This window comes from Diabrotica virgifera, chromosome 3, assembly GCF_917563875.1.
Source record: "Diabrotica virgifera virgifera chromosome 3, PGI_DIABVI_V3a".
NCBI lineage: Eukaryota > Metazoa > Arthropoda > Insecta > Coleoptera > Chrysomelidae > Diabrotica > Diabrotica virgifera.
In genome coordinates this window covers 10,156,434-10,396,388 of record NC_065445.1, presented here as the reverse complement: position 1 = coordinate 10,396,388, position 239,955 = coordinate 10,156,434, and the positions used below count along the sequence as shown (strand labels likewise).

Genomic DNA, 239,955 nt, shown 5'->3' with positions numbered 1-239,955 from the left:
GTGTGGAAATGGTTAACTGTCTTTCTCAAGCTTTTGTATTTCTTCTTCAGTTGATATATATATCTACTTGACTCATATCGCTCTTCAACATTTCTGATCACCTTGTTTTGTTGTACCTCTTCTTCTTTCAATGTGCTTTCAATGTAAAATAATTTTCTCTTTAAATAATTGATGGATTCGAACGTTACTTGATGGAAGTTCATTTTATCTAACAATAAAACACTGAAAACGTTTGTTTTCTATACTTCCACAAAATTTATTACAACTAAGTGACTACAGCTGTTTCGGCAGAGTGCTTTTCTCAAGTGATTTAGTTTACAATGGTTTGCCTATTTAAAGTCTTTAACTGAAGAGGTTGAGGAGTGGGGAGCTGTTTGTCTCAAGTTGGTCATTCAGAATTATATCTGTATTTTTCAGTTTATTAATTTCCATAGATTCTAATAAAGATAGCTTAAGGCCTTTATTTTGAATATGCAGAATTTGAAACTGTTCATTAAAAGAATGATTATGATCTAGAAGGTGAAGTGCGTATGTAGAAGTGTCTGTTCTTCTATTATTGACAGCCCTTTTATGTTCTGCTATCCGTTTGTCAAAGGTTCTGCCAGTTTGACTGATGTAAGTTTTCGGACAGTCACCACAAGTTAGTTTGTAGACACCACTCTGTAGTTGCTTTCTCTTTCGGCTTTTATTGTTCTTAATATATTTACTTAAGTTGTTGTTAGTTCTGAAAGCTGGTGTTATTCCTTTCTTTTTTATGTGTCTGGCTATTTTCACTTGAGAAAGGCACTCTGCCGAAACAGCTGTAGTCACTTAGTTGTAATAAATTTTGTGGAAGTATAGAAAACAAACGTTTTCAGTGTTTTATTGTTAGATTTTCTCTTTAGTTTAGGAATGTACCCGAGTTGTTGCATTCTTTGTGTCGTAATAAAAACTATTTTTTTGCCCTTTGCAGTAGATCTATTGATAAACAATCTGTACTAAGATTAGGTACTTGTACAGATTGAAAATATACAGTATGGTGCAAATGTTTGGAATAAATTCGATATTTTGTATGCTGGGACTTCAAGGAAAAATTCCGAAACAGGTCGATTTTTATTTTTAAATTATGATTTTTTGGCACATATATCATACTGGTGAGGTCATCCATCTGGGCGTGATGACGCTGTCGATAATTTTTTTAAATGAGAATAGAGGTCGCGTGTTAGCTCATTTGAAGGTAATTCAATTCTCTATATAGTAATATAAACATTAGCATAATTATTCATACATTCAGGAGTATCAATAAAATTTTTGAATTAAATTAATTACACAAAAGAAGAATTTATGTAATTTCTTTAATTCATAATACATTTTACTGCTGTCAGAAAACAGTAATAAATGTTTATTTAACAAATAAACATTGTTTTTTGCTTAAATTCAATGTTGGAGTTGCCAACCACCTGCCTCTTGCTAGTTTGAACATTTAATTTAAGCGAAAAACAATGTTTATATGTCAAATATTTTTATGTTTTCTGAGAGCAGTAAAATATATTTTGAATTAAATAAATTACATAATTAAATTACATCTTTTTGTGTCAATTAGCTTAATTCAAAAAAATGTTTTTGGACACCTTCTATAAATAATTATGCTAATGTTTATATTACTGAGTAGAGAATTAAATAACCTTTCAATTGAGCTAGCACACGTCCCCTATTCTTATTTAAAAAAATCATCGATTACGTCATCATGCCCAGATGGATGACGTCACTAGTATGATATATGTGCCAAAAAATAATAATGTAAAAACAAAAATCGACCTGTTTCGGGATTTTTCCTCAAAGTCGCCGGCTTACGAAATAACAAAAATGTATTCCAAACATTTGCACCATCCTGAATGTATATGAAATAAAAGATCTTATCGATAAACTAAAAAGATGGGAGGAGTACATTAAAGAATTACTCAGTGGCGGATCTACGGGGAGGCAAAAAGGGGAAATTTCCCCCGCTCCTAACAAGGTCCAAAATTAAAGAAAAAAATGTTAAAACATAAAAACATATTAGCTGATATATGAAACTTAAACTACATATAGACAAATTCAACCCAATAAACAAGCTAGTTATTAAGGGAACTTAATTGTATATAAATAACTTATTATTTACGTCTTTTATGCAGTTTAGTTTTATCTTTTTTATGTCTTTTGGTTGGTGTTTCATTAGAAGTTCCCCCCTAAGGCAAATTTCCCCTCCCAAGGCAAATGTCTAGATCCACTGGAATTACTTAGTGATGAATGACAAGTAGAAGTAATACTAAATTGTACAATTACGAAATTATAATTTTACGAAGAATATGCAGAGGATGGCATTAAATCATAGGATATCTGATGAGGATACTCCAAGATAATTTGGAGTGCAGAATGTTGCTATACCCTATTCCACGAATATACGACCCTCTTGGATTATCTCGACAACGAATATTTTGCTGTGTAAAATAAGAAGAATGAAAGTAAATTAAAAATTACATTGCTGTTTATTGGAATAATTATTAGAGCCAATTACTTTCGTACTTCCTATGTTGTACACTAAAATATTCGTTGTCGCGATAATCCAAGAGGGTCGTATATTCGTGAAATGACCCATAGATGGGTACCTCCACATAGAACGGATGGGTCTAGATGAAATTGCAAAGTGAGGAAAACACACAAAGTACAATCAAGTAGTCCATTTAATAGTCCACCAATACGTGAGTATGGCAGCTGAATATCAACATCACAAGAAGGCAGATAACAGAAATGACAGGACCTCGCCCCAATATAAGAAGAAAAAAAAATTATAACTCGAAACAAATTCATGTCTATTAAGCTAGAATGACCATTTCATAAGGGAGCCATGAAACTTACCCCATATTTTTTTGCTATTTTATCGATAATTTATTACGCAAATTAAAAATTTATTGCTTCATCTCCTTCAGAGAAACAGGTGGCCATTCCAGCTTAATATTAAGCTGGAATAGCCAACATTCATATATCCGGAACAACAGTAGATAGAGCGTTCCTTCCGATGGCCTATTTTATTGCTGATTAATTGCTAATTTATTAAGCAAAATAAAAATTTATTGCTCCAACCCCTTCAGAGAAACAGGTGGCTATTCCAGCTTAATATTAAGCTAGAATGGCCAACATTCCTATTTCCGGAACGAAAGTAGATAGAGGGTAGCTTCCATCGGCATATTTTATTGCTAATTAATTGCTGAAAGATTGGGTATACAAGAATTTACAACCTCGCCCCCTTCAACCCCTACCGTTATCATCATTCCCCGGAATCCACAAAAAGTGAAAATAACCAGTTTAAAGACCTAAAACCAAGTGGGTATATTTTGCTTAATAATTGTTACAGGTCTAAGCCAAAAATGAATGTTTTGCTTCCTCCCCTAACGAGCCACAATGGCTACTGCGGCTAAATACTTAAGGCTACAATACCCAACACTCCTATTTCAGGAAAGAAAACAGATAGGGGTTCGCTTCTGGCGGCATATTTAATTTTTAATTAATTGCTGAAAGATGGGATATACCAGAATTTACAAACTCACCCCCTCCAACCCCTACCGTTATCATCGTTCCACGGATTTCACAAAGAGTGAAAATAACCAGTTTAAAAACTTAAAAGCAAGTGGGTATTTTTTCTAATTAACCTGCTGCAGGTCTACTCCAAAAACGAATTTTTTGCTTCATCCCCTAACGAGAAACAATGGCTACTGCGGTTTAATTCTTAAGCTACAATACCCAACACTCCTATTTCAGGAACGAAAGCAGATAGAGGGTCGCTTCCAGCGGCATATTTTATTGCTAATTAATTTCTGAAAGATATGGTACACAACAACTTAAAACTCACCCCCTCCAACCCCCACCGTTATCATCATTCCCGGATTTCACAGAAAGTCAAAATTACCAGTTTAAAAACCTAAGACCAGGTGGGTATTTTTTCCTAAGCAACTGCTGCCAGGTCTAGGTTAATATTAAGCTGGAATAGCCACCTGTATCTCTGAAGAGGTTGAAGCTATAAATTTGTAATTTGCGTAATAAATTAGCAATTAATTAGCAATAAAATAGGCCGCCGGAAGCGACCCGCTATCTGCTTTCGTTACTGAAATAGGAGAATTGAGTGTTGTATCTTAAGTATTCAAACGCAGTACCTAGCCATTGTTGCTCGTTAGGGGATGAAGCAATAAGATCGGTTTTGGCGTAGACCTGCAGCAGTTGCTTACGAAAAAATACCCACCTGGTCTTAGGTTTTTAAACTGGTAATTTTGACTTTCTGTGAAATCCGGGGAATGATGATAACGGTGGGGGTTGGAGGGGGTGAGTTTGTAAGTTCTTGTATACCATATCTTTCAGAAATTAATTAGCAATAAAATATGCCGCTGGAAGCGACTCTCTATCTGCTTTAGTTCCTGAAATAGAAGTGTTAAGTATTGTAGCTTAAGAATTAAACCGCAGTAGCCATTGTTTCTCGTTAGGGGATGAAGCAAAAAATTCGTTTTTGGCGTAGACCTGCAGCAGTTAATTAGAAAAAATACCCACTTGCTTTTAAGTTTTTAAACTGGTTATTTTCACTCTTTGTGAAATCCGTGGAACGATGATAACGGTAGGGGTTGGAGGGGGTGAGTTTGTAAATTCTGGTATATCCCATCTTTCAGCAATTAATTAAAAATAAAATATGCCGCCAGAAGCGACCCTCTATCTGCTTTCTTTCCTGAAATAGGAGTGTTGGGTATTGTAGCCTTAGGTATTAAACTGCAGTAGCCATTGTGGCTCGTTACGGGATGAAGCAAAACATTCATTTTTGGCTTAAACCTGTAGCAATTAATAAGCAAAAAATACCCACTTGGTTTTAGGTCTTTCAACTAGTTATTTTAACTTTTTGTGGATTCCGGTCAATGATGATAACGGTAGGGTTTGAAGGGGGTGAGTTTGTAAATTCTTGTATACCCAATTTTTCAGCAATTAATTAGCAATAACATATGCCGCTGGAAGCTACCCTCTATCTACTTTCGTTCCGGAAATATGAATGTTGGCTCTTCTAGCTTAATATTAAGCTGGAATAGCCACCTGTTTCTCTGAAGGGGTTGAAGCAATAAATTGTTGTTTTGCGTAATAAATTAGCAATAAAATAGCAAAAAAATATGGGGTAAGTTTCATGGACCCCCTATGAAATGGTCATTCTAGCTTAATAGACATACAAATTCCAAAATGTTCAAAAAAAACTTGCTAAGCACTTCATTATCTTCATTCATTTTCCATTTTAGCCCGAGGTATTATATTTTACACTCCTGTGATAATTAATTACTTAATTTTCCATCAAAAGTTAAAAATTTACCAGATCAATAAAATCATCTGGTATTTTCCAAGTTGTTGTTGTTGTTTTTAAAGAACGTCATTTTCCTAAATGGGTTCTGTCATTATGGGCGGTTTCTTTGGAAAAATATTAAAGTTAATGAGTAAAACAGTTAGGCTACACTTTCTTCATAAAGTCCAATAACACCTATTGTATCTGAAGCGGTGGGTCAAAGGTGATTAAGACTGATGAATTTTTTTATGTCAGAGCCGGCTTGAATATTTGGAATATTAACCAGAAACGAAGTATGTGTAAGCTCGATCAATTGAAATACATCTTTGGTCAGGTTAGCCTTGTTAACAATTGTAATCATTCAACTGACGTTCTGAAATGTTAGTTAGGTTTGTACACGTCACACTGATCAGTTCGTATCATTTGTATATGACTACTATTATACCCCAGGCTGTGGGTGAAAAAACGTGATATAATTCAGGAATTTTTGAAACCTATCAGGTGTTGTAAAGGACGATGCCAGGAATAACTTATACTATAATGTGACCAAAAATATTGTGAGCTTTTTTTTTAATTGCGATTTTCATTTGTTAAATCTGAAATTTTTAAAGATTTTTAACTTTGCAGCTTAGGATATTGATTCTAGAGAAAAACTTTTTAATAGAAAGTTGTAGCAAATTAAAACACCTACAATTTGAGCTATAATAAGTTTAATTTCGTTTATTGGTTATTGCAAAACAGCCTGCGAAAGGTCCAAAATGGCCGTTTTTTACAATTACGTTATTTATTGTACAAATAATTTTTTTTATTTTTTATAACTTTAGAATGAAGATCTTTCAATTCCAAACATAAAAAAATAATGTGTGTGTACTTTGTACGCACGTAAGAAGTTATACTTCTACTACATATTATGTGATTTTTAAGACAATACCAAAAATTTTCAAAAATAAAGGAATAAAACGCACACAAACACATTGAAAAATACCACAAAGAAAAAATGATTTCTGAACGATAATAATTGTTGGCAAACATTTTAAATACGCATTTTCTGAAAAAAAAATTATATAACAAATATACTTACAATCATAAAATGCATAAAAAAATAAAAAAATAAAAACTTGCATCGGGAATCGAACCCGTGAATTTCGGGTCGCTTTGATTCGTAATCGAAGCCTAGACTCACTCGTCCAATTCCACATTATTTGTCATGTGGAAAAATAGGGTAACTGAACGTTTTACTGTTTGACAGTTGTTTTGAATATAATTAAATTATGTAGTTTAAATTTTGTGGAAGAAAATATTAAAATATAACAAAACAGTAAGAAAACAATATATTAGATGAAGATTGGTAGAACTTTTGTTGGTAATCAAATTAAGTATGTAAATCAAAGCATTACATACCTACTAGATAAATAAATCTACGCCAAAAAATCATAATTTAAAAATAAAAATAGGACCTAATTTGGGATTTCTCTCTAAAATCCCCATTCTTGAGAAAATAAATGTACAGTAGAGCGTCGATTATCCGAAGGTCGATCAACCGAACGACCGCTTATTCGAACTATCGACTCCCGCGTCCCGCACTCGAATACCGAGCAAGCGTTAGTAATTGACGCTTAAAATATTTTCAATTTTCTTCAATATTGTATCAAAAAATAATTATGTTGTTGCAAAGACTGCACTTTTTTCTTTAGTTGCTAGTTGTCATTATCAATATATAAATAAATATGTAGGTATATAAATATGGCTTTTATTCACTTGTGGATAAATATGTATGACTATAAATATGTATCAATATATTGTAGTTCGATTATCCGAACAAATCGGTTTTCCGAACACCTATGTCCCCCAATTAGTTCGGATAATCGACGCTCTACTGTATTTCAACCTAATCCAAATGTATAATTACAATATGATTATAATAAAAACTACTTACCGAATTAGAATGAGTTTTCCTTGTCCAAAATAGTCCAAAAGTCCAAAAATATAGGTATATGAAAACTATTTAAAAAGGCAGTATAACTATTAACTAACTTTTGTTTGTTGTTTCTTTTCACACAAAATTTTAAAACGCAACAACCATAAATAATCTAACTACAGCTTTGTCACAGCCTCCATATTGAATAATTTTTGACATGTCATTTGAACATCCAATCAGAACAAAGTTATAATGCGCATGCGCCGGGATCATAGGTTTTAACATATAAAAATTCACCCTCATATCGCCGGTAAAGAAGTATAACTTCAAAAAATTGTAAGGCCGGATTAACGAATTTGTTGCTTAGATATTATAAATTGATTATCCCAAGAGGTCAAATGTCGAAGTCTATAACTTTTTGAAAAAAAAATCATAGAGAGTTGGTGAAACATCCAATCTCCTTCTAAAGAGTCATGTTTTCATATTCTGATGTAAATAAATGCGTAAAACATTTTAAACCTCTAATTTTTGGGTTTGAAAATAAGGGGGCAAATTTCGTTATAAACATTTAGAGCTGAAGCGGCCCTAAACATCCTATGAGTTTCTAACTTACAGATTATTGTTGCTGAAGACAAAACGAAGATTTACAAAAAAATAAAAAATTTCTACGACCAACTGAAGCCGAGCTAAATATTGGGTTTGAAAATCAGGGGGCAAATTTCGTTATAAACATTTAGAGCTGAAGCGGCCCTGTACATCCTATGAGTTTCTAACTTACAGATTATTGTTGCTGAAGACGAAATGAAGATTTATAAAAAAATAAAAATTTTCTACAACCAACTGAAGCCGAGATAATTGTTTCTTTTTTCTTAAATTGTAGTGCCTTTATTTATAACAATTAAGAAATTATTTTACAGTCATTGACTAAATAAAGACTTATATTATCTTAAAATAAAAATTACTATAAAACATAGTTACATTTAATTATTAAAAATTATTTTTTAAATCGGTGCTTTTGCGAGCGGCCGAATTTTGCAAATCGCCCGGATCGCTTCAAATCCGCGCGCTCGGAAAATTTTTAAGTAACTTGTATTAAATTTTGACCGAAAACAATTTAATAATATTACCATTATAATATACAGTCTATTTACCGCTGTATTTGTTTTTCATGATAAACTTTTATATGTGAAATCTCATTTCTGAAAAAATAATATTACAAAAATGATACATATATATGAAATATATAACTATAATTTTAATTTTTTCATTGTTATATAAATATAATAATAATAATAATGTTACTTCTTATTATACAATATAAAACTTTTTCTTCTTGTAGTGACTATCCGTTTTGGATGTTGGCGACATGGCAATTTGGCAAACCCCATTTGGAAACTGAGAACCAGGAAGGCGAAGGATTACCTTGCTAGAAAATTTACGTACGTCGTTCAACACAACAACTTGCCATGATGGTCACCAACATCCAAAACGGATAGTCACTACAAGAAGTAAAAGTTTTATAAAATCAATGGAAAAATCCCAAAAGTTTTATATTGTATAATAAGAAGTAACATTATTATTATTATATTTATATAACAATGAAAAAATCAAAAATATAGTTATATATTTGATACATATGTATCATTTTTGTAATATTATTTTTTCAGAAATGAGATTTCACATATAAAAGTTTATCAAGAAAAACAAATACAGTGGTAAATATACTATATTATAATGGTAATATTATTAAATTGTTTTCGGTCAAAATTTAATACAAGTTACTTAAAAATTTTTCGAGCGCGCGAATTTGAAGCGAGCCGGGCGGTTTGCAAAATTCGGCCGCTCTCAAAAGCACCGATTTTAAAAATAATTTTTAATAATTAAATGTAACTATATTTTATAATAATTTTTATTTTAAGATAATATAAGTCTTTCTTTAGTCAATGACTGTAAAATAATTTATTAATTGTTATAAATAAAGGCACTACGATTTAAGAAAAAAGAAACAATTATCTCGGCTTCAGTTGGTTGTAGAAAATTTTTATTTTTTTATAAATCTTCGTTTCGTCCTCAAAAACAATGATCTGTAAGTTAGAAACTCAGAAGATGTACAGGGCCGCTTCACCTCTAAATGTTTATAACGAAATTTGCCCCCTTATTTCCAAACCCAACATTTAGCTCGGCTTCAGTTGGTCGTAGAAATTTTTTAATTTTTTTGTAAATCTTCGTTTTGTCTTCAGCAACAATAATCTGTAAGTTAAAAACTCATAGAATGTACAGGGCCGCTTCAGCTCTAAATGTTTATAACGAAATTGCCCCCTTATTTTCAAACCCAAAAATTAGAGGTTTAAAAATGTTTTATGCATTTATTTACATCAGAATATGAAAACACGACTCTTTAGAAGGAGATTGGATGTTTCACCAACCCTCTATGATTTTTTTTCAAAAAGTTATAGCCTTCGACATTTGACCTCTTGGGGTAATCAATTTATAAAATCTAAGCAACAAATTCGTTAATCCGGCCTTACAATTTTTTTTATGTTTGGAATTGAAAGATCTTCATTTTAAAGCTTTAAAAAATAAAAAAAATTATTTGTACAATAAATAATGCAATTGTAAAAAACGGCCATTTTGGACATTTCGCAGGCTGTTTTGCAATAACCAATAAACGAAATTAAACTTATGATAGCTCAAATTGTAGGTATTTTAATTTACTACAACTTTCTATTAAAACGTTTTTCTCTAGAATCAATATCCTAAGCTGCAAAATTAAAAATCTTTAAAAATTTCAAATTTAACAAATGAAAATCGCAATAAATAAAAAAGCTCACAATATTTTTGGTCACATTTTAGTAGAAGTTATTCCTGGCATCGTCCTTTACAACACCTGATAGGTTTCAAAAATTCCTGAATTATATCCTGAAATCGACCTATTTTTCACCCACAGCCTGGAGTATTTAAAAACATAAAGTAAGACCAAATTTAGCTATTCACCACACTGTGGTCAGTATCTCGAGAAATAAGCGTTTTTTGGAAGAGTACCACTCGTCTATAAAATCACATAACTTTTTTCTTATTACATATTTTGACTTGAAATTTTACAGAAAACTTCTTCATGAACTATATTTTATTGCTGTGTTAGGTAAAATTATAAACTAAAAAGTTTATCACTCAACTGTTTTAAGTAAACATGAAACTAACGAAATCTGACGACAAAATGTTTAAAAATTAACAACCCCTCTTTTAATTTGTGTAAACATTCTGGACAAATCTCGTTGTCATCTAAATACTCGAAGGATGATATAATAAAATTTTCAAAAGGAAATATTTACAGCGACCAAAAATACAGCGAGGTAAATATGAAAAATGATCAAAATTTATTTTTCGCAGTTTTTGCATAAAATTTGATTTTTGGACATGTTCCACCAATTCTAGATAAAAATAAACTTCATATTCGGATTCAACGACCTCGAAAATATAAAGAATCACTAAAATTTGCCATTCACCTATCATGGTCGCTTTTTCGATTTCTAAGCCTCAAATTAGGGATGTTCCGATCGCCTATATCCTTCGTATACCTTTTATAACCTTCAAAAACCTGTAGACCTAAGACATTTCCGTAAAGATAATGATTTTTTGACAGATAGACTGAGGTAAAGTACATAGATCAATCTGCACGTAATTAATTTAAATTATTTATTAACATTAGAAAATAATGAGTTGGTATACCGACTATTGTATAAACATATTTTAGATACAGTCGGAAAAATGAAAGAATGCCCATGAACGATCACATCAATCACTTATTTTGTATTTGCTTTCTTTTTCTATAAATAACAAACATTTGTTATAGAAAAATACAACAAATACAAAATAAGTGATTGATGTGATCGTTCATGGGTATTCTTTCATTTTTCCGACTGTATTAAACTTAAATTTTAATTGTAAAATATAGAGTCAGTATTTCTTTTAAATTGTTATATATTAAAAGAAAAAAGAAAAGAAAAAAATATAAATAAAAAAAAAGAAAAATATAAAAAAGATATATAAAAAAATATAAAAAAAATACAAAAAAATATAAAATTAAAAAAATATAAAAAAATATATTAGTATTTTGTATTTTGACAACGAAACCCGATTTGGGCTTCGAAACGTTAATAAATTCATTTTTTAGTAAAATTGTGGCTTATTTCCCATAAAAAATACGTGATTATAAAAAAATATGTAGATAAAAATGAATGACGAACTTGGATAGTCCATAGTAAAAAGCTTTTGAATTAAGTAGAGGGCTAAAGAAGAGTGTTGCAGTTTTTGCTGTGGAACTCTGAGAACATCATTAAAAAAATACAAAAAAAAATTTAAATAAAAAATACAAAAATAATTATTTATTAGTAGAATTGTTTATTAGAGATTAATATTAGTATTAGTTTTAGGATAAGATACGAAAAAATGACTAATTAAATAAAAAATAGTAAAATTGGCGAAGAGATTTAGTGTCCGCAGTCATATAAACCCAAATAAACAACAACAATCTTCACGTAATAAAGTGTCAAAATATTAAACCATAAAACTACAAATTGCGTATTTAAATATAATTTACATACAGCACCGGTCCTGGATCGTTAATGTCGAGAAACTAAACTACTATAGAAAAGAATAAATTACCGACCAAATCAGTCTATCGGTATCGATTGTTAACAATTGTTGTTTCGTGTTGTTTGAGTAAATTATTTGTTGTTTTACCGGACCTAGGTGCTAATTTTCAGCAATTTTAATTGCGGTAGGTTTTATTAATTATATTAGATAAATTATTAGTCTGTTGCTAATTGGTGCATCTTCAATGTTTTGAAAGTAGCTACTCTTAGGCCTGGATCCCGCGTACCAAAAAAGTTTCACTTTGACAAACTTTGATGTACGGGAACACTGGAACAGGAGAAGTTTTAATTGTGGAACAAAACAGGTAACAGGTTTCGAACGTCAGACTACGGAAACGTCCCATGTATTTTGTCGGACAGAACTTCCAGTTGATTTGTTATCCTTTCATTAAACTATCATGCAAAAATCAGACTGCTATTTACCACCAATTTAAATCCTGCCATTTGAAATGTTCTACGTATCGGACTTAATGCCCAACATATTTGTCGGACAAACATTTTTTCATATATTATTACAAAAATAAAAAACCGCTAAACGACGTAAAAATGAGTGGCGCATACAATATTCCAGCTACAAAAGATCTGATATGAATATTACGTGGCGCGAAAATGTATTTTCATTTTGACGCAAAACAAAATTCTAGTTTTATTTTAAAAGATTTTTTCATAATATTTGCCCAATTTGAAGTAAAACGGGCCACAAAAGAGTAACTTTGATACAGTTTACTTCAAATTTAGCAAATATGAAAAAATCTTACTAGAAATAAAACTAGAATTTTGTTTTGCATTAAAATGAAAATACATTTTCGCGCCACGTAATATTCATATCAGATCTTTTGTAGCTGGAATATTGTATGCGCCACTCATTTTTACGGCGTTTAGCGGTTTTTTATTCTTGTATCAAGAGTTTTTCAAAGTTATTTATAAATTAAATGTATAAAGTTGAATGCAGTGTTTCTCGATTACACTTTAATCTTTATAAATGGTCGCTTTTGTCGCATTATCTCCCAAATGATCTAGTGTTCATCGAATGTACACTAGATTTTTTTCTATTCGAAATAAATTGGGATGGCCGGTAAATGAACTCGGATTGCCAGCTGCCAGATCAAATTAGCGTCGTAACCAATACAACTACATAAACCATTTAGGGAATAATCGTTAATTGGATTATACTTTTGTAGCTTAATAACTCCTAAACGGCTTAACCTATTTTGTTCACTAAACATGAGTTTGAAACGTATTGACAAGTAGTATCTTATGCATCTAAGGTCAAGTATGATAACTGAAGCTATTACAAGAATTATTGAGCTTGAAAAACCGTTTTTCTCATAAGAAATAGATTTGATCATACTTATGAAGCCTATAACTTAAAAATTAGAATTTTCCCGGATATATGGTATACACCGTTAGATTCGTTTAGAGTCCTTCTACAAACGCTCAGTTATTGGCGTAATTCGTAGGTTGAAATTTTGAGTAATTGTCGAAAAACCAAAATTTTCAAAGTTTAGTTTTTCAGTTTTTCGGCTATACTGAGCCGTGTGTATGTCTGATCCTGGCAGCTTAAACACCATTTAAAAGCTTAACTCAACGCTATTGATTTGCTGTATTTACTGTTCTCCTGTCTCTTCTTGAACCGAAGATATATACCGCCAAAAAATATGCCGTTTTGTACCTACCAAGTCCTATAGCTGGCTTATGGGTAGTCAAAACTCACAAACTACACCGGTTCTGAATCGGCCCTCACCCCCTCTTCAAACACAGAAAAAAAAATTCAGATCGGTTTAACTTTTCCACATACATACATACATACATATCCACAAACATTTTCCCTTTTTTAAATAAAAATTGACTCATATTTCTGAGCGGTAACTTTTGAACGGTATAACCGATTTTCAAAATTAGACATGCGATGGAAAGGTAATGATCGCTTCTATTAGAAGCCGCAAAGGTTAAATTTTCGAAGTTTTTGGGAGTTTTGGGGACGAGAACGAAAAACAGACCCTAAATAAGAAGGGCAGTAAAATCCACACCCTTGGACCAAAATGGATGGTTGACATATGAATGGGTGAGTCTTACCCTGAACTTTAAGATGGGAGTTGGCCCAATTTTCATTTCAGTCAGATTTAGAAAATCGAAAATCTCGTGTATATATAGTGTCGCTTGTAGGTAGGTGTAGGTGTGCGCCACTGTCGAGAACTGCCGTTCTCTGGTAATAAAGTTTGCTATTGAATAAACTAAAAAACAACCTGCTAGTTTTCACGATCATAAACTTGTCAGGATGACACGTTCCACAATTAAAACTTCCCTTGTTCCAGTGTTCCCATACAAAAAAGTTTGTCCGACTAAACACCGTTAATCCGGCATTGGTCGCTAGGTTGGCTTTTACGTGAGTGGTCGCGCGTGATATTTTGTCTCACATATCCAACTTTTGGCTTTTTTACGAAATAAAATTTTCAAAATAGATTTTTAACTTAATACAGTTATTTTATTAGCTTTACACAATGTGACTGTTGATGCGCTTGTACATTTTAATCTAAAAATGTAGAAATAATATCGATTTTAATATTTCAATATAAATTTTTACTAGGTAGTACCTTTATTTTATTGTCCTGCAACAGGCAAGTTCTAAAATTATCTTTGCACGATTCATATTGCAAATCAATACAAAATAAAATAATGCTACAATATAAAATTATGCTATAATGCTAAATAATATTATACACGGTGGTCGCGCGATGAGAGAATATCTCACGTGAAGCGTACTGACTTAACAATCGGGCCATACTAAGTCAACTGAACCATCATCTCAGCAGACGAGTCTACTCGATTGTAGAGGAAGGATAATTAGAAGACTAGAAGGAATTACAGCATGTATGATTTACCAGGGAAAGAGTTGTGTGCAATATTCTGAAACCACGAGAGAAAATCTCATATAGCGACCAATGCCGGGGTAAGCTATTTACAAATTTTCAGCTTGCTCTTAATCAACTTTTTTTTGGTACGCGGGATCCAAGCCTATCTGAGAATTTAATCGTTATTTGTGCAATAGATCTTTTATACTGTGGACCAATTAATTACGTAATTACCTTCTTATCCTCATATAAAAATTGCATTCGCTCATATTTATCTACAAACTGTTTCAAAATCAACAGTAATTACATTGTTGTTGGGCCTGTTGAAAGGATATTGCCTAAGTGGTTACTTCTATAAAGTAAAAGCAAATACATAGTCATTTTAGTTAATAAGTCTCGTTGACTGTAAATAGTAACTAATATGCAAAATTTGACCCTATTCATAAACATAGCCTCATACTAATACTATTTAAAACACTTTCTAACAATTTGACGCCTTATTTCTAGTGCAATTTTTAGTCTCCAGATACTTTACAGCCATAGTTCTTGCAATGAGCAGTATTTTGAGGTTTACAAGCAGTGGGTGGTTAATGGAAATGAGTGCATAGTACTTGCCTTGATGAAGAAGCATTTATTTCTTCTTCATTTTGTGGTTTATGAAAGATTCTACCTGTCGTCTCTTCTATCATCGTAGTCGTAGAACTAAGTAATATTGTTTCTCTTTAATCAAATCGAAATCTATTGATATCATAAGTTAAGTCAACATTGTTTCGGCCATTTTGTCTTTACCCAGCATATTGTGTTTGTCGTTTACCATACCACACAACACAGAATTTCCATTTCTTCTTGTTATATATTATATCTTCTTCAGCGAGGTCTTTTTTTCTAGTGCTGTTTTTATTTGTTCGTTCCAACTTAATCTAGGACTTTTTCTTTTTCTCTTTCTATTTGGTTATTTATATATCTCCAGGTCTTCTGCGGCTTTCCAATAATAGCCCTTCCCATTTATTGCGTGGTATCATAATTAATTTTCAAACCCCAGCTGTCAATTTATTCTTCCATCTTTTTTATCATGTAGACGATGTCGTCGTTGTCTTCTACTAAAATAATTTGATCATCGGCAAAAAAGGCTATGGATACAGTTGTCGTCAATATTTACTTCCATATGTCCACATTCTTTGTTCCAGTTTTTTAGTATCATTTGTATAAAGTTTAAATAAGGTTGGTGACAGGCAGCATCTGTATCGAAGTCCTTTATCGACTTTAGATGATTCTGTTTTTTTTTGGAATTCTCTGAAATATATTTTAGCCATTAGCCAATTGTATTGGTTCTATATTTACCCTTTCATTAGCATTTTGTTAGAAGTTCGGAAGTTCCTCAACGTTTTCCATGTCTCCCAAATTCTTTTGAGCGACGTGAAATTGACTGTCTCGGATTCTTCTACACACTCTCACTCAATTTTATCCACTACTACGAATAGTTTTCTTTTTAAAACAACCCATATCCATCCATGGTGATTTGTTAAAACGGACTGAATCAATGATAGTCAATTTGACAGATGCAGCTTCAAGAATATGGTCGTTAGCAGCTGTCAAAGTTTGGAAGTCCCTAGTGGAAGACCCTGTATTATAGTTACTATAATAATTATACAGAGTGGACCAAACAAAAGAGTCCACCTCGATATTTAGCAGTATTTATTAGATTTTAAGGAAATAAAAAAACAGGTCAATTTTTGATCTAAGGAGGACACATTTTTACGGTACATACATCTGTCATTTGTCAACCCCCTCTCTTCCACTTCCCCCAGCCTTATTTTTTAATAGGAAATAGGGGTCGTGTGCTAGCTCATTTGAATTATTCAATTGATTGATTATTAAATTCTCTATTAAGTAATATTAACATTGATATAATCATTTACACAGGGTGTCCAAGAAAAATGATTTTGAATTAAATTAAATGACATTCTTCTTTTTGTATCAATTAATTTAATTAAAATATTTTTTCTTGGACACCCTGTATAAATAATTATGTTAATGTTGATATTACTGAATAGAGAATTGAATAACCTTTCAAATGAGCTAGCACACTACTCCCCTATGGATGGGAGGGGGTGTCCCCTCCCTTCCACTTGTGTCCCCCTTAATGAAAATGTGTCCCCCTTAGATAAAAAATTGACGCGTTTTTTTATTTCCTTAAAACCTAATAAATACTGCAAAATATCGAGGTGGACTTTTTGTTTGGCCCACTCTGTATTATAATAACCGTAAGTCTTCTATAAATAATGAAAGCAGGAAAAGTCTTCTATAATAATAAAATCAATACTGAATTTCTACCTTTCAAACTTCTATTCGGCTGTAGAATATCGTAGTATCGACATGTGCTTAATAACAGCCACGTTGTTGGGCATTTTTACAAATAAAAATAAAAGCTTACTCTATAATGATAATTACGTTGAAATCATTAAATTAGATTGGGTAAGTGTCTCCTTTCTCATTGCACAGCAACAAATGGTTATGAAATTGTGTTGCATCAAAATAAAAAAAAAACAAGATGGTTTTTGTACCTACATGTTGTAAGAATTGTTTATTTGTGAAAAATTCTTCAATTTATCTATTTACCTACTAGATAGTTTACTATTATATTTAATATTAGAATTATTTCTTCCATAATTTCTTAAATCGATCAGCCTTATATCATTTTCTATTTTTTTCTTCTTTAATTTGTTCTATGTCTGTAGGTCAGAATTGGAAAGGTCTCCAATGAGTTTTTCTTGATATTGTCATCTACTTTACCTTATCGTGTCGGGACACGTCATTCTCATAATTTCGGCCTAGTATCGAACTACGTCAGTTTCACCTTCGTTATCGACCCACAAATCTTAGATGAGGACAGTTTCTGCATGTAAGAGGATGTTCCATATCTTGTATTTCTCCACAGTCATAGTTCACATCGTCTTGGTATATTCTCCCCCATTTTGTCTTGTTTTTGTTTGATTTTATTGGACTTTTAAACTAGTGTGGGCAGATCTGTTCCAAACGGAACACGCATATACAGAATTGAAAAACACAGTGCCTGTGCTGTTGTGCGTAAGACGCCAAGACATGCACCCCACTCACTTTCCTTGTATGACTTCCTGAGTATGATGTTCCTAGTTGTTACTTTCCCTCTCAATTTTATGCAGAGTCACAGTATAAAGAGGGAGAGTAAAACCTCTTCCATGTCGGCACTTTGATCTCAAGAAGTAATACCGGCAGTACGCAATTGATAATTCAACAGTGGTGGATGCGGGTTTTCCCTGTTAAAACCCGTACGTTTCTACGCGACTAGCAATTAGAGAGTGGGGCAAAAGCGACTGGAAACATTGCGCGGTCACCATGCGCGACTAAAGATTTTACTTCCAATTTTTCGGAGAGTGGTTTTACTGTCCCACTTTACACTGTGGCAGAGTTGTCTGTAGGTGAGGGACTGGTTCAGAGTTACTCCAAGATTGCTGCAAGGTTGGTCTGTGTGTTCTAATGTATTACCATTCCACGCAGTTTAGAATTTTAGTTTAGCTTCTTTAACACGAAGGTAGAAGGCACATACTTGGTTTTTAGAAGGATCGGGTCTCTGGGAATTATACAGATAGTACGCAGCATCGTTTTCAAGGCAGTGTAAAGTTTATCTTCTACTTCTTTAAAACTGTTTTCTTGAGCACATGTTGCAAGATCGTTAGCATAGAAGAAGAGCTTGGTTTCAGTAAGCGCGGGTTAGTCGTTTGTATATAAATTAAAAACTATTGGTGTTAAGACACTTTCCTTTTCAACTCTCTTCCTGGTTATTTTGTTCTCCAGTATGACAAAACAAATGAATGTGTGTACTTTGTACGCACGTAAGAAGTTATACTTCTATTATATGATTTCAACGAAATCAATATACTTTAAATAGTTTATTTATATTTAATTTAAATATTAAACTAATTTTAATACTTACTACTTTCCAAAAATTTTTATTAAAACAATACCAAAAATTAAAAACACACACAAACACATTGAAAAATGCCACAAAGAAATGATTTCTGAACAATAATTGTTGCCAAAAATTTTAACTAAATACGTATTTTCTAAAAAAATTATGTAATCATATACTTACAATCATAGTAACTTGCATTGGGGATTGAACCCGCTTCCCGTCGATCCCGCCGATCGAAAATCAAAGTGCTTTCCCTTTGCGCCACCTTCGCGTATCTGTCATGTGGGAATATACACCAACTGAACGTTTACACCATAAACTTTTTGACAGTTGTTTATTACTTATATGAATTTAATCAAATTAGTTTGATTTTTGTGGAATTAAAGGAATATTTTGTGGAATAACAATATATTAGGTGAATATTGGTAGAAATTTTGATGGTAATGAAATTATGCAAATCAAAGCATTACATACTATTTTGGTAGGTTCATTTTAAATTTTCCAAATAGGTAGGTACGTATTTTTGAAATTATACTTCTTTACCGGCGATAGAGGGTGATTTTTTTATATGTTAAAACCTATCAGCCCGGCGCATGCGCATTATAACTTTGTTCTGATTGGATGTTCAAATGACATGTCAAAAATTATCCGATATGGCAGCTGTGGTTTGGAGGTAAAGGTCAAGGTAAACAAATGTATAATATATTAGTTTTATTGTTTTGAGGACAGAAACAAAAAAGTTTATAATATTGTAGTGACTTTTAAATAGTTTTTAAAAGCAACAGGTACGTAATAATTGTTAATGTATCATGGGTATAAACCTACCTATTTGATCTGCCAAAATACATAGTATGTAATACTTTTATTTATATAATTTGATTACCATGTTGTATTTTTGTTGTATTTTTTCAATTCTAAATCATTTCAATTCAAAATTAAAATAATTTGATCAATTTTCAAAATATCAAAATATCACAAGTTTAATCCGTTTAGTTAGTCGATCTTCGTAAATAATGACACATAGTGTCCGTGGCTAAGCGGAGAAGGCGAATGAATTCCAATACCAACCGCTCTTATCAGCGCTGGTTCGAGTCCCAATATAAACTTTCTTTTTTGTTTTTTTTTTAATACATTTTATGATTGTAAGTATATTTATTATATAATTGTATTTTCAGAAAATACGTATTTAGTTAAAAAATTTTTCGACAATTAATGTTCAGACATCATTTGTGTCTTGTTTAATCTGTTTGTGTGTGTTTTATACTTTTATTATTTTAATTTTTGGCACTGTTCTAATAAAAATGTTTGAGAAGTAGTAAGTATAAATTAGTTTAATATTTAAACAAAATATAAATAAAAAGTATATTAATTTCGTTTAAATCATATAATAGAAGTATAACTTCTTACGTGCGTACAAAGTACACACACATTCTTTTTTTTATTAGGATACTGAAACATTTACAATTATTACGTACCTGTCGCTTTTAAAAACTATTTAAAAAGTCACTACAATTATAAAATTGCTTTTTTCTCTGCCATCACAACAATAAAAACTAATATACACAACATTTGTTTATCCATAATCTCCATATTGAACAATTATTGATAGAGGATTTTAACACCCAATCAGATCCCGTATAACGTTTGTGCGACCAATACAATACTGTCGGTGTGCGCATGCGCCCGGGAAAATAAAAATTCACCCTCGTGCCTAAAGAAGTATAACTAAACGTCTGTTTTGCAGTAAAGAATGTAAGCCCCTACCTGATAGAGATCATTGAGATTGTTGTAGATTATACAGGGTGAGGCAAATAAAGGGCCTATTAGAAATATCTCGAGAACTAAACGCAACAGAATCATGAACATTGGAATAAAGGGGTTTTGAAGGATGATCTATTAAATGAAAATATTTTCATCTCTTTGCAACTTCCGGCTATACCGGAAGTTGCTTATAACTTCGTTTTTTTAAATAGGACACCCTGTATATTTTTACATTTTTGGATTCTCTTCGAGGTCTTCTTTCTTAAAATATGAGGTTTTGTAATATTATACAGGGTATTTTAAAAGATAATTACGTTTTTTTATTAATTTCGTAGCAAAATTAACACCCTGTAGAATTTTAGTAGTTTGACATCTAAAACTCTACTTACATTCAAATGATTTTTAATATACTCTACTATTGTTAAGAATCATTAGTATAGCTAAATTTTTAATTTTAGTATACAGGGTTGGTCGAAACTCGGAATGAGTATTTTCTTAGTTTTCTTAAATGGAACACCCTGTATTTTAGTATTGTAATGAAATGATATTTTATGTTTCTTTTTTATTTCTTAAGCATTCCCTATACCTAACTGCTTTAATTTGTGCTTAATTGTTAATCGCACCAACAATCTTAACTACGTAGGTATTTTGATAGCTAAACCATTATTGGTAATTTTAAGGACCAGTCTGAATTAATATGTATTTATTTCTGAAAAATTATTTGGGATTGAGTATTTTCACGGCCAACCTAATAAAATTTGACGTATTTTTTGTTGCAATTAATGTTTAGCTTGAATCACCAATAACTCACAAATTAACGCAGTTAGGTATAGGGAATGCTTAAGAAATAAAAAAGTACTATAAAATATTATTTCACTACAATACAAAAATGCAGGGTGTTCCATTTAAGAAAACTCAGAAAATACTCATTCCGAGTTTCGACCAACCCTGTATACTAAAATTAAAATATTAGCTATACTAATGATTCTTAATAATAGTAGAGTATATTAAAAATCATTTGAACGTAAGTAGAGTTTTAGATGTCAAACTACTACAGTTCTACAGGGTGTAAATATTGCTACGAAATTAATAAAAAAACGTAATTATCTTTTAAAATACCCTGTATAATATTACAAAACCTCATATTTTAAGAAAGAAGGCATCGAAGAGAATCCAAAAATATACAGGGTGTCCTATTAAAAAAACGAAGTTATAAGCAACTTCCGGTATAACCGGAAGTTGCAAAGAGATGAAAATATTTTCATTTAATAGATCATCCTTCAAAACCCCTTTATTTCAATTTTCATAATTCTGTTGCCTTTAGTTCTCGAGATATTTCTAATAGGCCAGTTATCTGCCTCACCCTATATAGTAATGTCTTGTGCTTACCGTGCTATAGGCTGCTGTCAGATCTACGATAGCGGCGTGGATTTGACCGGTGGAAGATTGTCATCAAATAGCAATAATGATCCCTTTTCTTTGTGTTTAATGTTAAAATAAAATTATTTGCAACTTTTTCTTTCAAAATGTATATTTTAATATGAATTATTGGCAGTAATATAACAGCCATCATCTAGTTATTGTCCAGAAGATCAATGTCGTTTTTGGCAAAAAAACAATTTTGAAATAAGGCATCTTCACTTCTTATTCTATTTTCTATTCTTAAATGGATACCACATTGTATGTCTAGACGTATTACCATGATCAATTAATGCATTAAATACCCCATTGTGTTTTACAATGTATATTACCCCATGCCCTTGTTAATTATTTATGGGTGGTCAGTTTTATGAAGGTTTATATTATCATATTTTTAATTGTGTTTTCGTAAATTCTTAAGCAATATACTTAATCCAATTTTAATGAACATGCTAAAAATTCAGCTTTGTTGACCCGCTTTGTTATTGTCTTCCTCGGTAAAATTCCTAAATCATGGTTTTATGACAAATGACTTCATTTTGAAGGGAAAAACGATCAATCAGACATATTGAATGTTATTAAATAATTTTTACAATAATTATATTAGAACTAAAGTTTCATAAATTATTATATCATCCAAATTTAGCCATACGGCTTTCACTCCCTCTAAGGAAAAATTCATTAATCCCAAATACCCAGGGTATCTAAAGGATTGAGCTCTGGTAAGACCCTTTCCGTGTTATCGAGCCCTAGTTGACTTGAAACGCCGGAATACCTATGTTCATTTAGACCCAGCTTTTTGATGTTTTCTATGAGGTTTTTCGAAATGACTCCAGTAGTAGAAAGGACAATAGGTATTGTCTGGGTACTTTCTATTCTCTATTGTCTCCTTATTGTATTTCGATAAACTTTATAAAAACTTCGTCTTAGATTTACAGGAGTCTTCCAAGGTTTCCAAATATAAAGCTTATACTGGAGTGGATATCATGGCTCCTAAACATATTCATAAGGTTGAGTTCTGTAAAACGTCGATTTGCAATAAAAAATAGCATTAGGTTTAGTATCTGATTATTTTTATTATACTTTCATCGTATAATTGACTTTCGTCAGTAATATTAAAAACTGGTTTTGTTCATAATTATAAATAATTACTTTTTTTTCTTGGAAATCTTCAACGAAAACAATTTTTACTATTATCATTACGTACGCGAATCCCTATATATATAGACCAGGAAAATAAGGATTTTCTCAGGACACTGAAAAATTCAGGTGGTATGTTAAACAGTAAATGGTTAAATTCAATTAGTTACCACTCGGATTAACTGATAATAGTATAAAAGGCCCGGTTTCAGGTAAAATTTATTTTAGGCTTTATAATGGGAGTACCGTCTAGTCAGTGTTAATTGCAAAAGACCAACTCTGTCTACCTCGGTGGCTTATCGCTCCGGGTGTTTACCGTTTTGTAATTATTAACAACTTAGTACAAAAAAATGCGATTTTTTCCATTTTTTGCACACCATTAAAAAGCTAAACATGTAGATGACATAAAATTAAAAAATTTGATTTTTTAGAACATTGAAAAAGCTTCAAAATACTGATTTTTTAAGAGGCTACAGTAGCGATCAACAGGTAGCAACAAACGCGTTCCAAGATTGCGGCTCTAATTTTGAATATTTTGTCGAGATATTTGGCACACGTATTCGTAATATAATAAAGAATGGCGGTACAGAGCCCAATTTGAAAAAATATATTAATATGTGGAAATTACTCTGTAATTAAATAAAATGTTGAAAAAACGAGCCTGTACCGCCATTAAGAAGAAAAAAAAATTCTTCAAATAAACTTTTTTATCCCATGCCTAGATTTTGTGTAATCTTGGAACTACTAAAATTTTTTATTTCTAACAAGAAATTGAACATATCATAACTAAATAACTAATTAGGCAACATAGAGAAATTATCACTGTCATTTTGACAAACCTGCGTCAGATTTTCTCTAATGTTCTGTCATCTTTATCGATATCTGTTCAGTGCAGTAGTGTGTTAATTTAAGAATTCGTTTTTGTTGTTTCATAGGAAAGTAGTGTTTATTGATAGTTAATTTATTATATATTTGTTGTTGTTGTATAAGTTGTTGGCCTCTTTGAAAGAATAGATTGTTGTTAATTGTGAGTTTTAGTTATATTATATAGGTAGGTAAGTATATTTTACGTAAAAATATTTCGAATTCTAATGCGAGTATATAAAGTTTTAGGAGGATTTTTTATTCTAAAAATATTATTAATAGTTTAACAAAATGGAAAAAGTAAATCAAACGAAAAATAAAGTGAAACCTTCCAAGAAAAAGTCCATTAAAACCGTGCCAAAATTATGCGAAAATCGAAATTTGTTTCGCTTCACAACAAAAAATGATTATTTATTATTGTTTTATTATTAGATATTTCATGCAAATACCTTTCTAAATACCCATCTTAACATAAAATTTTCACCCATTTTGGTTTATTTTTATAAATATCTATTTATTAATAATAAAATAGTTTTCTATTACTTCCATTTAGCGCGACTATGATATTGTCAAAATATTAATCTTAGATAATGTCAAAGATTACCACTGTTGCCAAAGTTTATGATACTATCTCCCGAAGTTATATTTTGTTGCTACCTGTTGATCGCTACTGTTTACTCTTAAACTTAAAAAGTCAATTTGTTGCTTCGTAAACTGCAAAATAAATGAAAACGGATGTTTGTTAATATCTTTTTTCTATAAACTTGTTAAAAATGCAATTAGGGATTCCAATGAACTGTCAGTGGTGGCCGGTGGATGGCTAAACTGACATGGCCATAGACATAGTTAAGGGGGGTGGTCATTTCGTATCTAATGTTTACATTGAATATTGACAAATTTGTAAAGAATATCCTGTTTGGTTTTGTTTTTTTGTTAATTGTGTAGCGAAATTTGTGAAATTGTGATAGCAAATTAAATATGAAGTGGTTTAAACATTTGATACGCCTATGGATGACAGTTTCGCCATCCAGCAGCCATATTATATCACGTGATTTGGAATGCCTAATTTTTAGCACTCCATAGGAGCTCTAAAAATGTCACTTTAAAGTCAAACGTCAAAATATTTATATTTCATGTATTAACAATAATATTAATAGTAAATACCTACAATTTGCGTAATTTGACAAATTAATTTCTTGCACTGAAGTTTTACCATTTTCCATGGTTAAGGCGGAATGAGTAGAAATAACTGAATTTCCAGTCGAAGTTGAGGCCACAATATATTCGGATGTTGTTGGTGATTTTCGCTGCACCGGTAGCAGTTTTCGGGCAATCAAATTTTTATTTTATTACGTCTGACAGATGACAGATGCTTCAAAACTTCCGTAAAGTCAACAATGATTGCTAAGGTCCGTAATATACGATGCAATTTAAAACTATCTCCTTTCAATTTATTAAAGGTTTTTTAAAAAGTTTTTTAAAATTTAATTTAAACTGTATTATTGCATTTTTAACTCGTTTGTAGAAAAAATATTGTATGATATACGTGTTAAAAGTAAAAGTACATTTTTTAGGCACTCATGTGAATTGCAAAATTCGCTTCAAAAATCTTCACATGCGTGCCTTAAAATTGTACTTTTAACACATATCATAAAAAACTATTACTAAAACTAACTTAGAATGTTAGTGTTTCATCGAAAGTTGGTTATTGGGGTACTTCCAAACCCTCAAAAATCTATAAAAAATAAAAAAATGATATAACTTGCATTGGACTTGAACCTACCTCCCGTGTATCCCGCCGTACGAGAGTCGAAGCGATTTCAAACTACACCACCTTTCGCGTGTACGTCATGTGGGAATATACACAAACTGAACAACTTTTTGACATTTTGTTTATATGCATTTTTATTAGTTTGATTTTTGTCGAATTAAAATACAACAATATATAGAGTAAGAAGACGATACATTAGATGAAAATTTGTAGAAAGTTTGTTCGTAATCAGATTATGTAAATTAAAGCATTGCCTACTAGGGGTATAGCATAGCAAGTACTAGGTAAGTACATTATTTTTTTTACATTTTCCAAATAGGTATGAAGATAATTTTTTATTGGAATACAACTGAAAAATTTAGAATTACGTACCTGTGGCTTTTCAAAACTATTTAAAAAGTCACTAAAATTATAAATTTGATTTTATTTCTGTCCTCACAACAATAAAAACTAATATATTATACAACATTTTTGTTTACCGATAACCTCCATATTGAACAATTATTGACAGATCATTTCAACACCCAATCAGAGCCCGTATAAAGACTAATACCAAACTGTCGGTGTGCGCATGCGCGCAGATCAATATAAATTCACCCTCAATCTCAATCGCGCCTAAAGAAGTATAACTTCAAAAATATTTATTATAGTTAAATATCCCAATGCCTTTCATTCGGAAAGCTAGTATTTTAACAGGAATTTTCAAATAAAAAAATTTGGCCTAAGTCAATGTTGGCCAGAGTAAGCCATGTTTTTTTAATTCACAGCTAGTTTGTTTATAATAATCAAGGAACCTCATAAATAACATTTTAAAAATGTAGTCCAAAAATGAGTAATAGGGATTAATATGGAGAACTTCCAACTCCATCGAGTTCAAATACAAAGCAATTTCAAACTAATAAAATTTTCTATATCTCCGGATTTATTCAATGGATTTTGATCTTTATAGTTTTAATTTGTATGTAATTTCTACGTACATTAGAAATATGAAATTTATTTATAAATTTATTAATTAATAAACAGTATAATTTGAAAAAAAAAACAGTAAAATCCTGTATAAAAGGTTTATTTAAAAAACCTCAAAAGGGCCACATCAAATTCACATAACTAGTTTTCGACTGGTTTACCAGTATAATTTGCATGAACCACTCGTGAAAAAATAATTTTCTTCCAAAAATCTATTTTTATAATCATAGTATCATTAATAATCATAGAAAAAGTTAAAATACACTTTAATAAATAAACTATTTTTAATAAACAATCATTTATTGAAGATGATTTATTTATTAAAGTATACATTAACTTTTTCTATAATTAATAATGATTGTGAAAAAATTATTTTTTCAAAATTTTTTTAAACAAATTAGACTGTTTATTAATTAATACATGTTTAGACAAATTGCATATTTGCAATGTACACAAAAAGTACATACAAATTTAAAAAAGAGATCAAAATCTATTAAGTATATCCCGAAATATAGAAAATGATAATAGTTGTAAGTCGCTTTTTTAGTTTTTGAACTCATGGACTTGTAGGGTCTCTGGGATAAACAAATACAATTACTTTTAAACTAATTGATGGATGGGTCTCAATTTTTAAGGGGTTTGCTAAGTACCCCAATACTCAGCTTTGGGTGAAACACCAAGGTTCTACGTTAGTTTTAATAAAAGTTATTAACAAATAACGATTTTCACTTATTTTGCAGTTTGCAAAGCAACAATTTGACTTCTTATCTTTCAAAAATCAGCATTTTGAATATTTTTCAATGTTCTCATCATCATTATCATCTCTGGATCGACAACCTTTTCTGGGCCTTGGCCTATTCCAGGATTCTTCTACATTCTGATCTGTTTCGTGCTTTTTTCTCCAGTTTTTAATTTTTAAGGTTATTATATAATTTTCTATTTCAATCTTCTAAACAATTTAAATTGGTAATGTTATATGGCTAATGTAGCGTTTACATAGAGCGCAAAAAATCGAAAAAATCGCGTTTTTTGCACTAAATTGTTAATAACTAAAAAACTGCTTCGAACTGTAGGCAAAAAACAGGTAGGTATTCTTAATGTTGTTCTGAAGCTATTTCCTTGTGGCATTTTGATAATCAAGTATTTTTAATGGGAAATAAGCCACAATTTTACCAAAAGAATGATTTTATTAACGTTTCGAATCCCAAATCGGGTTTCGTTGTCAAAATACAAAATACTACTAAAATAAACAAAAATGTTGTTGCTAAGTAAAAAAATTCTTCTAATAATTTCTTTAATCTGACTCATTTATATTGGCAATTCAGACGTATATTATACATTTTAAAGTAGAAGACTTTAAAATGATATCGCCAATATTTATGAGTTGCGTTCCTGGGACGACTTTACTAAAAGACAGTTCATTCGATTACATGAAATCAATCCCAACTCAAGAATATCCGTCACAAAAAATCATAGCATGTGATCTGTCTTTAAAAAGACAATCAAATGCAACGATGACAGTAAAATTCTCGCGTTAGAGATTCCATAGTAAATCACGAGGGAAAACCAGGAAAAAAACTCCTGATACTATCCCGACATCGTAAGTATTTGGTCTTACATTTAATTTACTTTCAAAAAACTAATACCAAATTCTGACTTTAATATGTTTAAATTATAAATAATATTAATAATACATAGATATACAATAAGTAATACTAAAATATCGATACGTTAATGACTTACTAATCGTGGTATTTTCTTTCTATTGACTTCCTCTTTCAGTATGGGTAACCACATCCTACTGCATTCTATCGAGGAATTTGCGACACAATTGGATTCATTTAGCATAATTAGAGCCGCTTCTTTGATTTTTCTCTTTTTACTATCTGAGTCTTTCAGGACTATACGTGAATCTCTCAGGACTATACGTGAATCTCTCCACTGAACTCTATGTTCATTATCCCATGCGTGTTGACATATTTGAGATCTACCAAATTCTCTATTTTTAATATAAGACTGATGTTCACTTATTCTAACGTTTAATGGTCTTGATGTTTCACCTAAATAAAATTGTTCGCATTCACAAGGTATTTTATAAATGCAATTCTTTGTTTTTTCTTGTTCATTGTTAGGTTTAGTTTTAGATAGAATAGATCTCAATGTGTTTGTTGTTTTGAATGTTGTTGAAATGTTGAATTTATTTCCTATTGTTTTAAGTTTTTCGGATAGTCCTTTTATGGTATTGATTTTTTCCTCGTATTATTTCTTGTGAATGTTGTAGGATCCCGTTCTAAGTTGTTCTGTTCCATTCGATCCAATATTGACAATTCCTTATTTATAAACGATAAAGGATAATCATTTTTTAATAAAACAGATGTTAACAATTGTTTTTCTTCTAAAAATGAATTTTCGTTAGAATAAGTAATTTTGGCTCTATCATCTATCATATTTGGATGGTATCACGAGGTTTTTTCCTGGTTTTCCCTCGTGATTTACTATGGAATCTCTAACGCGAGAATTTTACTGGTATCGTTGCATTTGATTGTCTTTTTAAAGACAGATCACATGCTATGATTTTTTTGTGACAGATATTCTTGAGTTGGGATTGATTTCATGTAATCCATTGAACTATCTTTTAGTAAAGTCGTCCCAGGAACGCAACTCATAAATATTGGCGATATCATTTTAAAGTCTTCTACTTCAAAATGTATAATATACGTCTGAATTGTCAATATAAATGAGTCAGATTAAATAAATCATTAGAAGAATTTTTTTACTTAGCAACAACATTTTTGTTTATTTTAGTAGTATTTTGTATTTTGATAACGAAACCCGATTTGGGCTTCGAAACGTTAATAAAATCATTTTTTTGGTAAAATTGTGGCTTATTTCCCATTAAAAATGGTTGATTAGGTAGGTTTTCATCCTATATGTCTACAATAATAACTAAAAAAGTTGTCAGCTATTTGAACATTGCAGTGCCCCGAATATTTTCTATTTTTTGCTTATTTCCCTGGAGTAATACTTGACTAGTTAATATACACAGGTAATGCATATTTGATTATTTACCGATTACCGATATAATATAATGCATTTGCTTGACCCCGCTGTTCCAATAAACAAAGAGTTCTCCTTCTACAACCATCTCTTGAACGAGGAAGTATGAATCGCACTGTGCATTACAGATAAGGCAACCGAGTGGCTATCACTCACTCTCTTTGTGTGTCCGCAATCTGTGTAGTGTCGAGTAAGATTTGCTCTTAGATGCGGTGAAAAAGTAGGCTACTACTAGTAGAAAGTGTTACATCAGTGGGCCTGTTGCAGCATTTTTGTCGTAACTCGGTAAGTACTTTCATAATTGGTTTTGGCATTATCTTACTTCATAATTTTTTCACAAGAAAAAAAAATTCGATATACCAAAACTATTTTTGTTTACTAATTCGTTATTAAAATCCACAAGGAAAAGAAATAATTTTTCCTCTAACTGGTTGTATACCATCAATCACAAAAATTTAATGAAAATTCCTCTGTAAAAGGGATAATTTTTTTTATTAAAATCCCTTAAGTTCTATATCATAGAACGTTTTCGATTTTTAACAAAATCATCATCAGTGTTAAGAACATGTTAATTGCAAACTGAGCCATCAAAGAAATACCATGATGCGAACCCCTTAAATGGTATAAAAATATGTTATAATCACATATTTACTTAAAGTTCCATGGCATAATTAATATGGTATAATTACATGGATAATATTTATAAAGAATTACGCCCTTGGGCACAGTATGGCTCTCCCATCAGGTGGGTTGCAAAGCAAGTAGATGTGTCTCTATATGACGACTGTGACGACTGATGGTAACTTAACAGGCAACCTTAACCCTAACCCTAGGCCATCTAACAGGTCTTAGAGGGTTCGCACCCTGGTATTTCTTTGGTGGCTCAGCTTGGAATTAACCAGTTCTTAACATTGATGATAATTATGTTAAACATCGAAAACGTTCTGTGGTGTAGCCCTTAAAGAGGTTTTAATAAAAATTTTTATACCTTTTACAAAATGTTTTTCATTAAATTTTTGTAATCCATCCAGATTTAGCCATACGGCTCACACTCCCTCTAAGGGGAAAATTGACTCATCCTAGATCCCTACGGTATCAAAAGGATTGAGCTCTGGTGGGACTCTTTCCGTGTTATCGAGTCCTCTACGTGACTTGGAATGCATGTGTATCTCCCAAAAATTTTCATACACATCTGGCCGTTGCAACTAGTACAGCTTTCTGCATGGTCTTATAAAGATGTTCATTTAGCCCCAGCTTTTTTATGCTTTCGAGGAGGGTCTTCGGAACGACTGCAGTGGTAGATATAATAATAGGTATCGTCTGGGTACTTTGCATTCTCTATTGTTTTCGTATTTTAATTTCCAAATCTCTGTACTTGGCGATCTTTTTGTAAATTTACCTTGTATTCAGTTGCAGCAAATGCCTGGCAGCCCCCTGTAAGATGTTGGGTGGTTTCTTGGGTTTGACATCCATATCGGCATTTGTCGTTTTGGACCTGAGGGTCTTTGATGATATATTTCAGGTAATTTTTGGTTGGTATAACCTGATCCTGAATGGCCAGTAATGAACCCTCCTTTTCAGAGAACATCTTTCCTGATGTCAACCAATAGTTTGACGCTGTATTGTCGACATAGTTTTGGCTGACCTCATTGGGATGTCGCCCGTGCAGAGGTTTACCCATCCAGGTGCGCATTTTTTCGTCTTTAGTGATGTGATTTATGCGCATTTCTGGTTTCCTCAGTTTAATCGGTGTTGTGTCATCTACTGCGCAAATAGCGCGATGTAGAGTAGATTAAATTAGCAATTTGTTTATCTAATTGCTCACCTATATACATAAGTCATCTTCCTTCTAGATTCCGTGGTAATATTGTTCTTTCTACGGAACTTTTAGGATGGCGTTTTTGTGCCTTTGTGAGGTGTGTTCTTAATTTTCGCTGAAGATTCTCTATATCCGTTTTTGTCCACTTAACAATACTAAACTCATTCATGATTATTATTATTATTCTTTTTGATTTTGTCTTTAAGGCAAGTGCGGTATTTCCTTGAAAGGAAAATAGATACTTTATATGCGTATTCTATAAATGTATGTACTCGTATAACATGCCTTTTTGGCCCATTGCTGGATGGATAATTTCCATCGTTATCTGTTCTTAGCTGTCTGCTTACAATTTCTGATTCCCAACTCATTGACGTCTTCCATTATCGCATCTCTCCATTTCCTTCTTGGTCTTCCCCTCTTTTTTTGCCCCAGGTGCTCTCCAACCAATATTCTTGACTTGTCTGCCCTCCTGCATTCTTTATAGATGACCAAGGCATTCTAGTCTGCGTTTTCTAACTATATTTGATATCGGCGGCTTAGCATACAGTTAATACGTACACTTCTTGGTTCGTTCATCTTATTCATTGTTCCTTAACTACATACCTATCCTGCGAAGTATCTTTCTTTCCCAGGCATAAAATCTATTCTGTATGGTTTTATTCGTAATCCTCGTTTCAACCCCGTATAGCATTGTGGGCTTAATTATCGTTTTATCTACTCTTAATTTTGCATTATGTGATATTTCTTTAGCCTTAATTATTTTGTTATGCCCCAGCACATCTATTACTCTTGGTCAGCCTTAACTTCCTTACATGTCTAATCGATAAATGTACCCAAATACATAATATATTCGTCCACCCTCTCAAATTCTGCCCCTGATCCATCCTCCCCCTCTAACTTAAAGTCTCCCATGCTGCTTCCTTCTTTTTTCCTCGCAATTTCCATGTATATGGATTTCTATATTCTATAAATAGTCGATTAAAAAAGTTACATTTAAGGTTGTATTTTTCAGACGAAGCAATTTTATTTTTATGGTGTGTAGTGGGGTTACGTTTAAGTTCAAGTTTGCAGGGTCACTTCCCTTGTCCCCGTTCGCCATTTTGGAAAAAGAGGTTTAAAGGATTTTCACGCTGTGTCTCATAAACTTCAGGAAAATTGTTATGAGTATAACTTTTTTCTGGCCATTTTCGAATAAAATTACATCAGGGCAATTTTATAGAGGGTTTTTTCTACTACAAATTTGTTTAATTTCATTTATATTTCTGGGTTTTACAGCGCTCCGAAGTTGACCTAGATTCATTACAGGTTTTGTTTGGGTGGCTCTGATGGGCGCATAAGATTAAGACGTTTTTGAGGTAAGACGAATTATAGACTTAGATGTTGAACGTCATACAGCATTGAACAGCAAGATAATCAAGCATTCTGGTATGGTGTACTACATATTTAAGAAGCAGATCACCTCTTATTCATATAAACCACACTTTGATACTTTTATGATTTATTGGTGAAGTACTGCAACCAGTTTTACATCCCTATCTACAAACAATTCCAAACGCGATCTTTAAACAGTCTAATGCAAGACCTCATATTGCCCGTAAAACCATGGAGTTCATACAAGAATCTGGTGTAGACACTTTGGAGTGGCCATCAAAATCAGCTGATTTGTCACCCATCGAACATGTGTGGGATATGGTAGGTCAAAACCTAAATTGATTGCCACGTCCTCCAGCAAACTTAGAAGATCTGTTGCATGCCTTAAGAAGAATCTGGATTTTAATGAGTATTTCGCAATAAGATATAGACCACTTAATTCGATGATCACTGCCCCGTAGAGTAACTTAGTGTATAGAAAATCAAAATATACTCATTATTAATTTTTTTGACGAAAATGACGTTGCAGATTTGTTTGTAATGTTATAAACATTATAAACTAAATATTATATTATGTAATAAGAATATTATAAAGTATATTTCCATAAATAAATATTCAAAAAAATATATGTTCTTCTAGCTGTTGTATTTTTTTGGCCGTCAGTATACAGTGATGAGCTCGCTAATAACCGGCAAAATAGCGCAAAATATGGAAAACATAAAGAGAGGAAATAATACATTGCGAAACAAAAAGAGAGGAAACTAGTGGAGATGGAAATGATCGCTATAAACAAGTAACGCTATAAACAAGAGTATGACAACTGTCACTGTGACAGTGGAATTTTATACAATACTCTTGTCACAGACGTTATGCAGGGCAGATCAACAACATATGCAATTTTCATTATAAGGCAGTTGATGGAAAAATACAGGAGTAAAGAAACAAACGCTCATATGGTATTAATTGATCTTGAGAAAGCATATGATAGAGTTCCTCGCGAGATTCTGTGGTGGGCACTTAATAAGAAAGGAGTCCCTGGTGAATATGTAAAGATTGTGAGGGATATCTTTGAGGGAGTAACGACTAGTGTTAGGACAGGTGTGGGAGATACTGATAAATTTCATGTGAAAGTAGGATTGCACCAAGGCCCTGTGCTTAGTCCGTATGTCCATTGTGCTTAATGTATGCTGATGATGTCATGTTAGTAGGAAATAGTGAAAGAGACTTAGAACAAAAACTGGAACAATGGAGGCAAGTTCTGGAGGAAAACGGTTTAAAACTTAGTAGGACAAAACCGAGTATTTGGAATGTTCATTTAAATATGGAGTTACTACAAATAAAATGGTATCTTTGGATGGTGAACTGATTTATTCTCATAGGTATGATGTACGAAACTGAGTATTGGCCAGTGAAAAAGAAAGAGGAACAACGAATGCATGTGGCGGAAATGAGAATGTTTAGATGAATGAGTGGAGTGACAAAGAAGGATAAAATTAGAAATGAGTATATTATGGGAAGTCTGGGTGTGGCACCAATTGATACCAAAATGAGAGAGCATAGGTTAAGATGGTTTGCTCATGTTCAACGTCGAGACGTTAATCACGCAATACGAAGAATAGCTGAAGTGCAGATTCCTGGAAGGAGTAGGAGAGGAAGACCAAAGAAGACCTGGGGGGAGACGATAAGGCAGAACATATTGGTAAAGAGAATTAACATTGATATGGCCCAAGATAGAATTGTGTGGAGAAATGCAATTAGGAAAAGCGACCCCGTATAGGGATAAGGCAAAGAGAATGATGACTTCTGTCACAGACGTCTAAAGGTGAGAAACTATGTAATGTAATGTTAATTTATACGTATATATCGATCATTTCCACCTCCACTAGTTTCATCTCTTTTTGTTTCGCAATGTGTTATGTTTTCCATTTTTTGCGCTATTTTGCCGGTTATTAGCACGCTCATCATCACTGTATATTGTATGTTTTCGTCAAAGAAAATGTAGTCCATTTTTAAATCTCTCACGTTGTTAGAAACTTTCATAAAAAATTTTTTGAATTTGATTTTACTTAAGTACATAAATATTGAATAGTATGCGTGACCAATCTTCATTCTACCGAATGTGATTATACTTTTGCAGTTGTAAGTTGTATTTATTATATCAAGGTTTTTTCCACAATTTAATTTCTAGTCTATCTTATAGTGTTGGATTTGTAAAAACGTATTTTTGTCATAAAGTAGATATGTCACGTATGATCAATTTGTTATCATTTTTTACATGTATATTTTCTTTGTTTATTTGGTGGAAATTATAGGAAATACACGGAAGAGAATACCACAAGCAGTTCCTTATTTTGTCTTTTTTTGTCACGCCGAAAATCGATCTTTCCATGCGCCTTTGTGCCACTTGCATATTTTAGTGCTGTTGGTTTTGTGAGCGTGACAGTTTCTATTCTCACGCTCACAAACAGGTGGCGGGTAGGAACTTCTTTGGAATCCCTTAAATTCTATTGGATAGTCCTATCAGGAACAGTCAATCAATCTTTGCCCTCTGCAGATTCCAGGAGCTTCTTGACCCGGGAAGCTAGCACCTGCTAAGGCTCCCTTGTCCAGGGTCACGGATGAAGTGCAGAACGGCATCGAAGGCGACGAAGAATACTGGCAACCCTTGATTTTCGGGATAGTATAAGATCACAAACCTAGAACCGTCTGACCAGGAGCGGGCGGCTTCAAACAGCGTCGGTATTCACAATGAGCGGCTGAATTAAAAATTCACCAACCCGCCTTGCCAGCGTGGCGTTTCAAGGAAAATACCTCCCAACAAAACCGAAAAAATGTGTGCCCCCTTTAATCAAAAATTCTCCTGTCACAGGATTTTTTTAAACATGTAGTTTATGATACTGCCTCGTTTTCGTTTTAGTCCGGCCACCCTCTATATGTAATTAAGAGAGATTTATATATGAAATTAATATTTTTATATCAAGATAAATGTCATGTCTTTATTTCCTTTAATAAAGTTAATTTTTGAAGTTTCCCGAAATACCACGTGTAGCTCACTTAAATTTTTAATATGTATAATATTATACTTGTCAACCTTCGCATTTTTTGTTCCAATTTATGCTTTATAATAATATTATTATCATAATTTTATTTTTATTTTCCTCAAGAAAGAAGCAAGTTTATTATGTAACTCAATAGTAACCAAAATCATATAAATAACTTTTTTTGTTATACAGAGTGAGTCAAAGAAAACATTCCACCTCGATATTTGGTAGTATTTATTACATTTTAAGGAAATGACGAAACAGGTCGATGTTTGATCTAATTGGAACACGTTTTTACTATACATACATCTGTCATTTGTCAACCACCTCCCTTCCACTCCCCCAACCCTTATTTTTAAATAGGGCATAGGGGTCGTGTGCTAGCTCATTTGAAAGTTTATTCAATTCTATATTCAGTAATACTAATATTGACATAATTATTTATACAGGGTGTCCAAGAAAAATTATATTGCAGTAAATTAGTTGACACAAAAAGAAGAATGTATTTAATTTATTTAACTCAAAATACATTCTACTGCTGACAGAAAACAGAAAAAAATATTTATTTGATAAGTAAACATTGTTTGATGCTTAAATTCAATATTCAACTTACCAAAAGGCAGATGGGTTATTTATAAAAAAACATTTTTTTCTGTTTTGTGACAGTAGTAGAATGTATTTTGAATTAAATAAATTACATACATTCTTCTTTTTATGTCAATTAATTTAATTAAAAATTTTTTTCTTGCACACTCTTTATAAATCATTATGTTAATGTTTATATTACTGAATAGAGAATTGAATAACCTTTCAAATGAGCTAGCACACGATCCCTATTCCCTATTTAAAAATAAGGGGTGGGAGAAGTGGAAGGGATGGTGTTGACAAAAGACAGATGTATTTAACGTAACAATGTGTCCCCCTTAGATCAAAAATCGACCTATTTCGTTATTTCCTTAAAGTCTAATGAATACTGCTAAATATCAAGGTGGACTCTTTTCTTTGGCCCACACTGTATAGTTTTAGTCCATTGAAATGTTACATTTTTTAGGTCTTAGCTTGCGTTTTGTAAAAGACCTAAATTTTTTTTTTAATGTTTAGGGGGATCAGTAGAAGCTTAAGTTCAAGTTTATGGGGTCGCCACCCTTGTCCTTCGGCCGCCATCTTGGAAGAAGGGGCGCAAAAGGTTTTCGCGCTGTATCTCGTAAACTAGCAACGTCATAGAAAATTTAATTAGACATAAAAATATAGCAAACTAAATTTTCTACGATTTTATTTCTATTACAAAAATTTTGTAACAAGTTTCCTTTTGGAGGTTATAACTTTTTTTCAGTTCATTTTACAATAAAATGACATCATAACAATTTTGTAGAGGGTTTTTCAAATTTCTACTATATAGTTGTTTAATTTTATTTATTTATCTAGGTTTTACAACGCTCCAAACTTGACCAGATTCTCGAATGCTCATAGGGATACAATAAAAACAAAACGTTAGCGTTAGACCCTACTTTTCTATCTATATATTTTTTTATTCATACAATTTATTATTAACATTCCTATGCTATTATTAAACTATTTTTGACCCATCTCCCAACGACAAAACATATTATAACCGACTATTCCGTTTTAACTTTTGGAGGCATCAGTGATCAGTGAAGACAAATTTGTAAATAGAGTATTTGAGTAAATGGCAGGATACTGAAGCCTGATACCAGCAGAAATGTGTGACTGTTTATTAGGATTAAGTAAGGAGAGGTCTACTGTTGATAAAAAAGTGTCCAGGGGTGTCTGGTGTTTTTTTATGGGTGCTTAATGGTACTGCCTTGGTAGTGTAATTTGTGTATTGTTCTGGTAGTTCTTCTGATACTAAGCTTGCGAGAAAGGTATTCCCTTTGCGCTTATAATGTAGGATATTGATAGGTATTGCCTTGTGAGCTATAGTGGTATTTCTTCTGCTAGAACTTAAAGGCTTCTTATTGGAGTAGTTCTATAGGGTCCAAAGATTAGTTGTAGAGATGTGGTTTGAATAATATCCAGTTTTTTGGTTGAGTTTTATTTGCTGTTTTATAAGTAGTCGAGTTTGCTGCTTATTAATATATAAATAAATTTGTTACAGATACAGATCGACTTTTTTTGTCACCGTCCTGTTTAAATAAAATTCCAAAATGGTGATATGTATAGAAATAGACGAAAACAACATTCCTCAAATACAACTTGGAGAGCACTTAATGAGACTAGATGCAGAAGAACTCGGACCCAAAGACAAGAAGAGAGCAGAAGAGGAGATAAGGGAAACGCCAGAAAATGTTGCATATGGGTTAAAAAAAATTAGAGAATTCATTGAAGGTATGTCAAACTATTTTCTGGAATTAACCCTATTCTAAATGGGAAACAAGCCACAATTTAACTAAAAAATTTTTTTATTAATGTTTCGACCAAAACATTTTTATTTTTTTTTTAGTTAAATTGTGGCTTATTTCCCATTTAGAATAGTTAATTACAAAAATACCATAAGGAAATAGCTTCAGAACAATATTTTCTGAACATACATAATATTAGTACATATTGGATTTTGCTCAAAATTGTTTATTTACTAATTTCTTGTAAAATTTAGATCGAAAGTTGAGTCAGGAAATAAAATTCGAAGCTATTTATCCTCTGAGCTTTTTAAGATGGAAAAAATAAAGCATAACAAAATGTGGCGAAATACTCGACAAGGGAAATCTAAAAATACATTTCACGTCCTGTCATTCACCGTGATAATAATTTAAGCGAATTATTTCCCTTTATATCCACAAAAGTGAATAAAGTATAAACTAAAAGAAAAGAAAGGATGGTTTAGATTTGATTACAGTACATCACCTCTACTATGTGCTTATACGTATTTCGGAATAGCCGTTTCCTCATCGGAGCACCTGGGTAGAGGCACTGAACTGAAATCAGAGGATAAATAGTTTCGAATTTTATTTCCTGACTCAACTTTCGATTCATAGATGGTGGTAGTAGCATCTTTGGTAATTATTTTGATAATTACCCGGAAAGGATGAAAGGATTTGATTTCAGTTCAGTGCCTCTACCCAGGTGCTCCGATGAGGAAACGGCTATTCCGAAATACGTATAAGCACATAGTAGAGGTGCTGTACTGTAATCAAATCTAAATCATCCTTTCTTTTCTTTTAACGAATTTAGATCTTGAAAAATTGTATGAGAAGGTACATTATGATATTTTGTTGTGGTCGTTATGCTAAATTTTACTCAAACAATTTTATTCCATGACTGGCTTCCACACTGTATATGAATGATTTAAAATTAGTGGCTTTTATCCAAACCCACCTAGATCGGATGCTTAGTATAGACTTTCTCAAATGTCATTAGTATGCATTATTATATTAGCTAGTTGATAAACATTAAAGTATTGAGCAAAGATATTTACAGATAGAAATTATGCAGATAGAAAATATATTGTATATATTTAATGTACGTACTTCTTGTATGCTGATTTGATTTTTGATTATGTAAGATATATAAATATCTTACGTTAGGGTATGATGAAATTTTAAAACATCAGTAAGATTCTTATTGGGGCCGTGCAAGTTTGGAAAAGTGACACCAAGGGCCGGTTATTCGAACGCTAATCAAGAAGTTGATTATAATCAAGTCCCCTTAGCAACCATCGAATAATAAAATCCGTTGTTCGTACGCCAATGAGTTGATTGTAATCAATTTTCTTGATGGGAATCAAATCGAGATATCAAATACACGTAAAACACTAATCAATTGTGATGCGTTGCATAAACGCGAATCAAATTGACATTTATGCAACAGATAATCAATCAATAACTAATATAATATAATCAAATAATAACTAATCAATTAGTGACAATCCAGCAACCCAATTAAAGTTGATAATAATTAAATATTTGATACTGATCAGTTGATTCCATTTTTGATTAGCGTTCGAACAACCGGCCCCTAGTGTCATAGCGTCAGCAACATTTTTAGCACTTTTAATTATATTGGCCAATTATATTAGTCCTGGTTACTGGATAATTGTCAAGGCCATAGCCTTGACATTTTTTTCCAAATAAAAGTCTAATTTCTTCACTACAAAAGCCCCTGAATTTTTCATGTAACTCTCGTATCTTAAATACAATGTATTTGTGGGTTTCATACAACATAATAGTTTGCAATAAATCTTCAAGTTTTATGAAGTTTGCGGTCACACTTCTTATGAACGTAACAGTAAATGTTTCCACTTGAATATACTGCGAATCATGTCATTAAATAGAAACATTAGTTTCTAAACTGACATTAAATTATTTATAGTTTTCGATGAGCGTACCTCATCATTATGAGGTACCTTTGTTGTTACTATAGATCAAGTAACAACTTGTCAACTTAATACAATAGTACTCAATACTAGTATACGTACAATAATAATTAATCGAACTTTTGACAAAAACTATGGCTAAAAAACTTCGATTTGATTAATAGAATATATTATAGGTCTGGATCCCGCGTACCAAAAAAAGTTTATTAATGGCAAGCTGAAAATTTGTTAATAGCTTAACGGTGTCTAGTCGGACAAACTTTAATGTGTGGGAACACTGGAACAGGGAACGTTTTAATTGTGGAATGTAATTTTAATTGTGGAACTTGTCATCCTGACAAGTTTATTATTGTGAAAATTAGCAGGTTGTTTTTAAGTTTATTCAATAGCAAACTTTATATAATATATGAAAAAATGTTTGTCCGACAAATATGTTGGGCATTTTAATAAGTCCGACACGTAGAACATGTGAAATGACAAGAATTATGTAATTTTATGTTGGTGATAGAAATTTAGTAGTCTGATTTTTGCATGAGAGTTTAATGAAAGGGTAACAAATCAATTGGAAGTTCTGTCCGACAAGATAAGTAAGACGTTTTCGTAGTCTTACGTTCGAGACCTGTAACCTGTTCCACAATTAAAACTTTCCCTGTTCCAGTGTTCCCGTACATCAAAGTTTGTCCGACTAGACACCGTTAAGCTATTAACAAATTTTCAGATTGCTATTAATAAACTGTTTTTAGGTACGTGCGATCCAGGCCTATTACATATAGTGCTTTCGCAGTCCATTTAGGACCATAGCTTGACAATTGTTCTGTTCTTTACGGTCCTTATATTTTCCCTCTAATTTCTAACACCTTTCTCTTTAAAGTCCTTTTCTGCTTCATGGAATCAATTCTTTCTTGGTCCACCTATTCTTTTTGGTCACTCATGTCATCATCTCTGCATTTACTAATATTTTTGATAGTTTTTCTTGTTTGATTATTTCTATATGTCTTAACCATCGCAATATTGACGCAAATAAAATAAACCTTAAACCAAATAATATTCTTTGAAATGGCCTAGGAACAGACATTTAGTCTAAAATATCACTGATACTGGACAGAACACTTCTTATAAATATTATTGCAAAAAAAAAACAAATAGTAGCGTACAGGAACAACCTCCTTAGAAAACTCACAGGGATTCGATGGGACGCAAACTTTACAGTTCTCAAAATAAAGAACAAGCCCTGTGCTACTCTGCAAGAGAATATGAATGCCCACTATGTGATGCACCACTACACGAACACTCTTTGACCTAGACTCAGATCAAGGAAAGGCTTCCTAAAGACAAGCCCACTAAAGCTACCTGACGAACTAATACCCGTTACATGAAAGTCACAAAACTGAATATAAACTGGTGTTGCCATTTTCAAGACAAATAAAATCATGTGGGATAGGTGTGGGGTGAATTTCAGCACAAGTAACACTTACTGAAGTTCAGCCTATGTCGTGGTTACGGCTCCCGTTACTGGACAGAGAAACTTTCAACATTTGGATACGGTTTTCATTAGGGATACGAAAGAGTAAAACAAGCACTTATAAAAGTTTCCATGTAGGGGGATGGGTATAAAAGGTACAGCGCCACGATTTGTGCTAATTACATAAATATATTGGGAAGCCGAATACATATTATATGTAATGTTACTAATAATAATTAATCTCAGGTTTTAGGGTTGTTTATAATGAAAATCACGATAAAAGGATCGAACGTTGTATTTCGTCTGTACCATACAAAATCTGCGTGCTAGCTGACTAAGAACAGAAACTAAGAATAGTGTCTGTGTGTCCGTCTTACATCTGCAAAACATTAAAACATAAACAACGGTCAGTGAAGACCACCACACATATTAGGGAACTATGAGGACAGCTTAAGTATCGGTTCCCGGAAAGGCATGTGTCGCTGGTGGACAGACGCATTCCTTACATAGACGTCGCACAAAGGGCTGGTTTGTTACACACTTCTTCTTCTTTTCTCATGCACTGTAGAGGTTCTTCAATATCCTCCTGTAGATCCACCTTTAGAAGGCTTCGATTTGCTCTATTTCGGTGGATTGCGTCAGTCAATCAAAACAGTTTATTTCATTCTGAAACAATTTTTTTGACTTGTATTACTAATTGACTATTGTTTTTTAGCGGAACCAGACTTTGATGTACCTTTAAACGACGACACTTTTTTGATAAAATTCCTAAGGCCGTGTAGATATATACCAGAAAATGCCTTTAAAATAATGAAAAGGTTTTACTATTTTAAAGTAAAATACCCAAAATACGGTTTTGATATCACACCGGCATCAATAAGACAAGTATTTGACACAGAAGTATTCAGGTTTTTACCAACAAGGACATCGACCGGTTGTAGAATTATGACCGTAAGTTTAGGTAAGTTCTAATTTAATTACTTTAGTTCAAAGGGTACGTTCTCATGAATAGCATTGAGCTTTTTAATTTGGATTCAATTTGTAACTTAAAAAACACAAGAACATAGAATTCCTACTATTAAAATGAATTATATCACTATAGTGTCACGTTTTTAATAATCAAATAAAACTCAGGATAACTTGTATCTTAGTGCACCCTATTTTTTTCAAAACTGGTGAAAATACAAACATAAAAAACTTAATGCAACTTTATGTAATGTAATAGTATGAAAACATAGAGGATATGGCAATGGTGTTACATGTGATGCTCGATGCTCGGATTCAATGCCAAAATCTACATATAAATATTAGGGTGCACTAATATACAAGCTGTCCGGAAATTTTTATTATATTCTGACCGCAAAAGGTGATAAAAACGTTCATTCTAAGCAAAAAACGCCCTATACATTTTTTTGATAAAATTAATAGTTTTCGATTGATTCGCTATCGAAAGTGTTAGTTTTATATCGAAAAGATCAATGTTTTAATAAGTTTTCTGCTAATAACTCCAAAAGTTTTCGTTTTATCAAAACAACTTAACTTAACAAAAATGTACCTTTTGAAAAAATAAACACAACCTTTTTTTTTAATTTTCTTTAAAACCAATAGTGATCGAGCTATACTTTATTATATGTTAGCTCTTCTTCGTCAAATGCTAAATACTGTAGTTTCAGAAGTCCAAAGTCAAAAGACGGGAAATCTATGCATTTTTCGAGGATAACTTGTTCAAACTAATTTAAAGTATTTAACAATATCTATCTCTAGAAATAACAAAAAAAGTCTCTAGCTCAAAAATTAAGTGACTTATAATGAAAATAATGCCAGTCTCTATTTTTTTCCGCGAAAAAGTGATCGGAAGCAACCCCCTAATCACCATCCTAATTAAAATTAGTCATTGACCTTCTTTGGTCTTCTTTATTTATGCATTAATAATAGGTTCTAGAAGTTTGACCGGCTTAGAATGATTAGTTTTTAAAAAAATGGAGATAAAAGCAAATAACGAATTTTTGTAGTTTGGAAAAAATGGCCTTTTCTTCAGAATAGAAAGATTAGCATCAGAGATACGAAAAAAATGTTTAAATATAAAATTGTAGCTTATTTAATACCCAACATCCTGATTTGCAAAATTTTTTTCTACGACATTTAAAACTTGTAATAACATGCAAAAACCACCTTTACCAACCCTTTCAAAGTTACCTCTTTTTGCGACTGAGGATTTTAGAAAGATTTAAAATTAATAGGCTTATAGATCTTGTAAAAACCTATAAAATTATTTTTTACCAAACTTTCCAAGATAAAAAATAAAAAAGTTACGGTTAAAAAATCAATATATTTTTTTGAAAAAAAAAAAGGAGAAATCCAATTGGAAGCATAATAATGTAGATTATAGTCGGTTCGCTAAACTCAGACACAACTGGCTAGTTCTTCTTCTTCTTCTTCCTTCTTGTATGTAGGCTTTAAAGCCTGTTTCTTCTTCAATATTATCCTCCTAAATTGTTTAGGTTATCGCACCACCTTTTTCTTGGTCTGCCAATACTTCTTCGTCCATTTGGTGACTTATCCCGTGCTATTCGTACTATCCTATCCTCTGCCATTCTACTAATGTGTTCGTTCCACTCCTGTTTCCGTTTTGTCACCCATCCATTTATGTCTTCTATATTGCATGATCTTCTTATGTTTTCGCTCCTCTCCCTATCCAACAGACTTTTCCCTGATATTCGTCGGAGTATTTTCATCTCTGTTGTTTCTAGTAGTCGTCTCGTTTTAGATGTGTCAGGCCTTGTCTCCGCCGTGTATGTTAATATAGGTCTAATTGCTGCTTTATAGATTCTTGCTTTTGTGTCTTGTCTTAAGTGTTTGTTCTTCCAGATTGTGTCATTAAGAGATCCCGCCGCTTTACTTGCTTTTAAGCTTTGTTGTCGTACTTCCTCTTCAACATCTCCGTAACTGGTTATATCAATTCCCAGATATCTAAACCTTGCTTCCTGCTTTATTATTTTCCCATCAATTTCGATTTTACATCGTAGTGGGTATTTAGATGTTGTCATACATCAGACAATGTCAACTCAGACACAACTGGCTAGTGATTTTAGTAAGTAATTTTGCCAATTTGGCAAAATTGACAAAAAATAATTACTAAATAGTTAATAATTACTAAATAAAAAATAAATAACCATTTTCAATTTCGTTGTAACACGAAACTACAGCCGCATCATATTCTAGTTCAATCAGTACAGAGAGTACAGCAAGCACCTCTACCGGTTTGGAAACTTATTAGTCTCTCATCAGGAGGCACATATGCTGCTCTCTCTGACCCAACCAGAACAAACCCCGGTGTGCAGTCACGGATTGCAATGAACGAAATGGCAGAGATGTCTAGGCTAAGGCTCCACGGACGACAACTTTACGCTAGCAGTAGCTGTAAAATGAACTTAAGGTTCCGCGGAACGGAATAGGAATAGCCGAACTGTATGGACTACAGGACTGCTTGGGCATCCCTGCCATTTCGTTCGTTGATCCGTGACTGCACGCCGGGGTTTGTCCTGGTTGGGTCAAAGAGAGCAGCATATGTGCCTCTTGATGAGAGATTAATAAGTTTCGAAACCGGTAGGAGTGCTTGCTGCACTCTCTGATTGAACTATAATATGATGCGGCTGTAGTTTCGTGTTGCAACGAAATTGAAAATGGTTATTCATTTTTGATTTACATGTTTAGTCTGATTGGAGTACGAAGGGAACCATTCTCGTTGGAACTTTACCGCGCTGAGCAGATGGGACGTGAATTATAAATTGTAAAATTCCCTCATCTTCTTTAGTCTCAGCATCCGTTATGGCTTGCAAATTTTAGAAGCCTCGGAGGTGTTACCAGAGAAGGTTGCTATTGTTTTCAATCTGGTGGGATGTAGAGTAATATTTTTGGTATTGTTTTATGTGCTATTAGATTGAAAACTTAGCAATTACTAAATAGTAATTTTGGCAAGATTGGCGAAAAACAAAAAAATTACCTACTAAAATCCCAAGCCAGTGGTGTCTGAGTTTAGCGAACCGACTATAGTAGTGTTTTTAGTCATTGGTCTTATTCATTCTTCTTTATTTTATGTATTATTAATAGATTCTAGAAGATTGACTGGCTTAGAATGATTAGTTTTTAAAAGACTGGAGTTAATATAAAAGAGAATAACGAATTTTTGTAGTTTGGTAAAAAATGCCATTTTCTTCAGAATATAAAGATTAGCATCAGAGATACGAAAAAATGTTTAAATATGAAATTGTAGGTTATTTAATTCCCAAGAACTTAGTTTGAAAAAATTTTTTCTACGGCAAAAATTGAGTAAATCATAAATGAGTATATCGAAGAAAATTGATTTTTTTTCGATATAAAACTAACACTTTCGATAGCGAATAAATCAAAAACTATTTTTATCAAAAAAATGTATAGAACATTTTTTGCTTAGAAATAATGTTTTTTTCAACTTTTGCGGTCAACATATAATAAAAAATTTCCACCTACGAGATGGGGTGGCAACCACTCCAATGGTAAAAGCGCCTTTCGGCATCATATAGATTTTGATCCTTGAACTATCCACTACTTATTCTCAAATTTTCAAGCAAATCGATCCATTCTGTAAAAATTGCGAGGTGAAAAGCTTCGGTTCCTGGACTACATAAGCTTTTTAAAAATTCAGCATAGTGCTCTATTTTAAGGAGTGTTTATATATATCGTGTATCGAGTGTATATCGAGAATTATTTATTTATTTTATTTGGTTTAAATATATTTTAGATCACTGGGATACCAAGAAGGTGAGCATGGAACAACTGTTTAAGGCCGTAATGGTAAGCATGGAAATCGCCATGTTGGAGCCAAAGACACAGTTAGGGGGCGTCCATGTGATTTTAGATACCGGAGGTTTGTCCTTAATGCACATTTGTCAGTTTTCTCCCTCCATAGCAAAACTTATTTTAGAATGGATTCAGGTAAGTGTTTTCTTCTAATCTAAACTTATCAATAATTATAATTAAAAATCACAAAAACAAAATACAATTTATGATACAGAATTGTTTTATTACTAAAATCTGTCAATAAATTATCCACAAGTTCTTTCCTCTTCTTCTTTGCCGTTCCGGATGTTGGTTGTAGACATGTGATATTGGGGAACTCGAGCTAAACCAGGTGTATAATTTCGTGGGGCTCAGTGTTCTTCAGAGAGAATGGAAACACCAAATAGTAATGCGAGAATTTATTAATGAGACCTACACCCCGGGAGAACTTTGAGTATTGACTTACGACTTATTCGCGTTTCAGTTGAAGACTCTTTTTCTAGCTGAGATATTGTAGTTTTATAGAAGCTTAATTTGGATCATCGTTGACACGATGCCCGCGTGATTTGTATATCTAATTAAGGTAAATAGTTTTAAAATAAAAATGTATACCATTTTTATTCAGTTGCAATGCGAAGGTAAAACAATCTTACTTTTCAATTAGAATACGGAGTGCAGTCCAGTCCATTGAATCGCGATTTTCGGCTCTTATTGGAGCCTTCATCGGAAAGAACGTAGGCACTGTTCTCCCTATTTTAACTGATTCGCATTGAGAGGTTTTCCCACCCATTGCACTGAAGTGATGATAGTAGGTGGCTAGCGCCATCTGGCATTGAAAGACGAAGTAGTTTTCAATCCTAATAGTAAATTATTAATATTGAAAATATTACTAAAATATTTTTAAATTGAAAACTTATTGGTACACTTTCCTGGTGACACCTCCAAGACTTCTACAATTTGCAAGTCAAATGGATGCTGCAGTGAAGAGGAGAGGGAAGGATTTCTACACTATGCAATTCACATCCCCCGTCTGCAGCTGGTAAAGTTCCAACGGAAAATGCACCTAGTTACTCTACGGAGTAATACGACTCTAAAATAAAAATGTATACCATTTTTATTCAGTTGCAATGCGAAGGCAAAACAATTTTACTTTTCAATTAGAATACGGAGTGCAGTCCAGTCCCTTGAATCGCGATTTTCGGCTCTTATCGGAGCCTTCATCGGAAGGAACGTAGGCACTGTTCTCCATATTTTAACTGATTCGTATCGAGAGGTTTTCCCACCCATTGCAACTGAAGTGATGATAGTAGGTGGCTAGCGCCATCTGGCATTGAAAGACGAAGTAGTTTTCAATCCTAATAGTAAATTATTAATATTGAAAATATTACTAAAATATTTTTAAATTGAAAACTTATTGGTACACTTTCCTGGTGACACCTCCAAGACTTCTACAATTTGCAAGTCAAATGGATGCTGCAGTGAAGAGGAGAGGGAAGGATTTCTACACTATGCAATTCACATCCCCCGTCTGCAGCTGGTAAAGTTCCAACGGAAAATGCACCTAGTTACTCTACGGAGTAATACGACTATAAAATAAAAATGTATACAATTTTTATTCAGTTGCAATGCGAAGGCAAAACAATATTACTTTTCAATTAGAATACGGAGTGCAGTCCAGTCCCTTGAATCGCGATTTTCGGCTCTTATTGCAGCCTTCATCGGAAAGAACGTAGGCACTGTTCTCCATATTTTAACTGATTCGCATCAAGAGGTTTTCCCACCCATTGCAACTAAAGTGATGATAGTAGGTGGCTAGCGCCATCTGGCATTGAAAGACGAAGTAGTTTTCAATCCTAATAGTAAATTATTAATATTGAAAATATTAAAAATATTACTAAAAGATTTTTAAATTGAAAACTTATTGGTACACTTTCCTGGTGACACCTCCAAGACTTCTACAATTTGCAAGTCAAATGGATGCTGCAGTGAAGACGAGAGGGAAGGATTTCTACACTATGCAATTCACATCCCCCGTCTGCAGCTGGTAAAGTTCCAACGGAAAATGCACCTAGTTACTCTACGGAGTAATACGACTAAAAAATAAAAATGTATACCATTTTTATTCAGTTGCAATGCGAAGGCAAAACAATCTTACTTTTTCTTAAATAGTTTTACTTTCGTCAGCACTTTGTATCATTTCCAAATTATATTGTTGATAATTGACCAATTTGTATCTAAACTAATTATCCACATGTGTGAATATAATAACAAATAAATTCGTGCTATCTACTGGGCGATATTATTATATTGTTCAATATCTGAGATTAATTCTGAATATTTGGTATTGGACACCAGGTTCTGAGGTTCTTTAACCAGGATGTTCTTCTTCTTCCTGGACCTCGCTTTCTAAATATTTTTCTTTACATGATGACTTGTAGAAGGCCATAATATCCTGGTTCATATCCCATATGATGTGTTAGACGTATTTCAACTTTCAAGAGTTGATGTTGGTCGATACCTCTCGGTTCTGCTTCATTCTTTTGAGGAGCTCGTCATTTGTAACTCGGTCAGTTCGCGAGATCTTAAGTATTTTCCGATATAGCCACATCTCAAACGCTTCTCAAAATTTTCTGTACATATCTTCGTCCAAGGTCCACGATTCAACACAATAAAAAAGACAGAGAATACGTAGCGTCGCATCATTCTTACTTTTTTACCAAGAGGAAGGTTGTGGCTTTAAAGAAAGCCTCCATCCGGTTATAGGTGGATCTAGCTTTTCCTATGCGCGCTCTTATGTTCTGGTTGTTGGTCCATTCTTCACATTTATGGTGCGGAGGTAGTTATAATTCGTCACTCTTTCTACTGGGGATTGGTTGAATTAGAGTTGACATTTTTTGTAGTTGAAATGAACCCTAATAACACAAAATATTCCAGGAATGTTCCTAGAAGGTACACACAGGACATTAAAAACATTCCTGGAATGTCCCCAAAAGCACACGAACGTCCCTGGAAAGTCCCAGGAAAGTGCTGTGTCAGCATTTTAAACATTCCTTAATGTCTTGTTGGAACATTCCATGAATGTATATTGTTTAGACTGAATGAACCCTAATAACACAAAATATTCCAGGAATGTTCCTAGAAGGTACACACAGGACATTAAAAACATTCCTGGAATGTCCCCAAAAGCACACGAACGTCCCTGGAAAGTCCCAGGAAAGTGCTGTGTCAGCATTTTAAACATTCCTTAATGTCTTGTTGGAACATTCCATGAATGTATATTGTTTAGACTGAATGTCTTGTTGAAACATTCCATGAATGTTCTTAGGACATTCAAAGTATATTTTTTAGACATTCTCTGAAATATATCGTCAGTGATGTGACAATACCTCCTATATGTTTTTTCATGAGTTTTGCAGGAGACGAAAAACATTTTTTACGGTCACCTCCTATTTTCATACGTAAGTTTTGACTTGTTTTGTAGTAAATAGATAGTTGAATTTACTACAAACCAAATCAAAAAATATATGAAAACACGAGGTGACCCAAACAAGTTTTTCGTCTCCTACAAAATTCATGAAAAAACATATAGGAGGTATTGTCACATCACCGACGATATACCAGAAGTACAGTAGGAAAAATGAAAGAATACCCATGAACGAACATATAAAACACGCTGTATTTTCCTGTCACCGTGTCACACAAAAAACTGGTCAGCACAAGTACATGTAATAATTATTGTTACTTGCACTGGACAATTTTCTTTGTGACACGGTGACAGGAAAATACAGCGTGTTTTATATGTTCATTCATGGGTATTCTTTCATTTTTCCGACTGTATATGTAGCCATACCAAATAATACATCCTTGATAAATATAAACATTTTTATTGCACAAAATCTTATCATATATTTTTTCCATAATCATCACTACGATGACGATTCATTGTATTGAATTGTTCATTAGAATTACAATCTGGTCATAACTCTGACCAATGAGCAATTTTAATTTAACCTAAATTACTACTGTTCCTTAAAATGAAGAGTTTACCCATAGCGTCTCTTATCTAATCTAACAGGCACACAAGCACTATGCTCTGCTTTTCTAACCGCACTATTCTAACATACACATGCACACAAGCATTATGCTCTGCTTTTCACTATCACTCAAACTATGTAGTTCAAAAGGCTTTGTCCTCTTCAATCTTCTAGTTTGCCCAGTAGTATCCAGGAGCTGGATTTCCTCAATATTCTTGTAGGTACTTACCAAGTTGTTGCTTGTGACTTCCAACTTTACTCCAACTTTAAAAACAAATCCAGCTGTAAAATATTTATGTGCCTGAAGGCTTTTGTATGCTTTCATCTATAATATCTATATCTATATCTATATCACTTTATGGTAAAATCCAATTCTGACTGAATTGTATATGGATCTAAATCCCCAATTATTTGCAGCTTCAATAAATATCTAAAGCAATAAAAGAAATAATGTTATTGCTTGCAAAATTCATCAATATTGATAAATATCAGAGAAAAATGAACATTGATAAAAATTGTTTGCCCTACCTTTCTCCAAACATCTGGTGTCTCCATTCCAATAATAATTTCCTTAAATAATCACTTTGCAGTGTGGTAAAGTTATAAAGTTCACAAAATACAGCAAACGAAATCCAAATGAATCCAAAATATGACGATAAACAGTGAAATGATGAAATGAAATGATATTACAAACATAACCTCTGTAACCTGTATGCCATGCTAACCAGAACCAGAAGTCACGTGGTTTGGATTGCCTAAATACATATACACGCGCAGCAAATTTGAAAATGAATGCAAATTGAATAGTAAATGGCCTCTCTTGAAATATAGGACATTGGTAGTATGTTCATAGAATGTCTTGTGGTAACATTCCACGAATAACTTAATCAGATATTCACCGAATGTTCCTTGAATGTCCAGTACATTCAAACATTAATAGAACTTTGATAGTACATTCCTGGAATGTTTTGTGTTGTTAGGGAAGGATTTCGAGATGTACTAGATTTGTAATCAGTTAGTATTATTATTAGTCAAAGATAGTATGGTTCTTTTCATGAGCATTTTTCAGTGCGTCACAAATGATAGAAAAAAGGTTAGTCCGTGATAAATACACATTTATGACATTTATTCTAACATGACATTTTAGTTAAATCTGACAGTTGTCACATTTTATTTGCAATTTGGTATAAAAACAAATCAATTTTGTTTATTGCATTTATAAAATGGTATTTTCTTTGATTTGTATAGTCTTATAAATTGTACAGATTAAATTTTTTTTATATAGAATAATATAATATTATTTAATATTATATTATTAGCGCCATCTATTGACAACTAGATTCAATGTTATAAATGTCACCGACGAAATGTAATCAGCGACGTGCGTTTTTTTCTGTCACATACAATTTAATGCGTTAGAGAGAAATCGAAAAACTGTGACGTACTGAAAAATGCTCATGAAAAGAACCATATTATTATTTTGTAATAATTTTGTTCTGGGTTCATTGCTGTAAGTTCTTTGTTTTATTGGAAGGGAAAGATGTCATGAGACTGAATAGCTCATGAATGTAAAGTCCTGTGTCATAGACCACTTGAAGTGATTGTTGACAGAGCGATGACACAGGACATGGGCACAAGGCTTCATGGCAGAGAAGTACTTCTTGAAACTCCTGAACCTCCCGTACATCTCTGTTGTTACACATTTTCTCGAAATGGTTGTTACGAACACTTATTACACCTTTTACCAAATGCCGGACACTTTCGGAACTCATGAGCACGACCACATTTCCCTCACTGACTATTTTTCCTTGAGTTTTTCTCTTGTTCCCATCTTCCGTTTCTTCCAGCATTAAAGTTGTTATTTGAAGCTTCTTCCCTTGTCATTTGATTACCATTTCCCTCTTTTACAGAATGAATATTCAGTGTTTGACTTGACTGAACTTCTTTGAACTGACTTTTTGAAATTTCATCTACATATATCTACTGCCATCATATGACATAAAATCATAAAAAAATGTGGTCTATTTTGGTATGTGGTTTAGAGCTGTTCTCTTCAAGATAGGAAACAAGACAAACGAACGAAAATTTATTCACCTGATTCGAAACCCTGAGTTATAATAATTATTATTCTTCGGTTACCGAAACTTAATAACAAGCCTTATCGCTAAGCAACTCATTATACATTATCAAGATCTTTTTAATGTAACAGTATTAGACTAAGAGCCGCTATAGGTGAAATTTCTTAATCATTTTAGGCACGATGGGACCCTATAACTTAAATAGTAGAACCTAAAAGAAAACGTTTGAACACTGTGTCGTCACTTTTCAGTAGTACATGCGTCGACAGTGGCGCATCAAACTTTCCACTTATGGACGGGATAAATAAATTAAAAGTTAACAGAACTTACTAACAGAATTAAATTTTTTTATTTTTTTAAGTTCTATGTGATTAACACATAGGATTCATCGTGATTTTAACCCACCACCCCCCTTCCCCCTGCCCCCACCATCAAAAACTTCATTTTTCGTTTTTATTTTTTTTGGTGGGATGCAATCAATTTTAAAATTTCAAAAAATTCACACGCATAGTTGAGGCTTTTATAAAATATGCCTATTTTTTATAGACCCATAGGTAGAGTGTACACAACCTCAAAAAATTAAAAGAAATTTTTTTTTTCAAAAAAGCGTATAACTTTTTTTGAGGAATAGCTGCAGGTCTAATTTTTTCTTAATCTTGTGTGTTTTATCAAACACTATATTTTAAATTGTTTTTGTAGATTTTTCCGTAAGTCTCCCCACCTTCAAATATCCGAAAAACTGTTTTTGGGGGGTTTTGGGGGATTTTCCCTATTTTATAGACTTCATAATATATCAAATCAATTTTGTTTTTATAGGTTATATGTAACTTGAAGTAACTGAGTTCTTTAGAATATTTAAAAATCAGAAAAACACGTTCAAACCCCCCAAAACCCCCTTAAAAAACAGTTTTTTGGATTTTTGAAGGTGACTAACGTTACAGAAAAATCTGAAAAAAATTAGAAATATAGTGTTTGATAAAATACACAAGATTAAGAAAAAATTAGATCTGCAGCTATCTCCAAAAAAAGTTATATACTTTAAAAAAAAAAATTTAAAATTTTTTTGAGGTTATGTACATTCAACCTACAGGTTTATAAAAAATAGACGTGTTTTATAAAAGTCTTAACTATGCGTGTAAATTTTTTGAAATTTTAAAATTGATTGCATCCCACCAAAAAAAAATCGAAAAATAAAGTTTTTGATGGTGGGGGCAGGGAGAAGGGGGTGGTGGGTTAAAATTACGATGAATCTTATGTCCTAATCACATAAAACTTAAAAAAATGAAAAAAATTAAATTCTGGTAATGAGGGAGGGTATTTTTTAATTTATGTATCCCGTCCATAAGTGGAAAGTTTGATGCGCCACTGTCGACGCATGTGCCACTGAAAAGTGACGGCACAGTGTTCAAACGTTTTCTTTTAGGTTCTACTATTTAAGTTATAGGGTCCCGTCGTGCCTAAAATGATTAAGAATTTTCACCTACAGCGGCTCTTAGTCTATATCGCCCAGATGGTATCGCCACAGACAAAATCGCAATATAGCTCGATGATATAATAGGACAAATAGGATAATTATTAAATATTTTTTTAGGAATGTGTGGCAGTGCGATTAAAAGGAATTCATATTATTAATCAACCTTTTATATTCAACATGGGTTTCAAAATATTTAAACCATTTTTAGGCGAGAGAATAAAAAACCTGGTAAGTACTATAATATCATGTTTTAAAATGTGAATAATTCTTGTTTGCCAACGAGAATGTTTCCCTTCGTACTCCATCGGAGTAAACATGTAAATAAAAATGAATAACCATTTTCAATTTCGTTGCAACACGAAACTACAGCCGCATTATATTCTAGTTCAACCAGAGAGTACAGCAACCCAGGCAACCAAACGACGTTTTTATAACGTAGATAACACGTCATAAAAATGACCAATTAACGTGTTTCTATGACGTAGTACTGACGTTGCAAATCACGTGTATTTGTCTCATCGATTTGACGTCATAATTGTGACGATTTTAAAACGTAATCGTATCTACGTTTTTTTCACGTCGGTAAAATCACGTCTTTAATACTTTCAAAAAGTGACCTCTTTCAGATGTTTCAAAATAGTATAAAAATAGGTACATAACATGAAACCTATAGGCCTACGTACCATGTGTCGAAGATATAAGTACTACCACTTGTTTAAGATCGCTTGTGCGCTAGGCTAGAAGCATAATTGATTCTGCATGATTGTACCAGCCCTCACATTTTAGAATTTTCACTAGTTATATATACCTACTTACTGTGTCAAAACTGAAAAAACATATATATGAAACTAATAAATAATTTATTAACAAGTTATCCAGCATACTAATATCTTAATTTAACGCTGTCTTAATATCTTCATTTAACGCTTAATTAAAAACAAATAAACATAACCTCAAATAGTTGTCAAGAAGAATTACTGCATTAAACTAACTCACTGAGCAAAACACATAAAAATCGCTTAATTTACACGTTTCTTCAACTAAAGATCTAAATGAAAAGTCTTATATTAGGTTTGTTCCAACACGACCAGAACCGTCACGAAACGGTAACGCTCCTGCGCAATAAACAAAATCCGTTCCAACAAAAATATGATCGTCATCGGATCGTCCTTCCCACTGTTCCAACAAGAATTGTGATCTTTTGGTGACGGTTTCGTGATGATCATTTCAGTAATCGGGCAATAGGGTTTTTCATTGATTGTTCATTTGTTTCGAGCTTCTGTCATGTGTCACAGAATATTATCATATCTACAGCATACGTCTTTGGTTTTTATCATTGGATATACCAACAACAATATACATATTGATAGATAAATCAGTTATGTCAGGTAACCGTTCCAACATCGGTTTCCAAATTACCGTCATGGGACGATAACTGGGCGATACAATTACGAACATGCGCACAACAAACGGTACAAGTAGTTTCGTGACGGTTTCTGGACCGTCCAAAAGTTCATGTTGGAACAAACCTTTTATCACACAAGGCACAAACCACGTAAACAATAAATGAGAAATTTATCATGAACATTTAGCGTTATCTATACCTAAACGAAATTGTTTGGAGTCAATACAAACAAGCAAGCTCCTCCCAATTTTGTGACGTCAGACTTAGGCTGTCTGAAATTAAAACGTTTTTTAAACGTAATTTTAACGTCATTAATCTTACGTATTTAAAATCACCTACAAAAGACGTCTATATGACGTAGTGTTCAAACACGTGTTATATTCAACCAAAAACTGACGTTTCCTCAACGTTATATGACGTCACTTGGTTGCCTGGGAAGCACCTCTACCGGTTTCAAAACTTTAGTCTCTCATCAGGAGGCACATATGCTGCTCTCTTTGACCCAACCAGGACAAACCCCGGCGTGCAGTCACGGATTGCAACGAAAGAAATGGCAGGGATGCCCTAGCGGCAACTGCTAGCAAAACACTAAGTTTTAAATCTAATAGCACATAAAATAACATTAAAAATATTACTCTACATCCCACCAGATTGAAAGCAATGGGAACCTCCTCTGGTTACACCTCCGAGGCTTCTAAAATTTGCAAGCTATAACGGATGCTGAGACTAAAGAAGATGAGGGAATTTTACAATTTATAATTCACATCCCATCTGCTCAGCGCGGTAAAGGAATTTTGGAACTTGGAACTTATAAGGCGACTCCTTCTTTGGCTCTGGTGTCCTTCGCAAAACCACTGTACTATATAAAATGTAGTACTGTACTATACTATATTATGTACCACTGTACTATATTATAAAATATAATAATAAACCAAAAATATACGTATAATAATATCAAAAATTTGCAAAATATATTTAATGTACTATTTTCTTTCTTTTAGTTATTTTTTCATGGTCAAAACCGACAACTTCTGCTAGAACACATTTCACCTGAGGCTCTACCACCACAATATGGTGGAACTGCAGAAATTCCAGATTATCCCGGTACTTTATTCTCGGATATGCTGTTTCATTACGAAGAAGACTTTCAATGTAAGTATAAAAATATATTCCCATTTTAAGAAAATAATAACACATATAAGGGAAAGTTACACGAAAAAAAAAAAGATTAAAATTTGTGTTGTTGTTTTGAACGAGTTATTCAGTGAAACCTTTCGATTTTACTGAAGTTATTCTTTAATATGAATTCATTCTTCTTCGAATTCTTCTATGCAACTACATCTCAAACCCCTCTATCATTGATTCCTCAGGTTGATCTATCATTCTTCAGGGTCCAGGTGCCAAGTAACTTTCTCTTCAATCCTGACACCCCGGAGGGAGTGTAGTGGCCAACGTGATGTCGTGTATTGTCCGTCTCCAACGATCGCTGTCTCTGGTCATTTCTTTTAACTCATGCATAGGTCTTTTGCACATTCCTGTAATTTGATCGATTCATATTGTTGGGGATCTTCGTCGTGATCTTCGGCCTACCACCTTCCCTTGTAAAATGAGTCTTCCCATGTTTTCTGTGTTTGCTCTCATAACATATACAAAGTATTTTAATTGTTGGAGATGGACTTTACTGGAGAGTCCTTGGCTAACTTTTAGCTGTCTTAAAATTGAATTATTTGTCCTACGATCGGTTCAAGGAATTCGTAGCATTTACCTCCAACAGAACATTTCGGTGAACTTGAAAAAGGATGGGAATTCAATAGAACTATCCATAATCTCTTCATAGATTTCCGATAAGCGTACGATAGCATTAAAAGGGATCAGATGTGAAATGCAATGGCAGAACTTTCAGTTCCAAAAAAACTTATCCAGCTTGTTAGGATATGTGTAAATTGCTGTAGATCCAGAGTACGGATAGGTAACAAACTCTCAGAATCGTTCGAAATAAGTAGTGGTCTGAAACAAGGAGATGAGCTGTCACCTCTCCTTTTAATATAATCCTGGAGGAAGCAGTAACAAAGCACACATTAGAACAGAATTACTGACAGTAAATGGACCAATGGATATAGCATACGCGGATGCTATTGACATTGTGGGAAACACAGTCACCAATGTGAAGGGGACTTTCAATAAATTGGAGGTAGAGGCAAAGAAAACTGGTTTAAGGGTAAATGAAGAGAAAACCAAATACATGTGCATCAACAGACAAAAGGGACGAAATAGAATAGGGCAAAATGTTACGATAGACCCATATAACTTTGAAAGAGTGGAGAGTTTTAAATACCTCGGAGCAAAAATCAATGCAGATAACGATATCACGGAAGAGATTAAAGGGAAATACAGGCAGCAAACAGATGTATGTATACCCTGCACAATACTATTAAATATAAGATCCTAACACGAGCATCAAAGATCAGAATATATAAAACTTAGATCGGTGTTCATGTATGGGTGTGAGACGTGGACTATGACCAAAGCAATTTAAAGAAAACTTAGATGTTTTGAGAGAAAAATCCTCAGACGAATCATTGGACTTTATAGCAACCAATACCGAATGAGAACAAATGCTGAGGTCAAGCAGATGTATAGGGCGAGTGACATAGTCCAAGAAATTAAATCTCAGCGTCTGCTGGCCATGTCCGTAGACTCCCCAATAACCGCCTTGCCAAGCTGATCTGGGAGGAAGCCCCCACAAGAAGAAGGCCCTTAGGACGCCCACGGATGCGATGGAGAGACAATATGGTCAGGTTTAAGAACAATGGGGCTACCCACGGACCCAAATATCATGGACGACCGTTCGAGATGGAAGCGAGTTATGCAGTCAACCACCCCGGGTTGTGGTGCTACCAGAAGAAGAAGAAGAAGAAGAAGAAGAAGAAGAAGAAGAAGAAGAAGAAGAAGAAGAAGAAGAAGAAGAAGAAGGAGAAGAAGAAGAAGAAGAAGAAGAAGAAGAAGAAGAAGAAGAAGAAAAAGAAAAAGAAAAAGAAAAAGAAAAAGAAAAAGGAAAAGAAAAAGAAAAAGAAAAAGAAAAAGAAAAAGAAAAAGAAAAAGGAAAAGAAAAAGAAAAAGAAAAAGAAAAAGAAAAAGAAAAGAAAAGAAAAGATAAAGAAGAAGAAGAAGAAGAAGAAGAAGAAGAAGAAGAAGAAGAAGAAGAAGAAGAAGAAGAACATTTCGGTGGCGTCTATTTTTTTTCTTTGCGATTGTCTCAGATCTAAATATTCCTCTTCTTCAGGTGCCATCTCCGCTACGGAGGTTGGCAATCATCATAGCTATTTTAATTTTTGAGGCAGTAGCTCTAAATAGTTGTTTTGAGCTGCATCCAAACCATTCTCTCAGGTTCTTCAACCATGAAATTCGTCTTCTTCCGATGCTTCTTCTGCCATCTATCTTTCCCTGCATTATGAGTTGTAGGATGCCATACTTCTCGCCCCGCATCACATGTCCGAGATACTGTAGCTTCTTTTCTTTAATTGTAAGTTCAACTTCCTTCTCTTTACCTATTCTTCTCAGTACTTCATTGTTTGTAAATCTATCTACCCAGGAAACCCTCATAATACCCTTCTATAGGTCCACATTTCAAAGGCGTTAAGTCGTCTTATTGTCTCTACATTTAACGTCCATGATTCCACTCCATATTATAGAACACTGTAGACGTAACATTTTGTTAGGCGTACTTTAAGAGCTAATGTTAAATCTTTGCTACATAGGACCTTTTTCATTTTTATAAAATTAGAACGTGCTTTTTCGAATCTGACTTTTATTTCTGCAGTGTAGTCATTATTTTCTGTTATAAGTGTTCCTAGGTAAGTGTACTTTTTTACTCTTTCGATCTGCTGGCCCTCTACTATCAAGATTTCGTTAATATTATATCTAAATATTAGATCCGATTAATAGATCTAAATATTCCCAAAGCCAAACAGTCTCTCATAAATTCGATAAATGTTTAGACGATGTATCCATTTTCTTATAATTGAGTTCTAATCAAACATGGCGAACTAAATAATCAAAAAGGTGTCGCTCAGTTGCCACTGAACTTTGTAAACCTCACCAAATAACAATAGTGTAATGTCTGTATCATTGTTTAATTTAAATAATGTGTCGATGACATGTCTTGATTATATTTAGGTATGTCAAGTTCAAGCATTAGGTCAATACCAGGGAGGTATCCAGGATAATTATTGTGCAGTTTAATTTTTATCAAGAAAATCGTTGAAAGTGCAACAAATTAAACTTTTTAGAAAATTATATTTAAAACAAATAGCGAAACAGTATTCAATAAGAGTAGAAAAATATCAGAAATTACCAATAATAATTCCTAAATAAAATTTATAGCGGGGAAGAGAAAAAAAAAGACGAACATAATTTTCTCCAATAATGTAGAAACCACAAAAAAGATAATAATTTTATTGAGCAGTTCAATACTATATTATGCAACGAGCATTTAATGGTGGTCATTATGAAGCGAGTATGAGGGATACGAAACGAGCCGTCTAGCGGCGAGTTTCGTATAGAGTACGAGTTTCATAATGATAATTAAATGCAAGTTGTATACACGATTTTTTCTATGATCATTCACAACAAAAAATATCTTCAAATTTATTAATTTTGTAACCCAGACAAATTATTGTCTCGGTCACTGCGCGTGTGCCACCTTCATCGCGAATGCCATATCGCGATTCTATTGGTTAAAAATCTGTATCGTAATGAAAATCTGTATCATAATGAAGTTCATTATGATACAGGTGGTGAAAGCATAATTAATATATTATAGTATGAGAGTAGAAAAACATTATTATTATTAAGTTACAATTAAATATGCCAAATCAAATTGTGGAACAATAAGCAGTTCTATAAAAGAACTTTCAAGTCTATTTTTAAAAATATTTAACACTAGTTTTTTTTGGCGAAAAAATAATTTTTGGCGAAGATGCTGTAGATTAACATTATTACACGATTATTTAAGAAGAGATAGAATAAAAGAATGATGAAGGTAGAGACAACCTAAACGGATACGATAGAGAGAAAACAACTTTACTGGTACAGACACATGAGCAGAATGAATCATGAGAGATTACCGATTAAAACCTGAAAATGGGCCCCAAAAAGAAGAAGGAAAAAAGGAAGACCAAAGAAGTCTTGGGAAAAAGGGATCAATATAGCCATAAACAGAAGAAATATAGAAATAGATTCATGGCAAAACAGAAAACAATGGCGTTCGAATTGCGATAAACGGCCTAGGATGCTGTAAAACAGTCGCTATATGTATGTATGTATGTGTGTTTAACACTAGTTGTTGCCTATATGGTGTCTTGATTCAAATTATTCCAGATATTAAATATTCTATTTGGCAAGAAGTTCACCCTGGACCCTGCTATGGTCTGTTCCCTCTTTTTTGTAATTTTTAATGGTTGCCTCTTAATCTTTTAACTTCTTTAACTTGATTTAAAGTAAATATTATGTGTAGGTTCCCAAAATTATATTTCAAAATACGGAGGGACATATTTAATATAATAACTTTAAGCTGAACATTTTCAGTTTCACCAAAAATAACTTTACTGATGATAATTTCTTTTGCAGTATACAACACTTATGGTTATAAATCAGCACAGAAGAAAATAGAGCAATAGTTTAGAAAATAAGAACACAGAGACTTTACAAACCTTACACCTTTATACCAGATTTTCCTTCAATTATCTTAATCTCATGGTGTTTTCTGGCACTACTACATAGTATTATACGATCCTAATACTGGGACTAAGTACCATAAAAGATGCATCCAAAATAAAAGCAATGGAAATAAATTGTTGGCGTAGATATTGCTAAATCACTAGAATATTTAAAGTTAGTACCCTTTCAGACTAAGACACTGGTGTCTGACACCGGTGTCCGCCACCGGTGCAGTGTTCAATTGCAGCAAAGCATTGTTGAGTTACTAAAATCAACCAGACACTCAAAGTGGCTCATCTGTAGTCGTTCATTTAAAACAATGCTTTTCTGCAATTTGGCGGACACGGGTGTCAGACATCAGTGTCAAAAGTACCAGTACTAATATTCAAAAAGAGTGTTATATCGCAAATCGAAAATTGTATTTTTATATGCTGGTATGCATCTAATATCCAATAGTCTGCTTAGATATATCAATGTACCAAGTAAGAAACAGAAAACACTGTAAAAATGAATGTCTGTATGTTCTTAAATTTATTTTTAAATGATAGACAATTGTAATTATTTTTTAAAATAAAGTATTTTTATATTTATACAAAAGTGTTTTATTTAAATATATATTAATTATTGTTTAAACAAGCAATTGGACTTCGTAAGTCCTAGCCTTTCACACAACGTGACTGGAAGTTGAACTGAAAATGCAGATTTGAACTCTTGATAAAAGATTTCACCCATACTCAGTCGTTTTTGCCAAAATTTCGGTCATAAGTTTTTAGCAGTGTCGTCTGCAAAAAATATAATCTAATAATATTGGTGTTTCTGGGGCAAAAGTTGATATTCTATATTGTGTATATTAGGGGCGTCAGAATGGAGCATTGGGGCACTCCTGCTTTAGAAGTGAGTTCGTGAGTCCCTAACCCTTCTATCTGAAATGTACCAGTGCAGGATTTTGCCAATTGGGATGGACATGCGAATGTTCAGTTGTTTCTTTAATACTCCGACTTACCAGATTTTATCGAAGGCTTTCTGAACATCGAGAAAAATGCCAAGAAAGAACTTTTTTGTCTTTAAATTTTTGAGTGATGTGGTTGTCGATTACAGTCAACTCCTGGTACGCCAGTCAATGGGAGCAAGAATAGGATATTACCTCCGAATTCTATCCTACTGCATAGATTTAAATGAAATTTTGGGAATAGCCTCTACTTATCTCCTAATTCAAAGTCTACCTTATGCCGATGTGTGCTTTTATCTTGGGGGTGGTTCCTACCCCTCCTCAGGGGTGGAAAATTTTTTGGTAAGATAACCACGGAATTTGCTAGAGAAATTAATCCTAAGCAAAAACTGTTCTATAATTTTTTTTGAAAACTCAATACTTTTTGAGTTATTCGTGGTTGAAAATTGGCCATTTTCATTGAAACATAACACCTTTACGAACGGTTTTTTTCCAATACTTTAAAAAATATGCATCTAACTAAAAAAACTGTATAAAACATTTTTGTAGGTTAAACAAAGACACACTTGCCTTCATAAATCTTCTAGTTACAATACAAAAAGAGATATGGTAGGTGAAAAAGTTTATCTTTTTGCTACATGCTCAAATTGGTGTATTTAACTTGAAATAACAGAGAAACCGTCGATTTTGTGTGTACAATGCAACCAATACTTTTTATAGTTCTTAAAAAGACCTTTAAAATGAGCGATATTAAAGGTAAATTTCATTTAAACTAAGCGAGATATCTTGCAAACAAAATTGATAACTAATGTATTTTAAGAAAAAATGAGAAGTAATTTTAACCCTCATCCACCAGAATGTTAATGCATCATTTTCCGTCTACAATACCTTTTACTACAGTATTATTTCTATGTTCAAAAAGTTGGACGAGTTTAAAATGAATGGTTTTTGAAAAAAATAAGATCAAATTATAGAGCGCATTTTTAAATTTTCTTAAAAATCTTCCTTTTTCTCCATGTAACTTGAAAATGATAACAGATATAGTAATGAAAAATAAAAACGAAATTTTTGTATAAAAAAAACTGTATATTTTGTATCATATCTTTTTTCGTATCTCTTATCATTTTCGAGTTACATGGAGAAAAAGGAAGATTTTTAAGGAAATTTAAAAATGCGCTCTATAATTTGATCTTACTTTTTTCAAAAATCCTTCATTTCAAACCAGTTAGTCAAACTTTTTGAACATAGAAATAACGCTATAATAAAAAGTATTTTAGAAGGAAAACGATGTATTTAAATTCTGATGGATGAGGGGTTAAATATACTTCTCATTTCTTCTTAAAATACATTAGAATTTTGAAAGAATGTATTAGAGAAATACATTACATTTCAATGTAATCGACATTTAATACTGCTCATTTTAAAGGCCTTTTCAACCACTGTTAAAGTTATAAGTACCGTTATACACCTAAAATCAAGCGTTTCTCTGTTATTTCAAGTTGAAAACACCGATTTTAGCATGCACCAAAAAACAAACTATTCTCACCTACCATACCCCTTTTTGTATTATAACTAGAAGATTTCTAAAGGAATGAATCTCTTTGTTCTTTTATAAACTACAAAAATATTTTATATAGTTTTTTTGTTAGATGCATAGTTTTTAAGTTATTCGCAAAAATCCGTCCGAAAGGGTATCATTTTTCAATGAAAATGGCCAAGTTTCAACCACGAATAACTCAAAAAGTATTGAGTTTTCGAAAAATAATTATGGAACAGTTTTTGCTTAGAATTAAATTCTCTAGCCTCTTCCGTATCTATTTTATCCAAAAAAATTTTCACCCCCCGAGAAGGGGTGAGAACCACCCCCACGATAAAAGCGCACATCGGCATAGGGTAGACTTTGTTTCTTGAGCCATTCCCTACTTACTGTGAAAATATCAAGTAAATCGATGTAGTAGGATGGAATTAGGGGCCAAATACCCCCATTGACTGAACTATGGTTGGTAGAACACATTTCGTGGTGGCTAAACTACTAACAAACCATATGCATGTATGGTTGATGGCATGAATAATTTTTTATATTTTGTTCATTAATCCCCACCGGAAGCAGATATACATACAAAATTTCTGCACAGTTTTCTTAAATACGTTCCTCTTCTTGTTGTGTCTATCCTTGACAAATGGTGTTGAGCATCATGGCAAACTTTATTTCATCTGCAGCAGCGCGGACAAGCTGGAGAGATGTTATATTGAACAAGGTTCGGAGGTTCTTTAATAAGGATGTTCTTCTTCTTCCTGGGCCTCTATCTATCTATCTAATTAGCCTTTTTCGGTACATCTTTGGACGTAGACCTCCCTAATCCTTTTCCATTCTTCTCTGTCTGTCGCCACAGCTATCCACCTAGAGCCCACGTGTTTCTTGTATCATCTGCCTTCATTTGGAGCCTTCCTCCGCTTCGTTTATACTCCCACGGTCTCCAATTTATAAGAATTTTGTTCCATCGGTCTTCTTTTTGTCTTATATTGTGTCCGACAAATCTCCATTTCAATTTTGCAACTTCTTGTCTAACATCTCTAACTTCCTGGACCTCGCTCTCCAAATATTTTTCCTTGGAAGATGACTTGTAGGAGGCATATCTGGGTTTATTTCGCCTAATGTCCGAAAACTTTCTTCCTTCATTCTTCTGACGACCTCGACGTCGTCATTTGTGACTCGATGTATCCATGGAATATTAAATATTCTACGATATAGTCATATTTCAAATCTTCTGCACATATCTTCGTTTAAGTTCCACGCTTCATCACCATAAAAAGGAGAAGACGCAGCATGTCAGCATTCTCACTTTTATACCAATAGAGGAGTTGTGGCTCGTGAAGAATGCCTCCATCCAGTTAAAGATGGATCTAGCTTTTCCGATGCGCATTCTTATATCATGGTTGTTGGTCCATTCTTTATTATGGTGCCAAGGTGTAGTGCGTCGTCACTCTTTCTACTGGGGTGTGGTTGACGTAGAGTTGACCTTCTGTTATCTCCTTTGCTAATTGATTATGTGTTGTCTTCTTTACGTTCATATTGAGTTCATATTATGACAGTAATAAGTGATTTTATTTATAAAGACTTGTAGGTCTTCTATGTTGTCCGCAAATACTGATGTGTCATCTGCCTATCTGATGTTGTACAGGTACCCGTTTAGTGAAATGACTATTTCAGTTTCAGCAAAGCTTCGATAAATATTCCTTCAGAGTAGAGATGGAAGATTAAGGGAGATAAAGTATAGCCTTGCTTCACTCCACTTATGATTTTCACATATTCGGTGTGTTAACCTTCAACTCAGAGATTTGCAGTCTGACTCCAGTAAAGGTTTCTAATTAGTTTCAGATCTTGATTATTAATTCCTGCTTCTTTTAGTATTTGCATCATCTACGCGTGCTTAACTTGATCAAACGCTTTCTAGTAATCAATCAGATATGCGTATATGTCACAATTGACGTCTTTGCATATCTGGAACAAAACTTGTACTACTTAAGAACAAAGCCTCTCGTACCAACAGCATTTATTAACCCGAACTGGTTGGAGGACAAACTTTCACACAGCTTGTAAAATCTCTTCCTGCTGTAATATTCTTTGTAAATCATTTACATCTTCTTCTAGCTCAAAGGTGTTATCTCTATGGTCTTCAAACAGTTTCTCCAGGTATTCTTCCCACTTTCTTATTTTCCTCTCTTTGCCCAAAATGAAGTTTAGTTAGTTTTAGCTTAGTTCTCCTTCTCTGAGTTCTCTTTAACTTTCATATGTACGTTGTGACTATCGTACTTTGTAGAATCTCAAGTTCTTCGCATCTGTTCAATGCTTCTGTTATTTCGCTTCTCAGATTTTGCTTCTTATTTTTTATATCTATCGTTTTATAAATTACATTATGGAGGGCATTTTCTTCTTCTTCTTCTTCTTTTTGTATAGACATGAATCTGTCTGTTTTTTCAATGTGCCTCTAGTAAGTTGTCCTTAAATCGTTTTCGTGGTCTTCCCACTGATCGTCTTCCGATTGGGGAACCGCCTCTCGCTGTCCTGACTACCCTATTTGTTGTCATTGGCTTATGTGGTCATTCCATTCTATTCTTCTGTTTCTTACCCAGTTATTAATATTATCCACCTTGCATCTCCGTCGTATAAAGCTATATCTAGCTCTGTCCCATAAAGTCTTATCATCGATTTTTCGAAGGGTTTTCAGCTCCGCTGTTTCGAGCAATCTTTTTGTTTTCTCTGTGTCGGGTCGTGTTTCTGCCGCGTATGTCATTATTGGTCTGATGACTGTTTTGTCAATTCTGCCTTTCATTTCTTTTCCGATATTTTTATTTCTCCATATTGTGTCATTCAGGCAACCTGCGGCTCTGTTTGCTCTATTCACTTGATCTTCCACTTCTGTTTCGAGCCTTCGGTAGCTGTTAGTGTGATGCCTAGGTATTTAAACTCCATCACTTGTTCTATTATCTGACCTTCCAGCTCGAATTTACATCTTATTGGATCTGCTGTTATAACCATGCATTTTGAATTTTTTGAGGAAATTAACATGATAAATTTTCTGGCGGTTATGTTAAATTGGTGCACCATACGTTGTAAATCATCTTCACTTTGAGAGATTAGTATTGCATCGTCTGCATAACAGATTATTTTAAATTATTTTTCTCCCATTTGGTATCCTTTTTCAGTTCTTACTTTTTTTTATTATTTCGTTCATGATCAGGTTGAACAATAAAGGACTCAAGGAATCTCCATCCCATTGCTGGTTTCCATTGGGTCAGTTAGTTTATCTTCCACTTTTACTTTTATTGTGTTGTTCTGGTAGATGTTCTTGATCGTTTTAATTATTCCTAGAGGTACCTCTCTCGAGTATAATAAATGAATAACGTCCTTTTTTTTATTTAGATAATGCCTCGACAACTAATGGCCATTGGCATGGTAGGTACGGTGAATTTTTGCAGTTAGGTACCTAGTGTCATCTGTAATGTGTGTGTTGAGTAAGTGTCTTGTTACTTTGCAAAGTCGACGCTAATTGTATCCGAACGTCTGCGGTCCATCCGGTGTGTACCCACAAGGACACAAACTATCTTCATTTATTAATTTATAATAAACGAAAAATCCCTGATGCTGCTGAGATTCCAACTCACGACCATTCGGACCTTTCAATCCAAAGGAAGGCGCTCTTACCACTGAGCCACAGAGGGGGTATAACGTCCTTTTAATGGAGGGCATTTTCTTCTTCTTCTTATAATAGGCCTCTTGGCCTGTTCCTTACCGATTTTGAGCTTGTATTCGTAGCTGTGATGTTGACTGCCAGCTATCCCGCCACCTTTTAAAGGGCCTTTCTATTGGTCTCTTGCCTGTTGGCTTCGAATCCCTGGCTATACGGGCTATTCTCTCGCTGTCCATTCTCGTCACATGCTGATGCCACTCTCGTCGTCTCTGTCTTCCCCACCGTACTATATCTTGTATGTTACAGAGATCTCTTATTCTGTCGTTCGGTATTCTGTCTCTCAGTGTTTTCCCAGTTATTGACCTCAGCGTTCTCATTTCTGATGTTCTCAGTATCCTCTTCGTTTCTGTTGTGGTAGGGGAGCAAAGTATGCTAAATGTGCAGTCACTCGAGCGCTTTGGGGACCTATTGGGTTGTGAAGAGTAGGTCCTAAAACCAAAAAAAGTTAAGTAAAGTTTTCCATTTTAGTGGGCGCTTGCCATTTTTTAACTTAATTTTTCATTTCCAACAATGGTTTTTTCCGATTATAACGCCATCTATCCATAATTCGAAAAAATGTTTCCAATAAAAGTTACTTATTTTTACGTAATGAATCCAAATCTGCAATAAAAAATGGGGCTCCTATTTAAGATTTTAACGTAACCCCCCACCACACTCCCGTGGGGGGTTGTGTTTGGTGCCATCCGATAGATTTTTCAAAAATATTGAATAAGTGTATTTTACAGTTTTTCGATCTGATATTCATTTCGCGAAATATCGCGGGATTCGTATTTAAAATATTAAATTTACCCCCCACCCCTCTCCGTGGGAAGTCGTGTTTGGTATCATTCGATAGATTTTTAAAAAATATTGAGCACATATTTATTAGTTTTTCGATCTGTCATTAATTTCGCGAAATATTCGCTTTTTTCTTGTGAAACTTTGGGGCTCACCCATTTCCTTACGCCCGGCTCAAATCGTCAGATTTTTGAAATATACACTCTTTTGCATGTACTTAACTTACCTTATCTTAATCTGACAATTTCGAGTTTTTTTAAGGATAGATTTTATTTTTCGGGCTCCCCTTAACGAACTCCCCTGTGTTAAGAGAAAATATATGGTAGAGGTACTCCTGCAGTGTACCAAGTTTCTCCCCATATGATAATCTGACGCGCTCGAGTAACTGCAAAAATCCCCGCTTAGGCTCCCCTACATCTTTTTAGGAGGGCATTTTATTTATATTAAAACAAACCAAAAACAAGTATGATTTTTTATTCAATAATGAAAAACAAACGTATAATTAACATAAAACTAATAATTACTGTACAACAAATACACTATTAAAGAAAGTGATGAAAGCTATCACAAATATTTTTAGGTCATAATACTCGTACAATAATAATTATAATATGTAGTAACCTAAAAAAAAGACAGTAAAAGTGTAGTAAAAATCACTAAAGAACAAAAGGTTTATGATAAACATGAATCATTGGTGTAATTGTATCAAATATTACAGATTATTGTTCAAATATTATTCAAATTCCCTAATTTACATAAAGTTGGTATGTAAAGGTGTCACTAAAATGATACTTCAGTTAATGACAGGTTTTTATTATACCGATGCGATGGAAAAACTAACAGTGCCTATGTCTATGTTATAAATTAACTTTAAAAATAGTTATAAAAGGTCGGAGGAAAAAGGAGACCCAGAAAAAGATGGAAAAGGGGTAGAAAAATATTGGTGACGAAAGGGTAGGAAGAAATAAAAAGGCTAAAACTGTTTTGGGTACCTAATTGTTTTTAATGTATTTGTATTTAAACGCAATAAGTTTGCTCAATATTGAACGAATATTTTAACTATTTCAATTATTACCCACTTTAGATATCATTTTGGACAATGTTTGCGAAATTGAATATTCAACGGAAGAATCAAGATTCTAAAAATTTGACACGTATCTTTTTGAAGTTTATACAATCAGTTTACTGTCCAGACTTCATGTCTATCTTAAACTTAAACAACCAGAAGAAAGAAAAAGGCTTACACCACTTGTTTCTAATCTAAAATGTATAAAAGTTATCAAAAAATTGATGAAAATATTGTTAACACATAATATAGTCCTTTGAGCCGTTGTCTAAAATTAAAATATCTAATGAAAAAACTGGCAACATTGCTATAAAAATAGAATACGATTTTATATAAAAATAATAAATAGTTATTATCTCTATTATGCTGCGAAAAATACGAGGACACAGTTCGTAGTTGTTATATGGCTGTGAATGGAGCGTTCTTCGTACCGTCCTTATAGCTCTCCTTTCTTCTTATAACCGAAAGAGTTGATAGCTGAAACAAAATAGGTTCAATTAAAAATTATCTTTATTGCAATTACTACCGAAAGCCGTCTTTTAATCTCAGTTGTTTGGCAGATTTGATAAAAAAAACTAGTTAGACTGGCATGGGCGGCATTTGGCAAAATAAGCTACACCCTTAAAAACAAAAGATATCCACATCTTAAGACCAAGGTATACATTCAATGCTTATTCTCTGTTCTCATTTATGGTTCCCAAACGTGGACGTTTATAAAAGCAAACATGGACAAAATCATAAAAACACAAAGGGCAATGGAAAGGTAAAGACTAATGCATAAAAAGAGAAACGAGTGGATAAGAGAGAAAACAAAAGTTAGGAATGTTAGAAAAGAAGTTGCGAAATTGAAATGGAGATAATAATAATAAAATTTATTACACTTAAATACATAAAGTTTAAACAAAAAAGAAATGTAAAAAGCCAGTCAAAGATACAAGTTTCAAATGCCGGGCAAAGATATGCCGGACACAATATAAGAAAAAAGGAAGACCGATGGAACAAAATTTTTATAAATTGGAGACCGTTGGGATACAAACATTGCTCACAGACGACGGGGCAATAAGCCGCCAATGGAGAAAGTATTTTGAGCAGCTCTTAAATACAGAAAACCCCACAACGACAGGGCAACAAAGACAGTATCTTAGCCGAACCTGAAATACCAGGGCCCACACTAGCTGAAGTAAAGTCCGAAATTTCGTCTCTAAAAAGCCATAAATCCCCAGGCCCAGACGGCATACAGGCGGAACTATTAAAAAATGGGGAAGAAAAACTACATCTGGAGATATATCATTTTATAAGAGAAGTCTGGGAAAGGGAAGAAATACCGAAAAACTGGCATGAAAGCCATATAATACCTATTTACAAGAATTCGTTAATCAATACAACATATAAAATTATATCTATAATACTGTCTAGAAGACTAACTCCATACGCAGAGGAAATAATAGGCGACTACCAAAGTGGATTCAGACCGGGAAGGTCGACTATAGACCAGATCTTCGTCCTACGCCAGGTGTTGGAAAAAACTGGGAATTTTACCGTGATGTACACCAAATCTTCGTGGACTTCAGACGAGCTTACGATTCTGTTAGCAGAGTAGCATTGTTAGCATTGTGGGAGACTATGGTAGAAATGGGAGTGCCTGGAAAGCTGGTACGATTAGCACAGGTGAGCACGGAGAACGCTTCCACACGAATCAGAATTGGCAGCACCACGTCGGAGGAATTTCTCATCGACACCGGGCTTAGACAAGGAGATCCTCTCGCTCCCCTGCTGTTTAACTTCGCACTGGAACATGCAGTAAGGAAAGCTCAGCCACAACTGACAAACGGATTTGCTGCCCAAGAATCAAAAATACTATTGACCTTTGCGGATGACGTGGACACAATTGCACAATCCACCAGAGATGCAAAAGAAGTTTTCACCCTATTCGAGAACGGAGCCAAGGAAGTTGGTCTTAAGGTCAACGAGGACAAGACCAAGTACATGGTGGTTACGAAGAACCCAAGACCAAGGGTTAGACAAAACGTAACAATTAATGAACAAAACTTTGAAGTCGTCAAAGAATTTAAGTACCTGGGAGCGATCATAACATCTGAAAATAAATATGAAAAGGACGTGGCAGCCAGGATCATTGCAGGAAACAGGGCATATTACTCATTAATGACCTTACTTAAATCAAGAATACTCTCAAGACCAGCAAAAATAAGAGTATATAAGACAATAATTCGTCCCACAATAACGTATGGAAGCGAGACATAGACTCTGAACCAGCGGGAAACAACAAAATTGCTGGTACTTGAAAGAAAGATACTGCGGACTATCTATGGGCGTTGCAGAGAAGAGACAACAGGATAATGGAGAAGAAGACACAACGATGAACTCCAGACAATATATGGGGATGAAAACATAGTACGCTACATCAAAGCAAACCGAATAAGATAGGCGGGCACGTGCTAAGATCGAGTGACGAAAGACTTCTGAACGCCACATTCTGGGAAAGGCCCGATGGCAGAAGGCAGAAGGTCAGTTGATCGCCCAAGAAAGAGATGGAAGGACGCAGTCGCCAATGATCTATGAAAAATGAGAGTACGGCAATGGGAAATAGCTGCTCAGGACCGACAACAACGGAGGGAAATAGAAAACGCGGTTAAGACTCACATAGAGTTGTAGAGCCAAATGATGATGATATAAACGAAGCAGAGGAAGGCTCCAAATGAGATGGGCAGATAATATCAAGAAGCACGTGAGCTCTAGGTGGATGAATGTTGTGACAGAGAAGAATGGAAAAGGATTGGGGAGGCCTATGTCCAAAGAAGGACCGAGGAAGGCTAATTAGATAGATAGACCAAAAGAAGAACTAACTAAAGCACCCAAGAAAGCCAAAAACAACAAAGTACCAGGACCAGGGAACATAAAAATGGAACTGCTGAACTAATTTGGCCTAGGCCAAGCTAGTTTATCCTATCGTGTCTAGGACAAACTAGTTCAGTAACGCATTCAGGACAAACTACGCCGGTAACATATACACCACAGTAATTACCAATTATTCGTTTCAAATTAAAAAAAACATATGATATTTAATGTCACTTAATAACACTATTATGGCGAAACCGACATATTAACACAGATGAATTCAAAAATTTATAAAGCCAGTGTAAGACCAATAATGACATACGCATCAGAAACAAGACCCGATACAGCCGCAACACAAAGACTACTGGAAATGGCAGAGATGAGAGTACTGAGAAGAATTACTGGAAATACGCTAAGAGATCGAAATAGGAGTGAAGATAGAGGAGAAAATTTAACGTACAGTATATAAGCGAATGGATACTAAATAGAAAATAAATGAAATAACCACATAAGCAGAATGGAGGTACACGTGTGGTCACAACACACTGCGCAAAAAATGGAGTGACAACCCTCCATAGAGGTATCAATTCGCCAATTAACATATAAAGACAAAGAAGAAGTAGAAGGAGAAGAAATTAAAAAAAAAACAAAACATAGTTAACTTACCAAGATATTCCTTATCACACATAACCAACAAATCGTACCATTGGTTACCATTTATCCTTGGCAAATCTAGGGTTCCTCCGTAACATTCCGGCAAACATTCTGGGCTCATGTATTGGTGGAGAGATTTGCGGTCAGTGCCGTGGAAGATGATGCGGTTTCTCAGTTTTTCCCTAAGGAAAGGCTTGAAGAGGGCAAAGACGATCTTGAAGATGTACGGTTGGTTGACGATGTGGATGTTTTTGATTCTTAGAGGTACGCTATCCTGTAATAAAAAGTTGGAGGATTTTAAAAATGTTTAAATTATAATCCCAGATATGAGGCAAGTTTTTAAAGTAAATAAAGCTATCAAGTAAATAGCAAATAAATCTATTTTTTTAACTATTTTATTTTTACATGATCTTTAATGATTTACATCAGTTTAACTGATATCATCTTCTAGCTAATTTTTGTTCAATTGCTGTGAGAGGTAATATTAACCTACTTTAAATCAAAGGTGTAGAAAGAATGATCTAATTATTTTTAGTCAAATAATTCGATGAACGTCAGAACGTGTATGTATCGATCTGTAAATTGGTGCCGAAATTTGTAATTATTACTGTAAATACTAGTTATCAAAATTAGTTTTCGCTCAAATAGTGACTAATAACAATTGTGTTACCTGTTAATCATCAAGAACAAGCTGTAACTTTGGTCAGTAAGAGATGTTTTACTTAATAATCTTCCAACTTAAACACATTCAGTGTCAAACAGTCAATAGTTTTTCACTGCTAATATCCCGTCCCAACGGACGCCAACGGTTAGGCAACCAGTATTGCAGTGATGTATCTAAGGTTATCACTTATTTCCAGACATCCAAAGCGTTAATATAAATAAATTCAAGTTACTTTTGACTACATGAGTAACAATTTAAATCAATGTTCCCCCACTGTTAGCAACACCATGTCTGAATCCAATTCTTCCAGTAATCTTACTAGTTCATATGCAACTGCTACTATGACTAAACAACGTCCGAAGTATCCCAAGAAGACCGAAGCAATTTTATAATTAGTTGTACGTCTCTATAGTATCCAATGATTGTATATCCAATTTTTTTTCTTCATAATTTTTACCTAATGTTATTTAAGGTTTAGAAATTAACTGTTATAGTATTTAGTTTTAAGTCCTTATTGTAATTAATTATTGTATAACCAATATTGTTTGCGTCAATGGCCATTGCTGCCGAGACACATAAATTTAAATAAAAAAAATAATTCGATGTTCTTCAATCTGGTTAGCCGTGAATGGACATAACTTTTCACCAAAAAAAATATTGTCTTGAACTTATTAACTTAGATAGGCTAGCAAAATATCAGTACCAGGTATCCTTCGTACTAATGGCTCTCTTCATTGGGTAATGAATTTTTCGAAATAATTATTATTCATTTTAACATTTCATTTGTGATGGGCTAACAAATATAAATTTATGATGGGATAACAAATATAAAGTTTTAGATATGTCTTCAGTAAATTTTCAATCCATCGTTTTCGTGGGCTTCCCACTGATCGTCTCCGTTTTGGGTAACTTTTCTAGCTCTGTCCCATGGTGATCGATTTTTCTGAAAGCTTTCATTTCTGTTGTTTCTAGCATATTATTTGCTCTCTCTGTGTTGTCGTGTATCTGCCGCTTATGTCATTATTGTTCTTGAGTTGGGGTTGATTTCATGTAATAGAATGAACTATCTTTCAGTAAGGTCGTCCCAGGAACGCAACTGATAAATTGGCAATATCATTTTAAAGTCTTCTACTTTAAAATATATAATATATGTCTGAACTGCCAATATAAATAAGTCAGATTAAATAAATTATTAGAAGAATATTTTACTTAGCAACAACATTTTTGTTTAATTTAGTAGTATCTTTTATTTTGACAACGACACCCGATTTGGGCGTCGAAACGTTAATAAAATTATTTTTTCAATTTAATTGTGGCTTATTTCCCATATAAATAGGTAATTGTACTCAACATTAAACAAAATGAACAATATAAACAAAAAGAAGATATTCCGATAAAATTTCAAGATTGTTGCAGATAGTAGAGTCCAACTCTGCGTATATGCAATTATTGACATTGCTATTTACAAAGTTTTATTAAAAAGGAACTGCAGCATTGTTTTGAATATTGTACCAATTTATTAACAAAACAATACGTTGACATTCAATATGATACATCAAAATGTAGGTAGTTAATTTAATTTTTCTTTCAAATTTTGATGATTCATTCTTCAAGGTTTCATTGCACAGGACGGATAGTTTGATTATTTGCACGAAAAATTTATTGCATGCCTGAATATGACCGTGGGGTTTTCGTTAATTTGTTGGAAGATTAAGTTGAATATTTTACCAGTAAATCCGGTAGGTTGTTTTTGTACTAAATCGGTAGGTAGCCCGATCAAAGAACAACCTGACCCAAAAAAAAATAAAGAAAGGATGAAAATTTGGGAATAGGTAGTTGAAATTGTCTATTATTATATAAGAAAAAGTTTACACTTCTCAATTTTTGTAAAATGGAGGGGAATACCCCCTCTCGAAGATGAAAAACTACATTCAAAATAAAACCAGAATTGGATAAAATGACTAATTCTAAACAACTTTTCTTCTTTAGAGTTTTTTCACAAGTCAATACCTTTCGAGTTATTTGCGAGTGAATATGTTCATGTCAAACAAAATAAAATATGTTTTTGGTCTGTTTTTCGGAGATAACTCAAAAAGTAAGTATTTTAGCAAAAAAATATTCTTAGCAAAAATATAGCCCATAAAAATTAAAAAAAAAATGGTGTATACATGAGGTCTGTAGACCCAGTAGAAGCAGAGTTGCAGCTAATGAAAAGTAGGTTCTTCTTCGTCAAATTCCAAATCGAATATTTCAATGTGAAATAACCCAAAAACGGAACACTTTTAGGGGAAAATTCATTTTAACTTTTTTTAAAGTGTTTAAAAAAAGGTTTATTTATCTTTTTTAAAAAGACTTGTAATATTAAAAGTAAATGAATTACTGTCAAAATATTGTTGGTCCCTTTTATTTTTTGGTAAAAAAATCGCGAAAATCGCCCCCTAATTAGCATCACATACAACGGCGGATCCAGCAACCTTGCAAGGAGGGGGCAATGAAATAAAAATTTTCTCGTCACTCGAGTACGCAGGATTCTTTTTCGGTATGGACTGTTACTTTATTTTTCTTCATGTACCAATTTTTTCACAACGTTGGTTACTATCATAGCTATCTTAATTTTATTCACTGCCACCCTAAATCAACCACGAAGTGCTTTTTCGTCCTGGACTGCGTTTGCCTTTTATTTTCACTCGCATAATATTTTGTAGCAACCTATATTTGAAACTTCTCATTACATGTCCAAAATACTCCACTCTTTTCTTCTTGATGCCTTCTATAATCTCAGTAGTCTTGCTGAGACGTTCTAGTATTGTGGAGTTTCGAATCTTCTTCACCCAAGATACTTTTAAAATTCTTCTATAGAACCACATTTCGAAAGCCTCAAGGCGATTTAGGTAAGTAGATCGATTTTATTCACAGTCCAAGACTCGAGACCATACAGTAAGACCGAGAACACGTACTTTGGAGAAGGAATTTTGTTTTATGTTTCATTCCGTTATTCAGTTATCAACAGGACACAAAACTCACTATTTATTTTCAATCGTAATTATCCCTTTCTTAAAAAAAGGCGACTCCAGGCGAAGTCTCAAGGAGGGGGCAATTGACTCCATTGACCCCCCTTGGATCCGCGCCTGATCACATATAAATTTTAACATTACCATTTCACAAGTTACTTTGTCTATGTATTATTTATATGATCTGTAAGTTTCATCAGTTCAAAGTGCTTCGTTTTGAAAAAGCTGTAGTTAAAATGGCTTGAACGAGTAACTAATCACGAGTTTAGACAAATTTTGAACAGCCATAGCATAACCAATTTTTGTCTAACAAGAAAACAAAAAATTAAAAATATTCAGAAAAGCAAAACGTACATTTTATTAGTCTTTGAGATTTTTGGCATTCCTAATTGTTTTTAAATTAATTCCATAAACACTTACGATTTTTTTCAAAATAAAAAAAAATGTTTTATTCTAAACCCAATTTTTTTCAAAACTGAGCACTTTGAACTATATATAATATAAACAATACATAAGTAAAGTAATTTGTAAAGCGGTCACGATTAATTTTATTTGAGAAGCTAATTAAGAGGTGATTTTCGCCATTTTTTTTACCAAAAAAATAAAAGGGACCAACAATATTTTGAGCGTAACTCACTTACTTTTAATGTTAAAAGTTTTTTTAAAAAAACAAAAATAAACCTTTCTTTAAACACTTTAAAAAAGTTGTAATTAATTTTTCCCGAAAAGTGCTCCTTTTTTGTTTATTTCACATTGAAATATTCGATTTGGAATTCGACGAAAAAGAACCTAAATTTCATTAGCTGCAACTTTGCTTCTACTGGTTCTACCGACCTCACGCATACACCATTTTTTTCAATTTTTTATAAGCTATATTTTTACTAAGAATATTTTTTTCGCTAAAATACTTACTTTTTGAGTTATCTCCGAAAAACCGCCCAAAAACATTTTTGTTTTTGGTTAAAAATGAACACATTCACTCGCAAATAACTCGAAAAGTATTGACTTAGTAAAAAAAGTCTATAGAACAAAAGTTACTTAGAATTTTAGAAACGTATATTTTTTCACCCCCGAGAAAAAAATTTTCACCCCGCATTTTTCAATTTTTGTAAAATGGAGGGAATGTGGAATTGTAAACTTTTTCTTATATAATAATAGACAATTTCAACTATCTATTCAAAAATTGTCATCCTTCCTTTATTTTTTTGGAGGCTTTCGTAAAATTGTGCGTTCCCTAATCGGGCTAAGGTACCTAAGTAGAAAGTTATTTCTCCTTGGAAATTTTGGGGAAAATTTTAAAATAGAACTATCATGTTTATGTGGGATTAAGACACAATTAATTGTAATGAAAATTACATATATTATAATAATTGTTTTTGAAGTTTTGATTTCCACTGCGAAAATCGTTTTCATAAGACATTATTTTAAAAATTCTGCAAAAATGTATAGCCACGTTGTTTTTTAGTTTATTTATTTAGCGTAACGCTTAAGTATATCACAGAATATATTTAGATTTATGCATTATACAATGCATCACAAACAGATGTCCAATTTTTTTATATATTCGATTGACCCTTCGGTTGCCATTACAAAGTCTATAGGGTCGCCTGTGTATGCTCTGCGTGGGCAGTCCTGAACAATGTGACTGATCGTCTGTCTTACAGCGCCGCAGTCACAAGAAGGCGAGGGGAGTTTACCCCATCTGTGGAGGGAGTCGGCGCATCTTCCACAGTTTGTTCGAATTCGATTAAGGGCTGCCCAAATCTTACGGGGACGTTCAAATTCGCCAGGTTTCCCTATGATGTCCGGTAGACTATGGTAATGCGGATCTGTCCTACTTTCCCAATCTTCTCTCCATCGGGTATTTAAGTCAAAGTTGGATTGCTGCAGCGCTTGAGCAGATTGTAGAGGGGGTAACCTGGATCGGAGACGGTTTCCAAGAATATCGGGGATGTCGTTGTGGACTAGAAGCTGGCGACTGTCCATTATTTTGTTATATTCTTTAACCAATGCATGTTCGCGGCGTAGGTTGGGTGGTGCTATATTACTAAGGGTAGATAGCCACATTGTAGGGGTGGGCTTAATTGTGCCTGTTATCATACGCATAGTACGGTTTAGTTGGGTGTCGACCAGGTGGGTATGCCTGCTATTTAGCCACACTGGAGCACAGTATTCTGCCACCGGATATATCAGGCCAAGAGCAGAGGATCTTAATGTTGATGCTGTGGACCCCCATGTAGTGCCGCAGAGTTTCTGTATTATATTGTTGCGTGTTTTCAATTTTGATGCTGTTTTCGTCAGGTGTTCTCTGAATGTGAGCGTTCTGTCTAGAGTAACCCCAAGGTATTTCGGGTATTTATTGTGTTTTAACAGCTTGTTATTAAAATACACTCGTAATTCTCTGTTTGCCAACTTGTTGTTTAGATGAAAAGCTGATACTTCAGTTTTTGTAGTACTTGGCTGTAGTCTCCATTTCTTAAGGTATTCGCTGAGGATGGATAAGTCATTCGTGAGAGTGATTTCTGTAGTTTCTAAAGATTGGTGGCTTGTTGCAAGGGTCCAGTCGTCAGCATATCCAAACTTCCGAGATTCGGTTTCAGGCATGTCAGCAATATAGAGGCTGTTTTTTAGTAGATTATGTCTTTTCAATATTGACCTAATTGGCCTCGATCTTGTAAGCAACAGCATCCATAATATGCATATTTCAGCCATATTATGGCTGAAAAATCTGAGGGTGGTATTTTTACCGTAGTAATATCAAATTCTGCTACGTAGCTGGAGCTACGTGGAGCTATGGGAGCTTGGAAATTTCTATTCCCACTTTTCCGTTGCATAATACTGTTTTCATCTTATTGAAAGCACTTCTGGCTCCTGGCCATGTCCATGCGTCGTTTTATTTCAAGGCTGCGTCATCATTGTTCCTTTAGCTCACATCCCAAGTAATAATTGTATCTGTGTACTTTCTCTTAGCTTTTCCTTTAACGTAGATTGTTTCGTCTTCAATCTTGTTCTTACTGACAATCATTATTTTGTTTTTTTTTATATTCAGAGCCGCTCGAAGTAGGTACTGCGATATTTATTAATGGAATCAAATAAGTGCTATTGGTAGTAGTCCAGGGCTCATCTGTTTTGAGATGGACGTTGAGAGGTGACTCAAATTTTTTTGCAGAAATTGTTTGAAAATAACTCAAATAATAATATTTGAGTTATCCTCCCACTCAAAATGGTCCGGAACATTGTTTAAATAATCAAAATGTCAAAATATGAAGGAAAAATTCGATTTTTTTATTGATTTTTTGAATATAACTTTAAAACTGTTCATTTCTGAGAAAAGTTGTAATGACATAAAAGTTGCGTAATTAAATTTCCTACAATATAGAATTGGTTAAAAATTTAAAAAATAGTCACCCTTGTTGCAAAATAGCAATAGTTGCGAAAAAACCATACAAAAACCAGTATTCGCATTTTACGTTTTTCAACCATTTATGCTACACTTAGAACCTTCATATTTTACCCAGAAAAACTTTATGATATAGTAAAACAATACTGGAAATTTCATTAAGATCGGTTTAACAGATTTTGCAAAATACATTTTGCAATCCAGCTTTCGCAAAAAAATTCATTTTTTAAAAATGTTGCAGGACTGAAAATAAAGCAGATAGTAAGTTGAATTTTTTTTGCTTATAGAAGTATACTGTACCTTTCATTTGCAATTTGCAAAATTAAAATCGAATAATTACCACGGCGTCAGGAAATTTTTTAATAAACATTAATTTTTGATGCTACGCGCAGGACAGCGGTGTTTGATTCACACAAGTTGATTTCCACCAAAATTTCTTCTAATCTTTATCTAATATATTATCTTCTTAATCTATATTTTGTTGTACTTTAATATTTTAATTCCACAAAAATCAAACTAATTTTATTATTGTTTGTGAAATATTGTTTAAACAATTGCATATGTTTAAAAATAATAAACTTTTATTCTCTAAGTTAAAATATATGAACAAAGAAAGTTTTTGCTAAAAAAAGTGTTATTTCAAAGGATAGAGTATGTTTTTATTTTGCGATAAGCAATAAGCAAATTTATTTATTTATATCGAAATGTAATAAAAATTAAAATGTATCAATCATTATCAAAGGTCATTGAAATGCCCAATCGGAGCAAACTATCCGCTGTCCTGCTCGTAGCACCAATAATTAATGTTTATTTAAAAAAATTCCTGACGCCGTGGCAGTTAATTGATTTTAATTTTGCAAATTGCAAATAAAAGGTACAGTACACTTCTATAAGAAAAAAAAAAATTTCAACTTGCTATCGTCTTTATTTTCAGTCCTGTAACAATTAAAAAAAAACGGATTTTTTTTGTGAAAGCTGGATTGCAAAATTTATTTTGCAAAATCTATTGAACCGATCCTAATGAAATTTACAGTATTTTTTAATTGTATCATACAATTTTTCTGGGTGAAATATGAAGGTCCTAGGTGTAGCATAAATGGTTAAAAAAACGTAAAATGCGAATACTTGTTTTTGTATAGTTTTTTTACAATTATTGCTTTTTTGCAACAAGGGTGAATAATTTTTAAATTTTTAACCAATTCTATATTGTAAAAAATTTAATTTTGCAACTTTTATGTCAGTACAACTTTTCTCGGAAATGAACACTTTTAAAGTTATAATCAAAAAACGAAGAAAAAAATCGAATTTTTCCTTCATTTTTGACATTTTGATTATTTAAACAATGTTCCGGACCTTTTTGAGAGGGAGGATAACTCAAATATTATTATTTGATTTATTTTGAAGCAATTTCTGCAAAAAAATTTGAGTCACCTCTCAACGTCCAAATGTACTAATATTTTTACAGATCCGCCCTGGTCTATAGCACAATAAATAAAATGCAGTCCTGGTACTATTTGAAGAAGTGACTTTGGCAAAATAAACACAATTCCGCAATGTTAACTGCACATTCCGTTTCTAAACGTAGTCATTATCCAATGTGTGCTCAGAATACTTACTGACATTACATAAGAAAGAAATCACTAAATCGAGATTGTTTCATGGATTTAACGCAGTTACAAAATTGATAATAATCCCAATTTTCATTCATTTCGTGTCTTTAGAATTTCATCTAACATTGAACTTTCAGAATTTGGAACAGGTCTGTGAAATTTTTTGTTCGTGGAATATAAATAGTAATTTAGATGGCAATTATTATTAGGAAAACAATAAAAAAAAACTAAAATAAAAATGTATACCATTTTTATTCAGTTGCAATGCGAAGGCAAAACTGTCTTATTTTTCACTTAGTACAAAGAGCGCAAACTAGCACTCTAAATCGACGATTTTCGACTCTAGTTGGAGTCATCGTCAGAGTGGCGTAGGTTTGCTGCTCTCTGACGAAACTCCGAGAGCTTATCCCCGCATTGCAACTGACGTTTATGGAGTAGGTGTCTAGCGACATCTGGCAACTGAAAGTCAAAGTTTTTAACCTAATAGAAATATTAAAAATATTGAAAAATATTAAAAATATTCCTAGAAGATATTTAATTTTACTTATGGGACCATTTTCCTGGTAACACCTCCATGGCTTCTAAAAATTGCAAGCCAGATGGATATTGAATAAAAAACTATTATGGTGCAAGATAGATGGGATCGGAAACAAGAGAAGGATGCCCATGTTCAGCAGTGGACTTTTGAGTCTGGATCATGATTATGGGTTTTGTTTTTTATATTGCTATATAGGTTTTGTTCCCGCGATCTAGAAATGTCAACTGTGACGTACCTATACATGTGTTTTGTTGACTGGTATTTAGCACGTTATAGGCCGGGATCCCGCGTACCAAAAAAAAGTTGACTAGTAGCAAGCTAAAAATTTGTTAATAGCTTAACGGTGTCTAGTCGGGCAAACTTTGATTTACGGGAACACTGGAACAGGAGAAGTTTTAATTGTGGAACAGTTTAAAGATTTGGAACGTCAGATTACGAAAACGTCCCATGTATTTTGTCGGGCAGAACATCCATTTGATTTGTTACTAACTGCCATTAGCGGGCTGCTATTACTAACCAACATGGTTCCTGTCATTTGACATGTTCTTCGTGTTCCACTCAATAAAATGCCCAGTTGATGATAAACACCAGTCTGATTTTTGCATGAGAGTTTAATGAAATGGTAACAAATCAAGTTGTCCGACAAAATACATGGAACGTTTTCGTAGTCTGACGTTCCAAATTTTTAACCTGTTCCACAATTAAAATTTCACCTTTTCCAGTGTTCCCATACATCAGAGTTTGTCCGACTAGACACCGTTAAGCTATTAACAAAATTTCAGCTTGCTATTAATCAACGTTTTTTTGGTACGCGGGATCCAGGTCTATTACTCTAGCCCGTCAGAAAATCACAAGGGGAGAAACTTTGTGAGTACCCTGTGAATGTACCTCTACCATATATGAATACAGGAGCGTGCGTAGGGGGTAGTCCGCAAAAAAATCTATCCTTATAAAAACTAGAAGCCGTCAGATTAAGACAAGGTAAGTTAAGTACATGAAGAACAGTGTATATGTTATAGTCAAAGCCCGAATTTCAGGCACTCCTAGGTTTGACTAGGCAATCCTCAGGTCTGACTGACGGTCTTAGTCAAAGCCCGAAATAAATTACAGTTTCGGCCTTTGACTAGTCAAACCTAGGAGAGACTAAGCTGGTCAGGCAAAGGTCGAAATTTAATTTTATGAAATCGGGGTTTGACTAGTCAAACCCCGATCAGCTATTAAAATGTCGTAATTTGTTAGATTAGGTTTAATAAAACGTCATTTTTTAATTGTAATATTTATTATTTTTATACTGTCGTAATTAAAATAAAAAAATAGAGTTTATTCTCACATATTGATGTTGAGGCATTATGGGATTTAGAGTTACACAATAGATTAGACCAGTGGCTTTCAATTTTTGTGAGTGATGTACCTACCACAAAATTCTTATAATTATTTTTGGTACCACCTAACTAAAATACCTATGGCGGTAGTTAATCTAATTAACTATAAATATGATAAATTTTTGCTGTTTTTGCGTTTTGTGTACCACTGCACTTATGTAATGATATGTACCACCATTGTACATGTACCACAGATTGAGAAGCCCTGCGTTAGACCTTTTACACTTACATAATTTTGAAGAGCAATTCTTATTGCAGTAGCATTTTATAAAGCCTTGTCCCCCAAATTTAGATCTCTTGTACTAATTTCTCTTAGAGACAGAAAGTCTTCGAAATTAAGAAAATTTTCTTTGCATTCTCTTATTTGTTGAAAAAAGTGTTTTTATTGTTCCGTATTTCGTACCAACTCTACATAAACCGTCAACTGTTTTATCTTGTATGATACCCAAAATTTTTAGAGTATCTCCTTTAGCTCTATCAAAGCTGGGAATAGGTATGGTTAAAGTTTCTCTGATCGAAATTGGAGGAATTTTTTTTCACTTAATTGCTTCGTAGCATTGGCCTGGGCATAAAGACCTTCAATCGCCTTTCCCTTTATTTATTTTAATCTTTTTTGTCTTTGCACAACGCATGTCTTATACCATCTGATTACAAATTATGCTCGAATATGCGTCAGAGCTCTCTTTTTGGCAAATACAACAAACCACACCTGAAGAAGTAATCTGAATTGTTTGACAATTTTCTTCCTCCACTAGTGACGACGGTCCAGGGCCTTCGTTAGTACTATGGTGATCCTACTTTTGATAGTGCTCAGCCTACAGGTGGGTTGACATTACGAGTGTATTACATTTATGCAATGCATAGATACAAATGTATCTACTGCTTGAGTTTGAAAATAGATAATAAAATATCTGACAATAGCACGGGCAAGATACGTAAGCGTAACCCGCCTTAATGCTATGAAACAATTAAGTGAAAAAAATTTCCTGCAATTTCGAATGGAAAAACTGTAACAATACCTATCCTTAGCTTTGATAAAGCCAAAGAAATTGCTCGAAATATTTTGGGTATCATAAAAGATAAAACAATTGACGGTTCATATAGAGTTGGTACGAAATAGGGAACAATAAACACACTTTTTTCAAGAAATTGAATAAGAGAATGCAAAGAGAATTTTCTTAATTGTCTCTAAGAAAAATTAATACAAAAGTTTCTAAATTTGGAGGACAACACTTTATAAAATGCTACTGCAATAAGAAATGCTCTTCAAAATTATGTGTAAAAGGTCTAATGTGTTGTGTAACTCTAAATGCCATAATGCGTCAACATCAACATGTGAGAATAAACACTAATATAAAAAAAATTATTTCGACAATATAAAAATAAAATTAAAGATTAAAATTAAAAAATGACGTTTTATTAAATCTAATCTAACAAATAACGACATTTTAATAGCTGATCGGGGTTTGACTAGTCAAACCCCGATTTCATAAAATTAAATTTCGACCTTTGCCTGACCAACTTAGTCTCTCCTAGGTTTGACTAGTCAAAGGCCGAAACTGTAATTTATTTCGGGCTTTGACTAAGACCGTCAGTCAGACCTGAGGATTGCCTAGTCAAACCTAGGAGTGCCTGAAATTCGGGCTTTGACTATAACATATATTTAAAAATTCTAACGATTTGAACGTAAGAAAATGGGTGAGTCATAAAGTTTCACAAAAAACAGTGAATATTTCTAGAAATGAACATCAGATCGAAAAACTGAAAAATACGTGTTCAATATTTTTCAAAAATCTATCGAATGCCACCAAACACGACCCCTCACCGAGGTGGGGTGGGGGGTAACTAGAGATAGGGTAGTGGGTAATTATAGATAGATGGCGCTATAATCTGAAAAATGATTTTTGGAAATGAAAAATCAAATTAAATAATGGAAAATCCCCATTAAAATGGAAAACTTAACTGTTTTTGGTTTTAGGACCTAATCTTCACATTCCAGTAGGTCCCCATGACGCTTTAGTAATTGGAAATTTAGCATCCAAGACTCCACTACTATAATGTACAGAGTGCATCAAAGTCTGGAAATGACTAATTATATCTTAAATGTATAATCCAAATTATTATATACAAAATATATATTATATATTATACAAAAACGGGGATACGCCCTTTCTGCAATATGGAGGTTTCATATTTGATGCTTGCAATGTTGCCAGATTTACCATTTTTCTGATATTACTAGTCACAAAAAGGTTCTCTGGGACTTGACTGCAAGAAGCTCGAGACGACAGAACAGGAAGAAGTTATGTTCAACTTTGGAGCCAGAAGGCTGGATAATGGTGGCGAATGAATTGGGATGCCGATACTGAAATATAACTTAAAAAGCCAACCGTGAACCTCCCAAAGATGTTTTTAAGATTCTAAAAGATAAATAATCATAGTGAGTCATTCGAGAGGACCACCAATTACCCTGATTTGGATATAAGTGAACTGAAAATTTAAACTGCCATCTTTCATCATACAACAATGTGGGTCAAACAGAATATTCGACGTATGAATGAGTATTTTATTGTCATTGACCATGACGTCAAATTTCAAAACTAATCGGTAGAGAATGCTTAATTTATAATATGGCTCTTTATACTTAAGGTAAAACTGTTGCATAAATTACCTATACAATTACCTATGAACATATACTTCTCATTTGACTTTGTAAATTAACGTAATAGACCAAGTACTGCTTCAAGCTGTCTGTCATCAAAAAGTCATTAAATTGTTTGCGTGTCTGCTGACAATGGATGCATGTAATTATTTTCTCGAGAAATTAACTCTAATGTTGGAGATTATGAAGTATAAAATTGGCATTTTATAAATACAATATTTTTGCTATGTTACTGTTCTCCGGTATATCATGATTTTCATTTCGTTTCCTTAGGTTGTCTATTTTCTATAAAATTTCCCTCATTATGTCTTTATTTAGGGAAATCAAAATATTATAGATTCATAGGTTGTAGAAGTTTATACTTTGAGTGTTTGTTATCTGTCTGATACAATATTTTGATTAACAAAAATAAGTTTGCCAAAAGTATCTCCTAAAAAGAAGACAAAAATATCTTTACCTGTAGTCCAAGTAATGAAGCTTAAAATAGGACAAAACCTCGCAACTTTTACAGAATGGATCGATTTGCTTGAAAATTTGAGAATAAGTAGTGGATAATTCAAGTCAAAATCTATATCATGCCAAAAGGCGCTTTTACCATGGGGTGGTTGCCACCCCATCTCGGGGATGGAAATTTTTATTATATTTTGACCGCAAGAGTTTGTAAAAATATTCATTATAAGCAAAAAACGTTCTATACATTTTTTGATAAAATTAATAGTTTTCGATTTATTCGTTATCGAAAGTGTTAGTTTTATGTCGAAAAAATCAATGTTTTTAATCCGTTTTCTGCTAATAACTCAAAAAGTTTTCGTTGTATCGAAACAACTTTAATTATCAAAAATGTACCTTTTGAAAAAATAAACAAAATCGTTTTCTTTTTATTTTCTTTAAGACCAATAGTAATCGAGCTATGCTTTATTATATGTTGGCTCTTCTTCGTCAAATGCTAAATATTGTAGTTTCAAAGTCAAAGGACGGTAAAACTATGCATTTTTCGAGGATAACTTGTTAAAACTAATTTAAAGTATTTAAAAATATGTATCTCCAGAAATAAAAAAAATCTCTAGCTAAAAAAATTAAGTGACTTATAATGAAAAGAATGTCAGTCCCTATTTTTTTCAGCAAAAAAATGATCGTAAACAACCCCCTAACGACAACCCTAATTAAAATTTGTCATTGACCTGATTTGGTTTTCTTGATTTATGTATTGTTAATAGATTCTAGAAGTTTGATCGGCTTAGAATGATTAGTTTAAAAAAAAAATAGAATAATAATAAAAAAAGCGAATAACCAGTTTTTCTAGTTTGGTAAGAAAGATTTTCTTTTCCTTTCCTTCAGAATAGAAAGATTAGAATCAGAGATACGAAAAAATATTTTAAATATGAAATTGTAGCTTATTTAATTCCCAAGAAATTGGTTTGCAAAAAATTTTTTTACTGCAAAAATTGAGTAAGCAATTGACAATTAAAACTTGTAATATCATGTAAAAACCACCTTTACCAACCCTTTCAATGACCTCTTTTTGTGACTGAGAATTTTAAAAGGATTTAATATTAATAGCCTTATAGATCTTGCAAGAACCTACAAAATTCTTATTTAACGAACATAAAAAATAAAAAAAGTTACGTTTAAAAAATCAATATATTGAAAAAAAAAGGAGAAATCCAATTGGAAGCATAATAATTGCGTTTTTAGTCATTGGACTTTTATTCTTCTTTATTTATATATTATTAATAGATTCTAAAGGTTTGACTGGCTTAGAGTGATTATTTTTTAAAAAACTGAAGTTTAAAGCGAATAACGAATGTTTGCAATTTGGTAAAAAATGCCATTTTCTTCACAATAGAAAGATTAGCATCAGAGATACGAAAAAATGTTTGAATATGAAATTGTAGGTAATATAATTCCCAAGAACTTGGTTTGATAAAATTTGTTCTACGGCAAAAATTGAATGAATCGTAAATGAGTATACCATCAAAAAACATTGATTTTTTTAGATATAGAACTAGCGATAGCGAATAAATAAAAAACTATTAGTTTTATCAAAAAAATATACAGAACATTCTTTGCTTAGAATGAATGTTTTTATTAACTTTTTCGGTCAAAATATAATAAAAAATTTCAACCTCCGAGATGGGGTGGAAACCACCCCCATGGTAAAAGCGCCTGTCAGCATCATATAGATTTTGATCCATGGACTATCCACTACTTATTCTCAAATTTTCAAGCAAATTGATCCATTCTGTAAAAATTGCGAGGTGAAAAGCTTTGGTTCCTGGACTACTGCTTCCATCTATCCATTCCTGGATAATTTTTGGATAACTTTCTCTGCTCTCATAACTTTTTAAATTGTCTTTCTCTATTTCTTTTTTCTTAGCCTTCTATCGTCTATTTTTTGACAATTTGATTATTTGGCTAAGGCGTCTTCCAACTTCTTACATGGATATCTATTCTGAGCAAAATACTTCCTATTTGTTCCGGCTATTTTTTATGCCTTCTACTTACTAAATCTGTGGTCTTCCTCTTCATCGTCTACCTTTCTAAGGTCTCCAATGTTTTCCTATATGTCCTACTGAACATATAGGAAAGAAGCCAAAGAAGCTTTTTTAGGAATACAGGTTAGTTGACTAGGTTAAAACTGGCTGTCATATCAATTGAGTGGCTAATGACAAGATAGACAGGAGCAGAAGCTAGCTGAACTGGCTCAGAAATGTAGAAGATTATGACAAACTCCATGTGCTACACATGAGCTATGAGACTAATATTCTTTATGAAACCAGAGTAAAATTATTATCAACAATTTCCAACGAAAGAAGATTGTTTCGGTAAAGTATATAAAACATTCTTCTTTTTCTTCTAGTTGTCTGATCGTTGGATATCATGTTGGCTACCATATTCGCTATCGTGACTTTATTGACAGAAGCTCTAAATAGTGAGATACAAAACATAAAAATTTGAATTATATTAAAGATTCTTTATACAATTTGATCAACAGTCTTACCTGCAACCAATCAACTATTCTCTTGGCAAACGAGGGGGTAAATTTGGTGGTTTGGGACAGCGTCAAACCATCCATGTCGAAGATGACCACTGCTCCACAGACTTGACTTTCTGGTTCCAACATGGCGGCTTCAAGGAACAAAACACAGCCTTTGAATACTTCATCTAAAGATACCTTATCGGTTTTCCATTTTTCTGAAAGGAAAAAATTAATTTTATAGTTTTGAATATTTTTTTGGTCTTAAATTATTAATTAATAATTAATTAATTGTTTAATTAAAATTGTTTCAACAATGTGAGATTTTTATAACGAAGGCCAATTTTTGCTTAAAAAAAATGTTAAAAACAAATGAATAATACAGAAAAAGATCCTCCTTTGAAATTATTAGTGACAGCAATAGATGCAGCACTATAAGAGTCTGTGGTATAAATAGTCTTTGCTTAAATCAGCAAAAAGTAGGCTTAAAGTAGGCGAAGAAATCTAAGCAACTATAGATAAAACAGGTTTAAGGCTAGGTGTTATTCAAGTTGGCTCGTAAAAAGAATCATGAGAAGGTTACCAGGTAAACCAAATTGAACTCTATTTAACAAAATGGACCAAAATCAGGGAAACTTAAGACATCATTAGTATTCTTGGAAGAGTTCTATCTAGTCCTTAATTACAATCGCATGCTTATGTTAAGGAACAAAGGGGAAGTATAAGATAAAAAAGTCACCATAAATGGATACAGGTAAGAGAGAAGGACAGTTTTAAATATTTGGGTGCAAGAGTGACCGAAAACAATTATGTGATGGAAGAGATCAAAGCTAGGATAACAGTGGCCAAGAGAAACTATTTCAATCTACTGTAGTTCTTTAACTCTAGAGTTACCAGTAGCAACGCAAATAAGATCATGGACCTAAGCGTTCAGTAAGGACAAATTAGCTCTCAGAAAATGGGAGAGACAAATCTTCAGAAAAATTGATGGACCAGTTAGAAATAGTGGGACCTGAGGTTTAAGTGGGACCTGAAGGTTTTTAGAAACCAGTAAATGCAGCTTCTGTTTTGAAAAACAAACTTGGTGATTAAAATAAAGAAAGAACGAATAATATAAATTGGTCACGTACAGAGAGGAAAGAACTACCAAGAAAGTATTTCCGGATAGACTGGGAGGACTTCTTGTCGAAGTTTTTCCACCTTTTCTATCATTACAATAGCTGATTGTACTAGTTTTCGAATTATTTTAGATGTCCCTGAAGATGCACTGAGGGCGAAAGTACTTGGCCAAGATTTTAATTTAATAAATAACTTTGCTCGATATTTGCCTTTTATCTATAAAAAAAAAATTAATATATTCGATCATTCAACCCTATCTTATTGAAATTATCAATAGCTTTGGAAAATCCAAGTCTTGTTTAAAAATATTTAATTGACATTGTTTTTGTCTTGTAACAATGTTAATAAAAAAATCGCTTATTTTCTATAACATAATTTAAAATGTGATACAGGCCTGTTGATTTATTATAGTTACCACTTAATTTGATAGTATTTAATTAATTATCTTATCGTAATGCTTTATACAATATGATTGCATACAATTATGCAATTAATGGCTATTTTAGTTAATGAATTGAACTTGTATTGCACCTTGTGACAATTTTAGTACTTTTTTTTTTATAAATAAGTGTGCAATTAAATTAAATAGAACGATTTTGAAGTGTTTTGTTTTTGTTCGAATTGTCATTTAAAGGTGCCATGCTGATATTGATATTGATATCGATTTTAATATCAACCTATATCTATATTTAACGAAGACACACTTACAAAAACCAAAATAGATACCAAACTTTATAAAAATCTTTCGTAATCGGTTTACCTAATTTTTGTGGTTTTAGATTCACCGAGATTACTATACAGATAAATTTTATGAAAACAGACACATCTTCACAAACACAATTATTGACGAAAGATGGGATGAAGGAGATCAATAGACATATACCACATCTCTTGTAATGGATGTAACTCATGCTACATAGGACAAATTGAACGTTCACTCAGGGGCAGAGTAACCTCCTACTGGAGTGATATTAATTTATATAAACTCTTGTGTCCTACTTTTGAACTGACATTTGTAACTTGAGTCAAAATTATCATACTTTGATTTTGCCAATAAAATACACGAAAATTTTTGCACGAAATAAAAATAACAGCTATAGAAATAAATTACTTTGAGGTGTGGTGGGAAAACAGTAGAACTGGTAGGGTCATATAATGGGGAGAATAATACAATTAATCTAGGGGCCAAATAGAAGTCACCGTGACCTTTTCAATTCTGATGGACAAACTCAATGATTTCTTATAGTTTTTTGGCAGCTGATTACGAATTTCGAGGGTTGATTTCGATCTGAGTGTCAAAAAATTGTTATAAACAATTTAATTGTTTATAAGGCTCTGGCTCATAAACTAAAAGAGATAAAAAAATGTTTCAAATAAAATTTATTACTTAATAAAAACGAAGAAAAAACGTTTATTACACTTAAATCCAAGAATTAGGACTCAAGATATTGTAAAATTAGTGCAGAATGCAAATTGCAAATTGCAAAATAAGTATTTTTCGAAGCTTTATCGATTGTAACTTCTCTTCTACGCAAGCAAGAAGGTCTTATTTTAAAGTTTAATTAATAAGCTTCCAAGTAAAGTTTGCTAAATTATTTTATCTTTATTTGTTTTAAAGTTATACCCGTTTGAAGTTACAATTTTCCTAAAAAAATGTACATTAATTTGTTTATAAGGGTTTCAAGCAAATTTGAGCTATAAACATTTATACTTTTAATTAACAATAATGATAGAAGAATTCAAAAGGAACATTATGAGCTTACGAAAATATTCGTAAGTTTATTTTTGGCCAAGATATCGATATTTTAATGGCGCGCTATAAGGCGCAAGATCGGCTCACTGTCAAGTATTTTTCGACGCTTTGTCGATCGTAACTCGGCTTCTACTCATGCAAATGAGCTTTTCAAGGTCTCATACTTTATCTTCATTTGTTTTAAAGTTATACTCGTTTAAAGTTATAATTTTCTTAAAAAATTTGGACATTAATTTGTTTATAAGAGTTTGTAGTAAATTTGAGCAATAAACATTTATACTTTAATTAACATTAATAATAGAAGAACTCAAAAGGATTTATTGAGGTTAGGAAAATGTCTATTAATTAAGTGCTTAGTCTATCAATTAAGGTTTAAAATGAGACCTTGAAAAGCTCATTTGCATGCGTAGAAGCCGAGTTACGATCGATAAAGCGTCGAAAAACACTTGACAGTGAGCCGATCGTGCGCCTCATAGCGCGCCATTAAAATATCGATATTTTGGCCAAAAATAAACTTACGAACAATTTCGTAATCTCAAATTGTTTGTCTTGAGTTCTTTTATCATTATTCTTAATTAAAGTATAAATGTTTATAGCTCAAATTTGCTTGAAATCCTTATAAACAAATTAATGTACAATTATTTTAAGAAAATTATAAATTCAAACGGGTATAACTTTAAAACAAATGAAGATAAAGTAATTTAACAAACTATGTTTGGAATCTTATTAAACAAGCTTTAAAATAAAACCTATTAAGGCTCGTTTGCACGCGTAGAAGCCGAGTTACGATCGATTAAGCTTCGAAAAATACTTATTTTGCTTTTGCAATTTGCATTGTGCACTAATTTTACAATATCTTGACTTCCAATTGTTTGATTTAAGTTTAGTAAACATTTTTTTCTTCGTTCTTTATTAAGGAACAAATTTTATTTGAAACATATTTTTTATCTCTTTTAGTTTATGAGCCGGATCCTTATTAAATTGTTTATAACAATTTTTTGACCACTCGGATCGAAATCTACCCTCGAAATTCGTAATCAGCAGCCAAAAATCCATAAGAAATCGTTGAGTTTGTCCATCAGAATTAAAATGGACACGATGACCCTCTGGCGCCTAGACTAAATTGTGATTATACAATATAGATATGCAGCAATAACTGAAGAAGACATATCTTCTGGTTTAAAGATATAACATGTGGGCAGAAAATTCTGAACAGATAAACAGGGAATGCATCAAGTCGCTCTAAGCCATAAATAAACTATAACGGCAAGTTTAAAACTACCGATTAAAGCTTTTACAGTAAAATATTGAGAAAATAAGAAAAAACACTTAAAATGAAGTAAAAAAACACAGACTTACTCACAATCATTTAATTTACTTCGACAAAATTTTGTAAGTCTGTGTTTCTTTACTTCATTTGAAATGAACTCACATATTTTAAATGAACCCATTCAACATTTTAAAAAACACTTACTTCCTAATTCAATAATTAAAATTCTTCTGCCTAACTGATCTCTGTTTGGTTGTACTGTTAGAATATTTTGTTCAAAAATATTCTTTTCTTTACTGGGCATCAATCCATCGTATACACCGGAGTGTGTAATTTTGAATTTGTAATATCTCTTGATCTGTAACAAAAATAGAAAATTTTTTAATGTAGAGGAATTTAATTGATTTAGTTTTAACAAATATTTACGTTACATATTGTAAAGCAATAAATGTTCTGTAAAGATTAATTCTGAAACTTTCTTTTTGGTTGATTATGATGATGTTGTTCTGAAGCTATTTCTTTGTGGCATTTTTATAATCAACTATTTTCAATGGGAAATAAGCCACAATTTTACCAAAAAAATGATTTTATTAACGTTTCGAAGCCCAAATCGGGTTTCGTTATCAAAATACAAAATACTACTAAAATAAACAAAAATGTTGTTGCTAAGTAAAAAAATTCTTCTAATAAATTATTTAATCTGACTCATTTATATTTACAATTCAGACGTATATTATACATTTTAAAGTAGAAGACTTTAAAATGATATCGCCAATATTTATGAGTTGCCTTCCTGGGACGACTTTACTAAAAGATAGTTCATTCGATTACATGAAATCAATCCCACCTCAAGAATATCTGTCACAAAAAATCATAGCATATGATCTGTCTTTAAAAAGACAACCAAATCCAACGATGACAGTAAAATTCTCGCGTTAGAGATTCCATAGTAGATCACGAGGGAAAACCAGGAAAAAACCTCGTGATACTATCCCGACATCGTAAGTATTTGGTCTTACATTTAATTTACTTTCAAAAAAAAAAAAAAAAATAAAATTAATACCAAATCCTGACTTTAATATGTTTAAATTATAAATAATATTAATAATACATATATATACAATAATTAATAGTAAAATATAAAATTTGTACTAACTCGATATGTTATTGACTCACTAATCGTGATATTTTCTTTCTATTGACTTCCTCTTTCAGTATGGGTAACCACATCCTACTGCATTCTACCGAGGAATTTGCGACACAATTGGTTTCATTTAGCATAATTAGAGCCGCTTCTTTGATTTTTCTCTTTTTACTATCTGATTCTTTCAGGACTATACTTGAATCTCTCCACTGAACTCTATGTTCATTATCCCATGCGTGTTGAGATATTTGAGATCTATCAAATTCTCTATTTTTAATATAAGACTGATGTTCACTTATTCTAACGTTTAATGGTCTTGATGTTTCACCTAAATAAAATTTTTCGCATTCAAAAGATATTTTATAAATGCAATTCTTTGTTCTTTCTTGTTCATTGTTAGGTTTAGTTTTAGATAGAGTAGATCTCAATGTGTTTGTTGTTTTGAATGTTGTTGAAATGTTAAATTTATTTCCTATTGTTTTAAGTTTCTCGGATAGTCCTTTTATAATATATGGTATAACAGATGTTAACAATTGTTTTTCTTCTAAAAATGAATTTTCGTTAGAACAAGTAATTTTGGCTCTATCATATCAGGATTTAATGATTCCCTTTTTAACGTTGATGTTGTGATTTGATTCGTAATTGAGATATCTGTTGGTGTGTGTTGGTTTTCTATACACTTAGGGCCGGTTGTTCGAACGCTAATCAACAATTATCATTATCAAATAATTAATTACAATTCTGAGACTATAATCAATTATATATATATATACATATATATATATATATATATATATATATATATATATATATATATATATATATATATATATATATATATATATATATAACAGGTATATAATCTTTGCTGAACAGTTAGGAAACAAGGTTGAAATATTGGGGTAGCAGCAATCTCAAAGAAAACTCTTTATAATAATTCCAAGCTTTCGATAATGTTTATTATCATCTTCAGGAAACTAAGATAATATAAACTAACATAACAATTTTTATTGATTTTAGTTAGACTAATTGTTAAATACTGTATATTTATATTTGTAGTTTCCTGAAGATGATAATAAACATTATCGAAAGCTTGGAATTATTATAAAGAGTTTTCTTTGAGATTGCTGCTACCCCAATATTTCAACCTTGTTTGTTATATATATATATATATATATACCGGGTGGTGAATTGGAAAACGGGCCATAGGAAACTCAATGTAAAATTCTAAACTGTTGAATTCCTGCTTCCCTAATTATTTTACATCAAAAGTCATAAGAAACTATTTGTAGAGAATTGAAATCTGTACTGAAAACAACTGTTAATATTGTTCTACGAACAATAATTATTAAAAATTTTGTAAAAATATAATACAATTTTCAGAGTAATACGCCAAAGTTAGGCCACACACAGTGCAATAATGTGTATAAGGCTGCATTTGGTGACAATTAAGTTATTATATTAACAATTTGAACTGTCAATTTTTTTATTTATTTTATCATTTATTGTTTAAAACACAATAAAGTTGATAAGATACCCTCAGTTAAGGAGAAAGTATTAATAATAAAGATTTTCTTCAGTCAATAGTGTGCTCACTGTCAGTTAAATAGTAACTTGTGGCCTAACATGCCCACACATACCTACTGCGCTAAATACATCATATTTTTCAAAATTTTGGAATGTGTTTAAATCGTAGAACAATTGTAACTTCTGTTTTTGATACAGATTTCAATCCTCTACAAATAACTTCTTATGACTTTTGATGTAACATAATTAGGGAAGCAGGAATTCAACAGTTTAAAATTTTACATTGAGTTTCCTATGGCCCGTTTTCTGATTCACCACCCTGTATATATATATATATATATATATATATATATATATATATATATATATATACAATCGGTTCATAACGTTCTACGACGTCTTCCGATTCCCAATCGCCATTGCTCTCGATCGTAGCACATGTCTTCGTTCAAGCCTCTTTCTATGATTTCCCTATGGATTCCTTCTATCCAGCTTTTCCTAGGTCTTCCTCTTTTCCGCCGTCCTTTTGGTGCCCATCGTAGCACTTGCTTGGGTAATCTGTCTTCTTCCATACGTTGTACGTGGCCAAACCATCTTAGTTGCTTTGTTTTTATATCGTCCATTATTGTATGCTTTACATCCATTATCTCCAATATTCTTGTATTTCTGATTTTTTGTATTCTTGATATACCAGCAGATCTTCTCCAGAAGTCCATTTCAGACTATAATCAATTAATATAACAATAATTATTAACATAATTAATAATAAATCTCATAATTGTAATTAATTATGTTTTCAGCGACCCAAACAAAGTTGACATTGACAGTTTTGGTGAAAGTAATTAAATATTTAATAATGATCATTGTTGATTAGCGTTCGAACAACCGGCCCTTAGTCTCATATCCAGTATCTTTCTTTGAGACTAAAACATCGAGGAAAGGCAAAGTGTTATTGTATTCCTTTTCCATTGTAAATTTTATTGTCTCTTCTTGATCGTTTATAATATTCAGGAATGTATCCAACAATTCTGATCTATGAGGCCATATTGAAAACACATCATCTAAATATCTCCACCATACTGTGGGTTTTAAATTTTGTTTAGAAATGATATTAGTTTCGAAATCTTCCATAAATATATTAGCCAATAATGGAGATAAAGAAGAGCTCATTGCTAGACCAAAATTTTGTTTATATAATTCATTATTTAGTTGAAAATAGGTATTATTAGTACATAATATCAATAACTCCATTATAGCTGATACATTTAGTCTTGTCCTAGTTGTCAAAGTACTATCATTTTCTAATTTCGTTTTAATTATGTTTTTCTACAACCTTGTTAAAAATGCAGTTTTTAGCACTCCATACGAACGTTAAAAATGATACTTTAAGGCACTAGTGCTTTAAAAAAAATTTATATATTTATATACAATTTTGATGTAATGTCAAAAAAATATAAAATTGGAATGTCAGTCAAGTTCAAGTAAAAGTTTTTGTATATATTTTCCTGTAATTACGTTTGTAGAAAAAATATTGTATGATATGTGTGTTAAAAAGTAGCTTTTTAAGGCACTCATGTGAATTGCAGAACTCGCTGTCGCTCATTCTGCAAACTTTCACATGCGTGCCTTAAACGTGTACTTTTAACACTTATATCATAAATAACTATTAAAGTTTTATCTAATGGCACATTTGTAAATAAACTGTTTATATCAAAACTTACTCAAATATTATTTGGATTAAATTCAATATTTGATAATTTGTTTAAAAAATGTTGTGTATTTTTTATAAATGTGTCAATATTATTTGCAAATGGTTTTATAATATTTAATAAAAATTTTGATAGTTCACTACAAGGAGAATTGATGGTACTACAAATGGGTCGGTCTAAGTGAATGCGAACAATTTTATTTAGGTGAAACATCAAGACCATTAAACGTTAGAATAAGTGAACATCAGTCTTATATTAAAAATAGAGAATTTGATAGATCACAAACATGTCAACACTCATGGGATAATGGACATAGAGTTCAGTGGAGAGATTCAAGTATAGTCCTGAAAGAATCAGATAATAAAAAGAGAAAAATCAAAGAAGTGGCTGTAATTATGCTAAATGAAACCAATTGTGTCGCAAATTCCTCGGTAGAATGCAGTAGGATGTGGTTACCCATACTGAGAGAGGAAGTCAATAAAAAGAAAATACCACGATTAGTAAGTCAATAACATATCGAGTTAGTACAAATTTTATATTTTAGTATTACTTATTGTATATATATGTATTATTAATATTATTTATATTTTAAACATATTAAAGGCATAATTTGGTATTAGTTTTTTTTTAAAGTAAATTAAATACTTACGATATCGGGATAGTATCACGAGGTTTTTTTCTGGTTTTCCCTCGTGATTTACTATGGAATCTCTAACGCGAGAATTTTACTGTCATTCTTGCATTTGGTTGTCTTTTTAAATACACACAGATCATGTGCTATGATTTTTTGTAACAGATATTCTTGAGTTGTGATTGATTTCATGTAATCGAATGAACTATCTTTTAGTAAAGTTGTCCCAGGCATGCAACTTATAAATATTGGCGATATCATTTTAAAGTCTTCTACTTTAAAATGTATAATATACGTCTGAATTGCCAATATAAATGAGTCAGATTAAATAAATTATTAGAAGAATTTTTTTACTTAGCAACAACATTTTTGTTTATTTTAGCAGTATTTTGTATTTTGACAACGAAACCCGATTTGGGCTTTGAAACGTTAATAAAATCATTTTTTTGGTAAAATTGTAGCTTATTTCCTATTTAAAATAGTTGATTAAAAAAATTCCACAAAGAAATAGCTTCAGAACAACATCATCATAATCAACCAAAAAGAAAGTTTCAGAATTAATCTTTACAGAATATTTATTGCTTATACAATATGTAACGTAAATATTTGTAAAATTCTAAACCTGGGTTACAATACATAATGACATTACTTACCAGATCGCAGGCACTTTCTGGGTAGTACTTACAAGGCCTCAAATACCTTGTAAGCCAAAGGTCGTTTTCTAGAGGTACTTTAAGGTCTTTTTCCTCTGCAATAAAATATATAAATTTAGTAAACCTAGATTTAAGTTTTAAAAAAATGGTGTCAGCTGTTTAAAAGCTTTATTAAAGGTTTTTTACTTTTACCATGAATTTGTTTTATTACCATTTGTGCTGTGAAATACAATGGTACAGTCTCAGAAGAATTTGAAGTGAAAAAGGGGTGCTTCAAGGAGACCCATTGTCCACTTTGTTATTAAATATAGTTCTGGAACAAATTGTGAGGGATGGTGGGATAAGTAGCTCCGGTACTATTTTCTACAAAGAACAACAATGCATGGCGTATGCTGATGATGTGGTTCTCAGTGCAATAAGTGTAGAAGAAGTGTAAGTAGAGTGCATCAAAAAAGGCGAAAATTTTTTTTTTGCTATGGAAAAGTAATACCTTACAGAAGTTACCCAATCAACTCTTAAGTTCTTTTCGAAATTGGAAAATATCTTCTGCCCCCCCCCAAGACAATTAAAAATTTTGAAAAAATGTTAACAGACGAAAAAAATTTTTATTTCGAAACGAAAATGTAATAGCTCACAAAAGTTGCCTAACACACTATTTAGTAGTTATTGCGTTGAAATAAAAAACTCTTTTCTGCCCCCCCACGGCAACTAATAATTAGAAAAAATACATTAATATGCGATTTTTTTTTGTAAGGGAAATGTAATACCTTATATAACTTGAATAAATAAATTTGGTTTAAATTGGAAAATATTTTCTGGTTTCACAAGGCAACTAAAAAGTTTACTTAAGAAAAGTATACTAAAACATTCTTTTTATAACAAAATAGCCTAACATCCGTCTCCCTGACGTCACTTAAGTTTTTTAATACTAACATAAATATAAAGCAAAGTACAAAATTAGGTATATAAATATTACAAAAAAATATGGTAAAAGCAATCTATTCGAAGATGTCTTCGGATTTAGCATTAAAGTGAGACATAGTTTTTCTGGAATCAATTCGAGTTTTTATAAATCCATCCCTCGAATACGCTCCACAAACTGCTAGAGAAGCTTGTGTCACAAGCTTGACACATCGTTCTACACATTGTTTTTGGAAGTGACATTTCTCAATCTCAATGTTAAAAGGGTCTAAGTTAGGATTCTTAATAAAATCTCGCAGATTGTCACTCGAAAATCTAGAGAATATAGGTGGTTCTGTAAGATGTTATTCTTGTTAGTTAATTAACTCAAAGTAGTCGTTTGAATCAAAATTTTTATAGGAGAAAGTATGAAGACCCTCACGTTTTTTGATTTGGTCACTGGCAAACTTCTTTTGATGTCCAAGGGGTAGATCATTTGAATGTCGCAGACATGTAAACCACTGAAGCGGTTTTTTAAGATGTTCTTCTAACAGCCGTATTACATCACCCTTAGCTCCAGTATTTACGACTGTTTCGTCACATGCAATAGCTAGATTTGATACTTTCTGATATACCAGAGAGCGGATACCCATATCCGAAATATTTGGACCCTCGCCCATGCACAAGTGTTATGTGTTCTTCCCCGATCGATTGACTATAAAACTTGGTACTGTTTTTTACTTGAGCTAAAGTTTTGTATTTGCATCGGTAACTTTCTTCTTTTACCGTTGTTCTCTCTGATTATATTTGTTTTTGTTTTCCCTATCAATCGAGCTTATTACCATTTTTCTGGGACCTCTTTAATTTAATAGAAATTTGCGCTCAACCAGAGGCACTTTTTAAAATTTGCTACAAAGACAATTAATCAGAGTATCACAATTGCATGCTGCAAGATCGAAACGTGTAGTTTTAGTTTTGTTCTTAAAGCGTTGAATTGTATTTTTGTAGAATTCACTGTTTTGTCTGTTCTTAAATGGTTTCATAAGTTTCATATATTTGTCATGATAGGCTTTTAAAAGCTGAATAATTCTTGTATGTTAAATTATTGGAAATAAAGCCTTTTTCCATATTTCCTCCAATTTAATTGCAACCTGTTCGGCAAAACCAGAAAATTCTGGCTCTTTCTTGCTGATTTTTTATCCTCTTGCAACCAAAAAACTTCATTGCTTGTTTGTATTTCGGTAAAACATTTTCAGGTATATTTGGTGGTTGACCAAAAATGGGGCTGTCCACAGTACATCTTGATTTTATTCCCCATGGTCCTGGTTTATCTATTTTAAAAATCTTTAATTTACAAACAACAATAATAACAAAGTAAGGCAGCGCACCAAACATAAGTGAAAATTACACGCACGGATTCACGAAGCGGGACATTTCAAAGGGGTTGGGGAGACTAAAAAAACAAATAAAACTTTAAATATCGTTTAAATTTGTAATTGAAAACATTTTAAGTTTTCTTTAATTGATCTTAGATCGAGTTAGCACATATTTTATTCCAAATAATATAAATTGAAATTTCCATAAAAATCAGATATATAATAAAATTCAAGGTCGTTGGTGGGCACAAAATTCGCTTAGAAAAAAAAATTAAAAATATTAATATGTTGAAAAATAACACTAGCAACTTTTTCACGCTATTAGATATAACATTTCCAACTTTTATTTTTTCGATGCACCCTACTGGCAAGTATGGCAAAAAGACTGTTTCGGGCTAGCGCTAAGATTGAACTTAAATTTAATTTAAGTTAATATACTAAGGAAGAAAAGAAAAAGCACCACCAGGGGTCACTTTAAATTAGAGGTGGGACATGGATCAGAGTTAGAATTTGAGAGGGTGACGGATATAATGTATTTGGTCTTATCGATCAGACATGTAAGGAAGAAACAGAAATCTAGTAAGACTGACCAAGAGTAATAGCTGCGTTGGGTCTATGAACAAAATAATTAATGCTAAAGAAATATTGCGCAATACAAAAATAAGACTATACAAAAGATAATAAGACTTACAATATGTTGAGGCATGGACTATAAATAAAACCATAAAGAATAGATTGGAAGTCTGGGAAAGGAAGATGCGTCGCAGAATATTTGGGGGAACAGCAGTAGAGGTAGAACGGAGAAGACTGGCGAACGAAGTGTACCAACTTTATCTTAACTCGCCGATATAAAAAATAGTGATAAAATGCACACTAAAATGGTTCGGTCATCTAGAAAGAATGAAGGGCAGACAAGTCAAGAATATTGGTTGGAGAGCATCTGGTGGTAAAAAGAGAGAGAGAGAGAGACCAAGACGAAAATGGAGAGATGCAATGATGGAAGATGTCAGTGAGTTGGGAATCAGGGATTGGAAGCTGACAGCTAAAAACAGAAAACGATGTAAATTATCCATCCAGCAATATGCCTGAAAGGCCTGTTAACGCTATACATAAATAAATGAAATTGTTTTTACGAAGAATATAGACAGTTGGTTCCCATAATTTGGAAGTATCGTAATTTATGTATACATTTTCTTGTTTTTATGACGCCTTCTTGTATAGTTTGTAATGGTTTTGTAGGGCGCATCTCAGTTTTAGAGTTAACCTTATTCATGTCCTTTATAAGGTCGCTAAAATAATTGTAAAAGTATTGAAAAATCAAGATACTTATATTATACATAAATAATCATCAACAGACACGTATATAATTATTTCTTAACTATGCTTTCATTAGTTCCAATGAGTTTTTAATGATTGCTTTTTAGGTTTCAAATGAGTTCTTAAAATTACAAATTAAACGAATAGTGATGGCGCTACATTTTTTATTATAATAATTTTTTCTTGGTCTTTTTAGTTTTATATCTTAATTGGTAATACTTTTGGGATGGGAATATGTAAATACTGGAAAAAAACAGTAATAACGCAAGCCCCAGTAAAGAGAGCCAGTAATCAAGGTCAAAAATCAAGACTACTGACTTACTGGATGGGTATCCATTTGGAGAAGAATCAATTCTACAAATTTCACAAAAAAAAGGTAAACAAGGGTAAAAGGCGCATAACGTCACTCCTACGTAGGCTGCATCACTGCAGGAAGGCCTCTCAGATGCCCGATTTTTCAGAGCATCCAAGATTTAAAACAAGTGAAGTCTCCTCAAGGTTATGTCTGCAATTAGAGAGGAGGGGACGGACGTAGCTTGGAGATCAGGCTGACCTCTTTGATCTTCGGACATGAGAACACCATACGCTGGGAATTTCCTCATGTCCCCTGGAGATTGGATTTACTGTGTCGTGTGTGTGGGATGACACACACACGATGAGATGTTACGTGCTGTCAGTTCTTTTCTATGGAATGGAAGCTTGGACACTGAAAAAGATCGATACAAGGAAAATAGAAGCATTCGAGATGTGGATGTACCGCAGGATACTGAGAATATCGTGGACAGATAGAGTGACAAACATGGAAGTGTTGCGAAGGATGCAGAAAGAAAAAGAACTTGCGCTTACTATTAAAAAGCGCAAACTGCAATACTTGGGACATATAATGAGGGGACAAAAGTACCAGCTACTACAATTAATTATTCAGGGAAAAATAATAGGTAAAAGATCCATTGGCAGAAGAAAACATTCATGGTTGAAGAATTTAAGAGATTGGTACAAGTGCAGCAGCTGCCAATTATTTAGATCTACGGTATCAAAAATACGCATAGCCTTGATGATAGCCAAACTTCGGAACGAGGACGGCACCTGAAGAAGAAGAAGTGTGTGGGATAGAAGGTTTAGATGTATAAAGAGGAAGGAAGCGAGTGGTGTGAGTGTTACAAAAAAGTTCCGATAAAACTGAGGGGAAAATACTATAAAACTGCCATAAGACCAATTATGATATCTTCTTCTTCTTCTTCTTCAGCCTTAAGTAATCAAATTTTGGACATAGGCCTCCCCCAATTCAATCCAGTGTTGTCTATTTTGCGACACCTGTTTCCAGTTGTGTCCTCCAAACTTCTTTATGTCATCGGCCCATCTCATTTGTGGCCTTCTTCTACTTCTTCTTCCTAACCACGGTCTCCATTGTTATATTTCGTGATTCCATCTTTTATCCTTCAGTAGAGCATTGTGTCCTGCGAACCTCCATTTTAATTTGGCAGCATGTTCTCCTGCGTCTTTTACTTTGGTTTTGCTTCTAATCCATTTATTTGATTTTTGTCTCTAAGCCTCACCCCGAGCATTGATCTTTCCATCGCTCTTTGTGCCTTGACTATTTAATCTATATTGGCCTTGGTGAGTCTCCACGTCTTGAACTATACGTGAGTATTGGGAGGATACTTCTTCTTCAGGTTCATTCCGCTATCGGGGGTTGGAAATCATCATCGCTATTTTAGCTATTTTAATTTTATTGGCCGCACTTCTGAATAATTCTAATGAGCTGCAACCGAACCACTCTCTCAAATTTCTTAGCCAGGATATTTTGCGTCGTCCTGGGTTTCTCTTCCGTTGTATCCTCCCTTGCATAATTAACCTAAGTAATAAGTACTTCTCGCCCCTCATTATATAACCCAGATATTGAATCTTTCTAATTTTAACAGATTTTATGACTTCATATTCTTTCTTCATTCTTTGTAACACCTCTATATTAGTTACTTTTTCAGTCCACGATATTCTGTGGATTCTCCTGTAGCACCACATCTCAAAGAAGTTTAATTTTTTGATTTCAGACTGTTTTATTGTCCATGCTTCCATGCCGTATAGTAAAGTAGAAAAAACGTAACAACGTAGCATTCCTGTGCGGATCTCTAGATTAAGGTTACGGTTGCAAAGTAAATTCTTCAATTTTATGAACGTGTTTCTTGACATTTCTATTCTAGATCTGATTTCTTTTGTTCGATCTCCATCTTCGGTTAGCCACGTTCCTAAATATTTATATGTTGTTACTCTTTCGATCGTTGTATTATTGATGATCAGGTTATCTACATTTTGAGGTTTTTTGAGAATATCATTGATTTCGTTTTCTTGAGATTCATTTGCAGTCCGTATCTACCTTTCACATGCATTGTATACATGTTGTATTATGTACTGTAAATCTTCCATGTCACTTGCAAATATGACCGCATCGTCCGCTTATCTAATATTATTAATGCTATTTCCGTTGACCAAAATACTTTACAAAATATCCAATAAAGCTTCTTGAAATATCACTTCACTGTAGACTTTGAATAAGAGTGGTGAAAGTATGCACCCTTGTCGAACTCCTCTAAGCACACTTACTTCCTCTGTCAGTTCTCCTTCGACTCTTACTCTTGCTTTCTGATTTTGATACAGATTAGATATAATTTGTAGATCTCTACTATCTATGTTTTTGGTCTTAAGAATACTTAAAAGCTTTTCATGTTGAATTCTGTCAAAAGCTTTTTTAAAATCTATGAAGCAAGCATATATGTCCTGATTCATATCCAGACATCGTTGTGTCAGAACATTGACTCCGAATAATGCTTCTCTAGTTCCTAGACCCTTTCTAAAACCCATCTGTGAATCACTTATTTCTTGTTCTAATTTCACGTGGATTCTGTTGTGTATGATTTTAAGGAAGGTTTTCAATGTGTGGTTCATTAATGCAATTGTCCGATAGTCATTGCAATCTTTAGCATTTGTGATTTTTGGAATCGTTACAGCGTTTGGGAGGATACACTGATCGTAAACTCTGGTTTTCAAATATTGTTCTATTTTAGTGTTTTTAAAGATTAACTTAGTTTTTCAAATCCTCCCAAGCTAACCTTATTCTTCTGTCCAGCTATGATGTACGGAAATGAATTTTGGACAGTTAAAAAAAAAGAGGAAGAACGAATGCATATGACGCAATTAAGAATACTTGGATGGATGAGTGGAGTAACCAAAAAGGACAGAATTAAGAATGAGTATATTCGGGAAGTCGAGGTCTTAATCAATCAATATGAAGAATTGCTGATCTCCAAGTTCCTTGAAGAGGTAGGAGAGGAAGATCAAAGACGACCTGGGGAGACTTTTAGGTATAACATGTTGGTAAAGAGGATTGATATTTGCATGGCCAAAGATAGAGATTGGTACTACTCTAGTCTGGTCTACTCATTGTCCAGCTTTTTTGTTTGGTGTTGAAAGCTCTGATAACCTTTGTAAATGTAAATTTCCTTTATTCGTCGTAATCTTCTTCTTCTTCTTATATTAGGCCTCTTGGCCTGTTCTTAACCGATTTTGAGCTTGTATTCGTAGCTGTGATGTTGACTTCCAGCAATCTCGCTACCTTTTAAAGGGCCTTCCTATTGGTCTCTTGCATGTTGGCTTCAAATCTCTGGCTAAACGGGCTATTCTCTCGCTGTCCATTCTCGTTACTTGCTGATTCCACTCTCGTCTTCTCTGTCTTCCCCACCGTACTATGTCGTGTATGTTACAGAGATCTCTTATTCTGTCGTTCGGTATTCTGTCTTTCAGGCCCGTTGTTGGGTGGACTGAGTAGCTCAGCAGCGGGTTGCCGGTCCCAAGCCTGGATAAAGGAGGAGGGTTCGAGGGTAAGGCTAGCAACCTACCACGGCAAAAACTAAAATGCTCATAGAACCGATCACCAAGCCTCGGATTCGTCGTAATATTAAAGTTAATTTGCATGATAAATGATATGATAAATTTTATGGATGATAAATTGTATCATTTCAATTCTAGATATGAATATTGCGTACAAAATTACTTCATTAATAACGCCTCACCTCTTAGTAGATCCCTTAGAGCCACTATCCCTGCCTTTTTCACATCAGGGGTTTCCCTAAGTTCCTTCTTGGCAATCTCTTGAACTTCTGGCTTGAGCTCATCTAATTCTAGCTGAAGAGTGTAGTCACCTAATTTGATGGTGGGAAGCTCGTCCATATCAGACAACATGGTTGCTGCAACTGTAACAGAAATAAATAATTAATTCTTTGATCTAAACATTTTTTGTTAATCGAAGAAATGTTCAACAAAAACAAGTAAAAAGGTTTCCAAAAAATAAATAAAAAAGTTTTTCGTCAATATTTCTACACCTAAGCGGTTTAGCGTGAACAATATTCTATACAAAAATGTTCTACATTAAATTTTAAATGAAAATGGTCCTATGCATAATAATTGTTCTAAAATCAACGGTTCCGGAGTTACGGAGGGTGTAAAGTGGAGGTTTTCCATATTTTTTATATTTTTTGGGCAAATTATAATATTATTACTGAGGAAACTAATTTTTTTAACAGTATTGTGTTTTATAAATATAATTTGATATTTCAATGGCCGGTGGTATGTTACTGATAAGCCCTTGAAGGAACGTCAACCTCACCACATTCAAGAGGCACTTACAGGCCTCGGCCATATAAATCTCTGAGAAACCCACTCTGAACTTTCTATGGACAATGTCGCATGAATATCTTTCCAACAGTAAAATTTTCGTTTCAAATTTAATGTTGAACATTTTTTTATAGAATATTGTTCACGCTAAACCGCATAGTTTTAAAAATATTGACGAAAAACGTAAAAAACTACTAATTTACCGATTTCTCCCCCCATCTCCCCCTCAAACCCGACGCTAAAAATGATGTAACTTTTTACTGAACAATATGTGGACCATATACAACAATTTGGTGTTGGAGGGTAACTTTCACTTTAGATGTCTGTTTTTGGGTCTAGATATAGCATAATACATGAACATTCTGGAAAATACAAACTTAGTTGTGGAAAAGTTCAAAATAAATGATTTCTCATTACACTTGTTTTTCTTGATTCCAGAAAATATAGTAATTAAAAGAAGAGGAACTGACTGACCCAATGAAGCTGAAGCTGGCAATGGGATAAGACAGGGGGATTCCTTAAGTCCTCCATTGTTTAACTTGATCATGGATGAAATAATAAAAAAGTTGGAACTAAAAAAGGATACCAAATGGGAAAAAAAAACAACTTAAAATAATCTGATATGCAGACGATGCAATACTAATCTCCCAAAGTGAAGATGATTTACAACGTACCTAAAATTTAACATGTTAATTTCCCAAAAAAAAAAAGACAAAATGCATGATTATAACAGCAAATCTACTAATAGATGTAAATTAAAACTGGAGGGTCAGATGAACAATAAGTGATGGAGTTTAAATATCAATAAATCATACTTTCTAGCTATGGAAAGCTCGAAACAGAAATGAAAGATCAAGTGAATAGAGCAAGCAGAACCGGAAGTTGCCTGGAAAAGAAACAATATGGAGAAATAAAAATCTCAGTAAAGAAATAAAAGACTGAATTTACAAATCAGTCATCAGACCAATCATGGCATACGCGGCAGAAATATGACCTGGCAGAAAGAGGACAAAAAGAATACTACAAACAGCAGAGACGAACACCCTTCGAAAAATTGATGGTAAAATACTATGGGGCAGAGCTAGAAGTACAGATATAGAAAGGAGATGTAAGGTGGAAAACATTAAGAACTCGATAGAATGGAACAATCACATAAGTCGAATGACAAAAAAGAGCTAGAAGAGTATAGAGAGACGGTTCCCCAATAGGAAGACGATCAGTGGGAAGACCACGAAAACGATGGAATGACAATTTACTGGAGGCACATTGAAAAAATAGACAGAGTCATATCTTTGTAACGTTACAAACGTCACATCGTTGATATTTTATTTTTAAATAATTATTTTACCTTATTTCCTTTAATATTTCATTAATCATTATCTTCTTCTATTTGGTTTACCCATTTCCCCTTTAAAAATTGGTTGGCGCTCGTTCTGTAATAGGCAACCCTATTTACATTGTATCATCTCTTGTGTTTCATGTTCGTTATTTCAAATTTCAAGGTTCGTTGTCATGTCATTTTAATGACAGTGACAACCCCCATATCTCATTCTCAAAATGGAGGTGGAAATGTTTTAAAAAGCAAAGCAGCTTCAAAAATAAATCATTTTATTTCAACAAATCATCTTCCTCTTGGGGTGAGCTACATATAGTTTTTTTTAAATAATTTCTTACAGTAATTATATTTCTCCATCTAACAGTTTTTATATTGTTTTTTTATCTAACCTAACTTCCAATGTCAGACCATGTGTTCTGATATTTTAGTTTCAAATATAATTTATCTTTTAATTTACATGTATGCACGTTTGGTAATCAGAATTTTAACTATTCTCATCTAAATTCTATGTAATTTACCCTTGCCAATTACTATTTCTGAATACTGTTTGGCAAAGGTATATTTTGGTTTTTCTTCTTGATGATTGATATGTGTCTCTGTTTTATAGTTTTTGGGAATAAAGATCACAGTCCTCCCTCCGGGAGCTTCAAGCCGTCCACACCGGTGATGGAACCACGGCGATAGAACAACGAGGACCATGTCATCAGGGCTGCAACCGCATTACCAAGACTGCAACGACCAACATCCGTAGGCCTGGTGGAATACAACACCTACAACCCCAGAGCCTGTTGCAGAATCAGCAGCAGTACCATACGACATCAAGAAGATACCATCAGCTACCAAAAGCCATAAGTATAATCCAGAATTGTTAGTTTTTGGCAAGAATTTGAATACATTTGTTAATGCAATTTACAAGTCATTTTATTTATTATATCTTTATGAACAATAAACATGATTAGTTAAAAACTATGTTTTGTTTGCTTCCATTCCAATTTTCAGAGTTCATTCTAAGGTAAGGACAAGACGAACACACACCTGAGTGACTGAGCTAAGCTAAGGGTGTAACGATGGCTATCTTGGTTAGTTGAGGTAATATTTTCGAATATTGTTTCAATTAGCGGGGTAGTCCATTGCTTTTTTCGTTACATCTTCACAAAAAAAAGAATATGGTAATTAAAAAGAAGAAAATAATGAGCAACAGAGGTTCTTCCTTAGAAACAATTCAATTTAGTTATTTTGTGTAACCCATCTTAAATATTTTATAAAAGATAAAATAAATACAAAAATTATAAAAAATGTTGTAAAATCTATACAAATTACATCTCCACAATTTTTATGATCATTCAATAATTGAACGTTCATAATTCAATTATATATTGTAAGTAACAACATAACCAATAAAAAATGTTTATGTCGGCATATTATAGGTTCAAGGTATTCCAGTCACAATGTACGTACAAGTTTTTTATTATAATTAAAAAATATTGGAGATCATAATTTGAGAGGATGATTGGTCTGCTCAGCCTTGGTATTTGTCTGGTGGCTGAAATATTTTTTGCAAACACGGGCTCCTAAATCATGTTTTGTCAAGGAAAACAGTTGTCTGTAAAAGAGCAATTAAAATCAGAAGTTATTAGTTAATTAGATGTATTATAGTGCGTTTTTATATACATTTTTTTTGTTTCAATTGCACATCCACAGAGAACGGGAGTTCTCACCAGTGGCGCACAACACCCCTACATGCGACACTATATATACACGAAATTTTCGATTTTCTAAACCTGACTGAATTGAAAATTGGGCCAAATCCCATCTTAAAGTTTAGGAAAAGACTCGTCCATTCATATGTCAACCATCAATTTTGGTCCAAGGGTGTGGATTTTACGGCCCTTCCCATTTAAGCCTGTTTTTCGTTCTCGTCCCCAAAACTCCCAAAAATTTCAAAAATTTAAGCCTGACCTTTACGGCTTCTGATAGCACAGATAATTACCTTTCCAAAGCATGTTTAATTTTGAAAATCGGTTATACCATTCAAAAGTTATCGAGCTCAGAAATATGACTCAATTTTTATTTAAAAAATGGAAAATGTTTGTGGATATGTATGTATGTATGTATGTATGTATGTATGTATGTATGTATGTATGTATGTATGTATGTGTGTGGAAAAGTTAAACCGATCTGAATTTTCTTTTCTGTGTTTCAAGAGGGTGTGAGGGCCGATTCAGAACCGGTCTAATTTTTGACTTCTGACTACCCTTAAGCCAGCTAGAGGACTAGGTAGATACAAAATAGCATATTTTTTGGGCATATATATCTTAGGTTCAAGGAAAGACAGGAAAACCGCAAATACACCAAATCAATAGGGTTAAGTTAAGCTTTCAAATGGCACTTAAGCAATTAAGCTGAGACATATACACTGCTCACCATAGCCAAAAAACTGAAAAATTAAACTTTGAAAATTTTGGTTTTTCGACAATTACTCAAAATTTCAACCTACGAATTGCGCCAATAACTGAGTGTTTGTAGAAGGACTCAGGACGCGTCTAACGGTGTATACGTCATATCTGGGAAAATTCGAATTTTTAAGTTATAGGCTTCAAAAGTATGATCAAATCTATTTTTTATGGAAAAAACAATAATTCCTGTAATACGTTCAGTTATTATACTCGATCTTGGATGCATCAGATACTACTTGTCAATACGTTTCAAATTCATGTTTAGTGATCATCATCAGGTAAGCCGTTCAGAAGTTATAGAGCTCCAAATGTATAATTAGTCCAAGAACTGAAATTTTTCACTTCGCAATTTTTACAGAATGGATAGATTTGCTTGAAAATTTGACAATAAGTAGTGGATAGTCCAAGGATCAAAATCTATATGATGCAGAAAGACGCTTTTACCATGGGGTGGTTGCCACCTCATCTCGAGGGTGGAAATTTTTTATTATATTTTGACCGCAAATGCTGGTAAAAACATTAATTATAAGCAAAAAATGTTCATTATACATTTTTTTGATAAAATTAATAGTTTTCGATTTAGTGGTTATCGAAGCTGTTAGTTTTATATCGAAAAAATTACCAGAGAACGGCAGTTCTCGCCAGTGGCGCAGAAATACACCCCCTACACGCGACACTATTATATACACGAAATTCAAAGTCCAACCTTTGCGGCTTCTAATAGAACTGATCATTACCTTTCCAACGCATGTCTAATTTTGAAAATCGGTTATACCATTCAAAAGTTATAGAGCTTAGAAATGTGACTCAATTTTTATTTAAAAAAAGGGAAAATGTTTGTGGATATGTATGTATGTGTGTTTGAAAGTTTCAACATTTCAACCTACGAATTGCGCCAGAAGGACTCAAGACGAATCTAACGGTGTATACCTTATATTCGGGAAAATTAGAATTTTTTAGGTTATAGGCTTCATCAGTATGATAAAATCTATTTCCTGTGGGAAAAACGGTTTTCTCAAGCTCAATAATTCCTGTAATAGCTTCAGTTATCATACTTGACCTTAGATCCATCAGATACTACTGGTCAATACGTTTCAGACTCATGTTTACTGATCAAAATCCGTTAAGCCGTTTAGAAGTTATTAAGCTTCAAAAGTATAATCCAATTAACGATTATTCCCGAAATGGTTTATGTAGTTGTAGTGGTTACGACGCTAAATTTGATCTGGCAACGGGCAATCCGACTTCATTTACCGGCCATCTCAATATTTTTGTTTCAATCTATTTTCGAATAGAAAAAAATCTAGTGTACATTCGATGGATACTAGATCATTTGGGTTATAATGCAACAAAGATGACCATTTATAAAGCTTGACGTGTAATAGGGGAACATTGCATTCAACTTCATACATTTAATTTATAAATAACTTTGAAAAACTCCTGATACAAGAATAAAAAACCGCTAAACGCCGTAAAAATGAGTGGCGCATAAAATATTCCAGCTAAAAAAGATCTGATATGAATATTACGTGGCGCGAAAATGGATCTTCATTTGATGCAAAACAATATTCTAGTTTTATTTTAAAAGATTTTTCCATAATATTTGCTAAATTTGAAGTAAACGCGCCACAAAAGAGTTTAAAAATTCAAACTGTATCAAAGTTACTCTTTTGTGGCGCGTTTACTTCAAATTTAGCAAATATTATGGAAAGTCCTGGAATGTCCTGGATGAGAAATTTGAGAGAGTGGTTTGGCTGTACCACTAACGAATTGTTCAAAACAGCAGTAAATAAAATTAGAATCGCCCTAATGATATCCAATCTCCGATAGGAGAGGCACTCAAAGAAGAAGATGGAAAAATCTTTTAAAATAAAACTAGAATTTTGTTTTGCATCAAATGAAAATCCATTTTCGCGCCACGTAATATTCATATCAGATCTTTTTTAGCTGGAATATTTTATGCGCCACTCATTTTTACGGCGTTTAGCGGTTTTTTATTCTTGTATTTATACACTAAGCATCAAAATTAGCGCACCACATTAAAATGAGACATTTTTGACGTTTTTTATTTCCTAAACCTGTTGTCCGATTTGAGTGATTTTTTTAGTATATTATAGCTCTAGTCTTCAACAATATCGATGTAATAATATTATTGCTAAAGAGATAAGTGTGATTGTATACCGGGTGTAACAATGATAGTGTGTTTTTTCCTCAAAGTTTGGAACACCCTGTGGAATATTGTAGCATAATAAAATACTGAAATTAAAATTCAACCATAGCCTTAGGCTTTCTTATCATTTTGCTTTTTGATTCATTCGATTATGTTGGATAATAAAAAAGTTAGGTACTTTAACAACTAGCAATGTTATTCATCAATACTGGGTGTTTCTAAATAAGTGCGACACACTTTAAGGGCTAATTCTGCATGAAAAAATAATGACCGTTTGCTTTATAAATATATGTCCGTAAATTCTTTGTTTCCGAGATACGGGATGTTGACTTTCTTCTTACAAACTGACGATTTATTTATTGCTCTAAAACTGGTTGAGATACGCAAATGAAATTTGGTAGGTTTTAAGGGGTAGTTATTGCGCATTTTTTGACATAAGGGACTAAGAAGATTAGAGTAGACAAAAGACAGTCTTGCGTCACTCCTCGCATGATTTTCACATATTCGGTGAATGATTTCTTCTTCTTTCTGTTTTCTTGATAGGCTCATGCCTGTTTTACTTCGGCTTGTAGCTTTAACTGTTGTTTTCGGAAGAGCTTTTCCTCAGGTGCCCTATTGTCCTTCTTCCGATTGGAGATCTGTCTCTCACTATTCCGTTTTCTGCCATCAAGTCTATATGTTGATTTCATTCCATTTTTCTTCGTTTTGTCCACAGGTTTATTTCCTCTATTCCACAACTGGCTCTTATTTCCTCATATTTTACTCTATCTCTTAATAGTACATTCTTTCACGGTTTTTGCTCTAAATTTTAAAGAACTGCTTGGATTGACATGAAATTTGGCATACGCATGGCTTACATGTCAAAGAAAAAAAGTGATATTGTGCCAATGTGTGCTTTTGCCCTGGGGGTGAAAAAATATATGTCCAAAATAAGTCCGGAAATGAGTAAACTGGCTAATTTTAAGTAACTTTTGTTCTATAGAGCTTTGTCGCCAAGTCAACACTTTTCCAGTTATTTGCTAGTGAATATGTTCATTTTTCAACAAAATATTTTTAGACGGTTTTTCGCAAAAAAGTAAGTATTTTGTCGAAAAAATGTTCTTAGCAAAAATATAGCCTGTAAAAAAGTTAAAAAAATGGTGTACGCCTTAGGTCACTGGACCTTCTAGAACCAGAGTTATAGCCAATGAAAAATAGATTCATATTCCCCAAATTTCAAATAGAATACTTCGGCGTGAAATATCTAAAAAATTAAGCACTTTTTGTAGAAAACCCATTATAACTTTTTTAAAGTGTTTAAAAAAAGATTCATTTCTGTTTTTATAAAAAGTTTCTAGCATTAAACTTAAGCAAGTTACGCTCAAAATAAAGTTGGTTCCTTTTGTTTTGGCAAAAAAAAAATCGGGAAGACCAACCCTAATTAGCAACTTAAATGAAATTAATCGTTACCGCTCCACAAATTATTTTACTTATGTTTTTTTTTTATATGATCTGTAAGTTTCATCGATTCAAAGTGCTTATTTTAAAAAAAAATTTGGTTTTAAAATAAAAATTTTAAAAATTTTAATTTTGAAAAATATGCTTTTTTTCAAAATAACTTAAAAATTGTTAGAGATACCAAAAATCTCAAAAAACAAAAAAAGTCAGCATTGCTTTTCTGAATATCATGTATTTTTTTGTTTTTCTGTTAGACAAAAATTGATTAAGATTTGGTGTTTCTAAATTTGCATACATTCGTGATCAGTGACTCGTTCAACTTCTTTTAACTACAGCCTTTCAAAAATAATGACTTTGAACCGATGAAACTTACAGATTATATAAACAATACATACACGAGTCAAAAAACTTGTGATGTAACAATTAAGTTCATTTGAGATACTAATTAGGGGGTGATTTTCCCGATTTTTTTGCCAAAAAAAAGGGACTAACTTTATTTTGAGCGTAATTGGTTTACTTTTGATGCTAGAAATTTTTTTAATAAGACAAAAATGAAGCTTTTTTTAAACACTTTAAATAGGTTGTAATAAGTTTTCTCCGAAATGTGCTTCATTTTTGGTTATTTCACGTTAAAGTATTCCATTTGGAATTTGACGAATATGAACCTATTTTTCATTAGCTAAAACTCTGCTTCTACTAGGTATAGAGACGTGATATATACACCATTTTTTAAATTTTTTTACAGGATATATTGTTGCTAAGAATGTTTTTTCGACAAAATACTTATTATTTGAGTTATTTGCGAAAAACCCTCTAAAAGCGTGGTTATTTTGTTGAAAAAATGAACATATATACTGGCAAAAAAACTCGAAAAGTATTGACTTAGTGAAAAAATTCTATAGAACAAAAGTTACTTAAAATTAGTCAGTTTGTCCATTTCCGGACTTACTTTGGACGAATATTTTTTCACCCCCAAGAGGGGGTGAAAACCACCCCCAGGGCAAAAGCACACATCAGCACCATATCACTTTTTTTCTTTGACTTGTTAGCTATGTGTATGCCAAATTTCATGTCAATCCAAGTGGTTCTTTAAAATTTAGATGTTTTGCAATATTTTGCCGTTGAAGAACGGACTATAACGTTTGGCTTGTTATTTTTCGAATTTCATTTATGCTGTCTCCAATAATGCTTCGATATAATAATACTAGATCTTTTTTCTAAAATTTAGCTTATCAGTTCGACACAAAAATCCAACTTTTCCACCTGATTGCATAAAGTTACTCAAGATATTTTTAATATCTACTGAATTTTTTGATTGATTGCTTGAACTATAAACAAATCATTGTTTTTAAATTAATTATCTTGTCAAGATTAAGATTAATATTAGGATAAGTTATAGATAAATCCCGAAACAGGTAAATTTTGATTTTTAAATTATTATTTTTTGGCATATAATATCATACTAGGAACGTTATGCATCTGGGCGTGATAACGTAATCGATGATTTTTTTTAATAAGAGGAGGGGTCGTGTGCTAGCTCATTTGAAAGGGTATTCAATTCTCTTCAACAGGGAGAACGGTCATCTACCGGGAATAAAGTCCGAAGTGAGATAACATATTATGCTTAAAATATGGCAAGTTGAATGGGAGGTACAAACGGCAAAGGTTCAATGAGCCAAATTGTTAATCCCTGATGTGGTAATATGGTCAACATGTAGGTTCAGAAAGTTAAATTATTATTTTGCACAGTTTCTCACTGGCCATGTATATCTGGTGTATAGATTGTGGCGTCATAGACGAAGCATATTTTATAATAAAAGTAATCTTCCAAAGATAGCAAACAATTTGATATAAACAGCTATTCAAATAATACAGAAAAAGAAGGCGCTAGAAAGAGAGAGACAGGAATAAGGAAGATGAGGAAATAAATTATATATGCGGTCATAGCCTCCTTACACCCCGACCACACGACGGAATTAATAGACAGAAACTTTACAGCCATCATAGGGATTACGAACACTCGATACGAATCGTATCCGCCATGTTTTACCATAAGGCGCTATGGTAAAACATGGCGGATACGATTCGTGTCGAGTGTTCGTTATCCCTATTCCTGATCTATAATGACATTGAGTAAGATGTCTACACGACTTCGTTCAATCCCCCTTTTATTTTTACATTCATCCCTTCAGAGTCGTATAATTCCAATATCCGATAACTCCACTTTTTGCATATTTTGAACTATCTTTGTTTTTAGATAGTCTGTGCAATTTTTTAGATGTTAATATGTTCGTTTTTTACCTAAAACCGCCAGCTTCCGACTAAATTTTGACAGTAACTTTAAGAATTTTTTCCAAAACCCGCCAGCTCCTTTCATTCTGAAGATTTCCATATGGCGGTATAGTTCAAAACTGTGTGAATATTGTTGTCAGTAATTTTCTTTTATTAATTAAAATATTGGAAGAAATAACTAAACAAGTTGAAAAAGCATGTCCTAATAAAAAAGAAAAAGGAAAAGTCGTTAAATTCACTTGTAGTTATATCCAAAATTCGCTAATTCCACGCTATCTCCACTGGTTAGTTTCAAAACCTGCTAAATCCACTTTTTTATACTTAAATAAATTTTTAACTTCTGTTTTATTAACCAAGTTACGTAAATCAGGGTTATTAACAAATTAGAATTACATTCCCTAATGGAATAATTTCAATTCATTTAGACATGTGCTCTGAAATACTAAATACAGTTTTTTCCTTTTACTGAAAATATGTTGCCGGTGGAGTTAGCGGAGATTGGAATTACACGACTCCCTTGTCAGGCCACATACACCTGACCTGCACATTTTACCATCCCGTATGTTTGGTTTTTACAATACTGCTTTTACGTCAGAATCTTTTTTCCAGTTTTTCTCTCGAATTTACAGACTGCGCAAGACATTCCAATATTTAGTTCACCAATTGAACTCGTCTGGAGGTGCCTTGTCTGAAGATGGGCTGATTTTAGTTGATAGGTGAATGGTTAGGGAGGATACGGCGTATATAATTCATACTCTGGATGCTACGTTCTAGCATGTGTGATATTATCATCTTAGCAGTGCTAGGGACATCTCCCCTTATCGGTTTAGAACCTTTCCAATTCACTCAAAAACATAAAAAGACTTACTGGTCCTAAGCCAACAAAACAAGTATCGGGCAACAAGTAATATTAATGTTTGCCAATTTCTTCAAAAAAGTAACGAGTACATAATATTATAACAAAATATATAGGTGTAATCAAATACATATCCGCAGAGTAATATTATGAACATGAAACCACGTGAATATAATTGCGAGTTCAATTTCATAATATTTATTACGGAAATTTATAAAAGATTCTTGTTTTGATTATTTGTTTTTGTTAAATAATAATAAATATTTATGTTTTTTATGAATCAGCCGATTAATTTGTTCATAGCACGTGGTTGTGATAAAAACAACACAAACTATAATATTATACTAGATGTTTTTTTGCGTGGCCTAGGTTAAGGGGATAGGCGCAAACTGAGAATCCTGAAAAAACTAATAAGTATTTTTGAAAAATTTAAACGCAGAATGAAAGATTACGTTCTTACCGAGGGCCGAAAGTCCCTGAAAACTTCTGTAATGTTTATTTTAATAAGTTACAGGGGTGAAAAACTAAGAAGAAATGTAGTGTGATTTTTAATTTCAATTATCTCGTTCAAAAGAAACTTTTTGTTTATTCTAAGGGACTTACTACCCTCGGTAATGATGTAATCTTTCATTCTGCGTTTAATTTTTTTTAAAATATGTATTAATTTTTCCAGGATCATGTTTCAAATCGAACATTCGCTATCTTTGTCATGCAACGCGCTCAGTCGAACAGCATGTGGTGACAAGACAGTGACAAATAAGGCTACTAAATATTTGACATGACTTCAGGAGTATTTTGAGTTGTTTATTGAATAAAATTTATAGTGAATTGGATAAACAATTTTAACTATTTGTAATGGGAAAAAAGCCATGGATAAATAACATGGATAAACAATTGATTTAAGACGTGAAATTAATAAAAAGTTATTTATTGTTTATTATTTATGGAAGATCCAATCAGAAAATACACCAGGATATATTCTGTGATCATAGTATTTTGTTGTTAAAGATGTTCAAAATGTATCTAAACGTTCCATAGTAACAATATATTATTAAAAAATCACTTTTTTTTCTTGATTAGGTATTAGTTTTCATTGTATGATATATAAACTATTGGAATCACTGAATATACAGGGTGAGCCACGCTCAACGGGACGGAGCCTACCGGGGAAACGGCTAAAGATATTAAAAATTTCTTCCGTAGGAATACGTAGGTCAGTACCGGCTACAAATTAAAATTTGTGAAATATATACAGGGTGTCCCAATTTAGCGTAATGATATAAAGTTATATATTTTTAAATGGAACAACCTATATTTCACTTTAATTTTGAATTCTACTGAACAAAACAATGTTATTTTATTCAACATTCCCTATAACTATTCTTGACAGATTTCGATTTATTTGGGTTTTTCTGAAAATGTACTATTCGCGAAATTAATTAATTACACATTATCGCATGAATTTTAATTAACGTCTTTTTGTCACTTAATTGTCAACTGTCCATGCTTTACATCAGAATATTCTCAATCTACAGAGTGTTCGCAATCTGAAGTGTCAATGCTGTACAATATTTTGTATAATTACTTTCTTAACTTAAATGGGACACCCTGTATTTTACTTTAATTTTGAATTCTAATCAAAAAAATAATATTACTTTATTAAACAATCCCTATACCTATCTTCGATAATTTTCGATTTATTTGCGTTTTTTTGAAAATGCACTCTTGAAATTAATTAATTACATTTTATTACATAAAGTTAAACAAAACACACTGGAAAAAATTTATTTACATTAAATGTTCAAAATGGTGTCCATTTTCTTCAATACATAACCTCACTCTGTGTTCAAAATTTTGTTTTACTTTTCTTAACATTTCTGGAGTAACTGTTGCAAACGCATTACGAATACGCGTTTTCATGTCTTCCGCGGTTGTAGGTGGAGTTTGATAAACCAAACTTTTAATATATCCCCAAAAAAAAGTCCATTGATGTTAACCCAGATGATCTAGGAGGCCAATTGACAGCACCACCCCTACCTATCCACTTTCCGGGAAATTTTCTGTCTAAATATTCTCTAACATTACGCGTGTAATTGTAATGTGCTGGAGCACCGTCTAGCTGCAGAAACATTGTTCTTCTAATATTTAAAGGGATATTTTGCAAAAGTATCTAAAAGTCTCTTCGTAGAAATCTTAAAAACTTTTTCCACAAGGAAAAGAAAATGTTTTTCCTGTAGTTGGCTGTATACCATCAATCACAAAATTGGAAAGAAATCCTTTGTAAAAGGTATAAATTTTTTTTATTAAAATCCCTTAAAAGGGCTACATCACAACAAAACGTTTTCGATTTTTATAAAAAATCATCATCAGTGTTCGATCTAAAAATAAGTATAACCGATTTAATGAATATAAAGTTAGTATTTAAATTTTGACAAAGGTCAAAAGCAACCTATGCTCTAACCTTTGTCAAAATTTAAATACTAACTTTATATTCATTAAATCGGTTATACTTATTTTTAGATCGAACACTGATGATGATTTTTTATAAAAATCGAAAACGTTTTGTTGTGATGTAGCCCTTTTAAGGGATTTTAATAAAAAATTTTATACCTTTTACTAAGGATTTCTTTCCAATTTTAAAAACTTTTGTCCATTTAAATGGCCATTAAAATAATACGGTCCTATCACATGTTCTCCTATTATTCCACCATATACATTAAGGGACCATAGGTTTTGTCGATCAATACATCTATATTCATGTTGATTTTCCGTATTATAATAGTGAAAGTTATGTCGATTCACGAGTCCATTATTATGGAAAGTAGACTCATCAGTGAACAAAATTTTATCAAAAAAATGTTGATCTGCTCCCGTTTTGTCTAGAAACCATAAACAAAACTCTAACCTACGTTCAAAATCAGTTCCATACAAATGCTGATGCATTTGAATATGGTATGGGTGATATTTATATTTTTTAAGAATTCTGCGTATATCTACTAGTTTGGCTTACTTCAATCTCCCTGGCCATCGTCCTTGTACTTGTATTTGTATTTTCAATAACTGATTGAATAACTTCTAATTCGGTATTTTTATCTTCAGTTATGGGATTTATCAATTTTCGTTTAGAATAAACAACACTGCCAGTTTCACGAAACCTTGTTAAGACTCTTTCAAATACTTCTTTACGAGGATGACGTTTTAAGGGAAATCTCTCAGCATAGACTCTTGATGCTAACAAACTGTTTTGATCACATTCACCCAGTATTAAAATCATATTTACTTGGTCTTCAATTGAATAATCTGCCATTTCTATTAATTGAAAGCAATACAGTTAAGTTTGACTATTAGTTTGACTGCTAGGTACCTTTTGTTTTTTCATGACATTCTTGATAATGTATAATGAGCTATGTAATTAACGACATTTAATGTTCCAGGTAACATAATGCAAATAGATCTGAAGATACTAGATATTAATATAAAATTTTATAATAGTTTGATTATAATAATTGTTACAGCATTCAAATATAGGGTATTTTGTTTAAGTTAGAACTTTATGTAATAAAGTAGGTAAAATTAATTAATTTCAAGAATAGTGAATTTTCAAAAAAATGCAAATAAATCGAAAATTATCAAAGATAGGTATAGGGATTGTTTAATAAAGTAATATTATTTTTTTGATTAGAATTCAAAATTAAAGTAAAGTCCCATTTAAGTTAAGAAAGTAATTATACAAAATATTGTACAGCATTGACACTTCAGATTGCGAACACTCTGTAGATTAGTTTCAAATGGTAATTATTCTGATGTAAAGCATGGACAGTTGACAATTAAGTGACAAAAAGACGTTAATTAAAATTCATGCGATAATGTGTAATTAATTAATTTCGCGAATAGTACATTTTCAGAAAACCCCAAATAAATCGAAATCCGTCAAAAATAGGTATAGGGAATGTTGAATAAAATAACATTATTTTGTTCAGTAGAATTCAAAATTAAAGTGAAATATAGGTTGTTCCATTTAAAAATATATTACTTTATATCATTACGCTAAATTGGGACACCCTGTATATATTTCACAAATTTTAGTTCGTAGCCGCTACTGATCTACGTATTCCTACGGAAGGAATTTTTAATATCTTTAGCCGTTTCCCCGGTAGGCTCCGTCCCGTTGAGCGTGGCTCACCCTGTATAGGTAGTGAAAAAAATAATCATATTAATTAACTGCATTAAGAATTTAAGCGATTATATAAGTAACGGTTATCCAAGAACATTCAAAAGCCACCTCTAAGTTATTGATGAAAATGCCATTGTCAAATAATGGGTGCATTCAGCAGACACAATCGCTAACTAATCGATTAGTGATTTTCTGCTGAATGCCACATAAATTGTGACATTTAGCATGTAAATCACAAATCGATTACTAATCGATTAGTTAGCGATTGCGTCTGCTGAATGCACCCAATGTTTACATCTCCATACCAGAGAGAATTTTACTACACGTAATTTGCCGTGTAAAGAAAGAAAAAGGAGGGATAGCTGTAAAAATTTGCGCCTACGCACTTTTAATTATACTCGAAGTAATTATACTCGAATATAAAGTGAGGGGCGAAATTATGGAATAAATTCATTTTTTCAAGAATGGGCGATTTTTTCAAGAATGGATACCTATATATTAATGACGTTATCTACCTAGGCATAATGACGAACGGGATGATTTTTTTAAATCGCTACAGAATGTATGATGATCATGATGGTGATGCTTATAATCAAAAGTAATAACTTTATTTTTTCACCAACTAGTTAAATGACTATATGGCGGTAATATCTGACCATATTATAATATATTTCAAAAACCACTATTTGTTTACTAATTTCACACTGTTTTAACAAAGGCATTTAAGGACAAATGATAACAATTTGCGGCAAAATGACTAATGCAGCGATAAGGAAAACGAATTGATATACCACAAAGTTCCAATTATATGTGTGGTAAAGAGTAACCTTCTATTTGCGGATGCTATTTTTATCTACTACAATTCTAATTGTTAGAAATTTGACAAAAACTATGGAAAACTATAATATAGTCCACAGTACATCTAGTGCAGTCATTGAAGCTTTTTAGCTCAGAAATTTTTTACTATGAACCGATTTACATGAAATTTTGGTATTCGGCTTATCCTACTCTTAACTTCTTTTTTTTTTTTGAGTGAATTTGATGGTTTTGGCCGAGCCAATTAGCCAGACATTTTGTTATTTTAAAAACAAACAAATTTGATTTTTCAATCAGAGGAATTTTTTCTGTATTTCAACTCTAAATACATAACAAACTAACATTATTATCTACAATTATTATCTAAATAATACTCTGTTTTGGTTGTTCATTTTTTTTTGTAAATTTTTATTTTTTTTGTATTTTTTGTTGCATTTTTTTATATTGTTAATTTGTTTTTTTTTATTATTTTTTTTATTGTTATTTTTTATAAATTGTTTTTTTTACTACGCTAAGACGTAAACCCGATTCAGCCTCGCGGAGGTTTACATCTTCTTAGTTTTTTTTTTCTTTTTTTTTTGTTGCTTTTTTTATATCTTCTGTTTTTTTTTATTTTCTTTTCTCTTTTTTTGTTCTTTTCTTTTTTCAATTATAATATACAATAATTACTTAAATCTACAGGGTTTAAAACAAAATAACAACAAAACAAACATGTTTGTTTTGTTTTAACAAACATGCCTGCTTTGTTTTAACAAAATTTCTTAAATACAGGGTAAATTTTATTGCTACAATCTATATTTTAACTAATTAATCTATATTTTCTACTTTTAACTTCAAAAGTGATATTAACCCGAACAACGTTTTCACCCTGGGGGTGGTTGCCACCCCTTTTCGTGGTGGAATTTTTTTTTTCAATATAACCTCAGATATCTATAGAAGACCTAATCTTAAGCAAAAAATATTGTACACAGTTTTTTCAAAAACCCAATACTTTTCAAGTTATTGGCAATTGAAAATTCGGAAATTTCTCACGATTTTCAACAGTTTTTTGCAAATATCTTCAAAAATATGCATTTTAACGATAATATTATAATGAACAAAATGGTAGCAGGTAAAAAATGAACAAATTGATTTTTAAAGAGTGTCTAAGTGCAATATTAAGCGAGATATTGAAGATCAAAGCCGTTTTTTATTTTGTGTGAAATTTAATCGATGTATTCAATGCCATCTAGCGGAGAGCAAATAAATTTTATACATGCTAATGAGAAAGTATTTTATAGTGCTTAAAATAAGCTTTAAAATGAGTACTGTTAAAAGTCTTTTGTACGTAAAATGAGCGAGCAGTAATGAAAAAAAAACAACATCTAATGTTTTTTTTTTAAATCAATGGATTTCATAAATGCCATTTCCACCAAAATTAAAATTAATCGTATTTCGTCTAGAACCAACTTTAATATAAAGAGTTTAATGGATTCTAGCAGTTTCGCTGCTTTCAAATCAATGAACTGTCAATAGGGCTTTTCATTCACAGTCATTTGTTTCGAGCTTCTGTCATGTGTCACATAATATTAATATATCTACGTCATACGTTATTGGCATATACCAATGATACAAACCAAAGACGTATGACGTAGAAATATTAATATTATGTGACACATGACAGAAGCTCGAAACAAATGACAATCGAAGAAAAGCCCTATACGGATGGAATGGCCATGTCCCATTCAAATAGTGAAGCAAGATTGACACCAACATACAAGAGAGAGGTCCTAGAGAGAGACAGACAAGGTGTTGGAGAATTTGACAGGCCGTGTAATTTGAGTTGCCTATATAAATGGACCCGATTGAATCAGTATTTACAGTTCGTTGAATATTTTAACTTATATTTTAACTTGGCTAAGGCCTAATGCTGATTGGCAGTACATATTTCAAAATTTAACCACTTTTTTGTATTTAGGGGATAAATAGAGTACACAGTGCCATACTTGGTGTTTAGATACTTTTCAGAATTGTTATTTGTATTTATCAAAACAAATACCTACTTTCCTAAAGTATTTGGGAGTTAAATAATTTTAAAACTATTTAAATACTAAATTAGTGACTGTTTTATACAAAGTGAAGAAGTCCTTGATTATGTTTTTATGTTACTTTTATATTTAGACTTTTATATTTCCCCGATTTAAGTTGATATAGGCAACTCAAATTACACAGCCTGTCAAAGTTTCTACCACCTTGTCTGTCTCTCTCTAGGACCTCTCTCTTGTATCGTGGCTGCATTAGTTGTCTTTGTGCCTATTCCATCCGTATTAACAGTTCATTGTTTCAAATACATATTTTTTGAAAAAATTACGATATTAGGAAAAAAAAAATTTTCGAATTTAAAAAAAAACCAACTATTTTTCATTATATCTCAAAAATAATGAAAGATACGTAAAAAAGTGTTATAATTAAAAAAATAGGTTTTTTTTGACAAAAATTTTGGTCTGATTGTTTTTCCTATCACACAAAACTTGACGAAGATATGATTGATTAAAGAGCGCGTGGTACAGCAACCACAGTCTCTCTCGAGCCCTTTGACCCTTCACCGTTTCAAAATAATAGGTTTTTCACTATCCACATATTATAATGAAAAAAGTTGTAGCTTTTAATTAGCTTCAAAATGGTTTTTTATACGTTGTGTTAGCTTCAAAATTGAAGTAGAGTTATGTCCCAAAAACTAAATCATACATATTCAATGTTAAGGGTTAAAGAACTTGAGCATATGATTTTCCAGCATAGCTTTTTCGAGAACGTGCAACGATATCAAAATCCTTTTTAGTTTATCAAAAGAAATTTTTTATACAATTTTTAATCGAGGGGTTGATTTTAAGGGTTTAAAGGGGGTTAACAATATGATAATTAAGATAGAGAACGTAAAATATCATTTACTCTATATTTAAATCTTTTTATGTCATACTAAATTAATTTTTTGTAAATTTTTTCGATTTAGGGGTTGTTTGCAAGGTTTGTACGGTTTTCAACGGGATGAAAATGATTTTAACATGAGGTTATTGTTTTAGAAAACACTTCACAATGTCACTCTTTATTATTAAACACGTTCTCTGGCGATAAAAAGGCTCAATGTCAATTTCTCCATTAAGGGGTTGTTTTCACCCCTTAAAAAATAAAAAACGGAGTTCGGTTCAATATCACTTTTGAAGTTAAGGGTAAGATAAGCGTAATTCCAAAATCTCATCCAGAAACAGCCAAGAAGCTCGAGGAGAAAGCGGTGACCAAGGGATTACATATAAACGAAGAAAAAACAAAATATATAAAATGGTCAAACAAACAATTTACTCAGGGTCAATATATAACGATGAAAACAACAAAAGGAATCCAATAGGAAGTATTTTCACAAGTTACTCTAATATCCAAGAAGAAATACGTAGAAGAATTATGTCAGGTAACCGTGCCGTATATGCTCTCAACAGGCTGTTGAGAAGCAAAAATATATCCCGAGGAGCAAAGTTAAGAACCTACAAAACCGTAATAAGGCCAATCGTAACTTATGCATCAGAGACATGGACTAGGTATATCAAAAAACAGCGCAAGAAATGCTATTAGTTTGGGAGCGAAAAGTGCTGCGCAAAATCTTTGGTGAGAAGAACGTAAACCGTCAATAAATGGGAAGAACAAACAAGGAGCTATCAGAGCATTATCAAGAATCTAATATACTAGCAGTAACAAGAGCTCAAAGAATTAGATAGCTGGGTCACGTCCAGAGAATGAGTTCAGCGAGAGTCCCAAAAATTATAATATCTAGTGCGTTGGCAGGAAGAAGGAGAAGGGGAAGACCGAAGTCAAGATGGAGCAATAAGGTCAAAGAAGACATGACAAGACTTAACATAACCAACTGGAAAAGGAAAACTAACGATAAGCGAGAATGGGAGAGAATAGTACACCAAACCATGGGCTTGCTAGGCCTATAGTGCTCATATATTATTAATCCAAACCCAAACGTTCCCATTGTAAAACATGAATTAGGAAGTTTTGGTTCTGATGATAACTTTATCGCAGAATGAAATTATCTAAAAATGAAAGAGACAGACACGGATGCTTAGTTTATAATTTTTTTCGATTGTTAATAATGTCCAATTGTAATTTTGATCACCAGAACTGGTTATACTAAGCCTAAATGTATGACCTAGAAACAGATAACACAAAGGTTTCAGCAAAGGTGCTTCTCTGCGTTTAAAAATATTAAAATAAAGTTTTTTAAATAATTGAATTGCTAACAATTTTTTCCATTTTTAGGCACCCATTTTTTATAAAGATATCTTAAAAATGTTGGTGTATGTAGCTGAATATACAGGTGTAACAAAAATATAGGTCATAAATTTATTCACATATTCTGGGACCAAAAATAGTTCGATTGAACCTAACTTACCTTAGTACAAATGTGCGCATAAAAAAAGTTACAGCCCTTTGAAGTTACAAAATGAAAATCGATTTTTCCCAATATATCGAAAACTATTACAGCTTTTTTATTGAAAATGGACATGTCGCATTATTATGGCAGTAGTATCTTAAGAAAAAATTATAGTGGAATTTGGAAACCCCTCAAAAATTTTATGGGGGTGTTGTTCCTTTAAACCCTCCAAACTTTTGTATACGTTCCAATTTAATTTTTTTATAGTACCATTAGTTAAACACAATCCTTTAAAAACATTTTTGCCTCTTAGTACTTTTTCAAAAAATCAGTTTTTATCGAGATATTTTTGAATATTTGTCAAATCCACCACATATTTGTATAATATTGTTATGGAGACTAAGTAATACATAAGTACGATTATGGGGACTAATTATGCAGTAATAATATGAAAATTTATTTATGATTTACATTTTTAGATATATTTTGAACCATATTAAAAAGAAGCCTTATCTCGATAAAAGGTGCCTTGTCTAAAAAATACAAAGAGGCAAAAAGTTTTAAAAATACTGTGTTTAACTAATGGTGTCTAACTTGTATTCCTTATGTGTCTGGCAGTATGACGGTAAGTCTAAGCAAAAAAAAACTAATGGTGTCGCAGTAATAGTTTAATTGGAACGTACACAAACATTTATGGGGTTTAAAGTCACAAAACCCCCATACATTTTGTATGTAAAGGTATTAAAAAAGAAGCTGCATCTCGATAAAAACTGCCTTATCGAAAAAATAATAAGAGGCAAAAAAGTTTTGAAAATATTGAATTTAACTAATGGTACCACAATAATAAATTAATTACACGTACACAAAAGTTTGGGGGGGTTTAAGGGAACAAAACCCCTTAAAATTTTTAAGGGGTGCACCAATTTCACCATGATTTTTCTTTAAGATGTTCCTGCCATAAGAATGCCACATGCCTATTTTCAATAAAAAATCTGTAATAGTTTTCGATATATTCGAGAAAATCGATTTTCATTTTGTAACTTCAAAGGGCTGTAACTTTTTTATGTGCATATTTGTACAAAGGTAAGTTAGGTTCATTCGAACTATTTTTGGTCCCAGAATATGTACTTTAATTTATGACCTGTATTTTTGTTACACCCTGTATAATAGTCTACACTAGAGTAGTAAAAGAAAACAGGACCAAAGAAGATGTAGCCTTTTACTAACACAACAAAGATACTAAAATCAGATCAAAAAGTGTTAAACGTATCAGAGAGGATTGTAATAACTAAAGAAAAATGCTTGAAAAATATAATAACAACAAAAGCCAACAAGACAAAGAACAGTATAATCAAATTTCACATTTTGAAAAAAAAAGGAATAAAAAACAGAAAAGTGGAAAGCTAGGAAAAATTCGGAAAGGAAATAAACTAAAAATACAAAAGGAAAAATGTTCCCATAATAGTGGAACAAAGAATTGGATATATGATAGAGCAATCTACTTTAAGGGAAGGAAATAGGGAAAACCAAAGAATTATTATATAGACATAATTTAAAACATTGTAGAAATGCAATAAGAAGTGGGAGGGAAAAAAGCTTTGCCTAAATAAAGTAAAAAAATACCCTGTTAGACATATAATTAGTAAAAATCAAAACATTTTTACTAAGAGGATAATACAAACAAAAAACAACGATTATAAAGGTTCAAAAATCTTAAAATAGAACAATAATTGTCCCATTTTTTTTAATCTCTTCTTTCAGGCACCTATACGTGGACTTATGTTTGATACATAGTAGAAACTTAGAAACAGAAATATTCAGTATTATAATAATTATTTATTAAAAACTTACTAGGCATCTTGGAGGTGCAAAAAATTTCTAAATTAACAATAAAAATATCACAACACAGCTATAGCTAACGACAAAATGAGGAGTAAAACTGTGCAATAGTACGGCCGACTTTCTATACCGATTCACCGGTACCGTTGGTTGCAGTTCACGTGTTCAGGTGCTTAATGGGATTTCTATAAATACAAACAAAATAAGTTAAGCGGTCAGATGTAAAAGAGTAACGTTGATCTGCAAATGAAAGGTGTACATATAGATGTAGGTGAAAGCTGCGTTGCCGGTTTTCCAACGGCTCTTTTCAGGTTTTGATTGATTGTGTGGAAAGCAGTCGATGGTTTCTTTGCATTTCTCCTACTAATATGCCAATTTGGCAACGATGTGAAGATTATGGTGCGATTTTTTAATTGCTTCGTTTGAATTTTGCCAGCGGTTCCAAAATGTTACGCATACCTAACTGAAATGTGTAGGTGTTCTCGTTATGTTAATGTACAACATATTTTATATCAACATCACCATCATCATTCAACCCGGATCTTTCCACTGCCAGATATAGGTATCCCTCAGTCTTTTCCATGCGTATTTCCATTTTATGTTGTTTGCATCGAATTTTTGTCGATCCGCTTTATGTCTTCAGCCCATCTTCTTGGCGGACGACGCGACGTCTACCGTCTACCTCGATATGCTTCTTGTCTTGGTCTCCAGTGTATTATTCACTGTGTCCATGTATTATCGGACACTCTACCCCCATCCAGTTCCACTTTAAGGTCATAATTGTTTCTATGGCATCTGTCAGTCCTGTTCTTCGTCTTATTTCCTTGTTCGTAATTAGATCCATACGATGAGAAATGCCTAACATTGAGCGTTCCATGGCTCTTTGGATAACACAAATGTTATTTCTTATTTTCTTGGTTACTGTTAAAGTTTCTGCACCATATTTAAGTACTGGTAACACGCACTGATCAAAACTTTTCTTTTGAGACACATAGGTATTTCTGTCTTACGAACATAGCTCAGGTTGCCGAATGCCACCAAAGTGAGTAGAGTTGCACAAGTTTGACTTGAATGTTTGAACTTGACTTGAGTTTGACTTAATTTCAAGTCAAACTCAAGTCAATCCTTCTGACAAATAATTCAAGTCATGTCAAACTGGTAAATCGTACAGGTTTGGAAATTCAAACTAGTTTGAAAGAGTTTGAAAAATAATTTATTTCGTAGATATACTTTTTTAACAATCCACGAGGAAAATAAAATTCATGTAGCTGGCTGTATACCATAAATCACAAAAAATACAGGATCCTTCGTAAAAGGTATATTTAAAAGACCCTAATAAGGGTTACATCACAAAACAAAACGTTTTCGGATTAACAAGTAATCCATCATCAGTGTTAAGCCAATAACATGCATGCGTAAGCCACCAAAAAGTTATGGATAAAAACCCTTTAAAAGGCATAAGATCTTATATTATACTGCATATTATGTTTAAAATAGTTAGATGTTGCAAATATTCCTGGATATTACCCAGGGCAACACAGGACTCTAACCCACGTGGATGTGATATGAGAGGGATGAACCTCACATATTGAAAATTGAGTGTCAACTATATCTTTTAAAGGGTTTTTACCCCTTAATTTTTGGGTGGCTCATGCATGCATCTTATTGGCTTAACACTGATGATGGATTACTTGTTAATTCGAAAACGTTTTGTTTTGTGATGTAACCATTATTAGGGTCTTTTAAATATACCTTTTACAAAGGATCCTGTGTTTAATTTTTTTTAAATTTTTTTATATACTTTTTTGTTGAGATAGACATGTCAGTTGCCAATTAAGCTAAGAAATTTAATAATACATTGAGTGCCATATAAATCATCCTTTAGTTCCAATAATTTTAGTATTTGTTTCCCTCTACTCATTTTTCAAAATCATGTACAATATAACACTGACACTTTCACAGTAATAGTTACTTTCCTAACAAGTGTAGAAAGTCATTCTTTTCCGCACGCGACTGCAGTTTGCCGAACGACGCGAAGCGGGAGTTCGGCAAGCAGTCGAGTGCGGAAAAGAGACTTTATGCAAGAGTTAGGAACAATATTTTTTCTAAGAGTCTTTAAAAAATTACCAAATCTTAATCAATTAATTTAATTAATATGAAAATACATACACAAATTAATTCTTTGACGAGGTTGTCAAAACCAAATTTTCAATATAATTAGTTAGCATGACGACGATCTTTGTTTCCATGACGATGATTCAAAACGACTGTTATTATCTACCGATTTGACTTTCGAATATTATGTCAGAATAATTTTATTTCATCGAATTGTCGCGGTAATTTCATTAAAACAGGAACACAATAAGATATATTCGAAATAAATTAGTAAATAATATCTAAATATTAGTTTATTGCATGTATTATAATTACTTTAAGGCCATAGGCCATATTAACATATCTAAATTAACACGCGTTCGGAAAAGTAAAAACCGCGTGCGGAAAAGTGAAACTTTCTAAACTAAAATGTGTGCGCGAAAGTAGACATTTTTGCACGCTCGTAGAAAAACTATTTTTTAGCACGCACAACAAAATTAAATAAAAAAAATACTAAATGAACAGTTTTTGGTTTAAATGGGATCTTGCTATTTTTATAATTTTCTGCTTTTATAACCGATAACAATAAATACCGGCACCGTCTTTAACGACAGAACGAAAGTCATAAAAAAAGGTTTAGGAAATTTAAAAAGGAAGAAAACAAAGAACCTCAAAAATTTGTTTTCGTACCAACCCCTTTTTAAGCAGGTTAATTCCTTGAAATTTTATGGTCAAATTTGGATTATCTACATTTTTTCAATACAAACGACCCAGAATCTCATAACATGTGGTGTGTACCAAAAGTATAAGTCAAGCTGCGTAAGTGAAAGTAGAAGGTACTAACAGTATAAGTTGACCTGTACCTTACAAAGCAGACTTTTGAAATTAAAAGTTGTACTGTTGGAATAAAATCAATATTTATACATGAAAAACAAGCTATTGATTTATATTCTTAGTACAGAAATGATTAATAAACATTCAAAATTCAAAATATAGAAGAATCCCGAAAGGTCCATTTTATGACTTATACTAAACTTACGTGCATAGAAATCGGCCCACTTAAAAACTTGGTCATTTTTGATGAAACCTCTTGGCCGATTTAAGTGATTTTTTTACCATGTTATAGCCTGATTATTTAACAATACCACTGTAATAATATTGTTGCTAAACAGGTAAATTATCATTGTATACCGGGTGTACCAATCAAACTGTGATTTTTTCTCAAAGTTCGCATCACCCTGTGGAATATTCTAGCATTTATAAAATACTGAAATTAAAACCCAACTATAGCCTCAGGTTTTCTTAACATTATGTCTTTTGATTCATTCGTTTATGTTTTATAATAAAAAAGTTAGGTACTTTACAACTACACATGTTCTTCATCAATACACGTTGTTTTTAAATAAGTGCGACAAACTTTAAGGGATAATTCTGCATGAAAAAATAATGACAGTTGGCTTTATAAACGTTTGTCAGCAAATGTTTCGTTTCCGAGATACGGGATGTTGAATTTTTTCTTACAATCTGACGATCTATTTTATTGCTTTAAAACAGGTAGAGATATGCCAATGAAATTTGGTAGGTTGTAAGACGTAGTTATTGCACATTTTTTGACATAGGTACAATTAAGAATTTAATATTCAATATTAGCGCGCATACGTGTAATATGACCGATCATATTACCCGTATGTACGCTAATGGTGAATATAAAATTCTTAATTTTATATAAAAAAATCCGTAATAACTATCTTTTAAAACCTACCCAAAATTTCATTTGCACATCTCAACTGGTTTTAAAGCAATAAATAAATCGTCAGTTTGTAAGAAAAAATTCAACATCCGGTATCTCGGAAACGAAACATTTGCGGTCAAACGTTTATAAAGTCAACTGTCATTATTTTTTCATGCAGAATTATCCCTTAAAGTTTTTCGCACTTATTTAAAAACACCGCGTATTGATGAATAACATGTGTAGTTGTTAAAGTACCTAACTTTTTTATTATAGAACATAAACGAATGAATAAAAAAACATAATGTTAAGAAAACCTGAGGCTATAGTTGGGTTTTAATTTCAGTATTTTATAAATGCTAGAATATTCCACAGGGTGATGCAAACTTGAGAAAAAAAAACACAGTTTGATTGGTACACCCGATATGAAAATTTACCTGTTTAGCAAAAATATTGTTACAGTGGTATTGTTAAAGAATCAGGCTATAACATATTTAAAAAATCACTTAAATCGGCCAACAGGTTTAGGAAATATGAGACATCAAAAATGACCAAATTTTTAAGTGGGGCGATTTCTATGCACGTAAATTTATATTCATAGTACATAGCACGTTAGACATAATATAAAGATTTTATATAGATTATTTGTATTTTTCAAATTAATTATATATAAACATTTTCACTTTAAAAAAATTCCATCATTTTTTGACGGAAACTTCAAAATTAATGTGTACATTAATGGGGACAAAACTGTTATTCTGGCCAAACGCTTAGTTTAGCATACACAGACCAAAGTCGGCGCTTAGTCTACAATTGCGAAACTGTTATGAATGGCAGTTATGGATATATGGCAGTTAAGAATGACAGTTATGAATAAAGTCTTGTTATGCAAAACTAAAAACCCTTAATAGACAGAATGTCGCTTGGTTTATTTTTGTTTTTCTTAGTAACTGTTAACGTGACAATAACAGGGATTTTTCCAAGATAGTTTTAGCTATGTGTCATCAGAATCCGCTGTTATCTCGATTTTAAAGAAATGGCGTTTGGTCGAGTTATGCATAACGCTGTCCTTTTAAAGAATTAGTTCACTGTTTGTGATTTTATAACGCTGTTCTTTATTTTTACATAATAGAAGTATCTATGCACTTTGCAATTTTCATTGTTTTGAAATCACCTGCCGCAGTATATTGAAATCAGTATATTTATTTTTCTTAATTAATACTGCTTCGACTACAGATTGTTTCTCTTAATTTTTGCAGTGGGAATACCTTCAATATTCGACTCAAATTGTTCTGAAATATCCACATTCAGATATTATCTCCCAAAGCCACACACTTCAAAACGAACGTAATAAACAAGTCAAACATGGACGTCTAAATATGAACTACAAACTAATTTGCGGAGTAGCCGAATACAGATTCAGACCTATCCAAATAAGTCACAACAAAATCCGTACGCTCTCAGTTAGAATTGGAAATAAACACGTTGCCAATATGACATTCAAACTTCAAACTGTTTGAAGAAGTTTGATTTCAAGTCAAACCTAAAGATATCGAAATCAAGTCAAGTCAAACTTTTTTACAAAAAAAGTTTGATTTTCAAGTCAAATCAAGTTTGTTGAATAAAATCATACTAGTTTGACTTGATGCATCTCTAAAAGTGAGTCCTATGCTGCGGCTTTTGATCATCTCTTCCTACGCGTACCCCATGCCCTCGGTAGTTATAAGAGGTGGTTTCTTCAATATACATGCCATTTACTGAAATCTCTTTGCAACACAAAATTTGTCATGTTTCGTGTTTTTGTGTGGTTGTTTTTTAATCCAACTTGTAGAGAGGCTAGGTATAGTTTCTCCAGTTGAAATACTGCATCATCGATACTGTCAGCAAAGAGAACAATAGCGTCAGCGTACCTAAAATGACTATACATAAGTATTTCTCCGTTGACATTAATTCCTTTTTCACTCAGATTTGCGTACTTAAACATATGGTCAAATAATGTTATAAACAATTTTGGCGAAATTGTGTCTCCCTGTCGCACTCCCTGTTTTATTTTAAATGCGTTGATCTTTTCATCTGACAGTTTCACGCTTGCTGTCGCATTTTGATAGATGTGTTTGATCATGTTGATATAGCGATGATCTATACGGCACTCTATTAAGGCTTTTAGCATTTTTGATGACTTATTGTGTCAAAAGTTTTTTCGTAGTCAACAAATAAATTTATTTTATATAAATAATCCTTATCGTCCCAAAGAACTGTCACATTTCCAAAAAGTTACCATCTCCCCTAATTTAGGCTTTCCCTGTTTGTATCTCTGTTTGTATGTTTGTGTTGTGCAGTATGGATCTAATTTTTCGTCATCTTTCGCAGGTCATCTTGCCATTGTCTAGCTGATCTTCCTCTTTTTCGTTTATCTCTTCTTGATCTCCATTCGGTTACTCGCGTGTCCACCTTCCATCCTTTATCTTTGCCACGTAGCCAGCCAATCTCCATTTCAATCTGCAAGCTCTCTCCATCACATCTGTAACTCTAGTTCTGTTTTATAGGTATTCGTTTCTAGTCTTTTTCTTTATTGTTACTCCTATCATTGAACGCTACATCCATCATTTTGCTATTAAGGTATGAAACATTGTTTTTTATTGGTCATTGCATCGTAGATGACTACTGGCAGAAGACTCTTTTCCGCGTCAGATTAATCGGTAGGTTCCCATCTTTAAATACGTTTTTAAAAGCTTCATATGTTGCCCATCCATGGATATTCTTCTTGATACATCGACTGCTAGGTTGTCCTTTCCTTTTCTAATTTCGTGTCCAAGGTATGTGTATTTATAAACAAGTTCTACTTCCGAATGTTTGAATTATTACTGGGCACGAGGTTCGTCATTTTGTTTTGGGGACACTTATTTTTAAACAGATTTCTCTTTTCAGTTCTTCTAACATGGTGTTGACTTCGCCTAGGTCATCTCCTATCAATACTATGTCAGTAGCATAGCACAGGTTGTGCAGTCATTCCCCGTCGACAATTATCCCTTTATGATCACAATAAACTGTTTTAAAAGCACGTTCTGGGGTAGTTATAAAAAGCTTTGGTGATAGTATGTTACCCTGTCAGACACCTCTTTGAAATTTTAATTCGTTACTGTCATTGGATGTGAATCCTGGGTACTAAATAAACAACAGAAAAGTTAGATACTGGCAGCAGAGATGAGGTATCTACGCAGAGCTCAAGGAGTCACTAGAATGGATAGGGTAAGAAATACATAAGAAAAAAATTGAAAATCGAGACAATGATGGAGTATGTTAAAAAAACAATTAAGTTGGTGGGGGCTCTTACAAAGACTATAGAAAGAGGTACCAGTTAAAACGATATGGGAAACGAAGTTGTAAGGAAAACGAATTAGAGGAAGACCGAGAGAGACAGGGAACGAAGTCATAGCAAGGATTCTTGACAAAAAAGGAGTATCATGGAACGAAGCTAAGTGCAATGTCACATTATGCGTTTGACCGGATGCGTTTCTACCGCATCCAGTCAAAACGCATAGTGTGACAGGTGACAGGTCGGTCCGGTTGCGTTGGAAACGGATGCGTTTTGAGACATCGTTACTCGCTTACAAACTACACCAGACTAAACGCATAGTGTGACAGGTCGGTCCGGTTGCGTTGGAAACGGACGCGTTTCCACCGCATCCGGTCAAAACGCATAATGTGACATCGCCCTAAGGCTATTACACAGGACAGGAGTGATATCCTGGCCATCCATTAAGAAGGCATACGGACGGGATAGTGGGAGCAATTCTTTCAATCAAATAGGAAAAAAGAAAAAGAGTTCCAAATTCAATTTAAGGAACTTAGCTTTTTTATAAAGAAAGCAACTGGAGTTACCACGATTTTTAAGTTTTAAATACCTAAATTATATAAATACTTCCTATTATTCGATGGCTCGGTGCACCAAGGCTCGGTGCTTAGTCCTTATTTATTCTCATTAGTTTTGGACCAGATAACAGCGAAACTACAGGGTAGTATTCCATGGTGCCTAATGTATGCTGATGATGTAGTGTTAATAGGAAATAGTGAAAGAGATTTAGAACAAAAACTGGAACAGTGGAGACAAGCTCTGGAGGAAAAAGGTTTAAAACTTAGTAGGACAAAAACAGAGTATTTGGAATGTTCATTTAAATATGGAGTTACTACAAATAAAATGGTATGTTTGGATGGTGAAATGATTGTGAAAAGCAATAGTTTTAAGTACCTATGATCGGTATTACAGAGTAATAGATAAATATATGGAGATGCATGCAGTAGAATTAGGGCTGGATGGATGAAGTGGAAAGAAACGAGTGGTGTGTTGTGTGACAGAAAAATTCCAATGAAGCTGAAGGGAAAATTCTATAAAACAGCCATAAGACCGGCTATGATGCACGGAACTTAATGTTGGGCAGTGAAAAAGAAAGAGGAACAACGAATGCATGTGGCGGAAATGAGAACGCTTAGATGGATGAATGGAGTGACAAAGAAGAATAAAATTAGAAATGAGTATATTAGGGGAAGTCTAGGTGTGGCACCAATTGATGCCAAAATGAGAGAGCATAGGTTAAGATGATTTGGTCATGTTCAACGTCGAGACGTTAATCACCCAATACGAAGAATAGCTGAAGTGCAGAATCCTGGAAGGAGTAGGAGAGGAAGACCAAAGAAGACCTGGGGGGAGACGATAACGCAGGACATGGTGGTAAAGGGGATTAACATTGCTATGACCCAAGATAGAGTTGTTTGGAGAAATGCAATTAGGGAAGCCGACCCCCCATAGGGACAAGGCAAAGAGAATGATGATGATTCGATATTAAGGGATTTGGACAACATACTCTTAAAAACCATTGAAAATGATGGATATATTACATTATAATCTACATAACATTTTTATGAACTGGCTGAGAGTCTGCAATATATTCTTATTTAATTGGTGTCATTTACATTCGAAAATTTCCAAATTGCCAAATATTACAATGCCAAAATCAAAATGATTAATTATTTTTAGGTTTTACATAATAATTAGTGGAATTTTCGTAAATATAACGAGGTAATTTACAAAGTAGACTAGTGGAAACGTTATATTTTTATAGATACATGCAACAGTGAGTGGCAAGAAATGAAATTTTAAGAATTTTTTTAAATTTTCCATTCGTTTGTTTGTTCACATTTACTCAACTTACCCAACAATACTTATTTCGGTTTTCCCAATGAAATGGGAATTAGAATTAGAAAGGCTTTATTTAGTTTAAAGGTACTAACGGTACTGGACGATAATTATTACCATCTGTTGGTGAAACCTTTTTTATATTACGGAAATAAAACTGAGCTTTCTCTAGTCATTTGGCTACTTTTCGGTATTCCACATTTCATTGCATATCCATTTTTTTGAATATCACAGCTGTCATTTCATATTTCCCTTATTTTTTCTTAATTTTAGCTTTTTAACCTATCCTATCTTGTGCTCCTCTTATTTTAAAGTTGTTAGGTATTTCTAAGGTACATTACTATACGGAGTGGAAACATGGACTTTAAGAATTACAAGTAGTAGGCGTATAGAAGCCTTTGAGATGTGGGTTTTTCGAAGGATGTTGAAGATCTCTTGGACAGAGCACGTGAGCAACAACGAGGTGCTGAGAAGAATGGGGACTAAAAGAGAACTCCTAAATATTGTAAAAAACAGAAAAACGATTTATCTAGGACATACTTACAGAGGAGAACGATACAACTTTTTACGACTCATAATTGAAGGGAAAGTGGAAGGAAGAAGAGGTCAATGAAGAAGAGAATGCTCCTGGCCGAAGAACGCAACAGACTGGACAGGCATGGACACACATTCGATACTAAGAACCGCTCAACCTCAACATAGAGAGCAATTTGCTGTAGTTATAGCCAACCTTCAATAATGAAGAAAGCACCTTAAGAAGAAGATTCTAAGGTATATAATATGTATTTATCAACAAGTTCTACTTCGTTTTTCTGAATTTTTAAATTGCTACTGGGCACGAATTCTTCTTAAATGATGTTGTTTTATCCGTTTGTGATCTCAATCAAGGTTTTAAGTAGGTACCCTTTCCTAGGGTACTAGGTACCTAGTAGTGGTAAGACACCACTGGTGTCTGACACCGGTGTCAGCGGAATTGCAGCAAAGCATTGTTTTAAATGAACGACTACAGACAAGCCACTTTGAGTGTCTGGCTGATTTTAGTGGCTCAACAATTCTTCTTCTTTACGTGCCATCTCCGCGACGAAGGTTGACAATTATCATTGCTATTCTCACTTTTGACACTACAGCCCGAAAGAGTTCAGTTGAGCTGGATCCAAACCATTCTCTGAAATTTCTCAGCCAGGACATTTTTCTCCTACCAATGCTGCGCCTTTCTTGAATCTTTCCCTGCATAATTAATTTTAGGAGTTCATATCTGTCACCACGTGTTATATGACCCAACTATTGAAGTTTTCTTATTTTGATGGAATCCAGTATTTCCCTGCTCTTCTGTATTCTCCTTAGTACTTCCTCATTGGTTATTCTGTCTGTCCAGGAGATTCTCAGCATTCTTCGATACGTCCACATCTCAAATGCTTCCAATCTATTGAGGCATTGTTTATTGAGAGTCTATGTCTCCACACCATACAAAAGAACAGAAAATACATAACATTTTAGTACTCGCTTTCTAAGATTTAGGCTGAGGTCTCTACTACATACCTAATATTTGTTTCATATTAGTGAATGCACTTCTAGCCTTTTCTATTATAATTCGGCTTTCTTTGGTATAATCGTTTGTTTCACTAATGTTTGTCCCTAAATAGTTATAATTCTGAACTCGTTCTATCGTCTTACTAGTTACGTGTAGATTGATGTTTCTAACTTTTTTCTTTGATATAACCTTGAATTTCGTTTTCTTTATATTTAGTGACAGACCAAATTCTTCACTCGTTGCAACAACCTTATCTAAAATTCTTTGTAGATCTGTAATAGTTTCTGCTGTTCGTATTGTGTCATCGGCGTATCTAATTTCAAATATGGGTAGGTCATTTATTTTTATGCCTGCTACTTCATCTTCTAATGCTTTTTTGAATATATCTTCTGAGTATGCATTAAACAGTGATGGCGACAAGACACAGTCCTGTTTAACGCCCCTTTTGATTTTTATTTTATTGGTGTTTAAATTATTTATTCTTATGACAGCTTCTTGTTCATAATACAGATTATTTATTATTCTTATATCCCGTGTGTCGATGTTCTTTGTTCTTAGTAGTTTTATTAACGGATTATGTTTCACCGTATCGAATGCCTTGTTATAAGGCATTCCTCTTGCTAGGAAGCAGACATAGATGTCCTGGTTTACATCTAAATATCTCTGTATTAGCATATTTACTGCAAATAATGTTCTCTGGTTCCTTGAGTATTTTTAAATCCGAACTGAGTTTGTCCAATGTCTTGTTCTAACTTAGCTCAACAATGCTTTGCTGCAATTGAACACCGGTGGCGGACAGCGGACACCGGTGTCAGACACCAGAATCTTAGTCTGAAAGGTTACTTAAACCACGTACTAGGGCAGTTATAAAAAGCTTTAGTGATAGTGTGTCACCCTGTTTGACACCTCTCCGAATTCTTACTTCATTACTGCTTTCGTGTAGGTAACTTTATTACCTTTGTCGCATAGTAAAAGAACTGGTAGAGAAAACTATAACGTTAACCTACGCTAACACGACCTGTAGAACTTTACAAATACATAAAAGTAAATATAAAGTAAATATACTTAGATTTATTCTCAAATTATAAAAATCGAGGCATATACACCTATTTTAGAGTATATTACCAGAGAACGGCAGTTCTCGCCAGTGGCGCACACCCACACCCCCCTACACGCGACACTATATATACACGAAATTTTCGATTTTCTAAATCTGACTGAATTTAAAATTGGGCCAACTCCCATCTTAAAGTTCAGGAAAAGACTCACCCATTCCTATGTCAACCATCCATTTTGGTCCAAGGGTGTGGATTGTACGGCCCTTTCTATTTAGGGTCTGTTTTTCGTTCTCGTCCCCAAAACCCCCAAAAACTTAGAAAATTTAAGTACGACCTTCACGGCTTCTAATAGTACTAATTATTACCTTTCCAACGCATCCCTAATTTTGAAAATCGGTTATACCATTCAAAAGTTACCGAGCTCAGAAATATGACTAAATTTCTATTTAAAAAAGGGAAAATGTTTGTGGATATGTAGGTATGTATGTATGTATGTATCTGACTGGAAAAGTTAAACCGATCTGAATTTTTTTCTGTATTTGAAGAGGGGGTCAGGACCGATTCAGAACCGGTATAGCTTGTGACTTTTGACCACCCACAAGTCAGCTATAGGACTTGGTAGGTACAAAACGGCATATTTTTTAGGGGTATATATCTTCGGTTCAAGGAGAGACACGAGAACCGAAAATACACCAAATCAATAGTGTTGAGTTAAACTTTCAAATGGTGTGTAAGACATCACGATCAAACATACACACAGCTCAGTATAGCCAAAAAACTGAAAAACTAAACTTTGAAAATTTTGGTTTTTCGACAATTACTCAAAATTTCAACCTACGAATTGCGCCAATAGCTGTGCGTTTGTAGAAGGACTCTAGACGAATCTAACGGTGTATACCTCATATCCGGGAAAATTCGAATTTTTAAGTTATAGGCTTCATAAGTATGATCAAATCTATTATCTATGGAAAAAACGGTTTTTCAAGCTCAATAATTCCTGTAATCGCTTCAGTTATCATACTTGACCTTAGATGCATCAGATACTACTTGTCCATACGTTTCAAACTCATGTTTAGTTATCAAAATCTGTTAAGTCGTTTAGAAGGTATTAAGGTACAAAAGTATAATCCAATTAACGATTATTCCCGAAATGGTTTATGTAGTTGTAGTGGTTACGACGCTAATTTGATCTGGCAACGGGCAATCCGAGTTTATTTACCGGCCATCCCAATATTTTTTTTTTCAATATATTTCGAATAGACAAAAAATCTAGTGTACATTCGATGGACATTAGATCATTTGGGAGGTAATGCGACAAAGGCGACCATTTATAAAGCTTAACGTGTAATCAAAAAACATTGCATTCAACTTCATATATTTAGTTTATAAATAACTTTGAAAAACTCCTGATACAAGAATAAAAAACCGCTAAACGCCGTAAAAATGAGTGGCGCATACAATATTCCAGCTACAAAAGATCTGATATGAATATTACGTGGCTCGAAAATGTATTTTCATTTTGATGCAAAACAAAATTCTAGTTTTATTTTAAAAGATTTTTCCATAATATTTGCTAAATTTGAAGTAAACGCGCCACAAAAGAGTTTCAAAATTCAAACTGTATCAAAGTTACTCTTTTGTGGCGCGTTGTACTTAAAATTGAGCAAATATGAAAAATCTTATAAAACAAAACTAAAATTTTGTTTTGCATCAAAATGAAAATACATTTTCGCACCACGTAATATTCATATCAGATCTTTTGTAGCTGGAATATTGTATGCGCCAGTAGTGCAGTCACTGAAGGTGGATATGAGCTATTACCTCCGATTTCGTTGAACCTCCATCGATTTGCATGAAAATTGGTGAGTCGTTAGAGGATATCTCAAGGAACAAAGGTGACATGATGCCAACTTGCGCTTTTACCCTGGGGGTGGATGCCACCCCTCCTCGGGAGTAAAAATTATTTTATTAAAAATAACCCCACAATTCGATAGAGGGACAAATTATAAGCAAAATTTGTTATATAAATTTATTAAAATAAATCAAAACTTTTTGAGTTATTAAAGATGAAAGATTTTAATTTTTCGTGAGAAAAATGTATGTTTTTAACCGATTTTTCATAAATAACTCAAAAACTATAAGTTTTTGCAAAAAAGTTATTGTTATCAAAATTGAGGCTAATAAAAATCAAATAAACTCCTGACTAGAAAAACTTTCCAATATTAGCTAAAAGTGAGTTATAGGTAATTGAATGTATATTTCTTTCGTCGAGTACCGAAATCTAAGTACTCAAGCTTAAATACCGGGAAAATGGTGCATTTTATAACATAAACTTATTAAACATTTGTCAAAGTTCATAGAAATATCTATCAAATAAGCCCTCGAACAAGTTAATAGCATTAAAATTTATGCACCAAAAATGTTTCAAAATGTATCTTTCAAAAATTTTTCCAAAAAATGTTATTGTTTTTTTGTAAATAATTCCGTTAATTTTTAAGATATAAGGTTCACCTAAAAACTAATTAAAAGCTGATTCCAAGAGCTATTAAAAAACGTCAAAATTAGTCTTTTAAACCGCTTACTTTTTTAAAAATAAAAGGTTAAATGGCCCCGGTTACATGGTTCTCGCAGCAAAATTGAAATATTAAACGTGTCTATCTCGGTTATTTTTTACTTTACGGAAATAGTAAAATAGATAAAGTATTTGGAACAGAAAAAACTAAAATTGAGTTATATATGTTTTTTTACGTATATTGAGTATTATTGGAGTTATTATCAAAAGAAAATGAAAAGTACGATAATTTTAAAAATTCTGATTTTTTAAAATTATATCTTTTTTTCAAAAATATGCCTTCTTAACCGGTCAAAATTGTTGAAATCATTAACTATGTTAAACTAAAGAAATTGTTGTGAGGATTACTACAAATTTTAATTTTTGTGGAAATGACGTATGTTTTATTTTTCACTTTTTCCTAAAAAAATCGAAAGGGTTCTCTTATTTTCATCATAACTTGCTTAATTTGGATGTTATTAACTTCTACTGGAGCTCATTTGATAGGTATTCCGAAGTACTTTGACGACAAGTACTTAACAAGTATATTATATAAAATGCATCGTTTTCCCGTTATGTAAGCTTGAATTCTTCGATTTGAGTACTCGTCGAAAAAAATATACATTCAATTACCCATAACTCACTTTGAAATAACATTAGTTTAGTTCTTTAAGCGGGGAGTGTATTAAATTTTTTATTATCTTTAATTTTGGTAATAATAGTTTTTTTACAAAAGGTTATAGTTTTTGAGTAATACGTGAAAAACAGCTTTAAAACATGCATTTTTTTAAGAAAAAATAAAATCTTTGATATTTAATAATTCAAAAAGTATTGATTTATGTTAATAACTTTATATAACAAATTTTGCTTAGAAGTTACCCCTATATCCATTTCTGGTATTATTTTTAATAAAAAAATTTTCACCCCCGAGAAAGGGTAGGCATCCACCCCTAGGGTAAAAGCGCAAGTTGGCATCATGTCACCTTTGTTCCTTGAAGTATCTTCTAACTACTCACCAATTTTCATGAAAATCGATGAAGGTTCAACGAAATCGGAGGTGAAAACCTTCAGTGACTCCACTAAGTCATTTTTACGGCGTTTAGCGGTTTTTTATTCTTGTAATTTTTACTATTAATTGCAGCTTATATGAACCTACTCAAGGTTAATATTGTAATTAACATTAAGTCAATTTAGTTTTGTAGATATCTGTATTATTTTATCTGTATATTATATATATTTAGCAATAATCATTAACAAATGATATTATTATTTGTTTAAATGATACCTTTCTCAGAAATTACTTATGATTAAAATAGCGATACCTACTACTCTGACTCCGGTAGTTTAATAGCGTATAGTAACTGGAAATTATTGGTAAAATAGTCCTTTATTATTCTTTTTTTTTTACTCAGGTCATCAGAAACGAAAATGCCAGTGAACCTCTAAAATCCACCCGAACCCCGCATCGTAGGGAAGGGGTAACAAACAACATCGATGTACCAAGCATTTTTACGTCGTAAAAAAAATGTTTCAAACGAAAAGATAATTTTGGACAACAATTGTTTATTAACACTTTTTGTGTAGAATGAACTATTCTCTCAGAAGCAACGCTTGAAGCTACCAGCAATTTTGAACAGCGATTTTGAATGTAGATTAAATACCTAATAATTGGTTCTAATTTATATTTTGATAAAAGTGCAGTAAAAAAATGTGTGAAATAACATAATTAAGTGAAAATAATAGTTGAAGTATCTGTGTAATTGATAAGTGATGAAATATTTTGTATAAGGATTTCTATACATATATTGTTTTGTCTAAAACTTTCCACAATTAAACATATTTTCAATAATATTATTACACGATAAGATCACAATTTACCTTGATTTACGAATTGAAATAGACTTGTTAAGTACGTATTAAAATTTCGCAATTTTGATAGTAATTCAAATTTTAATGCATATCAAGAATAGAAGTAAATAGAAAATTAGAAAATAAAAGGTAAACGCTTCATATAAACCTGATTGGTAATTGTTTAATATGAAACGCGGGGTGCAACAATAAAGTATGTCCTAAAGTTTGACACAAAATTCATTGGCTTTAATTTTAACAAAAACAAATTACAGTGGAACCTCGATAACTCGGATTAATCGGGACCGCGGCCGATCCGGGTTACCGAAAATCCGAGATAGCCGGAGAATATGGTAAAAATTAATAAAATACTTACAGATAAACTCCGTTAGAATTGAAATATAATGAAATATATTTATAAATATGCACAGTACCAACTCATTAAAATTACTAAAAAAACACCAAACACAAACGTAAGCAAACGGAAGCAAACAATACAAGACACACAATACAGTCATAACGTCTTTCCTAAACAATGCTAAGACAGTTTGAAATAAAAAGGAATAGGTACTACAGACAGACAGGTGGCTGTTGTTTCTGCGGCGTGTGCTATGAGTCATTTTTAATATCGTATAGTTCAAATTACACACATACACATTATCTCTCAAATATTATATTACATACATTTTTATTGTTGAAAGGTTTGTCTGATAATTAACTATTTTGATGGGAAATAAGCCACAATTAAATTGAAAAATACAAAATATTGAAAATCAAAATGTTTATCTGATGAAAAGCGGTCCGGGTTAGCCGGACTTCCGGGTTATCGGGGGCCGACTTATCGGGGTTCCACTGTACTGTAGTTTTCAAACAATTATTTTGAAGTATTTTGCTTTAGGATGTCGTATAAATTACAAATAAGAAAAAGTATCTGCAAGTGGTTGGGCGGGTACCCAAAACTGAAAATTGTCGAACACTCCAGAATGAAAATATTTCACGCAGAACCATTTACAGTCGAACCCGTTTATTGGAATAGCCTTCGTGCTAAACAAAAGTATTTCTATAACCGGGATATTCTAATAACCGATCATTAGTAGCTAATAAAAACGTTTCTGGACCTCAAATTTCTGTTCCTTAAACCGGGATATTCCTATAACAGGTATTCTAATAAGTGGGTTCGACTGTATATAGAACAATAACAAGTACGATCAGGGAATACCATGTCTGAATCTATCAATAAGTGGAAGATTAAGTGAATTTATTGCACAGAGGTCAGGGAGATCGGTAAGAAGAGCAAAAAATCAGGTTGTAATGTCAACTAGGAAATTGGCTCGATAATATAGATCTTCTAGGGGTACGAGATCGTTGGAATTGAGGAGGAATGGTCTTAAATATCGAAATAGACGTAAATGCCCCAAATTCTCTCAAGCACAACTCCTTTGTATACCTACCAAGATTTTGTTATCAACTGAGACAAGTACACTTTGCCAATGAAAATATAATTGACGAAAATTTTGTTTGGTAAATCAATTAAATGGAATCTGGTAGTGACTAATATTTCAAGAACTAAGGGTTTGAGAAAAAGTTTGTAACTACAGGAGTCATCTATGATTAGTTGCTGAGATATTAATGTTAGCACATGTTAGCAGAATAGCAACACTGAAATGGAACTGGGCAGATCACGTTGCTCGAATGACAGATAATAGATGGAAAAAGCGAATACTGGAATGGAAACCAAGAGATGATGCCTATCGAAGCAGAGGTCGTCCACTAGCACATTGGACTAATGATCTAAAACGTTGTCACAGGAATTGGATGCAAGAAGCACAAGATCGAAATAGAAGGAAAATTATGACAGAGATCTAAGTCCAGCAGTGGACAATCGAAGATTGAATGATGATATTAATGTTAGACTAGCCCTGTAAATAATTATTGAAGCGAATCTTGTATGTATACTGGCGTTGTATTAATAATTTTTCTCTATAGTAAAAGGAGAGGCGAGCATGACGGAAGTAGAGTTTCACGATATTCGATAAAAATATCGATATTGTATTGATATCGTATCGAAAATCAATACGATACCGATACAATACATACCTAAGCAATATTAATGTCGATACGATACTCATTATCTGAAATCAACACAATACTCTTGTATTGTCGATACGCTTGCCTCGATATTATTGAAAATATCGATATCGAAAAAAAAATAAAACGCCACAGTTGTTTGATTATATATTGTGGAATACGTATTTAGATCATAATTAAGTGATCTGCAACCCAATCATCAGCTGTTATAATATTTTTCACTTGAGTGCCTGAACTTGAAACTCTTGAGAGTGAGTAAATGACTGTTATGATTACACTGTTTATACCGTGTGGCATTTGTGGCAATATTATGAAAGTGAGTGACAATGACGCAAAAATAATTTTGAACAAATACTGAATTGCGATTTATTCCGAATCTCCGAGGGTTTCCCCATATTTTCAAAAGTAGTTTTTAAACAATACAGAATTAATAAGTATTTGTCGACTTTCAAAGAAGCATTCAGCCATATTCAATCTTTATAAAAATATACATAAAAGTTATAAGAAATATTCGTAATGTTTTTAGAATAATGTCCATTTGCCAAGCATGCAAAAGTGGGCATAAAGAGCCCACACAGCTCAGATGTATAATCCTGTTTATGTCGATATTTTATCGAGTATTGTATCGATATCGTATCGAAATCAATATCAATACGATATTTTTATAAGAAAGTATTGCCGATATCGATACTCGATACAATACTTCATTGGCATAACATTTTATTAAAATCTAAAAAATCTATAAAAAATAACAAATAAATAATAAAATTATATACTTTATTTCATTTTAAAAATATGACTTAAATTTTCAAAACACAGACAACATACAATAGTATGAAACTTACCGCTAGTCTACAGTAGTGCCTACTGTACAATTTTTTTATATAAAGAATGCGACGCTTACTATTTATTTCAAAAACTATAGATTGACTATTGATCAAAAACTATGGGAAAATTTGGTATATAAAACATCAAAGTTAAATTGTCTAAAAGAATAAATTTAATACGTACCTACCTAAATTTCACAGGATGAACAGCTATAGAATTTAGTTTTAGATGCTAGTAAAATACTTAAAACAAATGTGTAATCTCGAATACAAACAATTTATAGTATATTTTATCTATGAGAAAAAAAAAATAAAATGATCAAGTGGGCATTCTACGTATAAGGTAGAAGAAATCGAGATAACTTAATAGAGGATGTCGCAGCATTGCGGAAAGATTTGATAGAATTATCATAGCTTTGTGAATAAATCAATGTAATCGGCAGGCTGAAAAGTTCGTAGGCTGACACATAGATGGCTCTACTGGTATTAAATCCATAGAATTTTTAGTCAGCCCTAACCTTTAAAAGATCCGTTTATAAATTTGACAGCTGTCGAACTATTAGTTTATGAGATATAGCATTTTAAGTAAAGCCACTGATGTTAGTTTAAAAAATATGGATAAAAAGAAATTTCGTACCTTAATATTTGATTGCTTTTTGGCGAAAATAAATACTGTTGAAGCCAAATCTTGGCTTGATAAACAATATTCGGACTCTGCACAAGGAAAATCAACCGTTGAGGAATGGTTTGCCAAGTTTAACACTTTAACTGCCAGGTAAATTCAGAGTAATTTTTGTACCGGGTCTTCTGGGCCAAAATATTTTTTTCTTCTTAATGACTCTATTTGTGTTTGTTTTTAGCAAAAATCATAAAATTAGATTTGTTTTTTGGTTATTTTTGTAAAAATTGCCGTGTCCTTATTTGGTACACGCGGCCTGCGACTGTAAAATTGCTACTAATGTCTAGTTGCAGGCCATGAGTACCACAGATGGACACTGAGGATCAAATAGTCCATTATCTTTCCAGTAAGACAGTGACACAAGTTAGATGTTTCAGTTTGTTATTTACTTCCGAAAGGAGCGTATCGTCGACTTTACGATTGAAAAAAGTTAATATGGCGCACAATAACAAACAACTCCGTTCTTTAGAATTGAAATTAGAAGCAGAAAAGGCTGCCGATGAGTTAGATGAGTTTAGAAAAATAAACATGAGTGATGATTTTTCTGATTATTTGAATCCAACATATAATATAGTAACTTCTTCAAAGTAGTAATCTACCCCTTCCTGTACAAGTTCAAGCCAAACATGAACTTACTCAAAATGTTTTGAACAAAAAAGGCAGATGCACGATTTGTTACAAAAAAACTCTGAAGTACATGATCGAAATTATGCTGCAAAAAACACAAAACGAGCAACATAGGTATGCAAAGGATGTGAAGACAGCCCTTTTATGTGTTTAGAATGTTTCTTTACCAACCATGTTTTCACAAAAAAATTTCTGTACAATAAAATTGACTTTTAGTACTTATTTTCTAGTTAAAAAAGACTACATTCTCTGTTACTTTTAATTATAATATGCGGTACTGTCATAAAAATAAAAAAGTTAATGTATACTTAATTTTCATTTTATTATCCCTTATATTTTTAAATGTTATAGTTCTACGCCAGACTCAATGATATTCCCATTTAAATACACGGTAAATGTGTATCAACCACGAACACATGGCTGAAACGCTGATAAAACCTGTGTCCAATATATGTACACACGGCAGAGAACTAAAATTGCCTGTGTCCATATATGGTACACATGGCAGTTAAAGTGTTAAACGAGGCGAAATGAGCACCCAAGACGATGCATGCAGTGGACGCCTCAAAGAGGCTGTTACCGATGAAAACATCAAAAAAGTCCACAAAATAATTTTGGATGACCATAAAGTGAAGTTGTTCGAGAAAGCTGAGACTGTAAAGACATGAAAGGAACGTGTTGGATATAATATGCATGAATATTTGGGTATGCGAAAGCTCTGTGCAAAGTGGGTGCCGCTAGAGCTCACAATCGATCAAAAACAACAACGAATTGGTGTTTCTGAGAAGTATTTGAAGCTATTCAATCGTAATAAAACCGAATTTTTGCGTCGATATATTACAATGGATGACACATGGCTCCATCATTTCACACCGGAATCTAATCGACAGTCTGCCGGGTCGACTCCAAAGCGTGGAAAGACGCAACAGTCGGCTGGCAAGGTTATGGCATCACTATTTTGGGATGCGCATGGTATAATATTCATCGAGTATCTTGAAAAGGAAAAAAACATTAACAGCGACTATTAAGTTGCGCTATTGGGGCGTTTGAACGACGAAATCGTGTAAAAATGCCCCTATTTGAAGAAAAATAAAGTGCTGTTTCATCAAGATAACGCACCGTGTAACAAATTAATGAAAATGATGGCAAAATTCCATGAATTGGGATTCGAATTGCCTCTGCAGCCACCGTATTCACCAGATATGGCTCCCGGCGACTACTACCTGTTAGCTGACTTCAATAGAATGCTCGCTGGAAAGAACTTTAGCACAAATGAAGAGTTACTCGCCGAAAATGAGGCTTATTTTGAGGCTAAAGACAAATTGTATTATAAAAATGGTATTGAAAAGTTATATGATCGCCATAATCGTTGTAGAGCTCTCGAAGAAAACTATTTTGAATAATTTTTTTTTTTTTTTTTTTTATTTAAACAATATAAATACACCTAATCTACAAGATTAATCAGTATTTTTTTCTTTAACCTAATTTCCCTAAAAAATGTTTGTAAACTAGATGTCACCTGGTCCATCCTAGCTTTTTTTTACATGAAATGTCCACTTCTTTGTTGTGGCTACACAGCACAGCACTGACTCTGCTTTTCACTAATTGCTCACGTATTTGTTGTGGCTACAATACAATGCACAACACTAACTAAGCCTGGCACAACTTCACACATTACACGAGCTCGAACGGTTTAGTCCTCTTGAGCCTTCGCATCTGGGGTTCGTTGACAAGAAGCTGAAGTGCTTCATGGTTGGGATGCTTATGGAGCCTGTCTTCATGTCTCCTGGCGACTTTCTTGATTTCATTTGGAATAGATTCGATTTTAAGATCTCTACGCAAATCGTCGTTCCGAACATACCAAGGAGCACATACAATATTCCTTAATATTCGGTTCTGGAGCGTTTCTAAATTTCGGTAATTACTTTTTTTGGTACAGCCCCATAATTGTAGGCCATAGGTCCACACCGGTTTCAATATCTGTTTGTAAATTAGTACTTTGTTCTGGATGGAAAGTTGAGAGTACCTACCTATTAGCCAATACATATTTTTGTACTTTATCTTCATCTGTTCAGTTTTCTTTTTAACGTGCTCCTTCCATTTTAGTTTGACGTCGAGATTTAAACCCAGGTATTTCGCTGTTTTTTTATTAGGAACAACGTTGTTGTTTAGGATAATTGGAAGATTATTGATTTTCTTGTTAGTGAAGTTAATATGAACTGACTTCTGTTCATTAAACTTTATACGCCATTTTTTGGACCAGCCTTCTATACCATTAATTGCATTTTGTAAGTTAATCGTAGATTCCTCTATAGTTGCTCCTATTGTCATGACTGCTGTATCATCAGCAAATGTGGCCAGTTGGATGTTTTCCCTCTCCGGAATGTCAGATGTGTACAAAAGGTATAGTATTGGTCCAAGAACGCTACCTTGCGGAACCCCTGCATTTATTTGCTTTAACTCAGAGTACTCGTTTTCCATTTTAACTCTAAATGTTCGCTGGTGTAGGTATGACTTCAATATTTCAACGAGTTGCATAGGAAATATTTTCTTTAGCTTCATTAACAGACAGTCGTGCCATACTTTGTCAAATGCTTTTGCGATATCCAGGAATACTGCCGAACAAATTTTGTCCCCTTCCAGTGCTTTTTCTATTTCAGTTACTATTCGATGGATCTGGTCAATTGTGGAGTGTTTATCACGAAATCCAAATTGATGAGTTGGAATAATATTTTTTTGTTCAATTATATGGTTCATTCTTCGTAGTAGTAATTTTTCAAACACCTTTGAGATTATGGATAGTAAGGAGATTGGCCTGTATGATGTTAATTCATGGTTATCTTGTCCTACTTTTGGTATCATTATAACCTCTGCAGTTTTCCAAAGGATGGGAACATATCTAAGCCTAAAGGATGCATTTATTAGTGTAGTAAGCTTTACTATGGCTTTTCTAGGTAATTTTTTTAGTATCTCACCATTGATCAGATCAAACCCAGGCGCTTTTTTTGTATTGATGTTTTTGATTAATTTTTGAACTTCTTTTGTAGTAGTCAGTTGTATGTTAACAGAATCAAAAGCTACTGGTTCATCGTCTACATGAGTTTCCCCGGGGTTTGGCTGAAATATGTTTTCTAAATATTCTCTACTACCTTCACGTGAATAACGAATTTTAAAGTCATTCAGTTAATTTCTTATTTCACCTACAGACTCACTAGTTATTGAATATTGGACATGCTTCACGAATTTTAATTGTCACAAGAAGCTTTAACATCAATGGCACAATAATAGCAGGTTAGACGTAGGTATTCTGGACGAATAAATTAAAAGACTAGTACAAGTATTTTGAATAATAAAATCAAATTTTATCAAAAAAAAATTCTTTATATGTTAGGATACGAACTTTTCAGCCCGCAAAAAGAACTTGAAAACCAAATTTACAAAGGACCGACAAAAATATTACAGGGGAAAATATATTCAAAAAAGAATTCACGTATTTCATTTTGGCATTTAACATTTTTAAAATTTTAGCATTAACGTGGGAATTTAAACGAATTTGTTGGTTTTTACTGCATCTAGTTGTCTGCGCCAGTTCTTCTTTCTTCTTCTCTTTTTGGCATCATAACTCTGGATGAGTTTGTGCCTGTCTGGCTATATCCTTCCATTCGGACCTCTTTTGTGGCCTTCTTCTCTATTGTCTTATGTCCATGGTTTTCGGGTCATCTTCCACGTCATCCAACAATCTCGTCCAAGTTTTTAAAATCTACATAAATACATAAATAATGCTTGAAATACTGTCTCATTATCATATATTTCGACAGTCAAGTCAGTAACCTCTCATGCCACTCGGGAGAATATTAACATTTGAACGCGTGTTATTATTATTATCACGTTTTTCTACAGACAAATAAAAAGTAAATTAAAAAGCATTAGAAAAGGTCAGTCTATTGTCAATTCTAAACAATAAACAACAATATTGTTGTTTTAGTTTTGATAAAAAAACTTTTACTAACGTTTCAATACACACGACTATGATAAGAACGAATAGTTTTGTTGAAAGGTCAATTATATTATTTAGGAAACGTATTAGTACAAACTTCCTTTAAAATTGTTTAAATAAAAAATGGACGTGAGTTATTTGCTATAGTATAACTATTGGGGGTTTAGAAATTAAATTTAAAAAGACGCAGTATATATCATAAACTAATCCCTATCGGCAACCAATGGCATTGACTGCTACCTAGTCTAAAGACAGCGAAACTTGGGTGATGTTAGAATTATGGATACAAAATATGGAACATCGTCTGTCATGCCCAAGATGTCCCTCAACGATCTATAATTATTATACAATCTGCAGCAATTTTTCGGGTTTGACTTCACATTGGATAACTTTGGTTTAAAAAAAAACCAAAAACATTAGTAGTTCTTTTATGTTGTCTAAGAGGTTCTTCAAAATAAAGCTACTAACAGAAAGAATATTATGTATCGTCTGAGTATCCATTATCCATTGTCTTCTTATTTGTATTTCAAGATTTGTGTACTTGACGATCTTCTCATTAATTTTAAATGCAGATTAATTATTCTTGTTAGGTATCGCTACATCAATTAGTGTTGTTTGCCTAGTTAGTTGTTTGTCGTTTGGCTATTTCTTGGCGAAGAAACTTTCCTGCTGAACCAAGCCGTTTTATATAATCAGTTAGATGATGGATGGTTTCTTAGGCCGATGCCACATTATGCGTTTTGACCGGATGCGTTTCCGCCGCATCCGTTGAAAACGCACAGTGTGACAGGTCGGTCCGGTTGCGTTGGAAACGGATGCGTTTTCACCGCATCCGGTCAAAACGCATAATGTGGCATCGGCCTTATACCGACATGCTTACCGGCTGTTGCCGTTTTGGACCTAAACGTCTTTGACAAAATATTCCAGGTGATTGTTGGTTGTAATAGTCTGATTCGGAATAGCAACCAATCGTTTGATGCTGTGTATTGTCGACATAGTTTTGACTGACTTCGTTGGAATGTCGTAGGTATATGTAGAGGTTTAGATGTTCACTTTTTCTTCCTTAGAATGTTAGAAGTAGCCTGTTTCTTAAACTAGCAACCTGTTTTACTAAATGCTCACGTATGTACATAAATCCATTTCTTCCTATGGCAATGACCTTCTCTCTACTCCTCGGTAATGTTGTTCTCTCTACTGACTATGTGAATAGTTTATCCAGATTTAATCTATGTATATGACTCACACTCCTTTTAAGAGAAATCATCCCAGATACCCTCTTTCGAGTTAGCAAGTCCTAGGTTACTTGGTACGTTAAAGTATCTCCCAAAAATTTTCTTACGAATCTGGATGTTGAAATAAGCATCATTTTGTTTATTATTACTATTAGCACATTTTTTCACGGTTTTTGCTGTAAACTTTAAAGAACCGCTTGAATTGACATGAAATTTGGCAAACGCATAGCTAACATGTCAAAGAAAAAAAAATGATATTGTGCCGATGTGTGCTTTTGCCCTGGGGGTGACTTTCACCCCCTCTTATGAAAAAATATATGTTTAAAATAAGACCGGAAATGGATAAACTGAGTAATTTTAAGTAACTTTTGTTCTATAGAGCTTTTTCGCCAAGTCAACACTTTTCGAGTTATTTGCGTGTGAATATGTTCATTTTTCAACAAAATAACCACGTTTTTAGACGGTTTTTCGCAAATAACTCAAAAACTAAGTATTATGTCGAAAAAAACATTCTTAGCAAAAATATAGCCTGTAAAAAAGTTAAAATAAAATGGTGTACGCGTGAGGTCTCTGGACCTCGTAGAACCAGAGTTATAGCCAAGGAAAAATAGGTTCATATTCGCCAAATTTCAAATGGAATATTTCAACGTGAAATATCCAAAAAATGAAGCACTTTTTGGGGAAAACCCATTAAAACTTTTTTAAAGAGTTTAAAATAGGCTTTATTTCTGTTTTTATAACAAGTTTTTAGCAACAAATGCAAGCAAGTTACGCTCAAAATAAAGTCGGTCCCTATTGTTTTGACAAAAAAAAATCAGGAAGATCACCCCCTAATTAGCATCTTAAATGAAATTAATCGTTACCGCTTCACAAATTATTTTACTTATGTTGTGTTTACATATATGATTTGTAAGTTTCATCGGTTTAAAGTGATTATTTTTGAAAAAAGTTGGTTTTAAAGACTCGTTCAAGCCCTTTTAACTACAGCCCTTTCAAAAATAAGGACTTTGAACCGATGAAACTTACAGATCATATAAACAATACATACACGAGTAAAGAAACTTGTGAAGTGGTAACGATTAAGTTCATTTGAGATACTAATTAGGAGGTGATTTTTCCGATTTTTTTTACCAAAAAAAGGGAATAACCTTATATTGAGCATAATTTGTTTACTTCTGATGCTAGAAATTTTTTTTATAAAACAAAAATTAAGCTTTTTTATACAGCCAGCTACAGGAATTTTATTTTCCTCGTGGACTTTTTTAAACAGTTTAAATAAGTTGTAATACGTATTTCCCAAAAAGTGCTTTATTTTTTGGTTATTTCACGTTAAAGTATTCCATTTGGAATTTGACGAATATGAACCTATTTTTCATTAGCTATAACTCTGCTTCTACTAGGTATTAGGTATAGAGACCTAATATATATACCATTTTTTTCAATTTTTTACAGGCTATATTTTTGCTAAGAATGTGTTTTCGACAAAATACTTACTTTTTTATTTGCGAAAAACCGTCTAAAAGCGTGGTTATTTTGTTGAAAAATGAACATATTCACTCGCAAATAACTCGAAAAGTATTGACTTAATGAAAAAACTCTATAGGAACAATAGTTACTTAAAATTAGTCAATTTATCCATTTCCGGACTTACTTTGTACGTATATTTTTTCACCCCCGAGAAGGGGTGAAACTCACCTCCAGGGCAAAAGTACACCTCCGCACAATGTCACTTTTTTTCTTTGACTTGTTAGCTATGTGTATGCCAAATTTCATGTCAATCTAAGCGGTTCTTTAAAATTTAGAGGTTTTGCAATATTTTACCGTTAAAAAACGTACTATATCTGCGAGTTTATTATTACTGATATTATTCTTAAGTAGTAAGCAAAAGACATCAAATCTTTTACAAAACAAAGATGAATTCATAAAGCATTTTCCAAGATTGCTGTATTATATGAATATATTGGCAACAGCGGGTGATGTCATAATTCAATAGGAGAAAATCACCACTAGGAAATTCTGCGCAGACCCAGGAATCCAAATGCGGAAATTGATCTGACATTGAAAGTCGGAGCGCTCCTTCTTTATCATTACAAAACTTTTTACAGCTCTCTTGGAAATATAACTTTAAAAAACAATGTTTTGACTTCTCCAAATAGTTTCATTTTTATATGGGAATAATAATCTCATCTTAATTAAATATAAGGTTTTCACGAAAGAACATGATTAAGTGCAAATTTTTGATAAAATTTGGTCAAAGAAAACGTTGTAATTTATGTTGCTGTATTGAAATATATCTGTTTTTTTTTTATTGATTTGTGGAAGCAATCTGTAGGGTTATTGCGATATAATATACATAACATAATATGTCAAATTTTCTTTAAAATAATTATTTACTGTTTGAGGTACTTTTAAAATTGTTGCATTTTATAATTTTCTCCAAGATTTCACTTATTCTCGGCCTTCACGCGAATAACGATTTTAAAATCATTCAGTTAATAATTTCTTATTTCACCTGCAGATTCACTAGTTGTTGAATATTGGACATGCTTCATGAATTTTAATTGTCAAAGCTACAGGAAACTTCAACATCAATGGCACAATAATATCAGGTTAGTCGTAGGTATTCGGGACGAATAATATAAAAGACTAGTACAAAAAAATGTCAAAATTCGATAGAAAATGTCAAAAATTCAAAGAAAGGTAAACGAATAACAATAAACAAATAATTAAAATAATTTTGGAAAAGATACCAGAAACGGGAGCAGAGAGATTTAACCAAATTTTATAGAAAACAAAACAATGTAACTAAGAGGATAGTGGCAAAAAACAGAGGAAGGAATAAGGCAGACCAAGCAAAGCCAGATAGATTGAATAAACGGAAATGAACAAAAGAGGGAAAAGAAAATCGAAGCAATCAGAGCAATGAGTGCACACCGGAAAAACCGAAACGTTTTTCTTTTCTTTTGCCATATTTTTTCTTACTTAATTTGATACATTTTTTTTGGTAGATGTATTTATATACAGTGCTAGTCAAAAGTCCGTACCCCCTTCGTATCTTTTGAAGGGTTATACCTATAATAGTGAAATTTGGAGAGAGGAAATAAACAGACGTAAGCTTCTTAACTAGACATGACAGGTGACGTAATAGTGACAGATGACGTTACAGAGCCACTGTGACCGATAATTTTAAATGGGACTTTATGGCAAGTGATACCTCGTTTGAAAGGTATTGAAAATACCTATTCAGTCATACTAATTTTGTTGGAATTTAAGCTAATTTTGTTGAATAAATGAAATAAATATAAAATTGTAGTTTCGCATTTAATTAATAAAAATTCAAAATTCCCCATTACATATGATTACTTGTCAAAAAGGTTGACGTTGACTTAAAAACTTCTAGAGAATTGAAAAACGTCAACTTTTTTGACAAAAAAACCCTAGGCGGACATTTGGATTTTTATTAATTAAATGCGAAACTACAATATTATATTTATTTAATTTATTCACCAAAATCAAAATCAACTAAAACCCAAAAAAAAATAGTATGACTGAATAGGTATTTTGAATACTTTTCAAACGAGGTAAGGTCTCATTTAAAATTATCGGTCACAATAGCTCTGTAACGTCATCTGTCACTATTACGTCACCTGTCATGACAAGTTAAGAAGCTTACATCCGTTTATTTCCTCCCTCCAAATTTCACTATAACAGGTATAATCGTTCAAAAGATACCAGAGGGGGTTACGGACTTTTGACTAGCTTCTTCTTCTTTAAGTTTCATCTTCTATCGAAGGTTGGAAATCATCATGGCAATGCGGACCCTGTTGACTGCCGCTCTAAATAGCTCTGCACTACTGCATTCGAACCATTCCCGTAAGTTCTTAAGCCAGAATGTTCTTCGTCTTCCCACATTTCGTTTTCCTCGGATTTTGCCTTGCATAATAAGTTGTAATAATGAGTATTTTTGCCCTCTCATCACATGTCCCAAGTACTCAAGATTTCGTCTTTTGATAGTTAGTATTATTTCCGGTTGATTTCCTATCCTTCTAGTTACTTTCACGTTCGACATTCTTTGAATCCATGATATTCGTAGGATTCTTCTGTAACACCAAAATTCAAAGGCGCCCAACTTATTCAAATGGACTTGTTTCAACGTCCACGCTTCCAAGCCATAAAGAAGAGTAGAGAACACGTAACATCGAAGCATCCTTAGGCGTAGTTCTAACCTTATATCCCGACAACAAAGAAACTTTTTAAGTTTAATGAATGATGCACGTGCTATTTCAATACGTGTCTTAATTTCTTTGGTTTGGTCTACATTTGATGTTATCCATGTTCCTAAGTATTTGTAGTTATCCACACTCTCAATCACAGTATCTTCAATAGTTAATTGGATGTTTACGTGTGCTGATTTAGTTATGATCATGCATTTAGTTTTCTTTAAATTCATCTTCAGTCCGTACTCATGACAGCGTTCATTAAGGCGTTGCATTACGTTCTGTAAATCATTGTTGTTATCTGTTGTTATTACTGTATCGTCTGCAAGACGTAAGTTGTTCAAAACTTCTCCATTGATAGATATACCTTCTATTGAATCTGAGAGCGCTTCTTGAAATACCGCTTCACTGTAGACATTGAAAAGTAGTGGAGACAGCACGCAATCCTGACAGACTCCCCTCTGTATTTTGATATCTTGGGTGTCCTGGTTGTCAACTCTAACCTTGGCAGTTTGATTCCAATATATATTAGATATAATTTTCATGTCACGACTGTCAATTTTTTTGCTTTTTAATATATCTACAAGCTTTTTATGTTGAACTTTATCAAATGCCTCTTTAAAGTCTACAAAACATAAGTACATATCCTGATTCATGTCCATGCATCTCTGGGCCAGCACATTCAAGCCGAACAAAGCATCTCGTGTGCTCATACCATTTCTAAAGCCAAATTGTGTGTCACTGATTTCATATTCGAGAGTTTTAATAATTCTACTGAGTATTATTTTCAAAAATGTTTTAAGTGTGTGACTCATCAAAGATATTGTTCTGTGATCCGAGCAGGTTGTTGCACTAGACTTTTTGAGAATTGCTACAAAGGTCGATTGCAGCCATTGTCTAGGGATTGTGGCAGTCTGATATATTAGATTAAAGAGTTCAACCATTACATCAATACCATCTTCATCAATAAGTTTTAATAATTCGATGGGCACATCATCTGGTCCAGTAACTTTACCCTCTTTCGTGTTTTTAATGGCATAGATGACGTCTCTTAATATTGGTGGTCCGGTATCCTCTGTGATTTCTAATGACAGTTCTCCTCTTTCATCATTAAAGAGTTGTTAGATGTAATTGGTCAATTGACACAATCTCTCCTTCACGTCAGTAATAATATCCCCTTTATTATTTTTAAGGGTATTCGTTCTTGTGCTTTTTCTAGAACCTGTCATTTCTTTGATTTTTTTGTGTAAATTAAAGCTGTCATACTTTTTATCCAGGTCTTCTATTTCTTTGCATCTGTCGGAGAGTCACCTGTCTTTTGCCTCTAGAATTTTCTTTCTGATGTTTCTCTGAATTTCTTTGTATTTATTCGGGTCTTTTGTTTTATGTTTTCTTCGTTCTTCCATAAGTTCAAGAATCTCTGCTGTCATCCAAGATTTTGTTTTTTCTCCAAGTGGGTTGAGGGTTTCTTTTCCAACTGATACTAAGGCATGTTGAATATTTCCCCATTTTTGGTCAAAAGTCAGAGTTTCCGCACTATCTTTTTGACTAGCACTGTATGTATTTATATACAGCTTTATATTTACATTTTTTAACTGCATCGAGTCGAGAATTGAATAGAGTAGAATCAGGTAGAATTTCAAAAACATGGAAGCCAAAAAAAGATAGAATTGCAATATCATGCTCGTCGATAAGATTAACACCATTGTTCTGAAGCTATTTCTTTGTGGCATATTATGCAATTTACTCTTTTATTGCATATTAAGCCATAATCTAAGTCGAAAATGAAATTTATTGACCTTTCGGCTTCAGATTAACAACAGAAGAAATTAAAAATGTGTGTAAACATTTGAAGAGAAATAAAGAACTTGAACCAGGGGATATACCCGAAGGATTGTGTAAGTAAGGAACGAACAAAGTATACGAACATCTTCGGCAATGATTTCACGAATGCATTAACACAAGTGAAATCCCTATGGAATGGAAAACGTCATATAAGTACCTACATTAAAAGGGAGATAAAACCATTGTGAAAATTACCAAGGAATAGCTGTAACCGGATCGAATCCAGAAAGGATATTTAGATTCTGAAGCAGAAGAATAAACAAAATTTCGTACGGTCGATCCACTATTGACCACATTTTTTCCTTGGCCCATATAAAAAAAGGTGGCATGGCATCAAAAAATTAATTATGTTGTTCTTCGACCTACGGAAACCCTACGATAGCGTTTCACTAGAAGAATCTGTGACAATCAATTAGGGGAGTGCAATTAGAACGAAAAGATACAATGTTTCGGAAAAAATCAAACAAGGTTATATTTTTCTAAAACTTTTTTTGTTAGTTTATAAATATGTTAAAGTAAAAAGTTCTACTCACAAATTTCGCCGCTAATTGTTTATTAATTGTTTAAACAATAACAATTGTTTTGTATAAATAATGTTAAGAATATGGGTGAATTCAACATTTTATTTTAATAAAAAATGTTTTTATTTTAGTTTTGATTATGCTGAACCCGAATCTGACATTACAATTTGCAAATTCAACATGCCGAATTCAAAATGGCGGATTTTTTCCTAAAAATCCTTAAAAAGTAGTTGTAAAATCCGATTTTTTTTATAAAACGTGTTTGTTTACATATATGTGGATATTTTTGAGAGGTTGCTGAACCTGAATCAAATTTTGATAATTTAAATTATAAAATGGCAGATCCAAAATGGCGGATAACTTAAAAAATAGTTGTAAAATCATAATTTCTTTACAAAATGTATTTATTTCTATATAAAATATTTACTTTTGAGAGCTTTGATAAACCTAACTTAAATGTTAACATTATAAACTATAAAATGGCGGATCCAAAATGCGGATTTTCTAAAAAGATCATAAAAGAACATTTTTCTAAAATATTTATTGTCTTTATTTTTAACAGGTTGTTGAATCTGAATTAAAGATTAAAAATTTAAATTTCAAAATGGCGGATCCAAAATGGCGGATCCAAAATGGCGGATATTTAAATGAAAAACAAGTAGAATCCAATCAAACAAATATGGAATTTTATTCTTAAAAAAAAAGATAAACAAATAATTTTCACAATAATATTAAAAATTAAAATGTATTAGAAAAATATTAAAAAAACAAATTTTCGATTAGAAGGATATAATTACATATTGGAACATAGTTTTTAATTCTAAACAACTTTTGTTTATAAACATTTTCGATATTGTGAAATATAAAGATAGTTTACTCTTACGTGAAATTCATATTTTTTGACATACCTCGTACAAAATTAACCCAATTTGATATTTGATGATTGCATCCTATGTTATATACGATGCAGAGTATTTTATAAAGAATAACTTTTTTTCGTAAAACTGATATTAAAAAAGTTATCAATAGGTTTCAAGTTACGCAGACATACTGTATAAGAGCTAAAAAAATTTTTTTGTTGAACATTTATTATTGTTGAAGCTTATTATTAAATGTATTTTAGGTAAGTTTTACAGAAAAAGGTTTTGATCACTCTGTATAGGTATACATTTTTTCAGCTGGTAATTTTCGGTTTTTGTATTCCATTTTTGTTATCTTTCTTAGTTTTCTCAAAAAGAAACTGTTTATTTCATTTTTAAACTAAAACAATTCAGTGATTTTAAAGATTACATCCCATGCTTTAAAAAAATAGCAAAATTGTATTAGATTTATTCAAACTTGAGTAATACTGTCTTAAAATGGTGGGAATTCTGTAAAACTACGAAGTTTTCAAAAATTACATTTTTTTAGACATCGTATTATTTGAATTAAATTTTTGAGATTTTTTTGAATGAAACTTCGTTTAGTAAGATGATTGAGAGGTAAGTTGTGCAAATTTGAGAGTTTTATAAGTAAGATTGTATTAGTTACACATTTTTAAATCATTTTTAAACAAAATTCATGTAAGGCTCACTTTCCGCCCACACCGTACTTATGTCCATACATTTTATTTCTTTATATTACAACCATAAGATAGCTTGCTTCATCTTCTTTCATGTCCAATTTGTAAAATTTCTTTTGATCCATTAGTTAAAGAATTACATTAAAAAACTCAACCAATTCCTGCAATTCTTCCAACGCTAGTTTACAGTGCGCCAATGTGTGTGAGAAGGGTGACTTTAGCGTTATAAATAAAAAATTACAGAAGCTAGAGATTTAATTTTAGAAAAATCTTTATATAAGGTTTTTTTTGTAAAATTTTCTGAATTTTTCAATTGTCAAGTCAGTTTTTTTCTAAATATTATATTTTTGGAATTATTACAAAAAAAACATCTACCTTCGCTGTTCATTTGTTTAATAAAAAATGAAGCACCCACTCCTCGAGTAGAACTTTTTTATATGTTGTTTATTAAACATTTCTTAATGAAATTACAAAAAGTTTTATCTTGTTTGATTTTTTCCGAAGTGAAAATCTAAATGCACTCCCTAAATAGAAAGCACGAATATCAATGGAATTAATAGAACCGTCAAAGTACTACACAATCAACCCATAACAAAAATAAAAACAGGGACACAAATAACAACGTTTGTACCATCGAAGGGATTGAAGCAAAGATGTTGCCTGTTCCTGTTACCCACTTTATTTAGAATATCTAGAAAATGCTTTAAAAATATGAAAACAAAAATGCAGAACAATGGGAATAGCACTCAAAAACACTATGGTATACACCTTTTGCTTAATTTATCCTGCCCATTGAGAAATCTCGCAAGCAATTTTTTTTAAGAGCCTAATGCATTCATTTTTTTCGAATCCTGAGATAACTAATAAGTATTTTTGAAAAATTTAAACGCAGAATGAAATATTACATTATTACCGAGGTCCGAAAGTCCCTGAAAACTTCTATAATGTTTATCACAGAGGTGAAAAAAAAAAGAGAAAATTTCCCTAAAAAGCCACATCTCAAAAGCTTACAGCTTTTTTATTAAGTCAGCATTAACAATCCAATAAAGAAGAAGAGAGTGGACATAACATTTTTGTTATTATCCCGGTTTTTTATAGCGTTCTCCGTCTTCCGGTTGCCAGTTTCCAGCTTCGTCTGTCGTTGCATTCGTCAGGGTGAAGGTTCCTTTCCGACATTGCCTTCTGAATGCCGCCTAGCCAGGATTGTTTCGGCGTTCCTCTCTTCCTTCTTTCTCTTGGCGTCCATTTTAAAATTTGTTTTGGCAGCCTGTCGTCGTCCATTGACGTCGAACATGACCATACCAGATCAACTGTCTTTGAATTTCGTCTGTGATGGTTGACTTGACATAACATTTTCCATCTATTAGATTTGCAGATTGAATCTTTGGTTACTCAGAAATTTTCTCATCTTCAAAAAGGCTGCTCTTGATTACTCTATTCTTGATTGAATTTCTGAAGTTCATTTTTTATCTGGATCCTTGTTATGGCTTAATATAATGGACCATATTAAAAACTTCGTAATTTTACTGGGAACAAATTGTTCACATGTACACACCAGAAAGACAATTTATTATTATTAACAGTCAAATGTCTTTCTCCAAGTTCTTTAAAATGATACTTATACATAGTATGTTTGTCAAAAAAATTTATTGGTCAGAGAAAAATCTCCGCCAAAAACATTAGCGTACATACTGGGTATAGTCCTCCGGCCCGGGAGACATTTTGAAAATTTCATTCTGGCCTGCACTTAAAAGTGTTTGCCCACCCCTGGTATACACGATCAACTTTGCAGACTATCAAGTAATAGAGGCTCGAGATTTTCAAATTAATTGAAAAGTATGATGTATGGTGTCCAGAAGTCAATAAAAAAAACTGAATACTTGTGCATTTGATGACAAAAAAGATCTCATATTAGAAGACATTCAAATGTCCTTGTTTTTTTGCCAAGAAGTGTATGTTAAAATATTTCGCCAAAGTGTTAATTTTTTATTAAGTTGTTTCTTTTCCTGTTAATTCGTACCCAGCAATAAATTAAATCCGACAAATATTAATCAAAAATGCGAAAACCCTCCAAAGCATGTTCTTGAATTTGAATAATAGACATTGACTTTCGCACCTTACAATTAATAATTAATAATTAAGAACTTAAGTTAGCACCGATGATAGTTTAATAGATGTTATATAAGTTTTGCTTTAGATATAAGAGTTATTCAATAACACCTAGAAAAATTGGTGTTTTTATGTAATCAACCACTTCATTTGAGTATTTCATCATTTTTAATCTTTGGTACGTTATCACTCATGTTGCAATTATAGATATTATCTAAATTATTATTAAGGTGTCATATTATTAAGTGTAAAATTAAGGTTGTGTCTTCAAGTATATGGGCAATATTTGTACTTTTCGACCACCTTTGTAGGGGGTGGGGTTCCGTTGATTTTTACCAGATATTAGTATGTATATTATTCCACATTAAAAAAATGTCTTATATCTTTGAGATATATCCCTCGAAGGGGTCAAAAATAGCTCTTTTTAAGAAAACTTACAAAATTTTATGGTTTTCAATTTATTGTCAAAAATTAAGAAATACTAATAAATACTAGAAATTAGACATGAAAGGGTTTTTAAATATCTTTCAAACGAGCATGATGCAGCTGTTGAAAAACAGACAGTTTATCTAAAATCTAAGGGTCGCCAACTTCTTGAAAATTTCAAGATCTTGTCTTGATCTTGTCTTTTTTGGTAGTTTTAGATTTCAAGACAAGACAAGAAATTGTATGTCAATACCAAGATTTCTTGTCAAGAAAACAAGAAATCTTGAAATATCTTGATTAATAATGAAAATTTTAAAACGTATTTATTTGTGAAAAAGATAACATTATTTTAATATAACATAGCATATTTTAATTTATTGAACACTTTCTTTGCTAAAACGATTTACAAAAATGTAAATTAAAAACAATAATTAATGATACTTACTTAATCCTGTTGAAAATAAAATTGCAAATTAGTAAATAACAAATTTAGCACATTTTTAAATCGGAATTAATAAGTCTTCTCATGGAGTCAACGCCTAACCGAGTTCTTGGCTATGTTATTGTTAAAGCTGCTCTTGAAAATAGCCTTTCCGCAGGTACAGACGTTGCTGGCGTTCCGAGAAAATCCTTGGCCATTTTCTATAATGACAGTTAGATATTTTCGTGTCTTCTCCAACAATCAAGTACATTCTCAGAATATTCTGACCTAGGCTCATTTAAGTATATATTTTTCAATTTCATACTTCCAAGATGATTGTAAGTTATCATTATCAGCTTTCTTAAATAGCTTTCTTAAATATCTAAATCAATTTCATTATCTTCTTTTTTCAGACTAAGTTCTGGCTCTGGTATTGGATTCTGTAGATCATTCTGAGATTTATTAAAGTAGTTAGCTTTAAATATTTCTTAAAATTTTTGTACTGCCTCTGATTGTAGAAGCTTTCCTCACGATGAAGAGGAAAATGCCTCTACTTTATGCCGAGGATCCAAAGCAAGAACTGTACGTACAGGATATCCAATTAGTTTTGTTACAGTGTTTTAGTATTTTATATCTCGCAGCTTATGTGCAGTAAATTAATTGCTCATCGGTAGCGTCTCTATCAATTTTATTATCAAGTTTATGAGCCCATATTTCCAGTTTGTCTAAAAGTAAGCTTTCTCTAATTACCACCAATGGGGTGTGCAATATTTTTCCCTTTCGAGTATTGAAGAAAGTGTTTTAAAGGTTTTTTAGATACTGGCAAAATTTACTGACCAAAATCCATTCTTTATCTAATATTTTGCAATTATTTAGATTTTCAATGTTGTCCCAAAATATAGTTAAAGCATTTTTTACACTTACGGCATCTCGTTAGCATCCCGAAAGTTAAATGCCATCTTCTATTAGGCACATCTAATTTTGGCTTAGTCATCTTACAATTTATGGCCTCGCAAGCATTGTTAAGTTTAAGTTGCATTTGCCCTGAGGTTTTGATCTTTTTTTCCAAGGTACAGGAGAGTTGAAATCTAAAGCAGTATCATTTATACCATTTTCTATTTCGATCTTATCCTCCAAATAATCAAAATCCTTTTCGATGTGTAAACTGTTTCGATTTGGTTCAACAATTTTTATGAAATACTAGACAGCTAAATTTAGAATATTATGTGCGAAACAACAAAATGCTTATTTTAAGCATGCAACTACACATAAATTTTGCGTTCGTCAGGAAACAAATGCAGATAGGGAGTCCCCACTAGCAGTGGAGGCCGTGTTAACAATGAACGCAATAAAAAGGGCGCCGGGGAATCACCGGACCGGGTAATCAAGAAATTTCAAGATCTGAAATTTCTTGATTCAAGACAAGATAATATAAGATGTCAAGAAAACGTCAAGACAAGATTTTTTAAAATTTCTTGATTTTTTTCTCAAGACAAGAAAAGAAGTTGTTGTCAAGACAAGAATTCTTGTCTTGTCGACCCCTACTAAAATCGCATTTTTTATCGCTTATAGTACTTTCCCCACCAGCTTAAATTGCATAAAAATTTAAGTGCAATTTTTTTAAATTTTGACAATTAAAAGTCATAAAATTTTGTGGATATTATAACAAGAAAAATAAGATATTGTGAGCTAAAATCGGTCTACTGGGCTCAGAGATGTAGAGCTCTTCAAGCATATGGTAAAGAATGCTATTGTTGATCCCGTCGAGGGACACACCTTAGGCCCAAGGGCATTTAGAGGGAAAAATATATATAGGCTTCATTTTTAAGATACTAGAGTATACTAAAATATATATGAATAGAATAGCCAAATATATGGCGTAGAACAAAATTCTTTAAACCTCCCGTGTTTGATACGTTATCAACATCAACACAGTGTTATAACGCCATTTCAGCATCCCTGCTTCGTCAGATGATTATAGAGCAATTATGGCATCCAAATACTGTCTAATTTGCTGTACAAAAGAATGCTCCCCTACGTCGAACAAATAGTGGGAGGATACCAATGCGGCTTTCGTCCCAACAATTGAAGAAGTTTGTTCTATACATACCTATGTTTCAGTTATACATGTTAGAAATATCTATCGGACACCTTAACTGAGTAGACTTACCTGAAAAGAAAAATAGACTTTAGAAAATATAATATATATAAAATTATAATATATATAAAATTATAATTATGTTAAAATTTCTTAGATTAAAACTAAGTTTTTAATTTAATGGCACATAAAATAACATCAAAAATATTACTCTACATCCCACCAGATTGAAAACAATGGGAACCTTCTATGGTTACACCTCCCAGGCTTCTAAAATTTGCAAGCCATAACGGATGCTGGGACTAAAGAAGATGAGGGAATTTTACAATTTAGAATTCACGTCCCATCTGCTCAGCGAGGTAAAGTTCCAACAAGAATGGTTCCCTTCATACTCCATCAGAGTAAACATGTAAATCAAAAATGAATAAGCATTTTCAATTTCGTTGCAATACGAAACTACAGCCACATTATATCCTAGTTCAATCAGAGAGTGCAGCAAGCACCTCTAATTGAAAATGGTTATTAATTTTTGATTTCTTAGATTAAGTTTATTGGCTTGTTATTTTGGTTCTATAATTTTTAGCTCAGCATCTTTTTGCAGTGACTGGAATACCATTAGCAAATAGAGTACTATTTTCAATTCTCTGGTTAGCAGTGAAAAAAAAAGGAATAAACAAGAAATATAAAACAGTAGACCAGCTTAACAAAAATATAACGGTAAGGGTCTAAAGCAAGCACCTCAACTCTTCCTAATATATTTGAATAAGGTGCTATTAGTAATAGAAGGAAAACGGAATCCAGGCCGTAGAAGAATGTCATGGTTGCGGAATTTGAGAGAGTGGTTTGGCTGCACCACTAATGAACTTTTTAGGTCAACTGTATAAACAAAGTCAGGGTAGCCTTGATGATTTCCAATCTCCGATAGGAGTGGCACAAGAAGAAGAAGAAGTATGGAGAAGAAAGTGCTGCAATATGGGGATCCCAATCAAAGATGAGAAATTGTACTCGATACATGTTGCTGACGATTAAGCCATTAAAGCTGAAGACGAGAGTGGTATAGACTATATGTTTGGAAAACTGGAAAAGGGGTACACCAGCTGGAGGCTTTTTCTGAAGATATTAATACATTAAAAACAATTTAAGAACATATCAAAAACTGTAAATATAAATTGTAGCAATAAAATTTACCCTGCATTTAAGTAATTTTGTTAAAACAAAGCAAGCATGGTTGTTAAAACAAAACAAACATGTTTGTTTTGTTGGTATTTTTTAAACCCTGTAGATTTAAGTAATTACTGTATATTATAATTGAAAAAAGAAAAGAACAAGAAAAAAAAAAGAGAAAAAAAAGCAAAAAAAAAGAGAAAAAAAAAGCAAAAAAAGAGAGAAAAAAAATTAAAAAAGATGTAAATCTCCAGGATGTTGAATCGGGTTTATGTCTTAGCGTAGTAAAAAAAAATAATAAAAATAATAAAAAAGAAATCAAAAAATATAATAAAAAAATACAAAAAAAAATATTTACAACCAAAACAGTGTATTATTTAGTTAGATAATCATTGTAATATGTTAGTTTGTTATGTATTTAGAGTTAGAAATACAGAAATAATTCCTCTGATTGAAAAAAAAATTGTTTGTTTTTAAAATAACAAAATGTCTGGCTAATTGGCTCGGCCAAGGCCATCAAATTCACAAAAAAACTGGAGGCTCACTGAATTGAAATCGAAATTATATAATCAACTGAATCCTTAAAATATTTGTGAGTCCAAATAAGATCAAAAGCAGGGAGTAGCCAAGCAGGATCAGCCTCTAAACAGCTACACAGACTATAATAAAATAATAAGTAATAATAAAATAGCAAACGAAAATAAAAGAAGAATTTATAAAACAATACCCAATAGAAAGTATTGGGTTGTACTGCACCGAACTCTGGGAAATAAATCAAAGAAACAAATCAAAAATTAAGGCTATGAAAAGACTAAACTTCAAAGAATGCCTGAGAATAGATGAAGAAAAAAAAATTTAAAAATGGACTCCACCCACTAGAAGAAAATGAGGTAGACCAAGACGATCCTGGAGAGATGATGTCGAAGATTTAATGACCTCCAGAGATCTAAAAACTGAAGATTGCTTCGACAGAAAACGCTGGAAATTAGGAATTACTATACAGTGCGGTGGAATAAGTGTTGCCCCCCACCCCTATTAACTTGTTTTTTAAGAATATAAGCAAAACGCTCGGACAGGTCGATTTTTAAACTAACCATAGTATATTATAGCATCAACGTTTCGAACTTTACGCGATCCCTCTTCAGGTGACAGACATAATTTTGATTTTTTTAAATGTGAAAGTACATCATGTGACACCTCATTTAAAAGCTCTTAAAATACTGATTTCAAAAATGTATAATACTTTAATCCTGTTTGAGAGCGTAGGCGCAAAATTTCGGTCGAATTCTTTCTAAATGCAATAATTTTTTTCGAATCCTGAAAAAACTAATCAATATTTTTGAAAAATTTAAACGCAGAATGAAATATTATAGTATTCTCGATGGTCCAAAGTCTCTGAGAACTCCTATAATGTTTATTTTAATAAGTCACAGTGGTGAAAAAAAAAAAGAGAAAATTTAGTGTGATTTTTAATTTCAAATATATCATTCAAAAGAAACTTTTTGTTTATTCTAAGGGACTGTCAGCCCTCGTTAATAATCTAATCTTTGATTCTGCGTTTAAATTTTTCAAAAATACTTATTAGTTTTCTCAGAATTCGAAAAAAATAAATGCGTTTAAAAAAAGTTCGACCGAAATTTTGCGCCTACACTCTCAAACAGGATTAAAGTATTATACATTTTTGAAATCAGTATTTTAAGAGCTTTTAAATGAGGTATCACATGATGTACTTTCCCATTTAAAAAAATCAAAATTATGGCTGTTACCTGAAGAGGGATCGCGTAAAGTTCGAAACGTTGATGCTATAATATACTATGGTTAGTTTAAAAATCGACCTCTCCGAGCGTTTTGCTTATATTCTTAAAATAAATAAGTTAATTAATAGGGGGGCAACACTTATTCCACCGCACTGTATAATAGAGAATAACAAGTTACTTGGTACGTTAAATCACGAACAGGCTTTAGATCTCCAAAATGTTTTAAAATAATAATTGCAATAAAAATTACAAAATTATTCCCAAAAAAACTTGTATGTTCATTTTCTATTAAGAGTTAAACAAATAATTACTTACAGGTGATATTTTTAGTAAAAATAGTCTGACAAATTTCTTATACACCACCAAACATTACCTGATAATGTCTAACTAACTAACTACCCAGACTACCCGCATAAAAAGACGAATTACTTCCCACTTATAGTCCAGGCTGTGGGTGAAAAAAAGGTCGATCTCAGGCAAGGGCGCCCCCAGGGAGGGGCCAGGTGGGGCCATCGCCCCCCCTGAGAATTTGGCGAAAGCGTGTAAAAAATACAAATTTTAATTAACTTAGATGAATTTTTTACTTCTCTAAAAGGTTTTAAAAATATTTTTCAATGCAACTAAATTATCCATTTGGTCTTATTCTGTCCATTTATCGGCCTACTCCCCGGTTAAATGCGTTAATTTATTTGACACCTAACACTTAGCTGATTGAATGCATCAATTTAATTAGCCTACTGTATTTGTAGAAAAATGGACATAAGGAAGTTCTTTAACAAGCCAAACAAGCGGCTGAAAATTGATGATGGATCTGACATACCGAACAGTACCGAAAACAGTAGTATAGTATGCAGTCAAAATGATTTAGCTGTAGCAGGGCCATCTAGCTTGGAGTCAGCTGTATCCGCCTCTCAAAGAGAAACTAACGTTGTAACGGCCACCGCATCGGATAATTTTGCGATTGTTGAAGACAGTTTAAATTTGGATGTTGGGAACTACCTTGATACTAATAAAATTTGTAGCTTGAACGATCGCTTGAAATTTACTTTGTTAACAAACCCATGGAAGCCAGATAAATGTTACAATTTCAAGTATGATATTGACGATGGCAAACGACCATTTATCCATGAATGGTTAAATACGTACCCCTGGTTAGCTTATTCAAAAGAAGTTAAAGGTGGGCTATGCAAGTTGTGTGTACTGTTTAGGTTATTATTTAAGTAACATTTTACTGACACTAACCGTGTTGCGTTTTAAACAGCAAAACAATTTTTCTTGTATTTTTTGTTTCAATACCCTTTGCCCCCCTGAGGAAATATCCTGTGGGCGCCCTTGATCTCAGGATATAATTCCGAAATTTTTGACACCTATCAGGCGTTGTAAAGGACGATGTAAGGAATAACTTCTACTAAAATGTAACATCTAATTTTAGGTGCCGATTTATTTATAACGATTTTAAGTTGTAAAATTTGCATTTTTTTTTAATCTTGAATTCTGCAGCTTAGTATTTTCATTTTAGAGAGTAACTCGAGTCCACCTCGCCGAAATTTGACCGTTTGCTGAATCATCAACTTTAAAAATAATTTTTAATGACTAAGTATAATTTTCTTTTAAAATAATTTTTATTTTAAGAAAATATATTTTTTTTAGTGAATTACGCCGAAATAATTTATTAAATGTTATAAATAAATTTGGTACGATTAAAAAATATCTCGGTTTCATTTGGTCGTATAAAACTTTTTTATCTTCGTTTTGTCTCCAGCAACGACAATCTGCAAGATAGAAATTCGTAGGCGGATCCACATCAATAAAAATTTATATTATACTTTGTATTTGACACAAATTTGTGTTCGTTGAACTTTTTGTTGATGTGGACTGTGCGCCGCATGGATTAATGCATAAATATTTTCGTGACGTACAACGAAAGCTATCCGTCGTGTTGTCGGTTTTTCAGTCGACTTCAAAGAAATTTTCGCCGCACAGCAGTGTTAACATGGACTTGATTATCCACTTGTCGTTAAGTTGATCCGGCGGTACAACACACAAAATAAATATTTACGTCGTAAAAATACTTGACCAGATTTACATTTGTGCCGAAAATATTTTTTTTTATTTTAAGATACAACACACACACAAATTTTTATTGATGTGGATCCGCCTTATATACCTGGATCCCGCGTACCAAAAAAAAGTTGATTAATAGCAAGCTGAAAATTTGTTAATAGCTTAACGGTGTCTAGTCGGACAAACTTTGATGTATGGGAACACTGGAACAGGGGAAGTTTTAATTGTGAAACAGGTTAAAAATTTGAAACGTCAGACTACGAAAACGTTCCATTTCATTAAACTCTCATGCAAAAATCAGACTGTTGTTTACCACCAACTGTGCGTTTTAATGAGTGGAACACGAATAACATGTCAAATGACAGGAATAATGTTGGTTAGTAATAGCAGTCTGATTTTTGCATGCGAGTTTAATAAAATGGTAACAAATCAATTGGATGTTCTGTCCGACAAAATACATGGAACGTTTTCGTAATCTGACGTTCCAAATTTTTAAGCTGTTCCACAATTAAAACTTTCCCTGTTCCAGTGTTCCCGTACATCAAAGTTTGTCCGACTAGATACCGTTTAGCTATTAACAAATTTTCAGCTTGCTAATAATCAACTTTTTTTGGTACGCGGGATCCAGGCCTATTATGTACCTGTAGGGGCCGCTGTAGCTCTAAGGTTTAAAATAGACCAACCACTGCAGCGCTACTCTGTGGATCCACAAAGTGGCTGAAACAGGCGATTTTGTAGCCCCAATGATTTTGTAATGGACGTCACAGTGGCGAGGATCTCGTCTGTTTTAAACCTTATGTTTATAATGAAATTGGATCAGAATATGATTATATAAATCTTTAAGAAGAGAATGTATCCGCAATTAAATCTCTACGATTTTTTTTTCAAAAAAAGTTTAGCTTTTGACATTTTACCTCTCGGGATAAACAATTTGTAATATCTAAGAAACAAATTAACCTATCGGGCTTTGCAATTTTTTTTATGTTTGGAATTGAAAGATGTGCATTTTAAAATCTTAAAAAATAAAAATAGTAAAAAGTAAAAGTAAAGATACTAAAAAGTTATCTTTACAATAAATAATGCAATTGCAAAAAACAGCCATTTTGCGAATTTCGCGGGCTATTTTGCAATAAAAAATTAACAAAATTGAACTTGCTATAGCTCAAATTGTAGGTTTTTTAATCTCCTACAATTTTCTATTTGAAAGTTTTCTCTGAAATGAATATCTTGCTGCAGAATTAAAAATCTCTAAAAATTTCAAATTTGACGACTTAAAATCGATATAAATAAATAGGCACCAAAAATTTGGTGTTGCATTTTAGTAGAAGTTATTCCTGACATCGTTCTTTAAAAGGCTTGATAGGTTTGAAAAATTCCTGAACTACAACACGTTTTTTCACCCACAGCATGGACTATTAGGGTAATTTTTTATACATTGACAATTTCCGTGTCGGAATATTGATTTCAATCGAGGGGTTTACTTCTTTCTACAGCCTAAAAATTATTAACCATGTTCAAAGTTCATTGTCGTGTGTTAATTGTGGTTTTTATTGAACCTGGGCCATTAATTATTGTTTCGAATATTTTTTTATGTCCGCGGTGACAAAAATAGTTTCTAATGATACATCTTTATTGTAAAAATTATTCACGTTATGTTGTAGTTATGTAATTATGACGTATTCTTTCATTTTTTTGCATTTTGTAACATGGTGTTTTGTCTGGAAATTACTTAAATTTGATAAAAAAAAATAGTGATAATTCAACAATAATTGCTTTATGGCAGCAATAACAGTGCTATTAACATTTTAATATAACATTAATAGTGTTATTAACAAATTTAAACATGGTTCTGAAACTATTTCTTTGTGGCATATTTTATACTAATATATTATTTTGTAGACGGTTTCGTGGGGTTCCAAAAATACGCTAATATATCATTCCAACTAGTTTGTAACTGTAAGTATGGGTTCTCCTTGTAGCAAACTCTATAAGTTTCTATTTGATATTATCCAACCATTACACATAAGACTAATATCTTTATGGACAAAATAGCAACCAATAGCAGAATATCATACTGACCATCTTCTTCTTTTGGTGCCATATTAGATTTTAAGACTTAAGCCACTCCTCAGGTATTTCAGCAGTAGGTAATATGTACGTCATTAAAAGGTTTAGGCCTCGTACATATAAGGGCGGTTTGCCAACGTTAACGTCGCGGTTAACCTGAAAAACCCAACCGCCGTGGTTTAAGTTAAAAAGTGCTGTTTCACATTATAAGAATTGAGTCGCACGAAGATATTTTGCTGTGTTGGTTGGTATATTATTTTTATTTACACTTTGTGGCTGAGGTAGGTACATGATACGATGTCTGATATGTATCATTACGATGTATCATTACACATGGGTATTTTTTGTCCATACTTTTGTCCTAATGTACTGTAATGCGTATTTAATTCATTTGCAATTTCTATTTTGTCAGTTATTGTTTCTTATGTTTTTAATTAAAAGCCTTAATTTGTTTTTATAATCGTTGTTCTACTAAGTTATTTGTGGGATGTTGGATTAGCTCATCTAATTAGCTCATACAATATATGTAATAAACTATTCTAAATGGGAAATAAGCCACAATAGAACTAAAAAATAATTTTATTAACGTTGCGACATCCGATTTGGGCGTCTAAAATTATTTTTTTTAGTTAAATTGTGGCTTATTTCCCATTTAGACTAGTCTATTATAAAAATTTCACAAGGAAACAGCTTCAGAACAGCATTACAGTCTATGTTTTTCATGTACAGAATTTGAAAGACCCTCTGTCATCCATTCATTTTTAAATGTTGTTCCCCTCGTTTTAAATGTTGTTTTTAGATAATTTTACACAAGACGTGACCGCAGCCCTACTCCAGTTTTCACCGAGTTGTTTACCCTATAAAACTAAATATAATTTCGTAGAATAAAAGGTATATTTTATATGGAGCGAAATCAAATTATGGCGTTGTGTTTACTTTATCGTCGAAGAAATAGAAATAAGAGGAACCGGTTTTTTCTTTATCACCTAATTCTAATTCGTCAAATTATTCAATTCAAATTAATTGGTGCACTGTTAAGTGCACGGCATACACCATTCCAAGCATTTCTCGTCAAGTTTCTATCTTTATATATTTCTATTGTTTTGTTCCAATGAACAGGTCTCGCTTCAATTATATTAATGTTATTAATATTTCACTCTCAATCTGAGACATCATAATATAAAATATATGCAACTACTTCAAACAGCCACAAAGTGTAAATGAAAATAATGTACCAAACAACCAAAGAAACTGCCTTCGTGCAACTGAACGACAGTATCATATGAAAGGATGCATTAAGTCCCCTATACTATACTACTGGGTGCGTAAAGACGGCACGCTGCCGTCTGTTGTTGTAAGCGAGGGACGGCATAAACACGGCGACAACCAACCAACCACCGTCTAGTGAGAAAGGCTCCATATGATTACATGAGCCACCATTGGAATGTCGTCGTGCGTTCTAACCCTCGCACGTTTAAATTCTTATACAGTCGAACCCGCTTATTGGAATGGCCTTCGTGCAAAGCAAAAGTATTCCTATAACCGAGATATTCTAATAACCGATCATTGGTGGCTAATAGAAACGTTTCGGGACCTCAAATTTCTATTCCTTAAAGCGGGATATTCCTTTAACAGGTATTCTAATAAGCGGGTTTGACTGTAACGTGAAACAGCACCAACAAATGCACCGCTGAACATTGTACATATGCAACCGTCAGTTTACCAGCGTTTAAACTGGTCAATCGCGGCGTCGACGTTGGCAAACCGCTCTTATATGAACAAGCCCTTAACTAGAGTTGAGTTGGAATGTTGATTGGTCCAGTTGCTCTCTCGATTTTGGCTGATTTATCACTTATTGTCTGAATAAAGTCAAATTTTAAAATTTTAAACTTTCAAGACCTTCTTGATTTACATAGCTCTATATATTTGGCCTGTTATCTTAAATTTCGAGAGGTAAAGATACCGAATAGCAGGTATAATAATTAAAAACACACTGAATTAATAACATGTTACTTTCTACCTGTACGGGAAACTTAACTACGCCATTCAAATACAAATGACATAATAAGCTTAAGATTAAAATTTCCTCAAATATCTTGATAGGAACTATACATTTTAGTAGAAGTTATTCCTGACACCGTTCTTTACAACGCCCGATAGGTTTCAAAAATTCCTAAATTATGTAGACTTTTAAGTGAAGATAATACAAAAATTTTTAAAAGTAATTATGTAATATTTGAGCGTCAAAAGTATCCTCTCTGTACAATCCTGTATAAATGAATACTAATATTTTTTTGTAATTACGTGGCTAAATCCAAACCAAAGCCAGAAAAACAAAAATTATGAGAGTATCAGTCGTGACCGGATGGCATTTTCATTGCACGCTAATCAAGCAAAGATAAATGTTTCCAATGTGATACTACGATTAAATACATGTAATCATTAATATTGAACACTTTGTCAGTATAATGTTTAAATAATAGTTATTTATGAAACAGTTCGTGAAGTATGCTTTTTGCGAACGCACGCGATTTTTAGAGCACGAGCGACAACGAAGCGAGTGCTATACATCGCGTAAGTTCGCAAAAAGTGCTTCACGCACAGTTTCATACAATATTTTATCTACGATAAACAAATAAAAAAACTTTAACTCTTCGTCATTGGAATTCATTTCTATACTACAATTTTTAGAACTTTGACATTTAAAAATCCTAACTACTTTCAAACCACAAAACTGTCAAAAATTTTGTTGTAAGTCATTGCTCATATTGTCATCACCATGACAACGCGAAAGTTAGGATATTTGATTATATGAAAGTGTGCCAAAATACCCACTGAAAGTGTGCGAAAAAGTAAATCCCATTTAAAATACATTGTTACTTCACGCACACTTTAAACCCTTCACGCACTGCTATCTGTAATGACAGTTTTCACAAACCAAAAAGTTATACATAATATGATAGAGTAGATAAATAATTTTATCTATATAAAATAATAAATAATTTTCCGCACGTGTTTTACTTTTCCGCACGCGTTTTACTTTTCCTCACGCGTTTTACTTTTCCGCACGCGTATAGATATTTTAATATGGCCTTAAAATAATTATAATACATGCAATAAACTAATATTTAGATATTATTTGCTATTTTATTTCAAATATACCTATCTTATTGTGTTCCTGTTTTAATGAAATTAACGCGACAATTCGATGAAATATAGTATATTGTGCAACAAGTGCAGAAAGGTACTAATTTCTCACGAGTTTGAAAAGTTGCGGTCGCAATTCAAACGAGTGAGAAATTACCTTTCTGCACGTGTTTCACACTATACTTTTTCTACAAGCACAGTTTTTCCTAAAAATAAAAATCACAATTTCCAAACGACGATTAATTATAATAGGTACCTATGTGATAAATTTTAAACTGTATTTAATTAATACCTACTAATCAATTTAAATTCCTTATACCTAAATAAATTGCACAGAAATCAGTTAAAAAATTAATGCACTGCCTTAATTTGTTTAAATTTAAACAATTATTACACATTATTGACATTATATTTATGCAGTCACGGATTTACACAAAACCTACTTCATTCGACGTCTCTTGCACAGGTTGCTAAATCCTTATTGGTTATTTGATAATTATAAAATCCACAAGGAAAAGAAAAGGTTTTCCTGTAGTTGGCTGTATACCATCAATCACAAAATTGGAAAGAAATCCTTTGTAAAAGGTATAAAATTTTTTTTATTAAAAATCCCTTAAAAGGTCTACACCACAACAAAACGTTTTCGATTTTTATAAAAAATCATCATCAGTGTTCGATAAACTGGATGCTAGCTGAGCCACAAAAGAAAAATATCTGGGTAAAAACCCTTTACATATAATATAGATGCCTTAAAAGTGCATACTTCGATAAAAAGGCCTGTGATGGTCACATGGCAAACAGGATAATGCCCTAAGGTAAGGTATACAGGTTTCCCAACACGTGGGATCCAAATTGAGTTGATCACATTTCAATGACTTAATGGCAAGTTGCCATTAAGTCATTGAAATGTGATCAACTCAATTTGGATCCCACGTGTTGGGAAACCTGTATACCTTACCTTAGGGCATTATCCTGTTTGCCATGTGACCATCACAGGCCTTTTTATCGAAGTATGCACTTTTAAGGCATCTATATTATATGTAAAGGGTTTTTACCCAGATATTTTTCTTTTGTGGCTCAGCTAGCATCCAGTTTATCGAACACTGATGATGATTTTTTATAAAAATCGAAAACGTTTTGTTGTGATGTAGCCCTTTTAAGGGATTTTTAATAAAAAAATTTTTATACCTTTTACAAAGGATTTCTTTCCAATTATAAAATGTTTAATAAGAATAAAATTGTAAAATAAAACAGTTGTAACATCCATAATTTAGTTTCTATGCTATAGTTAAATATAATAATTGTCTTATAGGTTATATATTTGTCTAAAGTTTAACCATGGATGTAAACAGAATATAACGTTACTCAGAATGCGGTAGTCCACGGATGTAAACAGAATATAACGTTACTCAGAATGAGGTAGTCAACTGTGCAGAAAAGAACTTTGCAGCAGAGAAACGTCACTTTTCTGCACACTAATGTCAAATATCTTATACTGTGAGAAAATATCAAGTTTGCTAACATAAAACCGTGCAGAAAAGTGCACTTTGAATAGTGGTTGTAGAAAAAAATTATTTCGACATAATATTCGAAAGTTAAATCGGTAGACAATAACAGTCGTTTTGAATCATCGTCATGGAAACCAAGATTGTCGTCATGCTAACTAATTATATGGGAAGTTTGGTTTTGACAACCTTGTCAAAGAACTAATTTGTGTATGTATTTTCATATTAATTAAATTCATTGATTAAGATTTGGTCATTTTCTAAAGACTCGTAGAAAAAATATTGTTCCTAACTCTTGCAGAAAGTCTCTTTTCCGCACTCGACTGTTTGCCGAACTCCCGCTTCGCGTCGTTCGGCAAACTGCAGTGGCGTGTTGAAAAGAATGACCTTCTGCACTTGTTAGGAAAATAACTATTATCTACAAAAAATTATTTATTTGACTTTTCGCATTTTACTTTGCAACCAACTTCACTAGGATACTATTTTAAGAACCCACACTATCCAGGCGTAAACAGCATTTAGACTTTATAATTAATATTTTATTTTGACCTAACCGGTGACATTCAGATAAAAAATAGATAATAGAACAAACACTCCCAAAATACTGGTAGGATATCAAATTTTCTATATTATAAACTTTACTTTAATCGTATTTAAATACACACAACCAAATTTATATGGAATCATTTGATATTTCTTATTATTTCGTGAGAATTAAAATAAAAATGAATACACGAAGTCAAACAATATTTATTTGAAAGCAATTTAATAACAAATACATAACAATTAAATAAAACAATAAAGTATTCAAAAACAATTTGAAACTAGTTGTTTTAAAGTCAAAAGCATAACAAATTTCAATGTAAAACGAATAATGTTTAAATTGTTTTATTTAGTTTTTTTGTTTTTTTTTGGTAGTCAGTGTTATCACCTCTAATCTTTATGCAAGCTTCAGTTTGCTTGGGTACGCTCCTAATCAAATTATCAACATTTTGTTGTGGTAGATATAGCTCCATTCTTCAAGAGCAGCTTGTACTAGCCGTGCGGTGTTTTGTGGCTAATTTTCCTTTTAAGCATATCCGGCAAATACTCTATTATAGGGTTAAGCTCGGGTGAGCAAGCAGGCCACTCCAAACAAGGGATATCTTCTGTTACAATGATCTCTTTAGTAAGGGCGGATCCAGGGCCGATTTTCGGTGGGAGCCATGGGCTTTTTTGGGAGAGTAACGGGGGACTGGGGGAAAAATTATGGCTAAAGTGGTGAGTTTTAAGGCATTTTTCACACACTTTTGAGTGGCATAAAGACACTCAAAACTTATCGTTAGACACTCAAAACTTATCGTTATTAAAGTACTATTAAAGTCAGTATTAAAGTCGGATCCAAGTGCAATTCTTTCAACAAGTTTAATACAATTTCTCCCAAGGCTTCTCCTGTCAGGTGTTGTTCTTCCCCTCTTTCTTGATTTTCACTAAGTATTTTTATGTTCTCATAAGCGTCAATGAACTTGATTAAATCTTCACGAATGTTGTTATCGTGTATGTATCTCAAATGTAGAGAAAGATGTTCCACCTGGGATACGTCGGTCGTTTCGTCAAATATGACAGAGTAATAATTTGAACTTTGAACCTGGTTCATTATTTGTTCAATTATTTCTTCACCACAATATGTGTATGTTGCTCGGGAAGATGCTGTGGATAGATGTTGTTTAAGAGTCTCATCTCCTGATGCGATTTTAATCCTTAACAATTCCCTGAAATTTCCCTCATTAATAGGTACAGCATCTTCGTCCAGAAGCAGAATGCCATCATCACGATGGCCCCTTAGAGGAATATTTTATCGGTCTAAGAACACTATAGACTCTAATATTGGTCGTAGTATTTCTCAATTTTCTTGTATCTGTTTAGACCTCTGAGAGTATATCTGGTTAATGACTCACTTTTACGGGTTGCGATAATTTTGTAGAAAATCCAGCCCAACCTGAAACCTGAACGCACTCCTTGTGCTACGATGTTTTTTCATGGGTTTGTAGGGCTCCTTCTGTTCCCATGAGTTTGGGGAAATATGTTTAAGGTTTCGTGGCAAGGCTTTGGGATGTCATCCCTTTATTGTGACCACATTTTTCATTCTTCTTTCTTATTCTTCTTCTTTTTATTCTTTGTGTGTACAGAATATGAAAATTGATATCATTTTGATGGCGGCCAAAGTCGTTCTAACAATTGGCACTTTGTAAAATTATCAGGATTTTGATTTACAAAACATCCTATGTCATTCTTGAAGCCTCCGTTACTGCTTATGTTCAATTCTAGTCCAGAAGACGTATGTATCCCTTGTTTTGTACATATATGTATATTATGTGTTTGAAACTAAAAACATTTGACCTGCAAATATTTAAATTTATATTTTTTTAAATTCTCGGAGGGGGCCATGGCCCTTTCTCTGGATCCGCCCTTGGTCTTTAGTCTCTCTAATAGTATGTGGAGGTCCATTATCATGCATGAAAATTAAATTTTCTCCTGTTGCACCTCTCCAGAGCCTAACTTCAGGTGATCAACATACCTTTGAGCAGTTAAAGTTGATTGGATAAAAATTAAAGGAGTTTTTTTACGGATCACAATTCCTCTACAGAACATTGTACTTCCCCTTTCATATTCGTGAACAGATCTGACAGTTTTCGTTCTTGCTTGTCTAAGAACACGATTTCGTGGGTCATCTGATTTTGTACAAATCCTGACTTTTTCTGAAAATAGCACATTTTGTCAATTCCCAATGTTCCAGTTTTGGTGGTGAAAACACCAATTTAGGCGATCAATTTTGTGCTACCTGGATAACTCGGGAACCCATACTGTCTCCTGCTGTATACTTTTTGGCACGAACTCTTCTTCTTATCGTTTCAACTGAAATAGTTACACTTGTAGCTTCCAAAAGCAGCCTTTGGAGCTGCAGGTGAGAAAGGGTTGGGTGTCTTCCAGCTGATTGGACAATTAAGCGATCGTGGCGAGCCTTTATTACTTTTTGACGACTTTCTCTTGCTTTATTTTTGAGTTTTCCTAGCTCTGCAACTATGTCTCTCTGAGAACATTACTTGCTCCACAAGACCAATAATCTTTCCCCGTTGTAAGTTCTATAACCCGACATGAGGTATATTTTCGTTTTTGGACGCAAAAGTTAGTTTATTATTTTCGTTCAATTTGCAACTCAAGCAAATAACCTATACCGTACCTAGCTGTACTATCTGATTGTCTTATCGATTTGTTTATTTTCAATAAAAACCTTTATTCTTTGCAACAATAACAAGTTTTTTCAAAAGAAATAAATATTTCTTTGAAATACATGGTGATTCCATATAATTTTGGTTGTGTGTATATATACACGTATTTTTAAATTATTTATAAAATGTTGTTTGCCGCCAGTCTTCCAGTAATGTAAGTTTAAAGTTTAGAAATCATAGTCCAAAATATGAAACTAATAATATGACTAATAAACTGGAAATATGTGAATAATATTTTATACTCTGTACCGCAGAGTGTTTCATCATCAATGTCTCAATGTCTGTACAACATCATAAGATTGTTAGATAATTACCTAGAAGTCAACTGTAAAATACTTTAATTACGTTTATTTAGCATTCATTTTACATTGTTTGTACTATAAGTGTTTATGTATCAATTATATAATGACTTGATACATATTGTTCAACGTGAGAGAGAGTCTAAAAAATTGAACTAAAAAGTTGAACGAATATTAAAATGTAGGTAAAACTAAACGTGAAATGTCTAGACTTCTAATAGACAGTTATTATGCGATTTATTTTTTTTTTGTACGTTATACATCTTAGCAGATCTTATATATACTATTAATGTTGATGTTCCTCCCTTATTATTATTGTTTTTTTTCTGTGCTGCTTCTCTATGTTTCCCTATTAGGAGTTGTTCGTACTAGGCTAATAAAGTCTATATCTATAAGAGTTTCTTTACTATGCCAGTTAATCTGGTCAGTGGTCCATTTCTTCATCTTCTTCATCTTCCTCAGCTTTTCCCTCTTCACGGGTCGCTCTTTTTTGTTCCTCTTGCCCACTTCACCTAAGCCATTACACCTAAGGCAATACAAAAGTTCTTCGCATGTTCTCCTTCCCTTTACAAATCCAACTTGCTAGGGAGCTTATTGTATTCTGTAAAATACAGGATATTGTACGATGAGCGTAAAAGAGTATCTACTCCCAGCCCCTCAAAAAGGCTTAGATCGTTCTAAAAAGAAAGATGAGATAAGAATTGGAGAAGTGGATGAGTGAAGGCTGATAATAGAAAAGGATGAGAAATTGGTACAAACAATACCTAATAAGTATCACATCAAAAAGTGTTATAAACAATAACACAAACAACAAAAAAGCAGAATAGGTGAAGTAAATATATGTATGAGGAAACAAAAAAAGAATACGAGCAATTCCTTTCCTATAATGTTTATTAACTTCCAGACTTTTTGTATCATATAAATGGGGGCCTTTGATAATTTTGCCACAGACAAAAATAAAAAAAAAGAATAACTACCATTTATTGACAAATTCAAACTGACAAATCTAGTTATTGCATAAACTTAACTGGGTCATAAAATTGCAATATTGACGACAATCTTGAGGTTCTAGACTAAAAAAAAAAAAATAATAAAATTCATATTCAAGATTCTGAAACAAGGTCATACAATAATTTTAAGAAACGATACCTTTATAACGATTATATTTTTAAAACCTGGGCCTTCATTTCGCCTAACGAAAGAGTTCGACGTATTGTAACTTCCGGGTTTGATGGTGGTAAATACCTCTCCCTCTCGGTTCTTCAGTTCTTCTTCATTCATCAACATATGGTACATAGATGGTACGATACATTAATGGTAGGGGAGCCCAAGCGGGGATTTTTGCAGTTACTCGAGCGCGTCAGATTATTACATGGGGAGAAACCTTGTACCCCGTAAATGTAGCCGTACCATATATTGGATCTTAATACAGGGGAGTTCGTTAAGGGGGGCCGAAAAAAATCTATCCTTAAAAGGTCTCGAAATGGTCAGATTAAGATAAGGTACGTTGAGTACATGCAAAACAGTGTATATTTCAAAAATCTGACGATTTGAGCGGGGCGTAAGGAAATGGGTGAGTCACAAAGTTTCACAAGAAAAAAGCGACTATTTCGCGAAATGAACGACAGATTGAAAAACTAAAAAATGCGTTCCCAATATTTTTCAAAAATCTATCGAACCATACCAAACACGACTTACCACAGAGATTGGTGGGGGGTAAATTTAAAATTTTCAATACGAATCCCGCGATATTTCGCGAAATGAACATCCGATCGAAAAACTAAAAAATACACTTATTCAATATTTTTGAATAGTCTATCGAATGGCACCAAATACGACCCCCTACGGATGTTTTAAAACCTTAAATAATAGCCCCCATTTTTATTACTGATTTAAATTCCTTACGTAAAAATATGTAAACTTTTATTCGAGACATTTTTTCGAATTATGGATAGATGACGCTATAATCGAAAAAAATGATTGTTGGAAATGGAAAATTAAATTGAAAATAGAAAGCCCCCACTAAAATGGAAAACTTTACTTAACTTTTTTTTGGTTTTAGGACCTACTCTTCACAACCCAAAAGGTCCCCATAACGCTCGAGTGACTGCACATTTAGCATACTTTCATCCCCTACTATAAGTAACGAAGGTTCATCTTACACACTAGTTGGGTAAAAATAAATTGAGGTAGATAATATATGCTAATTCATATTTAAATACGTCATTTTCTTAAAAAATTTTATTCTAGTAGTTGGTTGATGTCATTAATAATTCATTACATAGAATATTCGAGTTATATTATATTCGTAGTAGCGGATTTACATAGAATATAAATAAAAAGAAAAACTGCATGTCAACTTGTTTATTGGATTCATTGCATACATTCCGTAAAAAATGTATTTTTCTATGCTGTTCTCGGTAATATAATTATTATAACCCAGAATTTACCAAATAGGCTACTAGGCTAGGCAATGAAGCAATAAACCTAACAATTTTTTTCAGTTGGATGGATCCCCCCGAAACTTATATTCGATTCGTAAAAGCCTTAAGAAATTTTTTAAACTAATGTGATGATGTCAAAAAGAAAATTGAAATATTGAACAAGGATGCATCTTCGAAAGTGAATTTCGAAATAATGAAACAATAAATTTGTAATTCAGAAAAATGAGTTCAATAGTACTATCCGGGGGATTTTTGGGGTCGTTGAATACGAATATCATGACGATGATAGTCTTCGCAACACCTAGTGGACAGAAGATTGAACCTCGTGTGGAGTTTTGTGGAAATTCGATACAAAATCAGTGCGGATTTATTACTCGGGGGTTTTGAGGTCACTGATCACGAATATTATAGACTAAGAGCCGCTATAGGTGAAATTTCTTAATCATTTTAGGCACGATGGGACCCTATAACTTAAATAGTAGAACCTAAAAGAAAACGTTTGAACACTGTGCCGTCACTTTTCAGTGGCACATGCGTCGACAGTGGCGCATCAAACTTTCCACTTATGGAAGGGGTAAATAAATTAAAAGTTACCCTCCCTTACTAACAGAATTACATTTTTTATATTTGTTTAAGTTCTATGTGATTAACACATAGGATTCAGCGTAATTTTAACCCACCACCCCCTTCCCCCTGCCCCCTACCATCAAAAAGTTAATTTTTCGTTTTTATTTTTTTTGTTGGGATGCAATCAATTTTAAAATTTCAAAAAATTCACACGCATAGCTGAGGCTTTTATAAAACATGCATATTTTTTATAGACCCATAGGTAGGGTGTACATAACCTCAAAAAATTAAAAGAAATTTTTTTTTCCAAAAAAGCGTATAACTTTTTTTGAGGAATAGCTGCAGGTCTAATTTTTTCTTAATCTTGTGTGTTTTATCAAACACTATATTTTCAATTTTTTTCAGATTTTTCCGTAAGGCTCCCCACCTTCAAAAATTCGAAAAACTGTTTTTTGGGGGTTTTGGGGGATTTTTCCTATTTTATAGACTTCATAATATATCAAATCAATTTTGTTTTTATAGGTTATATGTAACTTGAACTAACTGAGTCCTTTAGAATATTTAAAAATCAGAAAAACATGTTCAAACCCCCCAAAACCCCCTTAAAAAACAGTTTTTTTGGATTTTTGAAGGTGACCAGCGTTACAGAAAAATCTGAAAAAAATTAGAAATATAGGGTTTGATAAAATACACAAGACTGAGAAAAAATTAGATCTGCAGCTATCCCCAAAATAAAAGTTACATATTTTTTCCAAAAATTTTTTTTTTTAAATTTTTTGAGGTTATGTACACTCAACTTACAGGTCTATAAAAAATAGACGTGTTTTATAAAAGCCTTAACTATGCTTGTGAATTTTTTGAAATTTTAAAATTGATTGCATCCCACCAAAAAAAAAAAATAAAATCGAAAAATAAAGTTTTTGATGGTGGGGGCAAGGAGAAGAGGGTGGTGGGGTAAAATTACGATGAATCTTATGTCTTAATCACATTGAACTTAAAAAAATGAAAAAAATTAAATTCTGGTAATGAGGGAGGGTATTTTTTAATTTATGTATCCCGTCCATAAGTGGAAAGTTTGATGCGCCACTGTAGACGCATGTGCCACTAAAAAGTGACGGCACAGTGCTCAAACGTTTTCTTTTAGGTTCTACTATTTAAGTTACAGGGTCCCGTCGTGCCTAAAATGATTAAGAAATTTCACCTATAGCGGCTCTTAGTCTATTATGACGTCGATGTTCTCCGAAGTACCTGGGGTCCAGGGCGGGCCTCGTTTTCTAAAATTTTGAAAAAGTTCGACATACAATCAGAGCAAACACGTTGGTCTTCGAAGCACCTGGTGCACAGTACGTATCTCGTCTATTGAAGTTTTGTGAAAATTGAATACAAAATCAGTGCAAATTCGATACTCTGTGGTTTTTGGGGTTGCTGAACACGAATATCATCTCGGCAATGCTGTCCAAGGCACCTGGTGGATAATTTAAAAACAAAAAATCTTAGGGATACCTCCAGGAAAATACAAAAGGAGTATCTAACACAATTAGCCACCCAATTTCGGAATTTTTTAAAGTTAGGAAAAAATACAACGCTTCCATTCACCCCCGTATAATACCATCTAAGCAAAAATTTGTTACCGGAATAATAACGAACGACATCAATACATGTACCTACAAACTGATGCAAGAATCTTGAAAATCGGAGTACAAATAATAAAGTTAAGATTTGTCAAACTCAATCAAAAATTTTGGATGGCGGAATTTTGTGCCGGTGAGTGTATTTAAAAGACCAAAAAAACTATAAAATCCCTTTCATGCATTCAAATTCAAACGATGGCGTTAAGAAAATGGCAAAACCAAAAATACCTCTATAAAGACACATGATTAATGACTAAAGCACCAAATTTATTAACCCAATTAACAAGACTGTAATGCAAATTTAAAGATATAAATAAGTACATGTGGCTATAGAAACATAAAAAATATTAAATAATAATTAATATTTTAATATGTAAATATCTTGAAGATCTTAAATTATACTTTCATTCTAAGAGTTGAACTATTTAATGAATAATTCATCACACAGGGTATTCGGGTTAGATTGTCAATACCGTCTGTACTCGGAATAGTAATAGAAATAGAAACATGAACTCTGTTTCTTGATTATAATATGCAATTTACATTATTAACAAGCAGATGGACTTCGTAACTATATACCAAAATACAGACTTTAGAGCGAAACCGGAGCATGAAGATAATGAGACAAAAAATGGCGACAAGTAGAAAAGAAATTTTCCAGCTTAGGCATAAAAAGAGTGAGATAACAACAGACAGACAGAAAGTACTAGGAATAGTCGAAGAGTTTTACACTATATTATACATAAGCCAAATTAACAATAGCATAAATCAAGACAATAGACAAAAGTACAAAACCAGGGATCTGAGGATATTCCAGAAATTACTCAAGATGAGATACAATACGCACTCCAAAAAATGAAAAACAACAAGGCTCCGGGAGATGATGGAATAGTTACAGCAGCTGTAAAACTTGGCGGAACTTCTCTTCTGAAAAAAAATACAAGACCTCTTCAATCTCTGCTTGCATAGTCAAAAAACTCCTATAGCTTGGAATAACTCCATTACAATTCTTCTGCATAAAAAGGGTGACAACATGAACCTAGAGAATTACAGGCCAATTTCTCTACTCAACCATTTATACAAACTGTACACTAGAATAATAACCAATCGATTGGAAGCAAAATTTGAGCTGTACCAGCCAAGAGAACAAGCTGGTTTTCGTCCCAACTACGGTACAAATGACCACCTACATTGCATCAAAGTTTTGATTGAAAAATCAATTGAATACAATAGATCTCTGGTTCTAACGTTTGTAGACTTCCATAAAGCGTTTGATACTATCAAACTACCCGCACAACTCAAGGCATTTGAAGAGTGTCGAATTGATCATAGGTACACCAATATTATAGAAAATACAGGGTGTTAGTAAATAAGTATGAAAAATTTTAAGGACTAATTCTACATGAAAAATTAATACCAGTTTGCTCTATAAACATAGGTCCGAAAATGCTTAGTTTCTGAGATACGGGGTGTTGAAATTTTTATTTCAAACTGCCAATTAATTTATTTCTCTAAGACCAGTTGAGCTATGAAAATGAAATTTGGTGTTTTAGGAGGTAGTTATTACGAATTTTTTGACGTACAATTTAGAATTCTGTATTCATCATTGGCGCGCCTACGGGCAATGTTCTGAATTTTTTTAAAGAAAAAAATAGTACGCCACTGAGATATTTCGAATTAAAAATTATTTTTACATTCCACCTCTAATTTATGATAAAAAACCTTTCTTGCCTTTTTTTCATATGATGCACCGTTTTTATGCAGAAAAATAAAACATCTTGGCGCGTATTTTTCATTTCTTAATACATCATCAAGAACTAATATAATAATACTAAACTAGAATAATAACAGAAAATATTACTAATAAGATTTCAACTAGGTGCAAAGCTGCAAGAAATGTTTAAAATAATCTCCTTTACAGATAACAAAAGAATTTTATATTCATCATTGGCGCGCGTACGGGTAATGGTCTGAATTTTTTTAAGAAAAAAATAGTACGCCACTGAGATATGTCAAACTAAAAATCATTTTTGAATTCCTCGTTCAATTGACGACAAAAATCTTTCTTGCCTTTATTTCATATGCGGCGCCGTTTTTATACAAAAAAATAAAACATCTTAACGCTTACCAAGTATTTGAGGTAGTTTCCATATGCATAGAAACTTAGTTCAAATACTTTGTAAACGTTAAGATGTTTAATTTTTTTGCATAAAAACGGCGCCGCATATGAAATAAAGGCAAGAAAGATTTTTGTCGTCAATTGAACGAGGAATTCAAAAATGATTTTTAGTTGGACATATCTCAGTGGCGTACTATTTTTTTCTTCAAAAAATTCAGACCATTACCCGTACGCGCGCCAATGATGAATATAAAATTCTTCTGTTACCTGTAAAGGAGATCATTTTAAACATTTCTTGCAGCTTTGCACCTAGTTGAAATGGTATTAGTAATATTTTCTGTTATTGTTCTAGTTTAGTATTACTATATTGGATAGTTCTTGATGTATTAAGAAATGAAAAATATGCGCCAAGATGTTTTATTTTTCTGCATAAAAACGGTGCATCGTATGAAAAAAAGTTAAGAAAGGTTTTTTATCATAAATTAGAGGTGGAATTTAAAAATAATTTTTAATTCGAAATATCTCAGTGGCGTACTATTTTTTTCTTTAAAAAAATTCAGACCATTGCCCGTAGGCGCGCCAATGATGAATACAAAATTCTTAATTGTATGTCATAAAATTCGTAATAACTACCTCCTAAAACTCAATAAATTTCATTTTCATAGCTCAACTGGTCTTAGAGAAATAAATAAATTGGCAGTTTGAAATAAAAATTTCAACACCCCGTATCTCCGAAACTAATCATTTGCAGACATATGTTTATAGAGCAAACTGGCATTAATTTTTCATGTAGAATTAGCTCTTAAAATTTTTCTTACTTATTTACTAACACCCTGTATATACAGAAATGCTACAACTATAAATCTGCACGGTCCTACCAATACGATATATATCAGGAGAAATATTCGACAGGGAGATACTATGTCGCCTTATTTGTTCATTACTGTGCTTTGAAATCATTGGAATTGAAAAATAAAGGAATAAATATCGATGGTGTGATGCTTAGTCATCTACGATTCGCAGTTAATGTTCTTACATATGGCGCAGAGACACTTACTCTAACAAGGACATCTGCGCGAAAACTACAAGTGACGCAACGTAGATTGGAAAGATCATTGTTGGGCGTAACGTTAAGAGATAGAGTAAAAAACGAAGAAATTCGTAGAAGAAATAGTGTAGAAGACATTATAAAACACATAGCCAAAATTAAATGGAAGTGGGCAGGACAAAGGAAGAAATATTGTATGCACTAAAGCGCTGATTTCCTCGAAAGCGGTGCCGACAACCTGCGATCGTAACACTGCGATGAATGACATCATAAAAAACTGTACCATGCAAAATAATAGCGTTGGTTTCCAAGGATGCGTTGGAAGCCACCGCTTGCTGAGCTTGCACATTCCATTGCCGCAGTGAATAACTTTGAATTTTTCACCGTAATCTGACGTAATTCATCGTAGTGCTGCGGTCGCAGGTTGACGGCACCGCTTTTGAGGAAACCAGCGCTTAAAGAACACCAGCAACGGATAAAGCCCGGGGCCAGATCAACTGCCTATTGATATCCTTAAAATAATAGAAAATGAGTACATAGATGTCCTCTTAAAGCTCTTTAGTGAAATTTATCGGGTCTAGGACGTTTCATCGCCGCCGTTTCGATGCCGCCAGTTCGATGCCGATGCCGGCATATTCATCGCCAGTCAATTAATCGCTATCTGATATATTTCCGAATGTTCGACAGTTACAATTATTAGTTATTTTTAGTATTAATTAGGAATTCTAGGAAATGCGAGATATGACGGCGATTAAATGGACTGGCGATGAACCGGCGGCATCGAAACGGCCGGCGATGAACCGGCGGCATCGAAACGTCCCGTTCCGAAATTTATCAGTCGGGTGACATTGTGACATACCCAATGAATGGTTGACCTCAACATGTATTTGTCTCCCAAAAAAGAAAAATGCTAGAGAATGCACCGACCACCGCACCATAAGCTTGATGTCTCACACACTTAAAATGTTTTTAAAGATCATTCATAAAGGCATATACCAAACACTTAATATGGATATTGAAGAAACCCAATTTGGATTCCATTGAGGCGTAGGTACCCGTGAAGCTCTCTTTGCATTCAACGTACTAATCCAGAGATGTTTGGATGTGAACCAGGATATGTACGTCTGTTTTATAGATTACAACAAGGCTTTCAATAAAGTCCGCCATAAACAGCTAATGGACAGGGACGTCCTCAAAGCAAAACAATTACAATACAACGACCTTCGAATTATAACAAATCTATATTATAAATAGCAAGCACACATACGCATTAATGAACACACATCAGAAGAATTCGAAATTAAAAGAGGAGTGCGACAGGAGTGTGTATTGTCACCATTACTATTCAATGCATATTCTGAAGAAATTATGAAAAGAGCTCTTGAGGGAGAAACAGCAGGAATAAAGGTAAATGGAACGCCAATTAACAACATTAGATGTGCGGACGATACTATCATACCAATAATAGCAGACAACCTTAAAGACCTCCAAAAACTAATGAACAAGATAGTTGAGTATGGAGAAGAATATGGATTATCAATAAACATCAAAGAAAACTAAATTTATGAGGATATCAAAAACCCAAAATAATGATGAAAGCCTGACAATTAAAGGTAAAACTTTAGAACACGTTGAAAACTACAACTATCTTGGCACAATAATTAATCACACAAACGAGTACTCCAAAGAAGTCAAAGTTCGAATAGAGAAAGCAAGAAAAAATTTCAATAAAATTAGAAAGGTATTTTATGCAAGAGAACTGAAATTAGACTTGAGAGTTAGGTTGGCAAGGTGTTATATTTTCTCGACCCTGCTTTACGGGATAGAAGCATGGACACTTAACGCGTCGACTACTAAAAAGTTGGAAGCATTTGAACTGTGGGTGTATAGAAGAATCCTGAAGATATCATGGACCGAGCATATAACAAACAACGAAGTCATGAGAAGAGTCAACAAAAGACTGGAAATATTGGAAACCATCAAGACACGAAAGCTGCAATACCTGGTGCATGTTATGCATAATGAGAGATACAACATACTTCAATTGATTATACAGGGGAAAATTCAGGGCAAGAGCAGTGTAGGAAGAAGAAAAATCTCATGGTTGCGTAGCTTGAGGGAATGGTACGGATGCACATGAACCGAACTATTCAGAGCAGCAGCATCTAAGATTAGAATAGCCATGATGATTGCCAACATCCGTCGCGGAGATGGCACGTGAAGAAGAAGGGCAGGACACGTCGCTAGAATGAGAGATGATAGGTGGACCAAAAAAATCTTGGAGTGGAGACCGAGAGCGGATAGACGAAACCCAGGAAGACCACATACAAGATGAACTGACGACATAAAGAAGATTTGTACCAACTGGATTGCAGCAGCTCAGGATATATCTGTACGGACGTTTTTAGATGAGGCCTTTATTCAGCAGTGAACGACTATGGGCTGATGATGGACTTCGTAAGTCCAAGCATTTCCATCTATGTAAGTTTTAAATCTCATAACAGGTCTTCCTGATCGTCTTCTTCCCAGTGGGTCACAGTCCAATATTCTTTTCGGCCACCTATGCTGTGGTATTCCTTGTACATGCCCGTACTACTGCAGAGATTTGTTTTTCAACTTTATTGTAATTGAGCATTCTACTTCCATTCTTATCCATATTTCATCTGTTTGTTTTTATTATATATTCTCTGAATCCTCTAATGAATCCGTATGACTAATGGGCGAACTAGCAGTAAAAAGACTCATTGTTGTTTTGAAAAACAAAAAAATACTAATAAATCTAAACAATATAATTCGAACTGCAGCGGGTTAACATATGCACAGCTAGCCAAGCAGCCATTGGGGCTCTTATAAACCCTAAGGTGAACTCTAGGGTGGTATGGGAATGTCGACAAGAACTTGACAGACTGGCACAATATAACAGTGTTATACTGGTATGGGTTCCAGGTCATCGGGGGATGTACGGCAATTAAAGAGCTGACGAACGAAAAAAAAGCCTAGATCCGAAGCCAACACAACTCACACTGGGAGAGTGTACACGGTCAAACACATGGCAAGATGTATATCGGACGGACATGTGCTAGTAGGGCTGAGTTCCTACTGAAAACAAGCAGGAATCAGCTCAGAGTCATAACAGATTTCCTCACTGGACATGAGCCAGTTAAAGGTCACCTGCATACAATGGGGCTGTTTCATGGAGACTTAAGCTGCAGACTCTGTAACAGAGAACCTGAAACAGTCAACCATATTTTGCATGACTGTGAGGCATTGGATCGGAGGCGGCAAACACTTTTCGGAGACATCGAAGTGACTCCAAATATATATGGCACCCACCCACTAGACCTGTACAAGCTGGTACAGGGTTCCAGAATTCTAGAATGGGTTTAATAAACGAATGGAAGATGTACAATAAGCCAAGTGGCTGCAGTACAACCGGTTCACAACAGACGAATTCCAGAAAAAAAAACAATACAGTAGACTCGCGATTATCCGAGGTAACTGGGACCGTGACTACCTCGGATACCTCGGATATATTGATAGAAAAACACGTAAATAACCATAAATATGGATATTTTAATGACAGCACTAATACTGTACTGTCTATAAAAGATAAAATTCTTTGATTGATTTTTGCGTAAGCTTCATTCCTCTTGTTTTCAGGCAACGATGTTGCGCCAAAGTTGAAAGTTGTAACTCACCAGTTATGACTTTTGCCTCGGTTAACCGAGGGGCTCGGATAACCCAGACTCGGATAATCGCGAGTCTACTGTATAATTGCATAGGGCCGGAAATGGACACAGAAGATATGTAGTACGAAATCTCGCTTTTTTTGGAGATGTGGTGAAAGACATAATATGAGTTACGGTACGGGTTGCTATTGCTTATGTAGCAGATCACCACTAATTTTCATCAGAGGTAATAGTATGACAGTCCGGCGCTATATTCAGAGAGTAGTGGACCTCAACTTATTCCATACCTAAACACCATCCTAAACCCAATTTTTAGCAAGACAGTGCCAGACCGCATATTGCCAGAGAATGGTTTGCTTTCATGGATCAACATCACATCAACCATTTACCTTGGCCACCACGATCACCTGATCTGTCTCCAATCAAAGATGTTTTGAATATAATAAGTTGCAAGCTCTTAAATTGGCAAGAACAATATACATATCATGTAGGTGTTTTTTTTAGGTACCTTTCTTGTCACTCGGTAAATTTATAGATAAATTAATTTTGAAATTGGTTATTGCGGATTACAAAATTAATAGCTACGTTATTACTCCAGGGTAATAAGCTAGAAATAGACCATGTTCGGGAAACTCGAAGATCCAGATAGCTGACAACTTTTTTAGTTATTGTATACCTATAGGTATACCTGTGGAACTCTTTAAATTTTCCCCGGATGTAGTATTGGAAAACTTAACGAAAATATTTAATAAATGCCTGAATGGAGAAAAGATACCATCCGAATGGAAAACTGCAAGCATAAGCTCCATACACAAGAAAGGAAATAAACATGACTGCACAAACTACAGAGGACTCAGTGTTATAGCTTCCGCAGGTAGACTGTACGGCAGAATACTACGAGATAGAATAGAAAGTCAATATGAGGACTGGGAGGAGCAGAGTGGTTTTAGAGCAGGAAGATCGTGTATTGATAACCTATTTTGTATAAAACAATTAATTGAAAAATCACTAGCATATGGGAGTCAGCTACATCTAGTATTTATAGATTTGAGGAAAGCCTATGACAGTGTACCGGTAAATAGACTTTGGGAATCTCTAATAGAGAACAATGTACACCTACAGTACATTAATGCGGTGAAAAGTTTTTACCAAGGAAACAGTAGTTATATAAAAACGAGAGATGGACACTCAGAATACTTTCAGGTTAACAAGGGTCTAAGACAGGGATGCTGCCTGTCCCCTACCCTCTTCAAAATTTATATAAACACGGCTCTGAAGAAATGGTTTAGAAAATGTAAGAAAATGGGAATACAAATGGAAGAGGGTAATCTGACTACTTTGTTATTTGCTGACGATCAGGTGGTTCTAGCGGAGGATACAGAGGACGCTGCTTATATGGTTCGAAAACTGATAGAGGAGTATGAAGATTGGGGTCTGGAAATAAATACAAACAAAACAGAATATATGACAATAGGCTGCACAGGCGAAGACCTAGACTTAGAAGGAAAAATGATAAAAAACACTAAAGAATATAGATACCTGGGAGTTACATTGACGGAAGATGGAAAAGACGAAACAGACATCCAACAAAAATTAGGTAAAGGAAGAGCCATCACAAGTCAGATAAACTCATTACTATGGAGTAAAGATGTACGAGAAAGTACAAAAAAACAACTATATAAAACATTTATTGAAAGTACAGTTACATATGGCTCAGAAATCTGGACAATAAATAAGAAAATGCAGAACCGAATAAACGCAGTAGAGAACAATTTTTGGCGAAGATGCTGTATAACATTACACGATCATGTAAGAACCGATAGAATAAAAGAAATGATGAAGGTGGAAACAACATTAACGGATACGATAGAAAGAAAACAACTATCCTGGTACGGACACATGAGAAGAATGAATGATGAGAGATTACCAATTAAAACCTGGAGGTGGATCCCAAAAAGAAGAAGGAAAAAAGGAAGACCAAAAAAGTCTTGGGAAAAAGGGGTCAATATAGGCATGAAAAGAAGAAATATAGAAATATATTCATGGCAAAATAGAAAACAATGGCGTTCGAATTGCGATAAACGGCCTATGATGCTGTAAAACAGCTGCTATATATATATACCTACAGGATGAAAACCTACCTGTTTCCTGCCTAGAGTTCGCGTCCGTTTTTTAATTATTAACAATTTAGTGCAAAAATCGCGATTTTTTCGATATTTTGCACCCCATCAAAAGCTAAATAATTGACATAAAATAACAAAATTTAATTTTTTAGAACATTAAAAAACCTTGAAAATGCCGATTTTTGAAAGTTAAAAAGTAAATTTGTTGCTACGCAAACTGCAAAATAAGAGAAAATTGTTATTTGTTAATAACTTTTACTAAAACTACCTTAGATCTTTAGTGTTTCACCCAAAGTTGGGTATTGGGGTACTTAACAAACCCTCAAAATTTGAGACCAATCCATTAATTAGTTTAAGTTATTCTAATTGTTTATCCCAGAGACCTTTATTTTGCAATAACATAGGACAGAAAATAATGAAGATAGGGCAATTCTGCGTATGCCAAATGAAAGTATAAAACTGATACTATCAAAATGTCCTAAAAGACGATAAAAAATTATCTAATATAGTCAAAAATCCTAATGCCAAATTTGTGAAATTTTGTAGTTTAAAAACATTTAGAATAACTACTTTAAAAATATTGTCCGTAGAAAAAGTCATTTTACATACTAGAAAAGCTGGTATTTTACACGAATTTTTAAAAATGTAGTTCAATAGGTGACTAGTCGTGGTAAGTGAAGGGGGAGCTGGGAGCAGACAAATACACGAGTTCAAAAACTAAAAAAAGCAACTTAAAACTATTATCATTTTCTATATCTCGGGATCTACTGAATATATTTTGATCGTTCTTTTTTTAATTGGTATGTAATTTTTCTGTACATTACAAATATGCAATTTGTCTAGACATTTATTAATTAATAAACAGTCTAATTTGTTTAAACAATTTTTGAAAAAATAATTTTTTCCCAAAAATCGTTGATTTTAATCATACTATCCCTATTAATCATAGAAAAAGTTAAGGTATACTTTAATAAATAAATTATCTTCAATAAATAATTATCTAATAAAAATTATTTATTTATTAAACTGTACTTTAACTTTATTTGTGATCATTAATGATACTATGATTAAAAAAATAGATTTTTGTAAAAAAAATATTTTTTCAAGAATTGTTTAAACAAATTAGACTGTTTATTAATTATTAAATTTATAAACGTAATGTACGTAAAAATTACATACCAATTAAAAAAGAAAGATCAAAATCCATTGAGTTGATCCGGAGATACAGCAAGTTATATTCGTTTGAAATTGCTTTTTCGGTATTTTAACTCGCTGGCTTTGTAGGTTCCCCCTAGTAATCGTTTGCACTACATTTTTGAAAAATCGTAGAGGGTGCTGTGAAGGTAGAATGTTTGTGCAAATTTTTGAAGAAAAAATACAAATCCCATTCTTTAAAATGGCATTAATGAGATTCCTTAATTATTATAAACAAATTAGCTGTGAATTAAAAAAACATATGGATAACTTTGTCCCAAATGGGCCCAGGCTAATTTTTTTTATTTGAAAATTCGTATTAAAATACTATCTTTTCGAATACCTATAGAAAAATATTGTTTCTACGGAAAACATTTTTAAAGTTATTCTAAATGTTTATAAACTACAAAATTTTAAAAATTTGGCATTAGGATTTTTGACTATGTTAATTATTTTTTTATCTTTTTTTAATACATTTTGATACTATCACTCTTCTACTTTCATTTGGCATACTCAGAATTGCTCTCTTCATTATTTTCTGTCTTATCTTATTGCAAAATAAAGGTCTCTGGGATAAACAAATAGAATAACTCTTACTCTTAAACTAATTAATGGATCGGTCTCAAATTTTGAGGGTTTGTTAAGTAACACAATATCCAACTTTGGGTTAAACACTAGAGTTCTAAGGTAGTTTTAGTAAAAGTTATTAACAAATAACGATGTTCACTTATTTTGCAGTTTGCGTAGCAACAAATTAACTTTTTAACTTTTAAAAATCGGCATATTGAAGGTTTTTCAATGTTCTAAAAAATTAAATTTTGTAATTTTATGTCAACTATTTAGCTTTTCAATGGAGTGCAAAAAATCGAAAAAAATCGCGATTTTTGCACTAAATTGTTGATAATTAAAAAACGGACGCGAACTCTAGGCAGGAAACAGGTAGGTTTTCTTCCTATAGGTCTACAATAACTAGAAAAGTAGTCAGCTACCTGGATCTTTGAGTGACCCAAGAAAATCCTTATTACCCTGGACTATATCGATGTACGTTTAATTTCGTAGAAATAAACGATTTGTTTGTTTCAAACACAATACAAGTTTTTTCAAGAGATTTCGTACTTATTCTAACAAAAAAGTTGTTTTTATTGTAGTATTTATCAGTAGGACTATTACTATTAATTATTGCTAATAAAATAAATCATGTTTACATGTGTTATTATAAACAAATTGATACCTATGCGGTTGTTTAAATAAAACTATCTAAATTGTTTATTGTAAACAAGTAAATAAGACAGGTATCTATCTATATAATTTGTCTAGCGCTTTTTTTGAGATGTCTAGGTATTTTTATTACATTATTGTGAGAAATAAACCACAAATTCTAAAATAGATTCTCTAGAATTGATCCGGTATTGCAACATGTACTAATCCGGCTCACATAAAAAATCTGTAAAGGCAAATAACAAAAATCAATGTCCACATCAAACTAAGAACACTACTGCTGAGATGCGCTGGCCTATTTTTCAAATTGTCTTCATAATATTTACTATTATCTCCGACTTCTCTATATCTTCTATTTATGTGTTTATTAATTTTGGCGTCTCGTGATTGTCCGCTATAGGGCCTATGTCGTCTGCGTATAGTAGTTCATTCTCTCTTTGCCTTATCCCTATGCGGGGTCGGCTTCCCTAATTGCATTTCTCCACACAATTCTATCTTGGGCCATATCAATGTTAATCCCCTTTACCAACATGTCCTGCCTTATCGTCTCCCCCCAGGTCTTCTTTGGTCTTCCTCTCCTACTCCTTCCAGGAATCTGCACTTCAGCTATTCTTCGTATTGGGTGGTTAACGTCTCGACGTTGAACATGACCAAACCATCTTAACCTATGCTCTCTCATTTTGGCATCAATTGGTGAAAAACCTAGACTTCCCCTAATATACTCATTTCTAATTTTATCCTTCTTTGTCACTCCAATCATCCATCTAAGCATTCTCATTTCCGCCACATGCATTCGCTGTTCCTCTTTCTTTTTCACTGCCCAACATTCAGTTCCGTACATCATAGCTGGTCTTATGGCTGTTTTATAGAATTTTCCCTTCAGCTTCATTGGAATTTTTCTGTCACACAACACACCACTCGCTTCTTTCCACTTCATCCAACCAGCCCTAATTCTACTGCATGCATCTCCATCTATTTATCCATTACTCTGTAATACCGATCCTAGGTACTTAAAACTATTGCTTTTTACAATCATTTCACCATCCTAAGATACCATTTTATTTGTAGTAGCTCCATCTTTAAATGAACATTCCAAATACTCTGTTTTTGTCCTACTAAGTTTTAAACCTTTTTCTTCCAGAGCTTGTCTCCACTGTTCCAGTTTTTGTTCTAAGTCTCTTTCACTATTTCCTACTAACACGACATCATCAGCATACATTAAGCACCATGGAATGTTACCATGTATTTTCGCTGTTATCTGGTCCAAAACTAATGAGAATAAATATGGACTAAGCACAGAACCTTGATGCAATCCTACTTTCACATGAAATTTATCAGTCTCTCCCACACCTGTCCTAACACTAGTCGTTACTCCCTCATACATATCCCTCACAATCTTTACATGTTCACCAGGGACTCCTTTCTTATTGAGTGCCCACCACAGAATCTCTCGAGGAACTCTATCATATGCTTTCTCAAGATCAATGAATACCATATGAGCGTTTGTTTCTTTACTCCTGTGTTTTTCCATCAACTGCCTTATAATGAAAATTGCATCTGTTGTTGATCTACCCTGCATAAAGCCAAATTGATTCTCGGATATTTCGGTCTCTTCACGTATCCGTCTATCAATTACTCTTTCCCATATTTTCATGGTGTGGCTAAGCAGTTTTATAGCCCTGTAGTTTGTACATTGTTATATATCTCCCTTGTTTTTGTAAACAGGTACCAGTATACTGCTTCTCCATTCGTCTGGCATTTGTCCAACTTCAATAATTCTATTAAATAGACCTGCTAGCCACCTTGTTCCTGTCTCTCCCAATGCTCTCCATACTTCCCCAGGAATATCATCCGGTCCTACCGCTTTTCCTTTCTTTATTTTTTGAAGCGCTTGAGCCACTTCCTCGTTGGTTATTTTGGTGACCATTGCTGCTACTGTCTCCGTTGACTCTACAGGCTGTCTGTCAAATTCTTCATTTAATAAGCTGTCAAAGTACTTTCTCCATCTCTTTTTGACATCCCTTTCGTGAACTAGTATTTTATTATTTTCATCTCGGATACATCTAATTTGATTAAAATCTTTTGCTTTTTTTGCTCTCTGTTTGGCTATTTTATATATCTTCGTTTCGCCTTCCCTGGTATCAAGTTGATCGTATAGGTTTGAATACACTTCTGCTTTAGCTTTTGCTACTGCTACTTTCGCTTCCTTTTTGGCGACCATATAGTTTTGAAGATCTATGTCCGATCTGGTTTCTTGCCACTTTTTATATAATTTTCTCTTCTCTTTGATTTTTCCTTGTACTTCATTTGACCACCACCAAGTCTCTTTATCCTCAAACTGCTTTCCTGACGTTTTCCCAAGTATTTCAATAGCCGTCTCTCTAATAATATTGGCCATTTTTCTCCAAATTGTGTTAGGGCTTCCTTTCATGTTCCAACATATTTTTTCTACTATTCTTTCCCTGAATAGACCTTCCTTCTCATCTTTTAGCATCCACCACTTGATTTTTTGTGGTCCTCTCCGATATTTTTGTTTAGTTTCACTTTTTACTTCGATGTTCGTCTGCGTATAGTAGTGTTTCAGCGTATAGTATGTAGGAGGGGTAGATGATGCTCCAGAGCATTGAACACTACTTAACCCAATGAATTGTATACACTAATTTCATTTGAAGGGGTATGCAAGTCTCACAGGCTGGTTTCATTTATATTGCTTGCTTTTTGGCCACCAATTCAACTGCATCATTAATTAAATAATCGGCGTCGTGGGGGGTTTGGACGTCCTAGAATATTGCAAGGGCTTGATTTGCGCCATCTTAGACTTCTTTATCTCAGAATTAGACGGGGCAGTGTACAGAAAGTAGGAGAATATGTAGTTGCATCTATAGAAAGGGTAGTCTGAAGAAGAATAGTTAATCAAAGACTACTTTAAATGAGACTGAGAGCTTACAGTCCGTTTTTAGTGTTACCTTTGACACAACAGTATAAGTATTGATGCTTAGAATGGTGTAGAGCTCGGCAAAACTGGAATTCCCAATGAAAATTTGTCTGCATCAGTGATGAATCTAGGTTTTTTTTGGTGGTTTTGATTTACGTGTAAAGATAAGACATTTTCGAGGTGAAAGACAAAATATAGACTTGGATTTTGAACGTCATATAGCAAGGCAACCAAGCATTAAGGTATGGGGTGCTATATGTTTGAGAAGCAGATCACCTCTAGTTCTTATTAACGGCACTCTGAGGGCTTGACTATATATTGGTAAAGTACTGCAACCGGTTTTACACCCCTACCTACAAACCATTCCAAATGCGATATTTCAACAGGAAAACGCAAGACCTCATAGTGCCCGTGAATCCGTGGAGTTCATATAAGAATCTGGTCACTAGACTTTAAAGTGGCCATCAAAATCAGCTGATTTGCCACCCATCAAACATGTGTGGGATATTGCAGGTCGAGACCCAAATCGATTGCCACGTCCTCCAGCAAACTTAGAGAGAACTTATGGCATCATCATCATCATCACGTAGCGCTACAACCCTGGGTGGGTCTTGGCTGACTGTACAACTTTCTTCCAATTTGTTCGGTCTTCCATTAACCTAGAGTCAAATGGGATGTTCATTTTTCGGAGATCTGCTTGGATGTTATCTCTCCATCGCATTCTGGGACGTCCGAGTAGTCTTTTGCCTGTAGGAATATCCTCCCATACCAGTCTTACAAGTTTCTCGTTATGAAGTCTGCCTACGTGGCCTGCCCATGTTAGTCGCTGTGATTTAATTTCTTGGAAAATATCGGTGTCTATGTAGAGTTGTTTTAATTCGAAGCTGGTTCTGATCCTATACTGGTTTGTGTTAATTTCGTGGTGAGGTCCGAAAAGTTTTCTAAGTATTTTTCTTTCAAAACGTCTTAGCTTTTCTTCGTTTGATTTGGTCATGGTCCACGTTTCGCAACCATATGTTAGTACAGGTCTGACGATGAATTTATAGATTTTGATCTTGGAACTTGTAAGATTTTTTGATTTTATAAGCTTATCCAGTGCGAATAGAAAGCGATTTGCTGATTAGAATTGGATTCTGTCTTTTATTTCTTCAGTAACATCGTTCTCAGCTGTGCTTACGGCCCCCAGATAATTAAAACGTTGAACTCTTTCGAAATTGAAGGTATTGACCGTCACATTTTGTCCTATCCTGTCTCTTCGTGTCGTTCTATTTATACACATATATTTCGTCTTCTCTTCATTGATCCTCAGCCCTACTTCGCTTGTTGCTCCTTCCACCTTGTTGAAAATGGCTTTTGTGGATAGGATAAAGTCTCCAACGAGATCAATGTCATCTGCGTATGCTAGTAATAACTTGGGACCTTGAACCGATAGCAGTTCTGTTTTTATTTCGGCCGACCTCATGGCTTTCTCTAATACAAGGTTAAAAATTAGTGTGGTCCAGGGCGCATCTGTTTTTAGATGGACGTTGAGAGATGACTTAAATTTTTTTGCAGAAATTGCTTAAAAATAACTCAAATAATAATATTTGAGTTATCCTCCCACTCAAAATGGTCTGGAACATTGTTTAAATAATCAAAATGTCAAAATATGAAGGAAAAATTCGACTTTTTATTGGATTTTTGATTATAACTTTAAAACTATTAATTTCTGAGAAAAGTTGTTTTGACATAATAGTTGCATAATTAAATTTTCTACAATATAGAATTGGTAAATAATTTAAAAAATGATCACCCTTGTTGCAAAATAGCAATAATTGCGAAAAAGCCATACAAAAATAAGTATGCGCATTTTACGTTTTTCAACCATTTATGCTAAACTTAGGACCTTCATATTTTACCCAGAAAAACTTTATGATATAGTAAAACAACACTGTAAATTTCATTAAAATCGGTTTAACAGATTTTGCAAATTAAATTTGGCAATCCAGCTTTCGCAAAAAATTCATTTTTTTTTAATGTTGCAGGACTGAAAATAAAGCAGATAGGAAGTTGAATTTTTTTTTGCTTATAGAAGTATACTGTACCTTTCATTTGCAATTTGCAAAATTTAAAGAAATTAATTACCACGGTGTCAGGAAATTTTTTAAATAAACATTAATTTTTGGTGCTACGCTCAGGACAGCGATGTTCGATTCATACAAGTTGATTTCCACCAAAATTTCTTCCAATCTTTATCTAATATCTTATTATCTTATTCTATATTTTGTTATATTTTAATATTTTAATTCCACAAAAATCAAACTAATTTTACTATTGCTTGTGAAATATTGTTTAAACAATTTCATATGTTTAAAAATAATAAACTTTTATTCTTTTAAACTTTTAAAGTTAAAATATATGAACAAAGAAAGTTTTTGCTAAAAAAAGTGTTATTTCAAAGGATAGAGTATGTGTTTTTTTTTGCAATAAACAAATTTATTTATTTATATCGAAATGTAATAAAAATTAAAATGTATCAATCATTATCAAAGCTCACTGGAATGCCCAATCAGAGCAAACTATCCGCTGTCCTGCGCGTAGCACCAATAATTAATGTTTATTTAAAAAATTCCTGACGCCGTGGTAGTTAATCGATTTTAATTTTGCAAATAGCAAATGAAAGGTACAGTACACTTCTATCCGCAAAAAATTTCAACTTCCTATCTGCTTTATTTTCAGTCCTGTAACATTTTGAAAAAATGAATTTTTTTTGCGAAAGCTGGATTTCAAAATTTATTTTGCAAAATCTATTGAACCGATCTTAATGAAATTTACAGTATTGTTTTACTGTATCATAAAGTTTTTCTGGGTGAAATATGAAAGTGTAGCATAAATGGTTGAAAAACGTAAAATGCGAGTACAGTCGAACCCGCTTATTGGAATAGCCTTCGTGAAAATCCAAAGTATTCCTATAACCGGGATATTCTAATAACCGATCACTGGTCGCTAGTAAAAACGTTTCGGGACCTCAAATTTCTATTCCTTAAACCGGGATATTCCTTTAAGAGGTATTCTAATAAGCGGGTTTGACTGTACTTGTTTTTGTATGGTTTTTTCGCAATTATTGCTATTTTGCAACAAGGGTGACTATTTTTTAAATTTTTAACCAATTCTATATTGTAGGAAATTTAATTACGCAACTTTTATGTCAGTACAACTTTTCTCGGAAATGAATACTTTTAAAGTTATAATCAAATAACGAAGAAAAAAATCAAATGTTCCCTTCATTTTTTGACATTTTGATTATTTAAACAATGTTCCGGACCTTTTTGAGAGGGAGGATAACTCAAATATTATTATTTGAGTTATTTTCAAGCAATTTCTGCAAAAAAATTTGAGTCACCTCTCAACGTCCAAATGTACTGATATTTTTACAGATGCGCCCTGGTCTAGTGGAGATAACGCATCACCCTGTCATCACCTATGGCATGCCTTTAAGAATCTGGATGAGTATTGCGCAGTTTGATATAGACCAATTAATTCGATTAATGTCCCATAGAGTAACTGAATGTATAGAATTTTCTGACACAATTTTTTGACGAAAATTACGTCGCAAATTTGTTTACAATGTTATCCAATATTATAATGTATACTTCCATAAATAAATATTTACCAAAATATTTGTCCTTCTAAGGGTTACATTTTCTTTGACCATCAGTATATTTATATTGTTTTTTCAAATAAATATAAACAGGACAAGCGAGACCATTCAACCCGGAAGAACTTCTCTTTTTATCTTTCTGTCTGCCTAAACCAGAAATTTTACTTGTTATAGTATTATTATCTGTTGAGTCTAGGGTTTTTATCTTGTTTTCTGCAGTTGAAAAAATTGATTATTTGAACGTTGTTAACAACTTATCGTAAACTATAAAATATGAATATGTACGTAAATACATCATACCAAATAATATGTAAGATCATACTGTCGCAAAATATCTTTAAATAACAACACATTTTTAATGATTTGTATTACAAGATGTCTAATATTTTACTCACTAAAAGGGTAATCGACAGACTAAAAAAAAGCTCGACGAAGAAAAATAAAAATATTAATCTTATTATATTTTATATAATAATTTTCTACACATACGGTGTAGGGATTACTAATCTTTTTACATAGTGAAACCGGTCATTATTGCTTAATGATCAAATAATATTGTAAAAAGCAATAATATAGTTGGACATGGAGACACCAAGGGATAGAAATAAGTAGAAAAGGATATAAGGAGAGGCATGATAACATAAGAAGCAGGCAAGGTTACGATAATGGATCAAGAGGTGAAAATTGATTCGATTGGAAAAGAATAGGTAAACATATCCAAATATACAGCTCACCGCCTGTAACGTGGACAGTAGTGGTAACCATTTCTGCGTCAAATACCTATACAAGCATTTTAGTGAACTCTTAACTTAAGGGAGGGGCTTATTACTGGCCACGTAAATATCGGTGAGCTGTTTATAAACAGTAAATACCTAAACCTTCGAAATAATAATATGCACCCTAACTCTTTGTGGTGTCATATAACTTAATCAGTAACAGAGATGGTGCCTTCAAAACATACTAGAAGAAACGGGACAATATACTAATAATGTAAAAGTTGACATCAAACATAACCTTAAATTAATACTCAATGAATTAAGTTATCAAAAACCATCCGACAAAACTAGAGAATATACCAATAATATATCGACAATTATGGGAATAAACAAGAGAAAAATGAAGATATAGGATGAAATGAAATGAGAATCTTAAAATCGATGACAGACTAGAAGAACACACATCGGTGGAAGAAACAAGGAGATAGCTATATCCAAATATGGATACAGTGAAGTAGGATAAAGTAATACATAGTAATACCTATGCAAATATTAGCTTTCTATACTTATGTCTGGTTGCACTAACAGATCTTAAGCTTAAACGGGCTTTAAGCTCAGCTTACGCAACATATGCGTGGCACATAATATAACATTAGTACATAATATAATAATATATTTACAACATAAACTTACATTGCTCTGGAACTTTGACGAAAACAACGGGCACACACTCATCTTCTTCTTCCTTTTCTTTCTTTTTTTCTTTTTTAAACCCGAACATCCTTTTTTTAATTAAAACTAAAAAGATTATTAAACTACACACCCCGCACAGCTAAAATGTCGTACGAGTTTTGGTAATTTTATCTTTCTACATTTCGATTGTATGCTAATTTATTATACTTGCATATAAAACTAAAATGAGAAAGGTGTTTTGTTAGCAGTATAACCCTATGATGACATGCAAAAATACTATAAGGCAATCAATAAAATAATAAATAGTTTTAATTTTTTTAAGATATTGTTCTTTTCTAGAAAATTACTATGTACATACTACTACTATCGGTTTGCAGCGTTATCGGATGCCTTCCGACTCCTAACCGCCATTCTTCTCTGTTTAGCAATAGACCTGGAGGGATTTCCCTTTCCTTTATTTTTTTTTCAGTTCTCTCCCTCTAGCTTCTTCTCGACCTTCCTCTTATCCATCTCCCTTGTGGTATCCACGTCAAAATATGTTTAGGGATCCTGTCATCTAGCATTCTCTGTACATGGCCGTACCATATGAACTGTTTTGTATTTATGTAATCAATTAATTATTGTATGTGTGACTCCCATCATTTCTCGTATTCTCTCATTTGGCATTCGATCTCTTCTTGATTTGCTTGCTGCTCTTCCAGAAGTCCATTTTTGTTACTAGTAACATTTTCTCTGTTATTTGTTTCAGTGGCCAAACTTCACTGCCCTATGTGATTATACTTTAAAATATGGTATGGTATATGAGCTGTTTGTTTGCTTTAGATATTGTTTATTTCCACAGAATGCCGTTCATCATGGATATGGCTTTTCTACCCTGTATGTTTTTGTCTTTTATAGCAGCATCGAGTGTTCCATCTTGATTTATCTTCATGCCCAGGTACTTGTATTCATCACAGTGTTTACAAATTGTATTTTTATCAAATAATCCTGTAAAAAATCATCATTTATGGCATCATAAAGAGTCATAAAATTTATACCCTCACAGTTGATTTTTGCAGGATTGTTGGATAAAAATATTTACGATTAACTTAGTGGAGTCACTGAAGGTTTTCACCTCCGATTTCGTTGAACCTTCATCGATTTTCATGAAAATTGGTGAGTAGTTAGAAGATACTTCAAGGAACAAAGGTGACATGATGCCAACTTGCGCTTTTACCCTGGGGGTGGATGCCACCCCTTCTCGTGGGTAAAATTTTTTTATTAAATATAATACCAGAAATCGATAAAGGGGCAACTTTTAAGCAAAATTTATTATATAAAGTTATTAACATAAATCAATAATTTTTGAGTTATTAAATATCAAAAAATGAAGCACCTTCCGGGGAAATCTCATTAAAACTTATTACGATTTCTAAACTTTAGTTTTTTTGCTTTATTTCAAGTACCTACATATCTACCTACCTTTTAAAAAATAAATAAACAAACATGAACCAGAATGCCCAAGGGGCGCCAAAATCCTTTTTGCACACAGGCGCCAGGAGCCCTTACGGTGGCCCTGCTAAAAGTAAAGTAGTGTGAACTTTACTTTTGCTTCCTGACAACTCCGTGATCTCCATATAATAGTTTGAAGGATAAATGCATTCAAATGGAAAAGTTAGAATACAAACACGACACATTCAATATATTGAAAAGAAGCAGATATATAGCTGGTCTCTATCATAAGAAAACTCCTCATACAATGGTAGACTCGACAGTGAAAATGATAATAATTTAAGAAGAAATTCAGACAACTTGGCTTGGTATACGTATATAAATGAACTATCGAATGACGTCAGACTAGAAAAACAACAAACATTAGGTAAAGACGAAGGAATATAAATAGTAAACGTCTGGATGCGATCGAGTTGGTAAAATAGAGGAAAGCTCTTGGCACTAATAACATTCTGCTAGATATGTTGAAAGCAATTAAGGAAGGTACAAATATTTACTATTGCCGCCTAAACTTAAAGACTTTTGAAATCTGGTCGTATAGACGAACACTAACAATATCGTCAACTGCTGAGCAGACAAATGAAGCAGTTCTCAACAGAGCTGAAGGGAGATACAGGATATATAACTAAAATGTACAGAAAACCAACACACAACTCTATGTTATGTCTCATTATTGGACAGCAAAATTACTTTGGCGTTATATTATATTTCTGAAGTTTTGGAGCATTTTTCTTGTCATAGTCATTTCCTAGCTCATTAGGAACTATTTCGGGGATATCTTTACTTATTTTGGATTTTTCCAAAAAATTCTTTATAATTCTATGGTAGTACATACAGGTAAAAGCGATAACATCATAAAAGAGTTAGCGTCAGATCATCATCGCATTGAGAGATATGTGTAAGTAGCAAAACTGAAGGACCGGAAAAATCATCAGGTGTACCGCAATGATCCGTACTTGACCGATGCTTTGGAACTTTTTAGATAATGAAATACTAGAAATCGACTATGAAGCAGAGACCAAAGCTCTACGGAGCCGATCTAGATCTACTCATTCAATGTAACAACTTGGAGTTAGAAATGCTAGTCAACAGAAGCTGCAGAACAGTTGACATAATATGTCAACTGAAATACTAAATTAATTGGCCCTAGGGCATGTCCATCCAAATCTGACTTTTGTAATAGGTAATATATGAGAGTCTATGTTCCGTGCTAAATATCTGAGCCTTTAACTAGACATAGTTTTATGATTTACAAAGCACCTGATGAAAGTAGTCCATAAAGCAGAAAAAAGAACCGCATCATTAATAAAAATTATGCCAAACATAGACTGTTCAATTGCCCTCAAAAGAAGAATATACATTCAGGTTGTACATTCTACCATCTTATACGGCGCCCCCATATGGTACAAAGCACTGAGAATAGCTAAATAGAAAGAACTGCTTACAAAGCCACAAAAGTCCTTCCTAAGTGTAAAAAACGTTGAAATAAGTGCAAAATTTCAAATTAAGGACAAAGTGAAAACTCATTGTTAAAAAAACTAAAACCCATGATAGCTCTAACAGCTAAAGAATTCCAATTATTGGCTTCTTGTCTAAAAAATACGCAACATCGAATCTATGGCTATTATTTCTTCACACGACGACTAGAAAAGATTAAAACACTGTCGATTTTCCTTATATGTAGAGAATCAAACGATCAGGTAGTACATTGTTTGTTGATTATTGTAAGATTCTTTGCCAACGTTCATTATACCTGTAGTAGTTTGACGCACGAGCTAGAGGTGTATTGAATTTAAATTAGTTTTAGTATATGTAATTTACGACGGCGACGGTCCAAAATAATTACACCAAAAAGAGGACTTGTTTGTCCACACAGAAGAATAGGAGAATACTCAGATAAAGGAGTATCTCAGAAGAAGAAGAACAGGAAACTAAACATACGGGAAATGAAATAGCGGAAATTGAGGCCATAGCGCTATTCAAGAGTGGCAGGAAAGACAGGATGTTGGAAACAGTTGCAAAACATTTTATGGAGAAAGTTATGTCCTTCAGATCTATATCAGACAGAATGTGCGTAATAAGAATGAAGGGAGAAAAAAGGAATTTAAGTATAATTAACATACACGCCCTATACGAGGAAAACGATGATGAAACAAAAGACCTATTCTACGAGCAACTGACGGATCGATATGAGCATCTAACACAACATGATATAAAAGAAGTAATCTAGGGAAAGAAGCTATACCAAATTTACAACCAAGATGCAGTAGAAATAAACAAACGAAGACACACAAAAGAATAAACTTTGGAAATCATGATTTGGGATTTACAATGTATATACATTGTAAATTATGATTCAGAAGTACTCCTAGTAGCATTTAACGTGTCTTGGTTTGTTTATTTCTACTGCATGTTGATTGTAAATTTAGTGTATATATAACGCAGTAGCTGAAGTGACAAATGATAATGACCAAGGGCTAGTCAGTTTTGTGATGGAAAAAAATAAGGTGGAGAAGGATACCTAGTTTGAACGAAGAGAATTACATAAGGGAAGCTAGATGTCTGCTGATGGAAGGAGGGTTAACCAGATTGATCACGTATTGGTGGAAAGAAACCATATGAAATATATAAAAAATATAAGATGTATAAGAGGAGACGAAATGGATTCGGACCATTTTCTGGTTAGGTGGAATGGTGCAAAAAGATAAAGAAATAAGAAAAACAAATTCAAAGAGAAAAATCGATATGATATAGAAAAGCTAAGCCAAGCGGAAATAAAAAGAAAGTGTATCAATGAAATAAATAAAGCGCTATTAGCCCAGACAGACGAAGAGAAATTAGGAATAAAGCAAGTGTGGAAAACCACAAGAGAGGCGATAACTAGAGAAAGTGATAAAACTTTTCCGCAAAAGAGCCAAATGAAAACAGGGTAGAATTGGTTTGATGAAGAACACCTCAAAATAGCAGACGAAAATACAATTGGCATTAACAAATAATACTGATGTTATGAATTAGAGTTACAATGATCAAAGAAGAATAATGAGAACGGTATGTAGACGAAAGAAAAAGAAAAGAAACCAGAATATATCGAAAAATAATACAAGCAATAGAGGAAAGATTTCGGAAAAAAGAAATACGGTCGTTTTATCAAAGGGAAAACCAGAATTACAATTCAAACATGAAAAAAGGAAACTCACGAGTGAAAAAGAATCAGTGATGGGTATATGGAAGAGACATTTTAGTGCACTAATGAGTGGGCAAAACACATATGAGAATGAAAAAGTAAGTAAATTTAGTAGGCAAGGAGCATGATTAGACAAGAACCCACCCCACATAATATAAGTTTTGTAATATTTATATAAGTATTATATTTATTGTATGTTAGTCCTAGGTCTTCAAGGCCTGTTAAGGTTTGTGAATAATAATTTTATTTTTTTTAAGTTATATGTACTTCTTTAGGCGCGATTGGCAGTGAATTTTTATTATTCTGCGCGCATGCGCACACCGACATTATGGAGTTCGTTGCTAAATCCTAAGAATATTATACTCTCTCCTAACGTCTATATTATTTGCTAAATCTTTTAAGTTATGTATGTTTCAGTCCACAAAAGGTGTGGAAAGAATATATTAGTGTTTTTAGTAAATATATTTATTATAATTTTTGGTCTTTGGATTTGTCTTCCTCGGGAGTAGGATAATACGTATTTAAACATTTTTATAATTTTATACTTCACTTGTATAAACAGTGATGTCGTGGAGTCGTTGGTCATTCATTCGACTACAGATCAAGAAGTCCCGAGTTCAAATGCGGACAATTGTCGTCTTTTGTTTTAATTTTTGGATTTTTGGAAAGTGGTAAGTATAAAATTAGTTTAATATTTAAATAAAATAAAAATAAACTGTTTAAAGAATATTATTTCGTTGAAATCATATAATAGAAGTATAACTTCTAATGTGCGTACAAAGTACACACACACATTATTTTTTCAATCGAGAAATAAATGACTGAACAGATAAAAGCAGAAAACAAAAATTGGCTATTGATTAGGTATGTTCAAAATAAGAGAGCTAAAAGGAACTACAACGTTAACGGGATTTTATTGTCTCATATGGTCAACGGACATCTATGTTTGAAAAAACCGCGGAGTGCTACCATTTAAATGGGTGCGTTTTTAAGAAAGGGGTGAATTAGTCCCTAGGCACAGGGTGAATTAGGGTGAGTTCCATTCACTTTTGGTACAAACACTTCTAAAGAAAAATTGTTCCAGGATAAATTTACTATCGAAATATCATATTTTTAAGTCAAAAGTATTTTTTTTTTACAAAAATACATTCAAAAGAAAAGAAAGAAAAAAACACAAAAAAAGTAATTTTGTTTTTAGCCCCATAATTTCTTTCTAAATGGATATAGGTATAGGTATTGCTTCAGCGAAAAATAACTTCCATCCTTTCTTTTTAAAATGACGTTTGGTAGAAGACTCTAGGATTTATAGTTTTCAAAATAGAATTTTTCAAAATTTGCAACTCACAGAATTTTTGAGAAATTTTCCCCATTATTTCGCAAACAATGTTCTGTAACTTTTTTCTATGCATTTCTAGGTATATGCAATACATTTAATAAAAAGAGAAGTCAATTGCCTTTAAAATGGTCTACTGTGTAAGGTCGTACGACTATTTTTAAACAAGTTATGCTTTTTCAAGCTTTTATACTTTTAATGATTTTTGATATTTTTTATGATTATTTTTTTAAATTTCTCATTATGACTTTTTTTTCTTGTACATTTAAGTATATACATTTTAGAATAAAAAAAGCTTATTTCCTTTACTTTAAAATGTTGTATTGCAATCACCTCTAGGACTATTTTTAAACAAGTTACCCGTGGAATATCCAAGGGGATCCGTAATTTGAAAAAAAATTTAATTTTTTTTTATTTTTTCAATTAGAAGAATATAATTGCATATTGTAACATAATTTTTAATTCCAAATAACTTTTCTTTATAACACTTTTCGATATTGTGGAATATAAAGGTACTTTACTCTTGAGCTAAATTCATATTTTTTAACATACCTCGTACACTATTGATAAAATTTATATCTGATGATTACATCTTAGGTTTTAGACTATGCAGAGCATTTTATAAAGAACAATTTTTTCCATAAAGTTAATAATAAAAAGTTTTCCATATGGTTCCAACTTAGTGGGACCTATTGCATGTGTATATGTCAAACTATGAAAAAGCATATCTTGTTTAAAAATAGTCCTAGAATTTTTTACAATACACCATTTTAAAGTAAAGAAAATAAGCTTTCCTTTTTATTGCACAATGTGTATACCTAAGTATACAATAAAAAGTTATAATGAGAAATTTAAAAATAATCGTAAAATATATCAAAAATCATTAAAAGTATAAAATTTTGAAAAACCATATCTTACTTAAAAATAGTCATACAGCCTTATACGATAGACCATTTTAAAGGTAATCGACTTTGCTTCCTACTAAATGTAACACTGCATATACCTAAAGCTGCATAAAAAAAAGTTACAGAACAATGTTTGCGAAGTAACAAGGAAAATCGCCCAAAATTGTTGTGAGTGGCGAAATTTGAAAAATCATATTTTGGAAAGTGTAAATCATACGGACTTACATCAAACGCCATTTTAAAGAGGAAGGATGGAAGTTTTTTTTCTATGAAGCAATGCCTATACTTATATCCCCGTGAAAAAAAGTTGTAGGGCAAGAAACAAAAATGCTACCTTTCGTGTTTTTTTCTTGCTTTTCTTTTGAATATATTTTTGAAAAAAAAAATATTTTTTACTTCAAAATGTGATATTTCGATAGTAAATTTAACCTGAAACAATTTTTCTGTAGACGTGTTTGTACCAAAGGTGAATAGAACTCACTCTAATTTGCCCTGTGCCTAGGGACTAATTCACCCTTTTCTCAAAAACGCACCCCTTTAAATGGTAGCACCGCGGTTTTTTCATATATAGAGTTCCATTGACTCTATAAAACAATAAAACCCCGTTAACGTTGTAGTTCCTTTCTAAAATACATAATCAATAGCCTAGAAACCGCTTAAAACATCAACTTCTGATAATATGTGGTTCTGGTACTACTTTGTTTATAGTTGCTTCATTAACTATAAAAGTCGTTTTCTAAGGAATAAACATTATAAAAAAATACTAAACAGTTACGTAAAGAATAGCCTTGAGTTTATTTTTTTACTTTTGGTGGAATAGCATATGAGACAAAATGACTGCTTCAGAAATGTCTCGATACTTTTCATTATCGAAATTAATATTGAACCAACGACCTCGGCATACATAATTATTTTCTCGTTTCTCTTGTTTTTAAGATAAAAAATATCTTTTGGCGATGCGTACCTTCAAATTTTGCGACAGTACCAAAGTCTACCATAAATTATGCTCTTTGGACAAGGAAATATATAATATTAATTATTATTGCTTGACGGTTACCGGTAATATATTGGTAATGGTACTGGTTACTTTTAATAATAGTAGTACTGATGACATCATTTTCAAGAATTTACGAAAGGCAATATATATCTATAGTTTTTTTAATACAAAAATCAGATTACGTCACAGTTTATAAAAACTGTGAATGTGAATTTTTCAAAAGAAACAAAAATCAGCAACAGCATTCATCTAACAGCAGCATATGATACTGTTTAGAGACAGGTTAATATATAAACTGGCCCGTATTAATTGGCCCGTAATTAACCTCATTGACAATATGCTGACAAACAGAACCCTCCTGATAATAATGGGAAAGAAGCTGAGCAGACAGATAAACTTAATAATGGCCTACCACAGGGTACTGTTCTTGCCCCTTTACTTTTTAACCTCTATATTGCTGACATGCCTGTAACCGAATCTCGGAAGTTTGGATATGATGACTACTGAACCCTTGCAACAAGCCACCAATCTTTACTCTCACGAATGACCTATCCATCCTTAGCGCATACTTTAATACATGGAGATCACAATCAAGTAGGTACTACAAAAACTGAAGTATCAACTTTTCATCTCAACTCCTGGCTGGCAAACTGAGAATTGCGAGTGTATTTTAATAACAAGTCTTTCAATAACATACCTTGGGGTTACTCTAGAAAGAACGCTTAGATACATTAAGAGAATACTTGACGAAAAAAGCAGCAAAACTAAAAACACGTAACAATACAATACAGAAACTCCGCGGTACTACATGGGGTCAACAAACAGCATCATTCTTAAGATCCTCTGCTCTTGTCCTTACATATCCGGTGACAGAATACTATGCACCGGCGTGGTTAAATAGTACCCACTTGGTCGTCACTTAGCTAAACCGTGCTATGCCTATGATAACAGGTACAATTATCCTCACCCTCACAATATGGCTAACCACCCTTAGTTACCACCCAACATACGCTGCGAACATGTATTGGTTAAAGAATACAACAAAATTATGGATAGTCGTCAACTTCTAATCCACAACATCCCCGGTATTCTTGGAAACCTTCTCCAATCCAGGTTACCTCCACCGAACTCAGCTCAAGCGCTGTAGCAATCCAATTTTGACTTAAATTCCCGATATAGAGAAGAATCGGAAAGTAAGACATATCCACATTACCATAGTCTACTCTACTGGACATCATAGACGTCTTTGTAAGATTTGGGCAGTCCTTAATATAATTAAAAATTAAATATTGAAATATTTTTCCAACTTCTACAATGTTTATGTCAAAGATTTAATTCATTAAAATTTAAAAGGGAAAATCCAAGTGGTTCGCTGTATACTATGGTTTTAAAAAACTTACTATGAAGTAAAATGGGATAAATTTATTACAAAATTTATACCATTTCACAGGGTCGTCTTAACCCGAGGGTGCAAGGGGTGCGAAGCACCCGGGCGCCAAGTCCAAGGGGCGCAAGCCGAACTCTTGCTAAGCTCAAACTTGCGCTTCTTGTCCTTAAAAAAACTACAAAATAACAAAATTATACAAGTGCACTTTCGGTATTTTTTACAAAGGCATTAATGCTTACTACAACTACGATATGAAAATGAAATATGAAACCCATTTAGATTAGGAGCAAAGTTCCGATTCTGCTGACAAAAGTATAGTTATTGCGGTTTTGCGAAGCTATGTATGTAAAAGCGCTGTATTACTATGGTCCTTTTCACAGGCATTTTTCAGTGCGTCACAAGTGAAAGAAAAAAAAAGGTAAGTCCGTTAATACGGACATAAAACATGTCATTTTAGTTAAATCTGACAGTGACAGTTGTTAGAATCGTAATCAGCCAAATATGAAAAGGGTATTGCAGTATATAACCCTTTTATTTGCAATTTGGTATAGAAACAAATCAATTGTGTTTATTGCATTTATAAAATGGTATTTTCTTTGATTTGTATAGTCTTATAAATTGCACAGATTATATTCGTATATATAATTCGTAAATCATTTTTTGTTCGATTATAGCGCCATCTATCAACAGCTAGAATAAATGTTAGAAATGACTGTAATCACGGAAGTACGTTTTTCTGTCACTTCCAACTTAATGTGTTAGAAAGAAATCGAAAAACTGTGACCCACTGAAAAGTGCCTATGAGAAAGAGATTAGTCGTTATTTTTTAAAGTTGGCGGTAGAATCTTTTATGATGGCCGAATAGTCTAAGTTTTTTACCGGTTACTGATACTACTGAACAAGGATTAGCAAATTATTTGTTAGAATGTTTGAAATTAATGAATATTGATTTAGATGATTTACGACGCCCAGGGTATGATAATGGGATAAATATCAGAGGAAAAAATATGGGCGTTCAAAAAAATGTTTAGCCTTAGATTAATCCTGGTGCTCTTATGTTCCTTGTGCAGCTCACAACCTTAGTTTAGTGCTAAAATTATGCTTTTAAATGCTCATTGCAAATAACAATTTGTTTTTTCAATTGTTCAAGAAATTTACGTTTTTTTCCTCATCAACATTACGGTTGAATGTCATAATGAATAAGATACCCACTTTTACATCCGCTTTCAAATACGCGATGTGCGAGTAGAATTGACGCATTAAAAATACTTCGTTTTAATATGGGGAAAATTTATGATGTATTATCCTCAATTTTTGACAACAACAAGTACGACAATGACACACGAAACATCGTAAGCTGATTGATGACAAAATTAAAGAACTTTAAGTTTATCGGCTCTGTCGTGACATGGTACAATATTTTAGCAAAGGTATAATATTATTATCAACAAAACTTTGCAAACGAGCGATATTATTATTTCCGAAGCTGTCAAGATGCTTGATCAAGTAAATAAAGATTTAGCCAATAGCCAGAGGAGGATTTGAAGATTTGCTGTCCCTGGGCTATCCACAATTTGCCGCCCTCCCCTCCGCATTTTTTCCTTTTTTACCAAAATTTGCCACCCCCTAAATTCTGCCGCGCTGGGCTACATCCTATTCAGCCCATATGTGAATCTAGCCCTGTCAATAACCACACTGACACTGCGTTTGAGCAGATATTAATTGACTCAGTATCAATTGCTAAAGAACTAGATTGCGAAACTAAATTTTCTGAAACTGTTCGTCCATGTCCCCAAAAAATACATCTCAATCTCAATTACGAGGCTGTAGACGAGCCTCTTTTAGACTCGGAACAAAATTTAAAGTTACCTTATTATTATTTATTGGACATTGTCATTGCAAAATTAGGTGAAAGATTTGAAATGTTGAGCAAACATTTGTATAATTTTTATTATAATTATATTTTATAATTTTTCTTTCCTGGAAAATGTATTCAGTTGGAGATAGGCCGAAGAAAACTTAAAATCAACGCAATGTTTAAATTGAAAAAAAAACTAGGGCATGAAATGAGAATGAATTAGAATTTCTTACAAATATTTTTTATAAATAAAGACATAACCCCACTCGATATTATCAGTTATAATTCTAATAACTTACTCTGTGTTTTTTCCAAATTTTCTAGGTGTCTAAGGATATATTTAACACTTCCAGTAACAGTAGCTGAAGATAAAAGGTCTTTTTCTAAACTTAAATTGATCAAAACTTATCTGCACTCAACAATGGCCCAAGACAGATTAACAAACCCGACTTTAATACTTAAGTATAGAAAAGCAAGTAAAAATAGATACCACCGAAGTAATAAAAACTTTTGCCAAATTAAAAGCTAGAAAAATTGACTTTGATATGTGTTATAAAATTAATCTTGTTTGAATACTGAAACCCCGTTTTTTTTAATATAGTTTAATATAGTTTAATTAGTTTTAATTTTACCGTAACTATAACCTATATAATCTTCTCACCAAAGGGGGCGCAAATATGAGTATTGCACCCGGCGCCGTGTGTGCTAAGACGGCCCTGATTTTACACAGAAAGCTACTTCATTGTAGTAGACCTGGATCCTGGATCCCGCGTACCAAAAAAAGTTGATTAATAGCAAGCTGCAAATTTGTTAATAGCTTAACGATGTCTAGTCGGACAAACTTTGATGTATGGAACATTGGAACAGGGGAAGTTTTAATTGTGGAACAGGTTGAAAATTTGGAACGTCAGACTACGAAAGCGTTCCATGTATTTTGTCGGACAGAACTTCCAATTATTGATTTGTTACCATTTCATTAAACTCTCATGCAAAAATCAGACTGGTGTTTATCACCAACTGGGCATTTTAATGAGTGGAACACGAAGAACATGTCAAATGACAGGAATCATGTTGGTTAGTAATAGCAGTCTGATTTTTGCATGAGAGTTTAATGAAAGGGTAACAAATCAATTGGATGTTCTGTCCGACAAAATACATGGGACATTTTCGTGATCTGACGTTCCAAACTTTTAATGTGTTCCACAATTAAAACTTCCCCTGTTCCAGTGTTCCCGTACATCAAAGTTTGTCCGACTAGACACCGTTAAGCTATTAACAAATTTTCAGCTTGCTATTAATCAACTTTTTTTTGGTACGCGACAAGTTACAGCTAGGTACAGCCGACAACAATATCGAAGAAGAGGTAAAAGACCAAATAATTAAAGCCAGTAGAACGGCCGGATGCCTAAACGACACAATTTGAAAAAATAAACACCTAAGAGTGGAAACAAAGGCCTGAATATATAAGTCAGTTATTAGGCCAGTTATGACTTAAATGGCCGAAACAAGACCAGATACAAGCAAAACACATCTGGAGACCAACGAAATGAAGATTTTAAGAAGGATTGCTGGAATAGGACTACAGAACAGGGTAAGAAGTGAGGAAATCAGACGAATATATGTGGGGTAGACAATATAAATACCTGGGTAAAGAATAGGAAAGAAGAGTGGAATCAACACATAAGCAGGATGTCTGAATCAAGGATAGTAAGAATAGCCAGGGATAAGTCACCGTTAGGCAGAAGAAGTATAGAACGCCCAAGGAAAAGATGAAATAACAATTTAGGGACAGAATGAAAGGTACCGTTGGAGAAAAACAGGCAGTACTGCCTATATAGAAGAAAAAGAAGAAGAAGAGAACGATTTCCGAAATAGAAATCGAAACGTCAAATGAAATTATTTTAAAGTAAAATTGAAATAAAAATTGAAATTTCCAACAAAAATAGAAAATTCTTATTATTAATTAACCTATCTACAAAAACTTCTAAAGTTGTTTGTCCATATTCTTAGTCAGCCTAAGACTTTACCTAAGACCTAGACTATAGAGCAAACCACAATTTTAAATACCTTGAAACCATTACTAATAACTTTTTATGGTTGATATGGTATTCTTTAATAAAACAATAATTGTTGAAAAGAAAGGTAACAAAAAAATAAGAAACGAAACTGAAATTAAAGTATTAATATTTTGAAAATAATTCTAAACTTACCAATTGGTGATGCTTTGATGAAGATAATTTCAGCCGCCATCCTTGGTCCGTGTAAAAAATTCAGTCGCGACACAATCTGCAGTTGAAACGAAACTAAAAACCGGTCAAAACAGTCCGAAAGTATTTGTTATTATGATCTCAAACTCAATATCTCCGTCAATTTTATAAACCGATTTGTAATCAACAAAAGACTCCTGATATTATGTTATCTATCTCGATTCGCTCTTGCGCTGAAGTGGAATTTTCATTCACAATTTTTTATTTTTATTGTAGATAAAGTTGTCGCCTAGGAGGAAAAATCGTGACTACTAATTGGTGATATACACATACACATCTGGTTATATTATTTTTAATATTTAATGTTTTTGTTATTTAGCCGTGGACGTGTACGTGGAGCAGAACTGACTTTCTCTGTCCGCTGGTTATGATACGGTAAAAATGTATTTTAAAAACAATTCGAATAGTGCACTCTTTATATACTGAGCAGCAATTTTTTGCTTTGGGGTTATCGTACAAAATTACCACATAGTTACCTATGTAAATTGGCACTAATTAGTCAAAATAAACAATATCTTTTTGTTTTATTTTTAAAGATAACAGTTTTTCATTTTAAAACATTTTACTATTAATTGTAGTCTAGTTGATTAGGCATGAATAAATCGTGGAATGTTAATAATTCAGAATATAGTCTAGAGCAGGGCGTATATAGAACAAAAACCACCGGAATACATAGGCGCAAAATGTCGCCTGTCAAAATATTCGATGTGTTTTAAATGTATTCATTTTTTTCGATTCCTGAGAAAACTAATATTTTTCCATATTTCTAATAACTAAGTTTTCATTATTACTGAGGGCCGAAAGTCCCTTAGAAAAACCAAAAATTTTCTTATAAATGAGATATTTGAAATTAAAAGACTTTCGGCCCTCGGTAATATAGTCCAGGCCGCATCTGTTTTGAGATGGACGTTGAGAGGTGACTCAAATTTTTTTGCAGAAATTGCTTGAAAATAACTCAAATAATAATATTTGAGTTATCCTCCCACTCAAAATGGTCCGGAACCTTGTTTAAATAATCAAAATATCAAAATATGAAGGAAAAATTCGATTTTTTTATTGGTTTTTTGATTATAACTTTAAAACTGTTCATTTCTGAGAAAAGTTGTACTAACATAAAAGTTGCGTAATAAAATTTCCTACAACATAGAATTGGTTAAAAATTTTAAAAATGCCCTTGTTGCAAAATAGCAATAATTGCGGAAAGGACCATACAAAAACAAGTATTGGCATTTTACGTTTTTCAACCATTTGTGCTACTCCTAGGACCTTCATATTTTACCCAGAAAAACTTTATGATATAGTAAAGCAACACTGTAAATTTCATTAAGATCGGTTTAATAGATTTTGCAAAATAAATTTTGCAATCCAGCTTTCGCAAAAAAATTCATTTTTTTTTAATGTTGAAGGACTGAAAATAAAGCAGATAGCAAGTTGAATTTTTTTTTGCTTATAGAAGTGTAGTGTACCTTTCATTTGCAATTTTCAAAATTAAAATCGATTAATTACCACGGCGTCAGGAATTTTTTTAAATAAACATTAATTTTTGGTGCTACGCGCAGGACAGCGGTGTTCGATTCACACAAGTTGATTTCCACCAAAATTTTTTCCAATCTTTATCTAATATATTATCTTCTTAATCTATATTTTGTTGTACTTTAATATTTTAATTCCACAAAAATCAAACTAATTTTATTATTGTTTGTGAAATATTGTTTAAACAATTGCATATGTTTAAAAATAATAAACTTTTATTCTCTAAGTTAAAATACATGAACAAAGAAAGTTTTTGCTAAAAAAAGTGTTATTTCAAAAGATAGAGTATGTTTTTATTTTGCGATAAGCAATAAGCAAATTTATTTATTTATATCGAAATGTAATAAAAATTAAAATGTAACAAATGGTTATCAAAGGTCATTGGAATGCCCAATCAGAGCAAACTATCCGCTGTCCTGCGCGTAGCACCAATAATTAATTTTTATTTAAAAAAATTCTTGACGCCGTGATAGTTAATCGATTTTAATTTTGCAAATTGCAAATGAAAGATACAGTACACTTCTATACGTAAAAAAACTCAACTTGCTATCTGCATTATTTTCAGTCCTGTAACATTATGAAAAAATGAATTTTTTTTGCGAAAGCTCGATTGCAAAATTTATTTTGCAAAATCTATTAAACGGATCTTAATGAAATTTATAGTATTGTTGTACTGTATCATAAAGTTTTTCTGGGTGAAATATAAAGGTCCTAAGTGTAGCATAAATGGTTAAAAAACGTAAAATGCGAATACTTGTTTGTGTATGGTTTTTTTCGCAATTATTGCTATTTTGCAACAAGGGTGACTATTTTTTAAATTTTTTACTAATTGTATATTGTATAAAATTTAATTATACAACTTTTATGTTATGTATTTTATTCTGCAAAAAATTTGAGTCACCTCTCAACGTCTAAATGTACTAATATTTTTACAGATGCGCCCTGGTCTATTCTGTTTCGCTGGTTATAATACGAAAAAAGTACTATTTTTTGTATGTATTGAATTAATGTTTTAAATTTAAAGATTTCTACGCGCCGCGGGCCTGTATCGCAGCAATTACTGTAAATATTTAGCGGTAGACTGTTTCAAAAGGCATATTCGAAATATTTATATCAATGATTTCAGCAATATAGAAATTATTTATCCTTGTCAAAATATTTTTACTTGTACTCGAAGGTTTGAAAATTATAAATATTCGTGTAAAATTTCAATTTATTTAATAGTTTATAAAAACTCCTAAAAATTACTAATATGTAAAGGCTTTTTTTTTTCAAAAAAAAATTGCTAATAACTCAAAAGGAAGCATTGTTCGAAAAATTTTCAAGAGAAAAAAGTATTTATTTCGATGAGATACCCGTAAGAAATTGATTTTGAAGCGATTTGGTGATTTTTTTAATTATTACAGTAAGAAAGTTATTTGTTAAAAACAATTGTGGACACAGTTGGAAAAATGAAAAAAAAAATTTAAACTTGGAAAAATATCGAATCAAGTATAAAAGGTTTGGTATATTATTAGAAATTAAAAAAAAATAGTTGGTATATTCCGTTTCTAAATATTACTCTGAAGCTATTTTCTTCTGGTATTTTCGTTGCAATTTAGTATTTTTTGGGAATTATTCAAAATTTTACTTTAAAATTAAGTTTATTTGACGTTTCGATTACCAGTTCGGAGATCGTTCTCAAAATACAAAACATTGATAAATTAATCAAATTTTGTTTTTGTTACTTGGTAAAGAATTCTTGTGATTATTTTTTAAGGGTTTTAATTTCCAATCATGCAGTAACATTTTTATCACGTGTTTAATTCTGTCCAATCATATTATTATTATACTGGGAATAATCTACTTTCATTATCATACTGAGAATAATTTGTAAGTTTTTTTTCTGTTTAATTGCAACGAGTTTTATAGTTTTGACAACTGTCACATTTAAGGAAATTAACCGAAATCAACTTTTAGTTCTGCATCTAATGTCAAATTCCCAGGCAACCAAGTGACGTCATATAACGTTGAGGACACGTCAGTTTTTGGTTGAAAATAACACGTGTTTGAACAGTACGTCAAATAGACGTCTTTTGTAGGTAATTTTAAATACGTAAGATTAATGACGTTTAAATTACGTTTAAAAAACGTTTTAACTTTAGACAGCCTAAGTCTGACGTCACAAAATTGGGAGGAGCTTGCTTGTTTGTATTGACTCCAAACAATTTCGTTTAGGTATAGGTAACGCTAAATGTTTATAAGAAATTTCTCATTTATTGTTTACGCGGTTTGTGTCTTGTGTGATAAAATAATACTTTTCATTTATATATTTAGTTAAAGAAAGGTATAAATTAAGAGATTTTTATGCGTTTTTGCTCAGTGAGTTAGTTTAATGCAGTAATTCTTCTTGACAACTATCTGAGGTTATGTTAGTTTGTTTTTAATTAAGCGTTAAATTAAGATATTAAGTATGCTGGATAATTTGTCAATAAATTATTTATTAGTTTCATATAAGAGGGAAAGCATATAATTTGATGGACAGTTATTTAAAGGACAGGCAACAAGTAGTGAGAATAGAAGGGACACAAAGTAGTACAAGGAACATTAACTTTGGTATACCACAGGGAACGGTATTAGGACCAATTTTATTTATTATATATATAAATAACATACTGACTTTCCAAACTAAAGGCGACATTTTAAGCTTTGCAGATGACACTGCGATCCTATACTCTGCTGACACTTGGACCAATTTAAAGCTTAAAATGGAAAGGGACCTAGGAAATATTATAGATATATTCAGTCATAAACTACTCACGGTAAATATTGAAAAAACACTGTATGTCCCATTTACCAGTTATAAAAGTGGCTTACCCGATTATAACTCGTTAATTATAGGAAATCTGATGATTAACAGTGCAAGTAGCACAAAGTATTTAGGAATTCAGATTGATTCATATCTTCGCTGGGATAAGCACATAAATCAAACTTGCAAAACTTTAAGATGTCTTTTATATAAATTTAGATATCTACAAAGTATATTAGATATTCATCATTTAAAAATTATTTATTTCTCCTTAGTAGAGTCACGACTAAGGTATGGAATTCTTAGTTGGGGTGGCATTGCAAATACGCACCTAAAGCAAATGAACATTATACAAAGAAAAATATTAAAAATTATTTACAATAAAAAACTAGGGCACAGTACTGACGATCTGTTTATTGAAGCTCAAGTGTTAGATATAAGGCAATTGTTTGTACTTGCAATGTTCACTAATCTATATAAAAATAAACAGTTACTTGTACCACTAGAACACACATACGATACCAGAAGTAGATCTCAGTCCTTTATTAGAACAAACTTAACAAAGAAAGTAGTTGGACAAAGAAACTTTGAATACCTTCAAATAAAAATATATAATTTGCTTCCTCAAACATACAAAACCTACTTAATTACTATAAATTCCTTTAAATTAATAAAGTGCATATTTCAGACGTATTTAAAAATAAATCATAGAAAAATGTTTAACCATCTTTTTGAATAAATAAATAATATAAACCTGTAAACCTATAATTAAACACAAAAAAAAATAAATAAAAAATAAACGCTCAAAAATTGATGAACTTCACTTCATACCATGTTCTTTTTGTTTATATTAATTTGTATTGTTCTTGCATGTAAAAATTTTACTTCTTAAAAATAATTATTATTATATCCAACACAATAAAATAATTGTTATGTTGTATATCTAACACAACTATACTAAAATGGCCCATGCACAACTTAATTGTTTTAATGGGTTCTATGGTTTGTTTGCGTTGAATACATAACAACATCTAAAACACATAGATATTATATTGCATCATAATAATTATATATTTTTTTATATGTGTATATTTTTCAAGTGAATAAACGTTATTATTATTATTATTATTATATTAAATTTTTTGTTTTTTTATATTTATGTTTCATATTTTTAGTTGTTTCAGATTTGACACAGTTAGGTATATATATTGGATAGATGGAAGTAGGTATATATAACTAGTGAAAATTCTATAATGTGAGGGCTGGTACAATCAATGTTGCTTCTAGCCTAGCGCACAAGCGATCTTAAACAAGTGGTAGCACTTATACCTTCGACACATGAGACGTAGGCCTATAGGTTTCATGTTATGTATCTATTATACTATTTTGAAACATCTGAAAGAGGTCACTTTTTGAAAGTATTAAAGACGTGATTTTACGACATGAAAAAACGTAGATACGATTACGTTTTAAAATCGTCACAATTATGACGTCAAATCGATGAGACAAATACACGTGATTTTCAACGTCAGTACTACGTCATAGAAACACGTCAATTGGTCATTTTTATGACGTGTTATCTACGTTATAAAAACGTCGTTTGGTTGCCTGGGTTGTCATGAGAGAAAAACAAATCGGCAATTTTAAGCCTTCGAATGTAATACGGTAAGATTATTTCATGAATAAAACTGTATTTATTATATATAATTTTTTCTACAACCGTGTTAAAAATGCAATTTTTAGCACTCCATACGAGTGTTAAAAATGCTACTTTAAGGCACTAGTGCTTTAAAATTTTTAAGGCACTGAAGTTCGTATTGACCGTATAGGCAATTTTGATGTAATGTCAAAAAATATATAAAAATGGAATGTCAGTCAAGTTCAAGTAAAAAGTTTTTGTAGATATTGTCCTGTAATTACGTTTGTAGAAAAAATATTGTATGATATGCGTGTTAAAAAGTACATTTTTAAGGCACTCATGTGAATTGCAGAACTCGCTTCGCTCATTCTGCAAACTTTCACATGCGTGCCTTAAACGTGTACTTTTAACACTTATATCATAAATAACTATTAACTAATATTTTATTATACAGAACAAGTAAAAACTTCGTTTGTACAATGGTATAAAAAGTTTATTGAAAAACTATTAAAAAGTCATCTAAAAGGATTCGCAAAACGTTTTCGATCTAGATCGGATCATCTTCAGTGCGTTCTGCTTAGTAGATGAAACTAGCAACCTTATAAAATAGGTGACATCGAGAAATATGATTTACATGTTGATAATCTGATGTTACAAGTAATATGTTGTAGTAGTGACTCTAAGTCGATGTTAAAAGATAAATTTGTTAAGAGTCTGCAATAAATTTTATTGATATCTTCATCTGAATATTTGCTAAACAAGCTCATGCTCATGCTGTTCAGTATGACAAGTTGTAAAACATTAATTGTGATAAATATCACTGAATGTTTATTTTCAACAACTTTGAATTTTGTATGTGAGTATTAAAAAATAATCTTGCGAATATGACAAAATAGTAAGAATAAATAAGAAAAAATTCTCCAGTTTTTTTCGATATCTTGTTGCCTGGTAATAGACACGAGAGCCCGCAGGGCTCGAGATTTCGGAAAATTTGTTGCCTGCGGGCCCTGCGGCAACAAGTTTTCGAAAAGCTGTCGCTATATTTTCAATTTATTTTCACTCTCTTGTGATATTAATGTTGATAGTTTAATTTTATCTGACTAATTCATATTAACAATTAAACCATATAATATTGTCAATATACAGTTTAAAGTAGGTGAATTTAAAATAATATTGTCAATATTTGTGAGTTGCGTTCCTAAAACGACTTTATTGGAAGATATTTCATTAAACGTTTTCATAATGGAATTTAACACACGTTTCAGTCGTATTATACAGGGTGTTTGATTAATAAATTGTCCATATAGTAATTGGAGAAACCTTGGCACAAAATACGAAGATTTAACCTAAAACACTTAAATAAAATGTGGTTCCTTACTGAGTTACAGGGTGTTTTATCTAAAAATTTAAAAAATTATCTTTGCTCAGCATTTTAAAACTATTCGAGGTATCCTTTTCACACTTAGCAGAAAGTGCGACTACTAGAGACCATACTAAATTATGATAAAGAAACGTTTCTAGCTACTACCAGAGGCGTACGACAGGGGATGGTGAATGGTTGACCCTTCTCAAATTCTACGCCACAGGAGAAATTACTATTTTAGTGCCATTTTTAGATTCTCCAATACTTTCTACGTAAATAATATACTCCTCATTGGTAACGATAAAGTTATTAGTTTTCGAGATATTTGAAGTTAAATATGAAACGGCACAGTTATTTTGATTAATTTATGATATGATTCATATGATTAAATTATTTAAAAATTATTTGTACCCAGTACTTTAAAACTATTTCGCGTATCCTTATCATACTTGGCAGAAAGTGTAGGTACTGTACACCCTACTAAATTAAGATAAATAAACGTTTCTAGTTACTACCAGAGGCGTTCGACAGGGGATAGTAGCTGGTTGACCCTTCCCAAATTCTACGCTACTGACGAAACTGCTACTTTAGTGTAATTTTTTGATTTTGCAATACTTTTTATGTAAATAATATACTCTTCATTCCTAACGATAAAGTGATTAGTTTTCGAGATATTTGAAATTAAAAATGAAGCGGAACAATACATTAATCAAAATAACCATATCGTTTCATTTTTAACTTCAATGATCTCGAAAACTAATGACTTTATATTTACTAATGAAAAGTGTATTATTTTCATAGAAAGTATTGGAGAATCCAAAAATTTAAGTAAAATAGCAATTTCGCCAGTGGCGTAGAATTTGGAAAGGGTCAACCATTCATTTTCCCCCGTCGTACGCCTCTGGTAATAGCCAGAAATGTTTATTTAACATAATTTAGTAGTTTGTACAGTACCTATATTTCCTGCCAAGTATGAAAAGGATACGTCGAATAGTTTCAAAATGCTGAGCAAAAGTAATTTTTAAATTTTTAGATAAAACACCCTGTAACTCAGTAAGGAACCACATTTTATTTAAGTGTTTCAGGTTAAATCTTCATATTTTGTGCTAAGGTTTCTCCAGTTACTATATGGACAATTATTAATGAAACACCCTGTATAGTTTTTCTATTTTTCTAGGCGGAATATGAAGGCTATAAATTATGTTTAGGGGACAAAAAAATTATACAAGAAACTTCAGTTTTTGCACATTTTTCCAATTTTTGTGATTTTTGAAACAATAAACATTATATTTTCAATTTTTAGCTTGTTAATATTATGTAAAATTTTAAAAATGAAACTTTTAACTTCTATACAGTCGGAAAAATGAAAGAATACCCATGAACGAACATATAAAACACGCAGTATTTTCCTGTCACCGTGTCATAGAAAAAATTGGCCAGCGCAAGTACATGTAATAATTATTATTACATGTACTTGCGCTGGGCAATTTTCTTTGTGACACGGTGACAGGAAAATACAGCGTGTTTTATATGTTCGTTCATGGGTATTCTTTCATTTTTCCGACTGTATATATATTTTTTATTGGAGCAATATCTCTTGAGTTATAGATGAAAATATGAACGCAAAAAGCAAAAATTTTTGAATTTTTTCAGATTTTGTTAAATAAAAAATCAAGCACAAGATTTGCGGCGAGTGGCAGATATCGTAATTATTGATAAAAGGTACATCCTGAAGTGCTTACAGTAAAAAGTAGACTCCTAAAGAAAATATCCAGTGAAAAATAGATCATGGACAATGGACTATACATTTAACTGTGCGGCACGTATAAAAAAATTGTATTTTGAAAATGCACTGCCATCCGAAAAAGATTACCGACCCCTGGTATAGAACAAACCACAATTTTTAATAACATAGGTACAAACTACTACTAATCCTAATAACTAAATAATACTTTATGGTTGATGTTTTAATAAAAAAATCCAAAAAAAAAGAAAGTATTTGAAAATAATTTAAAACTTACCAAGTGGTGATGCTTTGATGAAGATAATTTCAGCCGCCATCCTTGGTCCGTGTAAAAAATTCAGTCGCGACACAATCTGCAGTTGAAACGAAACTAAAAACCGGTTAAAACAGTCCGAAAGTATTTGTTATTATGATCTAAAACTGAATATCTCCGTCGATTTTATAAACCGATTTTTAATCAACAAAAGACTTCTGATAATTACGTTATCTACCTCGATTCGCTCTTGCGCTGAAGTGGATTTTTCATTCACAATTTTTTATTTTTATTGTAAATAAAGTTGTCGCCTAGGAGGAAAAATCGTGACTACTAATTGGTGATATATACATACACATCTGGTTATATTATTTTTAATATTTAATGTTTTTGTTATTTAGCCGTGGACGTGTACGTTGAGCAGAACTGACTTTTTCTGTCCGCTGGTTATGATACGGTAAAAATGTATTTTAAAAACAATACGAATAGTGCACTCTTTATATAGTGAGCAGCAATTTTTTGCTTTGGGTTTATCGTACAAAATTATCACATACTTACCTATGTAAATTGGTACTAATTAGTCAAAATACACAATATCTTTTTGTTTTATTTTTAAAGATAACAGTTTTTCATTTAAGGACATTTTACTATTGTAGCCTAGATGGAACTATTTCTCAAATAGGTCAACCAAGGGAAACTATTATACTAGGTGACCTAAATGCAAGAACTGGTAGAAGAATAAACGATAAAATAATAGGACCATATGGAAAAAACACTACAAACGACAATGGCAATAACTTAATAGAAATGTGTAGACACAACTCACTAAGGATCATGAATGGTTATTTCAAACATATAGGCCAGGGTAATAGGACAAAAATATACTCTGTTCGTGACACTTCAGCAGCCAGGGTACTGAAGCGTTTTTTCGACAGGAACAAATTATAACTATTTCCTGCGTAGGATCTGGCGGCCATTTTTATTTATAAACAATTAACTGTCAAAAAATGGCATTTTTACCTTTTTTTTCAAATCAACGGAAAACAGTGAAACATGATTTTTAGTACAAATAGCTTCGAGATTATGGAAAATGCTTTAAAATGACGTATTACAAAGTTTGATATACTCATTTATTGTTAATATAATTGCGAAAAAAGTCGGAATTGCAAAAAAAAATATTTTCTCAGTAACTGTTGTAAAAATTAGTGTACAGCTTTGAAATTTTTGTCAAATTAGGGTTCTTTGGTACTTAATATGTGATAAAAATTTCAAAGCGATTCATTCGATCGTTTAAATTTTATTCAAATTGTTTATCCCAGAGAGCATTTTTTGCAATAACATAAGTAAGAAAAAAATGACCTTAGAACCATTCCACAGGTGTCAAATGAAAGAGCATGAGCTACATTTCAGCATGGTTTAAAAAAGTGAATAAAAATGCATTTATTAGTAATAAATAATTATGCAAAAAGTATCGTCAATTTTTCTTTATTTTTCTTTTTTTACTCTGTTTTAAGTGCACTGTGCTCTGTTTTAAATACCAAGTAATGTTATATATATCATAATTGATAAAAAATTGTAATAAATATGTATAATTTCTTTTATAACAAAATAAAAATTTTTAACGGAAGATTTAGGATACTTTTGCATAATTATTTATTACTAATAAATGCATTTTTTATTCATTTTTTTTAAACCAAGTTGAAAATATAGCTCATGCTCTTTCATTTGACACCTGTGGAATGGTTCTAACGTCATTTTCTTCTGACTTATGTTATTGCAAAAAAAATGCTCTCTGGGATAAGCAATTTGAATAAAATTTAAACAATTGAATAAATTGCTTTGAAATTTTTATCACATATTAAGCACCAAAGAATGCTTATTTGACAAAAACTTCAAAGCTGTACACTAATTTTTACAACAGTTATTGCGAAAATAATTTTTTTTGCAATTCCGACATTTTTTCGCAGTTATATTAACAATAAATGAGTATATCAAACTTTGGAATACGTCATTTTAAAGCTTTTTCCATAATCTCGAAGATATCTGTACTAAACAAACCATAAGTTTCCCTGTTTTCCATTGATTTAAAAAAAAATTGGAAAATGCCATTTTTTGCAGGAAATAGTTACAATTTGCTCTTATGGGTATTACCTGTCGAAAAAACGCTTCAGTACCCTGGCTGTTTAAGTGTCATGGAAAAAACCTTATTACCCTGGACTAATAAGGCAATACGTACATATACATGGACTCAGCCTACAAGAAACTTGAGATCAGTAATTGATTACCTAATAATGAAACAAAAATCTAAAATAAAAGTGCATGACGTAAGAGTGTTTCGAGAAGCCGAATGTGGAAGTGACCACTACTTAGTAAAAGCCAAAATGATACTACCTCTAAGCGGAAATTGTAAACAAAAACAAAATCAAAACCTAAACGAAAATCACTCAGTAGAAGTTGAACAACTGCAGTACAATCTAACAAGTTTAGACAACGATAGTACTAGAGAATTGTATAAAAAAAGATTAGAGCAACAACAACCACAGGAATTCAAACATAAAACAACAGAAGAGCTATATAGAATAATAAAAAAAGGAATACACCAAGGCGCCAAAGAAGCCTTAGGTATAAGAGAAAATAAACCCAAAAAGACAAATAATTGGTGGAATGATGAACTACAGGAAATGAAAGAAAAAAAGCAAAAATTATATCACAGATGGCTGGGAACAGAAGATCAAGAACATAAAAGAGAATATAGAGAAATTGTAAATAAATTTAAATCAACGATAAGAGAGTCAAAAAATCTAAGCTGGGAAAGAAAATGTCAGGAATTAAATACGTACATCGGCGGCCGCAAATCAAGAGAAAAATAGGAAAAACACTATAAAACACTATTAGTAGAAGAAAGATCAGAATACAAAAACATAGAACAACATGGGAGGACGTGCTCCTGGTCCAGAGGGGATATATGCAGAGTTATTAAAAATTGGAACCAACAAACTATTCGAGATACTAACAGAAGTTTTCAATAGACACTTGCATGGAGAACCAGTGTCACAAAGTTGGAAAGAAGAATGGGTTACATCTATCCATAAGAAAGGAAATAAGGAAGATTGCAATAACTGTCGGGGTATAACTGTTACGAGCACGCTTAGCAGATTACCTGCTATGAATAGCGATTAGGTGAAGAAATTACCGAATGGCGATTAGGTGAAGAAAGATGAAGAAATATTAAGGATCCTTGAGAAAAAAATTCGGAGAATAGCAGGCCCACTAAACTTAGGTAATAATGGATGTAGAAAACTGGTGAACTACGAAGTAAGAGAACTTATGCAAGGAAACGATATCGTCAGATTTAACAAGGCACAGCGACTCAGATGGATGGGACTCATAGAAAGGAGAAATCCGAAAGATGTTATCAAGAAAATCACCAAATGGAGACCAGTATCAGACAGACCACGAGGAAGACCCAAAACCAGATAGGAGAACAAGATAATTGAGAACCATAAGAAGATTGGAGTTAGAGAATGGGTATCCATAAGCAAAACAGAAACGAATGGAGAAACAATTGTAGCATACGCCAAATCCACAACGAATTATAAAACCAAAATGGTAATGCGGACTGATTCCTCATGACAAATGAGTCGGCAGAGAACGGCAATCACTCCGCTAAGACTATAGATGCCATGATAATGACTCTGATGATAATTCTCAAAAGAAAGGAAAAGCGGTAGGACCAGATGATATTCCTGGGGAAGTATGGAGAGCATTTGGGAGACAGGAACAAGGTGGTTAGCAAGTCTATTTAATAGAATTATGGAAGTTGGACAAATGCCATACGAATGGAGAAGCAGTATACTAGTACCTGTTTACAAAAACAAGGGAGATATACAACAATGTACAAACTACAGGGCTATAAAACTGCTTGGCCACACCATGAAAATATGGGAAAGAGTAATTGATAGACGGATACGTGAAGAGACCGAAATATCCGAGAATCAATTTGGTTTTATGCAGGGCAGATCAACAACAGATACAAATTTCATTATAAGGCAGTTGATGGAAAAATACAGGAGTAAAGAAACAAACGCTGATATGGTATTCATTGATCTTGAGAAAGCATATGATAGAGTTCCTCGAGAGATTCTGTGGTGGGCACTCAATAAGAAAGGAGTCCCTGGTGAATATGTAAAGATTGTGAGGGATATGTATGAGGGAGTAACGACTAGTGTTAGGACAGGTGTGGGAGAGACTGATAAATTTCATGTGAAAGTAGGATTGCACCAAGGCTTTGTGCTTAGTCCGTATTTATTCTCAATTGTTTTGGACCAGATAACAGCGAAACTACAGGGTAACATTCCATGGTGCTTAATGTATGCTGATGATGTCGTGTTAGTAGGAAATAGTGAAACAGACTTAGAACAAAAACTGGAACAGTGGAGACAAGCTCTGGAGGAAAAAGGTTTAAAACTTAGTAGGACAAAAACAGAGTATTTGGAATGTTCATTTAAAAATGGAGTTACTACAAATAAAATGGTATTTTTGGATGGTAAAATGATTGTGAAAAGCAATAGTTTTAAGTACCTAGGATCGGTAGTACAGAGTAATGGAGAAATAGATGGAGATGCATGCAGTATAATTAGGGCTGGATGGATGAAGTGGAAAGAAGCGAGTGGTGTGTTGTGTGACAGAAAAATTCCAATGAAGCTGAAGGGAAAATTCTATAAAACAGCCATAAGACCGGCTATGATGTACGGAACTGAATGTTGGGCAATGAAAAAGAAAGAGGAACAACGAATGCATGTGGCGGAAATTAGAATGCTTAGATGGATGGGTGGAGTGACAAAGAAGGATAAAATTAGAAATGAGTATATTAGGGGAAGTCTAGGTGTGGCACCAATTGATGCCAAAATGAGAGAGCATAGGTTAAGATGGTTTGGTCATGTTCAACGTCGAGACGGTAATCACCCAATACGAAGAATAGCTGAAGTGCAGATTCCTGGAAGGAGTAGGAGAGGAAGACCAAAGAAGACCTGGGGGAGACGATAAGGCAGGACATGTTGGTAAAGGGGATTAACATTGATATGACCCAAGATAGAATTGTGTGGAGAAATGCAATTAGGGAAGCCGACCCCGCATAGGGCTAAGGCAAAGAGAATGATGATGATGATTCTCAAATATAAAAATGATTTAGGTTCCTCCGACATTTTCCATAAGCCCACTAACCGAAAGATGTGAAAATGAATGTTAACCTGTCGCACAAAATTTCAAGAACCTCAGAAGATTTATCATCAAATTGAAATTTTATGTGTATATTCAAAACAAAAAATTGCTACCTTAAAAAATGCACAGTTATCTACCGAATTCACTGCACTATGAAACTGGTCCGTGGTCCGTTCGGTTTGGAGATTTTGTAACAACTTCGGTAAAAATCTTACGTTTACCGTAATTTAACAGAAAAGTAAAAGTCTGCGACCAATAAAATCTAACAGCAAACGGTAGTAATGATGGCAGAGTTTATTGTGAGAAGGCCGTTATCGAAAAATTTGCATAAAACAGCATTAGGGGAATGTCTTATATTATCATAATTCAATCAAATTTGCACATAATATAGCTGAGTTTTTTACTATTAGTCGATACAGGTGCGAAGAATGTTAAAGCAAACAAGTTAGTAACTAAGTGATGTATTGCTATTGCGCAATGGCAATCTTGATTTTAACATCAATTCCTCAAAGTATGTTTCTTCTTCACATGAGAAAAAATGCTAACACACTTAAATTATTATATATACACTAAGGATTTCCACAGTTTTCACTGTATTCCTTCACTCAGCCGTTCTCTTCAGTTCTTTCTGTCTTGCCAGTCCCCTTCCTGTAGATTTCTTCTTTCCATTGCTTCGTCCACTTCATCTCTGAAGGATCTTTGGGGTCTGCCTCTCTTCGTTCTTCCTATCGAGCTCCACTTTTTTATTCGGTTTATCCAACGATTTTGGTCTGCTCTTCTGACATATCCGTACCAGGTTAATCTCTTCTGTTCGATGTAGTCTATTATGTCTGAGTTCACTCCCATTCTTCTTCATACCCATTCCTTCTCACTTTCTTTTCCATAGTTTCAGGGTTTTTTCCAGGGATATTTTGAACAGGGTAGGTGATGTGGAGCAGCCCTGTAGTAGTCCTTTTGTCGTCTTAAATGGACTGCATATTCTTTTGTCCATTTTGATAGCTACTGTGTTATTCTTGTAGAGTGCTTTTACTGCTGTTATTAATCTTCGTGAGATTTCGATGTCTTCCATTGCTTCCCATAGCTTGGTCTAGGTATCGAGTCATACGCCTTCTTAAGATATACGAAAACCAGATGGACTAATCTATTTTTGGCCATTTTTTTTTCTATTAGTTGTTCGACTGTGTATATGTGATCTAATCATGCTTTCATGTCTCCTCCTATTTTGCCCTGTATATATATTTCTAATTTTTCGTTTATGAACTGAGCTTTCGCAGTTTTTTCTATTTCCTTTGAGTCCTTGAGTCCATTCTGCGGTAAATCTTCTCCATTCAGTGCTCTCTCAAACATTTTGTGTATCATGCTACAAGCTCTTGAAGAAGAAGACCAAAAATACACCCACCAAAATACAAAATTAAATGAAGGCACACTGAAATGTATAAAAGAGAAGAAAGAACTCCATATAAAATACCTGAACACAAAAACTATGAGAACTATACAAGGAAAAGAATAAAGAAGTAAACAGGAAAGTAGCAAATGAAAAAAATGAAAGATGGGAAAAAACATGCACAGAGATAGAACAACACATAGGAGGAAAGAGAAATTCAGAGTCATGGCGTATCTTAAAGTCACTCCAAAGAAATAAGACAGAGAAAATCAAAATCGGTCAAATCAAAGAAAACGAGTGGCTATATATACTATAAATAGTGGCTATATATACTATAAAAAATCGCTAACCGAAAATCACCCCCAATTCAAAGAATCAGAAAGCGACGGAGTAGAAATATATACACTTGATGAAATCGAATTAAGCCTAGCTGAGGTAAAAAGAACGATCAAAACTGTAAAGAACAAAAAAGCAGAGGGCCCCGGCGGAATACCAAATGAATTGATAAAAAACGGATTGGAGAAGCTATTCCGCAAAATACTTAAATTATTAAAATATGGCAAATCCGCAGGAACCCGCAGGTACCCATCTACCTGATAAAAGCAGACACCGAACAATCCATAGATATGCTATATCTGAATAAAATATGGACCAGTGAAGAACTGCCGAAAGAATGGAAAGAGGGATTGAAAATAAAAATACCAAAAAAGGATCAGATCTAAGCAACTGTAAAAATTGGCATGCAATAACACTATTAAGTGCCACATCCAAGGGCTAAGAAAAAGCCTGCTCGAGAGAATGAAAGTAAAATTGGACAAGAAACTGAGGAGTAACCAAGCAGGCCTTTGTTCTAATAGCTCCACTATATAGATCACATAATGTACCTTAAGAATCATTCTCTAACAAGCCAGAGAATGGCAGAAAGATAATAAATGTAAGTTTAAATCGACTTTGAAATTGCTTTCGATCGAATAAATACGGAACAAATGTGGAAAATTTTAAGACAATGTGGACTACCAACAAAAGTTATTAACCTGATCAAACTGTTTTATGAAGGATACAAAGCTAGACTAGAACACGAGGGAGTGATCACAGAAGAAATAGCTATTGAAAAGCGGTGTTAAACAAGGTTGAATCTTGTCTCCTAAGTTATTCCTAATCTTGGTAGATTGGATTATGAGGAACGTAACAGATGATCGGACAGGCATTAGATGGAACCTCTTTAATCAGCTTGAAAATCTTGAATTTGCTGATGACGTCTGCTTTTTAACAGAACACCGAACTCGCATGCAATCAAAAATCGATTGCTCCAGATAAATGCAGAAAAGACAAAAATCTTAAACAACGAGATCCCCTTAATTTAATAAAATAAAAACCAAAGGTGAAGAAATTGAAGAAGTAGAGAAAATCACTCATTTGGGATCAATCACGGCAAGAAGAGGAGGACGCACGAAAGACATATAAGCAAGAATAAGCAAGGTACAATTCGCCTTCAATGCGTTAAATTAAATCTAGAAAACAAGTGAAATATCAGAAGCAACAAAAATCAATGTATTCAATAACTATATCAAAAACATACTACACTACGGAACAGAAACTTGGAAGCCCGACGAAGGCACAACAAAGAGGCTACAGGCTAAGTCCTTAAGAGAGATCCTAAAAATTTACTGGCCTGATAAAATAACGAATGTAGAGCTAAGGAAAAGAACAAAACAAACTAGTATAATAACAACAATTAAGCAGAAGGAATGGAAATGGATTGAGGGGACAAGAAATAGTGGAAGACCAGATAATACCTGGAAGGAAACAATAACCAGGGAACACAACAGAATCGGCTTAAGATGGGCGAAAGTGAAGAACAAAGGAAGAAACAGAGGAGAATGTAAGGAACTGGTGCGCAGATTAACCAGAGAATAAACACAAAGAAGATGCGCTGAGCTGGCCACCAGCCGCCTTACACTCCGTCATGCTCCACTAGGACTGATGGTCCAATAGAGAGGTGAATATCTGATATTATCATAATTCCTAATGAGTTTTTTAAATTAGTCGATACAGGTGCCAAGAAGGTTAAAGCAAACAAGTTGGTAAATAAGTGATGTATTGCTGTTGCGCAATAACAATCTTGATTTTAACATCCATTCCTCAAACTTGTTTAGTTTATCACTACTGAATCCGTTTTTGACACTCTTTCTAAATAATCAAAAAATCACCATCATCTAACCCATATACGTTCACTACTCTACCTGGAGTTTCTCAGTTTGTTTCATTCGTTCTGTAACACCAGTTCTATTACGGAAGTCTTTATTTATTATTTTATCTGGTGTCTGATCGACCTCTGGAGAAACAGTATAGCAAGAGATAAGGGTTTGCGGTTTGGTAATGCTCCTGCATAGATCCATAGATTCCTACTTGATGGGCGTTTGTGCCTCTTACGAATGTTCTTTCTCAACATTTGTGTATATAATCCATTTGGTTTTTGATTTAATTTTTTTAATTAAATACTTATACTAATTACTTCAGATGTTTTTTACTTCGTTGTCAAAGTTTTTTATACGAATACGCTTTCAAAAATATTGAACTGGGAGGACAAAGGAATCATCATTGAAGGAGAATACAAGCCTTGTGGATGAAGAATGTCAGAGAATTGACCTAAATACGGAGACCCGAACAACTGTCCAGAATAGCTCAAGAAGACAGAGTCTTGTTATGTTAATCATCCCCAACGTCAAGGGGACTTGATAAGGCGCGAAGAATAATTGCCTAAATTACTATGTTACATCATTACCTGGTACCAAAGTTTATTTTTATAATGTATGTCTAATACGAATTCTTCAAGAACATCCCATCTAAGTGCTTAGTCTCTGTCAATTTGTACGTGTTAATCCTTCCTCTTTACACAATTTGTTAATTAAGAGGTTTTTGTATTTTATTCTTTTTTCATAAATTAATGTTAAGTGATTTAATTTCGTCAATAGATTTTTGGCTTCATGTCTATTGTTCTCGGTGGTTCATCGTCACATTTATATTGTTATTTAATATTATCAAAACTATTTGAATTTTTCAAGGATCTACGGAACTATAGTTTTGAGTAGCACTCGCAATTATATTATATGGACTATTTTAATACCTATTTATTTCAAAATGAAAGACAGCTTCTGTTCCGTTTCGTTTTGGTCTTTCCAGCCCTCTTCAGTGGGACTACATGAACATATCTGCTCTGAATCTAAACTAAACCAAGCTGTCTATTTAAGCAGAATTATAAAAATAATTCGCATATCGGACGCTGTAGCGACATCTATTAAAGAAATGAGAAGTCCCAGATGTAAACCATATATATAAGCAGTGGGGTTCCTACGGTCTCCTCCGCATCCCACATTTCGCTCGCCATCGTTTTCTATCCACCCATCCGTTTTCTTCAATAGCTCTATCTGCCATAGACTGTTCTATGCCTTTCTTCCATGTTTCTGTAGGCCTTCCTCTTCTTCTATTTATGGGTGTGTAATTTAATGCTCTTTTTGGCCATCTTTCCTCTGACATCCTCATAATATGACCATACCATAGCAATTTCTTTGTTTCTATATGGCCAACCGTGGAATATACACTCTTTGTCCGTCGTCTCATTTCCTCATTTGGTACGTGTTCTAACCTAGATACCCTGCATGCTCTACGTAAGTAATCCATTTCCGCTACTTCTATATTTTTTCTTTCCTTTCCTGTGAGTTGCCAACACTCTGCTCCATAAGTTATAATAGGTTCCACAATTGTTCTGTATATTGTTAATTTTGTGTC

The 239,955-nt window shown here is 32.8% G+C and overlaps 2 protein-coding genes across 8 annotated transcripts; one reads left to right on the top strand and one right to left on the bottom strand.

Annotated features, from left to right (window-relative positions):
- Nucleotides 1-11,884: 11,884 nt before the first annotated feature.
- LOC114349390 (alpha-tocopherol transfer protein-like) lies at nt 11,885-61,826 on the top strand. Of its 2 annotated transcripts, none has more exons than XM_050646281.1 (7): nt 11,885-12,021; nt 38,027-38,256; nt 42,418-42,663; nt 46,483-46,676; nt 54,224-54,334; nt 56,513-56,663; nt 61,140-61,826. In XM_050646281.1, exons 2-7 carry the CDS (start codon nt 38,076-38,078, stop codon nt 61,187-61,189), a joined length of 933 nt encoding a protein of 310 aa, XP_050502238.1. In that variant the 5' UTR covers nt 11,885-12,021; nt 38,027-38,075; the 3' UTR covers nt 61,190-61,826. The 2 variants fall into 2 exon arrangements, with proteins under 2 accessions (XP_050502238.1, XP_050502237.1); XM_050646280.1 differs by lacking the exon at nt 11,885-12,021 and adding an exon at nt 29,781-29,963.
- Nucleotides 61,827-68,665: 6,839 nt separating this feature from the next.
- Nucleotides 68,666-230,000, bottom strand: LOC114324320 (alpha-tocopherol transfer protein-like). 6 transcript variants are annotated; one of them, XM_028272140.2, is made up of 7 exons: nt 229,587-230,000; nt 106,494-106,673; nt 98,834-98,928; nt 93,374-93,527; nt 89,052-89,245; nt 72,796-73,057; nt 68,666-69,750 (listed from the first exon to the last, which is right to left on the bottom strand). In XM_028272140.2, exons 1-7 carry the CDS (start codon nt 229,624-229,626, stop codon nt 69,710-69,712), a joined length of 966 nt encoding a protein of 321 aa, XP_028127941.1. In that variant the 5' UTR covers nt 229,627-230,000; the 3' UTR covers nt 68,666-69,709. The 6 variants fall into 6 exon arrangements, with proteins under 6 accessions (XP_028127941.1, XP_028127937.1, XP_028127930.2 ...); XM_028272136.2 differs by lacking the exon at nt 229,587-230,000 and adding an exon at nt 220,186-220,491; XM_028272129.2 differs by lacking the exon at nt 229,587-230,000 and adding an exon at nt 206,821-206,943.
- Between the last annotated feature and the right edge of the window lie 9,955 nt (nt 230,001-239,955).

Coding starts and splice junctions, on each gene's coding strand:
- LOC114349390 (XM_050646281.1), top strand. CDS start 38,076: ATGGTGATATGTATAGAAATAGACGAAAACAACATTCCTCAAATACAA. Junction 42,664..46,482: donor AATTATGACCGTAAGTTTAG/GTAAGTTCTAAT, acceptor AATATATTTTAG/ATCACTGGGATACCAAGAAG. Junction 46,677..54,223: donor TTATTTTAGAATGGATTCAG/GTAAGTGTTTTC, acceptor ATATTTTTTTAG/GAATGTGTGGCAGTGCGATT.
- LOC114324320 (XM_028272129.2), bottom strand. CDS start 206,908: ATGTTCGGGTTTAAAAAAGAAAAAAAGAAAGAAAAGGAAGAAGAAGAT. Junction 106,674..206,820: donor CGTCAAAGTTCCAGAGCAAT/GTAAGTTTATGT, acceptor TTTCTGTTACAG/TTGCAGCAACCATGTTGTCT. Junction 93,528..98,833: donor CAGAAAGTGCCTGCGATCTG/GTAAGTAATGTC, acceptor TTTTTGTTACAG/ATCAAGAGATATTACAAATT.